Source organism: Mirounga angustirostris, unplaced genomic scaffold (genome assembly GCF_029215605.1).
Source record: "Mirounga angustirostris isolate CCGP_5_RB_7025 unplaced genomic scaffold, mMirAng1.0.hap1 SCAF_10, whole genome shotgun sequence".
Lineage (NCBI taxonomy): Eukaryota > Metazoa > Chordata > Mammalia > Carnivora > Phocidae > Mirounga > Mirounga angustirostris.
Window position 1 is genome coordinate 83,728,219 of NW_026991718.1, and position 288,358 is coordinate 84,016,576.

A 288,358-nucleotide genomic window follows, 5' to 3' on the forward strand; every position below is an offset into this window, starting at 1 on the left:
GCCACAATTAAGGAGCAGTACGGGTCATTACCCCAGTGGAATATTCCGGATCCAGAGTACTGATAGCTACTCTTCTAGCCAAACATCACTGGAGGGCAGGAACTGTGACTTACTCATTTCTGTACTTCCTGTAGAACAATCTCTGTGTAGTAAGTTGGCAATAATGTGCATGAAATTTAAGTAAAGGGATAGAAACAGAACTGTTTATCCCTCACAAACCAGTTTACCCTGCTTTCCTATTGGTGATATTGCCACCATCATCTTCGCACGCATCCACATCCGAACCCTCAGGCTGTATTTGATGTCCCTTCTCCTTCGCCTCCCCACATCCAATCACTTGTCAATTCCTTGTGAGCCTTTCCCCTTAATTTCTCCTACACCACTGCCCATCCATAGACTCCACCTGAGTTTGGGTTATTACTTCTCTGAGTAATGCAAACGTATTACCGCTCTTCCTACCTCCAGGTGTTCTTGGTATGCACACCTAATGAGTTATCCTGCCGCCAAGCCTGGGTGATGCCCACACTTAACTACCGTATCTCCTTGGTCTTATCTCCTCTGGATCCTTGGCTGGCATCCTCTGCTCCACTGAGGCAACTGGGGGCAACAGGATTCCCTGTTCCGTGGAATCCTCCCACATTCCCCCTGTGCTCGGGGTTCTAAGTTCCCTCCACCAGGAATATCCCCCCTGTCTCTAACTTTCAAAATCCTATAGTTTTTATCATTCAGGGGTTTGGGTAGCAGGAAGGGGAAGGGGCTCTGGCTACCTTAAGCAGAACAGGGATTTATGGGAAGGATATCAAGTAGCTTGCAGTGGGGCTGGAGGAGCTGGGAGAAGGGGCGAGAACCAAGCAGGTTAACATCTCTGTAAGGAAGCAAACTGAATCTCTTCTTCCTCTTCTCTCACACTCTCCAGTTTCAAAGTCCTGAGTGAGAAGTTTCTACCAGTCAATCCCCGACCATTCATTCTTAGAGGGCTTTTGGGAGGGAGGAGATGGAGAAGCCCACTGGTCAGCTGGGGGCCACCCTACAACCAGAAAGGGGGCTGGCTGGAGGGCCACCAAAGTCTCTCAAGGTCCACTCCCAATGCCACCACCTTTCATAAAATCTAAAGACTCCTTTGACTCCCCAAACATATTTCACTTGGTGCTTTTCATATCTAGTTTTATATTGGAGTTATTTGTGTCCTGGTCCTTTCCTTCCTCTGAGATTAAAATCTCAACTTATCCTTATTTTTCCTGAATTATCTCTCATAATGCCTTACAAATAGAAATATACCAGGTGTGTTTAATTAAATTGGACGTTGAAATAGAAAGTCATAGAAAAGCTGATATGAGTGTTTACCTTGTGCCAAACACACAGTTGAGACATGTTTACATTATCTCACTTATTCTCACAGCTTTTTGTAAGAGTAGTGTTACTTCTATTTGAGATCCAGAGAGGTTAAATGATCTCAAGTCATGGGCTTGTAGGCAGGCTGCAGGCCTCTGAAGCCTGACCCAACACCCTCAACCTTACCTTGGGTTTCCCATGAGTCCAATGAGGGGGCTCTGAATTGAACTCTGAAGGAAGAGGAGGGGGATGAGGAATTCCTTCCTGTGTCTGCACTATTGAGGTGTGACTATGTGGTGCACAGGGTGGGGAGCAGAGTGACTGGAGTAAATAGCTTATATTGGGACAGAGTCAACAATGAGATTGCTGTGGTAGGACTAAGTTTGAGAGATCTTTGAAAGATAAGTCTTAGGATTTAACGTTGAATTGATTTGGGGGGAAAGGCTTATACCTTTTCTTTTTCTTTTTATTATAGAGAGAGAGAGGAAGGGAGAGGGAGAGAGAGAATCTTAATATGGCGGGGCTTGATCTCCCAACCCTGAGATCATTACCTGAGTTGAAATCAAGAGTCAGATGCTTAATCAACTGAGCCACCCAGGTGCCCCAGGTTTATACTTTTTCACTTTCAATATTTCATTATTGAAGACATTTCAATAGTAAAACAAACAGGGCATACTAATGGAGTGGAATGCAGAGAGATACATTTTCAGACAAAACATCAGCTTGAAAGAAATGTCTCCCCCATGTTGAATGGTGGCCCCAAAGATATGTTCATGTGGAACCTGTGAATGTGATCTTATTTGGAAAAAAGATCTTTGTAGCTGTTATAAGTAAGGATCTCAAGATGGGATCATTCTGGAATGGGGGGGGAGGCCTCTAAATCCAATGGCAAGAGAGAAGGGGCCAGAACACACAGGGGATCGGGCCATGGGAAGACAGAGGCAGAGATTGGAGTGATGTTTCCACAAGTCAGGGCATGTCTGGAGCCCCCAGAAGCTGGAAGAGGCAGGGAAGGATTCTCCCCTAGAGCCTTCTGAGAGAGTATGCTGACACCTTGATTTCAGACTCTCACCTCCAGAAGTCTGTGAGAATAAACTCCTGTGTTTTAAGCCATACAGTTTGAAGTAATTTATTAAGATAGTCCCAGGGAAACGAATATAGGCCTCTTAGGGCTCAGTTCCTCAGCTTTCTCAGAAGCAAGCGCTCAAGTCTTCTGCTGTCAGAGAACTTTTGAGGAACTGTGGTGGGCAATGGGGAGCCATGGTTATTTCTTGATCAGGGGTGAGGCCAGATAGATGCAATTTTTAGGAAAACTACAGTGACACTGATATCCAGCATAAATTTGGGAGATGGGAGGAAGTGAGTGACAGGAGGCTAGTTGGAAGGTAGTGGGTGTACTGGAAAAAACACAAATTTTGGAGTCAAGTATGTTCAGTTCTGACCCCAGTTCCTTCACTTACTGTTTCCATTTTTTCATGTGTATAATGAGGATAATACTATCATGTGTGAGTTACAGATTATTATATATATATATATATATATATATATATATATATATATATATATATAAAGAACTAAAAGAAGTTTCATAAGTATTCTCAGTAATAATGTAAAACTTTGGAAGGTACCACTGGAAAGGAAAAAGAAGATACAAAGAGCTGTTTCAAGATCACCAGGACTCAGAATCATGAGGATTTAGACTGAGAGGGATCCCAAGGTCATCTAGGGCCCTCTCCTCACTGCCCTTGGGGAGAGCTTGGAAGAGGGAAAGAAGAAATGGAATTGCAATGAAGTTTCTCCCGGGAGCTGAGATGCTTGGTGGATTCTTGGCCAAGCCTGAGACCGTGGAGGAGGAGCTACTTTGGGAAGGAGATAAATTTCATTCTGGACCTGGTGATATTGAAGAGATGATGAGCTGCCCAGAGAGACTGCCGACAAGCTGGGGAACTCTCTAAGGCTACAGATCTGGGAGTTAATCGCTGAATATCCAGACTGAGAGCATACAAAAAATAAATAAATAAAAGTGATCAACTCTCTTAAAAAAAAAAAAGGCACATATCAGAATAAAAACAAAGGGCCAAATTCTGCTTCTGGAATATTACTGTTAGACGCTGGAAGGACAACATGCCCTATAAGGGACAGATGTGGAAAGGTCAGAAAGGTAGCTGTGTTAGATAAATGAAGATGACTGAATTTCAGATAATAGCAGAAATGCCAGGTGCTTCTGAAAACTGCATAGGATAAAGATTAAGAAAGGGACATTGGGTTTTAGACAGAGAATGTCCTTGGGGACTTTACCTTTGTAAAGGAAGGAAAAAGGAAGAGGAGTTCAAGAACGATGATTCAGTGGTGGTTTACAAAGCAGACAAGTTAAAAACTGGGTCAATGTTATTATATGTATTTTGGGTAAACTAATTTAAAATTGGGCCAGACCATTTATTATGATTCTGCTTTCCTTATTAGTAAGACAAAAGGAGGACTGAGGTATCTTTTCTCCCAAGGTCAAAGAGAAGGAGGCTATCCAGATTCCCTGATCTTGGACTCATTGCTGCTCAGTACACTGTACCTACCTCCAACTAGTGACCTACTGAGTGCTCCCTATAGCCAGGAAGGGTGCCAGGGACTGACATAGGAGCTAGGTAAATATGATCTCTCCATTTGTTAGATTTTAGATTGGTTAAGAAACACCTGTACAAGGTTCCACAGTCGAAAAAGCAGATGGTCAAACACTGTCCTGTGACTTCGAAGTTATACTGGTTCTGGTTACCCTACTTGGGTACTTCCTTTTGGGAACAAGGCAGGGGATGAATGATCCAGATCATATAGCCTTGTCACCTTGGGTAAATTATTATTGCCTTAATAATAGTGAGAAGCCAGGAGCCTAAGAAAGAATCTCATTAACATGGATCCAGGCTATTCCGTCAGGAAATCAGAATCATTTGAATAGTAGTATTTCCTTTTGGGAAGCCATATGGGAAGGAGACTGGAGAACAGACATCTGGATGCATGTGCCTGTTAAAGGAAAACTTGTCTTTCCCCTTCGTCTTGGGTTTTAATCTTCCACATTTGTTTACAGGTAAGGGCCTACGTGTGGCCAGGTGACTGGACCAGTTCCACTAGGAGTGGTAACTCCTTCGGGGGCCCACATTATGGCAGCTCCTTCCAGGATTCTGCCTGGTGCACGCGCTTGAGCTGGACAGCAGGCATGGCAGGCGGCTGGGCTGGGTTTCCTCTCTTCCTCTTAAGAAGTGCTTCCGACCGGAATGATGGAGTACAAAAGCGTCTGTTTGGGAAAGTAAATAGATACAAGGCAAATAAATAAAAATGCCCAGAAGCAATTACAGAAAGGAAGTGACATTTTTATGTAAGTCACTTTTCTGATGGACCACAGGCCTGCTTCGCTGAGAGTGCCGTGGGAATGCTTCCGGGAGGGGGCCGGTCGTCAAACAACTAGAGCGTCGTGATAAGAAAATCAAACAAAAAGAGGATGGAAAGGCCACCCAGCAGTCACTTGAGGCTGGAAGTTGCTGCCTTTATTTCCTCTCTCGTTGGCTCACCCCCATCGCTGCCCCACGGCCCGAGCGCGCAGTTTGGGGAGCGGGGACCTCTCCTCCGCGTTGGCGCTAGCCCCGCGCACCCCCCTGGCGCCCGCCGTTCGGGAGCTCCTGGTCTCCGGGCGGTGGCCAAGGCCGGCCACGCTGCGGGCCCCGGCGCTGCCTGCGCGCCCCCAGGTGGGTGTCGGGCCCCCGCCCGGCGCGCGGGCCCGGGCCGGCCCCTGGGCGGCGGCGCGGCGCGGCCGGGGAGGAGCGGCGGGAGGAGGGGGAGGAGGAAGCGCGCGGAGGAGGCGGGCGTAGCGCGCCGGGGGAGGGTCGCCGCCGCCGCCGCCGCGGGGATCGTCAGGCCGGAGCCGCGCGGCCGAGCGGGCGGCGGGAGGGCTCGGCGGCGGGAGGCTCGCGGCGGCCGGCCGGCGGGGTCCGCCCGGGCCGGCAGCGTCCGCCGAGCGGCGGGAGGAGGGAGCGGCGCAGACAAAGAGCGGCGCCTGGGCGGGCGCTGAGCGGCCGCCGCCCCGGGACCCGCGCCGCTGCCCTCCGGCGTCGGCGGGCGGCCCACGGCGAGGTAAGTGCTGCGCGCGGGCTCGGGGCGGGGGCCGCGAACTTGGGCCGCGCGGCGGAATTGGCGCGCGCGCCCGGGTGGGGGCCGGGGGGGCCGGTGCCTTCGGCGCCCTGCCGGTGCCCTCGGCCCCGCCGCGGCCTGGCCCCCCGCGGCCGCGACTGCCCGGCACCTCCCGGCTCCGCACCTCCAGCCCGCCTTCCGGGCTCCCTACCCCCTCCCTCCGGGCCGGCGCTTGAGGGGGGGGGGCGGGTGCGCCGGCGGCGGGCGGGTGGGCGGGCGCAGGGGGCCCTGAGCGGCGCGTTCTCGGGACCTGGGACCCCCGGGCGCGTGGGGCGGAGGGGACGGGGGGCGCCCGGCCTGCAGGCTGGCCGCGGCGGGCACGGAGCCGGGGGCCGGCGTGGGATCGTGCGGTGGCCGGGATCACCGTGGCGAGAGTCTCCGGGAAGAATAGCCCCGGTTCGCCCGGCCGCAGCGCGGGGACGCGGGAGGCAGAGCTCGGCCCGGAGAACTTAACTGTGTTTATGGCAACTATTTATGATCCCGCACAAAGCTGCTGTCACATCGCATAAAGGAGATCCTCGCCTGGGCGAGGGGCGCTTTGTGATGGGTTCCAGGCTCTGCGTCCTGTCCCAGATTTACGTGACTCTCTTACAGCCACCTGAAAGAAAGTTTCTCACATCGCTCTGCCCTCTTGGTTTATTCAGGGCGATTTAACCACCAAGTGGTTCTGGAAGAATTCGGTGTGTGATTTTTAAGGCACTGGAGGTAACTCCCTGTGAGCGCAGTTAGCGTGGCATTTTGTGGAGGTATCTAATTTGCAAAACGCTTTAATTTGTAGACAATAAGGATCGCCCTGGAAGGTCTGCGCGGGATGCGGGTGGGGGGTGGGTGGGGCTGGAGGGGTGGGGAGGTCATTGACTGATGAACCTCAGGCACCTGACTTTAGCATTGTAACAGCTTCAGGGACAAAGCAGGAACGAGTATAGTGGGCCTCTGTCCCTTCAGACAATTCCGGTCGGCGGTTTCCCCTTTATTTGGTTTTGTTTATTTTGCCAACAGGTTTAAGGTTGAATCTGCCAAGTTTGTGTCTGCATAATGGGATGAGCAGGCCCCAGTGCTGGGCCCCAGCAACCTAAAAATCTTGCAGGCCCCCTCGTTCCGTTGGCCCAAACAGAAACTGAACCACAGAGGCCAGTGGGCATTGGCTTAGCCCAGGACCTGCAGGTAGGAGAGGCCCTTCCTGGTTCAGGCCCAGCCCTGGCTTCTCCTGGCTTCTGGGAAGGGATTTGGGTAGGAATGAGAGTAATTCGGGTGTGTTTCATACCATTTCATTTGATATTGTTAGCCCCCGTGCTTTTCAAGTCTTAAAATGAATGGAACTGAAATTAACCAGGGCTACTTTAACTTATCAAAACAGATCGAAACTTTGCTTCCCAGCACTCTCCTGATGAACTTACCAGGTGTTCCTAGATAGATGGGTAAATTAACAGGATTCAAGCATGTGCGGCGTTTATATGTATAGAAAGAGAATGGTGGTATTTAGTGGATGCATGGAGAGGAAATGGGCTTAACTGGGAGGTGGGGCTGCTGATGTAGGTGTTTGGAACAGGGATTTCCCAAGAAATAGGTGTTAACCGTGCTGGTGAAGCAGTGACCAACAAGGGAAAATCCTAATCCTACCTTAATTATTTCTTCCCCTGAGGTTGGTTAGATGTACTTTTGATGGGAGAAAAAGGCCGGATGTTTGTGGTCTTCTGGCTGCAGCGACTTGGAGGCTGAAATTGAGAAGTTTAAGCAGTGCAGAGCTTGTGGAGGTGCTTGACTCTTGTTTGCTGTCCGGTAGGCCTCACCTGGGCTCAGAGCTTCTCAGCTGCTACCTAAACACACCACGGTATTGATCATGGAATTTAGGATGAAATTGGGTGGCAGATCACCACCGGTAGAACTGACCGCTCCATCACCCACCTCTGCCCACTTGTGGAGAAATGGGCCATTTATGTATGTATGTATGTATGTATGTATGTATGTATGTTCTATTTGTAAGTAATCTCTACACCCAATGTGCGGCTGGAACTCACAACCCCGAGATCAGAAGTCCCATGCTGTGCCAACTGAGCCAGCCAGGTGCCCCTAAACTGACCCCTTTTAAATGGGTGGGGCTTGTATAAGGCGCATTTCTAATAGCTGTGCTCAGTTCCCAGGCTTTGAGTTTTGCTTTATTACATGCTATATGCTTAAATTCTCTTCTTCCCTGAAATCTGTGACCCTGCCCTGTCATTTGCATTTGGGGATTATTGAGGTTTTCCAACCAACAGCAGATCTTAATGTACATAGTATTTGAGAAAGGCATTATCATCCATATTAAATACACTGGAAATCTTCCTTACATGCGCACAAACTCAATAACGTTTTGAAATACAGTAAAGACTCCCTGATTGCCTGAAATAACCTGGAGTCCTTTACTTGATAAGTTGCATTAGCTTAATTTGCCCTGGCTAAATGAGGCTGTGTTGTTCTCTGGGATACACATGCTTCTAACAGCCCAGACTGACTTGCAGCGTGCGCTGGGGGGGTCTCAGGGACATGGTTCTCCATCATTCAGAATGAGGCTGGCTAGCTGAGGAGCTGAAAATTGCTTGCTGGATCTGCAGGGGAGGGCAGTGGACAATGTTTGGGAAAACTAGTAAGCTGAACTTTTTTTTCACAAATGAACTGGAAACTCCCCACGACTCACCCCAGAGGCTTAGGGAATTAGTTTTCCCATCCAGAGGGATAACAAATGGCGCTTCCAAATTGTTTCTCTTTCTTCAGATGAGTGATGGAAACCGTTCATGGCATGTTTTCAAAGGGCCTACGCTAAAAAAATGCTATCATGTATGTTGTTAAATGCTTGCGTTCAGGCAACTTAGAAGGAGGTCAAGACAGCCTTTAACCAGTTATCAAAAGTATGCAGCTAAAGTAAAAATAGTTTCCTATTTCTTTAGGCCACTTTAGTAACACAGTTTTAAAAATTAGACTGTTCTTTCTTTTCCTGCATTTTACTTTGAACAGATCCCAAAGTATGTCTATTTCTGAAGGTGTAATCAACATTAGCAAGTTATAACCCCCACCCCGTGCCCCGAACACGTGTGCACACACACGTTACAGTCTGCCCTATGGTTTCTTGTGTTCATACCTTATACACATGGTTCCCAGCAAATACTGACTAAACACATGAATATTGAGTTCTGAGTCTGTCGAGTTATTAGGGCTCTAGGTTCCCACTGAGATGTGAGTAATAAAAGATCGCCAGGATTTTTGTACCTCTGCTCAGAACCTGTGACATTGTGGAAGGTTTTGGCCCCAGGATGTCCAGACAATGGGCGAATTTGGTCTGGTGGCCTCTCTAGTTGGTAAATTCTTGGTCAAATGAATCATTTCTAGTCCTGCAGCTAAACTCAAAAAACAAAACAAAACAAACAAAAAGCAAAACAAAAAACAAACCCAGTTGCATTACCACCTGGAGGTTTGGCTCCATATGCTTTTCAGTGGATTGTGTGTGCCAACATGAACTGGAAACTCGAGGTGAAGCCTTTGTTATCCTGGCTTGGTCAGTGGGCTCGTTGGCTCCACCTTACTTTTTTGTCCCCTTTGTATTTTTCATGTTTTTAAGAGAAGAAGCTTCAAGTACATTCCGAATTGAAATATTGCAGTTTCTTCTTGATAGTTCTGCTGGTCAGTGGTTAATGAAGATCCAGAGTGCCATAGGCAGATAGAAATAATCGGTGTTAATACTTGTATGTTAATTTATAGTTTACAAATTGCTTTCCACATGTGCCATCCTGTTTCATATTTGAAATAACACGGTAAAATGGGCTCTGGCCCTTATTTCTGTGTGAGGAGACTAGAGCTCAGGGCCAGTACCAAGGAGGACAGAGCTTGAACTTGAGGGTAAGTCCATCCCGTTGGAGAGCCCTGTGGCCCTTAGCTGTGTGGCTAAGCAGGCAGTAGCTGGGGAACCCCGGAAGGGTGCTGGATAGATGTTTTTGTAAGGCTGCTAGCACGTCGCATTAAGGATGCAGTGCATGACAGACCTTGCGTGGATGCCTTTGCCGTGTGGCAGGTGGGAGCAGAGTCTGTGTGTGAGTAGACTCTTTGAAGGTGAGCCGTTTCAGGGCAGACCGTTTCAGTGAGCAGTTTGAGTTAAGCTTTTGTCCTTGATTCATTGCTAGGAGCCAGCATTACCCTGGAAAGCGTCTGCAAGTTGAAGTGTGCTTGTTCTTGCTTACTGTGTGTATCAGTCTGCTCTGGATGCCGTAACAGAACCGCACAGGCTGGGGGCACAACAGAAATTTATTTCTCACACGTCTGGAAGCTGGGAAGTCCGAGATCAAAGGGCAGGCCAAATCAGTCCTGGCTTGTGGAAGGGCACCTTCCAGCTGTGTCCTTGTGTGCCCTCTCTTTTCTGCCCACAGAATGACTCCGCCCCGTACCCTGAACCACTGCAGTCATCGGTGGCTGGACCCTGAATGGCACTTTGCTAACTGTGGTAACAGTACCGAAGTTTATAATCACCTTCGTTTCAAAGACTTCTGTCCGTTGGAGTTGATTCCCTGTTACCCCTTATACCGGTGGCGTCATGCATACCTCTAGCCCTGCACCTCAGAACTGTGCATGCCCCTGTGGGAGGAGGAGAGCGTGGGTGCAGAACATCCTGTGTGTCTGCTCTCCTATGGCGTGTGTCCCTGCAGATACCCTTTGAACTGATTATCAAGAGCAGTGCTGTTCTGTTGAAATCTGTGGGCCACAGATGGGAGCCACGGACATAATTTTCAATGTAGCCACGTTAAAAATTACGTAAATTTTGTAAAATTATGTAAAAAAAATGTAAAATAAAAATCAATTTTTATAATATTTTTTATTTTACCCAAGAGATCTGAAATATTTTTATTTCTATGTGTAATCAGTATAAAGCCTTATAAGTGAGATAATTTACATTGTTTTCTTTGTGTGCAGTCTTTGAAATCGGGCATGTATTCTGCATTGAGGGCACATCACGTTCCTTCTTTCTTTGGAGTGGCCAGGAGCCCTGTGAGGCTAGTGACTGCCATATCGCGGAGTGCAGGTGGATAGACTTCTCATGATTGCCGCTTCCTTTATTCTGTACGTTCTAAAATTGAGATAGCTAAAAAGACAGAGTGGAACAAGTTAGAATAATAGTAATGGCAATTATTATTATTCCTAAGTGGGAAAGGTGTAATCTGGGTGGTTATAGGGAATAATGTGATACCTCATGCACTCAATTTTAGAGTACTAAAGTCAGATTCGATTACATGTAATTAAAATACTTTGTATATTTTACAAAGATTTTGAAATGTGTTTTGGATTCTAGAGGTTAAATTACCAATTTAAAATAGCTTTTGGGTATTAGGATTCAACATATTTCTGATGGATGTTAAGTACTTGATTTATAAGTACAAAAACTAAAATCGTATTTTCTTTAGTGATTAGTTTATCCATGAACACACACAGACACACACACAATCACACACTGCAATTACTGTTCTAAGCACTTAATACAAAGTAGTAACTCCTTGAATCCTCTCAAAAGTGTCAAGACACTTCCTGTTTTTATCCTCATAGATAAGGGTACAGAGAAATAGCAGGTTACCTTGCTGAAGTTTCCATAGCTAGCAAACCGCAGGTCTGGAACTCAAACTCAAGCTGACTTTGGGGTCTCTGCTCTTATCCACGAAGCTAGGCCACCATCTCTTCATTAAGATGTATCTGAAAATATGTAAACAGAACCATAAGCTTTTATTAGATATAAGATTTGAGAAACATTGATGGAAAACCATTGATAAAGAGTGGAGCTTGGATATTGGTTCATTCTGGAACTTCCTTCATCAGCCAAGCAGTGGAGGAAGCCCCGAGCTTGGGAAGGACGTAACGAATAGTTAGAGCCTCCGCTCTCATGGCCGGGGAAGGTTAGCTGTGCAGGGTCACAGGGGATCATAACTGAGCACCCTTGGCCTTGCTTCTCCTCCTAGCCTTTCCTTGCCGTGTCCTGTAGGCTGGTGCTCCCCAAGTGGGTAAACTCGCCAGCTCTGAGATGGGCATCAGCATCCCTGGAGTGCTGGCCTTAAAACTCAGGTGGCTAGACCCACCGCAGAGGGTCTGACACAAAGGTCTGGAGTGAGGATGCCCTTTTCTGCTCAGTTCCTAGGTGACTATTCGTTAGGTCCTTCCCCAGCTCGGGGCTTCCTCCACTGCTTGGCTGAGAAAAGAAGGTCCAGAATGAACCAGGTGACCTGTGTTGGGATGGGCGCCTCACATTGAGAACCAGCACGGTGGGGTTTGTAATAGGACACCTGTGAGGGAGGGGGGTGAGGGGGTGAGTGAGGAGGTTTCTGCATTGGGTAGTAACAGCATTGTAATTCGAGAGTGGCCTGCAAGCCTGCCTCTAGGCACTGTGGTGCAGGTCTGTGCACCTGGTCCCTTCATATGTGGCTGTGTGGTGGGTCTGGGGACTGAGGAGGGACCTGACGATTCTCTTGCTCCTCCACCTAGCTCCTGAGCCCTTGTACTGTTGGGATGCCTTTTGGGAGGCCACTGTCAGCTGCAGCTGTTTCTTCTTAATGAGTTCCTGTGTAGTAAAGAGAAGGTAGGGAGGGAGGTGCTTGGAGCCCTGGAGCCCAACACACCAAATCCTCTTCTTAGGGGCTGTCAGAGCGTTGGCTGGCCTTCTAGTGGGTAGAACCGAGATAGAACCAAGAGTCTGGTGTCTCTGTTGGGGGAGGCGTCTGTATGTCTGTCCCAAGACCTGGGAACACAGTGGTTTCGGATGGACTATACCTTGGGCAGCTTCTCTGAATTCACAGGCTTAGATTTGCAGTCAGGCTGTTTCTCCTGTGGCCAGCTCTGTATGTAGCATGTTCCAGGAGGAGTAGCGGCAAAGATTTATTTACTTAAACAAGCTTAATAATTCTCCCAGCAGCTGTGGGGGTGGCCGACTAGTAAGAAATGTTACAAGAAGCTGAGGTCACAGTGAGATGCCTAGAAGGTGCCAGTGGCTGTCTTATCAGACAAAGCCCATCAGTGTCGACATCGATTTTCCTTAGAGGATGTGCCTCAGTTTAATATCTTATGAATTTTGGCTAAATATTTAAGGACGTCTGCAAGTCAACAAATATTTTAATTATGTCACTTAACGAGTCGGGCTGCAGAAGAGAAGAGCAGAGTGTTTGGCAGCCATGTCCATTTTAAGGACGATCACTTTAAAAGCTTGTTTCCCTGTTTGCAAGTCTATTGGTGTTGGGTGGGGGTGATGGGGAGAGGTCTGAATGGGTGATAAACAGCCCTCTTTCTGCTCTGAGTGAGGGAAGCCAGCTTGGGGACATTGCCATTAAAAACTGCAAACTGCTTGCGAATTTTTAAGAGATCAAGAAATAACAAGGGACTCAGGGAGTTATTTTAGAGACGGTTTCAGGAAATTTGATATAGGTGAAGAGTGAATTTTCATCAAACCACAAAAAAAAAAAACCTATTTAGGAATAGAGTCTGGCAAGACAGAAAAGTAGATTTTTCTTTACATTCTCTTGGTTCTCCCCTCCGTGTTTCATACCTTTGCATGTGACTGACTTAATGTACACCGCCATCCTGACCCTTTATCTTCAAGTCTGTTTTCCATCTGTCTCCATACCTGCCCTCTGATGGTTTTTTCCTTTATATGCTTCCGGTATGGCCTTCCTGGGCCATCCCTAGCTTGTAGTTCGAAGCTGCCCCCGCTTCCCCTTTATTAAGCCCTCTGTCCTGCTTTAGTGCCTTCCCCTACTTTTCTTAGTTGGTCTGTTTTATATGGTTCAGGAGATAAGACCCAGTGGCGACTGTAAACAAACATTGCCATTATCCTCTAAAAAAGAAAAAGGGGAGTGGGGATCACACACACTAGGCTGTCATAATTTCCATTTCAGAGCATGCCTGGGTGGAACCGAAGCTCACTTATGTATCACAGGTGAACGCTCAGGTGTTGAGTACATCGAGGCTTAAACTTGATTGTGCCAGCACTCAGCGCTGGTCACGAAAGCTGATTCCATCTACCAACGAAGAGAGGCAGCTCCTCTTTTCCTCTGTGTGTCCCGCCGGTGAGGGCTACATGTTGAAGGAAGAAGGTATGTTTTCAACATAATGCACATTAGTACGTGTAAATTCCCATCCATTTTCGGATCTTACTGGCTGTTAGGTATGGATTGAGAAATAAAAGCCATGCACTTTTGCAAATAGAGAAATACCTTTTTTTGATTGTTAGTATTTTAAAAAACTTCATTGAGACTTGAACCTCCAGTCCTGTATATAGGTGAGTGGTTCTCACCTGGGGGTGATTTTGCCCATGTGGACATTTGGCAATGTCTGGAGACACTTTTGAATTATCTTGACTGGGGAGCACTCCTCGTGTCTAGTGAGTAGAGGCCAGGGGTGTACTAACCATCCTGCAACATAACAGGACAGCCCCCATCACAGAAAATTAACTGGCCCAGAATTTCAGTATTTCAGCAACCTTGATGTCAGTGAATGCTTCTCTACTTGACTTAAACCCTTAAATTAGTGGCAAATGTATTTTTTCACACAGTTGTCCATATGGAGATCATTTTTTTCATCCATTTCTATAAACATGAAAAATATCTATTTAGAGAGTTAGACACTATTTATTCATCTTAGTAGTTATATAAAGGGGAAACCTACTTGAATATAACTGACTTAACCACAGTTTATCTGTAATACTGTTTGTGGTAAAATATGGCATACATTGCTTTTCAAATTTTCTACTTCGACATATTTGGACCATATAAGTATAAAATGTTGATTTTTTAGGAAACATTTTGAAATCTGGCTGAACTGTGATAAAAACATACTCCCCTTAGAATGTCCACTTACAAGAAAATAATGGGGTCCCTTCTCAATTGCATTTATTTATTTGAGAGAGAGAGATTGAGAGAGAATCTCAAGCAGACTCGCTGCTGAGCACGGAGCCTGACGATGGGCTCAATCTCAGGACCCTGAGACCATGACCTGAGCCGAAACTAAGAGTTGGTCGCTTCACCGACTGAGCCACCCAGGTTCCCCCTCAATTGCTTTTAATAAGTGATCAGTTTTCAGAGGTTGGTCCACTCAAAATCTGTTTACATAGCTCAGAATCCTTTCAGTTGGTGACTGTCCATAGGAAAAAAAGTTTTTTTGTTGTTGTTATTACCAAAGTTCATAAGATTCTAGGTTCAACCTGATAATCTTTGAGCTGGTCACATCTGTTACCTTTCAAATGTTTCACTCCCATCTTCGTATAGCTCCGAAAAATAAACTCTTCAGGGGAGAACGAATGAAAATACCACAAATTAGACCTTATCCAGGGAAATGGAAAGAGAAAATTATAATTTGGCTGTTAGTCTCTGTCTAGGTTAGTGGCCGAGCTGCCTGTTAGCTAGCCTGGAATATGATGTTGATGTCCATACTTTTTTTTCTTTAGACTGAGGCTCCCACTTGACAAAGTCTGATAATCCCAGGAATTAAGAGGCCTGTCAATTAGAAATTTCCCTGGCTTTATCTAGATCTGTTTTGTATAAATCACTTCCTGTTATACTGCTCTTTTTACTTTGTTGCTTATCTTCTTCCTGTTCAGTTATGGGGATAAACACAAAATCAGCACTTTTTAAGTTTTTGAATTTCTCTTGGTGAAGATCGTTAAAAGTACAATGAGTCTTTTCTTTTCCAAAATGCTCCCATCCTCAGTGGGCTGAGAAGGACCTCTGAAAAGTCACTAGTAACTCTTTGGACAGAAAACATTCTAGCTATGGGCTCTAAAACAATGTAACATATCTAATTGTTCTTTGCCCAGGCTCGGTATCATTTGATTCTTCCAGCCTGGGTGGAGGGAGGCAAATAATGTCACTAAGCCACTGTGTAAATGAGGAAAGTGTGGGTTATAGGGCAGTGACTGGCCCCCAGGGGTCTTGTGAGTGGCCGAGAGAAGCCCCCCCCCCCCAGGCCCATGCTCTCAGCAGTGCAGTGGGTCTGGGGTGTGTGTGAGCTGCTCGAATCTGGAGCCGCGGACCCTAGATTTCCTTCAGGCTTTGTCATGTATGTCTCCTCCCTCAAAATAAAATGTTGGCCTTTAAGCAGTGACTTCTTGACTTTTAATTATAATAGGAGCTGGAATAACACTGTATCATCCTGAACTTCATTAAGAGCTAGTCTAGATTTGAACTGCAAAAATATTGCTTCCTTTAGGCTCCTTTCCACCTGCTGTTAATTTGGCTCAGGTTGTGCAGTGAATCTGTAACCTCCCAACCTCTGTTTGTCGTCTGTGAAACAAGACTTTAGTGCTCCTGTTTTTGAAGACCTTGTACAGGCCTGCTGCTCCCTGTTTAAAAATTTGAACCTTACCACGCCTTTTCAGACATTTCTTCCAAAGGAGGGTGGCATGAGCTGACTTCTGTGGTCAGTTTTGTTGCTCTTCCTTTCTTTGTGAATCGGGTTTGAGGACCGCAAAGGCACATGTATGCAGGTGTGGAAAAGTCTGTGTTATTCATCTCGATCTGACCTACAGATTGGACTGTTGGCCCCAGTTTCGCTTAGTTACATTGTCACACACCTCGCACTTTCGTGCCACGTGCTCTGGATACAAAAACCCGCCCTCAGGGAGCTTCTAAGCCAGTGGGATGGCTTCACGGGTTCCCACTCAGCTCTCGTCCCAGCTAACTAGTCTATAAAATGACTGTTTGTCACCTCTGTGTGGAGTCCTGGAGGGGCTACAAGGAGAGATGCAGGGGAAGTCCCCAAGGCCAGGTAGACCTCATTGCAAGTATTCCAGGGAAGGATAAGGTTTTCTTTGAGATCTTCAGGAACTCTTCATTCTGCAGGCGGCCCCAGGGACCGTGGCATGCCGGCAGAGCAGAGATGGTCCCACTTGCCAGTTGTCGATCTCTGTCACCACCACAGCTGGGCCAGCATGCCGTTCCCACTTCCCAGGATGGCCACCGTTCTCGCAGGGCCTGGCTGAGGCGCAGGCCGTCCGTTTGCTTAGAATGAACACTTGATTTGGGGGGTCAGCTAGTCCATAATTTTCAGAGAATGTGACCTCTACTTATATGTTGTTTATTTGCCTGAGACTTTTAGCTCTTAAAAATTGGTAAAGCTACTTTTCAGTGCTTTTAAAGGAATGTTGGCGTGGGGTAGCACTCTCTACTTCCTTACTCATTTTTTTTTAAATTGATAATGGCATAAATGCATTGTGCCATTACATTTTAATCTAGAAAAGATTTATTTAGTCAAATTAGTATTTCACTTGGGTTAGTAATGAATATTATAAACCACTCCTGGCCAGACATTTCCCAGGCTTATTTTGTATCCTACTGATAGTCTAGTTTGAAGTGTGTCTCCTTTGAAACTTGAACTCTTTCTTACTTCGTTATAGATGTTCTTTTGTATATTTTAAATGCAGTGTTTCAGATTGTTGACTTCTGCTTTATCTTGTACCCGAATCAATGTGCCATTTGACAGCATGTTGGTATGAAACTAATTTCTAAAGGTGGGCTGATTTGGGTGTTTCTGTTCTAGTTCTGGTTAGCGTATGGAAATAACTTAATGCTGGCATTCCAAACAATTAAAACCATAATCAGTGATTTGTCTTCCATTTCATACGGAACCAGTTTACATTTCACTTTTGATGATGTGGATTAGTGGAAAATAGTTTTTATGTTATTCTGTAATTAATTTGTGATACACTGTAATTAATGCTTAGTGCTCAAATTAACTTAATTTGAGAATAATGAGAGTGTAACTTGAGATATGAGTTATGTGATGCACTTTTTTTTTTTTAAAGATTTTATTTATTTGACAGAGAGAGAGACAGTGAGAGAGGGAACACAAGCAGGGGGAGTGGGAGAGGGAGAAGCAGGCCTCCCGCCGAGCGGGAGGCCCCATGCGGGGCTTGATCCCAGGACTCTGGGATCATGACCTGAGCCGAAGGCAGACGCTTAACGACTGAGCCACCGAGGCGCCCCTGTGATGCACTTTTAAAGATTGCTTAGAATCATCGATTCCTGGCTCTTGGGGGCCTGAGTAGGAGAGAAATTAATGTATGTTCAATTAGTTGGTTCTGGATCTCATTCAAGGGAGGAAGTTTTTTGTTGTTGTTTACAAACTTATGTAGTCTATTATCTTACATATTCAAGTACATATAGTGTGCTCTCTGTTTGAAGAACAGCACAAAAATTGTACTGAGTTCCAACCATGTAATAATCTTATTTTATTGTGTTAAGCTAATTGGGTACGTTTATCTCCTTTTGTTCGTTCCGGTTTTTACCCACTTGTCCAAAGTACAGTTTGTAATTCTTGAAAGTCGTCCATGTTTTGCTTTGCATATATATATTTATGTATAGTACATATATATTTTTAAATAAACCTCTAATTTGAGAAGTTTTAATAATTTTTTAAAGCTTTAAAAAGTTTATTTAAGTTATCTGTATACCCAACTTGGGGCTCGAACTCACAGCCTTGATATCAAGAGTCACATGCTCTTCCAGCTGAGCCAGCCAGGTGCCCCTAATTTTAGAATAGTTTTAGATTAAAAAAAAAATTCTTAAGATCATATTGGTACATTATTGTTAACTAAAGTCCATACTTGATTTGGATTTTCTTTTTTTTTTTTTAAAGATTTTTATTTATTTATTTGAGAGAGAGAGAGAGAGTGAGAGGGGGAACAGAAGCAGGGGGAGTGGGAGAGGGAGAAGCAGGCTTCCCGCTGACCAGGGAGCCCGGTGCGGGGCTCGATCCCAGGACCCTGGGATCATGACCTGAGCCAAAGGCAGATGCTTAACGACTGAGTCACCCAGGTGCCCCTGGATTTTCTTAACTCTTACCTAATGTCCTTTTTCTGGATCCCACCCAGAATTCCACATGACCCTTAGTCCTCATGTCTCTTGAGGTTCCTCTTGGCTGTGACAGTTTCTCAGGCTCTTCTTGGTTCGATGACCTGTACAGTTTTGAGAAATACCAATCAGGTGTTTTGTGGAACATTCCTCAGTTGGGATTTGTCGGCTGTTTTTCTTATGATTAGACTGGAGTTACAGGTTTCGGGGAGGAAGATCATGGAGGTCAGAGGTCAGGTGCCATTTTCAGTGCCTTGTCTCAGTGGTACATACTGTCAATGTGACTTGGCCCTGTTGCTCTTCACCTGGATCCCCTGGCTGAAGTGGTGTTTTCAGGCTTCCCCACTGTAAATTTAATTGGTTTTTCCACTGTCCATACTGTAGATTTTGGGAGGAAGTCACTTAAACAGCAGTTAAATTCTACCTCCTCAAGGAGGTGCATTTCCATTAGTTATTTGGAATTCTGCATGGGAGATTTATTCTCTCTGAGGGAGGAAGGTTTTCAGTGGTCGCAGGGGCATTGTGGCACTGCCCTTGGTGCTGTTCCAGGGGAGGGAAGATAGGAGCTGCCCTGTTTCTAGAACATGGTCCTGGGGCACGTATTAGGAACACAGATGCCTGGGGCCTGCTCTGGCCGCACTGCCTGAGTCTCCTGGGAAGCGCTGGTTTTGGAATTCTTCCTGTTGAACCAGTTGCCCCAGTGGTTCTGAAGCATTTTCAAGGTGGGGAACCACTGCTCTGTATTACCATTTGAACCCTCTCTCCTGCCAGTAGCTTCTAGTCCCATGTCTTCCCTGCAGAGGGCCTCTGGCCTGATCACCCCCATGGTTTTAACCCCTTCTGGATAGCCTGTCTAAGTGGTTCACTTTGTAAATGCAAGGTCAGTCTTGCCTCAGTGTGAGGCCCTCAGAGCTCCAGCAGAGGGGAAGTAGTGCAGTTACAAACCGTGGGCCCTGCAGGAAGGGTCAGCCTGGCCGCAGGAGGGCGGCCCTCAAATGCCCAGGCCTGTCTGAAAAGGCTCTTGTCGTATGTGTGTGCCCATGAGAGCAAGCGAGGGGGACTGTGTGATGGTGGGGGTGACCTGTGGACACGGTCCAAGTTTGGGCAAATAAGAATGGCCAGCAGGGGGCGCCTGGGTGGCTCAGTCGTTAAGCGTCTGCCTTCGGCTCAGGTCATGATCCCAGGGTCCTGGGATCGGGCCCCGCATCAGGCTCCCTGCTCGGCGGGAAGCCTGCTTCTCCTTCTCCCACTCCCCCTGCTTGTGTTCCCTCTGTCACTGTCTCTGTCAAATAAATTAAAAAAAAAAAAAAAGAATGGCCACCAGATGCTCATGGTCTCCTTGTGTGCCTGATGCCTCTTGCTATGCAGTGGCATCTATCTCTTAGGCGATCCCTGATTGCAGGGGGAGGCAGTGGCCTGAAGTGGCTTCTCCTGTTGGAGGAGGTGCTTAGTGCGGAGGGAGCTCCTGCAGTAGACGCCGCCAGAGCCTGCTGCTGGTGGCCCTTCCCGCCTGCCCAGGTACTGTGATACAGCTCTGGGTGTGTGTATGAGCAGAGGTCTGGGCCCAGGTGGGAGTTGGCTCAGAAGCTGGCTTGGGGTGGGAGGGGCCCTGGGAGGGCCCTTTTTTCCCTAGCGACTGACCGAAGGTTCTAGAGAATCTTTCTCCAGAGTGAGAAGAGTGATTGACCTTTCTCTTGGGTGCAGAAAGGGTCAGAGTTAAGGCCAGGAGCCCATTCACTTTCCTTTTTATGCCTCCTCTCTCCCACAGCAGTGGTAGGATTTGAGGGTAGGGGGTGGAAGTCTTCCTTACTGTTCCGCTCTCCCCAGAGCAACACGGACCAGAGAGATTCAATTGTACTCATTCACACAAATATACTTTGTATTAGTGCATTTATTTATTAAAATTGACCGGATAAGAGCATCTGCAGCAGTTTCTTTGAACATGATTTCCTTTTAAATCCATGCCTCTGTGTTCAACGTATAACTTATGGTTTCTGTTTTGACCTGCGGATTTCTAATTTTTAAGAAATCTTGTCATTTTTACTAAATTTTTGTTTTGACCCAATTTTTGTGAGGTTTTGGCGGCCACGTGTAGAAGAATCACTCGAAAATTAGGACTTGCACTTTGTTGGAAAACATTTAAGGGCAGTATTTCTGCCCAATTGGCCAGTCTTGGGTTTTCTTTATAATACAGGAGATTTTTGAGAGCATAGTTTCCATATGTAAGAGTGGCATTGAACAAAGTGATCTCAGAAGCTTTTTTCCAGCTCTCAAGCTGGCAGAGGCCTTGCTCAAGGAAATGGGTCACACCTAGTAGGCAGAGCATCAGACTGGGGGCTGGGTCGAGGTCCTGGGCTGCGCCCCCATATCAGTAGGCCTTCCTGTTATTCTCAGCAACAAAAGAGCCCTCTGCTCTAAAAGGTCCCTCCAGCAGCCCCCTTGCCCCAAGTCTGGACTCCAGGTATTTGCTGAATCCGATGGCCTGGGGTCATGGCGTAATGTGAAGTTCCAAGTGACTCCCCAAAGTGGGAATCCTGACCCAGGGGCCCTGTTTGTGAGCGGATGGGACTTTTGGGGGGGGGGGTGTCCAAGCACATGAGGTGGGGAAAACTTCTATTTTTATTTTCACTAGTTTTTAACTGAAATTTAGTATTTCCTTCCATTGCAAATGCAGATCACACAACCCTTGACATTCACGGTCCTCACAGAAATGACTGGGGTTCTCATAACTGCATCAGAGTGGTTGCAGATATGTTGAAATTCGAGCTACTCTTATCATTCCTTTGAAATTATGGTGGTTTCTAGATCTGCCGCGACACCCTTTTTTGTTCAGTGAGTTAATAAAGTAGCACATAACTTACAATATCTCAAATGTGTTTTTTAAATAATATTTTAATAACTCTGCTTTAATACAACTGCATAAAATGAAAACCATTTGGAAGCATCGTGAGGAGGAGTCCCAAGGCCTCACCAGCCTGACTTGGGGGTGGGTGGGTGTGCACAGGAGGGCAACACCTCTCGGGGACCAGGTGCTCTTCTGTCTGAGGAGGATACAGCTGCTGGGCCCTAGCCCTCTGGCTAGAGATGGTCTGCACAGGCCTTACAGAAAAGTGATTTAATTTTGTTGCCTGGCAGAACTCTTTCCAGCCCTGCAGTGATGACAGAACATCTCCCAAGTGGGCTAAAAAAAAATATACACACACACACACACACACACACACATATATATTTTAAAGATTTTATTTATTTATTTGACAGAGAGAGACACAGCGAGAGAGGGAACACAAGCAGGGGGAGTGGGAGAGGGAGAAGCAGGCCTCCTGCAGAGCAGGGAGCCCGACGCGGGGCTCGATCCCAGGACCTCAGGATCATGACCCGAGCCGAAGGCAGATGCCCAATGACTGAGCCACCCAGGCGCCCCTATATTTTTTTTCCGTGAAAAACCAAACCAAAAAAAAAAAAAAAAGAATTTTACTTAAATTAGATAAGAAGCCGGGCGCCTGGGTGGCTCAGTTGGTTAAGTGACTGCCTTCGGCTCAGGTTATGATCCTGGAGTCCTGGGATCAAGTCCCGCATCGGGCTCCCTGCTGAGCAGGGGGTCTGCTTCTCCCTCTGCCCTCTTCCCTCTCGTGCTCTCTGTCTCTCATTCTCTCTCTCTCAAATAAATAAATAAATAAAATCTTTAAAAAAAAATTAGATAAGCCTAAATCATTGTTTTTGTAAATTTAATCATTTAAATTGTCAAGGTAGGAAAATATATATTGTTTACTAGCTAGAAGAAAAGCGAATATAAATAATGTTCTCAGATTTTTGATCCGAGTAGAGTGATGGAGGTGGGTTGTGGATTTGGTACCTGGGGTTTTATAGTAACGACCAGCATTGGGAAAATGTCGATGACTTTTAAAAATCTCTTGCATAAAAGAGTTGGACTTTCTGGTTCGCAGCGGTGTTGTGGTAAAATGGTTTCTGGAGTTTTGACCCCATGTTTCACAGAAATATGCTATAAAAAACATTTTGGAAGAAGATCTGGTGTGTGCATGGCTTGCACTGTGCTTCCCTGTACATAGGATTATAAATACTAGCTGCTGGGAATTGCCATGAAATGATGGACCGTGTGGAGGAACATTCCTGAAGTCTTAATGTGACAGTCGCTACTATTTATTGAGCACTTTACATTTCATACAGTGACCTGTTTGCTCTTCACCACCACCTTCCAGGCTGCCCTTATCCCCATGTAACAGATGAAGTCAGCCCTTTAGAGAAGCTAAGTGATTTATCCGAGTGTTAGTCCTGACAGCCTCTCTGTTTTCATGGGGGCGTGTTCTGTTTGCACACGTGCACGGTGACCTTTGAAGTCACCCGCTTTGCCTTGGGCGTGCAGGTGGATGGCCCTGCGGGCAGGCAGTCTTCCGCCTTCCCCTATCTGTCATCTCGGAGCTGGGACTTGAGCAGGCACGCCTCCTCCCCTGCCTCGTGCATCCCCGGGGGCGGGCACCTGCGTCCTGCGCCACTTCCAGGTGCGGTCACCGAGCTGCCTCCAAACTCAGGGGCCCCGCCCTTCCGGTTGGGAAAGGCTCACCGGAAGCCAACGGAGCCTCCTCACTTGCGCTGCTCTTCCCAGGTGGGGTTTGCAGGTCCGCCAGGTCTGAAAGGAGGTGAACTGAACGCTCACATGCCATATCGAGACCTAGCTTTCTGAGACATCTCTTTTCTGGCACGGCTGTTTTTTCTTTTAATTTTTCTTTTTTTTTTGGGGTGGAGTTTTTTTTCCTGATAAAGACAACATACGAACTTTTAAAGGTAGTATCTGAAGAGGAAGATGCCTCCTGCAATCTTATCCCAAGAGAGAAACTTTGTATTTGTAATTCGTCCTTGTAAGTATTTGTAACCATCTGTACAATTTTATGTTCTTAATAGGAACATTTCCCCCCTTTGTTAGTAATCTTTGTACTGTTTTCTTGTTGAGTGATGTCCCCAAGAGTTGAAGGTTCCGTCCTTTGGAGAAACAGCCTCCTGACTTGGTCATTTAAGCGTCTGCTCCAGTAGATAAGGAGCCTGTGTGCATCTCTGAGCGTATTTCGTTTCTTCTACTGAATTGTTTCCAGAGAATCCGTTCCTCAGAGAGGGGTTGCAGAGTGAAATGGTGGGGACATCCTTAGGGTGCTTGATATATGTCGCCATAATGCCCTTCTAAAGGCTTCACCAGTTTTCAGGAGTGGAAGTGTCAGTGTCCCCGAAACGACTCTGCTTTGGAAAACGTATCAGTGGCCCCTCCGTAAAGGCATTTGGAGTTCGTGTAGTCCAGAGGACCTTATCTCCGGGAGATCCTAAAACAGCATCACTGCTGTTTAAAAACAAATGGACTAGAATTTGTTCACACAGTGACTACCATGTTCTTTAAAACAGGCCTAGTGTAAAACAGTCCTTGAATGTCAGGGACTCTGCAGGTGCTCATGGATTGAGAACGACATGGTCATTCTCAAGGCTGGGCCCTGCTGCCAACTCGCCAACTTGACTTTCTAGCTGGTGGGCTGCTCAGCGGTAGCATGTCTCTTCCCTTTGAGGGTGGATTTAGCTTTTGTGAATAATAGATTGGAGCCTTGTTTGGGGCATAAACTGGGTGACAGAAATGGATTATCCTGCTTTGGTCCCTGGCCACTTAGGAGAGAGGAGATGAAGCTGCTGTTATCTCTGAAGACATTTTTCGGAGGAGTTGCAGATATTTTTAGTAAATTTGCCACACCTAGGACAGGCAGATCACCTCCCAGAGGTACAGTTCAGAGTGTGTGTGTGTGTGTGTGTGTCTAATTATGCGTATTAGCTGTGCGTTGTTGAGTAACAAATTAAGAGCCCAGGTAAGCCATGCTCAAACTCCAGACCTGCAGAAACAAATAATAAACGTGTGTAGTTTTCACCTGTGTAGTTTGTGGTGATTTGATACCTAGCAGTAGGTGACTCATACAGAGTACAAGTGTAAGCTGTTCTTACTCCTCCATAGTCAGACTTTCTTAGACTTTCTTGCTGCCAAGCAGGGCTCCCTGAAACTGCAACCCTCCTTCTTTATTAGGTTTTTATGATATTTCTCCTAATTGGCTCAAGATATAGTAGAAACCCGTTATGGTAAGCCCTTTAATAAGATTTTTAAAGAAAATAAAAGAATGAAGGGAGGGCGTTGGCGGGGATTAAGTGGGGAAAGGTGAGCAAGATGAGTGCACGGATAGTAGCATGAGACTGGGAATGTGGGTGCTTCTTCCCAGCTGGGAAATGGCTGTGCTGTGGGTGATACTGGGAGTGACCATAAAGTGGGACAAACTTGATGTATTTCTTTCTCCCTCTCTTACTTCATTTAGTTGTTCTTTTTTTCTAGTGCTGTATTCCCCTTTGTCTTTATCCACCAGGCATCGATCAGGGTGGTCTCTATAGGAGAAAGCAGGGAGCAGGGGGGTCTCCAGGTGAACAGCATGGCCAACCTCAGTTTAAGCCCCAAACCTTTGTGTTCCTTGGCCTTCCTTCCCCTGATAGGCATGCAGGGATTTTTCCCACAATTTTTTTTTTTTTTTTTTTTTTTAAGTAGGCTCCACGCCCATCGTGAGCCCAACACGGGGGCCTGAACTCACCACCCCTAGATCAAGACCTGAGCTGAGATCAAGGATCAGATGCTTAACCGACTGAGCCACACAGAGGCCCCACAAACTATTTCCATCTGTAGTGAGTAATGATTTATGAGTTAATAGTTTTAAAAGTTTTCAAATTTGTGGAATAACTGATCTGAGCTGCCTTCTTCCATTTTGCTGCTGCCTGTAAAGAGCTGGTCCGAACTGGGAATCAGAGAAGGGGTGAGGTTGGTCTCAAAGAGAACCCTGACGTAGTCAAGTGTAACTCCTCCCATGGCCGGGCGTATTTGCCCGGGTGCGTGACACTCGTATGTGTGAAGTTAGGCAGGTCGGGTACCCACACAAGTCAGTGCCAGGATGGTAGTGTTTAACCCTTTCCACCCGGATCCTCCCTGTGTTTCATGTCCTGTCCTCCACTCTGTATTCCCTTGGGTGACTTTTGATTTTATTTTTGCCACATACGTCATATACATCGAATCAAATGTAATGTGCTATTAACTTGATACCTCTAGTGTCAGTGCCTAAATGGCATACTTGGTATTTAAGAAAAGCTTAGAGGCCTAACAGTAGGTAACTTACGGAATTTGACTTTCTTGGGTCAACCTTGTTATGACAATGACCTAATTAGTATTTTGTGAAAGGGATCCTTTGTAACATTATATTTTGGTGCACTGATAGAATATTTAGGAATAGCTATTTCTCTTCATGGTGGTGTTAAAAAAACAAAACTCAAGTGAATCAGTTTTTTAAAGATCTTATTGGCTTCCTTCAGTGATTTGTGAACTGGGAAGCATCCCATCCTGCAGACAGAAAGGAGCTTCAGGGAGCTGTACAAAATGGAAGACTTGTATAGGCAGAAGGGAGAAGGAACAATGAGGTTATAGCGGACAGAAAAGCAGATTGGTCGTGACAAGGTCACTTTCCTTTAGGGGATGGCAGGGGTCTATCAGGCAAATTACCGAATTAGTGCTGATGAGGTGATTCTTCATTGACTGGCTTAAGATTCCATTTCTGGGAGCATGGAAACTGAAGTTTGGTGACATGGGCCTGTTTTGTTTTGTTTGTTTTTAATTTTTATTATTTTTATTATTTTTTATTTTTAACAATTACCCTCTTTTGGTCAGACTCTAACCTGAGAGATGTGATCAAAATTTAAGGCATTAGCACTACTCACAGCCACCACTTGGAAGTTGAGTTTTGCCGAATCTCTGTCGATATTCACAGGTGATGGTGTCTTTTTTGCTGACTCTTTGTGTGGTATTCACAAGTCATGACTTCAGGTTCACATTCTTTAAGTCAGTCACTCTCTTCATTCCTTTCTGATGTTCCATTCTCAGTGTGATCATTTGCTTGGTGCTTAGCGGCTGTGAACATGAACATGCATTTAAAGCTTGTGAGAGAGTACAGTGCACCAGGAAGATTATGATGATTATTTTAAATGATTTTTTTATCTATTAGAGAGAGAGTGAGCGCATGCACAGGGGTGGGTGGAAGGGACAGAGGGAGAGAGAGAATCCCAAGCAGACTCCCTGCTAAGAACTGAGCTGTTCGTGGGCCTTGATCCCAGGACCCGGGATCATGACCCAAGCTGAAAGAAAACAAGAGTTGGTGCTTAACCGACTGCACCATCCAGGCACCCCTGTGATGATTATAAGTAGGATAATTCCCAATATCTGGAGGACCTCAGAGCCATGGTCCCTAAGACCCATACCAGTCAAGATCAAATCCCATTGAAGGAGTCACTTTCTGAAGCCAGCTGGCTTGATACACTGATCTTTTATGGCTTCCCCAGAAGTGTCAGTCAGTACAGCAAGTGGCATGGACTACAGCACAGACTAAAACAATAATCAAACGCTATCCTAATACCAAGAACAATTTTGGCCAGAGAGACCGGGAATTTTTGTTGGCAGCTGTGGATTCTGCAGTACCTTTAAGAGTTAAAAGGTGAGGTTCTTTTTTTTTTTTTTTTTTTAAGATTTTATTTATTTATTTGACAGAGAGAGACACAGCGAGAGAGGGAACACAAGCAGGGGGAGTGGGAGAGGGAGAAGCAGGCTTCCCGCCGAGCAGGGAGCCTGATGCAGGGCTCGATCCTAGGACCCTGGGATCATGACCTGAGCCGAAGGCAGACGCTTAACGACTGAGCCACCCAGGCGCCCCAAAAGGTGAGGTTCTGATAATAGCCTCATTTGCACTTACTGGTAGCCAGGGGAACAGTGATCTACCAAAGGAAGCTATCTTGGAGTTATGGGTACCCCCTCGTAATTCCTGCTTGAGTCCATGACTCAGGGCTGGGAAGGTGACAGCCGTGGAAACCAGTAAAAGGTAGTGGTCTGTGGACCACACAGTTTTATTCTGGTTTCCGTTCCCTTGTGTCCCTTTCTTGGTACAAGGCCTGGACACAAGGTTCCCTGGCTTTGGGGTTGTTAAACTGAGGCAGGGAAATAGATACCCAGGGTTAGGGAGCCTGACTTAATAGAGATGGGGGCTTAGTTCCAGAGAAACCGAGGCATTTGTCAATCAGGGAAAAATGTGTGATGGACAGAACTACAGGACCGTCAGCATCGTGGCCCATCGACTAGTAGTTTGGAGATTGGATTATCCCTGTTTGCAGTGGCCCAAGTGTATTAACAATCTTTCAGACCAGAGCAGATCAAAATATGGGCAAATGAATCATAAAGGCCTTCGTATTATAAAAATTGGAAAAAGATGGTCAGAGAGGGAAGGAGAAATAGAGAGAAACACTCTTGATCTGGTGTCTTGGGTGGAAGCAGTCTGCCTTGATGTTGGCTGCTTCTCTTCTTAGCCAGTTTGATTTTGAGGTCTCCAGCATTTGCACAGGACCAGATGTCAGGTGGACCTGCCTTCAGCTGTGAAATATGCACCCGAGTTTCACACCTTATAATTTGGCAGTGGTGTCAGTGATCAGGAGTTCCTGGTAGGGTCCTTTTTATGATTCTCACTTCTGCAAAAGCATCAGAGTAAAACAGTAGTTGTCTGTAAATGTCAAAGACTTAAAGATCATTGTTAGGATTCTTTGTAATGGAGATGACAAGGAAATTTGATCATTTGTGCAATATACAACATTTTAAGATAATAATTGCAATTATGACTGATAACATTATACTGAGACATATCAGATTTCTAGGAATTTCATACATTTTCTAGAACACTTATATTCAGAACCTGCGTCCATACAAGTATAACCTAAGGAAGTTTAGCATCTCTTAAGAATGCTTCCCATGTAACTTAACAGCAGATAAACCTAATTAGTTTAATATTTTACCCAGGTGAGAGACAAATCCTTTGAGATTTTCCAGGAGCCCTCTGGGAAATCTCAGAGTTACTTTAAGGTGGAAAAAGCCCCCATTTAGAATTTGATTTTAGGAAGTTGTCAAAACGTCAAGCGGTTTGAACGTTTGACTAAATAGGATCACAGATCATTATGATATAATACTTCATTATCTGTTTAACCAAAATGACAATAGAAGATGCTGTTAAAGGCAAATGCAGACGGTTACAAAGTTGTGAACAAAATTTAGCTCTTTTAGGATTGAGAAGATTGGGTTTTCTTAAGTAACCCAAGAGCTGATGAAGACAGTGTGATACACAGGAGGTTATTTTGGTTAAAACACAAAATCTTTGCTGCCTAGGCAGATTACTTAAAAGATAAGGAAACTTTCACCATCTCGGATCTAAAGCATACTAAAGGTCCAAGAGAACACCACTGTCCTTTTATCAGGAAGAAATTCAAATTCTAATTTTGTACCAGTGTACTCTTGCTATTAAAACTCATTAGAAAAACTTAAGTAAATCCATTCCAATCTTAGCCCACTTGACCACTTGTAAAATTCCCTCTATGAGATTCCTTTTCCACAAACCTACAACTGTGTTTATATCCGTTCAGATTTTGTTTTATATATATGTTTTTTTTATCATTCTGGAACAACTAGTCCTTTTACTCTCCTTGTCTACTCAATACATAGTTGTTTCCCTTCACTCTTGTTATTTATAAGAAGTTTCAGGTACTTCTATTGACCAGAATTCTTAACGCCCAGAGTCCTTATTTCCTAGTGAAAACTAAGAAGTAAGCAATCATGGACTGTCTCTTACACTAGCATTCTGTGGATCAGCAAACTCATAAATACATTTCATAACTTGAAGAAATGTATTCTTTCTCCTAGTAAATTTCTCCGTGTTGTATGGAACATGTTTACTAATCTACCCGCATATCTTAAGTTTCTCTATAATAAACCAAAAGTAGGATTAGATAAACCTGTGTTCAATAATTAATGTTCATTATTTTATCTTATTTGAAAATGATCTAGTAGAGATTCAATGACTATACATCATTTAACTTAACATAGCAAAACTCCAAAGTTTCAAGTTATCAAAAATATTTGGGGAAACTATTTAAGTAGACACACCGTAAAACATAATCATGGCTAAAAAGTTCACCTAAAAACTTTTATCCTACTTAATGTCTATCTAAATCACTTGTTTTTAACATATTTAAATTACTCATGAAAATTTTGCAGACATTAAACAAAGTTATCTATTAAGATATTTTTCTTGCTGACAAACTTTGTAACAGAGATAAGGTAAATCTGTTTGAGTGGAAAATGCAGACAGAATAAAAGTATTATATTTAATGCTGGTAGCTCTAAATACATGCCTGTTTTAATTAAACCAACAAACTGTAAACTTGTGCTTTTTTTTTTTTTTTTTTTTTTTTTTTACCGAAGACTATCCTAGATCAGGCAAACCTGAAAAATATTTGGGTTAGTTTTTATATTTCTGAGAGTCTAGAAACTTAATTTGGTAAATGCATGTTTTTATTTAAACTAATTAAGTAGACCTTTTTTTAAAAAAAAATAATAATAATTTTGGTAATACCATCCAGAGGTAGAAAAATATCACACATCTACAGCATACATATTAGACATACATAAACATACATACATACAAACACAGACCTTACAGCTGTTGTTTTAAAATTTTAACCATATGGGGTGCCTGGGTGGCTCAGTTGGTTAAGCTTTTGCCTTCAGCTCAGGTCATGATCCCAGGGTCCTGGGATCAAGTCCCGCATTGGGCTCTCTGCTCAGTGGGGAGTCTGCTTCTCCCTCTCCCTCTGCTGCTCCCCCTGCTTGTGCTTGCTCTCTCTCTCTCTGTCAAATAAATAAATAAAATCTTTAAAAAAATAAAATAAAAAATAAAATTTTAACCATAAGGTGGGTACAATAATGCAAAACTCTCTAGTTTCTAAAAGAACAGTTGGAATCTAATTGTGTTTCTAGAAGATGGGATAAGTTAAGGTTACCCATTCTGATGGTTTAAACTTTTTACCAATATTTGTGGAGAAGACTTTCAAGATTTTTCATTTGCCTTCTTTCCAAATATCCCGCCCCAACTTTTTTTCTCCCTCTGATAAGAAGTACCTCACTTCCTAGAGAGACCAGGTAGAACATTTACATCTCAAAACCACAGGGAGAGAATGCAGGTTCCTTCCTCTGGGACTTCTGTTTCCTAAATTCCGTATTTTATGGTACCTGTGAGCCTTTTAAGATGAATGGGTGAGATTTGGGGATTGGTTAAAAGGATAGGTGGGCTTTGAATTGCTTTCAGAGATGCATTTCTCTTCTTGTAAAGGCTCAGTTTGTAAGACAAAGGCAGCTGTTTTTAATACCTCAAGGAATTGGGTTGTGATCTAAAATGATTTCAAAAGGGCTGACCCTCCCATCCAACTGCCTCATCTTCATTTTGTGTCTTTGTCTCTGGGAGAAGATATTCAACTAAGATGGAAATCAAAAGATTCCTATGTTCTAGATTTAGAGTTTTGTCTTCAGAATGTTTTCCTTTCCCTCTGAGTACTTTTAGCTGAGGGGAGGGCCCTAAAAACAGTTACTATTAAGTTCTGAATATCAGCTTCCAATTTGGCCAACTGACCACAGAGCTAAAAAAGATCCTTTCAAATACCTCGTCAGGTTTCAGCTGGGAAGAACAGTAAATATTCCTGACAGTACTGAACTATCCGTCCCTGCCCTTGGACGCACAAGGCATTACCAGGGAGGGTGCCAAGGATACTACTGCGCCCTGTTCCCTCCCCAACTCCGGATAGCAATAGGAAGAAGACTTAGACAACTCTCAGGACACAAAATGAGATGTACAAGAAGACACACAAGTCGCCCTTCGCCGACTTCTGCCAGTTTTCCCACAGTCCCAGCTAGAGACTCCAGAGTAGGGTTTCAAGTAGAGTGTTGCTCCAGTATCGACCAGCATTTGGAAAGGATTTCCATTAATTTCAATTTTAGTTTCCCCTTGGCTGTTTAAGGGAATGACTGGTGGGAATTTACCAGAGAATCCCTCAGACCCTGGGAGGAGCCCATATGAAGGGTCTGCAAGGATAGAAATGGGGGCGTCCGTAAGGCCACTAGTTTGGCCGACTTTTGTTTACAGTTGTGTAGTCTCTGCAGAGTGGAAAGACAGTTCAGGCAGAGGATTGGCAGACTGAGTATTCAGATAAAGGAGGATAGAGGGGAGCAGTAGGAGTCCTATCTTAGGCTTTTGTTTGGGTACCTCTTGTGTCTTTAATTTTTTATTAACCTTTTGTAAAGAATCTTTCAATGAAGCAATTTTGGAGTCTTGAGGACTTTTGGAGGCTTCCGCATGCCAATTAAAATAGGTGTCCCAATCTGTTTGATTTGGGAACCCTTGCTTTCAAGTGCATTTCTTAAATGAATGATGTTGTCCAGTTGGAACGTTCTCCATGACGGCCATTGCCATTCTGTCTTGTCTTCATGAGATTTTGTCATTTTTTGTAGATATCTACAGCTTCCAAGACCACAGTTTAGATATAAAACAAGCGGGTTTACCAGAAGTTGGCATGCTCAAGTCTTTGGAACTAGAGGATCCCATTTCTTAGCTAAGCCTTGGGTCCCTTGGAGCCAAACTAATACCTAAGAGGGATGTGCCACTGGGTTGGGGATTAGGTGGTGCTTTATATTGTACCTCATTGCATGGAGATTTTCTTGAGGTTGGCAGGTGACCTAGTGTCCATCTAACCCATGTTGTGACCAGCTTATCCTCGCACGAGCATTCCAAGAGCTTTTCAGTGCTTGGCCTGCCGTGCCCACCGATTTTGCAGCTTTGGCTTCTGAGATTCCCGTTAACTATGGATCTATTATTCCTTTACCTCATGTGCACAGTAAGAGAGACCAGCAGTAACCGAGGAAACAGCTGTGGATACCAGCAGTAACCAAAGAGATGGTACTGTGGACTGGCCGAGAGAAGGCCTTAGGTATGCAGCACCAGCAGCTCCCAACATGGAACTATGGACCAAACCAGCAGATTCCAACAGGTGGGGTCTAGGGACTAACCAGGGGCTAGGGATTTGGGTTTCAGGGGAGACCATCTGCCAGCTCAAGCCGATCTGCTAAGTCCTGGACTGGGACCATGGACCAACCAGGGGACTAATCAAGGGCTAACTAAGGACTGGTGCTCTGTTAGGGCCTTGTGTCAGTGTAGACTGACCTGTCAGCCCTGGGCTAGAGAGCCAGTTAGATCGGGAGCTCGGCATGAGTGGAGCTCACATCTGAGAGGACCTTGGAAATGGCAAGACAGACAACTCGAAGGGTTGGCCTATGTTTCCCATCCCTGAAGGCGTCAGAAGTCTTGCATCCTACCACTGCCACCAGACTTAAAAAACAAAACTCAGCTGAGTAAAGTGAAAAGATTTTGTTTGCTTTATTCAGCGATTCGTGAATTGGGCAGCATCCCATTTAGCAGACAGAAAGGAGCTCTGAGAAGCTATACAAAATGAAAGGCTTTTGTAGGTGGGAGGGAATGGGAATAAGGAAGTTTTACTAGACAAAAAAGCAAGTCGGTAGGTCATGACAAGGTCACTTTCCTTTAGGGGATGGCTGGGGCAGGGGTGGGGGCTGCTGTCAGGCAGATTACCCAAGTAGTACTTTGTAGACAATTCCTCACTGGTTTAAGATACCCTTTCTGGGAGAGTGGAAACTGTTAAGTCTCAGTTTGGTGACACCGGTCTTAGCGTAAGCAACTCCATTTTGGACCCGTTGTCTTGTTTTTAACTGTGTAGAACAGGGGTTGGCCTGTGGGCCAGATCCGGCTGCCTGTCTGTTTTTGGGATGCCGGTTTTATTAGAACACAGCCAGGCCCCTTTTATTTACATATGGTCTGTGGTTGCCTTCATGATACAAGACAGAGTTGAGTCATTACAGCAGTGACTGTATGGCTTGCAAAGCCTGAAATAATTATCTGGTCCTTTTCCAGAAAAAGTCTGCCAACCCTGCTGTGCAGGAAGGAAGGGGGGTGCAGTCGGAGTCCTTGCTCTGTGACTTCGTTGGTGCAAGCGAGGTTTGGTGCTTTTTTCTCTGATAGGAAGAGGATTCTCATCATCCAGGGGACTTAGGGTGAAATTGTACCAGGTACTGGGTGGTTCCTGGCACAAATGAAGCACGTGATGAATATTAATTCCTTCTCCCCTTGATTACTCACATCCCACTCTCCCATCCTCAGGTAGTTGCTTTCTTTGCAGGTGAAAATTCCAGATGAAAAGTGGCTTTCAGCCCCTACATGTTTAGAAATGAAAGCATTTAAAATAGTTCCATTCCACAGACTATCATGCAAGCCACCAATGTGAGCTAAATCTGTAACTTGAAATTTCCTAGTTAATCCCATTGAAAAAGTAGGAAGAAATAGATTAAATTAATTTTAGCAATGTATTTTATTTAGTTCAATTTCATTTCAACTTACAGTCAGTATAAAAAATCACTAATGCTGGAGCACCTGGGTGGCTCAGTCTGTTAAACGTCGGCCTTTGGCTCAGGTCGTGATCCCAGGGTCCTGGGATTGAGTCCCACTTCAGGTTCCTTGCTCAGCGGGGAGTCTGCTTCTCCCTCTCCCTCTGCTCCTGCTCTATCTCTCCCTTTCTCGCTCTCTTTTTCTCAAATAAATAAAAATCTTAAAAAAAAATCACTAATGAGATGTTTGATTTTTAATTTTTTTTCTTCTTTCTTTTTTGCGTAAGTCTGTGGAATCCAGTGTGTTTTACCCTTACAGCAGGATGCAGATGGACTTGAGTGTATCGTGAGTGCTCAGCAGCCACATGTGGCTAGGGGCTACTGAACTGCACAGCTCTCTGCTTCTCTGATACCAGCTGGGCATCCTTTAATTCAGTTCAATTCTGACACCAGCTCCTTGGAGTTAGCGCAGACCGTGTAAGGCTCCCTCTCACTTCAGATGCCAGTTTAAGGTTCTGGCCCTCCCACCCTTCTGACCGACTGGCTGAAAATTGGGGGTTCCCATGACCCCCTCAATAGGTTTAATAATTTGCTGCAAGGACTCACAGAATTTCATATCAATGGTTTATTACAAAGGATGCAGGAGCAGCCAGATGGCAGAGGTGTATAGGGAAAGGTATGGCCTGGGGGAGGTACAGAGCCTGGATACCTTCTCCAGACCTGCCACCCTCCTAGCACATCAGTGTGTTCCCCAACCCTGGAGTCCCCTGAATCTTGTTGTTCTAGAGTTTTTATAACCCAGTGTCTAGCCCCACTCCCTTGGTTGTTGGGGGCTGGCGCTGAAAGTTTCCACCCTCTTAATCCTGTAAGTTGGTCTTTCTGTGGCCAGCCCCCATCCTGAAGCTAGCTGGGGCTAGCCCTGAGTCACTTCATTAGCATAAACTTGGGCATGGTCTTAAGGGGCTGGTCTGAATAACAAGACCTCCCTATCACTCCGGAAATTCCAGGGGTTCTGGGAGCTCTGTGCCAGAAACCACAGAGCAAGACCAAATATATTTTTTATTATACCACACCAGGACAGCCCTAGAATGCCTTCCCTCCCTTCTTCCTCCCCAGCTGGCTGTGCCCTATTTAAGAACACTCCTCCTCTCTAAAACAGCTGATGCATTCTTATTTTACATTCTTCTCTACCCTCTCTTGACTAATCATGACTGTGCTGCTAACTCCCCCGGTTCTTGGTTCTCAGGAAGCAAATGTAGGAAAGATACAGTAACATTTCTAGGGAAGCTTAGAGATCCAAACTGATTAAATGTAGCACAAAATGGTGACTCTACTTACAATAACTTACAGAAGAATAACTCCACTGTAGCAAAAAGACGTCTAGGGTGCAGGTTTTCTAAGAAGTGGGATGTGGGGTGAAGCCACCACCCCACCTGCTGCCATGTGGAACCACAGGGTAAAGTAGACAGATCTGGCCGAGAAGGCCCACCTGTCCATGCAGCTCCCTCCCCAAGGAGTCAGACTGTCCAGGCACCTCCATGGCACGTGAGCATCCAGACGTTACCGATAAAGCTGGTTCGGGAGGAAGACCAGAGAAAAACTAAGATTTTTATTCCTCATGTAGTTTTTGGTCTCCCTTGCTTGCATGATGTGTCTGTATTCTTAATGTTTACTATTCAGCTTGCTCGTGCAATTTTAAAGCCAGGGTTTGGGAACCAGAGGGGTGGGGGCAGATCTTGGTCCATCACTAGGACTGGGACTTGGGCGGGTTACCTCCCCTCTTGGTGCCTCAGTAGCTTTCACTGGAAAATGGGCTGTTATGAAGATTAAAATATGCAAAAACACTGAGAACAGTGCCCTACACATCACATTATCTAAGTATTTTTGCATTTGTTTCATTACATCATGTAAAGCACTAACAAAGAAAAGGTATATTGCAGGAAGAAAGGGATGGTGGCAGAGAATGTCTGGGAGCTGTGTAAGTGGGGCGTGGTTGCTAAAGGAGTTTCTAAGAATCAGATTTTTTTTAAAAAATGTAATATTTTGGACATGGGTTTGTGAAAATTCTTTAAATTTCAAGGACATGAATAAAATTTCTTTTAGTGTGTCTGGAAGTTAAAAGCAGGGTCAGTAGCTCTATCTGATGTTAAAGATCTTATTAAAGGGTGGTGTTTGCATCTGGCTTTTATCTTTCTGAGGCATATGTGATAAGAGGTATCAGAGATAGGATACTGTGCTTTTCTATAACTGAGTGCTGCAGCTTACTGTACGGTGTGTGGGTGACCACAAATGATCACATGTAAAATAATTTTTTTTTTTTTAGGAATAGAAGGCTACAGGATGTCATTTCTAAGGGGTTGTAGATGTGCTCCAGAAACATAGGCCATTGTCTGTAAAATGATGAGGTCATGATTCAGAGATGGATTCATGTGGTAAGTCCTAGAAAGCTATCTTGCCTAGGATGTGGACCTTGATAATTAGTAGTCTGGGGTATTTTTATTAATTTTCACTCAGACATCTTTATTTTAACAGGTCAAGAAAATTATTTTTGAAAGAGTATTTTTAGCCTCTTTAAATATTTCAGATATTCCAGAAAGTTATTTTGGGGAAGTAAGCTATATTACATTAAGTCGTTTTTTAAATTGTTTATAATTTCAGTTTTCATTGTTGATAGTCCTGATGTTAATATCATCATTTCTGCCCTCTTTCATATTTTTCATTCTGACTTTACAGTAGGAAACATGAATCTAAGTTCTATTTTAGACAGATCTTTCAAGAGTGGTTTCCTGTTCTTTCTCATCATATTATGGCTTAAGTGAAAACTATGTTCTTTTCTTCTCACTAGAGGATAATATTTTTTAATGCCAATGTTTCTTAAACAGAGGCTGTCTTAGCTTGAGCGGTTCTAGAGTAAATACCTTCGACCGAGTGGTTTAAAAAAACAGATGTTTGTTTTTCACGGTTCTGGAGGCTGGGCATTCAAGATCAAGGTACTGGCTGATGCAGTGTCTGGAGAGGGTCTGCTCTCTGGGTTGGGGACAACTACCTTCTCTCAGTGTCCTCTAGAGGTGGAGCGAGAAGGGGCTCTGGTCTGTTCCTCTTCTGATGAGGGCATTTATCCCAGCCTGGGGCCCCTCCCTCATGACCTCCTATAGACCTATAATCACCTCTAAATACCATGACTGGGGGTTAGGGTTTCAGCAGATGAATTTGGGGGAGACTCATTCAGAAACAGCTTTGAGACTGGCTTTGACTTCATAAACCTTTTTAGAAAAAGCATGTACCTTGGCAGAACACTCCTTGCCACTGTTTCTTATTTTCTTCTGTCTGAATTAAAAACCCTTCTGGCATCAGAGCCTCCTCTCCTTTGTCAGGCCTGCCTATCACTCAGATCTGTATTTTTCCCCACAGCTGTTCCCAGAAGCTTTCTCAGGCTGACTTTCTCCCTCCCAGGTCAGTTGGAGGGCCTAATTTTCCATCCCCTCCCTGCCACCCTGCAAAGATGAGGTGTTGGAGAAGGGTCCTAGAGCTTTTCCGCTTGAAGGCTTCGGGAACTACAGCCTGTAAGCTGCCCCCTGTCTGCCAAGCTGCCTGTGGCGCAGAGGGCAGGGAGTCTTGTCCTACGTGAGGCCGATGGTCTCAAGGGTAGTGGAGAATTGAGAGCAGTCTCTTATCGGGATCTTCCCAAACAGCCTCTCTGAGCCTCTTGGGAACTCTTGACCTTTCTGGCCCTGAGTTTGAGGACCGTGGATTTAGACTGTTGATTTTCACTTTCTCAAGGCTCAGCTCAAATACTCAGCTTGCTTATTTAGTCCCCAGAGAGAATCTTCCAACCCCTTGGAATGAGCAGCATTAAACATCCTATGCATCTGCCTGTGTTTAGTGAGGGGAAGGCTGAGGAAAAGGGAAACATGCCTGCCTTCCTTCCCGGTGGCTGTGGGCATCATCCTGGATGCCTTCGATCCCCTCTTTAGGCAGCTGGTCTAGTCTCAGATTCTCCGGAAGTGCCTGGATCTCTGGTTCTGCTCCCCTCCACCCCCCCGCCACTACCCCAGCTTGGGGTCAGCATCAAGTTTTGACACATGGCCAGGACTTAAGTGTCACTGATGCTGAGCATTGGGTCCTCATTGTAGAGGACATGGAAAGAAAACAGCAACGCAGTGTTGCCCCTGATTTCAGGGAGTTTGAGGCATTCCAAGTTCCTGCTAGAGTTTTGTTTCCTGAGTGCTTCTTTCTGGAAGTGGCCGTTTCTCCCCATTCCGCTTACACAGTGGGTGCAGCTGAGTGTCGTGTTGGAGTCGGTGTCCCTCCCTGTACCTGGTCTCCTGGTCCTGCCGCATCCCCTCCGCTGTCCTCCCAGATAAAGCCAAGGACTGTCATTGTCATTTCCCTGCCACTGAATGCAGCAGTTCCTTGTGTCTTTTGGCAGTGTAAGCCCCCTTGTCCTTCAGCTTCCAGCCACCGGCTCTAGGCAGACCTTTCTCCCTGTCCAGTGAACGTGTGGGTTCCATCCTGTCTTGCTTGTGCCACTTCTTCCCTGGAACACCCCCTTGCTTCTCGTGTTGTTTGTAACCGTGTACAATGTATGTGTAACCTGCTGAACAGGTAACTTCAAGGTCATTAGAAAGACTCCTGTGGTGTATGTAATCTGTGCCACTTCATACTTAAAATCTCTCCTAGAATCATCCCCAGGACCATGGCCATAATGTGAGTTTGTTTAGTCTGCCATCCCATAATACCTGTGACTGGGTGGCTTCTAAACAGCAGACATTTGTGGCTCACAGTACCGGAGGCTGCAAGTCTAAGGTCAGGGTGCCATCAGGGTTGGTCGGGCGAGGGCCCTCTTGTGGGTTGCAGACTTCTCGGATCCTCACGTGGTGGAAGGGGCAGAGGTGCTCTGCAGGGTCTCTTTATAAGGAGACTAATCCCACTCATGGGGGCTCCTCCCTCATGACCTGTTCCCCTCCCCAAGGCCCTTCCTCCTGATACCATCTCCTTGAGGGTTAGGATTTCACGGTAAGAATTTGGGGTAGAACCACGGTGGCGTCCCTTTGGCACATCATGGTTCCTTACTTAAATGCTGTAGCTTCCAGTGTGTGGGTATCTTTTCCTTGAAAGACTTCAAGTGTCAGTCACCCACGCAACAACTATTTGCCTACTCCGTGTCAGGCGGTGTTTTAGGCCCTGGTGATCCTGCCCGGAAGAGGTGGGCCCCAGCCCCTGCTCCCAGGAACACGTGTCCAGTGGGAGAGTGACAGTAGTGTGGCCTTTTGCTTTGCTCTTCTGTCCTCCTTTGAGTAGTAATCATTTGTGTAACTGATTTATTTTGCTTAAAAGAAAAAATTTGGATCATAAGAAAAATACCAGAGACACCAAGTGAAATGCACATCAGGAAATCTGGCGGGAGAGATGCCTTAGGGAGGGATGTTTTAGGTACCTGAGTTCTCTTCACTCCCAGGACCTCTGCCTCCTCGAAGCAGGTCCTTACTCTGCCCGATGTGATGGTGGTCTGCCCGATGCTCACTCTTTTCTGTTTGAGCAAAACTAAAATTGAAGCATTGAAGAATCGATGTAAGAATTTGGTGGTGGACCTGTGAAGGTTATAGGGGTCCTTTCTGTGTCATGGTGTGCAGAGGTCCCTGAAGCAGTGATTCTGAGTCCTGGAGCCCATTCACTTGTCTGTTAGGGCAGGTGTCCACTGCTGGTCTGGGCAGCTGTGGCCAGGGTACCCACAGTTACTGAGTCGACTGCAGGGCCCGTCCTCCGTCATGGGCAAGGTGGGAGTGTGTCTCAATTTGTCTGGGGCCTGGGAATCATGAAAATCTGGGTCCACAGACAGACTTAGTTTTAACTCACATTTACTTAGAAGCTTGTGGGAGGCATCTGTGGGACACTGATTAATATAGATCATCTATAAAGCAACCTTTCTTTTGAATTATATGTTTATCTAATGAAATCTAGCTTAAGAAGTCATTCATGATGTATAATTGAAAAAAATGCTTTCAAAAATCATTACCAGGTTGATTTATTTAGAAATTAAGTAAAGTCATGTCATCTGAATACCTTGTGATCTGATTTTGGCTTAACTTTATTTTGTAAGAAGTAACAATAAGTGACATGCATTAGGAGTGGCGTTGATACGCCAGTCCCATGCTAAGTAATTTGCACTGTGCGTGACACAAGGGTGCATGTTTGGTGAGAATTTGCTAGTTTTATGCAGATGTTAAATTGGGGAATTCTGAAGCACAGAGAATGTGTAGCACATCACTCAGCTTCAGCAGCTCAGGGCCCATCTTATTTCATCTTTGCTTCACTCACTTCCCTCTCCTATGCTCCCCACTAGAGGACCGTAAAGTGAATTCCAGATACATGTCATTTCTTGGGATTATTTTTAACCGGAATGTAATGTTTAAATTTAACTTCAAATTGGTGTGTTCTAACTTGCTTTTCATTCAACTTGCTTATTTTTCTCAGTTGTCGCTATTGAACCTTTATATGTAGGTTCTTTCTTGTCTCCTTTGGGTTTTAAACATTATTTATGAGTTTATGGTTGGACCTCAGTAGTTTCTGCTGTAGATAAAGGAGCTGTCTCATGCTACCTTTAAGTGAAGAATAATCCAGCTAATTATACCCTTTTGAAACTTAGGGTTTTTTTCCTTCTTGACCTTGCTGCCTGGTTCACTTAACCAAGAGCACCACGCCTCCCTGTGTGTAAGTTTCAGGAGCTACATTGGTTCACTTGGATTCTTTCAATGTGGATTTTTTCTTTTATTCACTGATCATGCTCATAATTTCTTCATCTGTAAATGAGAGGGTTGGAATAACTGGTTGTCAAAGTTCCCTTTTGGTTTTGTGGTTATAAAAAAGCCCAAAATCTAGCAGAAGGCCTAATTGTTGACCATCAGTTGCTTAGGGAGTGAATGACTTCTACCTAGGGAGTAATTGGAAGAAAATGCACCCATCATATTTTTGGTTTAGCCTAATTTGGCATAGCACCATGTATGTCCCTTACTGTGGTCCACCTCTGGGGAGAAATGAGTGTGGAAAGGCCACCCATGGCCCTCAGATCCTCCCCAGGGAATCCCAGAGGTCTGCTCTGCCGTCTGTGTCACCAGCTGCTCCTACTTCCCTTTCATGTCCCGGGGGCAGGGTGGAAGACCCCCAACTTTCGTTCCAGCTATAATCATCGTACCTCCTGGATTTTCTGTAGCAATTCAATTACCTGCCTTTTGTCCCTTACTTCTCGAAGTGTTCCAAATATCTTGAAATTTCAGTATCATCTGGAAGCAGCCAAAGAAAGTTGAGGGGAGGGTTTCAGAGCCCTCTGTCACCAGGCATATGACAGGTGGGCCTTCTGGCTGGCTGGTAAGGGGTCGCCCAGCTGTGGTCAGGGCTGCTTCCTATGCCTTGCCTGCCCACCCATGGAGGGCAGCTGCACTGCACAAGTCCTGGGTTGTCCCCTGGCCCAGCAGGGGACCTTTATGACATTTTGAGCATGAGCAGAAGAAGGAACTTGTGGATTTTCTTCTAGGTTTGGTTGCTTGAGCGGCTGATGTGGGCTAGCTTGCTGTGTTCCTCCTCCAGGCGGCCCAGCTGGTTAGCAGAGTGATGTCAGCTCTGCCCGGGCTGCAGGGACCTTTAGCAGTCAGACCTCAGGTGACAGGTGAGAAGTGACACCGCCCTTTGCTTTTTTTCTGTTTTGACTCACCTGAGAGTCACACTGGCCAGCTGTAATTCTTCAGATGGACTCTGCTTCACTGTGGCTGGGGGGTTCTTTCTGCCCTCTTTGGGGCTTCTCCGTTAGCAAAATAGAAACCTCTTAGGTATTTTAGATGCACAAGGTCTAGTCCAGGGAATGGTTACAAAAGGGTATAAAGGGCTGAAGGAGCCAAAGGGGGAGGACATGTTACCCAAAGATCAGAAACTGAGCCAGCGCTGGCTCTAGGTCTGCAGGAACAAAACAAGGACATGGGAGTCCCCCAGAGCCCAGGAGCTGGTGCTCCCCGCCGTCACCCCCCACGCCAGCAGGAAGCCTGAACTGCTGGTCCTGCCCTGGGAGCTAAGGCACAGCCTGAGCCTCAGCCACTTGCTGCCATGCATTGGCCATGCTGTTCTAGAACCCTGCTCCTGCCTTGCGGGGGTGGGAGTGGGCAAGTCTTCACCTTTCCCTCCTGCCTTTTTTTTTTTTTTTTTAGTTTTAAAAGATTTTTATTTATTTTAGGGAGAGAGCGAGCGAGCAAGAGAGAGGGCAAGCGAGCTCGGGGTTAGGGGTGCAGATGGAGAGGGAGAGAGAATCTCTCAAGAGCAGACTTCCTGCTGAGCACAGATTCCTGATGCTGCGATGCTGTGGGTCTCGATCCCAGGACCCTGCGATCATGACCCGAGCGGAAATCAGGAGTCCGATGCTTGACTGACTGTACCACCCAGGTGCCCCCTCCTGCTTTTTAATGTTGCACCAGGGCCCCTCTTTGGCAGAACCTTACCCAGAGTCCAGCTGGTAAGGGCCTGGGAAATGTAGCCTCAGTGGTCCAGAGGGGAGCGTGGCCGGATGGCAGTGGTCCGGACGCCAGGGCACATCTGGCACAGGGACTCTCCCGAGTGTGGGTGGAATGAACTGCCCCGGTGCCACCTGGCATGTGGGGGACAAAGAGTGGTCGCTGCTGTTTCATCTCAGCGTGGGTCAATAGGAATGGAGTACTGAGAATCCACCAGTCATGCATCACGCAGACTATACTCGCAGAAAAGGAGGGAAACCAAAACAAAAAGTTGAACATGCCTGCTTTGGCTACCAGAAATGAATATAAATGATCCCATCGCAGCTGCACCGCGGGGAAGTTACCAGCCGTCCACGTGTGCGCTGCACACCCAGGTGCTGCCGTGCAGTCTCGGGGAGGCACCGTGGTTCCCTCTGGTGTGCCGGTCGGCGGGGGGGGGGGGGGGGGGAAGAACCACGCTTTGAAGCCTCGGACAGACTGTTCCCCGCTGACAAGCAGGAAGCGACCGCAGGCTTTCCTGCACAGCCCTGCCCCAGGGCGGCTCGGCGTTGGTGATGCTTAGGGGGTTCAGATCCCAGCAGAGCGGTTTTGCTTATCCGTCCAGCTCCTGCTGCCCTTCTGCCAGGAACAGGAAGCTCCTGCCTTTATGCGGCGCCCCCACACTCTGTGTTTGCATCTGGCGCTCACCTCCCCAGCTTCCCCCAGCGTGCTCAGAGGAGCGGCCAGGGTGGCAGGTACCGGAGCCCCTCTGGAGCTCCCTGAAGCAAGAGAGGAAGTCGTCCTGAGGGTGGGGTGTCTTCCGAAGGGGTGTCGGCAAGGCTTCGGGGACACGTAGGGGAGAGCCGCCCTGCCTCTATGCTCTGCCTCTCTCTGCACCCTGCGGGCCTGCGGTACCTCTCCCGGGGCTTGCGGGGTGGGGGTGGGGGGACAGTCGCCCCAACAGCATGGAGGCTGTGTGGCTCACGGAAGCGCCGCTCTGTATCCCACCTCTCAGGGGGGCACGTCTTTGGTCCACGTCGGTCAGATGCCCACCCCGAGCCGGTCAGTGACCATCCCCCGTGAGGGAGGAGGAGGATGTCCTGGAGAACACGACTACCCTTATTATATATGCGTGGGGATGGGAAGAAGGGCCACTGAGTGCAGAGGGGAAGTCACTGGTCTGGGCCGCTTCCCAATGAGCAACCTCCCACAGAGGAATGCCAGCGCTGTGGCCACATCAGGTAGCCAGGGCACCGTCTGCTCGAGCCCCTGCTCAGGTCTCCTTGGACGGTAAGAAATAACGCCCTTAGAACTGCTGGTTGTGTGCATAAATTGGGCTAATGGCTATTTAAAAAAGAGTGTTAAGAACTTGCTCTAAGAATATATTCTTTGAAACTCAGAAATGTGGTTTCCATAAAATATCAAAATTGAGAAATTATCGAGAATAATTGGACTAGGAGTGGTTAGTAAAATGTGTTTTTTCTTAGACTCATTCCTGAAGAGAACAAAGAAGACAACACTCAGAACTTTTGCTTTTTGCATTAATTTAATTAAAGGGGATGCTTTAAGTCGGTTGCCCTTGTGGTCCTTTATCTCTGAGGGTATGGCAGCATCCCTCTTTAACCCCTGCAAAGTGAGAGGTTGCAGCATTCCAGCAAAATGTGGCTTCCTGGAGTAGAATACAGCCCCTGTGAATCCAGACACTGTAGAGGACCCACCCGTGGGTGCCTGGAGGGAAGAGAGAACTTGTTCCCCACCCACTGAGTGCGGCACAGGTGGAGGATGTGTATAAAGAGTGCTAGCTTTATTCCACTAATAATACGGCTTTTGAATTGGACCTCTTGGTTTGTCTGTGGTTTAAAACCCACACTCCCGGACGTGCACATGTACCTCCCTAGCAGGAGATTTGTTTTGTGGAGTTCATATAGGCTGGAGGATGGGATTAACTTTCTTAGCTGCAGGAAAGGAGGAACTGACATGAGAAAAGCAGTGTGGGGATAGCGCGGCCTACGTGGGTGTGTGTGATCAGACTGCCTTCTGCTGTCTTACATAATGTCATATACGCACCCACACACTTTACAGCGGAGTCACTTCTCTGGACCTTGCTGTTCCTCGATTATTTAATTCAGTTCTATCCTCTTCATAAGCTCTTCCTCCTCCCATTTATTTAGTTTTGTTTTTTTCTCGTGGTATGCATTACTTCAACGAAGAATATTTTGGATGCACTGGAGACGAGGCATACATTTGTTACTAGAAAAAAAATTTCTGATTGTGAGATTAATCAAGAAGAAGAAATATTGTAGAATATTTGAATAGTTTTTAAAGTGAAATTTTCAGGGCAAAAAGCTTCGTTTCGCAGCATCTAGGTCAAGTGGGGGCAGGATGGTCGTAAATATTTAAGTCTGTCACCATATTTCCATAATACGGTTTTCATGTATGTAAATTTATCTAAAAGACACACCCTTATTTTTATCTGGTATCTGGGCTGAAATTCTTATGTTCATCCTCAAATCCTGCTTCTCCCTCTTACCGTACGTATATTGTGCCCAAGCGGGTGTGGAATACAGTGACCGTATTTCTGGCTGTGCCAGGCACCTTTGCTAGTGGAAAGGGGTGCTATTAATAATTACACTGAGCCAACAGTCACAGATCAGAGGGTAGCCTGTGGTCACCATGCCTTGAAACGTTGACCTTCTCTCTTCGCATTGCCCGGACCAGGCCTTTCTCTCTCACCTGGCCACAGTCCTCTCATCCTCCTGCTTCTGGACTTTCCTCCCTCTCATCAACCTTTTATCGGTAGCAGGGTTGATTTTCTAATACACAGATGTACTTGTTTCACTTTTCTCCTTAGAAGCCTCTGGGTCCCCATTTCATGATAAAGTCTGGGCTCCTGGGTGTTATTAAAGGGCCCTAAAAATAAGATCTTTGCTTCATCTGCCACCATTTAGTACTTTTTAAATTTTATGAACATAATCACACTGGTTTACTTCCAACAAGGCCATGCACTTTTACACACTGTGCTTTTGCCCATGCTGTTCCAGTGCTTAGCCTGCCTCCCCACCGGCCCCACTGCTTACCTCCTTGCATGTGGCAGGAGTGCAATGGCATCTCTCCTTTGGAGCGTCCGGATTACCCCAGAGCTAGAACTAGTGGCTCCTTCCTAGAAGGTCTCCTGGGCCTCTCCTGTACGCCTGTCTTTGAACCCTCGTGCACTTAACCCCGAGAGGCAGTACACCATGGTGGTACAGATCTGGTCCCCTGGCATGGATTGTGGCCTTCCACTTGGTACTGTGGGACGTTGGTTTGGAGGGCTCTTTGTGCCTCAGTTTTCCCATCTGAGAAATGGGAACAATAGTAATACTTATCTCCTAGGGTAGTTGTAAGGTTTATAAAGAGTGGTGCCTGAAAGGAGCCTGTTCCTTGGCATGTGATGACCCTGCAGTTGTCTGTGAACGGTGGTAGCTGTCAACTCTCAGGTACCCATGCCTGTTTCTCCAGCTGGCATCTGGGTGCATAAGTAGAAGGACTCTGGCAATGTCATTTGGGTCACTGGGTGTTTGCGTGTGCATATATTCTAGTCCCTGCTGATTTCTTGCTGTAATGCTTTGGATTGAGATTAACTACATAGAGCTGCCAATTTCTTTGACAGTGTCCCAGTGACCTGATGACCTGGGGCCCGCTGGGTCCCTTAAGTCAAGGGAGGGGATCCAGGACAAAGACCTAATTTCCCCGTCCCCTTCCTCACTCTGTGCTTGCCAAGGAAAAGAAAGGCAGGGGGAAGGGAGGGGAAGGATGGCCACATGCTAGCCTGTAACCATGACTGGTTTTAAAGAGAAGAAGCCCCCAGCACAGAGATTGCAGGTTGTAAGCCCCGCCTCTGACCCGGAGAAGTTGCTGTCTGGTTTCTCCCAGTGTGGAAGCCTCTCATTAGGTGGTTTCTTGCTCCTCCCACCTCTGGTTTTGAATAGTTTGAGGGGGAGGATGACTTTCCTGGTCTGATTGTTGGCCGACAGGCCAGACAGTTCTGGGGACTAGTGATGGGCTCCCCTTCTGGCACATCACTAGTGGGGGGCCGGTCATCCACCTTCTCCTTGCCCCTAGTGTTCCCTTCAAACCAGTGCCATACCTTCCGCCCCTCCACCTCAGGTGATGATTGGGCTGAAGACCTTTTGAGAACTTGAGGGGAAACGCCCTACATACTCAGCACTCTTAACTGTGAAAGTTAATTTTAGTTCCACACAAGTTCTTACTTGAATGCTGGCCACATATGTTGTATGTTCCTATCACCCTGCTCCTGAATTCTGCTAGGGGCTAGTGTCTAGCTTTAGTACTTTTCTTTCTTTTTACTTGGTTGGAAAGTAAAACAGGTGGTTTTAAAATCCCCTGAAAGGTGGTTTTAAAATCCGCATGAGGGGCGCCTGGGTGGCTCAGTCGTTAAGCGTCTGCCTTCCGCTCAGGTCAGGATCCCAGGGTCCTGGGATCAAGCCCCGCATCGGGCTCTCTGCTCAGCAGAAAACCTGCTTCTCCCTCTCCCACTCCCCCGCTTATGTTACCTCTCTCGCTGTGTCTCTCTGTCAAAAAAATAAATAAAATCTTTAAAATCCGCATGAGATGTGCTAGGCTTTCTGCTGAAGCGGCTGGGGAAACAGCTAGCCTGAGTCTTAGCTCCTGCTGAATTAGCTCTAAAAGGGCCATGGCAAGCCTTACCATGGGCTTTTCTCTAAAATATGCAGTGATTGAAGGGCACCTGGGTGGCTCAGCCAGTTAAGCATCTGCCTTTGACTCAGGTCATGATCCCAGGGTTCTGGGATCGAGTCCCACATCGGGCTCTTTGCTCATCAGGGACCCTGATTCTCCCTCTCCCTCTGCCTGCCGCTCCCCCTGCTTGTGCTCTCTCTCTCTCTCTGTCAAATAAATAAATAAATAAAAATAAAATATGCAGTGATTTAAAACTGAACAGCAATAGCAATGAAAATGCTCTGAGTGGTGTTTAGAAATGCCAAAAGGGCCGTTTGTAACCTAGCCTGAGCTTGGTTGGTCCCCATCCCCTTGGGGAGCCTCGTAGGTTGTCACTAGAAAAGAGACTTGCCTGAACTTTTTTCTTGCATGTGTGTGCTTTGAAGACCAGGCCTTCCCAAAACCAGGGAGATGCACAGCCTCCCCCACAGATTTGAGCTCGTGCCTGGTTAGCCCTGCTTCATGTAGCATGTGCTCGGAAATGCTGATGGCCACTTCAGGGAGCAACTGAAGCTCTTTGAAACAAAGAGCCCAGGTTTGTGCCTTGCAGGAACATCTTACTACAATTCAGTGAACCCCGGTCATGCATTAGGTACTTTTCTACCTATGGAGGATGAGGGCAGTGGAAGGTAGATAGTAAAATGAGGTCTGCAACGTCCTGGGGCATCCGACTCCCCACCAAAGTCTCCCCTCTGCACAGGTGGAAGCTAGGTGGGGGTGGGGAAGGGGCACAGTTGGCATCACGAATAATGATGCCCTTTTATACCATATTCCCTAATGCAGTATACGACTTAGTAAGATGCACTGAGTTTGCCCCAGCTCCTAATCATTTCTGACGGGTGCTTGGTAATTTGGTAAGTGTTCCTTATGTTGTGTGCTTTATGTCAGTTATATGCATAAAACTAGGTGTGTTAGTAACTGTTGGTGTGGATAATGTTACTATTATTTTGGCAGTGTTGATATTTGGATTTTAATACATACTCATACCCATTGGGAGTGATTTTCTGTTGGCTTTTCTCTATCGAAGCTTTTTAATTTTATGTAAATGATTAAGTAATTTCTTTTGTTATTTCTTCAGAGCCTTGTACGTTCTGGAGAGCGTTGTTTTGTGGTCACTGAGTCTAGTGATTATTGCAATATGTTTCTTTCCTCAGAGATCTTCAAGTACTTGTCTGATCAGAGGTGTTTTCATGTCTTTGATCATGCTCTAAAAGAGACTTTTCTTGCTTTGTGCATGACTTTGCAACCATTTTTAAAAGCCCTCAAACTGCTAAAGTTGAAGAGAAAATCACTTGGTTCTTAATCCCAAGTTTGGCTCCCTGCTGCAGCTTCCAGGCTGCGGGGCTGTGGGGATGTTGATGGTGCAGGCTAGAGCCTGCTGGAAGGGTGGCCACCGTCTGGCCTGGGAAATAGCCCCCATGTTCCCAGAAACTGACTGTATACCTTTCCTAGTACCACACACTCGGTGGCTTAAAGCAACAGAAGTTTATTGTTTCACGGTTCTGGAGGCAAGAAGTCTGAAGTCCAGGTGTTGGCAGCCGCACTCCCTCTGACACCTGGAGGGGAGAGTCCTTCCTTGCCTCTTATGAGCTTCAGGTTACCTCAGGCTTTGGCGTTCCTTGGCCTGCAGCTGTGGAGCTACGGTCTCTGCCCTCATCATCAATCACATGGTGGCCCCCCTGTGTCTCTGGCTTCTTATAAGGACACCAGTCACACTGGGTCAGGGACCCCACCACCACGCTCTGTCGTGATGCGTGCCGGTGGGAGGTGGAAAAGGACGTGAATGCCAGCTTCCTCAGTGGCTGTCTTGGCTCTGCCTTGGCTCACTAGTGAGGTGCTGGCCTGTCCCTGGAAGGGGCTTGTCCAGCTGCAGTATGACAGGTAAACTCAGGCCACCATCACCACGCTGGGCCACTTCAGGGGGGAACGTGGTGGCATCAGTGGAAGACCAGCCTCATATCGGAGAGACAAGAAGACATTTAGCAATTCATGAGTCTTTTGCAGAGTTGCTTTAGATACATCCCTTTCCTGGAAACTAAAATATCACAGCTAGCAAAAGGCAGTTTTGTCTTGTTTGATTTTCCTGAAGTAAAATGCAAAGTGTAAAAGTTGATGTCTCTTCCGTGACTCACAGCTTTGAATACTGCATCTTCTTCATCTGATCATTGTTTGGGTGACGGAGGTCTGCAGACTCCGTTCCTTGCGGGCCACGTACTCTGCCACATCAGCTCCGTTTACTCTCTAACAGAGAACAGAAACATATGTCCTTGTGCATCGTGAATTTCCAGCATGTAAGCATGAACAGAACTGAAGGCATACTTGTTACAGTCTTTGTAAAAGCAGTTTTAGATGTGAATGAGTCCTCCGGTCATTGATTCTGTTGAAAACATAATTTTCTGCTCTTAGGAAGACATGGCTTTTTCAGTTTACATCTTTTCTCTAGTTGATGTCAGAACTTCCTGGCTTATCAATCACAGTATGCTAAATGGCATAATTATGAGCCAGTGGGGACCCTGTGATCATTTAGTTGGTTGGTTGGTTTTCCATTTTTAATTAGTGAGGTGTTTTGTTTTGTTCTGTTTTATTTTGTTTTAATTGCAAAAGTAACCCAGTGCACAAGGGCTGACTTGCCTGTAATCACCAGGATGGGGGCATGGTTAGCAGTCTCTGTATTAATTTGTTCCTGCTCAGATGTTATTTAGATGTTAACTGTTCTACAGGTTGGTGTGAGTTGCCTTTGGTAGAATTTTAGGTAAAAGGCAGAGCTAGTGGTTGAACGGTGCCCTTGGGTGGGGATTCTCTTGTGTCGCTCACATATAGGGTGCTTTTTATTTAGGGTAAGAATAGCTTGATGCGGAGTTGGCTCTGAGCTGGTCTTACTTGCTGGTTGTAAACTGTGCAAGTGGTAAGTGCTAATTTGTATGGCCAGTAAGAAGTATTTCCCCCCCTGAAGATTGAGCTTGGGACGAAGGGGAGAGGAAAGGTTCATTTGCTTACATAGCAAATTGTTCCCGATTTCCTTTTCATGCCAGTAATGGTGGGTACCGCTTCCAATGAAGTGTGAAGGGGCATGTGACATTCACGAGCCGTTTCTACCATGTACCAGAAGCTGTGCTAGGAATGCATGGAGGAATGCACGTCATTCTTGCCTTCCTGTGTCCCAGCGGGTAAAGGCTAAGGGTATACAATGTGAAGAGGTTTTCGGGTTTTTACAACAAAAGTGAGCATGAATGTACTATTATCACTCATATATAATAATGCTAATCACTAACATTTAAATTGAGCATGGGTATGGGTCAGGCCATTGTTAAGTGCTTTCCATAAAAGATTCTCACTTAATCTAGTGGAAACTATAGCACCTTCAAAATTGTGAACAAAGGGCATGGCATTTTGGCCTCTGGAGGAAACACCTATCTGCCTGCTCTGGGTCCGGTGTCCAGCTGTGTTCCAGGTCCTGGGGAGTGGGCTGGGTGACAGATCCGCATCGCTAGTGTTTCTGACATTTCCCATTTCAGCATTCTTGTGATATACATAGGTATTTCATCCTATAAAACCGACTGCATAGGATATATATGGCTAAAGATAAGAAATTGTGAATGCAGGTGGACAGCCTCACAATTCAGAATGCTTTCTGGAGCAGGCATGTGGTTCTGGGTAATGTCGCTGGGAGCCTGAGGTGGCCATGATGTTTGTGTGCCGGTGGGCACAGCACGGAGGGCAGTTTCCCCTCCCCACCGAGGAGCCTCTCTGGAAGCTTCCTTTTCCTGTGCTGTCTGGAGCCATAGGACAAAATAGTCATAGTGTTGTCAGTGGGGAGGGACATGGGAATGTAGTTCTTGATAATCACAGAGATAAAATTAAAGCGGAGTAAAAGTGACTCAATCAGAGGACCTCCAATAGAAAGCTGTATTTTAATGCTGCCTGGTTTACCTCTTTTGACCTGAAAGGACCCACAGATGGGTTTCCCTGCCATGAAATACGGGGAGAGTGTAAACCAGCCGGGATGGAGTGGGAGCTGCCGAGCTCATCTGACCAGGCCGTGTCAGTGTCAGCTCAGGTGTCTGAAGCCTTCCTGCCAAGGCTGGGGTCACCCTGCTGTGTGCACAGCGATGTTTGCTATTGTGCTTTGTATGAAAAAGCCCGGGAGAACTCAGTCATATGCAGAACGTCACCCCTGGGCTAGCAGGAGGTTGGGCATAGGGTGCTTAATTCCTCCTAGTGAGTGCAGTGTCTTTTTATTTATTTGTTCTTATCTGGCGTGCTGAAGAAAATGGATGATTATAGCTGGTAGCGATGAAATCCTTCTGATACAGAAAGACACTCCAGGGAGACACCAGTCATTTAACCCAGACCATTCTGTCCCCTGCACTTATTATCTTTTGCCTTTTTTTTTTTTTGCATCTTTTCATCTATGTGTGTCCACCCTTTGCCCATCTGTCGATTTTCTCATTTACCTTCTGCTTTATTTGCCTTATTCTCCTGTCCCTTCCATTGTACAGTTCTCTATCAGTTAATTAATTCACTCATCCAGCCTTTTATCGATCCTCTCTTCTGTGGAGGGATGCACGATTAGTGTTGTGGAGAGAATGGTAAATTGCAGACAGTCTCCACACCTGATACAGGGAAGACAGAGAAATGTATACAGATGGCTCTGATACCAAACAAAAACGGTTATTTTGAGTCTGGGTAATAGCAACCGTTACCATTAACTGAGCAGCACTAGCTGTGTGCTGGGCCTGGCTGGGAGTTCTTGCTCATCTCACCTGGCCCTGGGAACAGCTAGTGGGCGGTGGGGTACAGGGCGGGCGTGCTGGCCCACGCTCACCCCGGAAGCTCTCTGGATTTGGAGACTTTGCGGCCAGCCTTGGGGTTGGCCTTGAACTCCACTTGGGTCTGATGTCTGCTCCACTCGAGGCACGGGCCGCTAGGAGGTTCCTTCAGCGCACGGCCTGTATGTGTGTTTAGGAGAAGGATGAATTGCCACAATCCCGGGGCTGTGAAGGAGAGCTAAATCCTTTTGTAAAGGACCTGACGTGTGCCGGCTCAGGGTACGGCTCTGGAGGGCGGCAGCCTGGCCCTTCGGATTCCTGTCTCTACTGCTGTCTCTGGTTTTTCTGCATCCTCGAGTCCTGGCCTCTGCCCTGTCCTCCTTCCTGCCATCCCCGGGCTCCAGCGTTGCACCCTTCCTAGGTCTCTTCCCTTCCCATGTGTCCTGGAGGCCAGGAGGGCTGCCTTCGGGCCCGCTGCCTTAGTACCAGCCCCTGCCTGGCCCCTTGCGGCTGAGTGGCCTTGGGCAGCTTCCCTGACCTCTGCTTCTCAGCCCCTCATTCTCACGAGTAGACGCTCTCAGCGCTGGCCCCAGGGGACTGTCATCAGACTCAGAGGAGGGGACCCCCGCCAGGCCTCAGCTGGGCCTGGTGCCCTGCCAGGGCTTGGAGGATGTCAGTGTCCATGAGTGTGGTGGTTTGCGTTTTGCCTCTTGTCTGCGCTTTGTTTCGACTGTGCCTGGGTTCTGGTCTGGCACCCCGAGGGGTGGCGGCACCTAGGCAGCTGCCTGTCCCTCCTGCCTTCCTGATCTGTGCAGCCTGTGGCCCTGCACCACTCAGCTGCCTTTCTCTTTCCTGGGTCCTTTTCTTCCTGCAGAAGGAGGGTCAGCTCAGGGCCATGGAAGGCGTGGACACCCCAACCCCAGGTCTAATCCTATTGCTGCAGTTGCCTCGGGCCAGTTCCCCCAACTGGACCAATTTGGGCACCCCCACCCCATGTCCACTGTTGAGGTCGTAGCGCCCCCGCCCCCCCGGTCTGTGTTTGAGGACAGGGCCTCTAAGGAAGGAATCAAGGTTAAATAAGTTCCTAAGGGTGGGGCCCTGCTTGGATAGGACTCGTGTCCTCCTGAGAAGAGCGCCGAGGACCTGGCTGTCTCTCCACCACGTGAAGACACAGCTAGAAGGCGAGAAGGCTGCTGTTGGCAAGCCAGGAACAGAGCTCTCAGGAACCACATCAGCCCACACCTTGATCTGGGACTTCCAACCTCCAGAACTATGAACACATAATTCTGTTGTTTCATCCACTCCCTCTGTGATCTTTTCTTACGTTAGCCCAAGCAAACGAATACAGTGAGCCTCACTGGGCTCCTCACTGCAGGGGAGACCAGCTCCCCCCACCCTCCGAGGGCATCCCCGCAGCCAGTTCCCTTTTGCGAGAAATGCCCGGCTCTGCTCTCTCGCCTTGACAACAGTGAGGAGTGTGGGATGGGAAGATCGAGACCAGTGCTTTTTTGCTTCACTTTGGACCCCTGGCCTTTCCGTAGGAGAAACTCGTCCCCCCGTGTGAGCCCGGCTCCTCTGTGATGGGACTGGTGTGCAGACCCCTGGCTCACAGGTCGCTCACTGGCCATTCGAGGGACCAGGTGCACCGAGTGGACTCCTGCCACTCAGGGGCAGATTCTGCTTCAGACCCTGCCCTTCTGAGGTGGCACCCGCTGTACCAGGATGCAAAAATGAGGACCAGGCCTGTAAAAGCTGCCAAGTGCTGACTTTCTTTTCACTTTGGTTCATTTGAATTTGGGGGGCTTGGAAGCGGGAGGAAGGAGACCCGTTCTGAATACAGTGAGCCTCAAATCAGCTACATGAGTTAGACGTCAGAGTTAGACACTATCGCTGTCATTGGTTTAAAGGGTTTTGATGCCCTGGCAACTCCTACACCCATAAATACCCTCCAGTGGGGCAAGCCACTGCCTAAAAGTAGGTTCAGAGGAGAGGGAAGCTCTTCTGTTTGCCACCATTTCTGTCAGCACCATTTAGCTGATGGCCGTGCAGCCTGATGCTTAGCTTTCTTCTCTGGTTTGTATATGCACACCCATATTCTGTCCAAGTTACTTTTCTCATTAACGGGGATGGATATTCTGAAACTACTATTGCTTGTCTTCATCTCTTAACAAGTCCTGTAAGTAGTATTTACATGTATGTGTGTATCGTACTCTATAGGAGGGTGTTCCCTAGGGTGTATTAGAGAACTAGATACGTGATGGAAGAGCTGCTCCTGCCCAGGGCAGATCTTACTAACCTTCCCCAAGACACCTTCTGTTTCTGAGTTTTCTAGTTTTTGTTTCTTTTCTTTAAAAGTTCTTTATCCGTGAAATGTCTGCTTTTTCCTAGTTTCCCTCTATTCCTTCTCTTCATTTTTAAATAGCTTTAACTCAGTTATAAGCCATTGTAATTCACCACTCTGCTTCAAGACAGAAGCCATCGTATTAATTCCATGTGTTTTTGACAGAGGGAGATGGTAGTCAGGGCAGTGGATCTCTTATTTTTTGACTTACGTTATTATTTTTTTTTTTAAGATTTTATTTATTTGAGAGAGAGAGAGAGAGAGAGAGACAACATGAGCAGAGAGAGGGGCAGAAGAAGAAGCAGACTCCTCGCTGAGCAGGGAGCCTGGCTCGGGGCTCCATCCCAGGATCCTGGGATCATGACCTGAGCTGAAGGCAGATGCTTAAATGACTGAGCCACCCAGGTGCCCCATTGCCTTGAGTTCTTAAAAATGTATTCTGGTTGTGTTAATCTTTTCAGAATGCTAAGCAGATGTGGACAAGTTCCTCCAATTTAAAATATAAAATGATTGTGATGTATCTAACGCATGCATCTCTGCCAGGCTTTTCTTCCGCAGGCCCCCCAGAGACTGGCCGCAGACCCCCCTGAGCTGCTCTGGGGAAGGATCTGTCCTCTTCGCCTTCCTGGGTGGCTCGACCAGGACCTTCCCACAGGGGTGATGACCAACCAGGCCAAGGTTGCATTCGTACATGTACTTGACCCTGGTGCACAAAAGAAAGTTTCATAACATTTTTCAATGAGAAAAAATTACCCTATTTCTTTTGATCCTAATAAGAGAGTTCTTTCCAATGGGAGAACTGTTTTTTGGGAGATTCTCTTGCTAGATAACATCCTAATATGGGCAATAAAACGTGTCTGTGAAATGCATTGCAAAGCGTTTATGGCCTATTACAATCTCTTGTGAGCATCTTGCCCTGTGGTTCGTGGTTCTGAAACTAGAGTTTGTTCCAAATTAGCTAGAGGGCTTTTTGAGACAGACTGCTGCCCCCAACCTCCTAGTTTTTGCCTCTGGAGCCTGGAGTGGGCGCGAGTAATTTACATTTCTGGGAAGCTTCCTAGTGTCTCTGCTGCTGGTCAGGCACGAGGGGAGAACCATTGCCCTGGCCACCAGAAAACATTGGCCACTAGCAGCAGTTAACTGAATTTCCACAGATGGGTGCTGACTTCTGTCTTCACTCCCGGCTTGGAGGAGGAGCATAGAATCAGAGCCTAATGCATAGTATAATCAATCGTGTGTTAAATGCAAATGAGCAGAAGTGGCTTATCTTCAAAACATCTTAATTTTTATTGCTTGTGCTATGTGAAATGTTATTTCCCATTTGTAGAATGGGAAGAATTAAAAGTTGATTTGTGAGCTAAAAATACAGTCAGCTCCTTCTTCGTCAAAACCCATAAATAGGCCTGCACATTAGACATAAAAGCAAACCATTAAGAAACAGTGCTCGTGTCCTTAGAATTTGTTGATCGGATTACAGTTACAGACTCTCATTTCTTCACTTCCTGCAGCTTGTGTAACTGCTTACCACCTATTTTTAGGAGGTCTTGCACTGCTGACTCAGAGTGGTAACCAGTGCTGAGCTCTCTGCTGCTTGGTGCCATAAGCTGGTAGGTGGCCAGGCTCCTAAAACGGGTAAGGTTATATGCCTGGGCGCTGTGTGAGGTGGTGTGCTGGGGAGTGCGTCCCTGGGCAGGCAGCCTGGGGGCCCAGCCACCTCCCCTGGCCCCTTCTTGCTGCTTCACACACGTGAGATGAGCCGTAGATGGGGTCCCCGGGTCTGGTGGTGCTGCATGAAGCTATCTCCCTGATGGGCTGTCTCCCTGCCCCTCAGCCTCTGGCTCATCTTCATTCTCAGGCAGAGGGGCTCAGCGCCAGGGTGGGCTGCTGGAACCCCTGGCCTTTGGCTCCATTCTCAGCACACCTGGAAAGAAGTGGAGCTTGTCTTCAGTGGGCTCTGCCTCTGTCTTTAAGGCTGTGGTCCAGATGGGCCTCTTGCCACCCGCTGATGAGCACAGGCAAGTCATGGGGGGTTTTCAGCTCTGTGCTTTGACCTCTGACCCATGCCAGAGCAAGAGTCTGGATGGTCAGCCTGTGCTGATAAGGAAAGCTCTCGCCCACAGGGCTTCATAAGTAATCAGCCAGAATGAAACTGTCCTCCCTTTCATGACAACACACAGATACAAACCACTAGGATAGTTCTCTGGTCTAGTAGAACTTGACAAGAATTGGATGACACAGCTTGGGTGCTGTGACCTCCAGCCAGGAAACTTTGGGGCTCCGGAAATAGCCTTGAGTAACATAACTGGAAGGATGCTTGAGCCACCCTGAAGCCCGCGTGGCCTGGGGCTCAGCCATTCTGCACCTTTCTTTTCTCATTTGTGAAGTGAAGGGCTTAGACCACATCTGTAATCCTTCCCCCATGAAGATTTAAATTCTAGTAATCTGTAAGAGAATGTTGATTTCATCTGGAGAAGCCTGGGGAAGTGATGTCAATTACAGCCACGCTGATAAGAAATTGGTCTTTTCTCATCTCATTTAATCTCTTGTGCCTTCAGTGCTTTGTCCTTGCCCCAGAGAATGGAATGGGCACGGGTGTAGGCTCCGTCAATTTCAGGGTGGCTGTTGTGTGGGGCTGGCAGGGCTGGGGGCTGTATGGGATGTGGGGGCTTAAAATACCCATTTACTGAACACACCTTCTCTCCTCCCTCAGGCCTCACCAGCTGGCATTTTCCAGCAGTTTTATCTTGGCTTCATGTCCTTGGGATGTCCTTATTCTTTACTTGTGTATCAGCACAGTTTATTATATGTTTATAGAGTACTCTGATGGGCTCAGCTTCTTGGCAGTGAGAGACATTTCTCACGGACTCACTTTAAAACAGCGGATCACGGTGACCTGGCTGAGCGGGTGCTTGATAAATGCTTTAATTTTTATAATTTCACAATTCACACAAACCAGTGCCACACACTCTCATCACAGCCTGTGAGCCGGAAAGTGTACATAGTTTGATCAGCGTGCAGATGACACAGCTGCTGTATGTGCTTTCCTAGGACACTAAAGGTTTCACTGTCTGTTGTGTAGTCTACAGCTGAATAAATTCTCACAATGTTATTGAATGAATGAACTGATTATTCTTTTTCTTGGGCGGGGTGGAGTTCAAATTACCAAAAACTTAATGTTTTTGGAAGTATATTCATAAGCAAAAGGAAGAGCATTAATACCTTAGCAGTGGATGGTAAAAAGCAGGCTTATGGGGCGCCTGGGTGGCTCTGCCAGTTAAGCGGTTAAGCGTCTGCCTTCGGCTCAGGTCATGATCCTCGGGTCCTGGGATCGAGCCCCGCATCAGGCTCCCTGCTCCACGGGGAGTCTGCTTCTCCCTCTCCTTCTGCCGCTCCCCCTGCTTCTGTGCTCTCTCTTGCTCCCCCCACCCATATTTAAAAGAAAAAAAAAAGGCTTATGAGTGTGTCAGAACTCTTCTTCTACCCAGTCCTGCCGCACCACGTGGAAAGACCGAGGAGATTTCAGGAGCTGGGTTCTGTGGTGGCCTCGCTGGCCCCTCACTCTGGGGCCTGGGGTTGCTCTACTAGCCTTCCGAGGGAGAAGGTGGTTTGGAGCCTGCAGGTTTCTGAAGGCCCTTCAGGCTGCCCTATTTTTTGATGTTCTGGACTCTCATTTGTAAGGTGTGATTTCTTTCTTTCTTTCTTTTTTTTTTTTTTAAAATACTATTTGAGAGAGCGCGCCCTCTCACACAAGCGAGGAGAGGGCCAGAGGGAGATGCAGACTCCCTGCTGAGCGGGCCCCCCCCCCCCCCCCCCCACGGTGCTCGATCCTGGGACTCCAGGAATATGACCTGAGCTGAAGGCAGACACTTCACGGACTGAGCTACCAGGGTGCCCCTAAGCTGTGATTTCTTAGTTTACAGGATAATCATATTCAGTGTAGTTTTTAAAGGTAGAATCATAGCATGAATCCTCATGAATATCCATTATTAGAACTTCAGCACATAGTTCTGAATGGCCAGTCTTGTTCCATCTGAACTCCTGCACACTCCAGTGGCCTATTTTTGTAGCAAATCTGAGATATGAGTTCATCTGTAAATATTATAGTAAATACTCCAGTAACTAATTTCTTATTATTACCAAACCTGTGACTACTGTTCCAATTTCCCCAATTATTTCAGACCCTTATTGCTGTTGAATGGTGTGTTTGCTTTCTCCACCCTCTCATTTTTTTCCCCCACGGTGATTGATTTGTTGGAGAAAGCAAGTCTTTCGTCCTTTGGGTTTCCCACAGCTGCAGCTTGCTAACCAGACCCTCATTTGCCATGCCTGCCAGCCCCTGTGTTTCCTTCCTGTAAGCTGCTGGTCAGATCTGGAGCCCTTTCTGCTCTGATTTTCAGGCAGAACTCCATCGTGGGTGGTGTGTACTTCAGGAGGAGGGCATGAGAACAGACAGCCCTGGTGATCACTGCCTCCATCCAGAATTCATCAGGGTTTCAAAATGATGCCATTCTGATCATGTTCTTCCTTCTCTGTTTCCTAGCCAGATGAGGAGAATGTGCGGCTGTTAGCCTGAGGTCCGCTTACGCAGGAAAGTCTTGCCTTTTCTTTGGCAGTTCTCAGAATAAATAGTTCTGGTTCCCCAGCATCCTCCACAAGCCACCAGTGAGGTGGTTTGCTTGTGTGTTTTTAGAGACATTATGAGCTCATGATCTAAGGTATTTCTGGAGCATTTTCTTTCATTGCGGCTGGCATCCTTGTTATGCTGAGAGTGCCCGGCTGCAGCCTAGCTGGGCTGCTTGAGCTTGCTTCTGTGTTCCGTTGCTCATGCCCAGAGTCTGTGATGTCATCGCCACTGAAGGCTAAGGGCTGTCGTGCTTCGGGTCCGACCGGCTGTGCCCACCCCAGGCAGAGGCCCACATTTCAAAGACCGTGGTCCCATTAGGAGGAAGTGGAATTTGGGGACTGCAGTTTGGGAGTTAGGGATCATTGCTTCCAGACTGATTGTTGGATCTGGGCCTTTTCAGTGGACAGAGGTGGGTTTGTTCACTCATTTGTTTTGGTTGGTTTTCTGACATAATCCTCTGTAAGTTCACGCAGATATTTCTAATTGAGAATTCGAATTACAGCATATTTTACTTCTTTGGTTTTATATTTGTATCACTTTTCTCTTAGGCTGAAAGTTTTTCTCCCTAGGAACATTGGCGTAAGAACTTATTTGCTTGATTATCTTATTTATAGACAACACATACATGTTTAGAATAACTACCAACATTTTTACCAACCATATGAGTAGTGGAAATGGCAGAGGGTATCTTTGTCCTCAGGGTTTATCCCTCTAGGGAAATACAGTCAAATTACTGTGTTTCTAAGTCTTTTGGAATAATGTCTCTCTCTGTTTATGTCACCGACTCAATATATAATTTGGTTAATTGGTTTCCATTCTGCTTTTGATTTTTAGGACTTAAAAAAGTTAATATTGGTTTATAGTTACATAAACCATTTAGATGGTTCCAGAGCCGGAAGTGTGCTCAAAGTCTCATTCTGTATCTTCAGGCTCTTCTCGCTCAAGCCCTTTCCATCACTATTTGTAAAAAGATGATTTTTTCCTTCCTCCTTTTATTTATTGCTTTTTAATGCAAGCACAGACATACATTCATACAGTTGTATATTTGTTTTTAATATTTCTCATTTTCTTAAATAAACAATAACATGCATTACCCACTTTTCCAAAGCTAGAGTTTAGAGGTTGTCTTCTAATTATATGGCATACTGTGACTTAGTTAATCATGACACTGAGTTTAACTGAATGTGCCATTTTGGAAGGGGTGATTATAGCAACTGCCGTCTAAATATTTTAATCACATTCCAGAATAGTTAGAAAATACATGAATATTCCTGTCTTATTTTTGCTGTTTAAAAAGAAAACAACACAACTTGGTCTACTTAATTTACATGTATTCTAGTTCGGTGGTTCTCAGCGGGGTAATTTCGTCCCTCAGGGGACATTTGGCAATGCCTGCAGTGTCTGGAGACATTTTTGATTGTCACCATTCCGGGGAGGATGGGGGTTGCTGCTCACCGTGCTCCAGTGCTCCGGAGAGCTTTGCAACAGAGGTTGATCGGCGCTCACACGTCAGTGAGCCACTGGTGAGAAACCCTCTGTTTCAACCACAATTTCGAGAGCTTGGGTCACCTCACTCGTCCTCCCTCTCTCTCTCTCTTTTCTCTCTCTTCTTTTTCAGTAGATTTATGTCTAGGACTTCAGGAGAACAGAAGTCATTTAAAATGAAAAGACCCGAGGGGCGCCTGGGTGGCTCAGTTGGTTAGGTGTCCGACTCTTGGTTTCTGCTTGGGTCAAGATCTCAGGGTCCTGGGATCAAGCCCCGCATTGGGCTTCCAGCGAGCCCTGCATCAGGCTTCCAGCTCCGCGGGGAGTTTGCTTCTCCCTGTCCCTCTGCCTCTCCTGCCTGCTCATGCTTTCTCTCTCTCAAAAAAAAAAAAAGTTAAAAAAAAAAAAAAAAGATTGTGCTTCAGAGGCACATGTGTGAGTGTAGGTGACCCACGGGGAGGTTAGCAGTGTTGCTGCTCTTATGAAATTATTTTGTCATTGATGATGTGCATGATAACAGGATACATTTTTCTTATCTCTGTGCTTTGCATTTTCTCTATTATCTTATGAAATACTCCATTTCACTAAAAAGAGGACTGAATAATTCAACCGCATTGTGGTTTTAATGCGATATGGATAAAAGGGGGTATGCTCCCTTTTTCAGGTAGGGGGCACCTGGAGGCTATTGACAGTGGGGTCATTTGCACTTGGTCCTTCCCAGAGAGGGCCTGGGAGTGTGAGGAAGGGCATAGGAGGCCGAGGTTTTGATGTTGAAGGTGGACATTGTCCGGTCCTTGATGGTTTCAGAGCCTTGTCTACCTTTTGCCTTTGGTGATGAAGAAGAGATCCAGTAGTTTAGTGTTATTCCAGATGTTCCTAACATCACTGTTCTTTTTCCTTTTTTTTTCCCCCTTGTACTTCCCACTCTTGCATCGGGTAAATTAAGTGATTTGGGGGGAAAAAAACCTGATCGGCATTTCTTCTTCTTCTTCTTTTTTTTTTTTTTAAGATTGTATTTATTAGAGAGAGAGAGCCAAAGAGAGCACTAGTGGGGAGGAGAGGGAGAAGCAGGCTCCCCATGAGCAGGGAGCCCAATGTGGGACTTGATTTTAGGACACCGGGATCATGACCTGAGCCGAAGGCAGACGCTTAACCCACTGAGCCACCCAGGCGCCCCTCGGCATCTCTTCTTGACACGAGTAAATGCAATAGCAGTTCGATTCCAGGAAAGGAAATATGTATCACTAGAACAGTTAAGACATTAATGATGACAGTTCACAGGTTTGGCAGCCCTCTTAGGAGTTGGTCTTCTAGGATAAATTTTATTAACATTTTACTTGTGAGTGTTAACACTTCTTTGTGGTTGGTTTCGATGCTGCTGGTGGGCGTGGAAGAGTGCTCAGATCATTAGGAGGGTGGTCTTTCAGAAATAGATTGAGTCATCAAAACTCCTTTCTGGTTTTAATTTGTGGCCCGAAGATATAAACATTTATTATCCGTTTTAGGCCTTTGATTCATTTCCTATGCCACCAACCCTTTTCTTTCTGCATCTTCCCCTGCCCCCACAAGAGAGAAGCTGACATTGATTTATAAGCCTTTTTCCTTTGCTAAATTCAGAACTTTACAAAATACCCCTATTTCAGCCTTTCAACTCGTATTTTAGGGGAAGCCCTTAAATATTGATAGGGTTCTGAAGCCTGGGGTTGATTTTTTTTTTTTTTCCCCCTGCACGGAAATAAAACAAGAATTTGTGCTATTCTGAGTGGTGAGGGTTGCACTCAGGGTTCTAGAGCATGAATGAAGGGACCACCAGCACCACAATTCCATGTTGTTCAGTATAGAGGCAGAAGATGGTTTGTGCATGTCTTTCGAAGGAAGAAAAGTCAGTGTGCCCAAGCAGCAAGCCACCAGCCTGTGTGGGCAAGTGGAAGGAAGTCTTCAGATACTCCTGTGGGCACTGCAGGAAGCCACGCACAGGACAGGGGCTTAGGGACTTCAGGGTTGGTGGGGGGTATAGCGTGGTCCTCCTCTTGTTGAGGCTCCTGCCAGGCCCGTGGGAGAGGGCTGTTAATCCCAGTCGATAAGTCCCTGGGTTTGCAGCAACTCACAACCAAGATGAGATTCATTATGGTTCTCCCATAGTTGGAATGAGGGAGCAGAAGCCAAGTGTTTTGTAACCACAGGTAAAACAAAGCACCTTAGATTGTGGATGCCTATAAGCTTCTGCCTTTCTGTGGAAGCAGGATGCTTCTAGAAAACAAAACTAGTTCGTAAATTTGGCACTGAGAACTCTTTCAGCAGGTTGGGGTGGACTCATTAGTTTATGATTTCATCACTTTTTTTTAAAGGTACTGGCAACTAGCTGCAGATTTTTAAAGAGTTTAATCATCCTAAGGAAGGTCTGACTGCAGGATGACTAGCTGCATTAATCTGATTCAGTTCATTTCCGAAGAGAACAAAATTATAACTACATTTTCGTTCATTTACTGGTGTGATCCATCTATTTCAGGGCGAATATTAAATTATCTCCTAGCTCCAGAAGATGTGTTTTTGAACAGAAGTATCTGTAGGATTTAGTGTTCTGTGAAAGGAGTAGGTGTTAAGGTTAGCTTATTGTAAGATTTGTTTTCTATCTGCTATTATTTTGTTGAAGGAAATTTTTATTTGAAAGAGTAATACATATAAAAGCAAACAAACAGGCAAAAGGCAACTGAAATCTAACATGGAGGGAAGCCTTCCTCCTATCCCGGGCGCCCAGATGGCCTTACCAGAGGCAAGGTTTATGGTTTGTTGTACGTCCAGAATGTTCTGGAAATATCTAAGTAATAGGTTACTCAACTCATTAGTTTCCCTCTTGTTTCCCCCCTTTTTCTTTTTATAATATAAAGAGATTTCTCTATTAACTTTCAAAAATAAGTAAAACCATTAAATAGTACATTTTAATTGGTGAATTTTTATGGCATGTGAATTATATCTCAATTTAATAAAAAGTAACCTAAGAGTTTGGGGACTGATTTTAGAAGAAATGAAGGGTGAAATGCTTTCATCTTCAGATAATCAGATATCAATGGTGAGGTTCCTCAGAGATCCCTGTAGCTTGGATTAAAAACATATTTTTATGGGTTATTTAGATGGAGAAGCCTGTAGTGAGCTCACCAAGGTTACTGATAATTAAGTTCAAATGGGTCATGAATCTCAACATAACGAGGATAAACTGCCAGGATATACGTGAGGCAGCTTAACCCAGCAGCCAAGTGGTAGTTAAGTCTCTACATAGATAAACGCATTTGGGGAAAATAACCTGAAGTGTTCTTACCTTGTTTTTCTGAGGTAACTATCTATTTTTGAACTCTTTCCTATTTAGAACTTAGAGACATTCCTCCTGTTTTATAAGTGAAAAGCGCTTTGTCTTTAGATGTAATGTATTTTACTGTTTTCCTACTGATGGGCATTTAGGCTGTTTCTATTTTCATACGTCTTACCCAATTGCTTTTCATAGAGTTGTGCAATTTTGCATTTTCGTCACCAGTGCACGAGCCTACCTGCTTCCTCATAGCCTCACCAAATACGCCGTTTTATCACACTAAAATAAAAAAAATTGTTCTTTTATTTTGAAATACATTTTAGCTTACAAAAAATTGCAAAAATGATACAAAAAACTTCTGCCTCCCTTGACCCAGCTTCCTCAAATGTTGACATTTTATTTATTTTTAAAGATTTTATTTATTTGAGAGAGCACAAGCAGGGGGAGCAGCACACAGAGGGAAAGGGAGAAGCAGGCTCCCTGCTGAGCAGAGAGCCCTACAGGGAGCTTGGCACCAGGGTCCTGGGATCATGACCAGAAGCCAAGGCAGACGCTTAACCGACTGAGCCACCCAGGTGCCCCAGATGTTAACATTTTAAAGATTTTATTTATTTATTTGAGACAGAGAGAATGAGAGAGAGAGAGCACATGAGAGGGGGGAAGGTCAGAGGGAGAAGCAGGCTCCCTGCCGAGCAGGGAGCCCGATGCGGGACTCGATCCCGGGACTCCAGAATCATGACCTGAGCCGAAAGCAGTCGCTTAACCAACTGAGCCACCCAGGCGCCCCAGATGTTAACATTTTAAATAACCACATGATAGTGATCAAAATGGGAAGTTCACATTGACACCGTGCTATCTGTTACCACATTTTCTGGTCTCTGACAGTCTGATAGGTGAGAGGTGGTATCTTCATATGACTCTAGTATACGTTTATTTTATTGAAGCCCAGCATTTATCTGAAAGGCAGATATTTTCCTACCCAGTTTCCTTTGCCTCTTTTTCTTGATTGGCTGGTCTTCTTATCAATTGTAAGGAGCTCTTCCTGAATCAGGAAGAGTAGGCCTTGGTCTGTGTCACGAATTGCAAATATCCCTTTTCTTTTTGTCTTTTGGATTTGCCTGGGGTATATTTTGCCATGTAAAAAAAGTTTGTATTTTTATGTAGATGAATTCAAACATCTTTTGTGGTTTCTGGATTTTTAGTCATAGATTTAAAAAAGTTTTTCCTTCAAGGCTATAAAGAATTTCTTCCATATGTCCTTCTATACTTTTATTTTTCACGGTAAACCTTAGATGCATTTGGAATTCATCCTGTTTGTAGGATGTGAAGTGTGTCTCCATCTTTCTTCCAGATGGCTACCAAAGTATCCCATCACTATTTATTGAGAAGTCTTGCCTTTTTCCCAGTGACTGGAGCTAGCACCCTTTATCATATACTAAATTCCCAGAAGCACTTGGGTCTATTTGTGTTCCTGTTTCTTAGTTCTGTTACATGCCATGCCAAACTGGAAGAGATGAGTTCTCTGAAAACTTTCTATTATCTTAAATAAACAAAACAAAATAGCATTCTGTGAAAGTCTGTAAAAAGCTAATGGCTATGCTTGCATATCAGTAAATGAGACAGCAGAGGCCCAAAGATCACAGAGTTGTTTGGGCCTAGGGTAGAAGGCAGATGGTTCCCTCTCTTGTGTCCAAAAGTGGGTAAAATAATATCTATTGCAAGAAGGCATATTGATGGTCCTTACCTGGCCCACCCCTCTGCAGTCTCGCCAGCTGTGTTCTTGGATGTGGGAGGCGAGTTAAGGATGTATGGTGAGAAATTTGATTGAAAATAGTTAATGATAACATATTTTCTTTTTTTTTTTTTAAAAGAGAGGGAGGGTGTGTAAGAGTTCCTTGAAGAGTTTTCTTTGGTAAGTGTAGATTCTGGTCTTTGGGAAATCTGTTTCATTTAGAACCACTGTGCTCATGTGACATCATTAAGCCTTTCTTTCCATCAGTGTTTAACAGAGATCATAACCAGTTCCCCCCCTTACCACGTGATCCTTTGGAAGAGGGTTCAGTGTAGTTGTTCGACCCAGGTGCACTGTTGAGCCTGGCTGTCCTTGGTCTTCAGCATGAGCGGCAGTAGGCATAAGGTCAAGGCCAAGGGCTCCCAAGTGACTGGAATTCTCACTGCACCTTGCACTCAGCACACCTCAGCCCATCCCCTAACTCCTCTGCTGCGAACGGGGACAGTGAAACATCCTGGTGTCAGGACTGAATGTGATAATGTAGGAGAAGTGCTCAGCCTAGTGTCTGGCACCCAGTAAATTCTAAGTAAAGGCTTGCTGTTTCATTGGTCTGTTTCCTTCCCTTGTTAGTGCATGAAACTCCGAGGCCCACAGTTCCTGGATTTGCAGGCTGAAGGAAGGTAGGATATAATTTGGGAGTAAATAAGCGAGTGGGATATATGTGTTCGAGTAGCACATGGCAGGCTGAACCACAGATGAGGTGAGGCGAACTTCAGCGTTCGAAGGTCTAAAACAAGGAGGTGTTCTTTCTGTCCTTGGTCCGTCCGAGAGAGGGACCCAGAGCAGCATAGGCGTGGTGGTGCTTCGTGTTATGTAGGACCAGTAGCAGGAGCGGGACAGATCACCTTTCACGTACATTTTTGTTGGTGTTTTTGGTCAAAAAGAAGAATCCTCAAAATGGATCGTATAGAACAGGTATCGTTGAGAAGAAATTAAAGCTCAAAAGGAGAAAAGTTAGGAGGAGAGTGCTTGACTGCTTTGTATTCACACACTGAGGTTCAGATGACATATGCGCGCTCACAGGTGGATGGCAGGATCCCTGCTGATATTCTTTGCGGCCTTGAAGGAGAGAAGTACCAGAAGGCTGGAGATAGCGAATGTCCTTATTTTCTAAATGGAGAAAAAGGCAGAATCAGGAAAGAGGCCTTTAACCAGATTACGGAATGGAGGTGAAAGCTGGCAGCCAGGAGCCTGTCGGCATCTCTTCTCCTTGATGCCACGTGGCTGGATGTCAGCAGGGTGCCTGCATAAAGTCGGACCCACTTCTATCTCTAGTGTTAACGTACCTGCTCACCCTGGGCCCTCCCCTCTTGACCCTGGTCACTCTTTAGGAGCCTTCTGGGCCGTAGTCGTCTTGGGGATTTGTCTGTGGTCGTCTGCCCTCCCCGTGCTCTGTTCCCCCAACCCTATCCCCTGACCAGTGCCCTTGACTTCCGCTTACCCCCAGATCATCTCGTGCACTCCGTACGAGGTTGGGGAACAGTCATGTGTTTTTTACATTCATAGTCCATTTCCATACAAAAAAAGGGTGTACAGCATCAACAGACAGAAAAGGAGAAAATGTGAGGGACAGAGTATGTGAGACGTAGCTCAGTGGAGTGAGGGGAGTGGCTCATGGCACAAAGGAATTATAGGGAGTGCCGGGGCCAAAGGAGAGAAAGGACATTTCTCACCTCCACTCATTGTCCTCTGATCTCCCAGTTGGCTAAGCTTATCTCCTCTGATAACAGCTGTGGGGATTGCTCTTGGTGTTCTCCAGCCGGCCCCATTCAAAGGTTGGGTGTTTAGGGGCAGGGTGGCCCTGAGCTCACTCACCGCCACGAGGATAGGCATTTCAGTGTCTCACAGGGGGAACAAAGTAATGTTTTCTCTGAGCACCTACTATGTACCGGGAACTTTGCTGGGTGCTTTTTATGGCTACTTACTGTATACAACACATCTGTAAGGTAATCCTTTTCTCTTTATCCTCTATTTTATAGGAGAGAACTTAAGCTTTAGACGTGGTAAGCCATCTGGCCGAAAGACAGAGCCAAGCAGGGGTGGAGTTGGCATTTCATTCCAGAGCCAAAGCTCGTTCACCAAATCAGGTAACAGGCCTGTCTCCATGCATGTTGAACTATTATGTGGATTAGGAGCTGGTTGGACGGCCACAGCCACAGAATGTGGACTGCTAGCTCGATCGTCCCTGAGTTCAGGTCTCAGATGCCTGCTGTCCTTGGCTGTGATCTGTGCCGCAGCATGGATGTTAACCTGTGTGTCAGATTTGTAGGTGATAAACGGATGGAGAGATAGGGAGCATCCATGACGGAATCAGAATCTAGAACTCCTGTGGAGCACGGTACTGGTAGGAGTTCAAAACATACTTGTTGGATTAATTAACTTGAAGTCTGTCTAGAAGCGGGAACAGTATTGGGATAGTGAGTTTCAGGGAACCTTGGCATTGTTCCACCGAGGAAGGTTTTGCTTGGAGAAGAGATCCCGAGAGACCTTCCTATTGGAAGGTTGGTCTCTGGAAAGCGAGATTAGTCCTACTTTCTGTTGCATCATAAATTATTTTTTACCTAAAGCTGTTACACACACACACACACACACACACACTCAGTTTGCTTGTCTCCTTAGAATTTTTTATTTTTTATTTTTTAAAGCAGATACTGGCAGATATTTTGGGTAGCACACATCTGTTTTATAAGTTATCTCACACAGTTCAGCTGTTTTTTTTTTTTAAAGATTTTATTTATTTATTTGACAGAGAGAGACAGTGAGAGAGGGAACACAAGCAGGGGGAGCGGGAGAGGGAGAAGCAGGCTTCCCATTGAACAGGGAGCCCAATGAGGGGCTCTATCCCAGGACCCTGGGGCCATGACCTGAGCCGAAGGCAGACGCTTAACAACTGAGCCACCCAGGCGCCCCTGATTTTTTTTTTTTGTAGGTGTGTTTTCTTATAGCAAATGAAATAAAGAGCACACTGTGTCACCTCCTATTTGACTTTGGTCCCTGACCAGCCCGAGTTCCTTAGGAAGGACAGCATCTGTGCTGTGCCTTATTTATGTACAGTGTTTGCACACAGCAGATGTGCAACACATTTTCATTGAATAAGTGTGACTTTCATTCCACCAGCGAGGTGACTGATACTGCCTCCAAGGAAACAGGCTTTGGGGCAAAGTAGCAGCCTCAACACCCTGTAACTACAAAGACATAGAACGGGGATTGGCATCCAGTTTAAAACAAAGTCCTTGCGTCCTTTACATCATACACAGAGGCACGGCCAACTTCATTACCTGGATTAATCTTCTTTCAGACAACCCTTGTATTTGAATATTTAGGGTTGAGAGAATAGGGCTTCTTGAACTGGCCCTTTTCACTTTCTGGTCTTTTCTCTGCAGTACTGGTTCTTAACTGGGGCTGACATTTTAACCACCTAGGAGCTTTTCCAAACTGCAGATATTGTAATTCAGTAGGTCTCAGGTGGGATCCATTTAGAATGAATAGGCAAGCTAAAGCCCTTCCCATTTCTGGACAGCATGGTTAGAACACTCAAGATTTCGGCTATTGTACATAAGCTGAAGATACTCTGTATTTTGCCGAGTTGTAAATCTGAGTGATGGGTTGTAAGATGAAAGAGAAATTGAACTCATGAGCTGAATCTGTTTTGTCCCGCAGCCTCTCAAAAGGTTTTGGCTTCGCTTGCATGTTTTTATGGGACAAATTCCATGCAAAGAGGCAATTATGAATTTCAGAGTTTATTAATTTCAAGACATACTCCATAAAGGGGTTGGTTGAGTAAAATGGCGAATTCAGAGAAAGTTTGAAATCTCCTCTTGACTCTGTTTCCTCTGTGCACAAAATTGCATTGTGGAGTGGAAGTTTATCATTTCATAATGTGTGTAAATGAAGGGATCAAAGCTTTTTCTTTTTGACGCTTACACTGGGTGAGGATTATCTGAGAAAACCTGGGAGACCAAGGAAATGGGTTTGACTTTCTGCCAGGTGGTCATTGAAATGTTTTTTTCTTTGTGCCCAATTAAAAGGCTGGACATGTAGATTTTCACGCTCTTGTCTGGTTTCAGCTTTGGAAGTGCTTACACAGCTAATCTGGCATTTGTGATAATTTCCACTTCGAGCTCACCAGGAGGCTCTTTGGGGATATTCAGACAGAAATGACTTAATTGGATTTCAGCCCACACACAGCATTTGAATGGCTTTATCAATGGCATTAATTGGGCAGCTGCCATAGGAAGTCATATATATATATATATATGTATGTTTTTTTTTTTTTTTTTGAGCTCTAGAATTTCAAAGTACTCTTCGATTCATTCTCTCTCATTGGTTCATTGCTAATTTATTTAACAAATGAAAAACTCAAGAAAAATGAATTTATTACAGTAAAATTAAGAAATATGGTTTGTAAGTAGAATTCTCATTTGGTTTTGGCATAGTTAGGTTATTATCTGTATTTAAGGTTCCATGTTGACACTCATGGGCTGGCTCAAGGACAATTGTATAAGGGATTCAGGGTCTCTTGGATTGAAATTTGGGAGGAGAGGATTCTGGGCCAGATGGTACTGAATGCTGTAGGGTATTGGACAATTGCAACAGATCTTAAAAATATAATTAAAGAAGTGAAAGTTTATTGGATGATAAATGTCTGTTATTATCATTTTATCGAGCGCCTGCCATGTGGCCAAGCCATATGGACCTCAGCATGTGGAGGTCCTTTCCTAGAGGCTCTTCCTGTCTAGATAGCCTTTAAATAGGGGAGTTTATGATTATAAAAGAATGATTTCTGCAGGAACATCTTCCATTCCTATAGAATGTCCCCAAGCAGGGAACTGGTTGAGTTCATTTCTGAACAATGAGTTGGATTTAGCTGGATAGTGGCTTTGGGAAGCTGGAGCGATAAAGCTATCTCAGTATGGGGGAAGAAATAGTAGACATAAAGTCACAGAATTGTGAAAGCATCTGGCATTTGGGGAAAATGTGGCTGAAACACACTTTGACCATTTTAAGAATATTTAAAAGTAGCTAAGGATACTTTCAGAACACAGTATTAATAAAATTCCTGTTCATTTGGAATAATCATAAATTTGTTCTCTGTAAGTTAAACTTTATAACTATTAGCCCCCTTTTTGGTGGCAAAATTTAACTTACTCCCTTTTCATTACATATTTTATGGAATTTTATACAATAATTTAGGGGATACTATAATATATATATGAGCATCACCCCTACTGTAAAGTGGGGAACACAAATCTATTCAGTACCCATCAGAAGTAAAATAGGATAATGTGCAGTGAGATGTTTTTCCCCACAGTTTCTTAGAAGCAAATTCATTCTGTGGGAAGCTTCTCAGTTACCAGGAATATACAAAATTCAACCAACCAACCAACCTTCCCACAAAATCTTTCTCCAGAACTTAATGGTTCTGTATGCTTCCAGGGACTTCTCAGGGGCCAAAGGTCAGGGACTGTTCCCAGTCTTTTTTCACTCATTACCTTCATCTAATAGCTGTAAAACTCATGTCCCCCACCCTCATGTTGAGAGTCCTGTTTTGGTTTCTTAAAAGGCCAGTGATGTGATCTAGAACAAAGATGGGGTCTGAGTAAACACTAAATCCCTGGAATAGTAAAAATCTGCATCAGTACGTGTAGTTCACTCAGTTGCGGATATGACGATTTAATCCTGAGTTAATTAGAACACAGGCCCTGACCTAAACAGCTCTCTCTGGATGTTTCCATCCCATGACACCCATGCGTGTCAACGGCAGGCTTAGCAGATCTAGTTTTCTCTCTAAAATTAATGTGTGGTGCTAAACAACACCAAGGTGTTGAACTTGAAGGACAAGGGAAATAAAGGATTTGAGGTTTCTGATTTGATTAATTCTGGGCCTAGATTTCTAGAAAACAATTGAAATGTTTCTTGTAGGAAAAAAAAAAAAGGACTCTTGTTTTAGAGAAATACAGGGGAAGCATTCTCAATAGGGTAGTTTGGGGGCACGAATGCTGCCTTTCTGGAGTTGTGTAAGAATGTCCATCAGTGAAACCAAGCCACCTTGAGCCACTGCCCAGGGCTCATCTGCCCCACTGATGGTTATTTTTCTTAAACTATTTTCTTAAAAACCAGAAGAACATCATTCAGTGCTTAGACTGTTTTATAACTTTGAGTCTTAAGTATTATATACCTATTCCCAGTTGAAGAAGGAGAACAGGACCTTTTCTTTCTGAAGGGCCCAGAACTGGAGAAGCGCCATACCCTTGATGCCAGGGAGGATCACGCTTGAAAATGGGACCAGTGGAAAGGACGGAAGCAGAGAAGTGCACCAGTAACATCAGCACCTCCAATCTGTTTTGTCACTTACTGAATCATTGATTAATTGGGTTGCTCTCTGGTACCAAGTACGGGGTCAGCGCTGGATCCCTGCCCTTGAGAAAGTCTTCTCCCATCTGATGAGTCCCTTGCCAACTGCCCGTTCACTGGAAGTGCTGGGGTGGAGGAAACGCTGTAAAACAGCGTCAGGGAGATGAAATTTACAATGTCTGGAATGCCAGGTATTCTGCAGGACAAATGACTCCGTTTCTTCAACAAATCATCCTTCAAATAAAATAGATTTAAAGTAACTTAAAAGACATGCAAGACATTATTTGGATCCCGATTCAAATAAATCGGCTATAAAAAGACATTTATGAGAAAATTGGAAGAATGGGAACACTAAAATGAGGTTTATATTAAGGAGTTAATGATTACTTTAGGTGTAATAATGGAGTTGTACTTATCTGTTGGTGGTATACACTGAAGTGTGTACAGATAAAATAATTTTTCTGTGGGATTTGCTTTAAAGTCACCTAGTCAGGGTTGGGGCCTGGTTGATTGGCCTAGGCCAATAAATGATGAGGTTGAGTGTTAAGGTAGCTAGGGAGATATATCCTGGTTATTTTTGTAAATGGTTAAATATCTACATTAAAGTGTAAAGTACGGTGGCTATGGTACAGTATGGTGAATGCTGCAATAGGACTTTGCACTGAGGAGGGAAGGCAAGACTCGGGAGCATGTTCCCAGAGGTGGCAGTATTTAAACTGGGCTTTAACAAAAGTACGAAGACTGGAGAATCTGTTCCTTTTGTGCCCAGGAGGAAGGTGGCAGGGAGGTGCTCTGTGGATTTTCTGGTGGATTTGTTACTGACTGGTTCCTTCCGGCATTCATTTAGGATGTATTTTTCAGGTTCTTGTTGTATGTGGTGAGAATTTGTGGGCTAACAGTCTGGTGAAGGAGATGGTATATTGGTTTGCCAGGGCTTCCATGACCAAATACCACAGACTGGGTGGCTTAAATTAACAGAACTTTCTCACAGTTCTGGAAGCTGCAAGTCCAAGATCAAGGCGTTGGCAGGTTTGGTTTCTCCTGAAGCTTCTCTCCTTGTCTTGTAGATGGCCACCATCTTGCTGCCTCCTTGCATGGCCATCCCTCTGTGCTTACACATCTCTTGTGTCGCTTCCTCTTCTTATAAGGACATCAGTTATTTTGGATTAGCCCCAGTCTCCATTTAATCTAGTGACTTCATTAAAGATTCTGTCTCCAAATACTGTTACATTCTGAGGTACTGGGGGCTAGGACTTCAGCATACGAATTTTGGGGGACAAAATTCAAACCTAGAGGAAGAGTGTTTAACCGACTCTGGAGACATCTAGGAATCTTCGCAGAGGAGGGGCCTTGAACAGCCTCTTGAAAGAGGGTAGGATTTCACCCCTCCACTGAGCACTGGGGGCAGGGCAGGGAGGGAGCTGAGAGTTTGCAGGGAGTTCCCACAGATGAGGTGTGAAGGTGGAGGAGAGGGCTTTGCAGACCAAGATGGTGAGTAGCCATTTTAGCAGAGGAGATCTGGAGTAGCGGAACCAGGAATGTAGAGGAGGGCTAGTGGTGAGGGCTTGTTCTGTGCTGGGTGGGGGATGAATGAGAGGGAGGGGAAGGAGCACATGCCCTAGGGCAACCAGGGCAGGCTTCTCCCCAGAAGACCAGGCAGTGAAGAGAAATGAGGAAGAGGATGGAGTTTTTATCTAATAGCTTAACATCCTAATCACCAGAGTAAGACATAGTTGTAAAAATGTTACAGAAAAGAATAAAGTTAAAAAGTAAAATCATACTCCTCACCTGGTTTCCATCCTACCAACAGCCTGTGCTTGGCCTTGCCTGCTTTTTAAGATTCTATTTAAAAAAATATATATATATATATGAGTGAGTGCTTGTGTGTGTGTTCACGCACACGCACATGAGAGAGAGAAGGGTGGCCGGGAGAGGAGAGAAAGAGGATTTGCTTGCCCCGACCCCATTTGTTGACTTTGGCCTTTCTTGGAGTTTCCCTCATTCTTCCAGTCCTTTATCCCCAAAAGGTAAGGGACATGAACTTCAGCAAAATAATCAAAATCATTCTTATACATATATTCAGAGTTAAATCTTTTGGATCACCTAGCACACCTAAATTATCTCAGATAAGATTTCAGAGCCAGCCTGCCTGCCTGCTTTCCTTCCTTCCTTCCTGTTCATCTGTCTTTTTAAATAAAAGAGGGGTTTGCACAAGTTTTATTCAGTAGTGCATTTTAGTGTTTAAAGTTTATGTTCTCAGTATGCTTTTTATTGGTATTGTAACTGCCTGGACAATAACTAAACCCTATGTCATAAAGAATGCTAGTGAGCCTTCTAAAAATGTTACAGCCATACCTCATCCTGTTGCACTTCGTTCATATTGTGTTTTTTACAAATTGAAGGTTTGTGGCCACCCTGGGTTGCTCAAGCCTATTGGTGCCATTTTTCCAATGGCATTTGCTCACTTCATGTCTTTATGTCACATTTGGTAAGGCTTGCAGTATTTCCAACTTTTGCATTATTATTACATTTGTAATGGTGATCTGTGATCAGTGATTATGACTCACTAAGAGCTCAGATGATGGCTAGCATTTTTTAGCAATAAAGTATTTTTTTTCTAAGATTTTATTTATTTGTCAGATAGAGAGAAAGAGAGAGAGAGAGCACAAGCAGAGGGAGTGGCAGGCAGAGGGAGAGGCAGGCTCTGTGCTGAGCAAGGAGCCCGATGTGGGACTCGATCCCAGGACCCCGGGATCATGACCTGAGCCGAAGGCAGACGCTTAACGACTGAGCCACCCAGGTGCCCCGCAATAAAGTATTTTTTAAGGCGCGTGCATTGTTTTTTTTTTTTTTTTAGACCTAATGTTATTGCACACTTAATAGACTGCATTCTAGTATAAACAAAACTATAAATGAGCTGGAAAGCCAAAAAATTCATGACTTGCTTTTTGTAATATTCACTTCATTGCAGTGGTCTGGACCTGGAGCCACAGTATCTCCAAGGTATGCCCTTATATGTAATTAGATTGTCTAGTTATCGCATTGAGATGTGTGGCAAGGGTTTTTCATGCTGTTTCTGAAAACTGATTTGGACTAGTGGGAAGATCTTAAGAGTAACACCTTATCAGACCTTTTAGAGAATGGAATATTGTTGTATTGAAGAGGCTACCATCAAATGTATAAACAAAATCTTTACAAACCATTGGAAATGGTGTTACTAATCAAATTCCTATCTGTTAGAATTTTTCAGCAGTGGACTGTAATATTTAAATTCATATTAAGATTTGCATTATGACTTTTTTTGTCACAGAATTTTAGATAAGTTTTAATAATTTTTTTGGTACCGCATCATCAGTTTTTGATAATTATTAAATCCATTTGCATGTCAAAGCCGCTGAATCAGAGCTGAGGGACCCTGGTCCTGGTGGAGGAAACAGGCAGAGTCATACAATACAGGGCACTGGGCTTGCTGAGCCGAGCCTGGAACCCTCATGCTCCTGTCCCGTGGTCTCTTACCACTTTCTCTGGCCTGTTTATATGTGGTTGACCCCACTACCTGCAGTTTTGCTCTTTTTCTCAGTCCCGAAGGCAGAAATCTCTGTTATTTTAGAACCTAGAAACCTCAGAGCTGAAAATCTGACCATTTACCCTCCTCCCCAGACACCTACCTTAGCCACATGTGATACCTCTTGGGGGCTGTTCAGAGAGTTAGAAATTAGTACTTTTTTTTTTTTCCATTTTCATTAACAACCTTCTGATCAACAGAATCAGTTGAGAACCGGCTTTATCATTTAGAACTGAAGTAAATCTAGCCCAGTGCAGAAAAACTTGGTATCTGTCCTGCTTAGGACTGCTTTATCTTGAGTAAAAATCCTAATTTCATGGGACTTTTTGAAATTTTGGAAACTAGCTTATGGCCTTCGGTACCCTCTGGGCCCTGACTGGGAACCACCGTGCACGAGGGGAGAAACCAGGCTTGAGTTTTAGCCAAGCCATTCAAGGAGACTTTTGTGTAGCTTTGTTCAGTGTCTGAAATGAGCACTTTTCCACCGGAATAAAGTTTTCCACCAACTAGTTCGGTAGGAATGAAATATAGCTTGTTCTGCCAGAAGTCAACAAGACAGCCTGTCCCCATGTTGTTCTGGTCAGGCGGTGACCCTCCATATTCGTTCTGAGCTGGATATCCCCTAGGCCATTGCAGGGCCTATGTGCTCTGAAGAGGGGTCTCACGTGGGAAGGGCGAGGAGGGGAAGAAAGGATGAGATGAGGCTGTGGCATTCATGAGCCCAGAGGCCTATGATAGTCACGTGATCCCCCCCCCTTTTAAATAAAAGAATAAAGATAATTGTCTTTCTCGCTGTCTACAGATTAGGGGTCTGGGGGGTTCTCTTGGTGTGTTTGGCATATGTAAGTTTTGTTTATGATGCACACCTGAGGGGGCTGTGAGTCTTTACGTTGTGTGCCTTACCCAACCCAGTCAGATTGTGGCTTTCGGTAATTCTGTGTTTGCTTCATTAGCATCAAAGAGAAACAGTTTCTTTGAAAATAAAGTGGTATGTACCTTCATGGGCGGGCTTCTTTGCTACAGCATTGTGTGCTGTCCCTACCCTCTTGAAGAGGCTGAAGCCAACCTCCCGGGGTAGCAGAGACTCCCGACAGAGGGCAACGGCAGACAATCTTCACCTGAGTCTCCAGGCTCTGCCTGCTAGTGGTGATCTTTTTTGAGAAGAAAGAGCGAGGCTGGGCTTTGAAATCAGACCCCAGGGTAGCTTCAGATTCCAGCTGGGGGACATCTGGTGGTTTAGTTCCTGAGCTGAATGATAAGATTTATCTCCCAGGGTCGCTGTGAGGGTGGAGTACCAGTGCCGTGTTTCACTGGGACCAGTACAAACCCTTCTCCCTGCCTTTTATGTTACTCAGTTCTGTGAATCAAGGGGGCGAGGTGGTATCACCTGAGCACTCAGTCTGAGGCTTTGGGAGATTCGAGTTGGCTGGGAACTTGGGCCACCTGTAAAGCAGGTAGAGCTGTTGTGTCCAGCACATAGCCATCAGCAGAACGGGGCACGTAGCCTCTCGTTAACCCTTAGCGACTCCTCCGGGAGTGAAGTGCATTTGTGATGGACATCACCCCTGGGCCTCCTTGCAGGTGTGAAGGAACTGCCTGGGACCATCCAGAAGACGTGTCTGGTGGTGCAGCCGGCGCTGGAAGTTTAAGTGAGACTAAGGTAGCCACACGGGGACATCTCGGTGCCAGGCTCTGGCCCCAGGACGGGCAGTGCTCCCAGAGCTGCAGATCGAGGCACTGAGGCACGCAAGCCCAGAGCATGCCCTCACAGCGGAAGCAAGTGCTGCAGCCAGCTGCCCCCCAAAAGACCGGGGAGAAGCCCCAAGTTGTGGCTCGGGTTTTTCAAAACATAGTTGAAAAGAGAACGTCAGTGTTACAGAGAATTCAGATAATCCTGTGGATTTCACAATGATAAAATTGTGTGTTACTAGGGGTCCAAAATAATGCAGAGAGAGAGATATATTTGGTATTAGTGTTAATTCCTTTCCAGTCCTACCTCTTCCTCTTGTGTTTCTAAGGGGAGATGCACAGGGAGCTGGTGGAGAAATATTTTCAAAGGAAAGCATAGACCCGTTTCATACAGTCCCATCTGGCTGAAGCGCGGTGTGTAGACCATCCTTGAGTGAATTCTTTCTTGGGTGAGAGCCTTCTGCACTCCAACTGACCGTGTACCTGGTAGTGTTTGCAGTCTGTGGTGGTTTTTGCACAAGAGTGTCTGCTTTCCTGATGGGTTTAGATCTTTGTACTTAAGATCTGATTTGAAATGTTTGTTCTTAACAGAGGTTTTGAATATGCTAATAACCCCACCACGTTAGACATAGGCAGTGGGCAGGCTACCTTGAAACCCAGGATGACACAAGGTTGATCCCTCTGTTTATTTCCATTTGAGGTATATGCTGAGTACATGGACAGTGGCTTGTCCATGAAATGCTTTTCTCCAAGAAAACGCTGCCATCTTGAATCCCAGATAGCTATGGGCACTTTTATACGAACTTGAGATGGTGTCACTTTGATTGGAGCTCCTCCATGAGTTCAAATTCTGCTCTATTCCATCTGGCTTTTCTACCTTGCCCGCGACACTGAGTATCAAAGGACTGGGCTTCCAGATCCAGCCCATCGTTCTTCAGCTATGGCCTGGTAAATAAGTCTGCTGTGGCACCAGGCTTGCCATTGCTGTGATGGGTCTAGAGCTTTGGAGGCCTGCGTTCCTCACTGAAGGTTGTTAAGGAAAACCCTTCACCTCCCCGAGAAAGTTAACTCATGTGAAAAAGAGGGTGTTAATAGCTATCGTGGAAGGTTGTTGAGAGAATTAAAAAACCTCACTGGTGAGAGCACAGTGCATCCAGAGGGAGGCCCATGTGCAGACAGCTCTACTAGCTGCCAGACGCCCCCTCACAACAGCCTGGGGGATCCGACTCCAGGCAGATTCACTTTTCAATTAAAATTTTAAAAAATCCAGCTTATACCCCTGAACCCCTGAAAATACTAATATGGAGGTGAATTTTGTGGGCATGACTGTGTTTAGTCGGTGGCTTTCTTCAGTAAGCGCAGTAAAGTGAAATAGAACACTTGGTCAGGACCTGAGTCCAGATACCAAAACTTTTATTTTTGGAAACCCTGTCATTTTATTGTAAACACTCAGCAGAGGGAAGGGTGTAATTGTCCAGGGACACATTTACTGTCTTGTCCCCAGTCTAGTGTTCCCATTGTGTTTGGGCATCACCTTTTCTCTGCATTAAATCGTGTAATTTTTAAAAGTCACGCAGCCTTTGGGGCTCCTGAGTGGCTCAGTTGCTTAAGCATCCGACTCTTGGTTTTGGCTCGGGTCTGGATCTGGGGGTCGTGAGCTCGAGCCCCACACTGGGCTCCACAGTCAGCGCAGATGCTGCTTGAGACTTTCTCTCCCTCTCACTCTGTCCCTCCTCCCTCCCCTGCTCTGTCTCTCTCAAATAAATAAATAAATCTTGAAAAAAAAAGTCATGCAGCCTTTAAAATAATGCTAGAGAATGCACAAAGAGGAATTAATTTTTTAATCAAAATTTATGAACTTGCTGTCCTACTTGAATTATCTTTTTCTATTTGACTAAAATAGAATTTGATTTTTCTATGGGGTATTTAACATTTTGGGTCATAATCATGCCAGGGATGAATTAGTAGATCTTCTCTGAGTGAACTGTCAGGACAGATCCCCTCTGGGTTTGAAATACAATTAAAAATGTCAGTGAACTCTCTTGGAGGTCCACAGAGCTTCAGGGACCCTTCACCAATGCCGGCAAGGACTGACAATAGCCACCCGAGTACAGAGAACATAAGGCAGCAGCAAACTCTGCAGGAGCAGGAGGGAGAGGCTGCCCATCACCTCTGTCAGGCTTTTCTGGTCTCAACTTCCTTGTAGTTTCAGGATATTATTCCCAGATTTCCTGCAGGGTTGTTTTTAGCACAAGGCTATGGGTCCAGTAGGGGGCCTCTCTCAATAAATGGCCAGTGCAGGAGATTTCCAAAAGAGGAACGAGTCTCTAAATTTAAATATCCATGCTCTCTGCAACTCTTCTCCCTTTAATTAGGCTCTCAGACTTGCTTCCTTTCCACTTGGCACACCTTTCTTTTGTTTTTGGCAGGCTTTGAAGGGTGTGGGGAGAAGTTGTAGAGAGGAGGGCAGGAAGAATCTTGTTGGTGGCCACCTGTCCCTACCTTCCCCATCTCTTCCCTCCACAGAGGTACCTGACAGCCTCAGAGCTGATAACAGGGAGCTGAAGGTAGAGGAGGAGAACAATTTTATTTGGGTAGAGGTCAGTAGGTACAAAGCAACTTGTTTCCAGGGTGTATTAAAAATACTGGTTTCGGGGTGCCTGGGTGGCTCAGTGGGTTAAGCGTCTGCCTTCGGCTCAGGTCATGATCTCAGGGTCCTGGGATCAAGCCCCACATTGGGCTCCCTGCTCAGCGGGAAGCCTGCTTCTCCCTCCCCCTCTGCCTCTGCTTCTGTTCCCTCTCCCAATCTCTCTCTCTCCCCCTAATAAATAAATAAAATCTTTAAAAAAAAATACTGGTTTCATGCAAATAGATAATCATGCAGTTACTTACAAGTAGGCAGTCGTAATATATATATATATATATTTTTTTTTTTTCCGTTTCCCTTCAGATTTCCTATGTTCCTTTTATACAAGTGATTGCCCAGATCATAATTCTCTGCTGAGATTTGGGTTGGATTCAAGAATTTGGAGAACTCCTGCAGCTTTGTAACTTCAGGCGTGTGACCAGCAGAGAACTTCACCTTTTGAGGAGTTCTGTATTTTGCCAGTCATCTCTTACAACTGAGTGCCAAAGGTAAGTCTGCAGTGCCCTGCTTAAAACAAATGCGAGAAGTTGGTGCTTTCGCCTCAAATGCTTGATTTGCAGAGTAGGTTTTACATGAATTAAGTGGCAGTTAAGTGTGGCCCCAAAGTGTTGAGCCACATCCAATTGAAGGTTTCAAGGGCTCTGGTTCAAAAATTAGATTGCTGTTCCTGCATCAGCACATGATGGAACCGAGTAGCTAGAAAGCAGAATGGTGGGTGTCCCCCACTTGTAAAATGCCCTGATGCCCCAGCTCTGCGGCCCAACAGGTGGTCTTGAGCCAGGCCTTTTGTGCGCTGCTTTGGGAGCATGAGATAAACAAGAATTGCCTTTAGGCTACTTTTAGTCTTGCCAAGGTTCCTTCCGACTTTGGTCTTGGGAAGATAAGTCTACATGAAAACATGCCAACAGATAAAGGATTCTGGGGAATGTTGTGCTTGTTTGTATGAGAAATCTGCTCATGTGTGTTAAAATTGTACCGGTAATACAGCATGTGGGCTCGGAGATCCAGGGGTCCTATAATAACAGGTACTGGACAAAAACATGTGTCTGTGTAACAGATATTTCTCAACCCTAAAAAATCGTTTGGGACATTGATTTAAATATAAGAGTTGCGGTTTGATAGTCTGATTAATCTGGTGGTGTATCTCTGGCCAGGCAATAAGGAATGCTTTATGAGAAGGTACAGTTTCATCCCCAGTAGGGAGAGCACCCAAATTCATTAGCTTTCCTTCAGAACCTTATTTTGCCTGTGTTATTCACAAATTGTTTTAAACTATTCTTGGATCTATAACTTTGGACTATAAAATCTCTTGGTGTGATATCTGTAAGTTTATTGGTTTAATATAAATTAGAATTGTCTTTCATTTGGCCTAAAACTACTACTAAACTTCTTGTGAGTGGGGTCCCCCCCACCCTGACCACTTTTTTTTTTTTTTTCTTTTTTGGAGGCTTCTTAATTTCACTTATGTTCCTTATTGATGTGTGGTAACCAGAACAGCACAGAAATAATGTGTAGTATTTCATAAGGGTAGGATTAAGTGTCTGGGTGTCTTCACCTTATTATCCTTTATGGTTTCATTTGGTGGAAATGACATGTCTCATTTATTTAGAGTGTTGTGATGTCCAGGTCTACATCCTGGTTTGGAATCGAAAGCTTGGAGGTCATATTGTGCAGCCTGATTCTACGCCCTCCTTCCTTCCTCCCGCTATGCTCAAAGTTATTCTGACCTTGCTCCCTGGACCTGTCTCTTCCTAGCCTTACACCCCCTCTTGCATTGTTGGGGCACTCCCAAGTTTCTCTTGCAGACATGATATAAGATAAACACCATTGGGATATTAGACATCCATTCCTAGGAGATTTCCGTTACACAGGAAAGCTCTTACCCGTCGCAGATCAATTTTTTTTTAATAGTCATTGAAGTGGAACCTTTTAAGACTTAGTATTTTATAAATGTAGTCATGTATTTGATGGCAGTAAGAGAAAAATAAGCACAAATCCTCAAATCTGATCGTCAGAATTCATCAGTAATTCATCAGTATCAGCATCTGACACTTAACGATATTAACACACTTAATCATTTCAGTTATTCTGAAAGTTTCTCTTTCCCAGAGAGTGGTAGGCAGGGTAGTAACATGCTCACTCCGAGCAGGGTATTCTGCACGAGTGCCTGGCAGCTGTCAGTGACTGTTGGGCAAATGGCTGATTCCTGGGTGCAACTAGGTAGAGAACCATTCATAACCATGAAAAGATACTTACACAATATCCATACCCATATTATTTTAAAGAATTAATTTTTATAAGCTCATGACATCCATGGCCAAAACCCTGTAACTTCTTAAAAATTACTTCTCTGGTTTAGATAAATGTCCAGTGGGAAAATCATTAGATATATCCATTCATATAATAAATATTGTGAGCACCAACTGGATTCTAGACTATTTTTTCTTACAGTTCTAGCACTGTGTTTTAGCAGCTACAAAAATAGATAAAATAAGCTCTAGGCAGCGTTTCTCTTGCCCTTGTGGGTTGGGGGCAGGACCCTGACAGCTCTGGTTGAGGTTCTTATAGTGAGTCCCTGGTGCCCAAGGCATAGTGGACTGCCCCTCAGAAAGGAGTCTGGAAAAGCCATGGGAAGCTGTGTTTGGAGTGAATTTTAGAGAATGAGGGCATGTGTGTGCAGAGGCATAGTGGGTCCCTTTGGTAAGGACAGGCTGGGTGGATTCGCTGGGTAATGGCTCTTAGAGTCTCCAGATCATTTAAGCAATAATGAGTGGGGACCCAGCATGCTCTTTGGTCAGTGGTCTTTCAAGCGCCAGCAGGAAAAGTGACTTTATCCAAGGGCATATTTTGGAAAGAAATGGAGGCCGCGCTAGCCTGGTAAAGTGGTGAGTGGGATGTCAGCCTCTCATGCATTTCCCAGTTATTAGGACTCAAAGTTTGCCCTGTCCCAGCTGAGACCTATACCTAAGGCTGGGCTGTGGGGAGCAGTTTGAGGAGGGTGGAGTGTCCCAGCTACATCTCAGAGGGGCCTGAGTGGGGTCCCGAGCCCCTGTTTCCAGGTGGTATGCTTCCCTGCCCCGTATTCTTGTCTTCCCTGGAGCCTCCCCGACTTTGAAGTTGAAGAGCAGTCTTGGGAACTCCTTAGCCCTGACCCTGCCCGCTGTGGGGAGTGGGGATCATGGGAGAAGCATGGTAGCAAAGCCCTTCCATTTACACTGGCAGTGGTAATGAATGTAGAGCCTGCACTTAATTCTTCCCATGTATCATTGAAAATTGACTCTAGTTCACTGTCATTGGAGGCTGCCTGATGTTTACTGGGGATGGAAGATGTGAAGGGCCTTGTACACTGTGCTGAAAATTTCTTATTTTTTGAAAAACGACTTGGAGACATTTTCAGGACAGAAGCCCAAGGGGTAGAAGGATGTTGGTGTACAGGGGAGGAAAGACCGTGGCTTAGGTGATAAGACTCATGAGTGAAGGGAAGGAAAGGAGGCCACGGATTCCACAAACGGTCAGTTGCTGTTACGAGCATCAGAGAGCAAATGTTAGCAGCGATCCTGTAATGTCGTTTCCATCTTTGCTTTTTTTAGCTTCATGGAGGTATGATTGACAAAATTGTAAGACTGAAAGTGTACATTGTGGTGATTTGATACACCACATACACCATGAAAGAATCCTGACCATCTAGTTAATTAACACATTCCTCACCTCACATATTTATCTTCGTGTGTGTATGTGAGAACATTTAAATTTCCTCCTCTTAGCAAATTTCAATTAAATAACACAGTGTTACCAACTGTAGTCACCGTGTTATACATTAGATCCTTGGGCCTTATTCATCTTACAGCTGAAAGTTGTACCCTTTTATCAACCTCTGCCTGTTTCCTCCACCTTAAGCCCCTGGCAACCCCTTTGCTACTCTCTGTTTCTACGAGTTTGACTTTTTTTTTTTTTTTTTTTTTACAATTCCACATATGAGTGATACCATGCAGTATTTGTCTTTCTCTGTCACTTAACATAATGCCTCGAGGTCCATCTGTGTTGTCAAGAATGGCAGGATTTCCTTTTTTCTCACAGCTGAAGAACATTCTGTTGTACGTATATATACCACATCTTCATCCATCCATCCCTGGACAGACACTTAGGGTGTTCCCATATCTTGGTTATTGTGAATAATGCTACAGTGAACATGGGGGTGCAGATACCTCTTTGAGATCCCATTTTTATTTCCTTTGGATGTATACCTAGAAGTGGAATTGTCAGATCATCTCGTAGTTGTTTTTAATTTTTTGAGGAACCTCCATCCTGTTTTCAATAGTGGCTTCACCAACCTACCTTTCCATCAAGAGTGGGAAAGTGCTCCCTTTTCTCCACATACGTGCCAATACTTGTTATCACTTATATTTTTGCTAATAGCCATTCTAACAGGTGTGAGGTAATATCTCATTGTGGTTTTGATTTGCATTTCCCCGATGATTAGTCATGTTGAGTGCCTTTCCATGTACCTCTTGGACGTTTGGATGTCTTCTTTGGCAAAGTGTCTGTTCAGATCCTCTGCCCATTTTTTGTTTGTGTTTTTGCTGTTGAGTTGTATGAGTTCTTTGTATATTTTGGATATTAGCCCTTCATCAGATATATGATTTGTAAATATTTTCCTTCATTCTGTAGGCTATTTTTTCACTCTGTTGATGGTTTCCTTTGCTGTACAGAAGCTTTTGAGTTTGGTGTCATCCCACTTGTTTACTTTGGCTTTTGTTGCCTTTGCTTCTGGTGTCAAATCCAAACACTCATTGCCAAGAGTGATGTCAAGGAGCTTACTGCCTGTGTTTTCTTTTAGATGTTTTACGGTTTCAGGTCTTACATTTAAGCCTTTAATCCATTTTGAGTTAATTATATCTATGGTGTAAGCTAGTGGTCCAGTTTCATTCTTTTGCATGTGGCTGTCCAGTTTTCTCAGGACTATGTATTAAAGAGACTTTTCTTTCCCCATTGTGTATTCTTAGCTCCTTTGTTGGTGGTGGTCTTTCAAGCTCCTTTGTTGGAAATTAATTGACCGTATATGTATGGGTTTATTTCTGGGCTCTTTGTTCTGTTCCATTGATCTGTGTGTCTCTTTTTATGCCAACACTGTACTGTTTTGTTTATCATAGCTTTGTAATATACCTTGAAATCAAAAGTCTGATGCCTGTAGCTTTGGTTTGTTTTGTTTTTTTTCCTCCAGGTTGTTTTGACTATTTGGGATCTTCTATGGTTCCATACAGATTTTTTTTTTTTTTAAGATTTTATTTGTTTATTTGAGAGAGAGAGAGCGCATGAGCCCACAAGTGGCGGGGAGGGGCAGAGGGAGAGGGAGAAGCAGACTCCCCACTGAGAAGGGAGCTCGACTTGGGGCTAGATCCCTGGACCCTGGGATGACCTGAGCCAAAGGCAGACACTTAACCAACTGAGCTACCCACGCACCCCGATTCCTTACAAATTTTAAGATGGTTCTATTTCTGATAAAAATACCATTGGAATTTTGATAGGGATTGCATTGAATCTGAAAATGGCTTTGGGTTGTATGGACATTTTAACAATATTAATTCTTATAATCCATGAGCATGAAGTATCTTTCATTTATTTGTGTTTTCTTCAATTTCTTTCATCAATGTCTTAATAGTTTTCGGTGTACAGGTGTTTCGCCTCCTTGGTTAAATTTATTGCTAGGTATTTTATTCTTTTTGATGCAGTTGTAAATGAGGTGGTTTTCTTAATTTCTTTTCCAGATAGGTCATTGTTAATGTACAGAAACACAACTGATATTTGTATATTGATATTGTATCTTGCAACTTCATTGAATTCATTTATTCTGACACCTTTTTTTGGCGGAGTCTTTATGGTTTTCTATATATAATATCATGTCATCTGCAAATAGTGACAGTTTTACTTCTTCCTTTCTGATTTGGGTGCCTTTTGTTTCATTTTCTTATTTAATTGCTCTGGCTAGGACTTCTAGTACTATGTTGAATAAAAGTGGCAAGAGTGGGCATTCTTATCTTATTCCTGATCTTTGAGGAAAAGAGGAAAAGCTATCAGCTTTTCACTGTTAGGTATGATATTAGCTGTGGGCTTTATTATGTTGAGGTACATTTCTTGTATATGCAGTTTGTTGAGAGTTTTTATTAGTGGATATTGAATTTTTTCAAATGCTTTTTCTGTATCTGTTGAGATTATCATATTTTTATTCTTCGTTTTCCTAATATAGTACATCACATTGATTTGCACATTTTGAATTATTCTTGCATCCCTGGATAAATTCCACTTGATCATGGTGTATGCTCTTTTAATATGCTGTTGAATTTGCTAGTATTTTCTAGAGGATTTTTTTATGCTTGTCAGTGATATTGGGCTGTAATTTTCTTTTCTTGTAATGTCCTTGTCTGGTTTTGGTTTTAGGGTGATGCTGGCCTTGTAAAATGAGTTTAGAAGTGTTATCTCCTCTCCTGGTTTTCAGAAGAGTTTGAGAAGGATTGGTATTAATTCTTCTTTAAATGTTTTATAGAACTCACCAATGAAGCCATCTGGTCCTGGACTTTTGTTTGTTGGGAGGTTTTTGATTATTGATTCAGTCTTCTTGCTAATAATCAGTCTGTTTAGATTTTCCTATTTCTTTATAATTCAGTCTTGACAGTTTGTATATTTCTAGGAATTTGTCCCTTTCTTTTAGGCTATTCAATTCGTTGGTATACAGTTTTTCATGGTAGTCTCTTATGATCCTTGTATTTCTGTGCTATCAGTTATAATGTCCCCTTTCATTTCTGATTTTATCTATTTGAGTTCCCCTTTTTTTCTAGGTGAGTCTAGAAAAGGTTTATATATTTTATCTTTTCAAAATACCAGCTCTTAGTGTCATTGATCTTTTCTATTGTCTTTTTAGTCTCTGTTTTGTTTATTTCTACCCTGGTCTTTGTTATTTCCTTCCTTATACTAACATTGGGTTTCATTTGTTCTTTTTTTTTCCAGTTCCCTGAGGTGTAAAGTTATGTTATTTGGGAATCTTTGTTTTTTTCTTTTTCTTTCTTTTTTTTTTTTTTTAAAGATTTTATTTATTTATTTGAGAGAGAGAGAATGAGAGACAGAGAGCATGAGAGGGAGGAGGGTCAGAAGGAGAAGGAGGCTCCTCGCTGAGCAGGGAGCCCGATGCGGGACTCGATCCCGGGACTCCAGGATCATGACCTGAGCCGAAGGCAGTCGCTTAACCAACTGAGCCACCCAGGCGCCCTCTTTGTTTTTTTCTTAATGTAGGTTTTTATCACTATGAACTTACCTTTTAGAACTGCTTTTGCTGCATCCCATAACTTTCGGTGTATGGTATTTCCATTTTCATTTGTCTCAAGATATTTTTTTATTTATCTTTTGATTTATTCTTTCACCCATTGGTTGTTCAGTGGCATGTTGTTTAGTCTTCACATACTTTTGTGGATTTTTCCATTTTTGTCTTGCCATTGATTTCTAGTTTCATACTATTACAAGTCATAAAAGATGCTTGATATGATTTCAGTCCTCTTAAATATATTAAGACTTGTTTGTGGCCTAACATATGATGTATTCTTGAGACTGTTCTGTATGTGTTTGAGAAAAATATTCTGTTGACATTAGGTGGAATCTTTTGTAAATATTAAGTCAGTCTGCTCTAGCATGTATTTTATGTACAAATTTCCTTACTGATTTTCTGTCTGGATGATCTGTTCAACTGATGTAAGTGGGGTAGTAAAACCCCCCACCATTACTGTATTGCTCTGTATTTCTCCCTTTGCATCTGTTAATATTTGCTTTATATATTGGGTGCATAAATATTTACAAATGTTATATCTTATTGGATTGACCCCTTTTTCATTATATAACCACATTTTCTGTCTCAATTACATTTTTTCGGCTGAAATTCTATTTTGTCTGGTAATAAGTTTAGCTACCCCTGCTTTTATTTATTTATTTATTTTTTGGTTTCCATTTGCATTGAATATCTTTTCATCCCTTTACTTTCAGTCTGCATATGTCCTTACATCTCAAAAATGTCCCTTGTAGGAAGCCCATAGATGTGTCTTAGGTTTCTTATCCATTCAGCCACTCTGTTAGCCCATCTTTTGGTTGGAGAATCTTAGTCCATTTACCTTTAATGTACTTATTGATAGTTATGGCTTACTATTGTCACTTTGTTAGTTGTTTTCTTGCTTTTTGTAATTCTTTTGCTCTTTTCTTCTCTTTGTCGATTCCTTTGTGATTTGATGATTTCCTCAAGCGGTATGCTTAGATTGCTTTCTCTTTCTCTTCTGTGTATCTTTTAAAGGTTTATGCTTTGTGGTTACCATGAGGCTAATATAAAACATCTCATAACATCTTACTTTAAGCATCTGATAGCAAGTCTGTATGTATTATTTTCCAGCCTACTACAGAAGCAGCAATGATTTGTTTAAGCATGCATTGGGCAGGAGAAAATGAAAAGCCAACCATATCTGTCACTCTTACATTCATAAAAATCCTATCCAGTAATACTACTTTTAGTAAAGGAAAATTTTTATTTCTTGTCTTTATATAAGCCTCAATTTGTATAATAACACTTTTTCCTGAGTTTATATACCTAGTAAAGTTGCCTTAATTTTTCTCCTCACTTTTACCATATCCCAGCTTTTTTGCATTTTAGAGATGATGATGAGACTGCTAGTAACTCACTTGGCCCCCACAGGGATTATTTAGAAAGACCTTTTACATACAAAACCCATCTCTCAGTCATTAAGCTTTTAGGGCTATAGCTGATCTTGGGAGGTGGAGATATCTGGAAGTAACTTGTTGATTTATGCCAAAATAGAAGGGACCATCTTGGCCCCCTTACTGCGACTCTCCCCTTCACTGGGACTCCTGAGGAGTCTGGGGTAGGGACTCTGCAGCTGGACTAATAGGGTTTTCCTTAAGGGATACTGAGTGTCTGGGGAGAGCAATAGCCTTTGACGTTCCAGTTTTTATAGCAGCTAGATCTGTGATAATCAATTAAATTGATTAAATACCCAGTATATATTGGCAATTGCTAAAAATATTGCAGTGTTGATTCTACCACAGTTAACCTGGTGGTGTAGTCAATGAAGACACTTGCCTGATACCTGGCACAGGGCTTGCCACCTCTACTGTTATGTCTAATCTGAAACACAGATCTCATTACCTCCATTTTATAGGCAGAGAGACTAACCCTCAGGAGAGGTTAAGAGGATTGCTTGTGCTCATAGAGTTGAAATTGTGCACTAGCATTTTGACCAAGGTCATGTTCTTTCTCTTCCCCATGACCCTGACATACCCTGGCAATGTTATAGTAACCACCTGTGGTTTGAGCACTTACCTTGAACCAGGCACCACTTGACGGACACTCCAAGAGATTAAATAGCTTGACCAAAGCTCAGTGCTCGTAAGGGCAGAGCAGGCTGCGCATCCACATCTTCCTGACCCAAAGTCTTTCATTCTTATTAGACCATGAATTTTATTTATTTGCTTATATTTTTTCTCATAGAAAAGTCGCCAGCAGAAGGCCGCCTGGGTGGCTCAGTTGGTTAAGTGACTGCCTTCAGCTCAGGTCATGATCCTGGAGTCCCGGGATCGAGTCCCGCATCGGGCTCCCTGCTCGGCGGGGAGCCTGCTTCTCCCTCTGACCCTCCCCCCTCTCATGCTCTCTCTCTCTCATTCTCTCTCTCAAATAAATAAGTAAAAATCTTAAAAAAAAAAAAAGAAAAGTCGCCAGCAACTAAGTATGGTTTGGAAGCAAGTCTCTTTTGGAAACTTAAGGGAGCAGGAAGAAAAGCTTTGGGAAGGACTGGAGGGGTGGGAGACAGGAACTTCAGTCCTATGGAGGGTCTTGTACCTTCTGAAGTCCCCAGGGTGAACTCAGCAGCTCAGAACCAAGCTGAGGCCAAGATGCAGGCCTTGGACTTCCCCTTGTGCTGTTCCCAGACTGCATTCAAAGTCACCTTGTACTGGTGACTCCAAACTTACAAACAGACTTTTGGAAGTCATTTGTGGGAGCAAGAGGACCCTGTATACTTGCCGTGTGCTGGGTCCTCCCCGTGGTCCATTACACTTCCACAGCACCTTTGTACAGAGTGAAGCTTCATAAAATTGCAGTTTAATGTTTTTTTGTTGTTGTTTTTTGTTGTTGTTTTTTTTTTTATGTAGCCGATGAAATCATCATTTTCTAGTGGTTGAAGTGATGATCAAAGTTTAATCAATCATTTTTCTTTTCTTTCCTACCTAACATGCCCTAGCAGTGTGGCTTTTTAGAAAGCTGGAAAAACCAATTAAAAACACAAAAAAACAAGTCCTTGTTCCCCACACACACCCCCACCTTCTTTTCTCTCTGACAGATTGTAGAAGCGGAGTTCAGGGCATTCCTGTCCTTTCTCCACTGTTCTCTGAATTGTACCCTATAGTTTACAAAGGAATTTTCATGTAAACTTGCATAATTTCTCTTTAAAACCAGAGGACGTGGCTCTTCTCTCTCGCCCCACACCACCACCATTTTATAAAAGAAGGAAATGAGCCAGGAGGTCATGGGTTATAATTACTTGTGCACGCTTGATTGCACAGTGACCTAGCGGCACTGTTCCTTTAAGAGTCGCTGGACTGGGCATGTAGATGTGACAGAACAATATACTAAGAAACAGATCACAGGGAGCTTTGAATGAGAGCATTGCTGCAGTCAAGGTTCCAAAATTAGGAGAGTGTTTTTTTCTTGACCTTCCTCCAGAAAAACAAAAAGTACATTCCCACCATGTGCGTGTGTCACAGGGGAGGGAGGCAGAGGCTTTTAGCAGATTACAGATCATCCATGACTTAGAATACATTTACATTACGGGGCACCTGAGTGGCTCAGTCGTTAAGCATCTGCCTTCAGCTCCGGTCATTGTCCCAGGATCCTGGGATCGAGCCCCGCATCGGGCTCCCTGCTCGGCAGGAGGCCTGCTTTTCCCTCTCCCACTCCCCCTGCTTGTGTTCCTGCTCTCGCTGTCTCTCTCTCTGTCAAATAAATAAAATAAAACAAATAAAATAAAAATAAAATAAAGTAAAAGAATACGTTTACATCCCAATAAACCGTAAGTTGAAAATATTAAGTCAAAAAGGTATTTAATACACCTATGACCATCATCGGTTAGCTTCGCCTTGTTAAACGTGCTTAGAACATTTACGTTAGCCCACGGTTGGGCAGGATCATCTAACACAAAGCCTGTTTTCTAATAAAGTGTTGAATATTCCCTGTGATTGATTGCATACTGTACTGAAAGTGAAAACCAGGATGGTCATCAGTGTACCAGTTGTTGATCCTCATGATTGCGAGGCTGACGGAGGCTGTGGCCGCTGCCCAGAATCAGGAGAGAGGGCTGGACAGGCACATATCACTAGCCCAGGAAAAGATCCAGATTCAGAATTCGAAGTATAGTTTCTACGGAATGCGTGTTGCTTTCAAGCCATTGTAAAGTCAAAAAAGAACTCTGTTGAGCCATTGGAAGTTGGGGGCCATCTGTAGACCCAGAACAGGTAAATCTGTTGGAGGTGGTGGACGTGTCTATTACCTTGTTTGTGGCGATGATACCAAGGTGTGTGCATATGTCCAAACTCATCAAATTGTACATATTAAATATGTGTGACTTTTTTTAATAGTATCCCTCAATAAAGTTGAAAAAATAAATTGCTGTGTCAGTGTGAGAATCCCTTTTACGGACCTCCCACCAGCGTGTGCCCGTCTGAAGGGGTATGCGGGAGACCGCAGAGCTGTCTTGCACAGGCAGCGTGGTCCTGGAACACTTGGGGGGGGGTGGGGGCAGGGGTCCTGCGGACCTCTTAGCTTCCACCTCCTCGTGTCACTGGTGTGCCTCAGTGTGGAGAGCAAAAATGCAACCTGAGTTTTAGATTTCTGCCCATCAGAATGGTTTTTCCTTTTCACTTTTATTAGAACATTGGAAAAGTTTTCTTTGGAAACAGTACTGGCTCCAAGAAGTTAAATAAAAACTTTGTATGACTAAATCAGACCCTAGAAGATCACTGGAACTGTGTTCATGCGCAAAATACTAACAGAAGCAAGTTGTGAATGGAAACTAGGATCACCCAGTGCTTATTGAGGGGATGGTAACTGTGTCCCTCTGCCAGGTCCGTGACTGTGGGGGCCCACCCTGCATCTCACTGTGAAATGACATGTGTCTTCTCACCCACTCAGAGAGCTGGACTTGACCAACAGTAACATTGACAAGTTCATTGGTTAGGTTTGAGCTTGACTGCTTTCTGGAAGAAGTAGGGGAGATCCCAGTTTTGGAATCCATTGTGGTTGTTCCCTGTCCAGAGCCCTTGGCTCTCTGACCTTCCTGTGTGGAATGCTGTGCAGGCCACAGTGTGGGCTGGCCGCAGTCAGGAGCAGCCCAGGGCCACCATGGACTCCAGGCCAGACCCAAGCCCAGTGGGAGAAGCAGAATGCTTCGTACGCAAGGTGGGATGTTTCCACAGAAGGCTGCGCTCATGGGGAAGGAGTGGGGAGTACAACAGTTTCCCCAGATTTGTTTTATTTAGCAGGTTTGGGGACTTGCAGCTTATGATTTTACCCAGAGGTTTGGTTGTAGATTCTGTAGTGCTTACAAAGACTATGAGAGACTTTCCACGCCAAGATCAGAGGAGCTGGGGAGAGCCGTTGATCCCAGGAGCCTGAGATAAGAAGTCTTTCCTGTCAGTAGCCTGGGTCTGGTGGCCGCCTCTTTGTGGGGAAAGCTATGTACGGGCCATCATCAAATGACTACGTCTTATCATCCCAAACTCCATAGTGAGCACAGTTTTGTTAAACGTTGGCCCTATCTTCTTGGTGGTGATTCCAAGCTGCTTTGACTTGTGCTCGGAACAGAGGCCTCTGGACAAAGTCGTATATGTGCGGGCATGGGGTTGAGGACCTGACATCCATTCAGTTGTGCTTTTCACGGCTGTGTGTTAACATCTAGGCCTTGGTTTCTGGGCCAGGGATGTGGAGGGACCCAAGGAGTGCCAGGGCTGTGATTTGGAGTTCAGGGACAGTGCCACGTGGACAGTTTTGTACCACAGTCCCGGCCACCACACCCCACAGAATTCTGTGGGAAGGACCGTTTATGGTATGTACAACACCGGAGGCCCCCCTCCAGCCCTAACTGGCAGGAAACACAGGAGCTCATCTCCCATTGGCCTCTCACCTCTAGGAGAGGGGACCAGGGGCTCCCCTGAGCTACAAGCTGCCCGTGCTGCCTGCCTGTTGTTGGCCGGGTGGGCTGGGCATAGAAGGAGCTGGTCACTTGAAAGGTGCTTGGTGACCAGAGGATACGGGTGTGCCACGGCCTCTGCCTCACGGTTTTCTTTCTAGAAGCAAGCTTACAGGCCTCAGGGAACTCTGAGTCAGTGCCTGCTGGCTGCACGAGGGAACCACCAACCTGGAGGGGCTGATGGGCTCCGGCATCTCCTGCTGCAAGCTCACCGGGGCTTCAGACATGCTGACGCAGGGGAGAATCTCTGGTGCAAACATCTTCATCAGAACTCTTCCCAAACCTACTTCCCCCTCCCGGAGGCTCTTTTAAAAAAACACAGACGCCAGGTCCAGGTCCCAGCTCTGGGGATTCGATTGTGGGAAGCGTGGACTTTTTTGCTTTATTTTAAAGCTTCTCAAGTCTTTCTGATCAGCCAGTTTGGAAACTGCTAATGTGGGCCTTGGATTTTATTTTAGCCCTGGGGAGATAAAGGGCTAGTTTGGGATTGAGAGCATAGGTAAGGCAAGAAAAGAGGGTTAGAGAGGATGTCACAGTACAGTGTTCCTGTTTCCTAGACAAGCCTGACTTGCATTTGTGCCAGCTCCCCATCCCCTCTGTGCTCTGGACCACTCTGGAATGTGCATTTTCCTCACAGAGCCACTAGGTGCTCAGACTTGAATCTAGACCGTCCTGGAGTGAGCTGCGCCTGCACGTCTATATGTTTTTGCATCCATCCTCCTGCAAGAGACCTTCTACTTTGAAGTCCTCCATTTGAGAATGTTCATGTATTCACACTGTAGATAATCTGCGAGACTTAAAGAAGAACTCCATTCCACAACTGATTACAGTGTTTATTGGCAATTCTGATTTTTGATCCTTACTGTGAGCTACCCCTCAAGGGAGACTGGTCTTCTATATGGAAGTCTTGGAGAATATAATAAAGAAACAGGAAGCAGCACAGGGCTCCTTGGTGTGTTAGAACATACCAGAAATAGGAGTGCTGCTAATACTTTGTCTCCATGCCTTATGTTCTCTACTTTGGAGATTTCAGCATGAGGGATGATGGGTTCCTGCAAAATGGGGCTCAGGGTCAGTGGAGAAATCACACAGCAGAGTCTGTATTATTTTGTGTGAAAGGGAAATAATTTATTTTCTTCTAGGGACTTTTTACAGAGCCCTGACTTTTGTCCAGTGGAGCCAATACCTGGGTTACCTGTGGAACATAGGAAAGGTGTGAAATAACAGCTTTATAAAAGGCAATGTAGCCAAAGTCGGTTCTGGTGTCAGTGGTGTCATACCTACATACATATCTCCATACATGTGTTTGGCTCCAGACCCACACCCTCTAGCCTCAGGATCCAGGTCCCTTAGGTCTAAGTATCCTGGTGACCAGAATTGGAGCTCCTAGTGCTGCAGGATCCTGACGGATCGGCTGGTGAACCAGATGATTGCTTTGTGTCCTTTGTGACTCTAGAGCTATGAAAATGTTCTGTGTCCTTTGGGGGCTGATCCGTGAGGCCCAGTTCCATCCCCTCAGGTGTTTTGCTTGCAGTGTGAATGCTGTTTTTGGGGAAGCTCGTCATTTTGACGGTCTCAGGAGTGGAAAACTCGAAGAGACTGATGTAGAGAATACCTGATCACTTGGGTTATTTCCCTGAAAAAATATAACTAAATAAACCAGAAATGTCTTATTCCCAAATTAGAGCTGGATTCCACATGGATTACCTAGTATAGGGTTCTGAACTCTTTTGTCTAGTGGTGGGACCCCTGGGTTTGGCCCATTCCTGACTTATGCCTACAGTACCCCTCCATTTTAGCACAAAATACCGGCCACGTAAGTGTCCTGTCCTCTGAGGAGCTTCTGTCTCTCCCGTCATATTCTGGAACACTTTAGAGACAGTTGATATGTAATGTGTATATGTTGACAATAAAGGGATGGAAAAATATATACCATGCAAACGTTAATCATTATCAAAAGAGAAGCAGGAATGGTTATATTAATATCAAAGTACACTTCAGAGGATGGAAAATTCCCAGGTACAAAGGGTCCTGTCCAGGAGAGCACATTACATTTAGTTGTCATGTGTCCTAAGACTGTGACAGTTCCTCAGACTTTCCTGTTTTTGGTGACCTGGACAGTTTTGAGCACTTGTCAGGTGTCCCTCAGTTGGGATTTAGCTGATCCTCATTTTTTGGAGACCATAGGCGCAAAGCACTGTTTTTCATCACCTAATATCCAGGGTATGTATTGTCCATCTGCCTTACCAACGGGACCTTGGCCTTGACCAGCTGGCTCCAGAGTTCCTCCTTATGCCCTTCTCGTGCTGTCCTCCTTGGAAGGAGGTCTGAGTGCAGCCCACACTTAAGTGAGTGGAGTTAAGCTACCCCTCCTTGACAGAGAGAAGCTACATAATTTATTTGGAATTTTTCTGGGGACATTTGTCTTTTCTCCCTCATTTATTTACCCAACTGCCCATTCTCTTGTTCTCTTGCTTTTTTATTCTTTTTTTTTTAAGTAACCTCTGTGCCAAATGTGGGACTCGAATTCATGACCCCAAGATCAAGAGTTGCATGCTCTGCCAGTTGCGCCCGCCAGGCGTCCCTATTCCCTTGCTTTTTAAAGCTCATTTCACTACATCCATATGTAAGCCTGAACAGTATTGTTCAGTTGGCTGGTCGCAGGCCTTTCCAAAAATGGTACCATGTAGGATGTCCTTTGATTTTTTTTTTTCCCTACTCAGTATGGTGTCTGGGAGTCCTCCAAGTGGGTTGGAGAGGCTTGCTTCCGTGTCACTGCTGTGCAGAACGGCGTTGTGTGACCGCATACCCCCTTCCCCCCCTTGCTCGGGTTCTTTGTCTCTCTTCGCTGTCACAGTGGCGCTGCTGTGAGCCTTGCTGGGCAGGTCCCCTGATGCACACATGCCGGTTTCTCTCTCACCTGTGACTCGGAGGGAGGATGTGTACGGCAGGCCATGTCGAGCTTCCTGGAAGAGTCCCAAGTCGTCTTTCATAGCGGTCATTCCGTTTTCGTTTCTCCAGCCTTCCTAACACCTGTCTCAATCAATCTGTCTCATTTTTATCCATCTGGAGCCAAAAGGCGTCGTACTTACTATGCTCTCAAATCGTGAACAGGGCAGAGCTTTTGGGGTGTGTAGTCACCATTTATGCTGCCCTTCTGTGCCAGGACCGTGTCCTTGGCCTGCTTTTCAATTGAGCTGTTGGTCTTTTTCTTCTGGAATTGAAGGGATTTTATGTCTTCTAAATGCCAGCCCTTTGTCATTATGTACGGTGCTTACAACGGTTTCTTTTCAAGGTTATTTCATCAGATTTTAATCTGTGGAAATCGAGAATTCCTACTTGAGAATCCAGACATTCTTTTAACGAGAATAGAGTCTTTTATTATGCCAGCAAAGGATACCACTAGTTACAAACTTTAATGCTTTCACGTAAAACAGAATCTTATATTCTTATAGTTCTGCTGAAAGGACCACATCCACTTGGTGGTGTTTCAGTGTTCAACTGCGTGTTTCAAAATTGGGGGTCAAAAGGATAAATACAAAGCTTTCCAGTGCTGGAATTTTATCAACAGTACTTAGAGTATATCTTCGCCAGGTGTGTCCTCTGGTCTCGGACTGTGCGTTTTCAGACGTGTTGTGGGCTTGCCTAAACTGGCATCTTTCTTTTTTTTTTAAAGATTTTATTTATTTATTTGACAGAGAGAGAGACATTGAGAGAGGGAACACAAGCAGGGGGAGTGAGAGAGGGAGAAGCAGGCTTCCCGCCAAGCAGGGAGCCTGAGGTGGGGCTCCATCCCAGGAGCCTGGGATCATGACCCGAGCCGAAGGCAGACACTTAATGACTGAGCCACCCAGGCGCCCCTAAACTGGCATCTTTCATTATCTTTTGCTGCGCTAATCAGTTGCTAGAAAGAGTTGGAAGATTCACTCTTCGTTATTGATCTGCATTTCATGAATATTTATGTCTATTCCATGTACTTTTATCCTTTTACTCAAAATAGCTGAATAGTATAACATTTAAAATTTTAATTGGAATTCTTCTATGGCTTCCATCATGAGTCAAGAGCCCTTATTATGTAGAATAACAATGGCTATCTCAAGGAGTGAGAATGTCTCAGATGAAGCATCTTAAATGTGACTCAAACTGCAAACCGGGACTTCAGTATAGGACACAGCAGCCTTTCAGTATCTCATACCCACGAGGGGATTCTTCTGGTGGAGGCCATCCACAGCTACTGATAAAGAGCATCCATGGGCCGTTCATCCACTCACTCCTTCAGACGCTTGCTGGGGACACACATCGGCTCAGGCCTGCCTAAGCGCTCTGTTTACAAGGACACAAAGTCCTTGTCCTCAACAAATTATATTCAGTGGGAGAAAATAGACAATTAATCAATAAAGACATGCATGAAGTACTCCTGGGAAGTGCCAGGGAAATAAGAAAACAGGTGAGGGGATGGAGGGAATGCAGCAGCTGTGTTAGATAAGGTGGGGCAGGCAGGGCTTGGCAGAGAGTTGGATTGAATCAGGGATGGGATAGGGGAGAGGGAGAGCAGGGCGAGGGAGGGCACGTTTGGACAGAGAGGCTGCAGATATCTGGGTAACGGCATTGCGGGCAAGAGCTCGCCTGGTGGTTCTGAGGAACAGCAAAGTGTGAGGGGCAGGAGGATACGAGCATGGAGGAAAAGGGCCCAAGATCAAGTTGTTTGAGGCCTTTGTAAAGGCTCTGGATTCTGTTATGACGTGATGGGAAGCTGCAGTAAGGTTTGGACAAAGGAGTGACACAAATCACTGTCGTTAGGGCAACAGTGGTGTTGCAGGGAGGGGTGGGCCCAGAGAGACCAGTTAGGAGAAAGGCACAGGCAAGAGAGTCTGCTGGCTTGGAGCAGGGCAGTAGAGGGGGTGAGGAGTGGTTGGATTGGAGGCATTTTTCAAAGGTGAGCCTGCAGGGGTCAGCTGAGTGGGGTGGGTCGTGCATGAGAAGAGGCTGTAGGATGGCTCTAAGAGCTTTGGCTTGATGAGCAACTGGATGAATGGTTGTCTTTTATGTCATTTACTCAGAAGGGAACACTGTGGGAGACACAGGAGGGTTTTGTTGTTGTTGACTTGATTAGTTTTTTTTTGTTTCTGGTGGGGAGAATGAAGAGTTGTCTTCGGGCGTGTGCAGTTTGAGGACCACATTAGACATTCAGGTGGATGTAGGCACTTGGGTGGAAGAGTCTGGCATTGAGGGGCAAGAGCAGGGGTGAAGACTTACTTTTGGAAGCGACCTGCATCAAGATGGCGCTCAGAGCCAGGAGGATGGACGGAATCATCCAGGAGGCAAGCAGATGGAGTAGGAGCACCCAGACAGCCTGGCTACTGCTGCATCTCTGTGTCCGAAACAAAGTAGGAGCCAGCAGGGAGACTGAGAGGGGGCAGTCAGGGATGTGCTCAAGAAAGGGCTGATGGACAGTGTCAGCTGTCAGCGTGCAGGTAAGATGATCCAGAAGGGAGGAGAGTACTCATGACACAGTGGAGGGGGGACTACTGACTAGAGGTGCAGGTTCCTCCAGGGGCAGAGGGGTGGCGTCCAGTGCACAGAGGAGGACGGGCCTCTGGAAGCTGCCCAGATGCTTCCCCCAGGAGCAAAAGGGACAAGTGGTGCGTTCACAGGCACAGGTGGGCATTTCCTTCTGACTGCTTCTGTTTCTCTCAATGAAGTATGAGGCAAGGTCATTCATCACCTGAGACTGCAGAAGGGGCGGCGGATGTTTGTGGAGGGAGAAGGAAGATCTGAAACAGACCCCTTACAGACCAAGGGAGGGAATTCACATAGGACCTGGAGCGAGCTGCTGGGCAGCACCCAGGGCTTGCTTGGGCCAGTGATCAGAAGTATGAAGTGGGACTGGTCAGCAGGTTGTGAGCACCTCTGTAGCACCTTCAGCTGCCGTGGGGCAGGGGTAGGGTAGGTGCAGCCAGAGTTTTCTAAATGCCCCCTTGGGACCTGTCAAGAGCCCTGATTTATAGCAACTGGGATCTCTTGAGGTGCTCTTGACATCTGTTACCAAGTTTTGGCTCACCTAAGTCAAGGGTAAAAATAATTACACTTGCGGTAGCATGAAGTACGTACGGCAGACTGTAGCTGGGATCAGGGAGGCCTGCTTAGTGAGGATGGGGGATGGGACCCAGCCAAGGCTGTAGGGGAAGTAGGCGGTGGGAGAAGGGGATGGGGATAGTCAGCAGGGCAGACACAGTGACAGGTACGTTAGGAATCAGGGAGAGGCATTGTTAACCGCACTGCTTAGCAGGAGGGAAGGCTAGTCAAAACTAGACAGCAGCAGTCCCACAGAATGGCTTCTTTACTTTCTTCAACAGTTCTGTGACCCACGAGCTGGGCTAGAGTCAGTAAAATGCGCACGAAGTGGGATGTAGGTACTGCTGGTTACTATAAAGTCAGACATACTGATTCTGGGACTGGGGCAGGAGATGTACAGGAGGAGCCTGGAGTATCTCGTGATGCCGGAACATAAGGATGTACTCAAAACACACACACACATTCACAAACTCACAATGATGGTGGAATATCAAAGGAACACAGGAGCCAACTGAAAGAGTTCCCAGCAGCCAAAGTTAGTTAGAACAATTTGAGCCACTAAGTAAATAAGCAATTCAGGATTGTGCCCAAAGCATAAAATATCTATATGAGTCTACACGGATAAAAATAAATGAATGGATTTTAAACCAGGGGAAGAGAGACCAGTCTCCTGTGTGGAATACACCACCTCTTTGAGGGGAGATGGAGCGGAAGCCCCACCCAAGGGTGGACTTTGCTTAGAGGTGTCCTTCCCAACAGCCCAATGTGGAGAAGAGACAGAATGACTCAGAAGTGGGAAGACCTGACAGACACACCGCAGCCAGGTCAACATCACCAGTGATGAGTCATGTGGGTAGTATCTCCCCTTGATCCCATGTGATGGAAACGGCACTTTGCCTCTGTGCTTTTCCTCCCCAAACCACTAACACCGCTCCCATGAGGAGAAACACACCAGACACATCCCAGCCGAGGAACATTCTACAGAAGACAAGTATCCCTCAGAACTTGGACAGGTCATCAAGACGAGCCAAGTCTGAGAAACTGTCACAGCCAAGAGGAGCCTGAGGAGACATGAGGACTGATTGTAATGTGGTCTTCTGGGCAGGATTGTGGATTTTAAAAAAGAATATTAGGTAAAAGCTAAGGGCATCCAAATGAAATATGGACTCTGGTTAATAATGTATTAATGTTGGTTTATTAATTGTCCCAATGTACCATTCTAACGTAGTCTGTTAATAGTAGGGAAAACTGAAACCATTCTAAAAAATAAAATTTATTTCAAAAAATCAGGCATGGATGTTAGAAATTCTTATTTCCTCCTTCTGTTTTCTTAAATGTTAGGAAAGACATCCTTTTTTTTTTTTTTCAAGATTTTATGTATTAGCGCACACAAGTGAGAGAGAGAAGGTGCAGCGGGGAGGGGCAGAGGCAGAGGGAGAAGCAGACTCCCCACTGAGCAGAGAGCCCGATGCGGGGCTCGATCCCAGGACCCCAAGATCATGACCTGAGCTGAAGGCAGACTCTTAACCAACTGAGCCACCCAGGTGCCCCAAGGCATCCTTAAAAGAGTTGCACATTTGGAATAAATGTCAGTATCTTTACAAAAGCATTTGTAGTTGTATATGTGTAGTGAGTAAAAAGCCAGAGTAGCCAGGATCCCTCCCCATGTACTGGGTACCTGACCTGGGCCAGGCTCTGTCCTCAGCATGATGGGTGAAGCTCCCCATCCCCTGGCTTAGGTATGGAAGGGCTTTCTGTAATTTTTCTTCCCCCATTAAATAGGAAGATTGAAAACATAGAATACTTGGGACTGTGGGCATAAACCTTGCATATCTGAAGAACTAAAATGATTTTGGCAGCTTAATTATATTTGAATGTTGAGACCTTGATATTATAGTGTTTTTAAAATCCCTGTGCTGCTTGTTTCACTCGTGTGTTTCAGAATTAGGCAGAGGATTGTGAATAATAAGGTGGTCAGAAAGAAGGTCAGGTATTGATTAACGTAGCTGAATTCATTAGGAAACCAAGGAAGCTCATGACATTTACATTTTGATATGTTTATGAAATAGATATTGAAGTTATAACAGTTACTTTTGTGGGGAAAAAATAGCAAGGCCTAATAAACCCCTAAAAATGGTGATCGATGACTATGTGTCTACTTTGGGAGCAGTGGGTATGTGTTGTCTGAAAATACTTCACACTCCTTTGGCGTGGTAACGGAGGGTCAGATTTTGCCAACGCCATCAATGTCCATTTTCTTAGATGAGTATTTTTCTTTTTTTCGTTATCAGCTTTATTGATGTATAATTGGCAAATAAAATTATGAAAGGCTTCTCCCCACCTAGATGTTAATTAAAAAATCCATCACATCATGTATTTATTTCTTGTTTTGGTGAGAACATTTAAGTTCTCTTTTAGCAAATTTCAGTTATCCAATACACTGTTATCAACTGTAGTCACTGTGTTTTACAGGATATGTCAGACCTTATTCATCTTACAGTTAAAAAGCTTTCATCCTTTTTTCCAACCTCTCTCCATTTCTACCGCTTTCCCATCCACTGGCAACCACTTCCCTGCTCTGCCTCTATGAGTCTGCTTTTTTGGGGGGGTTATTTTTCCATTGCTCTCCTTTGTCTCATGACCCCGTTACTGTGATGTCTTCCAGGTCAGTGCAAGGCGGTGTTTGTTGGATCCAAGTCCAGTGCAGGTGTTTGGAATTCCATGTGTTTTACAATTAATTCTGTATAATGAAATTGGCTTATTACATTGACCGTGAGTCTCCAAAATGATGGTACTCAGGCCTTAACGTTCATAACCTGCTTCTCAGCGTGATGAATGTCTAAGAGGCTCATGCAGAAACCGAGAACAGTTAGCAAAGGTTAGCAAAATGGATACTCTCAGGGCCTGAGTGGTAAATTATGTCTAAAAATAGTGTAAAAAATAGCACTTCCCAGATTCTACTAAAGCAACAGAACTCCCAATTCTATTTCTTCTGGAAAATTTCCGAGGCACTAATGAGTTGTATTGACTTTTAGTCTGGTCTTTGGAATTCTGGTTGTATCCACGCATTTCACATAGTAAAATTAGCTGCTTGGTGATGAACTCCTGCCAACTCACATTTTAAGGTATTTTTCTTAATATGGTTCAATTTGGGGAGTGTCTGATCCTGGTAGTAAGGATAAATTAATAGTGTTCACTTAGGGGCGCCTGGGTGGCTCAGTCGTTAAACATCTGCCTTCGGCTCAGGTCATGATCCCAGGGTCCTGGGATCGAGCCCCACATCGGGCTCCCTGCTCCGCGGGAAGCCTGCTTCTCCCTCTCCTCTGCTGTTCCCCCTGCTGTGTGCGCTCTCTCTCTCTCTGTCAAATGAATAAATAAAATCTTTAAAAAAAAAATTAATACTGTTCACTTAAAAAAAAAAAGGATGGGGAGGGGGTACAGCAGAAAACCCGAGATGAATTATAAAGTATAAAACTTTCCTTTTCTGGAGAATTGCCATCCACTAACAAATCCTCTTCAGGATCCAGTAAAAGAAGGTTCACTTAAGAAATTATGTGTACCTCTCTAGGATGGCTTCTGTCAACAAAACAAAATAACACACATCGGTGAGGATGTGGAGAAATTGGGACCTTTGTGCACTGCTGGTGGGGATGGAAAATGGTGCTGGCTTTATGGAAAAGAGGATGGAGGCCCCTCAAAAAAACTAAAATAGAATTACCATATGATCCAATCCACTTTGGGGTACATACCCCAAAGAATTAATTAATTAATTTCTTGGAGAAATATTTGCCCATTCACGTTCACAGCAGTGTGATTCATAATAATCAAGAGGTGGAAGTGGTTGATACATACAATGGAATATTTTTCAGACTTCAAAAGGAAGGAAATTCTGACACTTGCTACAACGTAGATGAACCTTGAGGACTTTATGTTGAGTGAAGTAAGCCAGGCACAAAAGGGACAAACATTGTATGATTCTACTTACACGAGTAGTCATATCCATAGAGACAGAAAGTAGAATGGTGGTTGCTTGGGGCGGGTGGGGAAACTAGTGTATAATGGGTGTCTGGTTTCAATTTTAGAAGACGAGAAAGTTCTGGAGATGGAGGTTGTGCAACAGTGTAAATGTACTTAATGCCACTGAGCTGTACCCTTAAAATTAGTTAAAATGGTAAATTTTATGTTGTGTATTTTACCACAATTTTTAAAAAGAAGTCATGTGGCAGATTGTGTGCTTGAGCTTCTGCTAATACTTACTGTAGTCAGTCTTTAAAAAGTGGTCAGTGCTGCTCTGGGTCATGAGGACAACCCCTGTGGGCAGGGAGAAATGCTGGTGTGCCGCAGAGCCTACAGCCCCAGGAATAGCAGCCCGGGAGCAGGAGCCCTGGGGCCCGCAGTGGGAAGGGAGCTTGCTTGCAGAGCTCCGGGGGTGGGAAAGGGGCCAGGAGCACCAGGGGGGAGCAGCAGAAGAGGAGGAGAAGAAAAAGCCAGTGACCCCCTGTCTTGGGTATTGTTTCACTGGCTGGTGCTCTGGAATAAACCTCAACAAATACTTTAAATTTATGTTTTGAGGGGCGCCTGGGTGGCTCGGTTGGTTGGGTGTCTGCCTTTGGCTCAGGTCATGATCCCAGAGTCTCGGGATCAAGCCCCACGTCCAGCTCAGCGGGGAGTCTGCTTCTCCCTCTGCCCCTCCCCCTTCTCATGCGCTCGCTGTCTTTCTCTCTCTCAAATAAAATCTTTAAAAAAATAATTATGTTTTGGAAATAACTTGGCTACACCAACTTTCTATAAAATGTATTGTTATAAGTACTGTGGACACATAAAAATTCTCTCTAGGCTGAATGCAAGCTCTTATCATTCGTATTAGCCACCTTGGGAGCCGGGGTGTACCCAAGACCCATTGGGACCTCTTGGTAAAACTCCAAAATAGGATTGATGGCGCTATGGCATCTCAATTTTATGATACTACCCTAGAGCATTGGGTCTTACTGTTATTTTAAATTCTCTCACTCTTTTTAAATGACACTATCATAATCTAGGGTAATGTATTTTTGAATCCCTGTAAAGGCTACACTGAAGTCTAGCAAGTCTTGTGATTTGGCATCACATGATGTAGGGGGAGCAAGAATGTCTACCATGTATCCAGCATGGACCAGGTAGAGGGTACTTCCTGTGGATTGTGTCATTTCGTCCTCACAGAAGCCCCAACCCCGTCGACAAACACAGCCATGGAGGTCAGAGAAGTTAGGCAACTTCCTCCAACGTCACCTGCCTGGTTGGTGCTAAGACTGCATTTCAAACCCTGGCCTTCTCCAGCTGGAGAGGAATAATCACAAAGGAAACCTTTGTAAATTCAGAGACTTTACAGGCCACAGGCTCTATGATCCAGTAAAATTAGCAACAAATGATAAAAAAGACCTTATCCAAAATAACCCACCTGGCTCTTAGTGCATTGGAAGCCTCAGCCCTGTCCCGTTCCGCCATGCTTAGCAGGAGCCGCTGCAGGGAGGTGGCCATCTGCTCAGGGTGACCGTAGTACCAATGGACCTGCTCCTGCACCAGGGGAGGAACTGAGCTCTTCAACTTCGTGTTTGGGAACCGGGAAACTTCCCTTATATCTGGTTTAGTCTGCCTTTACCCCTCCTCCAGTGGGATATTAAAAAGCCAACAGGGCCTTCCCGGATCGCACGTGGAAGACTGGGAGCTCCTGTCTCTTTCTCCCTTAGGATTTTCACTTACCAATTTATCAAAAAGAAATTGAAATTTGGTTCTTATGTATCAGTATCTACCGTGCCCTTGGCATTTCTTTCTTTAGCCATGCTGCAAAATTCTGCTGCCAGCAAACACTCCCAGGCCGTGGAGGATAATGGATATAAAGCTTAGGCTTCAAATCCCCGCCCAGGCCCTTCACAGCCTTGTGGATTTGGATAGGTTATTTAATTATGCCCTGGGATGATCATTCATTGAATATACCTGTAGATAACTTCTTTTTCAGAAGGTTGCTGTAAACATTTGATGAGCTAGTGCATACACAGCAGTGTCGTGCGGGGACAAGGTGGATGGCGTTGCTCACGTACGACCGTGCACCCCTCCACCACTCCGTTGGCAGCTTGTATTGGCACTTCTCCCCCTCTGTGGAATAAAGGTGCAGTGAGCCTCACGCTATTACTTATTTTCTCTTTTACATGTAGTGTATTTGTGTGCCTTAGGGAAGTAGAAGGACCTTGACTCTTGTCATGGCTTAATTAACTTACTGAGAGTTGGAACAGCCACTGGATTCCATATTGTGTCCTACTTAAAATGGAAGTGTATTAGCTGTAATTAGTGATCCTGCTTGTAAAAAGCCACCAACTGGACTTTCTGTTCCCCCACAGGATACCACAGGTTCCTGCCAACTCCTGTCAAATTAGTTGGCATCTGGCGAGTCTTTTATCTACAACACAACTTGAAACTTTAATAAGGAAGTTATAAGGTATCTCAGTTGCTTCTGGGACTCTTTCTTTGAGTAGATCTCCTTAATGCAAATGTACTATTTTTAAAGATAGACACCAAGGGACAAAGACATTGTAATTCAGGAGGGAAGACGTAGAAGGTGTTCCCTTTTTGGACCAACCTTAGCATAATTACTCACTGCGTGGGTTTGCTGTTGGCTGCTGTGGCGAGTCTCGCCACACACTCGGTGGCTTAGTGCAGCCTAGGCTTATCCTCTTCACGTTTCTGGAGGTCAGAAATCCAGTCCCTGGGCTCACAGGGCTCAAATCAGGGTTTTGGCCAGGCTGTGTTCCTTCTGGAGGCTTTGAGGGAGAATCTGCTCCTTGCCTTTTCCAGCGTCTAGAGCTGCCTTCTTAGCTTGGCTCACAGTGCCTTCCTGTGTCTTCAAATGAAGCAGTGCAGCGTCTCCAACTTTCGGACTTCCGCCTCCTGCTGATAAGGACTTTAGTGATTGCCTTGGGCCCACCGAGGCCATCCAGAATAATCTGCCCTTCTCAAAATGAGCTGATGAGCACCCTTAATTATCCTCTGCTATGTAATCTAACACATTCGCAGGTTTGTAGATACTAGGTTCACGATACCTTTGGGGGTGCTCTCATTCTTTCTTACCTCATCTGCTAAAAGCCTGTATTTGAGTGAATTTCCATAATAATTGGTTGACTGCATTGAAGACATGAAATATTAAAAAGGAAAAAAAAATCCTTTAGACCCATAGTGAACTAGATTATATTATTTGACTAATTCAGACTGTATGTTAAAAATCAAGGTAGGGAGGGCAATAATTTTTTTCACGTAGTCTTAATTTCTTTTCCTACATGATTACTGTCTACATTTGTTTGCCCATAGACATATATTTTGATAGGTCTATATTCCACGTGTGAACATACATATTTTTCTGAAATTCCAAGTTAATTTTCTAGGGGTAAAAAGCTACACCGTTTTGCTCTGTCTACTTATCTACCTATGTGTTTTGACTTAAGTTCAAGAAATTCTATTCTGTCCATGTAAGGTTTATATTGCAAAGTGGGATTGGCAGTCTTTTAAAGCTCTGTGACTCTGGTCTTTTCTGCAGTGGGCTAAATTGGTTTGTTGGTAGAAGGGTAAATGAGGCAGATTGTGTGTGTGTGTGTATTTCTTTAATTTCTTTTTTTTAAGATTTATTTTTATTTAGAGAGAGAGAGTGTAGGGGGGAGGGGCAGCGGGAGAAGGAGAGAGAGAATCTCAAGCGCACTCTGTGCTGAGGGTCTGAGATCATGACCTGAGCCGAAACCAAGAGGCGGACACTCGGTTGCCTGAGCCATGTCCCAGGAGGCAGATGTATATTACCCTTGAATTATCAGTCTCTCCTATGCTTGAGCGTCCCATCACAGCAGACGGCTAAAGCCCAAACAGCCGCTGTCACACCGTGGGACCTCCCAGACAGTAAATAGGCAGACAGGCCATCTCAGGTGGCACTGGTCAGGAAGTAAAGCAGTAAACTGTCCACTAAATGACCTCGGGACAGGAGAGGCCCCAACAGTGATATTGCCTTAGATGGGGAGGTCAGGGGTCGTGTCTCTGTGGAGGTGCTCCTTGTGCCTCAGGCTTGACTCACAAGAGAGCAGACACCCGGGTCCGCCTTGGAAGAATGCTGCATAGGAAGTGCTCAGGGAATCCCGACTGACTGAAGGAAGGAGGCACTAGAACATAGCCCCACCTTACCTTTGTAAAGTATGCTGCAGTGTACAGAGGGTTTTAATTATGACTGTAATTCTCATTCTTTTTTCTTTTTTTTTTTTGCGGCATAACTGACATACAATGTTATGTTAGTTTCTGGGGTCCAACATAGTGATTCGACAATTCTGTACATGACTCAGTGCTCACCACGATACGTGTAGTCACCATCTCTCACTATAAAACAGTATTAGAATATTATCGACTATATTCCTATGCTGTACTTATCCGTGACTTGTTTATTTTATAACTGAAAGTCTGTACCACTTAATCTCTTTGATCAATTTTGTCCCTTCTCCTACTGGCTTCCCTTCTGGCAACCACCAGTTGTATTCAAGAGTCTGTGTTTGTTTGTTTGTTTGTTTTGTTTTCTAGATTTTATAGATTCCACATACGCATGAAATCATATGGTTTTCTTTTTCCCTGCCTTATTTCACTTAGCATAATACCCTCTAGGCCCATCCATGTTGTCGCAGATGGCAAGATCTCATTCTTTTTTATGGTTGAGAAATATTCTATTGTATATAAATATATCTTCTGTACCCTGTGGCTCCTATTCTTTTTTTTTTTAAAGATTTTATTTATTTGACAGAGAGACAGCGAGAGAGGGAACAGAAGCAGAGGGAGTGGGAGAAGGGGAAGCAGGCTTCCTGCTGAGCAGGGAGCCTGATGCAGGGCTCGATCCCAGGACCCTGAGATCATGACCTGAGCCGAAGGCGGACACCCAACAACTTAGCCACCCAGGCGCCCCTCCTGTTCTTGAGTCTTTTCTGTGCTGGACAGTGTGCTTAGGGCTTTTTTCACAAGCTCCCAAGTGAGGTGCTCTTATTATCCCATGTTGTACGAAAGGCAGCTGGGCTAACATGGCAGAGCGGGACTCCAACCCATGTCTGTATGACACCAGACCTCACCCTCTTAAACACTACATTATCCTGCTTCTCCTGAGCATTAAGACTATTCTTGTGAGGCCGGGCAAGTACTGTTATTCCCATTTTACAGAATAAGCTGAACTCTTCGGTGGACCTAAACGTGGTTTAGCTAAACTTAGAATCCCAGCCCCTTGATTCATGTCTTCTCTTTGTCATTAGGACCGAGTGGCTCAGGTTGGTCCCGGAGACCTCTCTGGAAACACCTATGATCATTTTGGGGTGTTGGAGGAACCCGGGCTGTTATGAGTAGTATGTAACCCCACCATAACCCAGCAAGATGCAGTTAACAGGATTGTTTTTAGAAAGAAAATAGGGTCCTAGAATAGGATCGATGTTATTTTAGCAATTAGGGAAAACTTTTGAGCCAATAAAGTTTTTATAGCTATTCTAGACCTTTTTTTTTTTTTTTAATCTTCTCCCACCTAAATCTTGAAAAAGCAGCTTTGTTTGCTAGGTTCCTTGAGGATTTCTTTTATCCAGTATGACATGAGGTTCTTGCTAAGCTCTATTCTAGAGTGGCCACAGGACATCTAAGATAGGATCTGTCTGTATAATATCAAATATGTGGCTCTTCTTTCTCTTGGTTAGACCTACATGATGACTTAATTAGCTGTAGTTAACAAAGGTAAAAATGAGATTCTTGAACTGCCTAAGCTGGAGTGATAAATGTGCATAATTCTTGGGATCTGACCTCTGTGATTCTTAGACTAAATCAGAATACTGTCTCACTTAATATTCAGCAGTTAGAGTGTACTTTTTCAGACTTTCTTCTGTTAAGGCTTTTTGCTATTAGAAAATTAAATCTAATTTTATTATGGAATAATCTTGATTCAGCTGCATCTCTTTCTATTCCAATATATCCTACATGCTGAGGCAACTGACTCTTCACTGAAACTAACATGGCCTCCTCTTGGGCCCCTGAGCCAGAGGGGTGGAATTTGAACTCTTGGCCAACCTGGAGTTCCCTCCAGACGGGCCTCCAGGTGGCTTTTCCAACCTGTGTTGGCAAAGAAAAGAAAGATGAAACCTCTGCTGGGATACAGGGTGATATGCGGGGTGGGGGAAGGGTACTGAACTTCACATTGAAATGGCTTAAAAAAAAAGAAACGAAAACAAAAACAAAACCAGAGGATATCCAAAGGAGCTCTCTTGCACTGTTGGTGGGAATGTAAGCCGGTGCAGCCACTGTGGAAAACAGTATGGATGTTCTTCAAAAAGTTAAAACTAGAACTACCATATGATTCAGCAATCACTACTGGGTGTTGAGCCAAAGAATACAGAAACACTAATACAGAGGGGTACATGCACCCCTAGGTTATTACATTATTTACAATAGCCAACTTATGGCAGCAGCCCAAGTGTCCCCTCGACTGATGAATGGGTAAGGAAGATGTGGTATATACATACAATGGAATATTACTCAGCCATAAAGAGTGAACTCTTGCCATTTGCAATAACATGGCTGGATCTAGAGCGTATAATGCTAAGTGAAATAAGTCAGAGAAAGACAAATACCAAATGATTTCACAAAACAAGCAAAGGGGAATAAAGAGAGAGAGAGGCAAACCAAGAAACAGACTCTTAACAGAGAACAAACTGATGGTTCCCAGAGGGGAAGTGGGTGGGAAGATGGGGGAGATAGGTGATGGGGATTAAGGAGTGCAGTTGTCATGAGCACTGGGTGTTGTATGGAAGTGTCGAATCACTGTATCATACACCTGAAACTAATATTACAGTGTCTGTTAACTGGAATTAAAAACTTAAAAAAAAAAATCCAGAGATACATTTTCTGTTTACTTTTTATTTTAAATGACTTTCTGGAGTCATTTGTTCTTAATTCTTTTGCTTAGTAATGTGTTCTACCCTCCGGTTCTTGCTCACACCTTTCTGGCCTGGAGAGCCCCCCTCTGCCTCCACTGCCGCCCCCCCTCCCCAATCCTTCCCATCTTCTAAGACTGAAATCAGCCTCCTTTCCCTTTTCCCCACATCCCGGTTTCCTGCCGTATACCTGGTTCAGCATCACCTCTTTCAATCGCCCCCGCTTTTACTCCCTTCTCGTCTCCTTTCCATTGGGACTGCTGTTGATTGGCTAACATTCAGAAACACTGGAGTAAGGTGTTTATTGATTGGTGGACGCTATTACCATTGGGGTGAGGCGGTTGTTGATTGGTGGACTCCATTGGGGTGAGATGGTTGTTGATTGGCTAGCTCTTTGAAGCACTGGGGCAAAGCACCTATTGATTGGCTGACTTCCCTGGAGTGAGGCAGTTATTGATTGGCTGGCCTCGTGAAGTTTTTATATTGACGGGAAGTTGTTGTAAATCAATTAGAATAGGTTTGACACCCATTGCTATCATTTTCTAGGTGCGAGGGAACTTTTAATTTTCATCCTAGATTTTCTGGGTTGGAATAAGCCCATCAAAATGCAGATCACGCATTAGACCCTCACCCAGCCACCTACCCCAGAAGGGGGCACATGAGCACAGATTTGGGAGTCCACAGACCTGGGCTCAGATCCCGATTCTGTTATTCAGCACGTCACCTAATCTCTGTGATCCTCAGTCTCCTAAAAGATAACACCTCCATGAAAGGTGGGTGTTCCGGAGATTAAACGAGTTGACCTGCGTCAGGTACCCATCACACACTCAGAATTCTCGTGATCATACACAGGTCTAACAACCCAAGGAAAGCATCCTGCGGTGGCATTTTGTGACTCAGTTCCCTCTTACTTGGTTTTTCCCTTCTGAGGCCTGTCAGAAAGATGAACTGTAAAAACCTGATGCTCAGACCTCACTCCTCAAGATTCTGATCTAATTGGTCTGTGGTAGAGCCCAGACACCATATGTGTTTAAGCTCCCAGTGATGTCAGTATACACTGAAGCATACCCTGCCTGGCTAGCTCCTTCCTTAACTGCTGTTCATGCAGTTAAATCACGCAGGAAAGTAATAAATTGCTCTGATTGGCCTTATGTGATGGGCTGGTCTTGTTAAAAACTCTCTTGGGGCGCCTGGGTGGCTCAGTCGTTAAGCGTCTGCCTTCGGCTCAGGTCATGATCCCAGGGTCCTGGGATCGAGCCCCACATCGGGCTCCCTGCTCAGCCAGGAGCCTGCTTCTCCCTCTCCCACTCCCCCTGCTTGTGTTCCCTCTCTCGCTGTCTCTCTCTCTTTCTGTGTCAAATAAATAAGAATTAAAAAAAATAATAAAAATAAATAAAAACTCTCTTGAAAACTGTGTAATTAAGAAACTAACCTGGTATTCAAATGGGATATTCTCTGAGCCCCAATCCTATTACTGATCTCATTATTATTAAAAAAAAAAAAGAAAGAAAAACTGCCTTTATGACTTCAAAAAGTTTAACCCTGACAGAAAGGTCAGGAGAGAGAGAGATACATAGTATGGACTGGAGATTTCCCAAAAGTATGTAACAAAATGGTCTACAGTTTGGAAATAAGCATTGTGTAAACTTTGTCCTCTTGGATGTCACATACATTATGCATAAGGATTATTAAATATTTCCTCCTTCCTGAAAGGTTTGTTATCTCTAAATTTGGAAGTTAATTCAAGAAACAGGAGAACATGTATTATTTATAAGTCTCTTTAGCATCTAGTAGAAAGTGTCATGTTATTTAAAAATGGTATTCGTGCTTCCATGGAGTCAGTGCACACTGGTTCCCTCTATCATCCTAAAGTCATCCCTAGAAGGTAATGAGAAATTGTCTCTGTCAGAGGGGAGGAGGGTTTTAGTCAAGACTCTTTCCATTATCCCTTCCTTCCAAGTTTTAAGGAAGCCTAGTCAGTTGAAGGACTGAATATTGAATTTTTCTGCTGGAAAAAATACTGGGCCATCTTGTACCTAAAAAATAGGGAGCTGCTGACATAGTTGATGACTATATTCATTTTAGTCATTCAGTTATGCCTTTGCTATATATTACTTCCAGAACTGACTTAACTAGATGTATAATATACTATATTTATTTCTTGTTTTAATAAACTTTGTATTTTGGGATGATCTTATATATGGTTCACTCTTGGTGTTGCATATTTTATGGGTCTCAACAAATGTATAATGATGTATATCCACTATTAAAGTATCATACAGAGCAGTTTCACAGCTTTAAAAATCTTACGCTCCACCTGTTTGTCCCACCCTCCTCCATCACCCCTGGCAACCACTGATCTTCTTACTGTCTCCGTTGCTTTGCTTTTTCCAGAATGTCATAGAGTTGGCATTGTTAAAGAGAAAAATATCCATGACACTTTTTATTTTATTTATTTATTTATTTATTATTTTTTAAAGATTTTATTTATTTATTTATTTGACAGAGAGACACAGCAAGAGAGGGAACACAAGCAGGGGGAGTGGGAGAGGGAAAAGCAGGCTTCCCGCTAAGCAGGGAGCCCCAGCGGGACTCGACCCCAGGAACCTGGGATCATGACCTGAGCCGAAGGCAGACGCTTAACGACTGAGCCACCCAGGTGCACCATGACACTTTTTAAAGAGGGGTAAGGCAGACTTTACTGAGAGGCATTACTACAAGGGAGTTGCATTTGGGCTCAATTCTAAATACAAGAAGGAAAAATAGTTCATTATCAGGGAGTAAGGTAGGCTATAGATGAATGGATGGTTACTGAGAGGAAACATCAGGGGTAAAGGAGGGATTCTGACTAAACTGACCTGACAGGATTCTTCCTGAAGGCAGGCCAGGCGATGAGGCATCCCCTGGATAAGAGTGGAGGATTCTGGCTCAACCAGCTTAGCAGGATTCATGGTAAAATTGGGACATGAAGAGATAGATGTTGAGGCTTAGTCTGGGAAGAGGATTCAGAGGAGCCTGACTAAAGTTTCATCAAGGAGAGGGTCTTTGTGAGAATGAGACAGTGGGTGGCGTTTACAGAGTTGCTTCTTTACTTAGCAATGCCTTTTCATGGCTTGATAACTCATTTCTTTTTATCACTGAGTAATATTCCATTACCTGGATATACCACAGTTTATTCATTCACCTCCTGAAGGAAATCTTGATCACTTCCAAATTTTGCCAATTATGAGTGAAGCTGCTATAAACACCCTTGTGCAGGTTTCAAGAGTAATTTTATTTTATTTTGTTAAAGATTTTATTTATTTATTTGAGAGAGAGAGAAAGAGAGCATGAGTGGGGGAGGGGCAAAGGCAGAGGGAGAAGCAGGCTCCCCACTGAGCAGAGAGCCCAATGTGGGGCTCAATCCAAGGACCCTGGGATCATGACTTGAGCCAAAGGCAGATGCTTAACCAACTGAGCCACCAAGGTGCCCCTCAAGAGTAATTTTACATGTATAGAAAAATTGCAAAGATAGTACAGAGCATTCCCCATATACCTTTTCCTCTGTTTACCATCTAGTATTAACCTCTCCCACAGCCATGGTACATTTGTCAAAACTAAGGGATGAACATTGGTATGTGTTACTGTTAACTAGATCTTACTCAGATTTCACCATTGTTTCCACTAATTTCCTTTTTCTGTTTCAGGAGCCCACCAGGATACCACATTTATTTTAGTTTTAATTTGTAAGGGCAGTTTGGGTGTGTGTGTACATTAAATGCGTTCATAAAATTCAGTATATCTTGAGACAGTGGATGTAAACATAGCAGCTACAAGGAGCTGCCATTACTTAATCAAGTGAACACATTTAATTATGACATCGTTACTTAGACTTTTTGGAAAGTTTGTTTTCGGTTTTGGCACAGCAGGCAGATTTCCCAGTATACAAAATGAGGATTTGTTTTATTAGGTTGCCGTTTCTAAACAAAATACTGAAGCTTGTTGAAAGAAGGTCATCTTAAGGTTATTTCAAGACCCAGGAGGAAACTGGTTGCCAAGTTTTCATAAAAGCTGTCAGTGCGTAATTTTTCAAGTTGATACGCAGGATGAAGTGTTTGGTTGGTTCTCTAATGAGCATCTCCAAATGTTTTGCTGGCAGAAGGACTCCATGAAAGATGACAGAGGAAGTTATTGTGATAGCAAAGTGGGACTACACTGCCCAGCAGGACCAGGAGCTGGACATCAAGAAAAACGAGCGCCTATGGCTGCTGGACGACTCTAAGACATGGTGGCGGGTGAGGAACGCGGCCAACCGGACGGGCTACGTGCCCTCCAACTACGTGGAGAGGAAGAACAGCCTGAAGAAGGGCTCCCTTGTGAAGAACCTGAAGGACACGCTAGGTGAGTGTGCCCACTCGGTAGGACCCGGATTAGAGCTGAACTACTTCCTGTGAGGGAAGGCAAGGAAGCCTTGCATTTTTGAGGAGAGAGCGTTCATCTTTTTAATTCATGTGTGTGTTTTTAAAAAGGTCTGTTTTAAAGTTTACATCTTTCTAGTTGTCTTTTTTTTTAATCTCTGAAAATGAAGCGATCCCGGTGGAGAAATACCATGTTTGTCTTTTCCTGGAGATATTAGAGTCTGGAGTCTTATGGAAGTTGACACTTCTGCGTGTTGGGAACCCCTGCATGTGTCTCTGTCTCCTGACATCAATATTCTGGAGGTTCCTGACGTGCAGTTACCACCTCCAGAAATGTCAGCCGCTCTGCCCATGTCACCCCATCAGGTCTTCTGTGTCTCACACAACCCTGTCCATGTGGCCTTCATGCATACAGTGGGAAGGAGCAAAGAGCACTTTGAACCGGGTGGATTTTTTTCCCCCTCTCCTAGACTTATGACGCCCATACTGCAGTCCTGGCCAGTGTTAGCTCAGGTGGCAGTGGGCGGGCACCAGTGTGGTGCCAGAGGCTGGCATCGGTCACTCGGGTGCGGAGTGTTGGGAGCTCAACCCAGCCGGGTCGTCATCTGGTTTTCTTCCCACGTGCCCTGTATCCCGACGTGACCCAGGCCACCTTGAATCACCTAAAGTTAATGGTGTCCGCTCTTGTCTTAGTGTGCATATCCGATGTACTTAGAGTAGTGACTGCTTCAGATGATGTGGGGAAGTAACTGTGAGGGCCTTGCCAAAGAACGATGAGCCAAGCTGCCATTTGCAAAAGTTGGTGTTGCCTCCTTATGAGTCTAATGTGGGTCATACCTGAGACTGCTGGTTATCATTTAAGAGTTTGCTATGAAATAAGTCAAATTATCACCTGTGTTACATTTACTTGACTTTTCCCTTTCTATTTTTAACAGGAGGATTTGTTTCATGTGGGGTGGGAAGGGAGCAAGTGGGAAAACTGGAAAGAAAATTATACACCGAATGTAGTGGGTGTTGCGAAGTAGTCATTTTAAATTTCATGCAATCTTGAAGAGTTTACTAAGTCTCTCTTCAGATCCACTTAAAGACTTCATTTATTGGGTAGTGTTTTTGTATTAGGGCTTAGGTTATTTCTGTGATGTGGAAAGAAAAATGAGACACAGGCCTGAGTATGAATCACACCAGTTATGACAGATTCTGAGGCTGATGTAGAAATTTCATTTTGCATGAGCAGTCTGATTCTTTTTTCCACTAACCTGATACCCCTGTAATTTTTTTTTCCCAAGTCACTTTGAAAGATACATTGTTGTCCTTTACCTATAGCTCTTAATTAACTTTGGCAAAAATGCAGTTAGCATGAACAGATAAATACCTGAGCTTAATTTTATTTATTTTTTCCAATTTCAGCCTCTCGCCCACCAAAGTACCTTCTTTGGGACCTGCTGAACATCCTTGACTTGCTTTGTTTTCTTTCTTATCCATTTTTTAATATTGGGAAATTGAATGAAATGATTGGAAGGGAAATAAGACAAAGCAAGCACTCCGAACTATCTAGAAATGCCCTGGAATACCTTGTCATTTTTTTTTTTTTTCCCTTTACTTGGTAGAAGGAGAAAAGACAAAGCCTCAAATGGAAACCATTAACCAGATGTCTCACTCCGTGTCTACTTTTTCTCGAGCTGTGATCTGTTTGGTGTGCTGGGGAACTGTGGGCCTCTCGTCACAGAGGAGCCTCACTCCACCAGCTGCTCCTGGTGCTGGGTGCTGGGTGTTGGGGGTACTGTGGCTCTGAGCATAGAGGAACTTCATTCCACTAGCTCCTCCCGGTGCTGGGTGCTCGGTGCTGGGGGTACTGTGGCTCTCAGCATAGAGGAACCTCACTCCACCAGCTCCTCCCGGTGCTGGGTGCTGGGGGTACTGTGGGCTCTCAGCATAGAGGAACCTCACTCCACCAGCCCCTCCCGGTGCTGGGTGCTGGGTGCTGGGGGTACTGTGGCTCTCAGTATAGAGGAACCTCACTCCACTAGCTCCTCCCAGTCCTGGGTGCTGGGTGCTGGGGGTACTGTGGCTCTCAGCATAGAGGAACCTCACTCCACTAGCCCCTCCCAGTGCTGGGTGCTGGGTGCTGGGGGTACTGTGGCTCTCAGCATAGAGGAACCTCACTCCACCAGCCCCTCCCGGTGCTGGGTGCTGGGGGTACTGTGGCTCTCAGCATAGAGGAACCTCACTCCACCAGTCCCTCCCAGTGTTGGTTGCTGGGGGTACTGTGGCTCTCAGCATAGAGGAACCTCACCACCAGTACCTCCCGGTGCTGGGTGCTGGGGGTACTGTGGCTCTCAGCACAGAGGAACCTCACTCCACCAGCCCCTCCCAGTGCTGGGTGCTGGGGGTACTGTGGGCTCTCAACATAGAGGAACCTCACTCCACCAGCCCCTCCCGGTGCTGGGTGCTGGGGGTACTGTGGCTCTCAGCATAGAGGAACCTCACTCCACCAGCCCCTCCCAGTGCTGGGTGCTGGGTGCTGAGGATACTGTGGGCTCTCAGCATAGAGGAACCTCACTCCACTAGCCCCTCCCAGTGCTGGGTGCTGGGTGCTGGGTGCTGGGTGCTGGGGGTACTGTGGCTCTCAGCATAGAGGAACCTCACTCCACCAGCCCCTCCCGGTGCTGGGTGCTGGGTGCTGGGGGTACTGTGGCTCTCAGCATGGAGGAACCTCACTCCACCAGCCCCTCCCGGTGTTGGATGCTGGGGGTACTGTGGCTCTCAGAATAGAGGAACCTCACTCCACCAGCCTCTCCCGGTGTTGGGTGCTGGGGGCACTGTGGCTCTCAACATAGAGGAACCTCACTCCACTAGCTCCTCCCAGTGCTGGGTGCTGGGTGCTGGGGGTACTGTGGCTCTCAGCATAGAGGAACCTCACTCCACTAGCTCCTCCCGGTGCTGGGTGCTGGGTGCTGGGGGTACTGTGGCTCTCGGCATAGAGCAACCTCACTCCACCAGTCCCTCCCAGTGCTGGGTGCTGGGGGTACTGTGGCTCTCAGCATAGAGGAACCTCACTCCACCAGACCCTCCCGGTGCTTGGTGCTGGGCCCTGCCCCGCCCCTGACAGATGGCCACCCAGCTCTGCCAGAATACTTCTACCTCGACAGTCAGCCAGTTCCATTTTTGGAGAACACAGATTGCTCGAAAGCTCTCCCTTAAATAGAATCAAAGTTTGCTTTTCTTTAACTTTTTCCCCTTGGCTCTCGAGAGCTGCCTGAGTTAATGCGTGTTCCTCTCTTGGAAGATGACAGCTCCCCACCAGGCCTCAGTCACAGTTCAGGCGTGCATCTGCTTGGACACATTTGTGCTAAGCATTACGTGTTGTAAAAACACAAATAAAATTGTATTTTCAACATCCGTATCTGTGGAGAAATGCTCCCCCACCACCACCGTTTTTGTGTATCTTTTTATTTCTTGTTTACCATGTTGCCTCGAAGCCTTGCTTTTGTTGCACCAAGAGAGACCTTGGTATTCCATCATGAGTTTTCCATTGCCAAAGGGAAGTACCAAAGGGAAGGGAGGGCCCCCTCCCCATAAGAAATCCCCACAGCGGAGTGACTTCTTAATCCCCCACAGTCAGCCCTGACACAGCATCGTTGTCAACAAGGAAGGTGAGAAAACCTTCCACAGCTTGTCCTGCCTCCCACTTGTCCCTATGGCTAGAAAGATTGGAGCCAGGTGTTTGTGGCTCCCTGCTTTTAAAGTATTGTCACCAACATGCTGTCACAATTACAGTGTGATTTTAGTTGATGATGCAGCCAGCAGAAATTCTCTCTGCGTATTAGAAGGAGTGAAAATTATGTTGAAAACTACACGGCATTGTGTTGCCCTTCCAGTAGCTACTCATGGTGTCATCCACATTTGTGATTTTTACGCTATGGAAATCCACCTGATTCCTCAATCCGGAATAAAATTTCCCTGGCAGGTGCCTGGTTTGGAATAAAATAGCACCGGACTCCCCAGCAAAGTCACAGTGTTATAAATGTGTTTACGTCTCTGTTGCAGAGAACTGGTACTCTGTGGAGCTCCCTCCTGCTTTCTTATACTCAGTTGCTCTGTTGAGGTCAGTGGAAAATTCAGTTTAATCACATGCAATACTTTGTTAGAGTAACTTCTAGAAAGCAGTACCTTTGACAAAAAGATCTCTGTTAGGAAAGGATTCACATTCTTTCTTTTCCTTTAATAATTTATAATTGAATAAAACAGTATGAGCTCTTATTTACACATGAGCAAAACATTTATACGCTGGATCTCCTCTCATATTCAACTTATGATCATGAACAGTCAAAGAGAACTTTTCCGCAGATAACAAGGGGCAATTGTTAAGAACCCTTTCTCCTGGCTGAGCCCACTTGATGTTTTGAAGGGCTCAAACCATGCAGTTCTTTGCTCCGCGATGAGGAGCGTTCCTGGTCTACAGTCTGGCCTTGACATTGCAGCCTCGCTTATTAAATCATGCGGGTTAGGTGTTTTAAAGCACCGTGCTACATCTTTTGAGATGAGGAAGCTGCTTCCAGGGAGGTAGTTTTCAAAGATTTTCCCTCAGACTACTGAAGAACGGTTTTTGTTATAACTTCATGACAGCAGCTGGGACCCAGCAAAGCCCCAAAGGTTAACTCTGTTCTCGGTGGTTCACTGAAGTCCATGGGCTGCCTTGGGATGCCCAAAACGATACGGTTGCATTTAGAAGCTATTAGCAACCTCCTCGGGAGGGTTTGTTCCAAGGCACACGTGCTGTTTGCTGACTGCCTTCCTGGGTGTCTGGAGTCAGAAGTGATCCCCCCCCCCCCCCCACCGTTGTTTCTTTAGCATTTGTCCCAGTGTGACCATACCTAAGGCCAATTAGCACCCTGCCAGTGATTAGCCCCCGGACTCCCACCCCTGATTCCAAGCCAGACCTGGGAGCAGAGGGAGACTCCCTGATGCTAACTAACTGTAAAATAGCCCTCGGACCCTGTTGGTCTAATGCTTTCAGACAGGGAGGGAGCGGTTCCTATGGGTGAAATTCCCAAGGCCCTTAGAGGCAGAGCCATGCTGGGATTGACTTCGGGTGGCTACGTGACTTCCCCAGGAACACACTACTACTAGTCCTGGTGTGGGACAGAGATGGGATTTCATCTCAAACTTGAATCCAAATTCAAGTTGAATACCCGGATTTAGTAGGTGGGCATCTGATAGAATTCTGTTGCAGAGATGGGCAGTTAGAATATTAGAGGAGGGCGCCTGGGTGGCTCAGTTGGTTAGGCAACTGCCTTCGGCTCAGGTCATGATCCTGGAGTCCCGGGATCGAGTCCCGCATCGGGCTGCCTGCTCGGCAGGGAGTCTGCTTCTCCCTCTTCTCGCTCTCAAATAAATAAAATCTTTAAAAAAAAAAAAAAAAGAATATTAGAGGAGATTTTCTTGATACCCAGTCCTTTATTTTAGAGACAAAAACGTACTAGCACAACTTGAACGGGTTCAGAGAATTAGGTAATAATGTATTGATGTTAACTTCCTGATCTGATGGTTGTGTTATGGCTGTGGAGGAGAATGTCCTTATTTGTAGAAATACACACTGAGCTTTTAGGTTTGTTGGAACATCGTGTAGACAGGGGAGCGGTTCTCAGATGGCTCAGGGAAAATAACATTTTTGTGCCACTGTTGTAACTTTACGTTAAAATGAATGGATGGACGTGAGTGGTTTGGGGACCACCCCAAGGCTCTAAAGTTGGCTTGTAGCAGAGGAGATATAACTTGGGCTCCCCCTACCCCCAACTTTGTTTAGGCATCTACTTACCCTAAATTTGGCTTCAGCCTTTCAGAGATCAGAGTATCACTGAGCACCTGCTGCCATTGGACCTAAAACGTAAGAATAACACCGGGTGTAGACGTGTCTGACTGATGCTTCCTCAGGATGCTTTCCCACAATACTTGAGAACTTTAATTATCCAGAGTTCTGTCCTTGTCACTAGCTTGCAAGTGAGGGGATCCCTGCTGCTTGCTGGATCAGCCCAGATTATTCAGAGTCAGTTCAGTGTGTGCTTTTTTTGTTGAAGTGGAGAGAAGGAGAGTCATGGTCAGAAGTGACCTCCTGGGCTCACCGCCTCTGCGATTGTGTGGACTATGAGGGAATTTTCGTTTAGAGACCACAGGATTGTGGATCTTTGCTGTGCTTATAGATGTGCTCTGAGGGCTTGAGCCAGGGCAGGTGGTCAGTTAAAAATGAACGGTGAGTAACGAATGCCCCAGCCTGGGGTTGTGGGAGCTGAGTCTGAGTCTGTGCTGTCCCTTCCTTGCCTTGTCCCTGGGAAACCCCTTCTGAGCCACTTCATCCCCTGCTGAGTGACCTTTGAAAACAGTAACCAAAGCCTTTGAAACAGAGATGCAAACATTATGTGCAGATCAGCATGGTGTAATAGGGTATGTCTGGATCAGAAGTGGGAGCCTGGCTAGTTGTTTCATCCGGTGGGATATGAAGAAAGGAGAAGGTTCAAACCCTGACTTTGGGAAGCTTGTGATAACTGGGGAAATGACACTGGCACAAATAAGCAGTCCTCAGCTGAGCTGTGGCACTGTCTCGGCCTGTCTTATTGAAAACTGCAGTGTGGGCCTCTGTCCTACCTTTCACAGAGCCGTATGCATAGTGGTTAGGAGAGAGACTCACCGCCACGTTCAGATCCAGTCTTTACCAAACTGTTGAACTCTGTGAACCTCAACTGCATTATCTGTAAAATGGGATAAATGACTGCTTGTCTCCTGCAATTGTTGAGAATTGAATGGAGTCATTCAGTAAAGAATACCCACGCTGAGTGGACCCTTGGGAGAGCAGATGGGGCTTCAGATGAGGAAGGGAGAACATAAGCCAAGATTTGGAGGCTAGAATCCAAATTGTGTTGAAGGATGTTCAGGGAGCTAGCTGGACTGGGGTGAGGGAGAACATGGGGGCATCCTGAGGGATCCGGGTGCCCCACATGGCAGGCCCTGAACACCAGGTACCATTTAGAAAGGGAACCCCCAAGAGTTTCCATATGGTGGACAGAGATGACTGTCAGGGCATGTGGGAGGCAGCCTGGTCCTTAGGAAGGGACTGGTAAGGGCCTGTCTGTCCATAGGAGGCTGGGAATGAGGCCTCAGAGCCTCCCAGGGGTGATGTTGTAAGTCCTGAGCTCAGCAGCGGAGGGGGATTTCACAGGAAAGCCCCAGGACTCTGTGTTGACTGGGTATGGAGCAGCTAGAAGAAGTATTAGCCACAGACGACTCCGGGGTTCTGAGCCTGAATGAATGTCCAGCAGAGAATTTGGGAAGTAGGAAGAGAAACAGGGCCATGAGGGCAAGACCTGTTTGAGTTTGAGGTGACAGCAGGACATCTGTGAAAACGTTCAGTGGGATACTTTAGGCGTGAATGCCAACTTCAGGAGACAAAATTCAGATGTTTGTGATAATGTACTTCCTATTTCTAAGTGATTTTTGGTTTTGGACTTCTATGTAAATATTTTTATCCAGGGCCCACAGTGGAGACCTGACATTTCTTCAACAGTGTATTAGGGACCTCAGATAGTCTTTCAGTGTTTCTGTTGTCCCGAGGACTGGTCCCAGGCCTCCGGTCCCCGCTTTGGAGCTCTGTCACCACAGCTGTGCTCTGGCAGAAGAGCCTGCAGGCTCCCTGAGCCCACATTCCCCGTGCTCCTGACATTCCCTGCAAAAAGTGTCCCCCCACACCCCACAGCCAAACCAAAAGCGAATGCCGCTGAAAAATTCAGACCAGGACCCCAAAATGGATTTTGTGTGCAGGCTGCCAGTGAGCGGACAATAGTAACCATCTCTCTCTGAGTACCTCATTGTGCCCGATAGCATGCTAGGTGCCTGCATGCATTTCTGTTTTCATCTTCACAGTAACTCAAAGAGGGATGTGCTGATATCCTGGATCCCTGTGTGAAAACCGGGAAGTTAGGGATGTGCCCAGGAACACGCAGTAAGGGACAGGGTTGGAATTCACACCACGTCTGCCTGACTTCAACCTCTGTTATTGTTGATCAGCTGCTAGAATTGGGGATTCAGATCGGTCAGGGTTGGGGGGACACACACAGTGCCTGCCAATGAAATCCACCCCTCCCCGGGGCCCCACCCACACAGCCATTGTGGTTTCCTGCCACTCTTGCTCTGGCCCCTAAAATGCTAGGGAACCAGCTCCTTCAGTGGGCATCATTTTCTCCCTGACCCCAAGGGAGTCACTTAGTAATTCTGCCCAGTTCCTTCATGTGGAGGTGAGCAAGAGCCATTCATTAAAATGATTTAGAAGCCAAATGTCAGGGGAACATGTCTCCTTGTCTGAACATTGATTTTTATTTCGGGAGCCGTTTGGCCAGCAGCAAGCCTGTAACCGCCACTACTGGGCACATACAGTTCAGCCGTCTTGGCCACTCATGGTTTCTCTGGACGACCCAGGTCTCTGCAAACAGGTATTCCTCAGCCCTGTAATCTCTGAGATGCCGGTACTTTATCAAACTACCATTTAACGCAGCACACTTAATTTTAAAAGCCTGGAAGATATGAGAAAATACAAATCACCTGTGATCTCCTCACCCAGAACTCATCCCTGGGTCTGTAATCATCTGCGTCTGTTTTCTCAGTACTTATACGTGTATATAATGGGAACCACGATGTGTAGGTGACTCCTCGCTGTTACTAATACTAGCTGTCGCACTGCCGTTAGTCCGGATGATACCAGGCTCTTTCTGCAAGGTGCACATGCTGGTCCCAGCACGTCCCTGAGTTCTGGATGTTCTATCAGCCATGCAGGAGGAGAAGCTGATTCTTTGTGGTACATCCGTCATAGAAGTAGTTTGTTTCCTAGTTGGAATGTGCTTTAAGAGTGAGAAAATCGCTGTTAATCTTCCTGGGAGTCATTTAAACGTGATTCCTAAGCTATGTCTCCCTGAGGAACCAGTTCTTTGTTTCGAGAAAGTACAAAGCCAAGCCATTCCCCATGAAAAGTTTGTACATAACATGTGGAAAGACTAAGGTAACTTACGCCTTCTGATTTTTTTTTTAATCCCAGTATAGGTAACATGCAGTGATCTGTTAGTTTCTGGTGTACAGTATAGTGATTCAACACTTCCATCCATCACCCAGTGCTCATCATGACAGGTGCACTCCTTACTCCCCATCACCTAGTAACTCCTTTTGATTTTTGAACATTCGATTCCTCCAGCCAATTTTCACCCCCCAACCGTAACAAAACAGGGCGTCTGGGTTCTCAGAGTTAAAATAAGCATGTGAGATTTACCTTGCTGGTCTCTGTTGTATAATCTACCATTGTTATGACCATGAATCCCCTACACGTCTCATAATTTGGAATTCTTTAGGATTCTGTCTTGGGAGCTCTCGTTCCCAATAGAAGTGACCTGCCAAATGTATTGCCCACATAATATGGAAGCTTCTACGGCAGTTGTGGTGCCAGCGACCCAAAATAAACTTGGATTTGTTTTTGTATATCATAAGCGTCCAAGTATTTAGAACCAAAAATGTAAAACAACTCACAACAGATTAGTGGGAGGATAATTAGAGACGAGACAGATTGTTAAAAAGAATGCTAACGAGAGAAAAGCCAGGAGAGGCAAGGGGAAATGAGGAGGGGTCTGTACCCCAGAAAACCAGGAGAAGCAGGCGTGTAGTCACGTGTGGTTGTGCGAGAGCCACGTTGCTCTTGGGCTGGCCACTACCCGCCCCCCCCCCACCCCGTGTCCTGAGGAAGGAGGAGAACACAGGTTAAGTACTTCCCAGAAACCGATGCCTTGTATGCTGCTTGTTAAAATTATCATTTTCTGCTTCAGTTTTCTAAAGAACATAGAGAATACCCTTTCTTGACTAAAGAGTTATTCATGTGGGAGCCTTAAGTTTTAGAACAGAGAAACATGAACTAAAAATGCCTAAGAATTAAAGTAAAATCTTCTTACCATGTTTCTAACTGCACTTCCCCATATGGCACACTCTCTTTTTTAGACCCTCTCCATATGTCTCAAATGTTCCTTCTCGCTGTTACATTTTTGTGTCTGTCCCCTGGGGGTAGACATGGAGTGCAGAGAGGGTATTTGTTTACCCGCATGTGCTGTGGTGCTTGATGCTGAGCCCCTCAGATCCCTGCAGGGCCTGCCTGGGCACCTCCTTTGTGGTGCCTCCTCCCGCTGAGCCCCTACTGGGCGCTCAGCACTGGAGGGCAGGTGGGCACCTGCAGGGCCCCTGCCTGATCCCCACACTAGGCTGGAGTGTAATTGGCAGGCTGCAGGAGGCCCTCCACACTGTTGATGCCTTGTCTTCGTACTTCCCCAACTCTGCTGTGAACCCACAGACTCTACAAATACCCGCAGTTGCTCCAGTGGTTCTCACAGCCGGGAAGCCACCCAGAGGGCAGTTCTTCATCCATTTTTAAGGCTGGAGCCATCGTGTTTCCTTGGAGTGGGCCGTTGTGTGATGGTTGTTTGCAGGAAATCTTGCTTGACTTTGTATTTTTTTTTTCAGGGAGCAACACAGTGGATGGTCTGACTTGGAAAATTGGAGTGTTTATAAGTAGAGCATGAATTAGTAGTGGTTCTTAGGCTACTAATTTAATCTGGCTAAATCCATAATGTTTAACCTAAGGTGGTAAGAAAAATGCTGTGGTGACCATTTGAACCCCTTGAGGTTCTTCCGTGGATTTTTTTTTTCTTTTATCCAAATATGTACAGTTAAGTTTAAAAAGTGGAATTCATTTGAGAGTTCGGCTATCTGTAGAACCCTGGAATACCAGAATGAGGCTTGAGATAACCTGGTCCAAGCTTTTCTATGAAAATCAGGCAAATTGAGTGACTTGCCCAATGTTGCAAGACTCATTCACAGCAGAGCCAGGCCTCTCAAGGTGCAGGCGGGATGCTGTCCGTGGAAGCCAGACATGAAGGGGGCCTGGAGGCCAGGAGCCCAGGAACATTAAAGGCCCCTTCTTGGAGCATGGGCAGGTAGAGCCTGGCATCTTAGTCACGGTATCTGCCCTGTCCAGAGCAGCATGTGAGCCTTTCTGCTCATCCCTACTGGGAAAACGGGGCTCCTTTTTCACCTTATGCGAAGGCCCATTTTGCACTGATCGCTCATTCCCTCTGACTGATCATGGTGGCCCTGTGACATCACTGCTCCTGACGTGGAAAGCAGGAGTGAGGTTGAGGGCCTGACCACCCCCCCCACCAGAGCATTTAGGAAGAAAACACGTATGTGCCCACCTCTGTTGGGAGAACACCACCTGTGCTCTTCTCCACTTGCCCCTGCCTGTGTTCTCAACCAGGAAGGGAAACCCTTAGATGTTTTAATAATAGCAATAAACACAATGACGGCTATCGCTTGGTCTTTTGCTGTGTCTGAGACACTGCGCTTCGTGTGCTCCCCCATTCCTGGACCCTCCTAACAGCCCACAGGGGCACCGATATCCTCATATTACAGATGAAGAAACCAAGGGATAGAGATGCTATTGAACCAAGGTCCAAAGCTAATAGTTGGTGTGAGAGCCAGGCTTGGAATGCAGTCTGAAGTATGGCTCCGTCATCTCTGCCAGCCACTTGCCACCTGTGTTCTCCCCCACAAGTGTGCCTGTCCCTTTACTCGTTTGCATGTATTTTCGTATTTCATCTTACTTAGCAGGTACAGTCCTAAAAAGTTGCCTGTGTGCCGAGCCTCTGCCAGTGGATTGACACGTTCAGTAATGTGGCAGTGTGTTGTAGCTGAGCCGCACCACGTCTTGTACACCCCTTTGCATATTCAGAAATGCTGTGCTAATGGGTCGGGGATACGTGTTGAGAGGTGCTAAATATGTATATTTTTAATTAAAAATTATAATGAAAATTTTAAAAAATTCTTTTCATTGGCATCTGTGTTACCATTCGACTTTCACATTTGATAGAAAATCTTATATTGTAAATGATTTTTTTTTTTTGTGCTTAAATGTTCGACCATGTTACTTGCCTGCCTGCTCACACCTGAACAGGCTTTCTGATGCCCAGAGATTCCAGTTCAGAGCCCTGGACGCATAGCCCTGTGTGACTGCTCACCTGTCTCTGAGCTGGCTCTTCGGATGGCTGCCCATTGGAAGAGGGACCACCTGGGCAGAGGGATGGCCAATAGTCACTTTGTCCCTCCCTCAGCTGGCAACCCCTACCCAGGCAGTGAGGATTTGCCTCCGGTAGGGCAGCCCCCTTCCATCTACACGTTGGGAGCGTTGCTAATTGTGATCCCACTCCCCTCTCAGTGACGTGTTAACACTCCCGGCAACATGGGTGTGTATCATTGGAGAGCTCAGTCGGGAAGGACTGATCAGTGCCTACAGAATTGTGGTGGTGAGATAGGGAGTGGAGCTTATTAACTTGAGCAAACACTTCCTGAATGTCAGGCCCTGAGGCCACAACAGGACTAAGCACCATCTTTCTCAGGGAGATAATGCAGCACGGTGAGGCGGGCACTGAAATCAAGGTGGCAGAGTACCATGGGGGGGACATGGGGGTGACGTGACATTGTTTTAGTGTTTGAGGATCTTAGTGCTGAGCAGGGGTTTTACTGTGGGGGAAAGGAAGTTAGTTACTTGCTGACCCTGAGTCCTGCCCACAAGCCCGTGATGTTTCCCATGGTCATATTGCCTGGGGTCTGGTCATGGAAATGCAGACTGACTAAGCTTTTGGGAAAAACCTTGGTTTTCCATTTTTAAAAGCTAGATTCAAACCACTGGAGGAAGAAAGTTTCCTGGCCAATTTTATACGCCAGCCTCCTTTGTCTCTAGCCCAGCCTGTCCGTCAGAAGGACGTATTCTCCCCTGTTGTTGTCAGACCTTACAGAGAGCGGGGATGGACTCTGGCACCCAGTGGCAATAACAGTAAGGCTGGTTTGCAAATGAAGCTGTTGCCCAAAGAGACACAAAAGCTGCCAAGGATGCCTTTAGTCCTTTGTCTCACAAGTGGTTAGAAACTTAGTATTTCCCCTTCTTTCAGCCTATCTGCTCCCTAATGGTGAGCCATGATGCCAGGTGGAATTTTTTCTGCCAGCGGGACACTCAGAAGAGAGTTCAGTTGACAAGCTTTTCGCTTTGCTCAACACAGTTCAGCCGGCCTCCACTGTACATGTCTTCGCCCCAGCACGGCCCAGCTCTCTGGCCTCATCCCACATCCTGCCCTCCCGCTGGTCCTCCGCAGCATGGCCCCATGGCCTCCTTCATGTCTTGCTCACAGCCCCGTGCAGCCTGTCTCCTCTGCCCCCACGCTGCCTCTCCTCTCCTGAGCTTATCCCTGGTCAGCAGTTGGTGATGTGTTTGAGCCTCTGTGTGACAAAAGAAACAGATGCTAACCGAAACAGCTGAGTGTGAGGGCATTTTTGCTTGAGTTGACTTTGACTTAGATTTGGCCTTATCTGAGATAAGTTGTGCTGAAGAGCCTGCCCCCCTCCCTTGAGCTGCCCTTGGGGTTTCTCTGACAAGCCGTGCCTAAGATACCAGCCACAGTGAATTCATTTGGGACCATCGTAAGTCAAATACGCTAGCCCCCATCTGATTGAGGTTCAGTGGTGTGGGTGAGTTAAGCCTGATGTCTTTGGCCACCCAGTGCCACAGATTTCCCATGATGGCTCTTGCAGTAAGTATTTTCAACCCAGGATTCTCTGGGTTTAGAAAGCAGGCACGCCAGCCCGGCAGTTAACTGTGACCTGGTGGGGTTGCCAGCCCCCATCCTCACTGTCCCACCCTCACTCCTGTACTCAAACCTGGGTGCTCCCAAACTATGACTGTATTCTTTTTGACTTTCTCACCCAAATACAGCTTTGCTAAGGGGGAATCAACAGTTTGGCATATTGAAGGAGGTGGGCTGGAAGGAGTGAGAGTTGGGGGGTGGGCAGTTGTATTTTTCAGCACTCTTCATTGGAGTGACAGAAAGTCAAATCAAAAGTAGACAAGATGAAAAAAAAAAGAAAATTTCAAAAGGAAATCCATTGGCTCACATCACTGGGAAGTATGGTTGGATCTAGGGGCTCTTCCTCTCATTCTGGGCCTCATCCCTGCTCAGCCCTTCATTCTTCACAGACTTCTACAAATGTGGGCAACTCCAGGTGACGAGAACCAGTACTCCCTCATAACTGCGGTGGGTGGGAGTCATGGGTCCCCTACGGATGGCCCAGTGGGGTGGGGATGGCCCTGCTGAAGCCATAAGAAGAGGAGTTTTGTTGAATAAGAGAAGGGATAAAGGATACTGAACAGTTGAAAACAACAACAGAGGACCACTGCATTGATCTTAAATGGTCATCCTTTAAAACATTGGAAGTTTAGTATATTTGAGGGCTTTTTCCCTTATATATATCAAATATTTTGATCATAAATTTCAGCACTGGTGAAAGCTAATCTTCCGGCATAGCTAAAAAAAACCAGACACAAATTAAATGCACATATAATAGCACAAAAATCTGTTAGAAACCAAACATCAAATATATCCTAACCTTATATGAAAAATTACTTTGGACGCTTTGTACCCTAATCAAATTTTGTCAGATCTCCTTAGCATTTAAAATAAAAGCCTTTCGGAATTTTTAGGTGACACTTATGATAGGCCCTAACCGTAATGGGGGAAATCCCCACAAATTAATGACCTTCAGTCTTACTGTAAATGGCATTTTAGGTACAAGGAAGCTTTCTGGTTAAATCTGCTTTATGTTGCAGGTCTGATAAGTAACAAAAATAAAATGTCTTTGTCATGGACCTCCTAAACTTGGGTGTACAATGTCTAAACGAATCGTCTTGAATATACTTCTGAACTATCAGATTTGTTTGACATTTTGTCTTAAATCTCCAGAACCCCAGCTGGAAGGTGACAGAGCATATTTTGAAGTCATCTGTTATAACATCTCTTTATCTTAAAAGGAGTATTTAAAAGATTTTGACTTGAAAATCACCAACATTAATAATGTATGACATAGGGCGCCTGGGTGGCTCAGTTGGTTAAGCAACTGCCTTCAGCTCAGGTCGTGATCCTGGAGTCCCAGGATCGAGTCCCACATCGGGCTTCCTGCTCAGTGGGGAGTCTGCTTCTCCCTCTGACCCTCCTCCCTCTCATGCTCTCTCTCACTCTCTCTCTCAAATAAATAAATAAAATCTTTAAAAAAAATAAAATAAAATAGTGTATGACATATTCAAGCTTTTATGAGAATTCTGCCTTTAATGTATGTAATTTTATTCAAGAAAGTTAAAATGTGCTCATTATTGTCAATGAAAATGTAACCCAGGATCAGAGATCCAGAGCTTGGTGTAAGAAAATCATCACAAAAGCTCAAAAGTATAGTTTATGTTTAGAGCCAACTCTCCTGTTTGCCACTTTAAATCATATTTTTATTACTGTTATTAGATGCAGATAAAGCTCATGGAACAAGTTGTGGCTGGTCTTTAATGTGGCAGCTCCGGAGGTGGCTCTGTCAAGGAGCTTGTTCACATCCTTCCTCGACTGTAAACCCAGTCCATCCCAGGCAGCCTGTGCTCATGGGTCTGCAGCCTTCTGTGCAGTGTGACCGCTAACTGGCCTGGGATTCTGGGCTGGCGTTCAGGCTCTCCAAGACTTTTACCCATCTCCATATGTGGAGCACATCGTCCAGCACCTTCCTGCCCAGGACCCCTGGTGGAGCAAGGAGAGCATTGGAGCTGCTGGGGGTGGGGGGGGCGGGGGGTGAGTTGGGGGGTTGGGGGGTGTGGACCCCAGTTGTTCTGAGAGCCTAATCTTTAGCTTGGAAGTTAAAATCCTGGTCACTCGTGAGCACATGCTACATGAGACAGCGTCTTTTTCATTTTTTAACAGTGATTTCCATTCGTTCTTTGTTCTTTGTGCAAAGGTGTTGCAGTTTATACATTATTGAACAAGCTGTAGAGGAAGTCATTACTTGGTGAAAAAATGTTACTTAGCATCACCTAATACAGCATGCCAGCAATTGCAGAGATTTTCTGATGGTCCCATTCTAGATATTCTCATCCGTAATACAATTCATGCAGAGCACAGTGTGGCAAAGCCTCCAACCAAAACGCTCAAGCACCAAATAAAATCTGTGTAGTTGGATTTTATGATTAATGGGAGAGCGGAAAGAAAAGCCCATCATTTGAAGTCATGTCAAATCTTGCTGAAACACCCAGTACTCCCCCACGCTTCAGGTCCCATGTAGTGGGGTCTGGAACTGCCTTGTATCCTGTATGTATCCAGCCCCCATACTTAAGAGAGAGGGTGTCAGGAAAGGGGTGTGGCCCAGCAGGGGCTGCTGCTCTTGGGCTCTTCTTTCTGTCCACAGCCCAGGCTATCCCAGGAATTCATGATTGGGCCAATGTGAGCAGGCCCTATGGGAAAGTGTGTTCTTCCAAAATATGGCACAGAGAGGGTGTGAGCAGAAACACTGGTCAATGAGGGCTTCCGGTCCACCATGTTTGGTTAGTTACTGTTTACTTATAGTGGGTAAAGATTGCCTGAGACTTTGCAGAAGAGTGTGAGGATTTGCCTCTCCTGCTGGGAAAATGTGTAAAGTTCTAAGAGAAAGAAAAATCCCATTATCTTTGTTAAAAAATCAAAAATACACATTGGAATTCAAGGTGCTTTTGCTACAGCTGGGAAAAGTAGATGGTATGACTTGAATGAAAGAAGAAGAAATGGAGCAGATGTGTGGGCAAAATAGCCACAGGGAAGTGGGGGGGCTGTGGAATTCCCACTCTGCCTCCTTCCCTAGAAGGTAACAGGTTTCCCTTTAAATTAGAGAGAAATGTTGCTTGGAGCCTGGACACTGTTGTGCGGTGGTGCAGGGCTTGGGGCTTGGGGCTGGGCGGGCACAGCCGTCCTCTGAGACGTCCGTGAACCACACTGCCCGTTCTGCATTCAGAGATTTCCCTTTGAGCCTTTGAGATCTCGTAGCTCCACATGGCAGTGGCCTCGTGGCCTCATGGTTGCTTGTGATATGTTCCTTATCCCAAATCTTCACTCCCTGAACCTCAGCCCCGCTTCCACCTAGAGACACGGGCCATTTCCTTTCCCTAGGATCAGAGGGAGCACTCATCACGGCTTTGGAGGGTTTTATGGAAAGTGAGGATAGACTTTTTTTTTTTTTTTTTAAAGATTTTATTTATTTATTTGAGAATGAGATAGAGAGAGCATGAGAGGGGGGAGGGTCAGAGGGAGAAGCAGACTCCCTGCCGAGCAGGGAGCCTGATGCGGGACTTGATCCCGGGACTCCAGGATCACGACCTGAGCCGAAGGCAGTTGCTTAACCAACTGAGCCACCCAGGCGCCCGTGAGGATAGACTTTTGACACTCCACAGTCTTCATGCACTTCCCGGTGCAGGGTCTTCTGATCCATGCTCTTATGGATTAAATAGACCTTTATTGGTGCGCGAGTCTGCACCACTTCACTGGCTGTATGTGTTGGGCCAGTTCCCTGATCGCCCTCAGCCTCAGTCCCCGCCCTGCACAAATGGGGGGATTCTCACTTTGTCATGGGGCTGTTGGGAGTGTTCAGATCATGTAGGTGTCAGTGAGGTCAGGTTCCTCCCTAGTCCCAGACACCTGCCTCTTGGATTTCACTGCCTCCGCAGCTACGTGTGACAGTGCTCCCATGGAATAATGATGCTCAGGTGCCAGAAGCTCGCCAGGCAAGCTTTGTTTTGGTGGCCATCTTGCATGGGTAAAGCTGTTGCCACGACTGTTCAGAGGACTTTGGCCCTCTCCTGGTAAAATACGTGTCTGAGAAAAAGAGAAATTCCAAGCCCTCACTCGGAGTAGTAATTGTTATTCATAGAGCGCTCCCTGTGCCTTATATTACAGTCTGCATTTAGGTACCTGTTAGGGGCTGAATTATGTCCCCCAGAATTCATATGTTGCAGTCTTAACCCCCAGTAAGTCATTGTGTGACTGCACTTGGTAAAGGTCCTTTAAATAGGTCATTGAATTAAAACAAGGTCTTTGGGGGCGGGGGGTGTCCCAGTCCAGTGTCACTTGTGTCCTGTAAGAAGAAATTAGGACACAGACGTGCAACGAAGGGAAGCCCATGTGAAGACACAGCAAGAAGGTGGCTGTCTGCCAGCTAACGAGGGAGGCCTCGGAAGGAAACAACCCTGCCGACACCCTGATGTTTTGACTTCTAGCCCCCCGAACTGTGAAAATATCAGTTTCTGTTGTTTACGCCCCGTGGGCTGTGGTACTCTATGGTGGCAGCCCCAGAACACTGACACAGTGCCACTGTCTAAGGTCTAATGCTGTCTCTTCTGCTCCTCTTGACACCTTTCTGTGCCGATGAATATTCTGTACGTATTTTCTCAAGTAGCTTTCATTACTCACAAATTTGAAAAGGTCTATTAGCAAGTTATTTGTAGGAGTGCCCAGGTGGCTCAGTCGGTTAAGCGTCTGACTCTTGGTTTTGGCTCAGGTCCTGATCTCAGGGTCGTGAGATTGAACCCCGCACCGGGTTCCGTGCTCAGCAGGGCGTCGTCTGCTTGAAGATTCTCTCCCTCTGCCCTTCCTCCCCTCCCCTCACTCACACACACACACACACTCTCTCTCAAAATAAATCTTTAAAAAAAAAAAGTTATTTGTAAATATTATTTCTTGAAGTCTTGTTACCAGTAGAAATTGTCCTCTGCCTGGTCATTGCTGCCTTAGCATGCTGACTCCTTGATGAGGCTTAGAATACCTTGGTGCCCAAGCCTTCTGGACAGAAGTGTACTTTCATGAATGGTCTGCCTTCTGGATTGTGGAGCTAGTGAATCACCACAGTGCTCTCTCATGCATAGCTAAACTAACGTAGGTTTGAAATCGCACAAGAGGATTCATTCGAAGATTTAGAGGTTTATGTGTTCATGTGAAGTGAGTTAACTTGTAAGTAGAAGTCTAAAATCAATTTGGTTTAATATCCTGGTTTACTTTCGTATTTCCTATATGCTTGAATAAAATGTTGTATAAACACACACACACACACACAGAGAAGCCATTTGTTTAAAGAATTGGTATGTTCGCCTAAAAACCTTGTGAACAGCCCCTTTGCATCGCTGTGCTGTCACCTCGTGTGCTATCCGAGGGCCTTTCAGTGGCTGGCCCCTGCTGGAGGTACTGAGCGGGGCTGCGGAGTCTTAGACCAGGGGTGAGCCTGCTCTGGGAGGCAGTGTGCAACACTCCAGAGTAGAGGATGATCACAGGGCAACATTTTGTTCCTCTTGAACTCCTGCCTGTCAACAACGGAGTAGAAGCAAAGGTAATTCTTAGGATCATTCTGTCTTTACTCCATTTAAAGGAAGAAAATGAGAGGCACAAGCTACCCATAAAAGTGTCATGGTGGGGGAGGGGGGCAGAATCTGCAGATGGCCACCGTTTCCATACCATCAAAATCTCCACATTGACCAAGTTAAGAGGTGGTGCAGAGCTGGTGGGTGGCAGCCATCTATTAAGAAAAGCTGGGGAGCATGGCCCACCCTACGAGTCTGGTGGCACACCGCAGCTCTGAGCGTTGATGCGCCTTCCTCCCCTAGGCTCACTTCTCAAGAAGGTTCCAGAATTCTCTGCATTCTACCCGGGCTGAAACATTTTTGCCTTAGGGCTTTTCACCCTGTTTTCCCCATGCACAGGAAGAAGTTTCACACTGAAACTCAGCACTCAGTCCCTTACGTAACTGAAGCAACAGACCATGCTTGATGCACTTTGAGATTTTCTTATTCCCTTAAAGAAAACCAAAACGACTCAACACACACATACAAGGTGGTCACAACCCATTCAGTTGATTTTATGATCCACTAGTGGGTTTTGAATCACAATATGAAAAATTCTGCCTTAGACTTAACAGATCAACTAATTTTTTCTAATTGGCTCATCGCAACATGTGGGAAATGAGTCTCTTGTTTTGAAAGGACAGAATTGCGGAAGAGAAGAGAGGAAGGAGGGTACGGGTTTGTACCCAGTGGGGCCAGTCTGCTGCCAGGCAGCCCTGGGAGGGTCTGGAGGTCCCTGGAGTGGTGCAGGCGGTGGGCTGGCGAGGTGGGAGCAGTGCGGGCAGCTCTGGCCACTCCTAGACTTGGAGCACATCTGAGCGCCTCAGTCCAACTTCCCTCCGGGTACAAGAAGGCCGAAGACCTTTCTGCCTTATTTTTCTCTCTGAGGGGCACAGGAATTTTCTAGAAAGTATCATCCTTCAGAAGGAAACTAGCTGTCTGCTGTTTTGTTATCTTTTTGTGCTGCTGGTACTCTGCTCTTCTTTCAGAAGTGAATGAGAGAGGAGGTGTAGGAATTCCCAGCTTTTGCAAAGGCACACCCCACCTGCACCTCCCTTTGCCCGGCAGTGGCTGTCGGGTGTACCCACGGTGGCCCCCGTGTGTCGGAGGGATGGGGAAGCGTGTCCGAGCGCCACTGATGCCCCCTGCGTGCCCACTGAGCCCTTGCTCTGTCTCCACAGGCCTCGGCAAGACCAAGAGGAAGACGAGCGCACGGGATGCATCCCCCACGCCCAGCACGGATGCCGAGTACCCCGCCAACGGGGGCGGCGCCGACCGCATCTACGACCTCAACATCCCCGCCTTCGTCAAGTTCGCCTATGTGGCCGAAAGGGAGGACGAGCTGTCCCTGGTGAAAGGGTCACGCGTCACCGTCATGGAGAAGTGCAGCGACGGCTGGTGGCGAGGCAGCTACAATGGGCAGATTGGCTGGTTTCCCTCCAACTATGTCCTAGAGGAGATGGACGAAGCGGCTGCCGAGTCCCCCAGCTTCCTGAGCCTGCGGAAGGGCACCTCCATGAGTAATGGCCAGGGCGCCCGGGTCCTGCACGTGGTGCAGACGCTGTACCCCTTCAGCTCCGTCACTGAGGAGGAGCTCAACTTCGAGAAGGGGGAGACCATGGAGGTGATTGAGAAGCCCGAGAACGACCCTGAGTGGTGGAAGTGCAAAAACGCCCGGGGGCAGGTCGGCCTAGTCCCCAAGAACTACGTGGTGGTCCTAAGCGACGGGCCCGCCCTGCACCCCTCGCAGGCGCCGCAGATAAGCTACGCGGGCCCTGCATGCAGCGGGCGCTTCGCGGGCCGAGAGTGGTACTACGGGAACGTGACGCGGCACCAGGCCGAGTGCGCCCTCAACGAGCGGGGCGTCGAGGGCGACTTCCTCATTAGGGACAGCGAGTCTTCGGTAAGTGCCCCGGGGCAGCCGAGGTCTGCCCGCCGCAGTGCGCAGCTGTGTGTGTACATCGCACCCCACGCTGGTCGGCACCGTTCCCTCTCCACACACTGCGCATAGCCTAAGAATGTTTGGCCATCCCATTAGCCTAGAGCCCCCCATATTTGGGTCTCCAGTTAAGCTAGAGGAATGCGATTTGCCTATAAACCCGCATAAGGTTGCTGCTCTGTAATAGACTTAAGTCTGCGGTGGGTGTAGGAACCCAGCTGGGGAAGGTGGCCATCACTCTCCTGCGGACGGACCCTCGCGGATGGGATGGTAAGTCAAAGAGCTTTTTAGCTCCCAAAGGTGGTTTTCCCGCTCTACTGAGATTACCCCTTTAATGTTCTAGACTCAGACGTCATTTTCTCTCCGGGCTTCCCATTCTGTTCATGACCCCACTCCCCCCACCCCAGCCCTGGTGGTTGACTCTGTTTCTGCTCTGGGTCCTAGGCATGTCTGCTGCACTCAGCGGGAGGGGCACCTGGTTTCCGACACAGCCTTTGTTGGTTGGTTGGTTTTCCTTTTGAAACCAACCAGTCCTAAGGTCATCTGCACTGCAGGCGACATCACGGAGTTCATCTCCGAAAAGCTTTTAAAGCACTTACGAACAGAATTGAAAAGAAGACAGGGCTTGAGAGAGATGAGTTTGCATGTGTGAACTGAATCAGAGGTATGAGGCCCCTTGACTTGTAGCAGATCCATTTCCAGCGGCGGACAGATGTGGGGTTTGTGTTTTGGGGACATGGCTGGGCCTGTCTGGAAGAACTGGGCCAGTGTCATGCAAGGTCACCTTTTCATGTGTAAATGTTCTGGAAATACTCAACCCAACAGGCTTTGTTGATCCCTTTGCAGATACACCTTCCATATAGTAAGATTTCCCCCGAAACAAGACTTTTGTAGATAGAGTCCATTGCAATTACGTTGTATTGGTTCTAGCAGTTTTCAGTTTATTTTTTTAAATGCCTATAAGACTAGGAAATATGTGATCTGTACTGTAATTGGTGTCCTCTGGGAAGGTTGGTACCACCATCAGTAAGTGTGTATTCAAGACTCCTGCAGACTGATCTGAGAGGAATTCAAGGCCACAGAAATGTTTTTCCTCTTCTGAGAGACAGGCAGCTGTGATCTGTTCTTCTTCGAGGCAGGAGGAGCATCGTGGTGGTGGCAGCCAGACTCCTCACGGTGTCAGCAGGTCGCAGGGTTGACGGCCACCGTAGATGTGCTGAGGCAAGCACACCAGGCCTGGATATTAACTCTCTCTGAAATCTGAACTGAGATTTTCTTATCCAGCCGCCAGAGCTTATCGTTGCTGGCAAGACATCAGATTGAATTGTTCTCACGTGACGTAAGCTCTGTGCATAGCTTCCTTTAGATCATGCTGGAAGCTTAGGAGAATGAAGTATGCTGCACATTTAACTTTTGAGCAGAAACTTAGAGGAATCACTGGAAAACGAATTACAGTAGAAAGTGGTTGGTCCAGAGTACTTAAGGGATAAGTATGATCCTGAGTCAGAAAGTATAATCTTGATTTAGAAATTTTGAGTTCGAGGGGTGCCTGGTTGGCCCAGTTGGAGCATGTGACTCTTGATCTTGGGGTTGTGATTCAAGCCTCATGTTGGGTGTAGAGATTACTTAAAAATAAAAAAATAAAAAATCCTTAAAAAGGGACGCCTGAGTGGCTTAATGGGTTAAATGCCTGCGTTTGACTCAGGTCATGATCCCAGGGTCCTGGGATCGAGTTCCGTATGGAGCTCCTTGCTCTCCCTGCTTGTGTGCTCTCTCTGACAAGTAAATAAATCAAATCTTCAAAAAAAAAAAAAAAATTCCTTAAAAGAAATTTTGAGTTTTGAAGACACTTCTAGAACGGGGAGGGGCCAAAGTAGCCCTTAGCCTCATTCATTGTTCTTCCTGTCTAGGGCTCGGGGACAGGGTAGATGAGAAAAACGCCCTCCAGATTGCCGGCCTTGGGGTGGACCTCCTACTACGTTTCTGTAGGAAAAACACACTCTGGGTGTCACTGTCTGAACCCAGAGAGCAGATCCTTGTAAATAGGGAGGGGTACAGGCACCCCTCTTTTCATTGTGCTTCACAAATACTGTGTTTTTCACAAATTGAAGGTTTGTGGCAGCCCTGTGGTGAGCAAGTCTGATTGGCACCATTTTCCACCAGCATTTGCTCACTTCATGTCCCCATCCCGTTTTGGTAATTCTCACAGTATTTGAAACTTTTTCATTATGTTTATATTTGTTATGGTGATCTGCGATCAGAGATTTTGACTCCCTGAAAGCTCAAGGTGATGCTTAGAATTTCTTAGCCATAAAGTATTTTTTAGTTGAGGCATGTGCATTATTTTTTAGACATCATGCTGTCACACACTTAATGGACTACAGGGTAGTGTAAACATGACTTTTATGTGCTCTGGGAAACCAAAGAATTCATTGGATTCGCTTTCATGTGAGATTTGCTTCTTTGCGGTGGTCTAGATGATCTCTGAGGTGTGCCTGAACTTGCATTATCTGGGTTCCGTCTAAGCACTGGAATAAGCTCCAGTGTCTTGTTTGTCTCAGATTATGAGAGAATATGCTGACTTTCTAAATAATTGAAACATTAACTTTTGACATTTTTGTAGAACCTTCTCCAGATTTTTTGCATTTTTGTCTGAACTTAGAAAAGCAAGGTATGAGACACAAATAGTGTGATTCCAGGAGGATGGAGGCAGGAGATGGCCCTGTATCAGCCCTGCACCCTCACTAGCACCAGGGTGAGGAGGGCAACGTGACCTGACGGTGTGCAGGGCTGTCTTGTCCTGGTGGCTTATGCCCTGACACGTGGCATTTTCCACTCTTGGGATGCCTGCCTTGTGCCAAAGGGAGGCTACAGGGGTCTCCAAGGCATGTTGCTGCATTTCTCCCAACAGCAGACCTAGGTTTGCTTTTCTCGCTCATACCCGGGTCATCTGAGGCTGTTGAGGAACTTGAAATAGATGGACAGATCCATTCCTTATTCATTTTCCACCATCTACTGACTGCGTCTGCCTCTTGCCAGTGCTCTCTTATCCCTTCCTCTCCTTGTCTCCTTTCCTATTCATTTTGGCTCTTCTGAGATGAGAGCCTGGCTTTCAAAGCAACCACCAGACCGATATGAGCCCTTAATCTAGCAGCTGTAATCTGACAGCACATCGTGTCATGCCGGGGTCAGAAAGGTTTCTGATAGGGTCTGCATTCCTACAGGACACAGAGACATCATTTCGCTTCCCTTTTCTGTCTTGCAGTCTTTGGGCCTGGAACTTTCCTCTGGTTGAGGTTACCACGGGACACCTGACTTCTGAATAAGCACAGTAGCATTTTTAGAGCCCTTCTTCCATATAGGCCTCGTGAAGATCTTCTGAGTGATTCCAATATAAATAAGCGAGGCGCTTGCTTGACGTTATCTTGCATTTAAAAATTCTCAGTATTTCTCTGTTTTGAAAAATAAAAATATATCCAACGCTGAGCCCTAGGACATGTGTGCTTTTGGGGGAGGAGAAGTGCATATCTTGGAAAAACCAACACAAACATTGCCGCATCCCGTGCTAGCCGGTGTGAGTGATGTCATAGGTGTTTTCGGAGGTATCTGTCAGGCGTGTTTTATCAAGGAATGAAGGGAATAACCAAATAATCCTTTTCGGGCTCTTTTTCCTGTCCCGACTCTCAATACCTACTCTCTGTTTTCTATCATCTTCTCTCGCTTCTTCTCCACTCCATAATCATCATTTCTCCTCAGCAACTCACGGTGAAAACAGCACGGTTCCTTATTCTCCATGTTCCGTTACCCTGCCTGCACCTGCGAATCCAGAGCTCATTAAGTCCAGAGAATTCAAAGTTCATACCTGTCCTCTGTGTGCTCCTCATACATCCTTATGTATTTGCCCACACTTACTCTACGGATACGGCTGGAAAGCTGTGCCCACAGCTAAGAATACCCAGCAGCAAGGCTTCCAGTAAACTGTGGAAGTTGTCAGTAGTTAGCTTTCCAGGTGCTCTACCCTCCATCCTTGAGAAGGTTATTCGGAAAGAGACAGCTTATACCTGGGATGCGGTCTGCCAAGGGCACTAGCTGTGGCTTAGGGAGCTATTTTCCTCTGCCAGACTTTAAAAATCCCAGAGAGATCTCCTTCCTCACATGTATTATGTTTCACAGTAGGATTTGGGTACTAATTTCTGGTCATACACTGCATTTGTTTTTTTTTTGTTTTTTTGTTTTTATTGGAGAGAGAGAGCACAAGCAGGGGGAGTGGCAGGCAGAGGGAGAGGGAGAAGCAGGCTCCCCACTGAGCAAGGAGCCCGATGTGGGGCTCGATCCCAGGACCCTGGGATCATGACCTGAGCCGAAGGCAGACGCTTAACCGTCTGAGCCACCCAGGTGCCCCTGCATTTGTTTCTTTTTTTTTAAAGATTTTATTTATTTATTTGACAGAGAGAGACACAGCGAGAGAGGGAACACAAGCAGGGGGAGTGGGAGAGGGAGAAGCAGGCTCCCCGCAGAGCAGGGAGCCCGGTGCGGGACTCAATCCCAGGACCCTGGGATCATGACCTGAGCTGAAGGCAGTCGCTTAACCAACTGAGCCACCCAGGCGCCCCTGCATTTGTTTCTGATGGAGAAAAACCACGCTTTGCTAAAGATAACATAATGTGTGTGTTGGCCACACGAACAGTCATCTGTTCCATTCCTTCCTCTTTAAAAAAAAAAAAAAAACAAAAAAACCCATTAAGATTATTTGGCCAGGGAGGAGCAGAAGGAAAGAATTACTATAGTGCCTTGCTACAGAATTCCAATTCTATTTCTTATAGAAATCATATTTTTTTTTGCCAAAACTCTGTTTCTGGGTGATGTCATCCCTTTGCCTCTCCAGATCACTGATGCTCACACTGTCATATTGTGCTACCATCTCCCTGAGGGCCTGGAAAGATAGAGACCACAGGGTCCCACCCATAACATTCATGACCGTGACCTGGGAGGTCTGGAGCCCGAGAATTTGCATTTCTTAGCACATTCCTGGTGATGCTGATGCTGCTGAGCTCGAGACCACACTTTGAAAACAATTATGTAACCTGAATGGTTTCAGACATATTTACAGCACTCGTTGAAATACTACATTTGCTTAATCCTACATTTGTAGGAACTATAAACATGCTTACAGGTGAACATTTATCTTTTCTAAAGTTTCCTTTAGGTAGAACTGTTGGCTTCTGTTGAGTGGAGTTCACCTCCTAAAGTGCTTTTCTGTCTGTTTTTTTCAGCTGTTTAGAATTTGGTAACAGACAAGGGGCCTTTGCCCTGTGCTTCATAGAGAATGGGAAAGAGTACGGTTGTCAGAGCAGAGTGAACACTGCCTCCTAGCAGCTGAGAGGATGGGGAGCCCCAGAGCAAGTTCCTTCCAGCAGTGACTTGCTCACGAGCTTTCTAAATCCACAATCTGGGGCCATGATCTCTAGATGTCTTCTCAGTGGTGGGTTAATGTTAAGAAAGAGCATAGGTTACTGTGAGCAGTGCCTACATGCATCTTTCCAATTGCAAAAATAATAAATTACTTTTTAATTGTCAGGCTCTTTGCCCAGTACTGAATGGAAGCTTTACGCCTGGATTTTTATAGTATGTCTCACTTGAAATGTATCAAATTCTTAAAACTGGAAGAACCCAAAGCATCACTTAAGATGGCTACTTTTCTACAAGTTCAGTCCTCATCACCTGTTTTGTTGACCCAACTCTCAGATGGCTCTGAGCCTCGTCATCCCTGGCTAGCCCTTCCATATTTACCTTCAGACAAATCAACAAACCGAGGCTATGAACTGGCATCTGTGAAAAAGATGAGCCTTATTTAAAGCTAGTTCTTAAAATATAACCAATCACAAATATGCTCAAGGTATCACTCGTAATTTTTTTCAGAACCCAGAGAGGGCTTCTGTACTGTGCTCTTGGCCTCAGTTAAAGGCCTGGCTCCTGGTTCTTCCGGGGAGGGAGGGAGATGGACTGGTTCAGTTAAGTGAGTGCTCTGCCCTGGAGCTCCCATGTCTTCGCAGACTGCCGATAAAATTGTATGTAAGCAGCAGGCAAAATATAACTGGCCTTTCAGTAACACAGAAGGCACCTGAGAATCTTAGAAAACCATTATGTATGATGAAGGGCTTTAAATGGAGTCTGATTTCTGCTTTGTTACAAATAAAAGAAAGTAAATAGTACTGAATCCATTGATTTGTGTTTAGAGGGAGATGAATGTCAAAAAGGAAGAGTAGTCTGTTACCCCAAACTCAGCTGACTTGTGACGAGTAAAGGAAGCAGGTGCAGGTTTGCCGAGTGGGCTCCCTCAGGCCATCGGACTAGGGTAGTAAAGCTGCATGTGGCCACTCTTCCCCCTTGTATCACTGAGAGTTGCTGAGTGACCTCTTCTGTTCATGCCTCGTGTCTTTCCAGGTCCTAGTGTGCAAGTTTCCCTTCTTGCACCTCTGTTCCTGCTGTTGGGTTCTTGGATTGGGCTGTCTCTTCCTCCAGACCTTCGTACAGGTCTAGAAAATTCTAGAATACAGTTCCCCTCCCTGGCCCCCCTCGCCAGTGTAATGTACACATGTCCTTCAAGTCTCATTCTGGCCACCTTGGCTCCTGCAAAGCCTTTCCTGACCTGCAGGCCTGGGCCACATGCTCCCCACATGCTCCTGGGTCACAGGGCAGTCTTAAGCGAGGGTGGCATTGCTGCTGAGCATGGCTGTGTTGGCCCCTTCAAAGGCCAGTTCAGCACAGGGAGTGCGTATTGTGTGCTGTTGTTGGCCATTGAATCCCACTACCTTGGTGGGACTCCAAGAAATACTCTGCATTAACCAATGAATTAATTATCCAGAATGTGCATAATAGATTCAGTATGGGGATCAGCAGCCAACCAGTGAAGAGTGCTAAAGATTCCAAAGTTCTCTGTCCATGCCTGTGTTCTCCTGGGGTTGTGCTAAGTGCACTGCTGAGCTTGAATCAGAACCGTGGCCTCTGGCATATTTTTTGCTGCCATGAGGGGGGTCCAGACACTCTTTCTTCAGGCCTGCAAACAAAGTGGGGAGAGAAATGGTCATCCAATAACCACTGGCAACTGAAGAACAAGTCTTTCAAAGTAAAACAAAAAAATATGTCAAAGTAAATCGTTTATCCATAACACTATTCAGAAAGATTTTCATAAAAATCCCCTAGATCATGAGCTGCTATTTATCTAAATATTTATGTTGCTCTCACAGAAAATCACCAGTACCTGTAAGAAATGTTTTTCCCCAAAAACATTTCAAGATGTAATGGAAATTTTTAAAAACTGGGTCAAGGAAGTTTTTAGCACTTTATCTGTTAGAAAGGCTTATATGGCAAATGCATGTAGTACCAGTGTAGGCCTCTGCGGTGTCTGTTTTGTTTTGTTTTGTTTTAACTCGGTTTCTTTTTAGCTGTGGCTACAGAAATAGCTAAATGTATTTGTCTTCTGGACGGCGACTGAGACTAAATGTATTTTTCTGGATGGAGAGTGAGACTAAATGTATTTGTCTTCTGGATGGAGACTTCCGTTTGGTTTCTGCAAGAGGTAGAAGTTCGGCTTACCTCCCAGTAATCCAACTATCACGCCACTAAATTAGCAATGAAAGAAAAGCATAGAAATTATTAATTAATTAATTATTAATGAAAACATTTTGTTTTCCATTCATCTGTTGATGGACACTTGGGTCACTTCCACCTTTTGGCTGTTGTGCATAATGCTGCTGTGAATGTGGGTGTGCAAAAATTTTTTCGAGTCCCTGCCTAGGTTTTTTTTTAATGTATACCCAGAAGTGGAATGGCTGGGTCAAATGGTAATTCATTGGTTAATTTTTTGAAGACCTGCTATCTGTTTGCCACAGCGGCTGCACATAGCACGTTCCCACCGGCAGTGCACGGGGTTTCTCCACATCCACGCCAACAGTTGGTACTTTCTGTTTTTTTGGTTTTTGTTTTTCACGATAACCATCCCAAATGGGTGTGAAGTGACAGCTATGTGGTTTTGATTTGCATCAGCACGTAACCTCTTAATCTCAGCTTCACTGTTTGCTTCTTTGGGGATGTTTCTCATGCTAGTACTAAGCAGCTCCTCCCCATGACCTCCATAGCATGGCAAGAGCCTGGTAGAGTAACAAAATAGAGTTACCCCGCGGAGTTTATAACACAGGAAGCGGTTCATTATGAGTTAGGTCCGCGGGTAGTAACTACAAGTGGAATTGTATACAAACTGGCCCGCTCACCCCATTCTTCCTTAGTGCATTCTGTTTCACCTTTTTGAAAGTTCCCACTAGATTATAGTCCCCGGAAATATGACAGAATCAAGCATGAGTAGTTCAGCAAACAAATGGGAAAAGACACATGTAAAATTTTCCTTAGCCTGGCGGCAATAATTCTCAAAGTATGATTGCTGGACAAGCATCAGTGTCACCAGGGAACTTGCTAGAAATGCAGATTATCAGGCCTCACCCCAGACCTGCTGAATCTGAGTCTCTGGGGCGGAGCCCTGCAGCCTCCGTGTGAACAAGTTCTCCCAGTGACACTGATGCTCAGATTTGGGAACCACTGAATTGTGGCATATGAAATTGGTTCCAGCCCATTTGAACAGCACTGTGTTATATGGTAAGATTCCGAAATGAATTATTGAATGTCATTTATTTTTGATCATTTACACTGGGCATGACATGGCAAAAAGATGAGTGACAAGGACAATATTCTAAAAGCCCAGACTCTGAAGTACTTACATTTAACTTTAGGAAATGTGTTTTGGGAGGCAGGGAGGGATAAACACACATGCATATACTAACTTTAAACACTGTTGTTTAAAGATTAATAGACTGTTCTGTGGTTGACGACTGAGTTCTGTAAAAAAGTTTATTTCAAAAGAGAATGAGAATGTTTGATCATGTCACATGGATTGGCTTCAGGTCTGTGGAGTAAACACTTCAAAGACACATTTTGTAGAAGAAGAGAAAGCGCCATCGAAGAGATAATCTGGGGATGTAGAAACAGAGAGTAGTATCAGTTGACAGCTAGTGGCCTAAGTATTGACAGTGAGTCAATTTTGATTAAAAGAAGGCCGTATTAGACAACCAGGGCAGGTGATCTAACATAATGATAAAACCAAAAGGCAGCTTTTTTGAGATAAGAACAGAGAGAGTATTGATCAGTGGAATAGAGTTTGCCTCTAATCCATTGGCACTCAGATTTTTTTGGTCAAGGAACTACTTCTCTGGACAAAGAGAGAGATCCATTTACCAAACAGAAGGAAAGAATGATCCAGCTATTGATAAGAAACCAACCAGGTGACCTGGATTTGGAAGTAGTGGGACTGTTGAATATATGCATAAATTGTTGATGTTCAAAAACCAGCATGACTGGAAATAGGTCCAGAGTGTACCTGGGAGGCTTGGCGAACCACACAAACGACATTTCTACTCTCCAAAGTGAAAGATAAGAAGTTCTAAGAATCAGGAGTGCCTGGGAGCATGGTCCCACCCTTCCCTGTTATTTCTTCCCAGCCATGTGCTAAGAAGAAAATCAATATTAATACTTAAGCTATCTGGGATGGAAGAAGAAATAAAGGACATTACAGATTGTTCTCAGCATCCATTTTTTCTCCATCAATAAGAAAATAGTGATTAAATCTTGAGGAAAGGAGAGAAATATTTGACGAGGGTATCGGTTTTATAAAAATGCAGAGGTGCTTTACAGCAAATATTTGAAACAGTGGATCAAGTTGATGAAGCTGTAGAAATAGAAATAGTATCAAAGAGGGTGTTCTTTGGTTTTCTTTTGTAAAAGTGGTTATTTGTGAGCAGAAATTGCAAAAAGGTGAGATATAAAAATTACTTAAAGGAATGAAAACTGGAAGAGATGGTCAGAATGGGAAATACGTAAGTCAGTGCATTTATTGAACACCTACTCTGATCCCAGTGTGGACATGTGGGATTAAATCAAGTTCTACTACTTAGAGGGATTATATTCAAATAGGGGACCTAAAACCTAAACAAAAATAATAATATATTAGTAAAAGCCCTGAGAGATGTTGATTTTCTGCCAATCTAGTAATTATCCTCCCATTCCACTTGGAAAATGACTTCCTAAAAAAAGGGGGGGCGGGGCAGGTAGAATGAATGGCTTATCCCAACTGATAATTCTTCATAATCTCTGGTTCAAAAGCATGAGAATAGAAAAAAAATCATTCCTTTAAGGGACAGTCAGAAGGAGAGAACAAGAAGACATGGTCTGATATTAGAAAATTTCAAAAGTTAGCACAGTGTTCAGTGAAAAGAAATGATACAGAGTAAGTATAGCATTTGGAGAAGGAAAGGGAGGAAATTTGGACAGTGGGAGGAAGCTCAACTACAGGAATTGAAGGCAGATGTTTCAAAATGGAAGAGAAGGTACAGGACTGAGTCTATTAGATTTTAGTGCAGCCAAAGAAAGTTTAACAAATATGGTACCTGTGATGGCTTAAAAAGGTGTCCACAAATTCTTTGATACCCTTCTCCTCAAAGGGTGGAGCCAGATTGCCTCACCTTCAGGAGGGGCTGCACTTAATGACTCACTTTTAATGAACAGAATGTGGTGGAAGTCTCTCTGATCACTTGGTCATGAGGGAGTCAGTCAGCTGCAGGTTGTGAACAAACTCAAGTAGCCCGGGCGCCTGGGTGGCTCAGTCGTTAAGCGTCTGCCTTCGGCTCAGGTCATGATCCCAGGGTCCTGGGATCGAGTCCCACATCGGGCTCCCTGCTCTGCAGGAAGCCTGCTTCTCCCTCTCCCACTCCCCCGGCTTGTGTTCCTGCTCTCGCTATGTCTCTCTCTGTCAAATAAGTAAATAAAATCTTTAAAAAAAAAAAAAAAAGAAACTCAAGTAGCCCTGTGGAAAGGCCCATAAGACCAAGAACAGAGGCCTCCTGAGTGGTTCATGTGAGCAGACCTGGTTCTTAGAAGCAGCTTTTGCATCCCCAGTTGAGACTTCAGATGATGTCTTGACTACAGCCCATTAGGAGCTGAGTGGCTTTAGCTCAAGGTTTAAGGCACTCCCAAATTCCTGAGCCACAGAAACTGCAATTATAAATGTTTGCTGTTTAAGCCACTGAATTTAAGGATGATGTGTGACACAGCAATAGACAAGTAATATGGTACCCCAGGTAGAAGGCAAGACTATAAGAAAGGCGACAATAGAAAATGACAAAGTTCAGCAGACACAGCTTTACCATTGGTAGTTTAAAGAAAGAGCAAACAAGTACTTGTCATGTTGCTAAGTTTATTTTCCCTCTGCTGAAAATCAGGAGGGGACCTCAAAGATACTTAGTGGCAGATAGTTCAGTGGCCATCTATTTAGTGCTTATGTATCAGATCCATTATTTCTCCTGTGTATATAAAAATGAGATAGAAATGAGCCTCTTCCTCAGGGAGCTTGGAGCCTAGTAGGAGAGACAGATATAAGCAAGTAAGGATGACAGCATGATCACGTGTGAAGTAAAAGGTGGTGCTTCTGCAATAGGAAGTAGACCTCTTCTAGTTAGCTTAGAAAGTTAAGTATTCTCTAGAAATTCTAGTCAAAAGAAATCTTTTTAAATATTGACAAGATGCTGATTGCTATCTTTATAAAGTTTCATAAAAGGAACTTAAAGAAGAGCCCTAAATGACAGTGTTTGCTTAATATTTCCCCGAAGATGTACTTCTGACATTACTATAGTTTATTAAACTGTTCCAGTCTCTTCCCAATTTCAGAAATTATCTCTGTTTTGTGGTTGAGAAAATTGAAGCAGAAAACCATTGGGAAATCTGTGCAAGGTCACAATACTAGTCACTAAAGGAGCCAGAATATGAACCCAAGCAGCCTGGTTCCCGAGCCTCTAATACAACCAACTATCCTGCTTCTCAATAGCGTAACTGTAATAGAGACCTGGAGTCTGAACAAATTACCACTTGTCCAATGTCACACGACCAGTTTCCACTTCTGGTCATGGTGGACTAATTTCTCACAGACTAACACTTTCTGCCAAAAACACCTCGAAAATCTGGACGAAACCGTGAAACAAAAAGCAACCAAGAAGTAGTCTTTCAGGAGCCTACAGTGCTGGGGGGCAAAAATTGGAGGTCAAGGCCACCCAGGAGACAAGGCCCCAGAAAAAAATCCAGGCCTTTAGTATGGACTCCCCAAAGTCTACATACTAGATGCAAAGGCAAACCTGAAATTAACCGTCATCAGTTCTGTTCCTCATTGGATTAAGGTGTTCTGCCCCACTGTCACTGAGTACTGAAGCAAAAGCAAATCCTCTCTGGAGGACACTAGCACCATTTCAAACCTCATATTAGTATGCAGCATTCAAATTAAAGTACCAAAAGACAAGACTGAATTACCAAAAACAAAGAGGGGAGGAAAAGAGAACAAAAAGAGACCCATAGAAGCCCAGAGTTTGAATGTGTCAATGTGGTCTGTAAGGTATATGGATTAAGAAATTCAGCAAGATGAATTTGAGTAGAAAATTAGAAGCAATAAAAAGGAACAAAAGTGAGAATTATAAGACTGAAAAATACAATAACTGAAATTAAGAACTTGGTGAGTTTACCGTAGATTAAACACAGCCAAAGAAAGGATTAGTAAATGGGAGGAATTAGAGATTTTAGGATACACACACAAAAAGGACAGAAAATACAGAAAGAGCAACAAGAGATTTTGCCATGGACTGAATGTGTGTCTCGCCTCACCACTGCCAAAGTCACATGCTGAGGCCCTACTGGGGACAATGTGATTGTATTAGGTTGGTGGGGCCCTCATGAATGGGATTAGTGCTATCATCAAAGAGGCCCTAGAGAGCTCTCTTGCCCTTCCGCCTTCCGAAGACACCATGAGAGGATTGTGAAGCAGGAAGCAGCCCCTCATCAGATACCAAACCTGCCAGCTACTTGATCTGGACTTCCCCACCTCCAAAACTGGGAGAAGTAAATTTGTCTTTAAACCACCCAGTTTATGGTATGCGGTTATGGTAGGCTGAACTGAGATTTACAGGACCCAGGTGAGAAATTTAACATGCATGTAATTGGTGTCCCAAAAGAATGGATGGGGAGGGGGGAGAGGTCGGCAAGAGGGTGGAGGCGGTATTTGAAGCGATAAGTACCAGTGCCACCTGACTAGTGGATAGCCAAGACAGGTCTCCCTGCTTCCAATTTAGCACCTTTAAAACATTCTTTATTGGGCGCCTGGGTGGCTCAGTCGGTTAAGCGACTGCCTTCGGCTCAGGTCATGATTCTGGAGTCCCGGGATCGAGTCCCGCATCGGGCTCCCTGCTCAGCGGGGGGTCTGCTTCTCCCTCTGACCCTCTTCCCTCTTGTGCTGTCTCTCATTCTCTCTCTCAAATAAATAAATAAAATCTTTAAAAAAAAACCAAAACATTCTTTATTGGAACACATAACACACAGGAAATGTCTTTTAAGTATATTACTAACCCAGGTCAAGCTTAGGAAACAGGACATTGCTGGTACTCTAGAAGCTACTGCCCACCCCCAGATTAGCCTCCTGATTGCACCACCCCTCCCACTAGAGGTAACTGCTACCTTTAATTTTATGATAATCATTTTCTTGATTGTTATGTGTGTATCCCTAAACAGTACATTTTAGCTTTGCTTGCTTTTGAATTCTATAGACGGTATCATCCTACTGTAGCTATTCTTCCTTCTTTTGGTCCATACTCTGTGAGATTTATTTAGTCCATGTTGATGCATCTGTGTCATTGTTTGATGAAGTATATACCTCATCTTTTTATCCATTTTCCTATTGGTGGACGTGAAGAGTGTGCAAATCATATCAATAATCCTGCTTGGACATTCCTAAACCTGTACTCTGGGACACATGTGCATGCTTCTCTAGAGCACTTCTCTAGAGTACATTCCTGCCATGAGATTGCGGAGTTCTTAAGAATGCCTGTTTTCATCTTCTCCATGATGCAAAAACAGTAGTACTGGCTTGGACCCCCACCAACCGTGAGGAGTTCCCCAGTCCAGCACACTTTCCACCTCAGAATCCCTGTGGCACATTGGCCTCCCAGTGAGGGACACTCAACAGGCTTCAGCCCTGGGCCCCAGCGTGGAAAGCTTATTAGTTACCTCATATGGGCCTGTGTCTTCAGATCAGTAACACCCCCAAACAAAAACCTGTGTGGAGAGAGAAGGCGGGGCTGGAGTCTGTCGGGGTCCTCTTTCTCAACGTAAGTATTCACACAAAACCCTGTCAAGGTCCTTTGACCGGCTAGCTTCAAGGTGGAGTGCGGAGGCACAGTATCGGCCACCGCTGCCAGTAGAGGGGAGCGTGGCGTGGTTTTTTTCATCCGACTCCCCGAAGTCATTCCAGAAAATGGACAAGGTGTGGACAAGGCTGGTGGCACCGCCTCCCCAGGGGTCTTCCCCCGCCTCGTGCTCTTTCTCTGGAGGCAGGGTTATTTTGGGTGTGGAACCATTCCATCGCTGTCAGATCCAGGGAACTGGCCCAATTTAAGGAAAAGAGATTCTGTCCACAGCATCCCAGCTGTTTCATTGAGGCAGTTCCGCACAGGAATGTCAAGCGGGGCCGGACTCCTTAGGACAGAATCAGAAGGGCATCCGCAGCCTGGGGGTGAGGTTGGCCACAGATCTCCCTGCTGTGAGGGGCTACTCATCAGGCATGTTCGTATCTTTTTCCCATGGCTCTGAACATTTGAAAACACTGCTGGTGGTTGGCGCAGATTGCATTTCTGTATTCAAACTGTATCAGCATCCCGTGGATGGCTCACAGAGATACAGATGGCCGGGGTTAAAACACAGATGGCTGGGCCCCACCCTTGAGTTTGATTCAGCAGGTCTGGGGCGAGGCCTGGGAATTTGCTTTTTCTGACAAGTTCCCGGGTGATGCTGCTGTTGGTACTGGTCTTGGGAACACACCTTGAGAACCACTGGTCTAGCTCATCTTCAGGCTTCCTTCGGCGCTAGTTAGTGATGTCGATTGAAAATCCGCTTGGGATGAACCGAGAATTCCCCCAAGTGTTCAGCATTCCTGCTTGACATCAACTGGGTTCGTTCTATGTCCTTAACTTTGAAGGTTTCTGCTCAAGAGCCCATGAAATTAAAAAGTACCTTCTCCGCTGCATCGGCCCTACTGCTGTAACACACAAATACACGTGGCACGCCATGGTGTTAAATTAAGGAGCTTAAATTAAAAGCACATTTCCCTGTTCAGTAAGTCATCTGTTGATCATTTGGCTTAATTAAAATTGGGTCTATCATGTACTTACCCTGACTCACATACTACCTCAACTTCGATGCTGCTTCATCTGTGAATTGATTAAAGGATCTGTAAAACTAGCACAGTGCCTGGCTTGTGCTAAACTATAAAAGTGAGATTGCCTTCCGTCTTCATCTAAAGGCACAAACTTCTGGCACAGAATATATATATATATATATACACACATACATACATATATACATACATATATACATATATGTATAGATATATAATGTAATAGAAGCTTGAAACTAAACATTGCTTTAAGGAAGACTTGAAGCCCTCAGGAGAGGGGTGAGTGGTTCATAAGCTGTATGTACTGCTGCGTAGGGATGCGGTGTCCTGATGCACTAGGACTAATAACTGTTGTGACAGAGACCGCGATGCCGGTGCTCCAGGCCTTGCTCCCACGTGGAGGACATGTCAGGCAGTACCTGTTGCACTTGGTTCTTTTTTCAGAGCCATACACAGCAACCAACTTGGAAAATAATATGGAGGACACTGAGGCTAGCTTGCATCCATCTTATTCAGTCCCATGAAAACAGTCATGATTTGAGAATTGATTAGAATGACTTAGAATGATGTTTTGTGCCATTTAGAATATTGTGTTGACAGGGCGGGTTGCCAGGATCATCTGTGACATCAGGGTTTGTCATGATTCATTTCTAAGAGGTCTAGTGGAGGAAATAATTTCCAAGTTCTGTGTCCTCCTCCCCACCCCCTAGACCCTCTCATGGCCATGATTCTGAAAATCCTATGTAGCGTGAGGTTGAATCAGAGATCAGTCTTTCTGTGTCTTCCTGAAGGTCCAGCCTACCAGGACTTCCTGGGTCTCCTCCGGGGCATCAAGTCCCGGGGTTAGCACGGAGATAAGAAGGGGCTTTTCTCTCAAAGGTTTGTTTCCCTTTGGTCTGTTTGGGGTAGAGGGATCCATAAATACAAACTGTGAATACAGTTGTCTCTCGATTCTTGCACAGTAGCAGCTGTGACTGGTAGGTGAGCCCCACAGTGCTTTTGCAGTGTTGAATGCCCTTGGATACCCATTTCCCTGGGATGTCATTGGTTCATGGGATTTTCACTTGTTTTGCAAGATTTGCACACTTTGGACCAAAGGTTTGTAAGCTCCGTGTAAAAGACAGTGGCTGAGGTGCTTGTTAATTTTGTCCCCGTGGGAAGGGCACAAAGCTGGGTGGTCCTCAGCAGCAGGAAGTTGCTGGGTTTTGAGAAGCACTGAACCCAGCTTTAGGAATTCCGTTAAGAACTGTAGTAGGCTCCCACCATCTGTACGGCTCTCTGGAATACAGCAGTGGAGAAGACGTGATCCACCTGGCCTAATGCATAGTGAAGGGATAGGACATACGTGTAAATTGTTTATTACAGTGCAGTTACTGGGATACACTCTGCTCCTGTCACTGGAAACTGTCAGCTTTCTGCTGTATGGCAAGCAAAGGAGGGGAAGAACTTATCTTGATTGAGAGAGAATGGGGAGGCTTCTTCGGGGTGGAAAAGTAGGGGCCAGTCTCCTATTTCCCCATCAACTGCACTGGCTAGTCAGTGTCTCATAAGAGGCAGGACCAATGTTAATAACAATAATGGTATCTTTCTAAAATTGATTCACATATAAGTCACAAATTCAGACACTTCTCAATAAAATCTGCGCTTCAACCATAGTACAGCCATCCCCCTGGGATTTACAAACCATGTTTAAAATGCAGCCAAGAGTTTTCAACTGCTCTTAAAGTATTTATTTTTAAATAGCTTAGAATTAGAAAAATTTTTGATGGCTTCATTTCTAATAGTCCGAGGAAGGGAGATTTCTAGCTGCTGCCTATATGCAAACCACTTTTTAAAAATTCCCAGTTTATCAGAAATAGGTTGGCAAATAAAAAAATTTAAGTTTCTTCAGCATCAGGGTAACACTGGTACCCCATGTGCTATGTATGGGGTCCCCAGTTTTCGAGTAACTAAAATATGTTTGGCATGGAAGCTGTACTAAGCAAAATGCAGCTTTTCTTGGATTCAGAGCGCGCGAACCTCGGACGGCCCCTGGGTGGCTGGGAGCCTCAGGTGCCGCGCTGGGTACTACCGCGCCGGGCGGGCTGGCTGGCTGGCGTGCGTCCGTGCGTGCGTGCGTGCGTGCGTCCGTGCGTGCGTGCGCGCGCGCGCTCCCCCCGCGTCTCCTGCGCGTGGCCCCGCCTGACTCGTGTTCGTTTCCTCCCCAGCCCAGTGATTTCTCCGTGTCGCTGAAAGCATCAGGGAAGAACAAACATTTCAAGGTGCAGCTCGTGGACAATGTCTACTGCATCGGGCAGCGGCGGTTTCACACCATGGACGAGTTGGTGGAACACTACAAAAAGGCACCTATCTTCACCAGTGAGCACGGGGAGAAGCTCTACCTCGTCCGAGCGCTGCAGTGACGGCCCCGCCCGCAGCCCCTGCCACCTCCAGGCCCTCGGTGCCGCACCCGCGTCCCCAGCGCCCGGCGGATCTGCCCCAGGACGAAGCCGCGCTCGCGGGCCCTCGGGCGGCGGGCTCCGCTCGGGCCGGTGGTTCATCGGTTCTTGGCTTCCTTTGCCTCGTTTACCTTTGCGTGCAGGTCGGTTCGTTTTTCCACTCGCCTCCCCTTGCCAGGCCGGGCCCTGACACCCACTTTCCGGCCTGCGCTCCTCCCGGCCAGGTTTCCAGAACGGGAGGTGGAAGAGGGCGATGTTCGATCACGTTACTCCTGCTCAACTGAAAACAGCCTCAGTCTGTTCAGGTTGTCGTGCTAACAGACCCCTCGTTAGACAGACGGCGGGCACAGCTGGAACGCACCGAAGCTGCCGTTAATTAAGCGAACTACGGAAAGCCGGGGCCGGGCGCTCCTGCAGACGTCCGTGGCCCTGGGCCCGGCAGCCGCGACTCCGTGCCCTTTGCCCTTGCGTGGCTTCCAGACCGTCCAGGGAGTGGGCACGGCTGCTGGTAGCAATACCGGAACCACGAGATACGAGAGTAGTGAGGGAAGTCCAGTGCCTTCGGGGCTATGCTTGCAATAAGAGAATTTCCTTGAAAGTCCGTCTGCAGAAGCGAGACCCGTGACTCAAAAAGACAGATGTTGTGGTCGTTTATCCCCCAGATGTGCCATCCGCATAGTGCTTTTTCCTCTCGCCCTTCGGCTTGTTTAAATTTCACAATTATGTATTTAATTCTCAAAATAATATGTATCCGTAGCCATTTGTTGACACTAATACAGATGATTAAGGAAAACAGCTGATCTTTGGGGAAGGGGAGCTACTGTACACTTTACACGCACACACACACACACCATATATATATATATATAATATATATATATTATTTGCTTTACAGGGAATTTTTCAGGGTTTACAAGAGAATATGTGATTGGTAGTAAGAGACACAGAATGTTTATGAAGAAATTGCATTTTCTTTTTTCTTTACATTTGAACTTCTTTATAGTTTAAATATACAGTCTTGAGATGGCACATTCCTACAACTGAAGAAGGGGTCTTGAGACCTCCTAAACTTGCATACTCAGTTTTTTGGATATTGTAATAAAAAAAAAAAAGTATTATGACAAGACTATGTGTGTATTTATCTTTGGGGAAACTCAGAGTCCGATCTGGGAGAGTAATTGCTCTAGCATTTACTGGACACTCAGTGCCTATGGGGAAACAATTTTTAGAGAGGAGTTTAACAAATTTATTATTTGCCTGTTTTCTTTTTCTACCACCACGTATTTTGTATGCTGAAATAATAAATTTTAATTAGTGAAACTCCAAGAGAAAGCAGAATCTCAAGCTTGGTCATAACTTTACTCTTTGGAAATTATTCATTAAAAAATGTTGTACCAAACTTTGGTCAGCCACGCTGCTCAGCACCAGCTTTTCTCTCTCCACCCGTGTCTTACTTTCATTCTCTCAGTTGGTAAGCAGATCTCGAACAGTCGCAACGTGCCAGGCACTGCGAACAGTCACATCACAGAGGAGTTGTGCCCTTACGGCACAGCTAATGACAGCGCATGTGTGTTCAGCGCCCCGTCTATGCCAGACTCGCAGACACAGCGCCCTCACTCATTCCTCATCACAACCCCCTGAGGTGGTCCTGCTCTCATCCCCCTTAAATAGATGGAGAAAATGGGGCACAAAGTAAATGCACAAATGGCTGGTACGTGGTCGGAGAGGGTTGCAAACCCAGAGAGCTGGCTTTGGCGCCACACCCTTCCAACATCAGCCCAGGGGGGCTTCCAGGAGAAAGAAGCGATTTGGTGAGAGCTTGCACTTAACCTACCATTCCTGTTCTCTGTGAGTTCATTGTATCTCTTTGTTGCCTTTGATATAAATTAGACGTTTGGGTCTGGTACCTGGAGTTGGGGTACCCAGTTCCATAAGAATATATATCCAGGTGAGTGAAGTGGATCATTACTTTAGACAAAGCACATCTATTCTATACCTTATCCCTGGAAATTATAAGTCCTTCTGACTTTTTCAGGTCTCACTGTTGTGTGTTCCATTTTGACCTGATGTTAGAATCCCTCCACATAATGAAATGGGTGTCTGGATAGCTGAAAGACTTGGGTTTACACATAGCAATTAAGGAAGAAACAAGCAATTAAAGGACACAATACAGATAGACATTTTGGCTTCAGGAACTTCTCTAAGGCTTATAGTTAAAATTGACCATCATTTTCAATCATGTCCCACACCACCATGGGAAGTCCTGGGGCCGATCAGGATTCATATTTATAAAAGTTCCAGCATCCCTGGACTTCTGGCACCAGGTGGACCGGTGGAGGGTAGATTGATAGCCACAGTGTGAGCCTGTTGACGGTGGGTAAGGCAGTCCAGGCAGGGTCCCTGTGTGGTTTGGAGTGTGGACGGCCGATGCTCTGTCCAGGTGGCCCTTCTGCCATCACCTTCCTGCATGTCCGAGATTTCCCGGACAGATCTTGAGTTTCCATTCCCTTGCCTCTGCACAGACGGCAAAGGACAATAAAGGGCAGTCATTTTATAGTTGTGTGACTCTGCTCATTTGTTTGCATTCAATGTGCCTTCATTTTTCAGAAACAGCCCTGCTGAGTTACGGCCCTGAACTACCAAGCCCTCACACGTGACGAGTGCCAGATGCTATTAAATCATGTTTCTAGGGAGCTAAAACTGGCCATGTTTTCTCCCAAAGTGCATCACAAATTATAGTCTTAAATTATAATTAGAATCTTTAGGTCTACTGAAACTCTGACATTTCAAACAAAGTATTTTCGGTGCCAGTACAATTTTGTCTTTGGTTTCTATATGTGAAGTGGTTTATAAACTACTTCTCTACCATTTCTGCCACATGATATCAGAATGCCACATTAATTTTAAGACCAAAGTTTGGAACTGTGAGAGCCTAGAAACGCTTGAAAGTATTCTTTTAAAATAAAACATTTTGGTAAATCCAGGCCTGGTCTTGGGCACTTTCTCACTAGAACTCCGCCATAGGCGTGTAATTCGTGTAATTACCACTCGTGTAATTAATACAGTCGTTTCAGGTCTGTCTGACACCTTGCGGGGCTGCTGTCTGCTCTCCCATGAAGCAGTATCCTTCCAGACTTGGGAGCTGCTGCCAAAGCCAAGTGTGGTGGGAGGGCCCGGTTATCCTTATTAACCCTGTGACTTCAAGCGAACCAGCCAGCTCCTCTGAGCGGGTTTGCTTGCGGGCAAACGGGGCTGCTCCCCATCTTGGCGATTCCCAGGCTTGTGTGAGGATTATCTGGGATAGAGCACTTGACCAACTTCGTAGGACATGCTACACAGCACTCATCAATGCCGGTCGGGCCGATTTGTGTCACATAATCTACTTGACATTTTTCCTCATTTGTTGGAACTTTGGTGCCTCCACCAGCCACGGGCTTCCTCAGAGAGCCCAACTGCAGAGGTCTGGCACCCTGAGACCCTCAGCGTGGCCCCTACCGGCAGGGTCAGCGCCAATCCAACCCCACTCCTTAGAACGTAGACTCTTCAAGTATGCGAGGACATGTGTTCCAAGAAACTCCTCATTCTAAATATGTGACCCATCTTTCATTAGAAGCCCAGGCCCCAGAGCCATACTTAGCTATACCGAGCACCATACTCAACTTACATTCTTACCTCAAGTAGTCGACAAACTCACATCCCCCAAAAAATCCTCCCTTGAGGAGAAAACATTTTTGTTTTCTCCTTGGCGAAGGGGCGGTGGAGGGGGGCGGGGGGCGGTAGAACATCCTCCAAGTTCCTCATATCTCTTAGCCTGAGCTGACAACACAAGAGTCATTGCGTAGTGGGCAAAAGTTGAATAGGCCAACCAGTGTTCAGAACACCTCTGCCCCCTATCTTAGCTTGAGCTGCCATAAAAAAAAACAAACAGACAAAAAAACACCATAAACCAAATGGCTCATACACAACAGAGATTGATTTCTCAGTTGTGGAGACTGGAGGTCCCAGATCAGGATGCCAGTGTGGTCAGGTTCTGATGAGAGCCCTCTTCCGGGATGCGGACACCTGACCCACTATGTTGTCTCCTCAAATGGCAGAGAGCCTGCTAGCTCATCAGGGCCGTAGTTCCATTTGTGAGGGCACCATCCTCCTCACCTAACTCCCTCCCAAAGGCCCCACCTCCGAATGCTATCACATTGTGGATTAGATGTTAACATGAATTTGGGGGCAGTGCAAACAGTCCCTAATGCCCTCTTCTCAACAAAAGCTATTCCCACTGCCCTGAGGACACTGGTCATTGCTCTTCTAAATACAGCTCACTCAGATCTAGAGGGCTTATAGTTCCAACCACTCAAAAATGTTCTTTTATGCAGTTTTTCAATCACCAATTCCAATTTGAAGGGGGGCAAAGGACAGGCATCTGCATTTTTAACATGCTTCTTGGAGATTCTGATGTAGGTGGTTTGAGGCCTACACTTTGGCTACTGTTCTAGTCTACTTGAAACCTTTGGAAAAATCACCTGCTCCCACCCCCTTGTGCTCACATTACTGACGACACACACCTTCTATAGCGTGTCCTTTCTTTGGATCCTATACAGAGAAATGTCAGACCTTGAATAACTAGAGTGGTCTTTTTTGAAAGAGTAATCTTTATTTGCCTTAACCTCCATGTGGATTTCTCATAGCACAGCTCCTAGCTGTACAAGCTAGCTGGAAAGATTCTTTCCATCCTTGGAGGATCCTGTTACTTGACAGGAAGTTATTACCGAAGATGGATAAGCCTGACAGCTGGTATAAAAGCTCACTTTGACAGATTTTTAAAATGCATGGCCTCCTCCCCAGGGGGTGGGCGTTTGGCCAACTCCTCAGCTTGGGGACCAGGTTCTGCAGCTAAAGTCAGTTACCAGAGGACCAGAGCCTGGTACTCCAGCTCCTGCTAATGGGTGAGGGCATGCGGCTTTCCAAGAATAGGTCATGGCCTGGGGAAACCCCAAGTGCAAAGAGGCAGTGGTCCTATCTTCGTGGTTGTCAAACCCTTTTGGCATCTGCCCTGGGAGTAAGCCTGGGCCCTGCCCCTCTCCAGCGGTGTGACCACCACTTTTGGAGACCTCTGTACCTTAACGGCCTCAGAAACACTGGCACAGAGCTACACTCTCTGCATAGCCATTTAAGGATGATATTATAGTTGTCAGACATTATTATACATGTAGATAAGGTGAACTGCTTTGCATAATAATGCAACATGCTTAGAACCTTTGTACAGCTTGTTAAATGATCTGAATGAAAAGGGAAAAATAGATTAATATGCTAAGTTATTATCTAAACGAAGCCCAAGGTAACCCAAGATTCCAGACCACATCTGCTTGTTGAACCACAGAGGCACTGTATTCAAATGATTTCAACCTCCAACTCCCATCTAGTCACAGATTGGATTCAGATGCCAACGGTATTCATTTCTACAAAGCAAGCAGTTCCCTTCCAGCGCTGTGCATAGTAAAGAATCATAAGAAAGGAATGACCTCGAAGTAATGAAACCAATGAAAATATTTGCCTAACCAGAACGTAGATATCCAAATAGCACTTAAATCACAGTGGTCATATTAGGTGTTGGAGGCTCAGCGGTGCAACCTTTGCTAAACAGGCTTTCGGAGCTCTTCTTTGGGAAAGGTCCACCCACACTGCAGGTGTAGCCTCTGACTTCTCAGTGATCGATTTTCTTGGTGGGGATGGTGATGTTGGCTACAAAATTATCTAGAAATCATTTTGAGCAATTGGAAATGTATTTTCTTTACACTTCTTAGTATTTCCCAAATTTTCTACAATGGATATAAATTATTGGAAAGAAATATACATTTAAAAAATTCTTTTGTATTTAAAATTGCATGGGCCAAAACTGGGTGAACACAAAATCCATGCTCAATTGGTTGTATTGGTTGTAGAAAAATATTTAGGAGAAAGATTTCTGCTCTGGACTTTGCTTGGCTTCCTGGTGGTATTAGAAAATAATTTTATCTTTAGGCAATATTTTTATGAAAAATGACATTAAAATCATAATTGCCAAATTAAAAATGTAGTGAAGTCATTTAACAGCATAATGAATATTGTGAAATCCAGAATTTGTAACCTGGGTCATCCAGAACCTTCTCAATGAAGCGTACCCTGACCACCCTTATTCTGTTCTTTTTTCCCCCATAGTACTTAAAATTTCAAACATACTAGATAACTCACTTATTTGCTATGGTTATTATTTACTATGTGTGTGCGCACACACACACACACACACACACCACAGCTAGAACTAAGTTTATTTGCCTTGCTACCTAGTGTAACGAAAATAGACCAGTGCTTGGCACATAGTAGGTATTCAGTACGTATTTGTCTAATGGCACTGAGTGAATCAACCTAAGACAAAAGAACAATGTGCTTTGAGACCTTTCACGTCTAAAAACACCTTCCTGTTGCTCTTGAAAAAGAATGCTTGCTTGGCTGGATATCGTTCACACATCACATCCTTTTTCTTTCAAAATTCTAGATGCAGCTCTGTCACTTTTCGATACTTAGTTAAGCCACTTTTACTTCATCCCCTCCTTCACCGGTATCACTTGTTTCTGCCTTTCTCATGTAGCCCCACCTCACTCAACCCCACAGCACCTGCTTCCTTTGTCAGGTCCTCATCTGCCCCTCATCCACCACTTGCTATTCTCAACCACCAAGAATTTTCTCACAGCTCCTGCTATACTAAATGGCAGCTTTTGCCCACTTATCTTCACCTGATGTCTTCACTCAACTATCTGTTCTTCCTGAACCTCTGCTTCCATCCTAGCCCCTAAGTGCTCAGCAGCTCCCTCGTCCGACAGAGATGATGAAATCCGGACCCGACTGCCCACACACTCCCACTCCACTTCGAGCCTCAGCTCCCCAGTGCCTCCTCATCACTACTGGTAACTCCACACGGAGTCCGGGCATGCCCGTCTCCCTGCGTCTGCACACCGTCAAGCAGCCGTTTTGGTAAATGAGTAACTTCCTGTGCCCATCAAGCCCCACTGTCCCAGTCCCTCCTCCATTTCCTCCACCCCGCTGCCTCTTCTCTACAAGACCTACAGCATTCATCTGGCTTTGGGGCTGTCCTGGTCGTCCTGGTTGTTGTACTTGTTGTTGCTCGCCAACCTCTCTGGTGTGTCTGTGCTTATCTTCTCTCTCCCCAGGTTATCAACAACCGAGTTCAGGTTCAGTTGTATGCAATTGCCCCTTCTCTCAGGTCAAAAGTGGTTGAATATTGGCAATTTCATATGGTTCAACCTAAATACTTTTCTCAAAGTTCTTAATACTGTGCTCTCTGTACATAGTAGGTGCTTAACAAATATTTGTTGGTTGATTGACAACAGAAAAAGAGAACCTATAAAATGAAATAACATCCTCCCCTCTGGTTAAATAAGAATTAAACAAACCACTTTCAAACGCTAGAAGGAAGCCTCGACATGATCAAACATTAGCTATAAAGAGTACATTCTAAGACCCAGTGGTACTTTGATTTACTCCGAGTTTGCACATGCAAGCCTTAGAGGGAAGGCTTGTGTCTCTCAGGCTCTTGCATCTCTCTCTCTGTGTCTGAAAAAGGTCATATGGCATCTGAAATTGAGTCAGTGTCTCACTCGGTAGAGCTGTTGTTTCTTATCTGTCTAACCCACCACAGGATTTCTGGAAAACCCCTTAAATTGGACACCAAATGTGCCCTGTGACCTATTGTGACTTTTTAAAAAAAAATTGTGGTAAAATGCACATAACAAAAATTACTATCTTGGAGCACCTGGGTGGCTCAGTTGGTCAAGCGTCTGACTCTTGATTTGGGCTCAGGTTGTGATCTCATGGGTCATGAGATTGAGCCCCATGTTGGGCTCCGCACTCAGTGGAGATTCTCTTTCTCCTTCTCCCTCAGCCCCTTCCCCCACTCTTGCTTGCACACACACGCTGTCTCTCTCACTCTCTCTCTAAAATAAATAAATCTTTTAAAAAATCACTCTTTATCATTTTTATTTGTACAGTCAGTGGTACTGAGTACATGCACACTGTTGTACAACCATCACCACATCCGTCTCCAGAACTCTTTCATCTTCTGAAACTGAAAGTCTGTCCCCGTTGAGAACAACTCCCCATTGCCTTTTCCCCCAATCCCTGGCAACCATCGTTCTACCTTTGATTTTGATTAATCTGGGTATCTCATATCAGTAGAATCATACAGTATTTGTCTTTTTGCAGATGGCTTATTTCACTTAGCATAATGTCCTCAAGGTTTATTCATGTTGTAGCAGGTGTCAGAATTTCCTTCCTTTTTTAAGGCCGAATAATATTGCATTGCATGTATGTGCTATATTTTATCCATTCATCCATCAGTGGACACTTCGGTTGCTTCCCTTCCTTTTGGTTATTTTGCATAATGCTTCTATGAACATGGGCGTACACATATCTCTTTGAGTCCCTGCTTTTTAATTCTTTTGGACACATACTCAGAAGTAGAACTGCTGGATCATATGGTAACTCTGTTTTCAGTTTTTAGGGAAATCACCATAATGTTTACCACAATGGCTGCACCACTTTAGATCCCCACCCGCAGTGCACAAGACTTCCTATTTGTCCACATCCTTGCTAACAATTGTTATTTTCTGGCTTTTCAGTGGTAGCCATACTAATGAGTATGATTACTGTGATGTTTTTGTAAAGATTAGAGGAAAATGTCACATCATTAAAGCTCAGTTTCATGTTCATAACTGCATGCATGAGCTTAAACTTGAGTGTCTGCATATCCTCAAACCCACACACCTCTTGACATTAACAAGTACATTCAACTTACATTATGCTATCTTGAAAGGTTAAATTTTTTTTAGAATTTTTTAATTGTTATGTTAATCACCATACATTATATCATTAGTTTTTGATGTAGTGTTCCATGATTCATTGTTTACGTATAACACCCAGTGCTCCATGCAGAACGTGCCCTCTTTAATACCCACCACCAGGCTAACCCATCCTCCCACCCCCTCCTTGAAAGGTTAATTTTTATATATCTTAATTCATAGGTGTAATGCAGAGAGTACAGCTTACCCTAATTTAGAAAAAAATGAAATCTAAAAGCAAGTGATCGTGAGACTAGAGATTAGCCTTAAAAGGAAATTGATTCTAGAAAATAATTAACATTTACAATCAGCCAAGTCAAGCAATAAAGAATGCAATCTTGTCCCAACAGTCACCACTCCCCTCTGCCTGTGACTTTAATGAATGAATTTAATCCCTTAGGATGGAGATAGGCAACCCAACCCACCTGAGATAGTTGGACTCGCAATAGCTCTGTCACCACACCCCTTAGACATCCAGCCTTTTTCATGTATGTATGTAGCTCTTGGTCCAACCAATGTTTGCATGTTGGTCCCTGTGCTAGCTTCTTTGCATGCTGGTGCAAAGCTGATGGTGTGGGAAAGGGGACACCCAGAGGAGCGAGGGACAGAGGGAGCAAAAGAACTGAGCAATGACAGAAGGAACAAGACTCTGTTGCTACTTGGAAGAAGGAATAGTGGATAGAGTTGGCTTGTGGATTTGATAATGAGACGGTGATGGGGTGCCTGTCTGATGGTTTCTGTCTCCCCATGCAGTATGAGGCTAGCAGTGGGAGATTTTTGTGTCCTCAAAAAATGGCTTTTGAATCTATAGGTAAGATTATCCAGAAGGAAGTTACTTGAGTTTAAAAAAAAAAAAAAAATACTGTTACCAAACCGTGGTTCTACCTTAAGTTTCTTAATTCAGTTTACAAATCTTATTTTCTTTATAAGCCCAACATGAAGCAATCCTTTTTAATTAGTTTGATTAATGTCTATTTTCATATTAACATGGAATTAAACTCCTTTAAGCATTTTTTTTTCTTTAAGCATTTTAAATTGCATTTATCTGTCTATTAATTCAATTTCCTGTCTTAAGTACTTCAAAGATCTAATTAACAAACAAACCTTTCCAAGCACTTAAGTAATCCCTGGAAATCTAATAAATTAAACTTAAAAATACAGTGAGTCTTAAGCTCTCTTAAATGTTCCTTTGCTGTTTGTACATTTACTAAGAGTCCAACCTAAATTCAAAAGTCTAAATTCAGTTAGATGGTTTAAATTAACAGGCCAAATTTTCTTCAATTTTATAAATACATAAGCTATCAAATACACACAGATTTTCTTACCTCGAAAATGTTAATGCTATAGTTTCATCCCAGCAAACATATCTATAATTTAAAGTCTTCTCCAAATTAAGAAATATTTATCTACAAAAACAATCGTAGCTATCCCCAACGATGTTGGCAGAAATTTCCTAAGAGGTTTCTGGGTTTGCCTTCTCAGCTGCAGGGATTTTTTTTATGATCAGAGAGGTCCCAGCCCAGACAGTGACAGGGTTCTTGCTGTGGCCCCCAGGGGATGGGGGTGTGGGCCCTGCCCGTGGTTGTGTCATTCCCTTCCCGTAAGTGGTCCCCAGCCTAACCGACCACTAACTATTTCACTACTCAGGGAGGCCTGCAGTTGCTTCCATGCTATTAAATGCACCTAATCTCTGTAGTGAGAATCCCCATTCTATCAGGGATTCTTGTCCCATCTGTCCTCCTCAACTGCCACAACTCTTAAATAAACATCTAGCCCTGGTTGAGTCTCTCATGGCTTTGTCTGGCTCTGGGATCACTCCAGTGATGGAGGCAAGGCCATAAGCTGATAGGGATGCCTAAGAAGACCGAGAGCTGAGGGTTTGAGGAGAGAAGAAGTGCTGGGGAGTAGCACAGGAGGCAGGCAGGTGCCACTCCTGAGCACCCACTCTATCCACTGTTTTCTCTATGTAACGAGAAGTGTTTTTATTTGTTCGGGGCTCACAGGTGTTTTAGCACCTGTTTATTCCAGGCTTACATGCTGTTGTAAGAACACAGTTGCACTCAGATCACTTCTCAGGCATGGATTGGTGTTCACTCCATTCTAAAGAAAACCAAACAAGATTGTAGTGGAGGATTTATAGTGACTTATGCAAGAGAAGCAGTGCAGAATTCCCATCAGCAGACCCATTCTCAAAGGAAAGGCATGGACCTAACTCCAAAGACTGGTGAATGAATGCCCATCTATCTGTTGTAAGCCACAGTAACGTGTTCAAAGTGTATGTGTCAGTTTTTGGCCTTCCCAATTTTAACTTAATAGTTTTACTTTTTAAACGCTTTCTTACTTAAATTACCACTTGCCAGACCAAATGACATTGGATAAAATACCCTCTCCTAAGGTTATAAAGGTAAACCACGGGATTTAAACTGGATAAAGGGGAGAGTAAAGAGGAATTGATGAAGGAAGAGAGACCCCCAGGGATCCATGAACTCAGAAGTCTATGTGATATTGAAAGATGAAGTAACCAAATCAGAAGGATAATTGGTTGTGCCTGCCAAATAGGACCTGTCAATCACAGTGAATGATCAAGAAGGAGAGAAGGGAAACATCATCGAAGAGAAGAAAGTCAAAAAACTGGATTCATCTGGATGACCTTGGCCAATTCTTGATCTTAAAAAAATGTACTTCAAAGGTTTGCACTGACATGGATGGTTAAGCCCGCTGCATTTATAAACAATGACAGTGAGGCTCAGAGAGATGTAGGAGGACCATGGGAAGAGTGTTTATCAGCAGTGTCCGCAGCCATAGGCTTCTTCTAACAGATCGCTGGGGAGGGCCATCCTTCACATGGGGCATGCCATGCATGGCAAGGGGCTCTTGAGGTTTGAAGACTTAGTCTTGCTGTCATCGGGAAAAAGCATGTGACAGCTCTGCCTGACAACTTCAGTGCTGCTGCCAGGTAGAACCTCCTTCTGTGAGCCTGTCTCAGGGGTCGTCATGCACTTTCAAAGGTCTCAGAGATGGTGGGATTCTGCTGACCAACCAGCTAGGTTTCAGCACCAGGATAATGGGGTCAAAGCCAAGGCCATGCTTCTGAGCCCAGCCTGGGCTTCCTGCTCACTGCTGGTGGGAGTGAGGTGAAGGTGTCATCTTCCAGGTGGGAGAGCACAGGTGTATTCCAAGGTTGGTAGAGAGGAAGGTATGTGCTGTTCAAAAACCAAGAGACAGATAGGTGACCACTGGTGGGAAGAAGGAAACAGTAAACATCCCAATAGGTATTCTTGTCTTTCACAAACATGCTGAATAGTATTATTTTCCATCCTTCAGTTTCTGACCATTGAAGGTCCGTGGACTTTCTCAGAAGCATCTTGAATGTTCTTGAACATTCTTGAATGTTATCTTGAATGTCCTTGTTCGTCCACTGAATGCGTGGCCAGGCATTTGGAGGTCAGTGTCCTCTACCTCCTCTGCAGGCCACTATGAGGAGTTTCCATGTTCTGAAAGTGGACCAGACCTTCTCATTTCCTCCTAGGTGAAAATCTCTCTCTCAGCAGTGGTGTCTGGGGAGGATTTGTCTCTGTGGGCAGCAAGGTCCCGGTGTTATTATCAATCAGTAACAACAGTAGGCCTTTGTGAGTGGCACCCCAGCCTTCCTTGGGACCACAGAAACCATGGCCCCATCTGATGTGGGGACAGCACACAGCAACACCCCCTAGCTGGCCTAGCACCGAGGCCAGGGAACCGAGAGCCGGTACACACAGAGTGACCCACCAAAGGGTTCAGTGTCCCTCTGGCAAGATGGACGTAGCCAGTGCTGCTCCCTGATTGCTGAGCATCCCTTCCTGACCTCCAGAACGTAGGAGACTCTGGAATACATCTCCATCTCCCCAGTCTGCTCTTTGCTCACTTGCAACATGTCCTAATGGATCTCCTTGCCTCTAGTATCAAGCCCCTACATTCTGCCTTGCATACAGTTGTTGCATGTGGGAGATTGCATTTCTAAAAATAGCTAGTCCCACATGCTTTTTTGGAAGTTTGCCACTCAACCATCAAGAGATGGGGGCTAGGTCTCCTCCCCTTGAAACCGGGTGCCTTTCCTGCTGCCTTAACCAATAGAGTAAGCAGAAATGAGGCTACATGACTTCAGAGGCAAGGTCACAAAAGCCAGTTCAGCTTCCACCTGGCTCTTTGTCTCGAGATGCTCACCCTGGGCACACGGCCACTGTGCCACAAGGGAGACCAGGCCCATGAAGAGGCCCTGATGGAAAGAAGCCAAGGTTCATGGCCTTCCTCACTAGCCAGACTCCCAGCCAATCAGCAGCATGGGCTGGCAGCTGTATAAGGAGATCTGTGATCTTGGATGCAGATCCCCCCACCCTCAGTTGCGCCAACTCGTTGATCTCCATGTGGAATAGAGACAAGCCCTCTGTGATGAGCTCTGCTCAAACTGCAGATTTGTGAGTAAAGTAAAAGATTGTTATTGTTCTAAGCCACTGTTTCAGGTGGTTTGTTTTGCAGCAATGGATAACCAGAGCACTGGGAACACACATTTCCCAGATTCTTATCCCCTCATGCTCTGCTCCCTCTTCCTCAGCAGCCAGTCCTCCAGCCATACGTGCTATCTTCAGACTGGGGCCTGCTGTGCTCTCTCATGCCTCCAAGCCTTTGTCTCTGCCCTTCCCTCTGCCTGGACCATTCATCTTCCTGTCCCCAGTTGCCACCCTCTCTTACCTAAGGATGTCTCCCAAGACTCAGTTCAGAAACCACCCATTCAAGAGGCTTGTCCCCTCCTCAGTGTGGACTAGCTACAGCCCCCCACCCCCATGTGTGGTCTCATGTGGACCTGTGCTTATCTTCATGGTAGTACTTACCACACTGTACTGTAATGGGTCCATTCTCGTTTTCTCCTGAGATGGTGAGCTTCTTGTGTGAAGAATGTGTCCTATTTGTCTTTGTGACTCCAGAGATTAGCACAGTCTGCTAGAGACTGAAGGTTCGCATCCCCCAAAGTTCATATGTTAAAATCTTAGCCCCCTGGGGGATGATATTAAAGGTGGAGCATTTGGAAGGTAGGGCCCTCACAAATGGGATTAGCGCCCTTGTCAAGAGACCCCAGAGAGCTTCCCTGCTCTTCTACCATATGAGGACTCAGTGAGAGAAGAGCCATCCATAAACTAGGATGAGAACTCTCACCAGACCCTGAATCTGTTGGCACCTACATCATGGGACTTCCTAGCCTCCATAACTGTGAGAAAAAAATCTTTGTGGTTTATAAGCCCCCCAATCTATGGTATTTTGGTTTTTTTTGTTTTGTTTTTTTTTTTTTTTTAGGTTTTATTTATTTATTTGAAAGAGATCAAGAAAGCACATGAGCAGGGGGAGGGGCAGAGGGAGAGGGAGAAGCAGGCTTCCCACTGAGCAAGGAGCCCGATGCAGGGCTTGATCCCAGGACCTTGGGATCTTGACCTGAGCTGAAGGCAGACGCTTAACCAACTGAGCCACCCGGGTGCCCCACAATCTATGGTATTTTGTAATAGCAGCCTGAACAGACTAAGATAGTGTCTGTCATAAACTATAGGCTCAATAAATATTTCATGAAGTACTAATTCCAGATGCGCAGACTGATGGCAAAGAGCTGAGAGAGTATATGCTATTTTCTGAGATAAATCCTGATGAGACTTCCAAGTCCCATCCTCTCTAGTGATCTGTGTCTACTTTTGTGCAGTCAGGTTCTTTCCTGGATGTTTCCAACTGCCTTTCTTGGTTGCACTCAAAATTAGCCCAAGCCAGACCATATTCTCAGCATTTTCCTGTTCTAGAGGACCCGCCCCAGAGGTTTCCACTACTGTGAAGATTCTCTGTTGGTGCCCAAAGTGCAGTTGCAGAATCTAAGTGGTATGGAATTATGTATGAGTGTACGTGGGGATACCTGATGGATGCGTCCCAACTCTGGAATGATAGGTTCCATGGCAATAACATTATCTGTGATAACTAATGTTAACTAACGATATCCATAAGTATCTGCCTATCACCTGAGGCAGGCTCTGGTAAACAAAACTGGCATTCGAGAAGCAGGTGACCAAAACCCACTAATTATCAATACTAAAGAAAATATGAGGAGAAACACTAAAGTCCAAAAATAGAACAAACAACTGAAGAAACAGAGATAATTCAATAAGTACTTTAAAGGCAGCAAAATTAATCTGAGTTTTGAGAGAATGTCACAGTCATTAATTGGAAAAAGCATGGAAATGATGTGGCTATTGACATCATAGAAATGTTGTCCACCTTGACAATGTACAAATAAAATTCCAGATAGCAAAGTTGATAGGGGAAGAGGGAAAGAGAGCATAAAGGAGAGCACAGGAGAGCCCGTCAGTAGTTGATAGACAGTAGCTGAAACTGTAAGTTGCTTCAAGTCACGAAGTTAACCTACAGAGAAACAAAAAGGACAGCCTTTGGGACACCTGCCAAAACTGAGTCTGAGTTTGGCATCTTATCACACCTTACAGTTTCCCCCAGGATTTAAGTTCTCATTACTAGTGGGGGTCCCATATTTAAGTTACCGTTTAGATTCAGACTTCTCTGTGAATGTATGACCGGAGGTGAGGTAGAAATGAATTTGCATGAGGGTTCCTGACAGAATGATGTCCATGGAATGCAGCCATGTGGGCAGGGGGAAGGGGAAGACAAGGAAAAGGAGAGCATCTGGTCTTTCTGAGAATGGTCCCCACTCTCACACTGGGTTTCCATCTGAGCCCATTGGAGGTCACACAAGCTGAGGAAAAGGTGTCCCTATAGATGTAGTGAGGCCAACGCAGTGGACACTAATAAGAAAGGTCAGAATGGAAGAATGTGAGGGGTCCACCCAGGAGCAAAGAAGTCTCTCAGGGTCCAGGTGAGATTCATCCTTGGTTTCCATAAAGAATCAGGTGGGAATCTGAGCAGGGCTGCAGACCCAGCATTAATGAATCAGCTGGAGCTAGAGAAACCTGAAAGTGGAACAACAGAGGTAAACTAAAAGTTTACTTTTAGTATTTGAACATAGTGTTGAGCTTAAAAAATTTTCCTGCACCTATTTCTTCTAGGAGACAAGAGGCTAACACCTAGCAAGCACTCCTTGCAAGCTGGTACCCATGAAAACACACCACTCTTGGGTGCCTTGGACAAAGGACTTGGCTCCATTGGTCTTAGACCCACATCTCTGTCTGAACATTTTAACTTCCCGTTTCACAGAAATAAGCTGTGAAATGCCTCTGTATTTCTCATGTCTAAACATGGTCTAGAATAACTGTTCAGAAATTTCACCTTCTGCAAAAATGGGTTAAACTTTTTTCCAGGGGAGACTGAGCTGTCAGCCCCCAGAGAGCCAAGCTACTCTTCATTTTGTTTACCAACAGTCTCAAATAGGTCCTTGCATGTGATGACAATAGAACAATAAAAAGGCAAGTGCATTCTAATTATTCACTTGGTTAGAAATCATTGCAGTATCTTGAGACCTCACTAACCTCTCTTAGACTTCAGACTTACAAAGTCTTTTGTCTGAAAACCTACTTAAAATGCACAGCAATTCCAGACCGATTGGATACGCTTTCCTCTTGCCACTTTCTGACACCCACAGGCCATCAGTCCAAACGAATTGCTGAGACCATCTCCTCTTGTCCAGCATTGTCCTTCCTCAGCCACAGCCATGCTCTGTGACCCCTGGGCTCCTTCCTGCAGGACAGATTTGCACAAAGACCTCTCTCATAGCTGTTTCTCTCTGTCCCTAGAGGTCCCTGAGCTGAGTCCCTGGGTTGCAACCCAAGCCATAGCTACATGCAGTGACACAATTGGGCTATTGTATGAGCTGTAAGTCATTGGGAGGGCAGCAGGGGCCCCGGGCTGACTCACCAGGCACACCTGCCCATTCCATTCCTCAGGGGTCTGGGGCATTCAGAGCTTCCTGTGTACCCTGGGTCTCATTCCACACCTCTGCCCCCTGAGCCCTGGGGGCATCTCTTCTTCCTCCTGCTGGCCCCTATTGCATTTTTCCTGGCCTTGCCTTCTCTACCAGGGCAAAGGCCAGAGCCCAGCCCCTAGACACTGTAGCCCCAAGCCTACTCCAGTTCTTGAGCCTGTCATGACCAGAGCTGGCCACCCATCTGGGAGTTCACACCCCACCCAGAGCTAGTTGCAGGTTGGATCTAGTACTCACCATATCAGCGATGAGCTCCTTCCAGCCTGCCATGACACCTTTAGGCTGCAGCTTTTCTAACCAGATTAAGAGGCCAGTCAGCTGGGCCACTGCCCGGGGTATCAAGGCTGCTATGGCAAAGCGGGAGGTCTTAAGTGGAGCCCAAGGATGACAGGCCCTGGTAGAAGGAGGAGAACAGGGAGTGAGCCCTGGGTGTACCAGCACTTTCTAAAGCGTTGAAACTGGGAGCAAATGAAGTAACACAAATGATGTCCAAGAGAGGTGACGATGCAGAGGTGGGCAGGGGCCAGCGAGGCACGGCCGAGACAGGGACCTGGGATGGAGCAGTGCTCTAGGGCCACCATCCAGAGTAGGGGGGGAGCGGGGCAGAGTGCTGGGGGCAGCTTCCAGAAAGACAGGAGGTGGGCTGGAGAGGAAGCTCTTGAAGGAGTCAAGGCAGCTTTGAAATGAGCCTACTGGCTTGGTCGAGCTCCCTGTGGACCTGACCTACCTAACACCATTGCCTCCAGCCACAGGCAGCCGAGAACTTAAAGTGTGGCAAGTCCGAATGATGATGTGCTTAAGTGTGAGATACATGCCAAATTGTGAAGACATGCCAAAAAATAATATGAAATATCTCATTAATAATTTTTTAAATCTATAACATGTTGAAACAATAATATATTGGGTTAAATAAAATACCTTATCAAAATGAATTCCAACCTCCTTCGCACTTTCAAAAATATGTCTACTAGAACATTTAAAATGGGGGCGCCTGGGTGGCTCAGTCGTTGAGTGTCTGCCTTCGGCTCAGGTCATGATCCCAGGGTCCTGGGATCGAGCCCCGCATCGGGCTCCCTGCTCTGCGGGGAGCCTGCTTCTCCCTCTCCCACTCCCCCTGCTTGTGTTCCCTCTCTCGCTGTGTCTCTCTCTGTCAAATAAATAAATAAAATCTTAAAAAAAAAAAAGAACATTTAAAATGACATAATTGGGTGGCAGTATGTCTCTATGGGAACCTGAATTCCCAGGTTCCCCCAGCCCAGTCCCCTTATAGCTTTCCCTCCCGCACCTCCAACTGTTACACGATCCTGCTCTCAGGCAGGACACAATGCGTCCCTGGCAAGAACAGGATGCTATGAAACATGAACAGTGACAGAATAAGACAAGCTCTTGGAAATGACAAATAAGATGGCCTTAGTAATAGGTTTATTAGAAGGGCTATGTAATAATGTTGAGAAAACCTTCTAGAAATGGAGAGAAGAGATAAGAAAATCATAAGATATGTAAGAGCTAACAACCAAGTATTAGGAATTCCCACCCCAAGGGGTGGGGAGAAAGTAGTGGGGAGAACAGTATGGAAGGTTCTGGGATGTGGAGGAGAGGAGATACAAGTTCATGTCAAAAAGCGACATTTCGGGGCACCTAGGTGGCTCAGTTGTTTAAGCCACTGCCTTCGGTTCAGGTCATGATCCTGGAGTCCTGGGATCGAGTCCTGCATTGGGCTCCATGCTCGGCAGGGAGTCTGTTTCTCCCTCTGACTCTCCCCCTCTCATGCTCTCTCTCTATCTCTATCTCTCTCAATAAATAAATAAATAAATAAATAAATAAATAAATAAATAAATAAATAAATTTAAAAAAGCGACATTTCATCCCTCTTACTAGGATGTTGGTAGAAAATGTCTACAACTAGAAAACTGAGAAAGAGCAGTATAACAGCATCATATTTAGCTATTTGGTCCAGAAGTAAATACTAAGTGATGGTCTGTAAAGAAAGGGACCGTTGGTGGCATAGTAAGCCAGCCCTCAGCTGTGGACCCTTAGCCCCATTTCATATGACAGGACAAACATCAATGTGAGAAGCAAAGCCTTTAGAGGATGCTGTACAATCATATTTTTATAAATTTGACATGGAAAAAATTACAAATAAGACACAAAAAGTATAAATCTTGAAGGAAATAATAAACAAGTACAACTACATTAAAAACCAAGATTTCCATTTCTCAGAAGACACAATCCAGAGAGATAAATAAGTCAAGTCATGAATTGGGAGAAAATACACTCAACACATTCTCGACAGCAAGAACTTAAAAAAGGGAAAGAGGAACCATATAAAAAAGGGTGCACATATACACAGGCCATATACAGAAGAGGAAACATAAATGGCCATGTAAAAGGATGGTCATCCAGTCAGGGAACAGGGAAATGCAGATTAGAACTCACTTTTGATTCTGTTTCAGACCCGTAACACGGTCCCAGTATGCCAGGGCTATGATCACAGTGTCCTGCTGGGAGGAATGTGGACTGGCACAACCTCCTTGGGGTACCAATCAGCAATTTCTAATCAAGTTTAATGTAACCACACCATGTGGCTGAGAAATCCACCATCAGACACACACCAGGAAATTCCATATATATATATATTCTGCATATGTGTCTCTATATGCTTATTTATATATACATATTTCTGTAATTTATATAAATCTAAAACAATATCATCTTCTATACATATAGATGGAATTTTATGGCATATGCACAAGAAGGTTTCATAACAGCGCAATTTATAATAAATAACAAAATCTATAAACAACCAAATACCCACAGATAATGCGCTTAGCTAAACAAAGAATAATGAATGACCATAGTCATATGAGTCCACATGAATTTGCAATTTGAGTGAAACAGTTGCAGTAGAATATATTCAGTGTAAGATTATTTATATAAAGTTTAAAAACGGGCAACACAGGGACATACATTAGTTAAGGCCACATACATACATATACACATACATAACAGAAATAGATAAAATGAGTCACAAAGATTAATAGCAAATTCAGAGCAATTCCCCTGGGTGAAGGGGAGAAGACAGGACTGAATCAGGGAGAAACCCACAGGCCCTCCACCTGTATTGGTAACATTAATTCCTGAAGCTGAAGGGGGCAGAACACTATCAATTCTTTTACTTTTCTTTCTTTTTTTTTTTTTAAGATTTTATTTATTTATTTGAGAGCGAGACTGAGATAGAGAGAGCATGAGAGGGGGGAGGGTCAGAGGGAGAAGCAGACTCCCCGCCGAGCAGGGAGCCCGATGCGGGACTTGATCCTGGGACTCCAGGATCATGACCTGAGCCGAAGGCAGTCGCTTAACCAACTGAGCCACCCAGGCGCCCTACTTTTCTATCTTTTTAAGACAGTTTTGAATTGTGAACTATAATAAAATGCATAAAAACTTCCATGTACAGTTTAATCTATTTATAAGGCAGATACCCACGTAACTACCATCCAGGTCATCAAACAGAGCATTGCTTTTACCCCAGAAGCTCGGCCTATAACTCTTCCCCATCGAAACACCCTCCTTCCCTCCAGAGGCAACCACTGTTCTGACTTTAATACCATTCTCAACTCTCTGTAGTTTTTACCACCTGAGTATGCTTCCTTGAACAGTACAGTTTGGTTTAACCTGTTTTTCTACATTATATAAATGAAATTATACTGTATTATTTTGCATCTGACTTCTTTTCCTCCACATATCAATAAAAACACTCTGTGTGTGTGTGTGTGTGTGTACTTCATTTTTACCACTGGATAGTAAATCTATTGTATTAACATATTAAAAATGCATTTATTTCCTCTGTTCTTGATGAGGCTTTGCTGAATACTGGAAATGAATAGTGTTTTTTATTAACTAAATTTTAATGTGCATCCTGAAAAAGTTGTCTGGCTTAAAAAATAAAGAAAACAGAAGAAAGAACAAAACTGTTAAAATAAGGAATATTTTGCTGATTTCTTCAGGGCACTAATTTCAGTTCAGTCAGTAGAAGTGACACCAGAGTGAATTTGTTTCCAAACCTCACTACTGTGTAGACCCAGGGGTCCCGGTTCTGCTTTGGCAGCAGTCAGAATCCCCTAGAAGGCTTGTAGAAGTCTGGATCCCACCCCCAGGGTGTCTGATTTTGTCGATCTGGTTGGGGTCTGGAAAACTGCATTTCTAATAGCGATCAAACTTTGAGAACTATTGCTGTAGACAGTTCTTGTGCAGAAACTGGTAGGCATTCTGAACTTGAAACATTAAATCAGAAAGAACAACAGGCACATTTTTGTGTCACGAAATTACTTTTTACCTACAAGCATGCCGGCGTCTGAACCATAGTACCCTTGTCTGTGTGAAGATGAAATTTCAGTAGAGCTAAACCAGATTTGACTGAAGCAACTCGGTGGCCTATTGCACTCAATTTCTCAAGCTGATTCTACTGTCTCAAAGGGTAATACATGTAAAAAATGAGTTTATTCATTCTTGGGATATCCGTAATTGCTGTTTTTCTAACTCAGCCTGTTATGGGAAAAGCCGTTCATGGGCAGTTCTTATTTATAGATTTGACTTAGGAGATGTTAGCAAGCTGTATTTGCAATCATCCACATTCAATGAACATTTTGAGGGGGGGCATTATTACTGATTGAAAATACTACTGCTGAAAACACAATCATGTAAAATTATGAAGCACTTTCTGGACATGAAAGTCAAAACTTTGTCAGCATATTCTGAGCTCAATTTTATAACTCTATTTATGTAGGTTACCTCTGTCCTAAGCAAGTGTTATCCATGTATTACTCATTCACTCATTCATTGGACAAATCTTTATGAGAGTCCACTATGTGCCAGACCCTGTTTTAGGTCTTGGGATACATGGCGGTGGGGGGGAGTGGACACAGCAGAAATCATCTGCATTCATGAAGCTTATATTCTAGCGGGGGGTGGAGACAAACTAAGTCATAAATATAATAAATGAGTAAAATACCTATTTTATTAAAATGTGATCAGTGCTAGGAAAAAAACAGAGCAGGGAAAGAGGACTCAGGATCGTGGGGCAGTTAAATAATGTGGTCAGGGTGGGTCTCATTGAGAAGGTGACACATTAGCAAAGGCTTAAAAGAAGGACCTAGCCATGTGGAAATTTGGGTAACAAATTTGGGTTACATATGAACAGCGAACAAAAAGGTCCCCAATGTGGAAGCTTGCCTGCTGTTTTTGAACAGTTGTGGGAAGAACAGGCAGGCACTCAGGGTGCTTGGGGCAGAGATGAGGATGGGGAAAGCCAGAATGTGTGAGGCCGGGGTAAGGATCTTGGCTTTCAGGGCACGTGAAATGCAGGGTTTAGGGGAGAGGACAAATACGGTCTGACTTAGTTGTTTTTACAACACTTTTATTGAGGTATCAGTGATATACCATAAACTGCAACTATTTGTAAGTGTACAATTTAATACGTAGACATGTGAACACACGTGTGATAACATCACCAAATCAAGATCATGGATAGATCACCACGCCCCTTTGTATTTTTCCCTCCCACCCCTCCTTCAAGTAAACACTCACCTCCTTTCTGGGCACGTGGGTGGTTCAGATGGTTAAGCATCTGCCTTCGGCTCAGGTCATGGTCCCAGGGTCCTGGGATCGAGTCCCGCATGAGGCTCCTTGCTCAGCAGGGAGTCTGCTTCTCCCTCTCCCTCTGCCTCTCCCTCTGCTTGTTCTCTGTCTCTCTCGCAAATGAATAAATAAAATCTTTAAACAAACAAACAACCAAAAAAACCACTCACCTCCTTTCTGTCCCTAAGGATGAATTTGCATTTTGTAGAATCACACCACGTGTGCTCTCTTCTCTGGCTTATTTCAGTGGATATTTATTTGGTGATTCATCCATCTGCTGCATGTATTCACAGTTCATTCCCTTTTAGTGCAGAGTAGCATTCCATCATGTGGATGTACCAAAATGTATCCTTTTGTCTGTTGGTGGACATTGGAATTGCTTTCAGTCTTTGACTATTTCAAGTAAAGCTGCTGTCGACGTTCGTGTATGAGCCTTTGTATGGATATATGCCTAGACTGGCAAGGCTGGATCATATGGTAAGTGGAAGTTCTCCTTTTCAAGAATCAGCCAAACTGTTTTCCAAAGTAGTTGTACCATTCTGCAATCCCACCACCAGGGTAGAGAGTTCTAGTCGCTCCACACCCTCACAGCTGGTAAGGCCGGTCTCTTATGTGACATTCTGATAGGTGTGTAGTGTTAGCCCACGGTGGTTTTACTATGCATTTCTCTGATGATTAATGATGTTGAACATGTTTTCATGTGCTTATTTGCCATCCAAATATCTTCTTTGGTAAAGTATCTGTTCAAACCTTTTGTCCCAAAACCAGGCTGTTTGTTCTCTTATTATTGAGCTATTTATTTATTTATTTATAATTTATTCTAAGTCTTTTTCTGCTTTGATTGGCAATTATCTTCTCCCAGCCTGTGGCCTATCTTCTAATTCTATTAACAGTGTCATTCAAGTGCTCCCTTCGGCAGCACATATACTAAAACAGTGTCATTCAAAGAGCAAAGGTTAACTTCTTTTTTTTAATGGATCATTATTTTTGGTGTTGTAACTAAGAAATCTTGGCCTAACCCAAAGTCACAAAGATTTTCTTCTATGCTTTCTTCCAGAAGTTTTATAGTAGTACATTTAAGACTATGATCCATTTTGGATTGACTTTTATATATGGTACAAGTTATGAATTAAAATTTATTTTTTTGTATGTGATTATCTAATAGTTCTAGTACAATTGGTTTTTTTTTTAATTTTTTTATTCTTATATTATCCCCATACATTGCATCATTAGTTTTAGATGTAGTGTGCCATGATTCATTGTTTGTGTATAACACCCAGTGCTCCATGCAGAATGTGCCCTCCTCAATACCCATCACCAGGCTAACCCATCCCCCCACCCCCCTCCCCTCTAGAACCCTCAGTTTGTTTTTCAGAGTCTATCGTCTCTCATGGTTCGTCTACCCCTCCGATTTCCCCCGCTTCATTCTTCCCCTCCTGCTACCTTCTTCTTTTTTTTTTCTTAACATATATTGCATTATTTGTTTCAGAGGTACAGATCTGAGATTCAACAGTCTTGCACAATTCACAGTGCTTACCAGAGCACATATCCTCCCCAGTGTCTATCACCCAGTCACCCTATCCCTCCCACCCCACCCCCCACTCCAGCAACCCTCAGTTTGTTTCCTGCAATTAAGAATTCCTCATATCAGTGAGGTCATATGATACATGTCTTTCTCTGTTTGACTTATTTCGCTCAACATAATACCCTCCAGTTCCATCCACGTCGTTGCAAATGGCAAGATCTCATTCCTTTTGATGGCTGCATAATACTCCATTGTATATATATACCACATCTTCTTTATCCATCCATCTGTCAATGGATATCTTGGCTCTTTCCACAGTTTGGCTATTGTGGACATTGCTGCTATAAACATCGGGGTGCACTTACCCTTTCGGATCCCTACTTTTGTATCTTTGGGGTAAATACCCAGTAGTGCAATTGCTGGATCATATGTCTAGTACCATTGGTTTAAATGACTACCCTTTCTTCACTGAATTCTCTTTGCACCTTTGTCAAAACTCAGTTGTCTATGTATGTGTATATGTGGGTATATTTCTACACTCTGTTCTATTTGTCAGTGTTTATGCCAGTAACATACTGTCTTGATTACTATGGCTTTATAATAATTATAGAAACTGAGTAACATTAATCCTCCAACTTTGTTCAAAGTTATCTTACCTATTTTAGGTCCTTTGCATTTCCATATAGATTTTAGAATCAGCTTGTTAATTTCTACAAAAAAATGGTCTGCTTGATTTTGATTGGCACTGTTCCTTTTTTTTAATCAAAGTATAGTTGACATACCATGCTATATGAGTTTCAGGTGTACAACCTAGTGAATCAACAATTCTACACATTATGTGATGCTCACCACCATAAACATGGTTACCATCTGTCACCATGCAATGTTATTACAATAGTATTGACTCTATTCCTTATGTGTTTTAAAATTTTATTTATTTATTATTTAAATTTCTTTTTTTTCAGTAATCTCTACACCCAACGTGGGGCTCAAACCCACTACCCCAAGATCAAGAGTCGCATGCTCCTCCAACTAAGCCAGCCAGGCACCTCTCCCTATGTCTTTTTAATCTTTAGATCAATTTGGTGGAGAACCAGCCTATGAATAAGGTATATAGCTCCATTAATTTAAGTCTCTTTAATTCCCCCCAGCAAAGATTTTCATTGTGGGGTCTTTTACATCTTTTGTCAGATTTATCTCTAAGTTTTTAATATTTTTATGTGATATTAAGTGATACTGATTTTACTTTCATTTCTGATTGTTGCCAATATATAGATAAATAATTGATTTCTGTATCTTGATATTGTATGTCGCAAACTTGCTAAACTCATTCATTCTCCTAGTTGATTTTTAGATTCCATCCGATTTTCTCTACAGATAGTCATGTTGTCTGGGAATAAAGCAGAGGTGGTGTTACCAGAACCCAGGGGCTGGGCTCACCTGACGGACGCTGAGCTCTGGCAAGCCCCCAGGAGGTAGACACAAGATGAAATGAAGGGGCTGCTGGAGACAAGGCTCAAGGCCCCCTACTCAGTCTCCCAGCCCAGCCTCCAGTTAGTCATACATAGCAGAAGCCAGTGGGTGTGGTCATCTGGGAAAGCAGCCTTTCTAGCCAGGTCTCCTGCAATAGAGAAGAGCAGATGAGGGACAAGGGAGGGAATAGGAAAGCAAAGAGGCCAACAGATGGCACAGATACTAAGATGTCAAGAATATGAGGAGGAACCAAGAGGGACACTGGGCAGGGGCGATGGTGAGGCAGGAGGGAAACCAAGCTAACTTGTGGCCTGCAGGCAAATGAAGAAAGTTCCAGGGAGGTGGAAATGATCAGTGGCGACAAGTGCAGCAGAGAGGTCCAAGAGAGAGGCTAAGAGATGACCCTGAAGTTGGCAACATGGAGGCCACGTGGATGGGAGAGAGAAGGTGACAAGCGAAGTACAGAGAGGTCTTTTGAGGCTTTGCTACGAAGGGGAGCAGAGTAATAGGACTGGAGCTTTAAGAACTGGCAGAGTCAGGAAGTGTGTGTACGCGCACACGTGTGCATGCATGTGTGTGCATGTGTGTGTAGGAGAAATAACCGTATGTGTGAGAATCAAACAGCTCCCCTCAAACCACTCAGTAAATATGTATTAATTCTCACTCCTTGGTTCAGATGACAGAGGCCAGCTCAAACTGAAGCAAAAGAGGGAGAATGACAATACTCCTTGGGCACAGAACCATCCCCTGGGGCTAAAAGACTGGCATGGGGGGGCGGGGGAGAGGATGGGGTTAGGAGAAACCGGAACCAGGGGTGCAAACGCCTTCAGCATTCCCTCTCCTTCTTATGAATTTCCTTCTGTATTTCCATCGACTTCCTTCTTTGCTCTCATCATGGTCAGTGCTGTCCACATGGCAGAAATCACGGCCTCTGAGAGCTTCCGAGATTTTTTTTTATAGCTTCAACTGCTAAGTTTGATGCAGTTGTTGTCGGTTCCAGCCCATAGTTTCAAGGGGAGATCCCTGATTGAGTCGGATCAGGGAGCTGCTTATTCCTGGAGCAATAAACTGTGGCCTCAGGTGGTGGAGGCGCACCTCATGAAATGGTAACTCTGTCGAGGAGTGCTGGGGAGAAGAGGCACTTTGCAGAAAATTTAGGACCTCAGCAAAGCGAAGTGTTCAGTACAAAACAGTCCTGGGTTTGGCATTTGTCAGCAGGTGGCTGGTTCCCAGCTAGTTCTCAGCCAGTAGAAATAGGTTTCCAGAGCCCTGGGGGATTAAGCCAACTATGGAGATAAAAATGGATAGAGTCGGGACAGGGAGGGTGTCAGGTTTCCGCTTGGGAAACTGACAAAACCCGGTGTCAGCTCTTTCAGCCTGTCTTCCAAAGCACTTCTGGTTTCTGTGTGCCCTCCCATCCTGCAGAGGTGGGCAAGTGAAAACCTCATTCGCCCCTGAATCCCGGCAACTAGGACTCTAGGCATCACTTAAGATCCACCTCCTGATGCAAACAGGGGAGGTTAAATTTGGAAAGAGTCAAGTGGCCAGAGAGGCAGAGGCTGAGACACCTACTTCAACTGGTGTGACAAGAGCAGAGGGAAGTGGTTCTGAAGCCAGCAGGGGTGGGGGCTGTTTGCCGATCCTGCAGACCCCTCCCTGATAGCCATGAATGTCTCCTGGTTCTGCTAGGTGGCTTTGAGAGAAGCTCCAGGGAGCTCCTCCCAGGGTCTGTACTTCAGCTTTTCCAAGCATTGGGGAAGCCATTTAGTAGCCTGTGATAAGTCCTTTTCTGCTTCAACTAGCTCAAGTGGATTCTTTGTCTGCAGCTGAGCCCTGAGAACGACTACAGGTGGGACATGGTGGCTGTCTTCAGAGAACTAAGGCAGAAGCTGTGGTGTCTGAAATGCAGTGTGCAGTGAGGGCTAACCATGGGGTGATGGAGTACTGAAGCCTCCCTGCCCCGGTCTGGCTTAGCCCTAGGGTCTGGGGCCAGGACTGACCCGGATGTGGTAGCCCCAACACCTGGGCAAGGAAGGAGCAGTGGCTGAGAATTACTCCGGGCTTCCTACTGGCTATGTGTGAAGAGTGAATTCCAGGCTATCAGACCTGGCAGGAATCCAGCCTCCCCACTTTGTGGAAGAAGGAAGCAGATGATACGAGGCGTAGTTAGGGTAACAGGGAACCACATCTTGAATATTGTGACTGGCTCCTAGTACATGCAAGGGGCTTAGTAAATTGTGCTCAGAATGGTGTTGCATAGGAACTCAGGAAATGGTCCTGGAATGGAATACACAGTCGGCCCTTGAACAACACGGGTCGACTTACATGCAAACTTTTTTCGATAAATACAGTAGAGTATTGTCAATGTATTTTCTCTTCCTTGTGATATTATTAATAACAGTTTCTTTTCTCTAGCTTACTTTATTGTAAGAATACAGTATTATAATATGTATAACATACAAAATATATGTTAATCAACTGTTTATGTGATCAGTAAGGCTTGCAGGCAACAGTAGGCTATTAGTTAAGTTTTGGAGGAATCCAAAATTATACGTGGATTTTTTTTTAAAGATTTTATTATTTATTTCAGACAGAGAGAGAGAGCATGCGTGGGTAGGGGCAGGGGCAGAGGGAGGAGCAGACTCCCTGCTGAGCAGGGAACTTGATGAGGGGTTTGATCCCAGGACCCTCGGATCATGACCTGAGCCGAAGGCAGATGACTAACCAACTGAGCCATGCGGATGCCCCATGGATTTTTTTTTTTGAGAGAGAGAGAGAAAGTGTACACAAGTGGAGCAGGAGGGGCAGAGGGTGAGGGAGAGAGAGAGAATCTTAAGCAGGCTCCACACCCAGCGTGGAGCCCAGTGTGGGGCTCCATCTTATGACCCTGAGATCATGACCTGAGCCAAAATCAAGAGTCTGACGCTTAACCGATTGATAGGCGCAGGTGGCCCTATACATAGATTTTTGGCTGCATGGAGGTCAGCATACCTAATCCCCCGTGCTATTCAAGGGTCAGTTGTATTTGATTCATAATTGGAGACTCCCTCCCATTCCCTCCCCTTACATACATGTACACTGAGCCATCACTGGACATGAGCATTACATTTCTGCTATTGTAACCTGGGGGAGAGCAGCATCCAGGAAATCTTACAGAAGACTTGTGGCCATTTTCCCATGTATCAAGAAAATGTGAAAGCCGTCTCCTAAGGGCCAAATGTATACTGATCGATGAAGTGCTTCACCAATTTAGACAGTAAGAGGTTGTTTAATTATAGCAGAGTAGTGGTGCATATTACATCAAACATTTGTTTTACATCTGAAAGCCCTGGAAATGGAAATTAATAGATTCATGCAGGAATGCACTTAGTTGTGGAGGCCCAGTGATTCCGAGTAGACCAGCAATTACACCTTTTCCTTTGAGTTCATTTCTGTGATGGAAACACAAAAAGTGATTTTAAGAAGGAAAATCATTGCATGGAAATCTGGCAAGTTTTCATAAGGACTGAATTGCTCTTTTGTTTCCTGTCCCGCAATATGAGATTGTCAGCTGAAACTGGGTCTCTGCTGTGTTAGCCGAGACGGAGAAGGCTCTGCGTCCGGCGATGGCCCTGCCCCGCAACCAGCCACCAAGCAGTTTCCAGGACCCACCTGGAGGAGAACAGAAAGCAGGTTCTCAGGAGAACAGGGGCACTGCCAGCATTAGGATAATGAGGGAGCTTTCCAGAAGAAAGACAGCTGGTCGACATGGTCCATCATGAATCAGGATCAAATTTTAATTTCATTGTCATGAAGCTAAAAGAACACAAAGGAATAATGAATTCAACCAAATGAGGCCAGGACTTTTTTTTTTTAAACCTAAATCATTAACTCTAGGAAACCAACTGAGGGTTGATTGCTGGAGGGGCCGTGGCTGGGGGGATGGGGTAACTGGGGGATGGGCACGAAGGAGAGCACGTGATGTACTGAGCACTGGGTGTTATATGATGAATCACTAAATTCTACCCCTGAAACTGATACATTTTATGTTAATTAATTGAATTTATATAAAATAAAATTTTTAAAAAATCCAAATCAACCAATTTTGTATGTGCAGACGCTGTAGGAGCATTTAGTCCCATGCCTGGTACAGTGTCTCTGTTCTGTTGAATGAAAAACGTTTAGTGATGATGAAGCCAGGAGGACTGAGTTAAGAGTAAGAAAGTACCTGAGCTAGCAAGACTGACCTATAGATGGCTTTTTTTTTCCTTTTTTTTTTAAGTGAGCCAGGTATGGGAAACCAATGACAGAAGCTGGAAGCTCAGCTGTGGCCTGAATTGAGTATCTGGGAGGGAGCTCAGAGTTTCAGGGCTGAGGAAGGGAGGAGGGGCTGGGATAGAATGTAATAGCAGCCAATGTTAGCAAGATGGATTGAAGTAAATGAGCTTCTTGGCCCCCTCCTGCTGTCCCTCAGCCCCAGCATGCTGGTGGCTTACTGCGAGCAGGCCACAGGCAGGCTCCATCCTCCTCGACCCCCGCACCCTGGGCAGGTTAGAGCCCGGATATGAACTAATAGAAATGATGATTATTGAGTAAGGTCCTTAATCCAACACTTTGTAAATCTTCAAGCTGTCTGTTGCAAATTGATTATATTTTTCTACAGAGGTGAATGAATTAGGCATTGATATAAAGCTCTCTCATTTACTCCCAGTACACAAATAATATATTTTTTATGAAATCTCTTATAATCATATAAATCAGAGGGCAATTAAGTGCTCCCGAGGTCTGGAGCACAGAATATCAAAACCAGGCAGAGAAAAATGGTCTTACCTGGTTGAATATCAGCAAATTCCTCTTGCTATTAAATCAAGTGCCATTTTGCCAAATGCCAGTGAGCAAAGTATTCTAGAAGCCAGAGGCAGCTGCAGTCTTCTCTCAGACCCAGAGGGCTGTGCCTGGTAACTGTAGCCACTTCTAGGGAGGGAGACGACCCGGGTGGTGGCAGAAGTCACAGAGCCCACACAGCCTTTCTTGATGTATGTTTGGTGGATGCTCAAACAAGGTGTGAGGAATCTGTCTTCAATAAATTTAGGAAGAGTCACATAAAATGTTTGACTCTTAAGGGCGCCTTGAAGTGTCCAACTCTTGGTTTCCGCTCTGGTCATGATCTCATGGGTCAGATCAAGCCTGGAGTTGGGCTCCGTGCTCAACTGGGAGTCTGCTTGAAGAGTCTCGCCCTCTGCCCCTCCCCCCACTTGCCCACACTCTCTCTCTCTCTCTCAAATAAATAAATCTTTTAAAAAAATGTTTGACTCTTAGGGAGTCACAATATCTATTAATACACATAGGCTCTGAGCATTCCTGCAACTTGGAAAAAGTAACGTGGGTTAGTCCAGCACGTACCAAGTTTACGAACACGGTTTTGCACACTATACCGCAGAGCACACAGAGAAACAGCCAATTGGAAGATGTGCTTCTGGTCTCTGTTTGGGGGTGAGGAGCTCTCCGTGCGAATCTCTGTGGCCATTTTAAGAGTCCATTTCCCAAGCCCTTTTTGGAGGGGTCCCTATGGGAGGAATATTTTTGACTTTAGTGGCATCTGCTCGGGTGGTCTCTGACTCTGGAGAACCAAGAGAGCCCCGAGGTTCGGGGCTGGGGGGGGGGGGTGGAGTCCAAAAAAGACAATTCTGGAAGCTCCCCAGGGCTCTTCCTGGGGTCTTGGTTTAAGGAAAATTGTGAAAAGGGATCTTAGGTTTCCTTCTAGGTCAATGCTGGTTTAGTAGAAAAAAATGCAAGCCACAGAAGTAATTTAAAATTGCCTAATAGCCACATATAATTGTAATTAATTTTAATAATATATTTTATCTAACTCAACAAAGTATTTTATTTGAAGATGTGTTCAATATAAAAAATATTGAGACAGCGCTTTTTTTTAAAGTAAGTCTTCAAAATCCAGTGTGTATTTGACACTTACGCCATATGGCAGCCCAGACCGGCCATATTTCCAATGCTCAGTAGCCACGTGCGGCAGCGGCTTCGGTACGGGACAGCCTAGCTCTAGATCAGCGAGCAGCAGGGTCAGTGCCAGAAAGGAAGCTGGCTTCCAGGCTTACCCCCCTGTTTGGAAATGTTTGGGTTCAATTCTGATTTCCTCTCCGTGGTGGTGAATTTTGTGTCAACTTGACTTTGCTAAAGGAAGCCCAGTTAGCTGACAAAACTTTACTTCTGGGTATGTCTATGAGAGTTTTTCTAGAAGAGATTAGCATTTGAATTTGTAGATGAATAAAAAAAGATTGCTGGGGCGCCTGGGTGGCTCAGTCGTTAAGCGTCTGCCTTCAGCTCAGGTCATGGTCCCAGGGTCCTGGGATCGAGCTCCACATCGGGCTCCCTGCTCAGTGGGGGGTCTGCTTCTCCCTCTGCCTCTGCCACTCCCCCTGCTTGTGCTCTCTCTCTCTCTGTCAAATAAATAAATAAAATCTTTAAAAAAAAAAAAGATTGCTGTCACCCAAGCATGAGGATGGGCATCACTTATCCTTGGGGGCTTGAGTAGAACAAAAAGACAGAGAAAGGGCCAATTTGCTCTCTGCTTGAGCTGGACATCCCTCTCTTCCTGTCCTCAGACACTGGCACTCCAGCTTCCAGGTCCTTCAGATTGGCCCAGGACCCACCGCATTGGCCCCTGGAACCCAGGCCTTCAGACTTGGGCTGAGTTACACCACCAGCGTTCCCGTTCTCCAGCTCACAGACAGCAGATTATGGGGATCCTCAGCCTCCATAACCGTGTGAACCAATTCCTATAGCATCTCAGTCTATGCATCTCTGTATATCCTACTGGTTCTGCTTCTCTGGAGAACCCTGACTAATCCGGCTCTAAAACAGGAAATCTCAAGGGTGAGAACTCTTACTCGTCACACAATCCTCTAGGCCTTGGCATTTTATCAATGTGTGGTTCATCAAATACCTACATTTGTTTTGTTCTTTCCTTTTCAGAAAGTGTCTGGTGATCTCTGTTCCCTCAGTAATACCTTCACACTCCCTGTGGCTCCTCAGCACGTATACAGCACATGCTCTTACGATGAGACTTGGAATTTGTCTGTCTGTCTTAACTACTCCTCCCCACTCCCTGTGTTTCCTTAACTGTGGCTGCCCAGGATTGTTTCACAGGGGGCAGGCAGTCACTTTCTGTTGAAGCAAAGGTAATTGAATTGTTTTCAGCATGATGGAGGAAAGAGAACATGCCTTGACAATTGGACAGAACTGGGTTTGAGCACTATTAGGGGTGTGTGTCTGGATACAACAAAATCCTCTCATTCATGCCTCAGATAAGTATTTAGTGGTGTTAAAAGGAAAACCACAGGCCCCAAGTGACATCACGTAGATTAAGGCCCCCAGTCAGCAAACCAAGACTTAATACCTAACCTAACAGCATTGTCAAGCCCCCGGAGAATGTAACCTTTAACCAGTTCACATAGAATTTCCTGGTCAATACTATGAAATTTGCTGATAGGCCCCATCTTCTCCCCTTAGGAGGACAAACTTGCCTAAACAAGGGACTCCTTGCTAATAAATTCCTTTCTTCTTCTTCTTTTTGTTTTTTAATGCCCTCTCTTTGTTTTTAAAACCCTTTCTTTTGTTCAGCTCAGAGGAGCTCCCCTCTACTTGCTAGATGGGATGCTGCCAGACTCAGGAATTGTGAAGAAAGCCAATTAGATCTTCAAATTCACTCAGTTGAATTTTGTTTTTTTTAAAATGACCTCCACTTCCCAGCCCCGCCTCAGGGCTGAGGAGAGAGGCCCTTGTTGGGGTCCTTGCTTAGTCAAAGGAACCATGATCCTCCCTGGGACCCACCCCTCCCTGCACGCCCTCCAAGGAAGCCCCTGGAACTCCACCCAGTCACTGTCACCGGCTCTGGTGGGAGCTGCAGAGGCAGGGACCCCAAGTGAGGACATTTGTGGGCTCAGCTCAGAGTAGGTTCAGGAGTGGGCTCACAGCCAACCCCAAGGAGTGCTGTTTGCCCCTTTCCCTACCTTCCTCGTGTCTCTGGATTTCCTGGTTACGTGGAGCACTAACCCACAGAACGCCAAGGATGTCTGAATGGTTCTTGGGGCAAAGAGCAGAAACTCCTAACTGCCTCGAGGGCACAGAGGTCACCCAGCCATGCTCCCCATTTCCCCCCACCACTTTCTGCCTCTTTTTACCAAGACGCCCTCACCACCCTGAAATCCTGCCAGACCAAGTTGCTGATCAATTTATAGTCTAGCTTTCCTTTTGAAACATGAGGGAGAATGCCTGCCCCAGCCCTCCAGGGTTGTTTGGAGGGAAACATGCTATCAGCAGGAAGAAGTTACTTAGTGGCAGCTCAGGTAGGGAAGGTGTCCAGGTGTAGCCTCCAAAGGGGAGGGCCTCGCCTAAAAGGCCCTGAGCAAGCCCTTCCTGCTCCTTGTTTTCTAGAATCAAAGTGCAAAGGATGGACTTAAAGACTTTCCCTTGGCCAGGCAAGACTTCCAAGTAGCCAGAAGAGGCCCACCGATGGCCTCCTGTTCAGGCCTGAGGCCTGAGGCCTGAGGCCGACCTGCTCTTGTTCAGGCCTGAGGCTGACCTGCTGCGCAACTGAGTGGGTTTCCCCACTGAGGAACAGGGGAGCAGGGGACAGTTTCCCCACCGTCCAGAGCTTTAAAGCCTGGAGAATATCCGCCGCTCACACAGTGGCCCCCACACCACCTCAGGGGTCTGGGGCCAACTCTGCCACCGGGACCCGCCCGGTCTTGCTGGCCTCTTCTGCCTCACCCCCTGCCTTGGGCTCATTTTACTACTTTCTCTTACTTCTGTTGTTTTTAAGCAAATCTTCTGAAAGCAGGATAGGGAAAAAGACGGAGAAAACTCAGGGACCCTGCTACTGTCCAACAGGCTTAACATTTACTGGAGTGAAGAGCCTAAAACTAATGTCTAAAAACATTTTATTTTAGCAGAAGTGATCTTAGAGGAAGGAAATCATGACTGGAACTCTGGAAAGGGGCACTCTGGGCTCGTGTGGGTATAGATGACCACCCCAGCCCTCGAGGGGCCCCCAGGCCCGGGCAATGAGGGGAGGGGGGAGTGTGAAAGGCATCCGAGGGAGCTGGGGGCCGAGGCACCCACACCCTCCACCGCTATGCCCTATCTTCTCATCAAACACTCACACCTTCAATATGAAAGTATTTTTCTGTGGGGAGACTGGTTTTTAAAAACATACTATCCAGCTTTTTATGATCTCCTCTCTTCTGCAAACATGCGTCTGGGAATGTTGGGACCCATGGCTTTGTGCTGCGTCCAGTCAAGGCCCAAATCCACAGTGAGCTGGATGCAAAATTTTGAGTGTGCCATGATTTTTCCAGGAGACTGTTCTGTGATCTCACTTCCAGGGATTACAGAGGTTTCTTGTGTCTGGGGAGAGAGACTTGCCAGGTGAGGGGAAGGGCAGCAACCAAGAACCTAGCGACTGCCAAACTGCAGGGAGAAAAAAAACAACAACCTTGTGACTTCCTGAAATGAAGGGCTGGACCCATTGTTTCAACTTCATCCCACAGAGTCACCTCTTTTCTGTCCCACGAGTTCACACTCCTGAGGAGTATGTAGCTAAAACAGTGGGTCTTGGTTTCTTTCCCCTTCCGAAAGAAGAAGAAGACAAAGCCCGTATGGCTGCGCTGGCCAGTGTCTGTCCGCCTGCCCTCCTTCCTGTTTCCCTTTGGGCCGGTGCCATGCCTGCTGGTGGGGGCTGATGTTCTCACAGATGTTGGGGAGCAAGAATGTCCTGTCCTCTTCAAGGTCCTACTAGCCAGACTAAGAATCAAATTGACATGAGACAGATTAACAGGAGAAAAGCAGATTTTAATTTCGGGGAGTCCACACAGACATGGAACTTCCAGAGACAGGCCAAATGAGGCACAGATGTTGCACTGAGCTAAGGAGAAGCGGGCAGGAGTCTGGGACTTCAGAGAGAAGGAGCGCAATTAAACAGGAAGGTGAAAAAGCGTAAATGTTTGATAACCACATATTTGCTGGGCCCCTCAGAAACAACGGGACGCAGAGGACTTTGATCAAACAGGCCTCGCTAGGTTCCTCCTCCTGTTCATTATCTACAGGGACAGCTCCCTTCCTGCAGCGGGTCCTCTGTTTCAATTCCTCCTAGGCAGTTGAGGGGAGGGTAAAGAGCTTTTCCAGAATTTGTTGGGTTTCAGTTACTTTTTAGCTCAAACTCATCTTCATGGCAAAGTGACCCATCTTGGGGCAGCCCCTACACAGAACAAGGCCATCCACTGATGTCACCAAAGGGAGTATGCATTTTAGAAAGCTTCCGATCTCTGAAGTTCCATGGGAATGTCACTGAAAAGCAATGCCAAGGTCATGAACCCTTAAAAAAAAAAAAAACTGCAAGAATAAGGCTGTGGATTTGGGAAGACTAATAATTCAAAGACAGGGCAATTCCAGATGACCAGCTTCACTGTGGCTAGGGTCAAGTGTGCAAGGCTTAAGAAGCTGCAAAAGGATAAGGAAGGATTTCTCCACACGCCAATTTGCTCAAAGGGAAATGAGAAAGCCTGGAGGGGCTAGCTTTGACTGGACTTTGCCTGAGAGGTTCCAATGCCTTTGCATTCTAGAACTACCCGCGGTGGCCGGTCCTCACTGCAGATGGAGACGGCATGGACAATGAGCAGGAAGGACAGGTTTACTTGATGGCCACAGAAATACTGCGGCCATTAACTTATTCTTTGGACTTGGGGACATGATAAGGAGATTAGGAAAGATGCCCGAGAAAGACACATAATGGTGGGAGTGCTCGCACCTCCTTCATTCATTATTCTAGAATATTCATTGAATGACCGCTGTGTGCCAGGTGAAGTGCTAGCTGATCAGGATACAGTGCTGGGAGCACCCAGCCCCCACACTGTCCTCTGAAGCTTACATTCCAGGATGGGAGGTGGTCAGGAATCACATCTTTCCCTCCAGTCTGAGAATTCTCTGGAGCCTTGAGGGAGGCAGCTTGGGGACAGATAGTTAACAGCACTTTTTGAAGCTGGTAGAACAATTTGAGATTTCATTGTTCCAAGAGGTGGAAGGCAGGACATAGAGAGACTACAGTGTCTTGCACTGTGGAAAGAACAGACTGTGGTTGGGAACCCTGGTTTTTGGCCCAGATGCTGAGACCAGCAAGGGGCAGAAAGAGAACAAAGGAGCAGTGCCTTTTGCCTCTAGGTCCCCACACCTACAGGGTCCTCCTCTATAAGGTAAAACAGTGGATGGATACACCTACAGTTTAATACTTCTAGATAAATTCAGGAACGATTGCTCCATAATGGGGAGTTAAGGGAAAATTAGGGATCCCAAGATAACATTGGGGTGGGAAGGTGGTAACATAAAGTCTAAGAACCAGAGTGGGCACCACCTGGCCATTTTGGAAGTTTCACAGCTAAAATGGACCTGGCCCATCACCTGACCTGCCACCTGCCTTACTTGCATGGGGGTGCGGAGACATCCAAGGTGAAGGAGACATGCCCGAGGCCGAGGGACCCACGTCTGGCTCTCCCGATGCTCGGGCCTGTGCTTTGCCAAGCTGGCAAAAGTGTCTCTGCAGACAGAGCGAATGGGATTCTTGGGTCTTGTGACTCCCTTGTTGCCTTCAGGACCAGAACTTTGAAGGCGGCTTTCAGAATCTGGGTGTTATATGCAACTGATGAATTGTTGAACACTACATCTAAAACTAATGATGTACTGTGTGTTGGCTAATTGAATTTTTAAAAATGGGGGTTTTCTCTTTAGAGAAATGAAATCAGCCTGAAGGGGGAAAAAAATCTCCACCCCCAAGCGCCATTTGATGGAATAAAGATGTTTTCAAGACGATGAAAGACAGAATAGCTTAAAAATCATAATATTTTATTTGAAAAAGGCTGGGTTAGAGGTGTGAAAAGAAATGTGGAAATAGACAACAGGGCAATTAGAAAGTTGTTTATGCAGTTAGTGATGCAAATGTGATATTTTAAAATGCCCCTGACTCTCTTACTGGAATAAACTTAGATTCAATCTAGCCTGAATCAGATTTTCCTCCTGAGATCAATGTGTTTCATCTCTCCAACCTAAAAGCAGAAAGCTTTAGAAGTTCTCAGGAAATGATGGTTAGATGGGTTAAGTGTAACTCTTAGTAACACATCTGCTCCTCTCAACCAAAAATCTCCTTGTATTTGAAAAAACAAAACAAAACAAACTTCTCCTTCCCCCACCAACATATAGCTAAACTCTTGAAGATATAATTGGCATGTGTCAAACCTTTCAAAATCTAAATCTTCTCTTGCCTGCGTCAAGGACTCTTGTCGATCGTCTGCCGGTCAGTTTCCGGTCTTCTGAAGGAGCCCAGACCAGGCCACCTCCAGTTTTGATGCCTCGCCCTGCCCCTTCCTTGCTGCATGCCCAAGAGAACACTAGAAAGTCAAGATCGAGAAACCCCATTATCCTTGCCCACCTCAAATCATTCATGGAGTGGGCAAGCGATGTGTGGCTACTTGCAAGGCAAATCCCCATCACACTTGGCAGATGCCAGGATTTTATTTTTCTTGTAACTAGCAAGGTTGCATATTTGGAATAGAGGGGCCCGGCTCCAAGATACCTTTTCTGGAAGCTCAGCTACCCAGGGACTCAAAGGAATGGTGTGTGGTATTCACTTCTGGATGTAATCGTGCACCTGCTACTTGCAGCAAGTCTTCTGTCCAGATACCCCACCCAACATACACACTCACACATATACACACACAGCCTCACACACACACATTCAAGCTCACACCTTCTGCCAACACACACTCCCCCCTCTGACACACACACCTTCTGACTTATAACCCCTAACCTCATCTTCCCATGATCTCATCCTCTTCTTTTCCTTGGTGGGTTACCTTTATGAGGAAGACCTTCCCAGATGTCTTCAAGCTTGGGTGCCCCAACTAATGAACAGCTCAGCTGAGAAGGAGTAGATTCCCAGTGTTACACTTCTCAGACCCTGGGAGCAAGTGTCCCCATCCCCAGCATTGCCATCATCCTCCAGTGAGCAAACAGGGACTCAGCATCACCTGTGACAGATGTGACAGATGCAGAGATGACAGCCGCCATGTTCCGCTACCCCTTCCTTTGCAAGCTGACACACACACAGTCATTAGGCTTGCCCCTTGTTATCATTCACATCCAAGTCCGGTTTTCCTTTTAAGGAGAACCTTAGCTGGTTTCCTTGTCCCTAGCTTCAGGTCCACTGAAATCTAGCCTGTACTCTGTTGTCAGAAGAGTTTTCTAAATTTTACATCTGGTGTTACTTCTCACCCAGCTATCAAAGACTCCCAATTCCTTGCAGCATGAGAGTAACTCAGTGGGTTAGTCTGTCTCCTCGGAGGCTGTGTAATACGGTGAACAAGACCGCATTTTCTGAAGCTCAGCCTTCTTCCCAGCTCTGCCACTCACTGATTGGTCACTTGGGGCCTCAGGTTTCTCACCCATAAAATAATAACAGCTGCTACTATTGAGTGCCCCCTGTATGCCAGGCACTGGGCTAAGCTCCCGGGAAGAACTGACCCAGCCAAATTGCCCATCCACAAGGTCAAACTGGGTTTTCATTGTTGCTGGTGTTTTCAGTTGATCTAGGTAGGCTCTGGGGATTAAAGATGAGCCGGAGTAGGAGGAGGGGGCGTTTGTAGATCAGCTCTATCTCATCCTTCCCACTGGGTGGAAGGTTAGAGTGAGAGCAGATATCAGGCTGACTTTCAAAATGTTCCTCATTAGAAAGCCCAGAGGAGTCAGATGAGCTCTCGGTGCAAGTTTGGGGAAGTCCAGTTCTCCCTGTCCTCTGGGCCCTCTGACAACCTCTTGCACAAAGGGGTTCCTGAAGGCAGATGTGGTAATATATCAGGGCCAGGACCTTCTCACCTTCGAATCAGATCCAGCAGGGGAATCCTCCAGGAAATGGCAGAGGCTAGAACAACAGGAGTTGAAGTCATCCATCCAGAAAGTGCTAGGCTGATGAGCTCACCTGTTCTTTTTTTTTTTTTAACTATCTCTCTCTCTTTTTTTAAAAAGATTTTATTTATTTATTTGAGAGAGAGAGAGAGAATGAGAGAGAGAGAGCATAAGGGGGGAGGGTCAGAGGGAGAAGCAGACTCCCTGCCGAGCAGGGAGCCTGATGTGGGACTCGATCCCAGGACTCCAGGATCATGACCTGAGCCGAAGGCAGTCGCTTAACCAACTGAGCCACCCAGGCGCCCGAGCTCACCTTGTTCGTACGCTATTTCTAGTCAGCACTAATTTCACTAGTGAAATATTGTTCCTGACATCTCTCAAGCTAATTTTTAAGCCAGCCCTTGTGTACACACTTTGAATAGCAAGCATAGAAGCACTGGTCCCAGCCTCTGCTGGGGCGCAGAGTACTGATCAGGGTCTTTCAGATGCATTTCAACTATGAATCGGGAGTAGATTAAAACTACCCTAGTGGAATATTCCAAAGTAAATGGTAAGCAACATGGAAGCACTTTCATATTCTACTTGTAACCCTCACAACAGCCCTGTGAAATGGGCATCGTCACCTCCATTTCAGAGGCTCTCGAGTTTAAGCAACTTCCCCCAAGATAAGAGAGCTGGCAAATGATGGAGCAGAAGGGCAGACACAGTTCTGCCTGACTCCAGGGCTCCCGCTTTTTATCACATCACACAGCTTCTCAGTGCCCGGATGTGTTGGCATGGAGAGATTGAACGTCCATGACCTCTGGGGACACAAGGCCTGTCAAATCCTACCTTGAAAACGTGTCCTGAGTCCAGCCACTCCCCTCATAGTCTTGGTCACCATAGCCATCTGTCTCCGGGGCTCACCCTAGAGCCTTCTCCCTAATCTCCCCCTCCCCCTACAATGTGTTTGCCCCCAGGAAATCAGAGGGATCTTTCAGAAGTAAAAATTATGTAAAGTCACTGCCCACCTCAAAATCCTCTCATGGCTTCTCATCACATGTAAAATATAATCCAAGATGCTCCCTGGGCTCAGAAGGTCCCTGTGTCCCAGTCCCTGGCCACTTCCTCCAACCTCATGGCTACAGCTCCTCCCACTTCGTTGTGCTTACACCATAGCTTCTGACCTGCTGCTCTTTCTCCCTCTTCTTCTTCTTCTTCTTTTCTCCTTCTTCTCCTTCTTCTTCTTCTCCTTCTCCTTCTCCTTCTCCTTCTTCTTCTTCTTCTTCTTCTTCTTCTTCTTCTTCTTCTCCTTCTTCTTCTTCTTCCTTCTTCTTCTTCTCCTTCTTCTTCTTTTTTCTTCTTCTTCTTCTTCTTCTTCTTCTTCTTCTTCTTCTTCTTCTTCTTCTTCTTCTTCTTCTTCTTCTTCTTCTGTAGTATAGTTGACACACAATGTTGTATTAGTTTCGGTATACATCATAGTGATTCCACAAGTCTATACCTTATGCTACGCTCACCACGAGTGTAGCTCTCATCTGTCACCATACAACGCTATTACAGTGCCATCGACCAGAATCCCTAAGCTGTGCCTTTCATCCCCGTGACTTATGGATTCCATAACTGGAATGGAATGTGTTCCTCCCACTTCCCTGCACTTATTTGCCCATCCTGACTTGCTGTTTTTGACCCCATCCACTCACTTTCATATCTGGCAGTATATGTGCTTTCCTCCACACCCATACTCTTCCACCATGACTGGCCTCCATACTGCTCCTTGTTTAAAGGTCCACTCCTGAGAGAAGCCCATCCTGAAGTCCTACCCACCTTCTTACCTCTGTTGATGTGCCCTTGCTTTACTTGGAATCACAGCACTTATCGCTGCCTGACACTGTACTGTATACTCGGTGTCGTCACTTACTGTTTTCCTCTGCCTTGGGAAGGTAAGCACCGTGAGGGGAGAGATTTGTCTTCTTTGTTTACTGCTCTATTTCCAGTGTCTGGAACATGTGTCTGGCAAGTAGTAAAGTTCCGGAGAACTTTCTCAAACAAATAAATAAAAGAATGTGCGAAATCCCAGAAACTGTTACAACCATCAAACCTCAATGCACAATTTTCAAATGATAGCAGGGCTTATTCTACAAATTTCTAACATTCAGTGGTGGGTAATTCTCATACCCACCCACATCCAGTTCTCCTCCCATTCCAGGCACCAGGGAGATTAAATGAGTAGGTGGGACCAGTGATGAATTTTGGCCAATGGGCTGAGAGCAGAGGTGACTTAAGCTGCTTCCAGCCAAAGATTTTGACTCTGGTTCAAGAACCTCCAGAACTCTCTTTGCCATGGGGATGAAGTTTCCAGATGGGGCAGGATTAAAACAGTGGAGTCTCTGCCAACCTAGGACTCTGTGTGACTGTATGGGCCAAGGTTCCCCACCAGCCCACTTCAGATGTGCACTGTGAGTGAAAAGCAAACTTTTTAAATGCTAAATAACCCAGATTTGAGGCTCAGTTTTTACCAGATCATCCCCTAAACCAACCTCATACACATTCCATGCAGATAAGACAGAGGAAAAGAAGAGGAACTGGTAGAGTTCACAGTTTTCATTTGGGGTCACCTGCTATCGCAAGGATGACAACGAACTCTGGAGTGTATAGTGAGGTGATACATCCAGAACTGCCTTACTATTGAGAAGACCCAGTTCAGGAGCATGGAGCAGGGAGTCGAATAACATCATTAAATAAAATTACCCAGCAGACTGGCTTACAGAGGTGTGTAACCCGGATCTGAGTCCAGGTCACTGAAGTGTCTTTCTCCATTGGCAGTAGCAGTAAGGATACTGGGCCTCACCACTTACGAAAGCCACTGGACTTGAAGAACGTCCTCTGCATAACATAGAGTGATCGACAACTGGAAAGGAATGTATCATCAATCATAAAGGCCTCCTGCTGTTCGGTTGTCCTCTGTTGTTTTTTGTCCCTCCCCAACCCCAACCCTACCCACAGAGAGCCATAAACTTGGGAGAACCTGATAGAATCAGGGATCATGGCCCTGGGTTGAGACCAGTGCAGAAGAGACACACTGTCTTTCATGAAATAATGGATCTAGGCAACAATCCCCAGTAGGTGCTAGGACACTTAGATGAAGGATTAATGAGTAACTTCTTATGAGGTGGGGCAGGCTGATAGCCCTTTGATCAACACCGACATCACCAGAAGTGCGATAACCTCTTCATGAGATGCAATGCAAAATACACAGCACCATCCCTGAAGACTTCTTGCCAGAAGAATTGAGTCAGGGGGCACCTGGGTGGCTCAGTTGGTTAAGCGACTGCCTTTGGCTCAGGTCATGATCCTGGAGTCCCAGGATCGAGTCCCGCATCGGGATCCCTGCTCGGCAGGGAGTCTGCTTCTCCCTCTGACCCTCCCTCCCTCTCATGTGCTCTCTGTCTCTCTCATTCTATCTGTCTCAAATAAATAAATAAAATCTTTAAAAAAAAAAAAAGAAGAAGAAGAATTGAGTCAGAATCCAATCAAGCCTATAATGCTACCATTTACTGGAAACCTAGAGAAAAGTGGACCACATGAAAAGACACCAGGAAGATGCAGTCAACAAGATCCTGAATGTCAGAAATTCTGCATAACTAAGACGAGTCATGCAAGTTCTTCATCATGAACCCAAGAACACCTGTGTCACGGTGATCTGCTGTGGGTGCCAAGTCTATCCCTAAATTTGGGAGAGATGCAATGTCTGAGTCTCTCCCTCAGAGGGAACTCTAATCCCTGCACACCATATTCTGTCCTTGGTGGTGTTACCAGGCTTCATTCATTCCAGGACATCGATTGAACATCCACCATAGGCTTGACTCATTTGTCAGTATTTATCAGTCTTCAGTGATGCATTTCTGTAGAATGGACATGTCTATCTATAATCTGCACCACATGGGATTAGCAATGTGAATACATTTAATAAGTCCTAGCTTCTCTCTAACCATTTCTAGACCAATCCACAGATAGGCCTATCTGCCTGTTTTTTCTGACGTCCACTTTCACCATATCCTTACCAACCCCAGTCATCTCTTTCACATCAACTCTGCTTCCTCTCAGAGGAGCCCAGCTTCCCCGAGTCATCTCCACAAAAGAGATCACTTGGACTTTTATGAAAGAGAAGGAACTCTAGGGAGGGCTTTCATGATGAGAAAAATACCCACATCTGAGTCATTCAGAAACAGGCCAGCTATGCAAGGGAGCCCTTGGTTTCTCCCCTCATCTGTGTCCTGACATTTCCTGTTGTTACTGGAACTGGACAGTGGGTAGAATTGGGCTGGCCCCCCGTTGCAGGCCTGCCTGTTGTAGAGCAGAGTGTGGTCGGAAATGTTCATGAGAACTTGGGGCATCTCAAAGGAGAACAGCCTCACTGAGACTTTCTTCCAGGGTGTCAAGTTTTTGATGGCAACTGCCTTGCCCCAGTTAGTTAGAAGAGCCTAGAGAAATGTTGCTCCATACCCGATTTCCAGGGCCAACGGCTGGAAGGGACCTTGCTGTTTGCTTTTGACTAATCCCATGTGCTTACTGCTAGCTGCTGGGTGAGCAATGGAATCAAAATGGCACCTGACACTAATTATCCTTGCAGGGAAGGGATCACATGCAAGGCATACCTTTCTTTTTTTCTCATAGAAAGAGAAAGGTTTACTTTAGCTATAGTCAGAGAGAACTGTTTTGGAAAGAATCTGAGGCAGAGTGACGATTTCTGCCTGAGTAGGGCGGGTAGCAGACTCATTCTCTTGGCTGCTGCCATGAGGCCTGGCATGTTAATGACTCAAAGGAGCACACTTGGAGGAGCAGGTATTGTAGTTCTTACTTTTCTATTCTGCCACCAGATTTTAGCAGACTCCTACTTGAGCCTTCACCGTCTGCGAAGTAGGAGTATATCTAAACACTGAAATGCTAGGTTGTCGGCAGGCCATTTGCCTCTTTCGGAGAGGCCGGATTGTTCTTGGCTATTTTTCCATAGCTGGGTTAAGAAGGTTGCATTATTGGCTGCAATTCTTCAGCCTTTTCTGTACCCAGATCTTTGACACGTGACTTTACAGATTTCCCCCTCAAAGGGAGAACATATTCCCCTCCCTTAGTTTTGGCCATGTGACTTGTTTTAGCCAATGAATTGAAACAGAAGTGATGGCATGCCAATTCTGAACCCAGGGTCTAGGAGGCCTTGGTGTTTCCACTTGCTGTCTTGTGCCTCTGCCTAACCACGAGAAGTACTTCCCCTAGACAGCTTGTCCCTTTCGCCAGGGTATTAGAATGAACATGCATCAAGCTGTGAGCCCAAACCTCAATGAGAAGCTATGCCTCGTTGGACTCGTGGCTGGCAGCAGACTGGCCCAGCCAAACCCAGCCTAGATCAGCCAAGCCCCAGCCACCCTTGAGGTTCATGAGCTAAGTAAATGCTTATTGCTGTATGCAGCAAGATGTGTGGTTGTTTGTTACACAGCATTATCATAACCATGGTCATCTGAGCCATCCAGGACTGACAATCTTTTGAAGGGTTGCAAACTTGAGGTATAGCTAAGAGATCAGAGTTTACATTTGTAAACAACTCCAGCACAGCAACAGAGTTTCTAAGTTATTGTGGCAAAAAAGGCTACTTTGAGAACCAAACACTACTGCAAAGTTGGAGACTTCTCTATTTTCAAGGAGTGCCTTTACCTATTTAGTTACAAACTAACAGCTCTGGAAGGATTTCTTCTTGATCCCACCTAGTGATGGTTACGACAGAAAATGATCTCTATAGCTGGATATACATTGAAGGAAAGTTTGATTAAAAATAAATGTGGTAAGAAAATGAATAGATCAATACACTAAATTGCAGAGAAATACATAGTTCCTTCATTTATTGATCTAACAAGTATGAATTGAGTGCCTCTTCTGTTAGGCGGCAGAACTGTAGCAGGGAACCAAGCAAGCCCTATTCTGGCGAGGGATGTTCTAGAAGAGTTGTACCACTTTTCAGTCAGTGGTGCCCACTTTATTGTTATGCACACTGGCTAGCCAGATGAAAAAAGAGAGCCATAGTTTGTGTTTTTAAAGGTACCCAAGCAGCCAAAATATAATAGGTACAGACCATAAAATGGTGAGAACCTGGCTCAAATGACATAAGCTTCACCAGTAGAAAATGCAACATTATTTTTTCTAAAATAAATTTGGGGGCACCTGGGTGGCTCAATCGGTTGAGCATCAGACTCTTGGTTTCAGCTCAGGTCGTGATCTCATGGGACATGTGATCGAGCCCCACAGTGGGCTCCACTCAGCGGTGAGTCTGCTTGAGGATTCTCTCCCTCTGCCCCTCCCCCCCATTCGCAAGCACTCTCTCTCTCTCTAATAAATAAATAAATCTTTAGAAAAATAAATAAAAATAAATTTTAATTTTAAAAATCACGTTTAAGCTCATAGATATATTTGTACACCCATGTTCACAGCAGTATTATTCTCAATAGCCAGAAGGTGGAAGCTACCCATGTCTCTATGCATGGATGAAAGGATAAACAAAATGGGATATAGATATACAATGGAATATTATTCAGCCTTACAAAGGAGTGGAATTCAGACACGTGCCATAACATGAATGCACCTTAAAGCATTACGCTAAGTGAAATAAGCTAGACACAGCAAAGTATCATAGGATTCCATTTAAATGAGTGACCAAGAGTAGTTAATTTATAGAGATAGAGAGTTGAATGGTGGTCAGCAGGGGAGGGAGGAGGAGGATGGGGAGTTTTTTGTTTTTTGTTTTTTTTAAGATTTATTTATTTATTTATTTGACAGATAGAAACACAGCGAGAGAGGGAACACAAGCAGGGGGAGTGGGAGAGGGAGAAGCAGGCTTCCCGCGGGGCAGGGAGCCCGATGAGGGGCTCGATCCCAGGACCCTGGGATCACAACCTGAGCTGAAGGCAGACGCTTAACCGACTGAGCCACCCAGGCACCCCGAGGATGGGGAGTTTTTAAATGGCACAGAGTTTGAATTTGGGAAGATGGAAAAGTTCTGGAGAGCATTACCTTCATGGCAGTGATGTTTGTACTTTATACCCCTGAACTGTACACATAAAATAAAGTGGTAAATTTCATGTGGTGTGTATGTTATCACAATTTAAAAGATATATTTAAAAATGTTAAGATAAATAACTAGGAAATTTAAAAAATGCTTTAAAATTAAGTTTAAACATTTTAAAATAACACTTTGATGAAAAGTTACCTGTGTAGTGGGGGAAAATCTTGATGTTCAGCCCATTTTTTTTCCCCAAATAATTCAGTTAGCTCTGAAACAAAAATTTAAAATTCATAAAAACATTGCCAAATAAGCAATATAGGCATAATTGGCTAAGAATAGTTGCGGAAGAGGGGGAAAACAAAAACAGAAGCCTGGATCGCAAAGTCTCTGTGATGTTGGGTCGGGCGCTTGACCTCTCTGATCCTCAGTAGCATCATCTGTAAAGGGAGGAATCACCCCCAAGAATAAGGACTCTGCTTCTTTTTGGCAAACTGAGTTAGGTTAGATGTGGTCCTTCCTTTGCTGACACTTGTAAAGCCAAACTTTACTGCCAAGGTCAATGCCAGTCCTGGCTCCTGTAGGGAGCAGGTCTCCCGTTCCTGCACTGTGAAGTCACTTTGCAGATGTAGAACGTCAGGGCTCATTTCCTCTTGCTCTCATGCTGTCACTGTGGCTTCACAATTAACCTGCTGGTCAATGTTTTCCCCTCGGCTCTACCAGGCCTGCCCCTCTATCAATAAATGATGAGTTTCGGGAAAAGGAAGGGCAACACGAAAGCCGTGCGAATGAGTACTTGCTTCGTGGAGACAACAGCTCATCTATTTTCTAGAAAAAAAAGGAAAAGCTAACTGTCAGAGATGGTGCCAAGGGTGTCATGTCTTAAATCTTTTTTTCTTTTCTTTTTTTTGTCAGGGGGAAAAAGAAGATATGAATGTTTGATACAGAACAAGACACAGTGGACCTCTTTGTGCTGGAGGCAGCCACCTCTGGGAGGACGACGCATGCTCCGTGGAAAGGCGATTGATGGCGTGGAGGGAGCCCTCAGTTTCCAGATGGACAGCTTCATTATAGGTAGCTGGAAAGATTTGTGCTGTGTCATGCCCCAGGCCTACTGTGTGAAATGCTGAAATGCTGCAAGTCATGGCCCTTCAGAAACTGGACACTTTGAAAGGTCAAAGGAAGATTTTCAAGTGGAAACAAAAGCTTTGCATGCCTAAAGGATTTGCAACGGGCAACCTGGAAACAGATTCAAGATATATATCTCAAGGGTCTCTGCTGAAGAGAGACTTTGCATACTCCACTTTTGTTCTGGAATGAGCTTTCAGAGATATTTCTCAATCTATGCTGCCTCGGTGTCTGCTGAGCCGTGCTCAAATTTCCAGAAAATTTTTAGTGTGCATGTGAGTATGGGTAGGGGAGGGTGTCACACCAGCGGTGACAATACAATCATCTGTCATTAGGAGCAGTCAGTGTCCAGTCAGTGCCCAAGAACGTGCCAGGAAATGTCCCAGCTTGGGTTCCCTGGGATGCCCACTCTGAGGTAGTGGATAGCGTGCAGGACACTCAGGAGGACATGTACGAGAATGGGGCAGGGCCAGATTAGTACACCCTCATAAGGGTGAGTCACTGGATATGGGCTGCCTTTGAGAAGGAGGTGTGACCTTGGGCAGAGAGGCTGCCTTCAGGCAAAGTGGGTCCCAAAGATGGCTGGCAGCCAAGGGCAGTCTTCTGGTACCTGGGAGCATATGGCCTTCCTTTGTGAAAGGGAATCTGAGCTTCACAACACTGCATCTACCACAGAGACTGAGTGACTGGAAGGAGGGAGGGAAGGAGAGAAGGAGGGAGGGAGATGATTGTATTAGGATGCATTACAATGACAGGAGTACACAGGTCATTTTAATTTTACTTCTTCATTTGCAAAGATCATCTTTATTTTATACAACCATTATGAGGATCCAATATATATGGGAGCCATTAATAAATTGCATAAAACCTTACCCATAAGTATGGGATACTATTACACAACGCTCCAAGAGGTGGGAAGCCGCACTCAAAGTATTCAGCCTTTTAGTCCCCATGCCAACGGTTGTCAAACTCTCTTGGGCATCACAGTCACTTGGGGAATGATTAAAACACAAATTTCCAGGCTACCTCCAGAGTGTCTGATGCCACAGGACAGGGGTGGAGCCTGAGAATGTACATTTATAGATAGATGGATAACTTATTCGTGTATAAATACTAATATATACTACACTTTAATATTAGTATACTATAATGTTAGTATACTATATATACTAAAGTTACCAACTTAATATCGTATTATTATTATATACATTACTAATATAATATTAGTGATATTTTTATATGTACTAATATTTATATATATAAATATATAAATATTATATTTAATATTATATATAGATATATAAATATATAAATATATAAATATATATAAATACTATATTTAATATATCTAACTATATGTAAATATTATATTGAAATATAGATAAATATATATTAAGATTAAGTATATTTATGTATATTATATTCATATATAAATATATATCTATATATAATATTTATATATGAAAATATATTAAAATATGCATAAATATATAAATATTATATTAATATATAAATATATATAAATATTCAGTATATTCAGGATATTTATGTACATAAAAATAATATTATATTTATATATTTATGTATATAAATATTAAGTATATTTATATATAAATATATATAAATATATATAAAGATTTGGCACATTCATATATATAAATATATATAATTATTATATATAAATATTATATTTAAATATATGTACAACATGTAAATATTATACTGATATATGTAAATATATATAAATATTCAGTATATTCAGTATATTTATATATGAATATCATATTTATATATATAATATATAAATAAATATATTATAAATATATACATGTATTTATATATAAAATGTATATAAATATTAAGTATATCTATATATAAACATATATATTTATATATATACTTAGTATTTATTTATATTAAATAAGTATATTTCTATATACATATAATATTTATATATAAATATAATGTTTATATATAAATATGTTTATATATATACACAAAGATATATAAATATTGTACTTATATATATAAATATTTATTCTATATATTTATATATGTAAATTTACTTAATATTTATACACAATTATATATATAAATATTACATTGAAATATATGTATATCATGTAAATATTACATTAATATATAAATATAATATTTATATATATTGATATATATAAATAAATATATTTATATATATTTGCATATATAAATACACTTTAATTTATATACATAAATATACTTAATGTTTATATATATTTAGATATAAATATACATAGTATTTATATATATATAATATATATATTATATACAAATAAGTATATTTATATACAAATATTATCTTTACGTTTAAAGATAGTATTTGTATATAAATATGATATTTACATATATAAATGTACATAAATATTAATTATATCTATATATAGATATAATTAGTATTTATTTATATAAAAATAAGTGTATTTCTATATAATTATCAAAAGATATTTATAAATAAATATAATGTTTATATATAAATATGTTTATATATAAAGATATATAAAAATTATATTTATATGTATAAATATTGTATTACGTTTATATATGTAAATTTACATAATATTTATATACATTTCTATATGTAAATATTATATTTACATATATGTGTATCATGTAAATATTATATTGATATATAAATATAATATTTATATATATTTATATATAAATAAATATATGTAATGTTAATATATATATATAAATATACTTAAGAATTATCTTTATCTTGTATGTATTCATACATACAAATATGATATTTATATATATAAATATATAAACTTTGTATTTATATATAAATTTTATATTTATATATAAACATTTATAAATATTGTATTTATATATATTTGTATATATATACTTAAAATTTATAAATTTTAAGCATATTTATATATATAAAAATATACATATATTTATATATATACAAATATATAAAAGGTTTATATTTATATAAATGATATAGATATTATGTTTATTTATATATAAATATATATAAATATTAAGCATATATATATAAATATATGTTAAATATATATAAATATTATATTTATATGTATTTGTATATAAAAACATACTTAAAATTTATAAATTTATACTGAATTTATATACAAGAATAAATAAATATATATTTATATTTATATTATATACATATAAATATTATTATTATATTTATATATTTATATTTAAATATATCTAAAGATATTTCAATATAAATATTATCTAAAGATAATATTTTCTATATATAAATATATAAAATAACATATTGTGTATATATATAAACATACTTAAATTTTATAAATGTATACTGTATTTATATATACATATATATGTGTATATATATACACATATATAATATATAAATATATATATGATATTTATGTATAATACTTATATGTATATAAAAATAAATATATTTATATATAATATTTATACATGTATAAATATTATATTTATATATGTAGATATTATATAAATATTATCTAAAGGTGAATATAATTTTAATATATAAATATGTTTATATAAATATTAATATATATTTTTATATACATATAATACACATATACATATTAATAATATTTATATATAAGTAAATATAAAATTTATATATATTTGTATATATAAAAACATATGTATATATGAATATATAAATATAAAGTATATTTTTATATATAAATATAATATAAATATTTTATATATATAATTTTTTTGATATATAAAAATATATAAATATATCTAAACTTATGAATAATATATAAATATTATATTCATATATTTAAATATTATATTTATATATTTAAGTATAATATATATAAATAGAATATTTATATTTTATATGTATAAATCAGCATAATATTTATATATATTTGTATAGAAAAAATAAACTTTAATTTACATATATAAATATGCTTAATATTTGTATATATTTGTGTATATTATATATATACTTAAAATTTTAAGTATATATATACAAACATATAGAAATATAATATTTATAAATATGTTTATATATTATATTTATATATAAATAATATATATAATATTTATTCATGATATTTTTATATGTTTTAAATAAATAAATATCATATTTATAAATATAAAGGTTATATTTATATATAAATGTATATAAATATTATGTATATTTATATCTAAATATATATAAACATTAAGTATATTTATGTATATAAATTAAAGTGTATTTATATATGCAAATATATATAAATATATTTATTTATATATATCAATATATATAAATATTATATTTATATATTAATGTAATATTTACATGATATACATATATTTCAATGTAATATTTATATATATAATTGTGTATAAATATTAAGTAAATTTACATATATAAATATATAGAATAAATATTTATATATATAAGTACAATATTTATATATCTTTGTGTATATATATAAACATATTTATATATAAACATTATATTTATATATAAATATTATATGTATATAGAAATATACTTATTTAATATAAATAAATACTAAGTATATATATAAATATATATGTTTATATATAGATATACTTAATATTTATATACATTTTATATATAAATACATGTATATATTTATAATATATTTATTTATATATTATATATATAAATATGATATTCATATATAAATATACTGAATATACTGAATATTTATATATATTTACATATATCAGTATAATATTTACATGTTGTACATATATTTAAATATAATATTTATATATAATAATTATATATATTTATATATATGAATGTGCCAAATCTTTATATATATTTATATATATTTATATATAAATATACTTAATATTTATATACATAAATATATAAATATAATATTATTTTTATGTACATAAATATCCTGAATATACTGAATATTTATATATATTTATATATTAATATAATATTTATATATTTATGCATATTTTAATATATTTTCATATATAAATATTATATATAGATATATATTTATATATGAATATAATATACATAAATATACTTAATCTTAATATATATTTATCTATATTTCAATATAATATTTACATATAGTTAGATATATTAAATATAGTATTTATATATATTTATATATTTATATATTTATATATCTATATATAATATTAAATATAATATTTATATATTTATATATATAAATATTAGTACATATAAAAATATCACTAATATTATATTAGTAATGTATATAATAATAATACGATATTAAGTTGGTAACTTTAGTATATATAGTATACTAACATTATAGTATACTAATATTAAAGTGTAGTATATATTAGTATTTATACACGAATAAGTTATCCATCTATCTATAAATGTACATTCTCAGGCTCCACCCCTGTCCTGTGGCATCAGACACTCTGGAGGTAGCCTGGAAATTTGTGTTTTAATCATTCCCCAAGTGACTGTGATGCCCAAGAGAGTTTGACAACCGTTGGCATGGGGACTAAAAGGCTGAATACTTTGAGTGCGGCTTCCCACCTCTTGGAGCGTTGTGTAATAGTATCCCATACTTATGGGTAAGGTTTTATGCAATTTATTAATGGCTCCCATATATATTGGATCCTCATAATGGTTGTATAAAATAAAGATGATCTTTGCAAATGAAGAAGTAAAATTAAAATGACCTGTGTACTCCTGTCATTGTAATGCATCCTAATACAATCATCTCCCTCCCTCCTTCTCTCCTTCCCTCCCTCCTTCCAGTCACTCAGTCTCTGTGGTAGATGCAGTGTTGTGAAGCTCAGATTCCCTTTCACAAAGGAAGGCCATATGCTCCCAGGTACCAGAAGACTGCCCTTGGCTGCCAGCCATCTTTGGGACCCACTTTGCCTGAAGGCAGCCTCTCTGCCCAAGGTCACACCTCCTTCTCAAAGGCAGCCCATATCCAGTGACTCACCCTTATGAGGGTGTACTAATCTGGCCCTGCCCCATTCTCGTACATGTCCTCCTGAGTGTCCTGCACGCTATCCACTACCTCAGAGTGGGCATCCCAGGGAACCCAAGCTGGGACATTTCCTGGCACGTTCTTGGGCACTGACTGGACACTGACTGCTCCTAATGACAGATGATTGTATTGTCACCGCTGGTGTGACACCCTCCCCTACCCATACTCACATGCACACTAAAAATTTTCTGGAAATTTGAGCACGGCTCAGCAGACACCGAGGCAGCATAGATTGAGAAATATCTCTGAAAGCTCATTCCAGAACAAAAGTGGAGTATGCAAAGTCTCTCTTCAGCAGAGACCCTTGAGATATATATCTTGAATCTGTTTCCAGGTTGCCCGTTGCAAATCCTTTAGGCATGCAAAGCTTTTGTTTCCACTTGAAAATCTTCCTTTGACCTTTCAAAGTGTCCAGTTTCTGAAGGGCCATGACTTGCAGCATTTCAGCATTTCACACAGTAGGCCTGGGGCATGACACAGCACAAATCTTTCCAGCTACCTATAATGAAGCTGTCCATCTGGAAACTGAGGGCTCCCTCCACGCCATCAATCGCCTTTCCACGGAGCATGCGTCGTCCTCCCAGAGGTGGCTGCCTCCAGCACAAAGAGGTCCACTGTGTCTTGTTCTGTATCAAACATTCATATCTTCTTTTTCCCCCTGACAAAAAAAAGAAAAGAAAAAAAGATTTAAGACATGACACCCTTGGCACCATCTCTGACAGTTAGCTTTTCCTTTTTTTTCTAGAAAATAGATGAGCTGTTGTCTCCACGAAGCAAGTACTCATTCGCACGGCTTTCGTGTTGCCCTTCCTTTTCCCGAAACTCATCATTTATTGATAGAGGGGCAGGCCTGGTAGAGCCGAGGGGAAAACATTGACCAGCAGGTTAATTGTGAAGCCACAGTGACAGCATGAGAGCAAGAGGAAATGAGCCCTGACGTTCTACATCTGCAAAGTGACTTCACAGTGCAGGAACGGGAGACCTGCTCCCTACAGGAGCCAGGACTGGCATTGACCTTGGCAGTAAAGTTTGGCTTTACAAGTGTCAGCAAAGGAAGGACCACATCTAACCTAACTCAGTTTGCCAAAAAGAAGCAGAGTCCTTATTCTTGGGGGTGATTCCTCCCTTTACAGATGATGCTACTGAGGATCAGAGAGGTCAAGCGCCCGACCCAACATCACAGAGACTTTGCGATCCAGGCTTCTGTTTTTGTTTTCCCCCTCTTCCGCAACTATTCTTAGCCAATTATGCCTATATTGCTTATTTGGCAATGTTTTTATGAATTTTAAATTTTTGTTTCAGAGCTAACTGAATTATTTGGGGAAAAAAAATGGGCTGAACATCAAGATTTTCCCCCACTACACAGGTAACTTTTCATCAAAGTGTTATTTTAAAATGTTTAAACTTAATTTTAAAGCATTTTTTAAATTTCCTAGTTATTTATCTTAACATTTTTAAATATATCTTTTAAATTGTGATAACATACACACCACATGAAATTTACCACTTTATTTTATGTGTACAGTTCAGGGGTATAAAGTACAAACATCACTGCCATGAAGGTAATGCTCTCCAGAACTTTTCCATCTTCCCAAATTCAAACTCTGTGCCATTTAAAAACTCCCCATCCTCGGGGTGCCTGGGTGGCTCAGTCGGTTAAGCGTCTGCCTTCAGCTCAGGTTGTGATCCCAGGGTCCTGGGATCGAGCCCCTCATCGGGCTCCCTGCCCCGCGGGAAGCCTGCTTCTCCCTCTCCCACTCCCCCTGCTTGTGTTCCCTCTCTCGCTGTGTTTCTATCTGTCAAATAAATAAATAAATAAATCTTAAAAAAAACAAAAAACAAAAAACTCCCCATCCTCCTCCTCCCTCCCCTGCTGACCACCATTCAACTCTCTATCTCTATAAATTAACTACTCTTGGTCACTCATTTAAATGGAATCCTATGATACTTTGCTGTGTCTAGCTTATTTCACTTAGCGTAATGCTTTAAGGTGCATTCATGTTATGGCACGTGTCTGAATTCCACTCCTTTGTAAGGCTGAATAATATTCCATTGTATATCTATATCCCATTTTGTTTATCCTTTCATCCATGCATAGAGACATGGGTAGCTTCCACCTTCTGGCTATTGAGAATAATACTGCTGTGAACATGGGTGTACAAATATATCTATGAGCTTAAACGTGATTTTTAAAATTAAAATTTATTTTTATTTATTTTTCTAAAGATTTATTTATTTATTAGAGAGAGAGAGAGTGCTTGCGAATGGGGGGGAGGGGCAGAGGGAGAGAATCCTCAAGCAGACTCACCGCTGAGTGGAGCCCACTGTGGGGCTCGATCACATGTCCCATGAGATCACGACCTGAGCTGAAACCAAGAGTCTGATGCTCAACCGATTGAGCCACCCAGGTGCCCCCAAATTTATTTTAGAAAAAATAATGTTGCATTTTCTACTGGTGAAGCTTATGTCATTTGAGCCAGGTTCTCACCATTTTATGGTCTGTACCTATTATATTTTGGCTGCTTGGGTACCTTTAAAAACACAAACTATGGCTCTCTTTTTTCATCTGGCTAGCCAGTGTGCATAACAATAAAGTGGGCACCACTGACTGAAAAGTGGTACAACTCTTCTAGAACATCCCTCGCCAGAATAGGGCTTGCTTGGTTCCCTGCTACAGTTCTGCCGCCTAACAGAAGAGGCACTCAATTCATACTTGTTAGATCAATAAATGAAGGAACTATGTATTTCTCTGCAATTTAGTGTATTGATCTATTCATTTTCTTACCACATTTATTTTTAATCAAACTTTCCTTCAATGTATATCCAGCTATAGAGATCATTTTCTGTCGTAACCATCACTAGGTGGGATCAAGAAGAAATCCTTCCAGAGCTGTTAGTTTGTAACTAAATAGGTAAAGGCACTCCTTGAAAATAGAGAAGTCTCCAACTTTGCAGTAGTGTTTGGTTCTCAAAGTAGCCTTTTTTGCCACAATAACTTAGAAACTCTGTTGCTGTGCTGGAGTTGTTTACAAATGTAAACTCTGATCTCTTAGCTATACCTCAAGTTTGCAACCCTTCAAAAGATTGTCAGTCCTGGATGGCTCAGATGACCATGGTTATGATAATGCTGTGTAACAAACAACCACACATCTTGCTGCATACAGCAATAAGCATTTACTTAGCTCATGAACCTCAAGGGTGGCTGGGGCTTGGCTGATCTAGGCTGGGTTTGGCTGGGCCAGTCTGCTGCCAGCCACGAGTCCAACGAGGCATAGCTTCTCATTGAGGTTTGGGCTCACAGCTTGATGCATGTTCATTCTAATACCCTGGCGAAAGGGACAAGCTGTCTAGGGGAAGTACTTCTCGTGGTTAGGCAGAGGCACAAGACAGCAAGTGGAAACACCAAGGCCTCCTAGACCCTGGGTTCAGAATTGGCATGCCATCACTTCTGTTTCAATTCATTGGCTAAAACAAGTCACATGGCCAAAACTAAGGGAGGGGAATATGTTCTCCCTTTGAGGGGGAAATCTGTAAAGTCACGTGTCAAAGATCTGGGTACAGAAAAGGCTGAAGAATTGCAGCCAATAATGCAACCTTCTTAACCCAGCTATGGAAAAATAGCCAAGAACAATCCGGCCTCTCCGAAAGAGGCAAATGGCCTGCCGACAACCTAGCATTTCAGTGTTTAGATATACTCCTACTTCGCAGACGGTGAAGGCTCAAGTAGGAGTCTGCTAAAATCTGGTGGCAGAATAGAAAAGTAAGAACTACAATACCTGCTCCTCCAAGTGTGCTCCTTTGAGTCATTAACATGCCAGGCCTCATGGCAGCAGCCAAGAGAATGAGTCTGCTACCCGCCCTACTCAGGCAGAAATCGTCACTCTGCCTCAGATTCTTTCCAAAACAGTTCTCTCTGACTATAGCTAAAGTAAACCTTTCTCTTTCTATGAGAAAAAAAGAAAGGTATGCCTTGCATGTGATCCCTTCCCTGCAAGGATAATTAGTGTCAGGTGCCATTTTGATTCCATTGCTCACCCAGCAGCTAGCAGTAAGCACATGGGATTAGTCAAAAGCAAACAGCAAGGTCCCTTCCAGCCGTTGGCCCTGGAAATCGGGTATGGAGCAACATTTCTCTAGGCTCTTCTAACTAACTGGGGCAAGGCAGTTGCCATCAAAAACTTGACACCCTGGAAGAAAGTCTCAGTGAGGCTGTTCTCCTTTGAGATGCCCCAAGTTCTCATGAACATTTCCGACCACACTCTGCTCTACAACAGGCAGGCCTGCAACGGGGGGCCAGCCCAATTCTACCCACTGTCCAGTTCCAGTAACAACAGGAAATGTCAGGACACAGATGAGGGGAGAAACCAAGGGCTCCCTTGCATAGCTGGCCTGTTTCTGAATGACTCAGATGTGGGTATTTTTCTCATCATGAAAGCCCTCCCTAGAGTTCCTTCTCTTTCATAAAAGTCCAAGTGATCTCTTTTGTGGAGATGACTCGGGGAAGCTGGGCTCCTCTGAGAGGAAGCAGAGTTGATGTGAAAGAGATGACTGGGGTTGGTAAGGATATGGTGAAAGTGGACGTCAGAAAAAACAGGCAGATAGGCCTATCTGTGGATTGGTCTAGAAATGGTTAGAGAGAAGCTAGGACTTATTAAATGTATTCACATTGCTAATCCCATGTGGTGCAGATTATAGATAGACATGTCCATTCTACAGAAATGCATCACTGAAGACTGATAAATACTGACAAATGAGTCAAGCCTATGGTGGATGTTCAATCGATGTCCTGGAATGAATGAAGCCTGGTAACACCACCAAGGACAGAATATGGTGTGCAGGGATTAGAGTTCCCTCTGAGGGAGAGACTCAGACATTGCATCTCTCCCAAATTTAGGGATAGACTTGGCACCCACAGCAGATCACCGTGACACAGGTGTTCTTGGGTTCATGATGAAGAACTTGCATGACTCGTCTTAGTTATGCAGAATTTCTGACATTCAGGATCTTGTTGACTGCATCTTCCTGGTGTCTTTTCATGTGGTCCACTTTTCTCTAGGTTTCCAGTAAATGGTAGCATTATAGGCTTGATTGGATTCTGACTCAATTCTTCTTCTTCTTTTTTTTTTTTTAAAGATTTTATTTATTTATTTGAGACAGATAGAATGAGAGAGACAGAGAGCACATGAGAGGGAGGGAGGGTCAGAGGGAGAAGCAGACTCCCTGCCGAGCAGGGATCCCGATGCGGGACTCGATCCTGGGACTCCAGGATCATGACCTGAGCCAAAGGCAGTCGCTTAACCAACTGAGCCACCCAGGTGCCCCCTGACTCAATTCTTCTGGCAAGAAGTCTTCAGGGATGGTGCTGTGTATTTTGCATTGCATCTCATGAAGAGGTTATCGCACTTCTGGTGATGTCGGTGTTGATCAAAGGGCTATCAGCCTGCCCCACCTCATAAGAAGTTACTCATTAATCCTTCATCTAAGTGTCCTAGCACCTACTGGGGATTGTTGCCTAGATCCATTATTTCATGAAAGACAGTGTGTCTCTTCTGCACTGGTCTCAACCCAGGGCCATGATCCCTGATTCTATCAGGTTCTCCCAAGTTTATGGCTCTCTGTGGGTAGGGTTGGGGTTGGGGAGGGACAAAAAACAACAGAGGACAACCGAACAGCAGGAGGCCTTTATGATTGATGATACATTCCTTTCCAGTTGTCGATCACTCTATGTTATGCAGAGGACGTTCTTCAAGTCCAGTGGCTTTCGTAAGTGGTGAGGCCCAGTATCCTTACTGCTACTGCCAATGGAGAAAGACACTTCAGTGACCTGGACTCAGATCCGGGTTACACACCTCTGTAAGCCAGTCTGCTGGGTAATTTTATTTAATGATGTTATTCGACTCCCTGCTCCATGCTCCTGAACTGGGTCTTCTCAATAGTAAGGCAGTTCTGGATGTATCACCTCACTATACACTCCAGAGTTCGTTGTCATCCTTGCGATAGCAGGTGACCCCAAATGAAAACTGTGAACTCTACCAGTTCCTCTTCTTTTCCTCTGTCTTATCTGCATGGAATGTGTATGAGGTTGGTTTAGGGGATGATCTGGTAAAAACTGAGCCTCAAATCTGGGTTATTTAGCATTTAAAAAGTTTGCTTTTCACTCACAGTGCACATCTGAAGTGGGCTGGTGGGGAACCTTGGCCCATACAGTCACACAGAGTCCTAGGTTGGCAGAGACTCCACTGTTTTAATCCTGCCCCATCTGGAAACTTCATCCCCATGGCAAAGAGAGTTCTGGAGGTTCTTGAACCAGAGTCAAAATCTTTGGCTGGAAGCAGCTTAAGTCACCTCTGCTCTCAGCCCATTGGCCAAAATTCATCACTGGTCCCACCTACTCATTTAATCTCCCTGGTGCCTGGAATGGGAGGAGAACTGGATGTGGGTGGGTATGAGAAATACCCACCACTGAATGTTAGAAATTTGTAGAATAAGCCCTGCTATCATTTGAAAATTGTGCATTGAGGTTTGATGGTTGTAACAGTTTCTGGGATTTCGCACATTCTTTTATTTATTTGTTTGAGAAAGTTCTCCGGAACTTTACTACTTGCCAGACACATGTTCCAGACACTGGAAATAGAGCAGTAAACAAAGAAGACAAATCTCTCCCCTCACGGTGCTTACCTTCCCAAGGCAGAGGAAAACAGTAAGTGACGACACCGAGTATACAGTACAGTGTCAGGCAGCGATAAGTGCTGTGATTCCAAGTAAAGCAAGGGCACATCAACAGAGGTAAGAAGGTGGGTAGGACTTCAGGATGGGCTTCTCTCAGGAGTGGACCTTTAAACAAGGAGCAGTATGGAGGCCAGTCATGGTGGAAGAGTATGGGTGTGGAGGAAAGCACATATACTGCCAGATATGAAAGTGAGTGGATGGGGTCAAAAACAGCAAGTCAGGATGGGCAAATAAGTGCAGGGAAGTGGGAGGAACACATTCCATTCCAGTTATGGAATCCATAAGTCACGGGGATGAAAGGCACAGCTTAGGGATTCTGGTCGATGGCACTGTAATAGCGTTGTATGGTGACAGATGAGAGCTACACTCGTGGTGAGCGTAGCATAAGGTATAGACTTGTGGAATCACTATGATGTATACCGAAACTAATACAACATTGTGTGTCAACTATACTACAGAAGAAGAAGAAGAAGAAGAAGAAGAAGAAGAAGAAGAAGAAGAAGAAGAAGAAGAAGAAGAAAAGAAGAAGGAGAAGAAGAAGAAGGAAGAAGAAGAAGAAGGAGAAGAAGAAGAAGAAGAAGAAGGAGAAGGAGAAGGAGAAGAAGAAGAAGGAGAAGAAGGAGAAAAGAAGAAGAAGAAGAAGAGGGAGAAAGAGCAGCAGGTCAGAAGCTATGGTGTAAGCACAACGAAGTGGGAGGAGCTGTAGCCATGAGGTTGGAGGAAGTGGCCAGGGACTGGGACACAGGGACCTTCTGAGCCCAGGGAGCATCTTGGATTATATTTTACATGTGATGAGAAGCCATGAGAGGATTTTGAGGTGGGCAGTGACTTTACATAATTTTTACTTCTGAAAGATCCCTCTGATTTCCTGGGGGCAAACACATTGTAGGGGGAGGGGGAGATTAGGGAGAAGGCTCTAGGGTGAGCCCCGGAGACAGATGGCTATGGTGACCAAGACTATGAGGGGAGTGGCTGGACTCAGGACACGTTTTCAAGGTAGGATTTGACAGGCCTTGTGTCCCCAGAGGTCATGGACGTTCAATCTCTCCATGCCAACACATCCGGGCACTGAGAAGCTGTGTGATGTGATAAAAAGCGGGAGCCCTGGAGTCAGGCAGAACTGTGTCTGCCCTTCTGCTCCATCATTTGCCAGCTCTCTTATCTTGGGGGAAGTTGCTTAAACTCGAGAGCCTCTGAAATGGAGGTGACGATGCCCATTTCACAGGGCTGTTGTGAGGGTTACAAGTAGAATATGAAAGTGCTTCCATGTTGCTTACCATTTACTTTGGAATATTCCACTAGGGTAGTTTTAATCTACTCCCGATTCATAGTTGAAATGCATCTGAAAGACCCTGATCAGTACTCTGCGCCCCAGCAGAGGCTGGGACCAGTGCTTCTATGCTTGCTATTCAAAGTGCGTACACAAGGGCTGGCTTAAAAATTAGCTTGAGAGATGTCAGGAACAATATTTCACTAGTGAAATTAGTGCTGACTAGAAATAGCGTACGAACAAGGTGAGCTCGGGCGCCTGGGTGGCTCAGTTGGTTAAGCGACTGCCTTCGGCTCAGGTCATGATCCTGGAGTCCTGGGATCGAGTCCCACATCAGGCTCCCTGCTCGGCAGGGAGTCTGCTTCTCCCTCTGACCCTCCCCCCTTATGCTCTCTCTCTCTCATTCTCTCTCTCTCTCTCAAATAAATAAATAAAATCTTTTTAAAAAAAGAGAGAGAGATAGTTAAAAAAAAAAAAGAACAGGTGAGCTCATCAGCCTAGCACTTTCTGGATGGATGACTTCAACTCCTGTTGTTCTAGCCTCTGCCATTTCCTGGAGGATTCCCCTGCTGGATCTGATTCGAAGGTGAGAAGGTCCTGGCCCTGATATATTACCACATCTGCCTTCAGGAACCCCTTTGTGCAAGAGGTTGTCAGAGGGCCCAGAGGACAGGGAGAACTGGACTTCCCCAAACTTGCACTGAGAGCTCATCTGACTCCTCTGGGCTTTCTAATGAGGAACATTTTGAAAGTCAGCCTGATATCTGCTCTCACTCTAACCTTCCACCCAGTGGGAAGGATGAGATAGAGCTGATCTACAAACGCCCCCTCCTCCTACTCCGGCTCATCTTTAATCCCCAGAGCCTACCTAGATCAACTGAAAACACCAGCAACAATGAAAACCCAGTTTGACCTTGTGGATGGGCAATTTGGCTGGGTCAGTTCTTCCCGGGAGCTTAGCCCAGTGCCTGGCATACAGGGGGCACTCAATAGTAGCAGCTGTTATTATTTTATGGGTGAGAAACCTGAGGCCCCAAGTGACCAATCAGTGAGTGGCAGAGCTGGGAAGAAGGCTGAGCTTCAGAAAATGCGGTCTTGTTCACCGTATTACACAGCCTCCGAGGAGACAGACTAACCCACTGAGTTACTCTCATGCTGCAAGGAATTGGGAGTCTTTGATAGCTGGGTGAGAAGTAACACCAGATGTAAAATTTAGAAAACTCTTCTGACAACAGAGTACAGGCTAGATTTCAGTGGACCTGAAGCTAGGGACAAGGAAACCAGCTAAGGTTCTCCTTAAAAGGAAAACCGGACTTGGATGTGAATGATAACAAGGGGCAAGCCTAATGACTGTGTGTGTGTCAGCTTGCAAAGGAAGGGGTAGCGGAACATGGCGGCTGTCATCTCTGCATCTGTCACATCTGTCACAGGTGATGCTGAGTCCCTGTTTGCTCACTGGAGGATGATGGCAATGCTGGGGATGGGGACACTTGCTCCCAGGGTCTGAGAAGTGTAACACTGGGAATCTACTCCCAGTATACATATATATATAAATATAAATATAATATTTATATTTATAAATTTATAAATATTATGTTATTATATAAATAAATATTATGTTTATTTATATAAATATAAATATATATAAATATTAATTATATATAAATATACTTATATATAAATATACTTATATATAAATATACTTATATATTTATGTACATATATTTAAATATATTTATATATACTTAATATTTATATATATTTATATATGAATATAATATTTATATATATTTGTATATATATACTTAATATTTATATAAATTTATATATATTTGTATATATAAATATAATATTTGTATATATAAATATAATGTTTATATATAAATATAATGTTATATATAAACATTATATTAATAAATATATTTATAAATATAATATTTATATATTTACATATATAAATATACTCAATATTTATATATATTTATATATTATATTTCTATATATAAATATACTTAATATACTTAATATTTATATATATTTGGTATATTTATGTTATAAATATACCAAATAAATAAATAAATATTAAGTTTATTTATAGATATATTTGTCTATATAAATATACTTTAATTTATATATATAAATATACATACAAATACATATATAAATATTATATTTATATATAAATATATGTAAATATTGAGTATATTTATATATAAATATATATATAAATATAATAGAAGATAAATATTAAATATAAATACACTATAAATTTAGTATAGTATAAATACTAATATTTATATTTATATCTACATAAATAGATATATTTATATATCTATATATTAATAGATATAAAAATTTGTATATATAAATATGATATTATTTATAAATATTAGATATATTTATATATCTATATATATAAATATAAGTATCTCCAATAGTACATCTCCTTTTGGTTCTTTCTGGAGAACCCTCACTAATATCCTAGTACACATCTCAGTATGCCAGTCCTCCGGGACAAACCAAAAAGCTGGCTGAACTAAGCACTGGGAATGTATTTGCTGCTGCTTACATTTTAGTACAGAAAGAAGTGAGCAGCTATCATTAGAAACACAGGGATTGTCGTTGGAGGGATCCGAGGGCCAGGATAGTTCTGATCTGAAGGTGTGGCACAGAACCTTGATACTATTGTGACTCTGATCATTCCTGCATTCTCAGTCTTACCAAGGAAGCAATGCTTTCAGGCCGGCTATGCCAAGGGCTTCCAGCCCCAGGGACTAATGGCATCAGAAAAGCTCAGCCTTGGCCTCTGTCGGTCCCTCTTCTGAGGTCCGATCTTGCTTTCAAACCAACTTTCCTCTCTTCTGACCTCCTCTCCTGAAGTCAATCCCTCTTTCTTTTATTGCCTCGCTTTTTCTCTACAATTAGCCTCATTTCGAGTCTTTAAACGTCAAAATGCCTCTTTGACCCAACCCGCAGCTCCTTGGCTGTGTTGTTCTTTGACAAAAGCTTGAAACACCTGCCCTGGTGTCAATTACAGTGAAAATCTCTTTGCCTCCAGCAGCACCTGTTAATCCTATAATCCAATGCAGATTTCTGCAAGACTTTACAGTTTTCACTGGTCCCAATTCCAAGTAGGTCAGGCAGCTGATGTCAGCTGATTACAGGCTCCCAGGGACCCTACAGATCTGGAGGCAACGGGGCATCTTGTAACTTCAAAGGCAACATCTTTCTGAATCAACATAGACTCGGGAAGATTGCTAATCTTGGTTGTGCTTGAAGCAATTTAAAGATAATGAGCCTCTATCAATTTGAGAGGAAGACAACGTTTATATCGCAACACCCTCTGCTGAGCCATTTTGGGATTTGGTAGGGCTTTCAGTCTTTCTATAAAAAGGAAGTTTAACAAAAGCACATTTCCAAATGGGAAAGTGCAACCATTTGTTCCATGGGAGAGTAGTTTGTTTAGTGAAAGCCTTTTGGCCCAAACAATAAATGAGTCAACCAATGGAGTCTGACAGCCCACGTCTCCATTCTTGGTGGGATGGAGGCAGCATCAAGCCAGGAGTCCACGTGTGTGGGTAACACTAAGCTGGGGGTTGAGACTGGAGATCCATCCATGACTTCTGGATGTACCTGGTTAGGCAAGATGACTGTGTCTATCTGTCTATCTAATCATCTCTCCTCCTTCCTTCCAGCTCAGAGAATGTGAGAGTGCATGAACTTCTAATGGCCCTTAGAGCTCATAGTTTAAGGTAACCCAAGGTATCTTTGTCACCAAGCACAATGCTTACCCAGTGCCACGTCATTCTCCTCCTTGGTGGTCCCTGCTCCCTAGCAGTTGCCTGTGGCCTCATGCCTGGACTCCGGTCAGGACAGGCAGGTAAAGTGAGGAGCAGCACAAACAGGCTCCTTTCCTGTCTGCTGAGCACCTGTGGGGAACCCAGGGGAGGAGTCCATGACTCTAGAAGAGGGGGAAGCCACAGCTCGTAGGAGCCTGGGTTTCTGCAGGGCTGCATGGAGCAGAGGACCCCCTACCCCAGTCCCCATTGCCACCAACCTGCATTGGACTGTGACTCGTGTGAGAAAGAAAACTTGATTATGTTAGGCCACTGCACCGTGGAGGCCATCCGTGTGTTTCAGAAATTGCCTACGTGTACTAAATATTGAGATGATGGTGGAGCCTTGAGAACCGTGCAGATTTCATGGAGGAGGGATTCTCAGCGCCCGCCCACCTCTGTCGGGAAGTACTAGGGGGCTCAACAGGTTTGCCTGGGGGAGGCCCCAATTCTGAACATTTGTTACTGGTTTTCCCAACAAAACAAGCCTTAGAATGAACAGCAACCTGGTTGAAAAGAAATGTCATTTAAGGACTATCTGGTTTCTTTAAGAATTGATACCATTTTAAAAATATCTGACTTCCGGCGGGGGGGTGTTGCCTGGGTGGCTCAGTCAGGTAAGTGTCTGACTCTTGGTTTTGGCTCAGGTCATGATCTCATGGGTCATGGGATGGGGCTCCGTGCTCAGCAGGGAGTCCACTTGAGGATTCTTTCCCTCTGCCCCTCCCCCCCACCTGCATATACACAAGCCCCTGTGCATGCGCTCTCTCTCAAATAAATAAATAAATATTTAAAAAATATATATCCAAATTCTTTTACCCTGGTTAATTGCCTGTGCCAAGCAGCCTTCTGCCTTCTGACCTCCTCCCACCCCAGGGGACCCCTGGATCCAGTGAAGGATACCCATTATCCTGACAGGCACATCACCCGTGGAAATTAATAATTAAAGTGGAATTCTGGTTTATCAGTTGGGCTCATCAGCAGCTTCATCTGCTGGAGGTGGTTTCCCCAGAACCTCATCACCTGAGAGAGTACTCAATGTGACAGGCTCAGCAATGGGCCTTGGCCCGTGGGGTCTCACAAGTTCCCCCCAAAACTGCTCAATGGCCACTCTCCAGATGCCCTGGTCATTTGTATGAGCATGGTAGCCAACAAAGAGTAGGCAGCTAAGAAGTATTTGTACAAACTAAGAGAAGAAGGGCACGTGGGTGGTGCAGTCGGTTAAGCATCTGACTCTTGGTATCAGCTCAGGTCACAATCTAAGGGTTATGAAATAGAGCCTGGCATCGGGCTCCATGCTTAGCAGAGTCAGCTTCAGATTCTCTCTCCTTCTCCCTCTGCCCCTCCCACTAGTGCTCTCTCTCTTTCAAATAAATAAATAAATCTTAGAAGAAGAAAAAGAAAGAAATAGGGAGAACAACAGAAGAGAGAGAATGACAAAAGGACATAAGGAAAAGGAAGGGATGGAGAAAAAAGAGAAAGAGATGGAGGGTTGGAGACAAATGATGGACAGACAAGACAGAAGCTCAGAAGCTAAGATGCGGGGACAGAATCCACTTTTCTCAATCTCTGCAGTGAAGCTCTGCTGGGACCAGGGAGAGGAGGCTCCAATGAAGAATCCAGGCAGACCTCTGAGGCTTTGATTTCATTTTCAACGATACAAGAGGATGCTGGTGGTGCTTTTGTATAAGCACCCACTAAAGATCACTTTCTCTGAGGGAACAGAGGCTAGAAAACCCCTTTTCCTGCTTAAGCAAAACATGAGGTTGTTCCTGGTTTACAAGGGTGGCAGTCCGTCAGTCCCTGTGCCTACGCGCCCCCGTGGCACCCCGTGCCTGGCTCCCTTCTGCCGCCCTTGCTCACTCACTTGGGGCAACAAAGCAAAAGAGCAGAAGCTTTGGATTCTTACAGCTGGGCCTCCTATTGCTGCCAGGATGAGCCCTGGCCAGGCATGTCGGTGGTCCCTCCCATATATTAACTATTATTACTATTTGTCAAAATTTAACTCACAACTCACCTCTAGTAGATGGCCCTGTTAGATCCCAGGCTTTGACTTATGTGATGGGTTATGTGAAAAGACCAAAATGATGGAAATATGAATATTCTCGGCTTTCTTTTTCCTCCTGCTGCTTGCAGCAGGGAGAGGGCTTTGCCTGGATCTGGGGGAGGAGTTTTTCTCAGGGCCCCGGATGTCTCGGCTTTGTGCTGTGCCGGGCGGACTCGAGAGAGAACCGGAGCGCAAGTGCACGTGGCATATGATGGCAGGGGGAAAGGGAGAGAGAGAAAGGAAGGCCTCCAGGAAAGGACAGTGTAGCCGGTTTCTGCTCTGGGGACCTGTGGCTGATCCTTCTGGGAATTCTGGAAGGATATCCTGCGTGGGGGGAGGACTCCAGGGTCCTGACTGGGGTCTGCTGGGGTGTTAATGGAGCGATCCCACATTCATTGGGCGAGGATTGCTCCCACTTCCTGCCTCTGCTTTCTCCGGCGGAGGAATGAAGGTGCTGGCCCCAGGGAGCTCCACACCTGTACGCATGATGGATGGAGGCAGCGCCCGATGGCTTCTGCTACAGCAGGAGATTTTGAACAAGGAAGCCATGGTCTCTATGTTCTCACGGAGTGTGAGACACCCAGGTAACACACATCAGTTCTTCCAAAATTGCCTTTTGGTTGCTACAGTGCGTCCTCAGCCTGATGCGCTTGTAGCCTGAACCACATGGGTGCTGCTGCTCTACGAGGCTTTCGCCTCTGGTGTCCTCGCCACACTGGAGACATGTCCGCTGTCCTGCTCTGAGCACTGCATCAGCAGGTGCTTCTTATCACCTGAGCCTGGAAGTCTCCACGGCTGGACTGGAGGCTCGACAAGGACAGAGCTACTGTGCGATTTGTTCCCTCTGTGTTTCCTGACACTGTTGGGGAAGTCTTATTTACACGTCCAGAGAAGAGAGGGAGAAGAAGGGCGAGCAATGAAGAGACCCCGTAGATCAAGGAGAGGGTCATCGGAGCTCAGGCTTGTGAAGATCTTCTCCCCTGGGGATGGTCACTCTTCTGCTGCATTGCATAAAGCCCTCCCTGCTTGCTTCTAGGGATGGAAATTAGAAAATTTGTTTGGGGCTTCTGACCAGATACGACTTAACTTCCTGAGCAGAACTTATTCTGAAACACCCCTTTGAAGCCGGGGACCGAAACGGTGCATCCCAAGTGTCACCACCGGGAGGGCGCAGAGTGAGCTTGTCCCTTCCTGTTATTGAGTGCTTCCTGGGCCCCACAACGGAGGTTCAGTTTAGACTGAGGGTCAGGGACTTGGTTCCTGCCCCTCACAACTGGGCTTCGGTTTGTCCATCCGTAGGCGAGGAGAGCAATCTCTGGCCTCTGTGCGGTACTCAGGGACCCAGCTTGATCAGACAGGTAATGAGCCTGACTCGATTGCTCGTGGGGAAAGGGGTCACCCACTTTGGGGGGCTGCATTAGCCTGGCAGGGCTGGCAGGGACTGCCGAGCACAGCATCTTTGGGGGGGCGCTCTGTGGCCCCCGCGCCATGGAAGAGTGATGTCCACTCCCCTCAAACAAAGGATCAGACCAGTGTCTTTAGACCCCTTGGCTGCCCACGGATAGAGATGTTGGGCTGTGTTAGACCCGCTATGTCTGTGCTACATCGATACTGATATGTTTTAAACCGCCTGTTAGAGGGAATAGCTGACGCCATGAAACCAAGTTAAGTAAATATAGCTCGTCCGACACTCTGGCCTCTTTCCTCATCCACTGATACCCAGAGCTTTTCCCTTTAAAATGAGCACGACAGGGAATTTGCCCTGAAAAGCAGCATTTGCTCCCTACCCAGCCTCTTTGCATGCAGAGACCCCCCTAACTCCCCGGACCCCTTCCCTTCTATAGGACGAGAAGGAAGGGTCTTTGGGAAAATAAATAGGAGCAGAGGTGGAAGAGTGAGGGTGGGTAAGGAGAAGGAGAGCCTCTGAGGTTTAAAACAGTGAAGGAAAAGAAAAGTGGAGAGAATTCATTCTTCTCTTTTGATTTTCTACAGTACTTCCTCTACACTTTCCTTGGGAACGGGCTTGGAGGGCAAGAGTTGTCATTTATATTCCTGTATACTTTTCAGAGTACGGAACGCAACTTCCAAAAAGTCAAAACTATGAAGGCTTCCCAAAATATTCAATCATTAATAAGGGAAAGATCTACTGAATCATTAATAAGGGAAGACATATAATAATAATGCTGGTTCCAAAAGCAATTTAAGGAATTGTGTCCTTATAGGAATTTTGAAACACAGAATATCAGAATCAAAACGTTAGTTTAGATAGATCACTGGTTAGTGTTCTGTAGAACAATCAAACCATGGCTTCTCTAGTGGACAGAAATTGACGAGTAACTTCACAGCATCTGAGCTCTAATCAGTAAGTAGTCATGGCAAACACAGGTTTATGCTCCTGGAGGCTGAGAAATTCCTTGGGTAGTCCTGTTAATGCCACAGAGTGACACTGAAAGTATATACTGCCCCCACTACTTATTTCCAAGTTTTAGATAATTTTTCTCAAGATAGGTATTCACTAAATATTTACAAATGCCCGCATGAATGACACATAGATCTAATATCATGTCTTATAAGTAAACACATTTTTTCTATTTCTAATCCCCACGATCTGTTCAGTGTAGCTCTTAGACCCCTTCCTGGACTGTGGGAATTTGAAGGAAGCAGGCCCATGGACAGGAGAGTAGTTTTTATATTGTATAGTTAACATATTTTAATAAAGTCCTGGGTCATATGCTGTCTGAAAACATGCAGCGTTCAATGGTGTTATCCGTGCTATGTGGATACCATGTCAATAAAAGTCAAAGTGTATTTAATTTAATCTCATGCAGGCCCAGGCTTTCCTCCCCTCTAGACCTCCTGGCTATTGAAAATTTTCCATAAACCACAATATTAAATAGTGCTTGAAATATTAGCTTTTATTCAACTGTACGTTGACCCGGAGCCATTTCACATGGCTCATGGCTTACAAAAAGCAACATACTTAAATCCAGGTCTCCCGTAAATAGTAAGGGCCAGCTCCATGAAAACCAGTTAGGAGAGGTTTTTTTGTTGTTTTTTCTCTTTTTTGTATTTTTGTCCTTTTTTTTAAATTTTATTTTATTACTTAGTCACCATACATTACATCATTAGTTTTTGATGTAGTGTTCCATGATTCATTGTTTGCGTATAACACCCAGTGCTCCATTCAATATGTGTCCTCTTTAATACCCATCTCTAGGCTAACCCATCCCCCCCCAGTTTAGAACCCTCAGTTTGTTTCTCAGAGTCCATAGTCTCTCATGGTTCCTCTCCTCCTCCAATTTCCCCCCCTTCATTTTTCCCTTCCTGCTATCTTCTTTTTTTTTTTTTTTTAACATATAATGTATTATTTGTTTCAGAGGTACAGATCTGTGATTCAACAGTCTTACACAATTCACAGCACTCACCATAGCACATACCCTCCCCAGTGTCCATCACCCAGCCACCCCATCCCTCCCACCCCCCACCACTCCAGCAACCCTCAGTTTGTTTCCTGAGAGTAAGAATTCCTCATATCAGTGAGATCATATGATACATGTCTTTCTCTGATTGACTTATTTCGCTCAGCATAACCCCCTCCAGTTCCATCCACGTCATTACAAATGGCAAGATCTCATTCCTTTTGATGGCTGCATAATATTCCATTGTGTATATATACCACATCTTCTTTATCCATTCATCTGTCAATGGACATCTTGGCTCTTTCTGTAGTTTGGCTATTGTGGACATTGCTGCTATAAACATTGGGGTGCTTGTACCCCTTTGGATCCCTACACTTGTATCTTTGGGGTAAATACCCAGTAGTGCAATTGCTGGATCGAATGGTAGCTCTATTTTCAACTTTTTGAGGAACCTCCATACTGTTTTCTGGAGTGGTTGCACCAGCTTGCATTCCCACCAACAGTGTAGGAGGGTCAGTTAGGAGAGTTTTTAAGTGGTCATTGTTTAAAACATTTTGCTAAGAAGTCCGAGCTTAGCTCCACTAAGGGCACAATGAAGACCCTCCAAAACTGCCTTCATTTATCCACGCAGAATTCTGAGCATCTATCCTTGGTGACACTGTGTGTGGGCAGTGGCAGCCTGGCTATGCTGGTGGCTGCACAGCACCGTCTCTGGAGACTAGCCTCTGGTGGCTCTTCCATGAGGGACACCAAGCCGGGTGGTTGGGTCCTGCGGCTGCCTGGTCTCTGCACCCAACACCAGCGTGTGGTTTTCTTTCCCACTCCCAGCCGTTCTCTGTGATGACAGCTGGGCAACATGCAATTTAACTTGATTTTGACACTATTTACCTGGAAACAATATCAGATCCCACAGGTTATAAGGGCTCAGTCCCACAAGATGGCTCCCCACCTTCTTTAGACGCCAGTCAATGCAAGTTCAGGTGTCACCCATGCTTCTGAATGACCAGCTATAGATCAGAGGTTCCAATGACCCCCTCAAGTTCAATTAATTTGGTAGAGTGGCTCCCAGAGCTCAGAGAAACATCTTACTTAGAGCCAGATGAAAGAGAAGCATGGAACAAAGTATGTGGGGAGGGGCACGGCACTCCCCTGCTCTCTGAGCATACCACTATCTCTGAATCTCCACATGTTTACCAACCTGTAAGCTCTCCTAACTCAGCCCTTTTGGGTGTTCTACACAAGGCATGATTAATTAAATCGTTGGCCACCGGTGATGAAATTTAATCTCCAGCCCCTCTGCTCTTTGAATGTCATCAAGGGTGAATGGGCGGGGGTGGGGACTGAAAGTTCCAACCCTCTGATCACAAGGTTGGCTCCCCTGGCAAGGAGGCCCCAACCTTAGGTGACCTCAGGACTTTCCACAAGTCACTTCATTGGCACTGCAAAAGACATTTTAATGGCTCTCCTCACTTGAAATCCAAGGGATTTAGGAGTTCTGTGCCAGGAATGGGGACTAAGTCCAAATATAGATTTCTTATTATAAATCACAATATCACAGGGGCATAGACCTCTTTGAAAATCTGTTGAAAGTTAAGTCTAGGTTCCCTCTTTTAAATACAGGCACGCATACACCCGCCTACCCATGTCACTATAATTTCAAGAAGTGACATCATGAAATCCTATGAGAGACATTTGGAACCCAGCGAAAGCCCCCGCACTAAGAGTGACAGTTCATTTTCTGTGTTTACAAACACACCAGACTTCATGGTCAAAGAAATGCATCTGTGAAGAATTTTGTATGAACATAAAGATGTGAGGCCAGAAGCCTTCTTTGGGGGTAATTAAAAGACCAGTTACCCTGCTGGTGTGTGAGGCTGTCTCTGGGGGCCACTCTTCCCCAGGATGGGCAAGCCCTTGAGAACCTCGCTCACTCAGAAGCTCTTACACCAGCTAATGAGCCATGTTCGTCCACCAGCTGTTTCCAGTCCACTGGCTCTTCATGTCGTCTCTAATCTGTACACTGTGGACTCCCCTTCTGGCAGAGTCATTTACATGTGGGCACACGCATGTGTGTGTGTGTGCTCATGTGTGTGTACGTGTGTGTGTGAGCACAAGCTTCCCTCCTGGAGATTGCTCTTTCTTTGCCCACTCATTTAACCCAGTTGCTTCACACAATCCCTAGCATGTGAATTGAAATTCAGGTTGGGGCAAAGAAAGCCGAGGCTCGGAACTGAGGGATTACCAGTTTAGCACAAGGATTGGGCTGCTCAGATGTGTTGTGGAGAAAAGTTTGGACTGGTCGGTTGGGGCAGTACCGTGGAAGGCCTCCAGTGCTGAGCCATGTTCCTTTAGCTACAGAGGTAAAACCAAATATCATCTGGAAAGTGAATCATCACCTCTCTTATCTGTCCTGTATATCCAATTTCTACACATTAGCCTCTGTAGCAGACAAAAATAGTCTTTCTTCCCTTCTCTCAAAATAACAAAATCCACATTTTGGCCAAACAAAAGACATTCCCAGCCTCCCTTGCCACTACACGGGGCCACGCATGGATGGTCTAGCTAATCAGATGCAGTCAGAAGGGCCTGTGAGACTTCCAGGAAATTTCCTTACAGTGGAGCCCACACATCATTCTTTCTTCCTCAACCTTGACCGAAGTGGCTTGAGCTTAAGGACCAAGAGGACGGGGACAGGCCTGGGCATGACAGAGTGGTTCCCTGACAAATTTGTAGAGCCACCAAACAGCCCCAGATAGGCTACCCACTCCACCCTGCCCTCTTTTATATGGAAGAGAATTCACCGTCTAGCACACTTAGGCCATACTTGCTCAGGACTCTTCATGACCCTTGGACCCAAAGAAATCGCATAGATGCAGCTCCTTGCCTCTCATCTGTTTTATTTAAACCCATCTGGGGCACCTGGGTGGTTCAGTTGGTTAAGCCTCTGCCTTCGGCTCGGTCATGATCCCAGAGTGCTGGGATCGAGTCCCACATTGGGCTCCCTGCTCAGGTAGGTGCCTGCTTCTTCCGCTGCCTACTTCCCCCTACTTGTGCTCTCTCTCTCTCTGACAAATAAATAAATAAATCTTTAAAAAAATTAAAATAAACTCATCTAAAACAATTTATGAGGCTTTAGATTTCTCAGCAACATCTTTAAACATTTTTGGCTTTCTTTATTCCCTTTTAATTTTTCCTCTCCATTGAAGGTCCTCGGTAAAGACCAACCAAATGAGCGAATGGGCAACTGTCCTTTGGCACTTGTGATCACACTTCCCCTTGTTTAGAACCACGGAATCTACAAACATGGCCCTCTAGATTGGAAGATGCCATCAGGTTCACTGACTTCCCTCTCTGCCCCCCCCCCCCCCGACGTTGACAAACATTTCCTGTCACATTGCAGCCCTGCCCTTTCTTCCCTGTCTTTGCTCCCAGCCCCCATAAATACTTCTTTCACATCACCTGGAAAAATTTGCTGCAAACAACTTAAGAGCCACGTCCCTCCCTTTTTCAGTTCCACCCGAAGGGTTGGTGGCTTCCTGAAAAATTTTCCTTTGGCAAGAAAACAGAGAAAGGCTAGCTTCAGTACGAATCCCACATCCTGTATTTACAGTGTCTGCTGCCACCACATCCCAGCAAGGGGATGCTTTCTGAATGTGACCCATTGGCTGCAAGGCCTGGGGTCAGAGCATCGCCTGCCAGAGCCCCGGGGTGCGTGACGGTGCCGCCCTTGAGCTGTTAGCAGGGTTGGTGGGTGGACTGGGTGGGAAGATGAGGGAAACAGCGAGGTGGCCATATTGGGGGGGGAGGTGCTCCAGCTTCCTGGAGGGGTCAGGAACCCCCACGGGCTCCCCACGGAGGCAGTGGTGTTCAACAAGCAAAACTGAAGGTGCCAGGCCTCCTTAACAACTGCAAACCCAGTTTCCAGCAGACCACATCACAGCTTTACTCTCTTGCCTTGAGAATTCAAATAACTTCAATTCAGTCGTGGAACATCAGCATCCTGCTTCATCCCCAACGAGTCATCAGCCTCAGTGGATACAAACCATGGCCATCAACCGCTGCAGCGCTCGTGGCAAGTTCATCACCAAGCTCCTGCTGGCTTCTCTGACTGTGGGCTTTATCCCGTGTGCTGACCACCCCCCCAACCCAACCGAGCTCCTGAGACAGCACACAGTCTGGATTTTCTCCTCCATGGGCACCCCCTTTTTAGTCTTCTCTGCTGAGTCCCCCTTGGGCTTAAGATCAGGACCTAAGTTGAAACCAAGAGTCTGATGCTTAATCGACTAAGCCACCCAGGTGTCCCCGTCCCCAAATTTCTTTTTTTTTTAAATTTTTTATTGTTATGTTAATCACCATACATTACATCATTAGTTTTTGATGTAGTGTTCCATGATTCATTGTTTGTGCATAACACCCAGTGCTCCATGCAGAACGTGCCCTCTTTAAAACCCATCACCAGGCTAACCCAGCCTCCCACCCCCTTCCCCTCTAGAACCCTCAGTTTGTTTTTCAGAGTCCATCATCTCTCATGGTTCGTCTCCCCCTCCGATTTCCCCCCCTTCATTCTTCCCCTCCTGCTATCTTCTTTTTTTTTTTTCTTAACATATAATGTATTATTTGTTTCAGAGGTACAGATCTGTGATTCAACAGTCTTGCACAATTCACAGCACTCACCATAGCACATACCCTCCCCAATGTCTATCACCCAGCCACCCCATCCCTCCCACCCCACCCCCCGCTCCAGCAACCCTCAGTTTGTTTCCTGAGATTAAGAATTCCTCATATCAGTGAGATCATATGATACGTGTCTTTCCCTGATTGACTTATTTTGCTCAGGATAACCCCCTCCAGTTCCATCCACCTCATTGCAAATGGCAAGATCTCATTCCTTTTGATGGCTGCATAATATTCCATTGTATATATATACCACATCTTCTTTATCCATTCATCTATCAATGGACATCTTCCGTCCCCAAATTTCTATCTCCAAGCCAGATCTTCTCCCCTGAGCTCTAAGCTAGACCTTCTCCCCTGAGCTCCAAGCCTGGATCTCTAACCTTGGGCTTGACATCTGCGCTTGTCCCCTCCACCATCATCCCCCACCTGCTGCCCTTCTCTATTTCAGACCCTAACTCTCCATCCTCCCACTGGTCCCCACGACCTAGGGGCCATCTGTCCTGCTAGTGCTGCTGTCTGCATCTCTCTCCTGTCTGCTCACAGCTCTTCCTTCCTCTCCTTCACCACCATCCTCCCGCATTGCCATCATTTCTACCCGGCCTATTACAATTACCTCAGTAATGTCCCTCCCTACTCAGTCTGTTCTCCACGCAGTCTCCAACGTGATCTTTCTAAAAGGTAAGTCAAATTCACATGCCCCGCTGAAAGCCGGCAGTAGCTTCCTTTTGCTCTTAGCATAAAATCAAACTCCTTACGACAGCCTCCAAAGGCCCCAGCTCTCCCGTGAAGGCTCCTGCCTTACTCTAGGAAACACTTTTCTATTCCCAGATGCTACCCGGGGACTCCCTGTGCTCCCGTCAACTGTCTGTGTGACGGATTTACCCTTAGTCCTAGAGTCCCGACGGCCACTCAGAGAGGCCCCCCACCCACCCTACTTACGCGGACTAAACAACACCACTTTCTCTATCTCTTCACTGGATTTATTCTTTCACAGCCACTCACCACAGCCTAGAAGTATGTTGTTTATATATGTGGGTGCTTATCATCTGCCTGCCTGCCACCCACCCCCGCCCCCACTAGCATGGAAGCTCCAGGAGGCCAGCCATGGCCCATCTTCTCTGTTGCTGTGTACCCTGCATTCCCAGGGTCCAGCAGGGCGCCTGGCTCCTATGCATTTGCTGAACGGATGAAAGCCCAGGGAAATACACTTCTAAGGATAATTGATGAATGGCTCACTATGTACCAACCTCTACCCTCTGTGTGGGTGCCTCTTATATACATTAACTCCTCTCATCACCCCAAAGTAGCACTTCCTAGCCCTATTTGAGAGCTGTGAAAACAGGCTCAGAGGGGAGTGACTTGCCTCCAGTGACCAGCTGTTTAGGGGCACAGCCTGGATTCAATCCCGGGTCGACAGCTGGACACAGTTCTGCAGCCCCCACTGTCACCAGTGAGAATTTTCATAGAAATGCTACAACTGTTTTTAGTCTTCCTCATTGTTTAAAAACAGCTGAAGATGGAAGGCAAGGCCCTCACTCAGAGAAGGCCCTCTCCCAGAGAGGTCATTTCAGATTACTTCAATGGGCTCCAAAATCCCCAGCAGTCCTCAAAAAATCTGAGAACAAATCTCTTCCTGAGCAGCGTGCTGTCCCTCTCTCATGAGCAAGTGTTAATGGAGGACAGGTGGCGCCTTTGGGGGTCTGGATAAAACTTGAAAGCCAGGGCCAGCTTTCCTTTCTCCACTGACAATAATCATGGGCCTAATGCTGACCAGATGGGGAAGCGGGAGGCTGGTGGACATGGGCTTTCCCTTCTGTGCAGTCAGTCCTGCCTGCCCAGCCCTCCCCCGTTGGGCTTACGAGTTTGAGTTCTGAAAGAATAAGAATGAAAGGAGAATGATCTTTGCCCCTGCAAACTGGGAGGAATGGAGCAAACAAGGAGATTCTCTGTCTCATGTGGGTAGACGTGCTTGGGATGGCAACAGGGAGATCTCAGCCAAAGACCCTGAATTGCCCTTCAGAGGTCACGCAGGGCCAAGCAGTGCCCTCTGTCACCCCAGGAGGAGGGGGAGAGGAGATTCAGCTCTCAGCCCCCATCAGCAGCAGGGAACAAGCAGCCTAATGACCAGGGGGTCTAAGAGATGAAATAGCTGGTCTGCCAACCTGTAGATTCAAGAGAAGGGCTGCTTTGGGTCCACAAGGCCCTCTTGAGTTCCCAAGGAGTAACCTGATAGATCAGTTTCCGTGAGGTCAGAGGGCTTTGCCCGGCCAGCATGAGTGGGAGTTACAAAAACAGAGGCAACCCCACCACCCATCAATTCTCAGTGCTGGCAACAGGCTTTTAAGAACCCTTTGGCGACATAGAATACACAGGAATGTGTACTTACAGTAAGTACACAGCTCAAAGGATTTCTAAAACATACCAGTGTTTATTCAGATCAAGAAACAAAATGTGCCAGCCCACATCTAAGGAGAGCTGCCATTTTCCCAGAGAGAAAATGGTTAATTTGAATATGTGAATTTCTAGCAACATGGTTGACCTAGTCAGGTGTCTCATCATACGTACATTGTCAATTAACTGAATAATGAGAAATATTGAAAAGTCACATTTTAATTGAGCAGTGTTTCCCTTTTTCAAAACTCTTCCATATCATGAAATAATATTAGTCAGATTCTTTGCATTTCTCTTTGGTCTCAAAGTCTTTGGTCAAATGATACCAAAGGTCGGAGGTACCAAGATACACAATGAGGAAAAGGTAGTCTCCTCAATAAGTGGTGTTTAGAAAATTGGATATCCACATACCAAAGAATGGAATTACAGCCTTATCTTGTACCTTATTTTATAGACAAAAATGAACTCAAAATGGATTTAATGACCTATATGTAGGACCTGAAACCATAAAACTCTAATGAGAAAACATAAGGGGAAAGCTCCTTGACATCAGTCTTGGCAGTGATTTCTTAGATATGACACCAAAACACAGGCAATGAAAGCAAAAATAAAGAAGTGGAACTGCATCAAACTGAAAAGGTTCTGTGCAGAAAAAAAATCAACAAAACCAAATACAACCTACAGAATGGGAGAAAATATTTGCAAGCCATATATCCAAAATATATAGGGACCTCTCACAACTCAAGAACAAAAAACCCCAAATAACCAAGTTGTAAAAATAAGCAAGGGAATTTAATAGATATTTCTCCAAGAAGACATACAAATGGCCAATAGGTACATGAAAAGGTGCTCAACATCACTCATCCTCAGGGAAATACAAATCTAAACCACAATGAGGTAGCTCCTCACACCAGTTAGAATGGAAATTATTAAAACAAACAAACAAACAAAAAAACAAAAAGGTAGGTGTGGGCAAAGATGTGGAGAAAAGGAATCCTTGTATGTTGTTAGTGGGGCTGATACAGACACTACAGAAAACACTATGAAGCTTCCTCAAGACATTACATATGGGGATACCATAGGATCAGCAATCCCACTTCTGAGTATATATTCAAAGGAATCGAAATCAGGATCTCAAAGAAATATCTGCAGCCCCTTGTTCATGGCAACATTATTCACAACAGCCAGGACATGGAAGCGACCTTAGTGTCTATCGAGGGATGAATGGACAAAGAAAATGTAATAATATATTACATTGAATATTATTCAGCTTAAAAAAAAAAAAAGAAGGAAATCCAGCCTTTGACCTCAACATGGATGAACCCGGAGGACATTATTCTAAGTGAAATAAATCAGACACAGAAAGACAAATACTACATGATCATGAAATCTAAAAAAGTCAAATGTAGAATGGTGGTTGCCAGGGGCTATGTGGGGGGGGGTGTGTAGGGAGGTGTTAATCAATGGGTACAAAGCTTCAGGTATACAAGATGCATAAGTTGTAGACACCTACTATATAGCATAGTACCTAGAGATAATAATACTGTTTTTTGAATACTTAAGCACTACTGAGTGAGTAGATCTTATGTTTTGTATTCCTATCACACATACACATACACACAAAGGGGACTGGAAAAATCTTTTGGAGGTGATGGATATGTTACAGCATGGATTGCGGTGGTGATGGTCTCACAGGTGTATACTTATTTCCAAGATCATCAGGTAGTATACACTAGATACGTACAGCTTTTTGTATATCAATCGTACCTTAATAATGTGCTTAAAAAATGAAGTCTGTTTCCCACAGCCAAAAAAAGAAGAAGGAGGAGGAGGAGGAGGAGGGGGAAGAGGAGAAGTAAAATGTTACCAGTGCTTCCAATATCCTGCATATGTCTCTTCTGGTCACCAGGGCCCCAGTGGTAACCCCTCTCCTGACCACAGCTTTTTTTCACCTGTTTTTGCACTTTCCATAAATGCAACCATGCAGTGTGTCTTCTTTTGTGCTTACCTTTTTTCACTCATTATTCTAGTTCATCTTGTTGCTTGTAGTTCTAGAGCATCTGTTGTCATTAAACTATGGTATTCCACTGTGTGCCTGGAGATTTGGTTTTAATACACTTCTGAGTAGTGTCATTTTCCAGGCTGGATGAAAATGAAATTTAGGTGACATCAGCCACCTCTTCAAAGATGAGAGCTCTCCATAAATTCTACTTGATCCAATTAATATTTAGGAGTAATTTCTCCCTTCTCCTCCATTAATCTATTTTATCCATATGTATTTGTAGAGCATTTGTAGCCTTCACCATGGAGTGTCCCCATAGAGGTGCTGGACTAAGCTCCAGAAGGAGGAGTTTCTACAAGTGACAGGAACCATCATGGAATGTTACCATGGGTGAGCCCATTCTAATGATCTAGAGTTAATAATATCTTCCCTGCCTCCTCCCAGGGCAACTCTGAGGATCAAGTAAGATAAAGCAGATATTACAAAACTGTTAACATGGTATGATAACAGCTGAACAAAAAAGAAACATGTGTATTATATTTAGGTGAAAACAAAACACAACAAAACAGAAAACACCATTATAGGTAGTAAGCTTGTGGAGAAATTGATTTTCTTAATTTTACATCTTAAAAAGTCCGTATGTTCTACATAGAACACACATGAGTTTTAATAAGAAATAATGTTACAAAGGTCAAGTCATATTTACAGGAGAGCACTGAAATCTATAAGTGACAAACTAAAGTCTTTATATACTGCTTCCTTGACTCAAAAGAAAGACTTTGTGGTGTTTTAAAAATAGAAATTTTTGTGCTGTAATCTAATTTGGCAATGCTTAGAGCAGAAACAGCCCCTGCTGAAAGATTAAAAGAAAAATAAAGTGCTTCACAGTTGAGGCTGCCAAGAGATAAAGGGAGTCTACGTTTCTCACATTACTTTTCTTAAACAAGCAGGTGGTTGTTGAGCACAAGGATTACATGTCTGAGGAGTGCCCCACCGAACCATGGTTTTCTGTCTTTTGTGGGGTTCAAGGCAGATGCCTGTTTTTAGGCGCCATGATGATAAGGGGGCAAAATAAGGCCTCCCAAGGAAAGCAATGAGTCAACAAGACTCAAGCCTTGGATGGAAGACAAGGCCACCTAACGAGTGGAAAACTGTGCTCCCCCCTTTAGTAAACCGGATCACTTAGAAGAAAAGAATAATCTCACTGTCTAGGGCTTGACAAAGCCAACTCTCCATTATCTGTTACTTGGAAATTCCAAGTGGAATCTGTAAAGAGAGGGGATTTTATTGGATTTTTTTGGGGGGGTAGGTGGGTTATGCTTTGGCATTTGAGGCCAGTTTTCAAGGTAAGACGCACCTTATTATTTCTAAAGGTCCATTTGCTAACAATCCATTGTTTAAAGAGTGTGGCCTGCAGGACAGCAGCATCTAGGTCATCTGGGAACTTGCTAGAAATAAAAATCTTGGGCCCCTCACTTGCTACTTGGGTCCCTGTTGACTGAATCAAAATTTATATTTTAATATGATCACGAGGCAATGCATTTTAAAATTTGAGACATCCTCAATAAGGAAATTTGGGGAAATGAGGAAAAATAAAGAGAACAGTTTGTTATGGGTCTGCCCCCTGCCCCCACCCCACCCCCAGCACATCCCACACTTGCACAGTTTGGTAGCTGGGTTCTCACTTAACCTCGTCATAAACATCTTCCTAAGTTATCACAACCTTTAATCATGAACAGTTCATAGATCTACACAACAGTCTATCAGCAAATATACTCTAGCTAATTCACTTTAATTACGTCTAGTTGGACATTTGAGTGATTTAAGGTTATTTATGTTATAAGTAATTGCACAATTAATAATTTTTTCCTAGCAATTTATATATTTAGGGGATTTTTCCCTGGGAGAGATTCCCAGAAAAGAATTTAAGAGTAAAGCTCTTCTCTTTATAATAAGACAAATACATTCTTATTATAAAAAGGTTTTCAAAATATGAAAATACAAATCTGTATATCTGGTAAATTTGCACAGACACCTCCCCCCACTCCCCCAACACACAAGTGTATGTAAAAACTTGTGAAATCTGAGTAGGGTTTGTAGTCAGTTAATCATATTGTACTGAGGTCAACTTTCTGGTTTCGATGATTGTATTATAGTTATATAAGATGTAACCACTGAGGGAAGCTGGCTGAAGGACACATAGGATCTCTCTGCACAATTTTTCCAACTTGCTATGAGTCTGTAATTTATTCAAGACAAAAAATTAAAAAAATATATGAGAGAGAGAAGAGAAAGAAGCCATAAAAATCCCATCACTCAAGCACAAACCCTGTTAATGTTTTGATATATTTCTTTTCAATCTTCTTCTATGCAATAGCTAAAAATAGTGATGCAAAATAAAAACCGTCTTAAAAGCCCTTGATCTATGCTATGCTTGGTTAGGCATAGCTTTGGTGAGATCTGTAATAACCAGCAAATAAGAACGGGTTCGAAGAGTTCCAGGTAAACTATGACCATGGCACTTACAAAGGACCACCTTCAGGAAAACAGAAATTGTTCATTAACTTGGAAGCTTTATCCCTCACAAGGCTTTTCTTCATTGTATTGGGCACTATTTCTATCTCTGTCTTATCTCTGCACCTACTGCCATTTCTTAATTTGATTACTATGAGGCACCTGTGAAAATGCACGTTTGGGGGGCCATAAATGTAATTTGTTTCAGGAGGTGCACACAGAAGGGAAAAGAATTTCTCTAGCCAAGTGCTTAGCTCTGGCTCTGGATGCATTTGCAGAAAAGGCACCAAAACAAACAAACAAACAAAATGACTGAGGTGATGGCAGTTAATTAATGCCCTGATTCTTAATGGGAGACACTTAAGTAAATAGCACTGGAGAACCCTTGAACTCCCCTCCAGTTCCAAGTTCTATGCGCTCTCACGGACCAATCCCATCTCCATGACAACCAAGGAACCTTCTTTAAAACTCAGCTCAAATGGCGTCTGTTGTGAGACACCAGCTCCAATAAGCCCCTGGGCACAGGAATGTGCCCTCTACTCCATGCTCTCATGTATCCGACCTGTGGGTTATGTTCTATAATTCACCTATGTACCTGCCTTCCCCCCACCCCCCGGGGCTGTGAATCTGAAATGTTGGGTAGGGGCCCATTCTTCTTTGTTAGACACATTCTACAGTATCCCACACATTTAAGAGTAGGTTCCCAACAAGTGTTTGTTGAGGGAAGGAAAGAAGGAAGAATAGGAGGCTGGGAGGGAGGGAGGGAAGGCAAATGGCTCCAAAGATGTCACCGAATATGAAAGCAGCTCAAATCACTGTCCCATTTCCCAGAACACCTGCAACTTCTTGTTATAACGTTGGCTTCCTTCTCTCTGTGAACCCTGTGTCAACATGGTGGGCCTGTGCCCATAATAAGGTTTCTGGTGTAAGGTCTGGCGTATTCACTTTACTCTTCGGTGAGCTGTAGGTAATGCCATCCCAGAGAGGAACTGGCACCTCATGGGATCATGATTGCTCATGAGCAGATGGAAGGACCTAGCAAATTATGCCCTCAAGAGACTTTCCTGGTTCTGCCCTTTGGGGCCTTTGAGTTCCTTCTTGAGGGGTTGCAACATATAGTGAAATGTGTAGATGGGGCTCAGGGCATGTTCTGGCTTCAGCCATTTCCATGACCTTGGACCAGGAACTTCAGCGATGGCTGTTTCTGCATCTAGAAAGGAGATGGGTGTACAGGTCTTTCTGTTTCTTCAGTTCTAAAATTCAGGGGTATCTTATTAGGCAGGTAGGGATCAGGATGCCTAAGGTATGATGATAAAGGAGTAAGGGATGCTTTGTTCTGCCAGAATTTCAGGGTGTGGAGGCAGGCAGGGCTGACCTTGGCTAACCTTGGTCCCTTAGGACGAGAAGAGGTGATCTCTTTAATCTATTTTTCACCGTCAGGTCAAGTAGGCATTCCTTCTTGGATGCCTGGAAGCAGGTATCTACTCCTGTTATTCACTGGAATGGCCTGGGGACCTTTAGAAAACACCAAGGACTCCGTTCCACCCAAGAAATTCTGATTTAGCCCTTCTTGGCAGGGATGACTCACCCACTAGGCACAGTGCTTGGGGTGCACAAAGTGTTTTTATTTTGTTTAAAATCAAAAGAATAAATGAGCTTTTAGGTCAAAGAAAAGGTTCTAATATATAATATTAACATACTTGTCTTTATAGCAATATAGTAGTAAAATGTGATTTTCAATATATGTTTAGAGGAAGAGGCTCACAAAAATCATAATATGGCCCTGGGCAGGGGTGCCCATGTGGCATCAGGAATTTTAAAATCTTCTCAGGTGATTCTACTGTGCAGCCAGGATTGAAAACAATGGTTTAAAGTGTCCCCGAGTGGCTTTCTACCCTTAAGTATCTCCACCTGGCCTCCCAGCACCTTGCAAAAAATTTGTTTTATAAAAACTGAAATTAATTTAAATTTATAGGTTTTCAGTTAAATTGAAACTCTGTTTCTAAAAGTCCTCATTCAAATACTTTTTGAATGTGGCAGTTACCAGCAATGAGTAGGCCATGGACATGGACATTTTTGTGCATGGATAGAGGAAGGAGAGATTCTGCTGGTGGAACCACAGGCATGAAGTGTCTCTGGGCACCTGGGGGTGTCTGGATGGACTGGGGGGGGGTGGTGCTGACAGAGATGAGCCCAAGCAGCCACCTGGACAGCAGCTGGGCCTTCCTGCCTCTGTGGGGCCCACGGATTTCAAATTCTTCCTCATTTGTACTTGATCTCATATGATTTCACAACAACCCCGAGGCAGGCAGAGCTGTCCTCACCAACCCATTTACAAGGTCGATGGCAGCCATACATCACAACAGGTGTCTGCTCCAAACCACCACCAGGGCTGGGACCGCCCACCATGGCAGGCTGTGTCTTGTAGCCACTGTAATTTCACTGATTTCTAACCCCGAATCCTAGACAAACCAAATGCTAATGTCAACTTGTGTTTGGGAGGAAAATGGAAGCATTTTCTTAATCTTTGCCAGCTTTTCAAGGCCTGCCATTGAAAATTGCCATTACCTCCATAATTATACAGTGGTGCCAGAGCATCCCTATCTGAAATGCTTGGGTACAAGAGGCAACAGGCGATTTTTTGTCCTCCCTTTGGGAATAAGTTCTCTGGCTGTGTCTCAGGAACCACTCCAGAGTACAGGACCACAGAACCACCTGATGGCTTCCTGAGGGGCCCAGAGAGCATAAATACTGACCACTGGCCCCTCCTTCCCACTGCCCCAGTAAAAAAGAAAAATAAGAAAAAGGAAGGCTGTTCTCTAATCTGGAGGCTGTTCTCTAATCTCTAATCTGGCTGTTCTCTAATCAACAATCTTGGTCCTCCCTCTTGGCAAGACTAAATTGGCTTGACTCCATTTGACAGCATGGAAACTGACAGTGGAGAGAAACTGAAGAGGGGAAAAAAAAATACTCTTTATTTTTTTAATTTAAGGAATGAACATGAAACATTAACAGATCAGTGCAAAAGTGCAATATTACTCCAAAGATCTGAGGGCTTCATTAAAACAAAACAAGGCAAAAAGAAAGAAAACGAAAATAAGAAACAAGGCAAAAAGAAAAAAAAGAAAAATAAGGAAAAGGAAGGCTGTTCTCTAATCTGGAGGCTGTTCTCTAATCTCTAATCTGGCTGTTCTCTAATCAACAATCTTGGTCCTCCTAAATTGGCTTGACTCCATTTGACAGCATGGAAACTTACAGTGGAGAGAAATTGAAGAGGGGGAAAAAAAATACTCTTTATTTTTTTAATTTAAGGAATGAACATGAAACATTAACAGATCAGTGCAAAAAGTGCAATATTACTCCAAAGATCTGAGGGATTCATTAAAACAAAACAAGGCAAAACATACATATTTGGGTAAATCTCTGTCAAGAGAGGGGGAAAAGGATCATGTTATTTTAGAAGGAACCCAATGCACTATTTTAGCCAGTAGAGATGTTACCTTGTCAATCTCTAAAACGGTGGTCTCCATTTTATTTTGAACACAATTCTTATCATTCAAAATGTCTGAGCATGTAGCCCCATTATTTATTCAGAAAGTATACATTAAGTATTTCTACACTAATCTCTTATGCACACTGTAAAACCTACAAAAAGAGAAATAAAAAAGTGAGATAATAAAATAAATATAAGTTGAGTTCTGGTGTTCTTTCCCAGGTCCCAGTGGAGAGTCTGGTACTTTCACCAGGGTCTACCCCCTTGCTTGGAAACCACAGCTCCAGACATGGAAACATGGAACGAGCCTGATGGGTCTACTGAGGACAGCTGCAACAGCTCTCTCATGTCTTTGCTAGTAATGTGGGACCTGTGGATACACATTAAGCAGGAAGATGTTGCTAGGAAAAGACAGGCCACTTCCAGTTTCCAGTCCAGCATGTAAGGAGCTTAGATGTCTTCACTCCATTCTAACAAGTAAAATGCTAGATGAGCTGAAAAATCAACATTTCTTCTTATATTCGTCACAAAAGTGAGATCGCCCAGCAAACCCCTGCCCCCAAAGTTGGAGAGACAGTCTGCTACAGAGAATCACCACTTATCAGAGCAAACAGTCACAAGCAGAAACCTCCATGGGAACCAGTGCTGGGGTAGGAGAACCTAAACTGGAACTGGCAGATTTCTGGAGGCTCAGTGTGGCCGAATCTGAGAGATAAAAGGTCCAGGAGGACCCAGAATAAGGGAGTGCCCCACTTCCGGGAGTCTTATGTCCTGGAGCTCTACCAGATTCTCACAGTGAGGATCAAAGAAAAACCCCCTCCTGCTTTCAGCAGGGGGAGGGGAAAAGGAACCATTTTGAAATGCAGAGCATTCTGTTCTTCCTCAAAGTCTTGCCCTCAAGAGAAACTAGTTAACCAGAGCCTAACCTGCTGGGGTTTTATCAGAGCTTAACCACCCTGGGGGAAGGGAAATATCCAACTCCACCTCCCTCCAGCCATGCTATCCCACCTAAGAGGAGGCAGGGGACTGAAAAGCACTAATAAAGTTCACAGTTGAGGGGCGCAGGCTCATCAAAAGACTAAGAGCCCATCTTAGGACTGTAGAGCATTTCCCTTTCCCCATACCCACCATGTCACGAAAGGCCTTTTTACAGCAGGTTCCTATACCCAATATATCATGCCTGCCGAGCAACACAAAATTACAAGGTGCACTTACAGGCAAAAGAATAGTTTGAAGAGACTGAACGAGCATCAGAACCAAAGTCAGAAATTGCAGGGATGTTGGAATTATCAGACTAGGAATTTTTTAAACTATAGTTAATATGCTAAAGGCTTTAGTGGGAAAAGAAGGCAATATGCAAGAGCAGATGGATAATATGAGCAGAAAGATGAAAACTCTAAGAAAGGATCAAAAGGAAATGCCAGAGATCAAAAACATTGTAACAGAAATGAATGCTTTTGATGGGTTCATTAGTAGAGTGAACCCAGCTGAGGAAAGAGTCTCTGAGCTTGAGGATATGACAACAGAAACTTCCAGACTGAAAAGCAAAGCGAAAACACAGAGGAGACTATCTGAGTACTGTGGGACAACACATAAGATACACACACAATGGGAATACCAGAAGGAGGAGAAAGAGAGAAAGGAACAGAAGAAATATTTAAAACAATTATGACTGAGAATTTCTCCAAATTAACATCAAGGGACAAACCACGAGCATTCAGAGAACATCAGCAGGATAAATGCCAAAAACAAAACAAAACAAAATAAAAACCACACAGCTGGGCAAATCATATTCAAACTGCAGAAAAGCAAAAGTAAAGGAAAAAATCTTGAAGAAAGCCAGAGGAAAAAGCAGATTACCTAGAGGACCAAAGATAAGAATTACATCTAACTTTTCAGAAATCATGCAGGCATGAAGAAAATGGAGTGAAATATTTTAAGTTCTGAGAGTAAAAACCCACCAACCTAGAATTCTTTACCCTGGGAAATGACCCTTCAAAAATAAAAGAGAAATAAACCCTAACTGGTTATAGTTTTTTAAAACCAATTTTTTTTTTTAATAGCATGAGAAGAAGTGGTTAAACAAAAGTGGACGTGAGCTAGCTGGATGTGCTTCCTGTTTGCTCACACCCAGAAATAAAGAAGAGAGAAAAATAACATTGTTTTTTTTTTTTTTTTTGGTTAACATCCTAGGCCAAGAATTATGCCATTCATTGTACGTGTCTTAGCTGATTGAACAATGCTAAGTGGTAGCTGCTCTTTTCCCCGTATTACAGACAGGGAAATGGAGGCTTCTTAGCAGGTGGTAGAGCCAGGATTTGAACCCAGAGGCAGACATTTATTTTACAAAGAAGCAATTCACCAGTAGCCCTTTCCACAGGAAAATGTCAACAGGTGTCGTGCCAGGCGGAGTCCTGACTCCTTTGCATTTTAGACCAAGAGCAGAAAGAGCAAAATATCCCCTCGGAGCATGTGGGAAATAAAAATCCTCCCTGCTCACTGCTAGGGTCTGAATATTTGTGTCCATCCTCTAAATTACCCCCAGCATGATGGCATTTGGAGGTGGGGCCTTTGAGAGGTGATTAGATCATGAGGGTAGAGCCCTCATGAATGGGATTAGTGGCCTCATAAAAGAGATCACATAGAGCTCTCCTGCCCCTCCCACCATGGGAGGGAAAGGTGGGAAGATGGCCATCTGTCTGGGTCCATTTGTGCTGCTGAAACAAAATGCTGCAGACTGGATGTCTTAGAAACCATAAGAATTTATCTGTCACACTTCTTCTTTTTTTTTTTTTTTAATTTTTTTTTTTAAGATTTTATTTATTTGCGAGAGAGAGAATGAGAGACAGAGAGCATGAGAGGGAGGAGGGTCAGAGGGAGAAGCAGACTCCCTGCCGAGCAGGGAGCCCGATGCGGGACTCGATCCCGGGACTCCAGGATCATGACCTGAGCTGAAGGCAGTCGCTTAACCAACTGAGCCACCCAGGCACCCCTGTCACACTTCTGAAGGCTGGAAGTCTGAGATTGGGGTGACAGCATGATCAGGGAGGGCCGTCTTCCAGGGCGCAGACTTCTTTTATCACACCAGGCATCAGGAATCTAACACGTGATTTTGTTTGGGGGGGACACAAACATTCAGGCCATAGCACCGTCTATGAATGAGGAAACAGGTTCTCACCAGGCACTGGGTCTGCTGGCACCTTGATCTTGGACTTCTCGCCTCCAGAACTGAAAGAAATAAAAATTTGTTTTATAAGCCACAGAGTGTAGGGTATTTTTTGTCATAGTAGCCCACAAGCGCTAAGACACGCACCTTGCCACAACCTGGCTCAGGGGAGAGCCTGGTGGTGTCACTGTGACGTGCAGGAGGCAGCAAAATAGATCGTCCATCTTTTCTCCTCACTTGGCCCCACCTTCCATGGCAGCAGTTTCTTTGAAGAGACCTGAGGCCACCCACCGCCACCCTCCCCTACATGGCCCTGGCGAAGGGCCGTAGGTGGGCAAGGGGGGACCGGGGTGTGTTTTGGGTTCGTTCTGGGAACAGGATGGTTTTGCTTTTTTGTTTTTGTGTGTGTTTTTTTAGGAGGAAAATGAAACTAAGGAAAGTTAGACCACAAGAGGTTTTAACATGGCTTGCATTAAGCCTGATACTAGTATTCCCACGTTCTAATAAATGTCTTCTCTCCAGCGTCACATCTGGTGACTTTTTCTATGCCAGAGGGAAGAACCAGACTTGAAAGCAGAAATCTTGCCATAGTTTATTTGGCAGCAAAACCTGAGCTGAAATGATGAAAGGCTGTTTCTGGTTTCCATTGGCCCCACTGACTATGAATATGCATACATTTCCCTGCAGCAATATTCATGGATTTGAAGACAGAAGCTGCCCCAGCCCCAGCCCCAACCAGGGATGTTTTGTAATATAGTATAAGTGGCGACTACTCTTCTTAAAGCCACAATATTCTAGATTCCATAAGTATCAAGGCTTTGGATAAGGATGGTGAACCCGGGTTAGAATGGGAAGTGACTGTTCATCAGAACCTGACATGCACAGGGCCTATGAGGGTCACACTCCCCAGGGTCGCTATCTTTAGATACTGCAAATCCTTCTAGCACTCATGAGAAAACAAATTCCAGGAGCTAATCACTGAGAGAAATTGAGGCACCTGGATGTGAAGTGAGCTCTAGTTGACTCTTAAGTCCATTTCCCTCCCTCTAAATGGTGCCGCCTCCTCTCGACCCCAGTTTTTAAATTTAATTTAATTTAATTAATTAAATTAAATTAAATTTTATTTATTTATTTTTAATTTTAGAAGATTGGGCTCTAAGAAGAGCAGGGAATTTGCCCACTGTGTTGACAGCAGAACCAGCCTGGAACCTGAGTCCTAATTTACAGCTCCTTCTCCTTTCACCCAGGGGCATTTTTCTTCATGTTGGAGGTTTTCCCCCAAGATGTTGGCATGTGAATTTGTCCTCTCTTCACTAAACACTTGGGTTCCTTAGCCTCCCATTCCCTCCCAGATGTCCACCAGGTAGAGTTGCAAGATGACCCATAGTTTCAGCCCCTTGGGTTGTTACCCAGCTGTCATCCTGCACAGGACCATCATGCTCTGACCAGATGAACATCGGCCTCTCTACAGCACGCTGGGAAGAAATCAGAGCAGTGGGAGGTGAATGCCACACCAAAGAAAGTGAGTACCTAGACTACAGTGTCTATAGCAAGGCAAAGGGCTGTGGACAGGCTGTTCTTCCTCATCCTGGCATGGCGTGGGCAGCTGGTGATTCTAAGGCCCAGACTGGAACCCGAGGTTGCCTGCCACTTCCTTGTTTCCCATACACTTAGCCTCAATGGGTACTATTATTATTAATAAAGATGGTAATTGCAGGATTGTTTGTAATGACCAAAAAAAACCCCACAAAACACCTGAAACAATCTTAAGTGACCTTCCAAAGGGGACTGGTTAAATAACTCATGAGATACCCATGCAATGGGAAACCAAGCAGTGATCAGAAGGAATGATGACATGGGGCAGTATGCCTATTAGTCCACCAGGTCTGTAGGTGGGGTGGCGTCCTCTGTGCTTCTTGTTGCCACTTGCAGACTCTTCTCCCTCCTTTCTCCCTAAAAACCTCCATCTTTGAAGCCAGCACTGTTAGCATTTAGTATTAGCTCTCCTTGAAGCAGTCATCTTCCTACCCTCAGGTCATGAGCTGCTCATTTCTGGAAGTTTTGATTCCTGGCTCGCTATCTATCCACACACGTAATCCTCCCACTCCCTGGCTTTTCAGTTCTTGACCTCCCTTCGTCCAACAGTTGTGTTCTCCTCTGCACCCTAGCCCATGGTCATGCCCTTGACAGTGACATCACCAAAAACTGCAATGCTGGCCATAGGCTCAATTTCAGGTATTCTATTTTCCACTGGCCCTAGCCTATTTTCCCACTCAGTCCTCTCTTATCCTGATTCTAACAACTCCTTGATACCACTGGGACCTACAGCCCATGGACACCACCCATCCCATACTCCTCCATTGTTCCTCCATCTTGCATCTTTCTTTTTATCTTTTTTTAAGATTTTATTTATTTTAGAGAGAGTGAGAGAGAAAGAACAAATGGGGAGAGGGACAGAGAGGAGAGAGGGGCAGAGGGGGAAGGAGAGAGACAAGCAGAGTCTGCTGAGTGCAGAGCCCTACACGGGACTCCATCTCATGACCCTGAGATCATAACCTGAGCCAAAACCAAGAGCCCGCCACGTAACCCACTGAGCCACCCACGTGCCCCAATCTTGCCTCTTTCTTCCCTTCTTCACTTCCTTCTCCAGAACTGAGTGAGCCTAGAGTCAATCATTATCCCTTTCTTTGCACATACTTCCATCCCTTTGTCCCTCTCTGAACTTGTCACACTCAGCTGGCTAAATCCCAACCCTAGGTAAGTCTGGCCCCCCACCTCCTCTGTACATGACCCACATGGTTAAGTTCACCGGGCCCTGCTTCTGCCTTGCCCACCACAGTCTGTTCTCACACAGCAGGCACAGTGACTCTTTTAAAGCCTCAGATCATGGGGTTCTTCTGCTCAAGATCCTCCCGATGGCTCTCGGTCTCTCCCAGAAAAAGACCCAAGCTTCCTTTCATTTCCACCACCCACCACCAGTCCAACCCTCTCTCTATTGCCTTCCCCTCAGATGTGTTTCTGTTGCAGGACTTTGCACATGCTATTCCTGCTGCCTGGGATGATTTTGGCCCTGGATGTTCACATGCTTTGCCCCTTCACTTCCTCCAAATCTTTGTTCAAATGTCACCTTCTTAGTGAGGCACTTTCTAATCATTCTATTTAAAACTGCAATCCTCTCCCACCATGACTCCCCTTATCCTCCCCCTGCTTGAATTTTTCCAGGACATTTAACTCCGTCTAATACACTATGTAATTAGCCATTTATTTGGCTTGTTGTTTTCTCCCCATATAAGAATGTATGCTCCATAATGTTCTATTTCCCCCCCACTGCTATACCCCAGTATGCAGGGTAAATAAATATCGCTGAATGAAGAACTATTTTAAATTGTAGACATACAGGAAAAACGCTAGAAAATTATATTCTAATTCCTGCAAGAGTGTATATTTTATATATAAACTCACACTTTATACATATATGTGCGTGTATATACACACACATACATACTTACAGTAAGTTATATACATACACGTGTGTGTGTAAAATTTAAATTCTTTTACAAGCATGTAATACTTCTATGGTTTAAGAAATCAAATTAATAAATATTTTCAAAGGCTACATTAGCTCTCTCATTCCCCACAGCACTTTTAGGGTTTTACACCAAGAATCTACACCCTTGTAGGCTCTCTTAATGGAGGCCTGGCTCCCAGTACAGGGTTGGGCCTCCTACCTGCCCCAAGTCCAGAAAGAAGCCTTGGGTTCTTTGCCTAAAAGGTTTCACCTAGAAAGGGAGGTAGCAGTTGAATTCAGGACAGTTTCTCCCTGCCTGGCTAAGCCCCAGAAAAAAGCCCTATGTTCCATGGAGGATCGAACCAAGAGCAGAACTTCTTCACTCTTTGTGCTTTGGTAGGAGTCACATGGCATATACTCCCATGCAACTTGCCTCCAGGACTTTTATATTCAAAAATGAAAAATTCATACCATGATACAACTGTCACTGTGTTTCCTCCAAACAGGAAGCCAACACCAGATCAAATTCAAAAGCACAAGTCAGACTGTAGGGTTGGAGTGTGCTTCTGTTATGGGAAAACATGGGTATCAATCTAAATTCCCTTCTTCTATAAATGCCTCACAGAGCATTACTCACTTCCACTAAGGTAGAGGAAAGAGTTTATGGCTATGTTTAACCACTGAATTGTTACATTAAGATTATGCATACAGTGTTTCCAAGAGGAAGTGGCCCAGCCCCTTGATGGTAATAGCTTTGAGCAGACTGAAAAACTGCTGTAATGAATGGCCAGGGAGAGCAGGACTGTCAGCCAATCCCCTATGACCTCTGCCTCCTGTAGTGTCCTTGGGTGATTGCTTCCCATATTGTACCAGGGTTAGTCCGCATGACTACTAGAATATGGCAAAAGTGGTGGCATGTCACTACTAAGATGAGGTTATAGAGGACACTGCAGCTTCTGTCTTGGTCACTCTCTCTCTCGGAATACTGTCTCTCTGTAGGAAGTCAACTACCAGGTCATGAGCAGCCCCCGGGATGAGGAACCAAAACCTCCCACCAATGGGCACATGATCCCTCCAGCCCCACTCAAGCACTCAGATGCCTGCAGCCCCAGCTGATGGCTTGTCTGTAACCTGATCAGAGATCCTCAGCCAACACCACCCTGCTGAGCCATTCCCAGATTCCTGACCCCCAGAAACCTTGTGACATAATAAACATTTGCTGTCATCAACTACCATGTTTTGATAGTTATTTTCTTCCTACACAAAAGTAGATACCTAATTCAGATTTTGGTAACTAGAAGGAGAATGTTTCCATAACAAATACTTAAAATATGAGAGCTAGTGGCAGTGGGACTTTATAGAGAGCATTGATGAAAGCTGGAGCTGCCCTGACCAGAATGTTAGTAGAATCTGAATTTGAGGAGGCTGCTGGTGAGGGTTAAAGGGAAGGGAGGAGAATCTTATTGAAAGCCGGAGGAAAGGGGATCTTTGTTACGCAGTGGCAGTATTCAGCAGTACTACTGCCTGTAATATGTAGGCAATAGGAAATGTATTTAGTGAACTGGGTGGTGGAATGAAGGAGAATTGAAGGTGCCACCTGCTTTCTTCTTGCTGCTTATAGTAAAATATGAAAGAAGAGAGGGAAAAGGAGCCAAGGTGTGCTGTTTTTGAAGATTTCTAGCTTCTCTGGATGGCAATTGATACTGAAATTAAGAAATGGCTTCTGAGCAAGGATCAAATACAGGGCACTCTCCTAAAAGCATATTCCAGAAATGAAAACATTGTGTGACTATAAAATCCTTTGTAAAGAACTCAGAAATATCAAAGGTGGTACATTAGTGTACCATTCAATCAGAAAAAAAAGGCCCTCTAAGATTTTAAGTGTATGTTTCATTGACTCTCAATCATACAATAGGGTTTTTAAGAGGCTTAGAACGACTACCCCTCAGCAGAAATCCCAGGTAGAGAAGGGCTCATATTGAAGAGAATTATGGGTATGGTTTTCATATAAACCCCAGTAAGATTCACGTGAAACCCACAATGTTGTAAGGGGAATTAGAGACCTGGAAACACCTCCAGCTTGGACTGACACAGACAGTTCAAAATGAAAGAAGATTCAAAATAAAAAGAAGCCTCTGAAACCCCCAATTTCTAGAAGCAGAGGAAGTTGAGAAAACTGTTCATATTTTTTACCTGTCATGAAAAACAGAACTAACTCAGAGGGTTGAAGGAAGAGCCCAGAATCCATGGAGCTTTTTCTGGGCAGATGTAGGGGTAAGTCCTAATCCAGGAACTGCCAACATTTGCTCAGTTTAAATTTCAGGATCACTATGGACCAGTGGCTCCTTTGGACTCCCATTTTTCCTTTTGGACACAGCAATGTCTAAAAAGCTATCCTCTGCCTGTCCCCACCAATGTTGGGTACATAACTTGTCTTTTTTATGTCATGGGCTTCTTCTGCCCCTGAACGTGATTTTGATGATGAGATTCTGGACTCTGAGCTGATGCAGCAATGGGGTAAGATTGGCAGAGGTGAGGTGGGGAAGGGGAATCTTTGGAGGAGGTGAGTGTATTTAACATGTGAGAGGGACAGGAATCATTGGTGATCAAAGGCGGACGGAGGTACCCAATCCCTAAGATGCCCCCCTGTGATTTCTGCCTCCTAGCCAGCCCCTCTCACACTGTATCAGCATCAGTTTGTATGACCAGGAAAATACATCCAGAAATGCTGGTCTGTTACTTCTGAGACCAGGTTATAAAAGATATTGAAGCTTCTGACTTCATTGTACCCATCCTCTGTCTCATCATTCACTCACTCTGGGGGAAGCCACCTGCCATAGCTGTTGTGAGCAGCCATCTGGAGGTTTATGTGGTGAGGATCTGAGACATTTCACCAGCAATTACCTGAGAGAGTTGATAAGTGAATCATCCAGCCCCACACAAGCCTTCAGATGACTGTAGCCCCAGTCCAGACCTTTACTGTGACTCCATGAGAGGTCTCCAAACACAACTTCCCAAGAATGACACTCCCAAATTACTGACCTCTCCAACTGTGTGAGATAATGTGTTTGTTGTGTTCAGCTGCTCAGTTCTGGGGGAAATCTGATATATAGCTGTGATAACTAATACTGTGGGCTGCTTATTAAAACTTCTGCTTGGGGGAAGTGGGGACATAGAAAAGACACTCGGGTCTTTTTTCCCAAATGGAAAAAGAAGAAAATAGTCAAAGGAATTCTCATAGTTCTGAATGAGACAGGACACAGTTGTTAGGGGAAGGTGGGTATCACTTTTCCACTAAGGTGAGCCAACTGTTGCTCAAATTCAACAGAAATCTCTTCCCTTAAAAGAGGTGGTATCCTTTAATTCTCCAAACATCCTGAAGCCAAACTTCAGGAGAGATGCCAGCCTGGGAACAATAATAAGTGAGAGCGATGTTAGGTATGACCTACTGGAAGGAGAGGAGGTGGTTTTGGGGGTCAGGAAGCCTGGTTCAGTCCCAGCCCCTCGCTCACTGGTTCTGCCACACTCCTAGTCACATAGGGTGCTCAGCCTCTTTGCCACATTCATCAGTTAGAACTTCTATCCTGTGGAATGACCTGAAGATAGGCACCCAACTGCAGTCCCTCCTTCCCTGGTTCATGCACAGATGGAGGGCATTTGATAATGTTAGCCACCCTTCCCAACCCCACTCCTGCCCCTGCCTCTAACTTACTTCTAATATTTCAGGAATACTTTTTTTTTTCCCAGGTTCAGAAGCATTCATTCCCGTGAAACACCAACCCACCAAACTCAATTGTAGGTCACACCTGGTGGCAGTTTAAACATGCCTGGAACTTAGTAAGTTTCTTTGTATGTGCTGAATGAATAAGTGGATAAATGTATGAATTGTGTGAACAAATGACTGATAATGTGCCTCAGCTATTGTGACTGGTTGTTTCTTAAGCCATCTAATTTAGATACAGAAGGTAAATTGTCCATTAGGTATATTTCAGCATTTATTCAGGTTTAGCTACTGGTGAGTATGGAAATAGGGTTTAGAAGTCAGGTCTCTTGCTGTCTAAGGCAGTTTTCCTCATTATATAATAAAGAATTTGTCTGGTCTTTGTCCCTAGGAGGAAGCTTCTAGGCCCTTGGAATTTTCCAAGTCATAACAGTATTTTTGTTATTCATGGTGGGCTCTAGGGATGACGCCTGAGTTCCTTCTGAGATGACTCAGAACAAAAGGCTGGTCATGCCTGAAACAGCAACTAGGCGATCAGAGGTTTAGGGCTTTGAAAAGGTAATATCAGCCCCACCTCCAGGGAGGGGAGAGGGGCTGGAGATTGAGTTCAATCATGTGATCAATGATTTAATCAATCATGTCTACTTAGTGAAACCAGAATAAAAACTCTGGACACTGAAGCTCCATTAAGCTCCCTGGTTGGTAGCCACACATGGATGTGCCAGGAGAGTAGGACATGGAAGCTCCACATTTGGCATCCTTCCAGACCTCACCTATGGGTCTCTTCTTTTGGCTGCCCCCATTTATATCCTTCACAATAAACTGAATTGTAGATACAGTGCTGTCCTGGGTTCTGTGAGTCATTTTAGTGAATTATCAAACCTAAGAGGTTCATGAGAACCCTCTGAATTGGTAGCCAGTTGGGCAGAAGTGTGGGTGGCCTGAGAACTCTGGAACTTGTGGCTGGTGTCTGAAGGAAGGGAGGTATTCCTGGGGACCGTGTCCTTAAATCTGTGTGGTCCATGTTAGCTTTGGTCAGTTAGTGTCAGAATTGCACTGCAGTATTGCACACCTACTAAACTTGGCTGTCTCCATCAGATTTCTCCTTGGCGTGTATAGATGAGCTATTTTTTTTAAAAAATAAGCTTGTATAAGCTATTTAAGCTTGGAGAGGCACGTATAAGTAATTTTTTAATACATGTATAAGCTGCAATATTTGAAAGAAAAAAGATGCTAGGAGTGAATTTATCAGCAAATCCACGGTTTCCAAAATGAAGGGTTAGAGAAACTCAACCAGTATAACCTTGTTGATAAAGATGTGGACAAACTAATATCAGTAATACATGATTGTAAATACATATTGGGATGTTAAAAATGTTAACTAATTTAGAGTTCCAGTAAGTTGATTTATGCTTAATTAAAATTTTACATTATTGGAATCCCTAAGCCAAAATTATTTTTTCCAGTTCACGTGCTTATTTATTTGCTTTTATATTATTTCAATCCATTTATTAAAAAAATATTCATGAGATTATCAAAGTTAAAAAAAAAGTTTAAAATCACACACAAAAAAGTACAAATCAGTCATGATCCCTGGTAGGATGTTAGCCTTGGAGATTTGGAAATCTTTTATTCTATTAGAGCCCTAGTCTTTTAGTATTTGGTTTGATTTTCTCAGATGTGACAGGGCAGAGGACCCCTATAGAGAAGACTGGTCTAAAAGACAAGGACCTACTCTTTAGCCAAGAAGAACCTGGGCCCAGCAGATGGCCTCGCCTTCTCAAGGGTCCATGGCTCCAAGTTGGGTGACCCCTGCCGTCCCTCACAGGGAAGACATAAGAGGAACTCAGCCTCCGTCCTTTGTGATATCTGGTGTTGCCAAAGTCCCAGCATCATAACTCATCTGTACCTGCTAGTCAAGAATGCCTTCACATAGAAAGGGCCCACAAGATAGAATTCACAAACATTATCTGACCCACATGTTATGTTGCAGAGTTATTTCTGCAATTTGGGTTTGCTTTTGCGTTTTAGTCACATGGCAAAGAACAAAAGGAACCTCTTCAAAGGGCCAGCAAAAAGTCTTTAGAGCTTTGTAAATAATTTGTCAATGAAACTACAGGTGGGAAAGATATATTTTGCCTCACTTGAGTTCCTTGGAAATTGAGAACTTGTGTGTACAGAGGCTTTGAATTCTCCAGGAGAGTGTGGGGGGGAGGGAATGTCTCATTTCCAAGGCCCATTAGAGCAGAAAATACAATCCCTCCCAGGCCCTCCATCTGTCAGGTAGGCTGGTTTTCACCCCTCCCCTCTCCTGCCTTCCTGCTGCCCTTGGCTCAGCATTCTCAAGTCCTTGCCCCTCACCCTCCGTGCCCACCCTACTCTCTCCCATGCCCGAGGATGGCAATTGTAAGTGAGCAGGCGAGTTTCCTGGCCATGACTGGGTCCTCAGTGAGCCATGAGGTCCTGCCCCAGGCTCGGGCTTTCTTGTTGAGATCTCCCTTCACCTTTCTCCCAGTTCACTCAGTTTGGTCACTTTACACATGTTGAATGCATTTCATTGTCCTGTTTCCCCCTCGATTGCTTTGTATGTTCCTAGATTGAAGCTAGCCACATATTCCCACTGACTCTGAAACACATTTCCATTCTTTTTCTTAGTCTGATCAAGTATTCCTAAGGGCAGTGTGGTATTTTACACCAGTGTGAGACACCCTGATGTTCATAAATAGCTCTCTCTTCACCAAAGGAGCCCAGTGATGGCAAAGCCCTTAGGAAATAATACCTTTTTTTTTCAGGTTCATCTCTGTTTATTTTATCAAAAGAATACTAAAAGTCACCACTCAAAATATTTGAGAAGAAATACTTCTTTCCCCAAATTCCATGGTTTATCTTCTCAGAGAAATAAAGACTGATTCACTGCTGCACTTTTGTAAACAAAATAGTGTAAGCTATTCAATTCATTTGCTCAAAAATCATTTTTTGTTATTTATTTATTTATTTTTAGGGTCTCCTCCATGTTTGGCACCAGAATGTAAAGATGAATAACTTCACCCTCTTCTCTGGGCCCTTGTGGTCTAATGTGGACAGAGAGGGATCACAGGGGAAGCACAGAGCAGCCAGCCGAGGTTCAAAGAGCCAGACGCCAGGGTGCTGTAGGAACAAGGGTCATCTGTCAGTCAGAGGGAGGAGTCAGGAATGAATTTCCAAAATATAAGAGGACTCTAGCCCAGAGACAGTGCTGTAGTTGTGGAGGACACTTCAGGCAGAGTTCCAGGAAGTTCTAGTGGTTTGGGGAAGCAACTGCATAGAGTGACAGGGGACTGTGGTGAGCTAGGATGAGACACCTGGACAGGAGCTTGGTGGCCAGGCTAGACAGGTTTGAAATGGAGTATTCTGGTGGAGAACTTGTGCTCCAGCAGGCTTGGGCATCCCTACGTGTGTCCTGGGGTACGTGCACCTCCTCCTTCCTTGCAGCATCTCTTTATCCCTTTGGTCTTTCACTTTTGCCCTCTCTTCTGAAAGACATCTCATGTCCTCAGGCCAGTGGCTGGTTATTCCGGTCCCGTCCGTATGTGTACTTTGCACCAACACAATCACTGTGCTGCCTGGCCCCACCGACCAGCGTCCTCCTAATTAACTGGTGAGCCCGTGTCTTTGTGAGACGTCTCCTTCAAGAATCAGTCCTCATAAGTCATGAGCCATCACATGAGAGAACCAGTCAATTAATTCATAGTACAATACTAAAACCTTATGTGACTTTAATGTATTACATGTCTTCCAAGAATTTTCGTAGGACAAGTGTTGAACTAAAAAATGAATCTCCAGAGGTGCAACTTCAGGAGACTATGGCAAGCATCCACTCTTGTCCAAATTAAACCATAAAGGTGGAGATGACTTCTGTCTATAACACTGTCCTGGACACATCCCAGGAGGTTTTACATCCTTTTATTTATTTATTTTTTAATTCGTGGCACAATCCTTTTGGTTATTAAGCCTACTCTCTTCTACCAGAAGAAGATCGCAGGAAAAATCTTGTTTTGTTTTTGAGAGTCCCAGCTAGTCTCTGGCTAACAGTGGGAGCTGTACCAAAAGTTATATTGTCAGTACCCATTCTATAGAAAGTGCTGTGTGAGTCTCAGTGCGGGGGCATGGGAAGAAGGCTAAAGAGAGACCCCCTTTCCTAAAGAAGGGTGTAGGGGTTTTTGTTGAAGATTTAGCTGGGGTTCCTGGAAAGGAGAAGGGAGGGCAGTCAGATAAAGAAGGAACAGATCAGAGAGAATCATCTCCCAGTTTAACATGGAAAGAGCAACTGATGGAGACAAGACCAATGGTTCGGGCCCAGCTGTGGCCACCAGCCCACTGGGGCACTAGGTGCTGTGCTATGTCTGTGAGCAGCTGCGCCTTCAGGATGGCCTGGTGAGCTGCCGAAAAGGACGGCACATTTATGAGATATGTAAAGGACGGTACCAGCTTTAGTGATATATCAGCCACTTGCAGAGAATAATGGGAACCTGCTACAGGAGGATGGAAATTTATAGTCAATGCAATCTGGAAAATATATAAATCAACCCAGCATCATGAAGCCAAAATCCTCCCTGGGGGCTTGGAACTAATCCTCTACACCTGGACACAAAGGTCTAGCTTATTACAGGTTACCTCTGGTATGTGGCATTCTAGCACCTGGAAACCTTCATACAGTTCATGTCGTTAACCAGAGAGGTCAGGCAGATTCTGAAATGTCTTCCAAATCAGTGGACAGAGAGAGACAGAATAAAGCACAAGGAAAACATGGAATTTGTTCTGTGTTTTAAATTCTCTACTTTGAGACTTGTCAATGTTTAGCTAACATTTGGCTGTCTGATGTATGCTAAGCACTGCCCCGGGCTCTGTAAGGGGTAAGCTTGCAGACACACTGGATGTTCCATATTTGAACCCTACAACACCGACTAGAATGTGAAACACATACTACATCTAAGCCTTCACTTTGGCTTTCCTTTCTTAACAGTTCAATGGTTTTAGTATATTCATAGAGTTGTGTAAGTATCATTTTTAGAATATTTTCATCATCCCCAAAAGAAACAGTATGCCCATTAGGAGTCAATCCCCATTTCACCCCAGGGTTCCCCCCACCCAGCCCTAGGCAATGACTAACCTGCTTTCTGTCTCCGTGGTCTTGCTTGTTCTGGACATTTCATATAAATTCAATAATACCATATGTACTCTCTTGTGACTGGCTTCTTTCTCTTAGTATAATGTTGAAAACATGAAATTTGAAAATTTCATTCATGTTGTAGCATGTATCGATCCTTTACTTCTTTTCATTGCCGGACAATATTTCACTGTGTAGATGTACCACATGTTACTTGATCATTCATCAGTTTTTTTTGTTTTCACTGTTTGTTACGATTAATGCTGCTATGGATATTCATGTACAAGTTTTTGTGTGAATATGTGTTTTCATTCCTTTTGGGTATATTTGGGGATGGGAACAATTTGGGGAGAGGAATTCCTGGGTCCTGGTGACTGGGTTTAACCTTTTGAGGAATGACCAGGCTGTGTTCCAAAATGGCTGCACCATTTCATAGCCTCCTCAGCAGGGTCTGAGGGCTCCAATCTCTCCACATCCTCACCAACACTTGTTACAATCTACCTTTTTGATGATAGCCATCCTAGCAGGGGTGAAGTGGTATCTCAATGTGATTTGGATTTGCATTTCTCTGATGGCTAATGATGTTGAGCATCTTTTCTTGGGCTTATTGGCTGTTTCTGTATCTTCTTTGGAGAAACATCCATTCAGATCCTTTGCTCATTTTTAAAGTTGGGTTGTTTTTTTCTTTTTTTCTATTGTATCTTCTATTTTTCTCCTTTTCAGTGTTTTGTCTTTTCACTTCTTTGATGGTACTCATTGAAGCACAGAAGTTTTACATTTTGAGAAACCCTAATTTATCTATTTTTTCCTTTTATCACCATCCTAATTCGTGTCATATCTAAGAAGGTTCTGCTTAACACGAGATCATGGAGATTTGCTCCTGTGTTTTCTTCTGAGAGATTTACAGTTTTAGCTTTTACCTTTTAGGTTAAAGATCCATTTCTGTGTATGAAATGAGGAAGAGGTCCAACTCCATTTGTTTTTATGTAGATATCCAGTTGTCCCTGTACCATTTGTTGAAAATACTATGCTGTCCTTATTGGATTGTGTTGGCACCCTTGTTGAAAATCAATAACGGGTTCATTTCTGGACTCCTAACTCTATTCCATTGCTCTACACACATGCCAGTACAATTCAGTATTGATTATCATAATTTTGCAGTAGGTTTCATAATCATTGAGTCCTCCAATTCTTTTCTTCTTTTTCAAGATTATTTTGGTTATACAGGGTCTTTTGAATTACTATAGGAATTTTAGGATGGCTTGCCAATTTCTGCGAATAAGACAGCTAGGATTCTGATAGAGCATTGAATCTGTAGATCAATACAGGGAGTATTGCTATCTTACCAATATTAAATCTTCCAATCGATGAACATGGGATGTCCGTCTGTTTATTTAAAACTTAATTTTTTTCTACAATGTTTTGTTGTTTGCAATGTACAAATTTTGCTCTTTTTTATTTAAATTTATTCCTAACTATTTTATTCTCTTTGATGCTATTATAGCTTGAATTGTTTTCTTAATTTTATTTTTGGACTGTTAATTGCTAAAACATAGAACTACAATTAGTTTTTGTGTATTGTTCTCATATTCTCCATGTTGCTGAACTCATTTACTAGTTCTATTAATTTATTAGTTATGTCTTTTAAAATTTATATGTACAAGAATATGTCATCTGAACATAGGGATGGTTTTACTTCTTCCTTTCCAATCTGGAAATGTTCATTTCTTTTTCTTGCCTAATTGCTGTGGCCTGAAATTCTGGTACAATGTTGACTAGAATTGGTGAGGGTGAACATCCCCTTTCCTTAGTCTCAATCTTAGGAAACAAGTGTGTCTTTAACTACTGAGTATAATGCTAGCTGTGGCTTTTTGGAGATGTTCTATAGTAAGTTAAAGAGAGTCCCTTCTATTGCTGGTTTAGTGAGAGTTTTTATCATGAATGAGTATTGGATTTTGCCACACATATTTTTGCATCTTTTTGAATTATCATGTGTGTTCTTTATTCTATTAATATGGTGTATTATATTAATAGATTTTCAAATGTTAAACCAATTTTGCTTTCCTGAGATGAACACCACTTGGTCATAGCATATAATTTTTTTCATATGTTTCTGGATTCAGTTTGCTAAGATTTTGAAAGAATTTTGTATCTTTATCTGTAAGGAATAGGATCTGTGGTTTATCACGTCATTGTCTGGCTTTAACAGCAAGTAATGCTAGCATTATAAAATGAGTTGGGTAATGTTCCCTCCTCCTCTATTTTTGAAAGAGTTTGTGTAGGATTGGTATTATTTCCTTCTTGAATGTTTGATATAATTCATCAGTGAAGGTGTCTGGGTCTGGGTTTTCTTTGTGGGAAGATTTTTAATTACTAATTCAACTCATTTTACTTGATAGAACTCTATTCACTTAAATTTTTTTGTTTTAGTCAGTTCTTGTGTTTTGTGTCTTTCTAGGAATTTTTCCTTTTCATCAAGGTTGTCTAATATGTTTCATAATATTGTTCATAATCATGTCTTATATTTCTTATAATTATTGTAGAGTCTGTAGTGATATCTCCTCTATCGTTCTTGATTTTGTCAATTTGTGTCTCCTCTCTTTTTTCCTGCTCAGTTTAGCTCAGGGGTTAGCAAACTATGGCACATGGGCCAAATCTGGCCTGTAGCCTGTTTTTATATTGCTCAGGAATTATGAATGGTTTTTCTGTTTTTAAAGGGTTGTACAACAACAACAACAACAACAAAGAATATGCAACAGAGACCATACATGGTCTGCAAAGCTTACAATATTTACTATCTGGCCCTTTACTGAAAAAGTCTTTCAACTTCAGGCTGGTCAAATTTGTTGATCTTTTCAAAGAACTGGCTTTTAGGACCATTGATTTTTTTTTTCCTATTCTTTTTCTGTTTTCTATTTCATTGATTTCTGCTTTGTTATTTATTTCCTCCATTATACTTAAGATTGATTTTCTTTTCTTTTTCTTCTTCTTGAGTTCAAAGATTAGCTTATTGATTTTAGACTTTACTTCTTTCTGAATATAAGCATGTACATCTAAAGCTTTATCCAATAAAAGTTGATACGTTGTGTTTTCATTTTCACTCAATTCAAGAAATTGTCTAATATCCCTAGTAATTTACTTCTGGCCCATGGATTATTTAAAAGTATATTGTTGCATTTCTAAATATTTGGGGATTATGTTAAGAAGGTTCCCTTCTATTGCTGGTTTGGTGAGAGTTCTCTCAGTTATTGATTTCTAATTTAATTTTCTTTTAATTGGAGAACATACTTTGTATGATTTCAGTCCTTTTAAGTTCCTTGAGACTTCTTTACAGTATAACATATAGTCTGTCCTGTAAAATGTTCCATGTGCATTTAAGAGGAAGATGTATCCTTCTGTTGTTCAGTGGAACTATATACATGTTAGATCAGTTTGGTATACAGTGTTGTCGAGTTTTCTATATCCTTACTGATTTTTCTGTTTAAGTGTTCTATTAATTGCTGAGAGAGGCGTAATGGCATTTTCAACCATAAATGTTGAATTGGTTTCTTATTTCAATTCATTTAGATTTTGTTTTATATAATTTCAGACTCTGTTGTTAGTTCCATATATATTTGTCATTATTTCTTCTTGATGTATTGACTCTTTTATCATTAGGAAAATGCTCCTCTTTGTCTCTAGTAATATTACTTTTCTTAAGTTAAATTTTGTCTGATATTAAATAGCCTCTCCAGTTCTATTGTTATTGTTTCCATGGTACACCTTTTCCATCTTTTGATTTCAATCTATTTGTGTATATAAATATAAAATATATCTTTTGAAGACAGCATATCATTGAGCCTTCCTTTTCTTTTTCTATTTTTAAAGATTTTTTTTTTTACTTATTTGAGAGAGAGAGCAGAGTGAGAGAGAGCATGAGTGGGGAGGGGGGAGCGGGGGGAAAGGGCAGAGGGAGAGGGAGAAGCAGACTCTCCACTGAGCAGGGAGCCCAACATGGGGCTCGATCCCAGGACCCTGGGATCATGATCTGAGCCGAAGGCAGATGCTTAACCAACTGAGCCACCCAGGTGCCCCTAGTCTTCCTTTCTCTATCCATCCTGATAATCTGTCTTTTGATTAGAGGGTTCAGTCTGCACATTTAATGTTTTAATGATGAAATTGGATTTACACGTACCATATTGTCCCTTACTTTCTATATATCTCATGTTAGTTTTGCTCCTCTACTTAATAAATAAATAAAATTTTATGTTAAAATAATAGTAGATTTACAGAAAAGTTGCAAAGATATTATAAAGCATCTGTTATATCTTTGACAGTCTTCTGTTGTGTTACACAAATATTTGTAGACGTACCACTTTATTTTATTTTCAGCTATATTTTTGGTTATTATTTATTTATTTTTAGTGGTTGCTCTTGGAACTGCAATATGCATCTTCAATGTATCACAATCTTCTTTGGGTTATCACTGATTAATTCCAGTAATATATTACAAGTTTTCTCCAGTGTAACTCCATTTCTTCTCCTACCCCCCTTTTTTGCTATTATTATAATATATATTGCATTTATGTAGGTTATAAACTCAACAATACAATGTTAGAATTATTGCTTTAAGAAACCATACATTTATTAAAGAAATTAAGAAATAAAGTCTACATTTGCCTACATACTTACCATTTCTGATGTTTTCTATGCATCCCTATGGATCCATTTCCTTTCATCTCAGAGGATTTTCTTTTTTGTATTCTTCTAGATCATCTCTGTTTTTGTTTATTTGGGAATGTCTTAATTTCACCTTCATTTTTTTTTAAGATTTTAAAAAATGTATTTATTTGGGGGGCGGGGGTGTGAGCACGAGCAGGGGGAGAGGCAGAGGGAGAAGCAGACTCCCTGCTGAGCAGGGAGCCCCACTCAGGGCTCAATCCCAGGACCTGGAGATAGTGACCTGAGCTGAAGGCAGACGCTTAACCGACTAAGCCACCCAGGTGTACCTCACCTTCATTTTTTTTTTTTTTAATTTTTTTTATTCTTATGTTAATCCCCATACATTACATCATTAGTTTTAGATGAAGTGTTCCATGATTCATTGTTTGTGCACAACACCCAGTGCTCCATGCAGAATGTGCCCTCTTCAATACCCACCACCAGGCTAACCCATCCTCCCACCCCCCTCCCCTCTAGAACCCTGTTTGTTTTTCAGAGTCCATCGTCTCTCATGGTTTGTCTACCCCTCCGATTTCCCCCGCTTCATTCTTCCCCTCCCGCTACCTTCTTCTTCTTCTTTTTTCTTAACATATATTGCATTATTTGTTTCAGAGGTACAGATCTGAGATTCAACAGTCTTGCACAATTCACAGCGCTTACCAGAGCACATACCCTCCCCAGTGTCTATCACCCAGTCACCCCATCCCTCCCACTCCAACCCCACTCCAGCAACCCTCAGTTTGTTTCCTGAGATTAAGAATTCCTCATATCAGTACCTCACCTTCATTTTTGAGGAAGAATTGCACTGCATATAGAATTCTTGGTTGGCAGGTGACTTTTAGCACTCCGGATATACAATTCCAAGACTTCTGGCCTGCATTGTTTCTGCTGAGCAGACATTAATCTTTTCGATGGAGCACTATTTGTGAGCAGTTGTTTTCTTGTGCTGCTTTCAAAATTTCTCATTTTCTCTTGCTTACAACTGAATGACTGAGTCTAGGTAGGAATTTCTTTGTGTTTTTCTTGCCTGAGGGTTGTTTTGCATCTTGAATCTCCAGATTAATGTTTTTAATTTAATTTGTGAAGATTTCAGCAATTATTTTTTCAAAAATTTTTTTCTCTCTTCTCTCCTAGTGTGCTTGATTTTGACTTACAGATTGCTGAGTTTCATTTGTCTTCAATCTTTCTTTCTCTCTGTTCCATTGATCAGTCTGCATTCACTCACCTTTCTGCCATCTGAAATCTGCTATTGAGCCCATCCAGTGATTATTTTCATTTTATTTTTTCCAGCTTTTTAATTAACTTTTCTTTCTTTCTTTTTTATAATTTCTGTTGTCATTGTGGTGTTTTCCTTTAAATTTTTTTTTTTTTTTAAGATTTTATTTATTTGACAGAGAAAGACACAGTGAGAACGGTAATATAAGCAGGAGGGGTGGGAGAGGGAGAAGCAGGCTTCCCGCGGAGCAGGGAGCCCGATGTGGGACTCGATCCTAGGACTCTGAGATCATGACCTGAGCCGAAGGCAGACGCTTAACAACTGAGCCACCCAGGCGCCCCTTTAAATTCTTTAAATGTATTTATAATAAGTGCTTTGAAATCTTTGTCTGCTAAATCCAAAATCTGGGCCCATTCAGAGTCACTTTATATTGCCTTTTTTCTGAGTATGAGTCATAGTTTCCTATTTTTTTTTTCAGTCTAGTAAAGTTTTAAACTGAAACTGAACATTTAGATAATATAGTGTAGAAATTCTAGATTCTGTGTTATTTTTCTTGGGGTTGTTATTGTTCATCATTGCCTAGACTTAAACCCTGGGATCTGTCTCCCCTGTGGTACATGGTAGTTGTTTCTACTAAGTTTTTTGTTCTTATATTTTTTTGCCTGCCTTTCCTAAGTGCTTCCCCCGTGTCCTTGTAGCTCTCTGGTTAACCAGCGCTTTAGGCAGTGCTCAGACACCTCGAGTCTGTAAGGCTTACAGCCTCTGCTGACGGACCAGCGTGTGGTTTGGAGAATGCACTGCATGTGGCCGCTCTATCTCAGGTCTCTCTGGACTTTCACTTTCTGTCAGGTCTATGGGTCTTCCCCAAGGTGAATAGTTTCCTAGTCACCCAGAGATATGTAAAGGGCTTATCTTAGCCCTTTTATGGTTCTCTCATTTCTAGAATTATCTTGTTAAACTTCTAGTTGGCCTATTGCTTGACCTAATGGTGTCCTCAGTCTCATGCTATTGAAGCTGCGGGTTTCTCTTTGTTAAAGAAAGCAGACATGGACAGTAGTCAAAGTAGTACAAATAGATTTTATTCAGGAACTATTACAATAGGGGAAATGAAACCTCTGTATAAGATTGGATTCAATTTCAAATACAGCAAGGACAATTGGAGATTTATAGCAAAGGAGCAGGTGATGTAGATCAGTGAATGGAAAATTACTGAGGAGATACCAGGGGTAGGGGGCAGTTCTTGCTAAATTGACCTAACAGAATTCTTTCTGAAGGCAGTCCAGAGTGATCAGATATCCCCTGGAGGATGGTAGGGGATGAGGAATTTGATCAGATATTGAGAGTGGGGGAGTCTCACTCTACTGACTTAGCAGGACTTTTGCTAAAATTGGGCTATGCAGGCTTGAGGACAACACCCAAGTGTGAAGCCTAGTTGAGAAAAGAGCTTAGAGGAGGTTGACTAATGTTGGTCAAGGAGAGTCTTTGTCACTTTCTTCATTCCCAATTGAGTTCACCACTTTTTTTGCCAACAAAATCATAGGGGATTTTCACCCCAGCCCCCCACCCCAAGGGTGAACAGTCTGACAACAAAGCTGCTGTTTTTGCAGCCAGTCTTACACTGGTCCATCTACCATCCTTGCCAACCGAGCTGCAGGTGATGGAGTATAGAAACTGCCCCAGTCAACAAAGCCACAGACTCTTACTCAAAACTCGAGCACTTTTTCAAGAATGTTTCTTCCTTTTTTTTTAATTTAAATTCAATTATCAAACATATAGTACATCATTAGTTTTTGATGTAATGTTCAGTGACTCATTAGCTGTGTATAACACCCAGTGCCCTCCTTAATGCCCATCCCCCCACCCATCTCCCTTTCCGCAACCCTCAGTTTGTTTCCCAGAGTCAAGAGTCTCTCATGGTTTGTCTCTCTCTCTGATTTCAAGACTGTTTCTAAATTTGTTTTCTGCTTTTGTTTGAATTTCAGTCCCCTGAGATTGTTGTTTCAGACAATTCTTTTAGTTTTATATGTGTTTTTCCAGAGAGGAATTGCCAATATCTTCATGCCACCAGAGCTGGAAGTCCTTCCAAGGGTTCTTGGTCAGGGTCTTTTACATAGCACAGTGTTTTGTGAATAACCAAGTGGACAATACAGAAGTCAGTGTTTTTAAACCTCTTTGGCAGTGGAAACTCCTCTTTTTTTTTTTTTTCAGGGACACTTTGAATATATATGTGTGTAGTGTTTTTTAAAGTGTAATGTGCAGAAGACTTACCTGCAGAGGCTTTTTTTTTTTTTCCCAAAGATTTTATTTATTTATTTGAGAGAGGGAGAGAGAGAAAAAAACCCGAGTGGGGGAGGGGCAGAGGCAGAGGGAGAAGCAGGCTCCCCACTGAGAAAGGAGCCCAACGTGGACGTGGGTTAGATCCAGGACCCTGAGAGCATGACCTGAGCCGAAGGCAGACGCTTAACCAACTGAGCCACCCAGGTACCCCCTGTAGAGCCTGTCAAAAATACAGATTACTGGGTTCCTCTCTCAGAGATTCTGGTTTCATAGATCTGGGATCTATATGCCACCACACAGGTTATCTGAAGACCACACCTGCACCTCCCATTCTCTAGATCCCAGATCCTCTCCTAAAAAGGCATTTACTTTACTTCTCACAGGGTTTAAAGAGACCGATGTAGAAGAGATAGTGCTATGTGGTCCCCATATCAGTTTCTATATCCTTCCTTGATGGGAACACATAAAACTATCCCCAGCCCCTTGTAGTTGGGAGGGGCTATGTGTCTAGATCTGGCCAAAGGTTTATGCACAAAAGTGATGAGTAGCTGGATTCCCAGCCACAGCAGCGTTCATCTCCTACCTCCCCTTTGGGGGTGAGGGTGGGGCTCGGTGAAGATGGCCGAGCTACACGTTTAACAGTCGTGATGCCTTTATCTCTCCTAGACAACAGCTGTCCTTGGACAGTAAAGGACTTCAAGTAGGCAAGAAATAGCTCTTAAGTGCTAAGCCATTGAGATTTAGAGTTGTTCGTTACTACATCATGAACCTAGTCCAGTCTGATTTAGGGATATAGAAAGGGCAACGGGGAAATTAACTTCTGAAACAGCTCTAAGGATTGGGGGGGAGGAAATTGCTATTAACAGGAAACCTACACTCTCAAAAATGAATGACTGGCAAACCCTGGTGTCATTTGACCCACTCCTTCCCCGTGAGGTAATATTTACAATCCACACGCTTTTCCTGCAGTTGTTAAGGTCTGGCCTTTTAAGTGGAAAACAATGTCTTAGACCTAATCTAAAGGACAGACACACTAAAATGTCAATTAACTAGAGCTGATGTATCCAGAAACTTCACTAGTAAAACTATTTTCAACAATCAGGGTGAAAACAAGAGTCTTCCCATGTTAATCTTCAATTAAGCAGCATATTTTGTTAACTAGAATCCACAGCCTGAACCCTAAGCCTTCTCACTATTTGAGGTTTTATATGCAATGATTTTAACAATATACAAACACTAAGGAGGAAGGAAATGGATGGTGCACTTCATAAGAGAAAAAGAATAAACAAAATTGGTAAAATTGCTTTCAGCAGGAAAATAAAGTTCTCTTTATATCTAGAAAAAAACAGCAGCTGAATTAAGTGTAGCTGGTTATATTTTATCTTTAAACACTGAATATTAGCCTTAAGGATTCATGGCTTTCTCAAACATGCTTCCCACCATCTGCCTCCCCCCCAACCCTGATTCAGCACTAGTTTGGCCTTCATCTACCCTCACCTCTACTCCCCTGCATCAGAAAAGAAAATATGGTGCATGTATGTCCTATCACTGAATTGATAATTGGAAAGCATGTTGGTTTTAGGTTGGAGGAAATTAAAAGCCAGCTTGCATTTCGTAAAAAATATTGTGAACCCATTTTGTGAGGATAACAGACACACTAGGAAAGTGAAATTGTCAACCTTTCCTGCTTTGCCTTTATTAACTTTGACATTTGCATGAAAATTGAATCCTGGTTTCCTGGGGGCTCATCTGTTCCTGCAGCTTCCTCCTTACCTGAAGGCTTAATCCTCTCTTGGTGACATGATAATCAGGTCTCCAGCAAGCAATTATGATGTCACAAAGAGTCAATTATCACTTCAGGTGAGAAAATAAACAGCCCACACAGATGATCACTTGAAATCTTCATGATTATCTTAATGCAATTTTTCCTTGTAAAGATTTAACTTCATATGAGAAAATGACTATATACTCAGAAAAAGAACCCACAAAGCAATGGTGAATGTTTTCATTTTAGGCCCTGAGCCAACTTATGTATTAGTACAGGTCCCCTAAATCCTTACTTACCAGTTCTCAGAGTATCTTCTCCCTTCCCCTGATGTCCACTACAAAGTTTACTGAACCCCCAAAGAGATCCATCTGTTGGACCTAAATTCTCCTCCTCTTTCAAAGCAAAATTGAAAAAAAGGTTGGATAACATCATGGAATAATACCGTTAGGAAAAAAATTCGTTGTACAAAAATTAGACAATGTATATAAGCAAAGAGAAGGCAATAAAAAATCATCTAGAATCCTATCATGAGGAGAAAACAACTATTTTTGTTCCAGTCTTTTTTTTTTCTTCAGTGTATTGGGGTGTGTGTTTGTGTGTGTGTGTGTGTGGTTAGTTTGACAAGAATTAAAGAACAAAATGGCAATCAGCTCTTTCATTTCACTATATTATCATGAATGCCTTTGTATTGCAGTATTATATTTTAAGTAAAGGAAACCAATAGTCTTAGTATAAGAAGTAATCTAGACAGGCCATTTTTCAATGTGACTAAAGAGATGATGTTTGATTTTGGCCACCCAGAGTGTTAAATTTACTTGATAGTCACTTCGACAATTGGGTGATTGGGTGACAGGAGGGTGCAACAGTGACGACCCATCAAGTGGGGCAGACTGAAGTACAGCGGGCCATTTCGGCCAAAAGCATCTGCAAAGAGCTTGTGGCTTAGCCCACTGAAGTCCTAACAGTAAACTCAATTGTCAAAGGCTTCCATACATGGTGACTTCCCTGTAGGTTGCCAATGACTTAAAAGAAGGAATCTCCTCTACAAAACCATCTATAGATACCCATAAAAGTGAGTGCTAAAAAGCAGAAAATGTTGCCTATAAGAAACTATCCCATGACTCTTTCAGATCTTCTTACCATCCTGAAGCTGCATGATCCAGTAGGACTCGAGCAACTGTCAGTACCCACCATGGGCAGAATGACATGGAGTGGAAGGAGGAGGAGAGATAAGAGGCCACTCAGGCATGGTTTCCAAGAAAGCTAGGGGTTAGAAAATTAGAGTTAAAAGCTTAAGGAGTAAGAGATATAATTGGATAATAATTATCCAGAAAAGGACCATTGGAGGTGAAATTTTCCTGCATGCCCTGCCTTGGGCAGGCCCGGTGGAGTGAAATGGTCGTAGGACGGAGAAGAACTGTAGAAGAAGGGAAATGAATAAAATTGCTGTTGTGCAAAATAAATTGAAACTCTTTTAATATTTTGTGAAGGAAGCAAGGAAAACCTGAAATTAGTTTTAATATAGTTCAATATAACATACTGAATATAATGCTGAAATGAGACTGGGCTACGTGGAGCCTCGGTGTCTGAGTTTCTTGAGTAGTGAACGTAACACAAGCCTGCAACGGGTCAGTGCAGACACATAAAGGCTCTAGTGTAGCATATTTCCATTTTCTTGTGATTATTTGCTCACAATTCTACAACCTCTACTAGACTCTGACCTAAAGCAAGGTCCTTTTGTTATTAATGAATCTCTTGTACAAGCACACGTATTAATTAGGATAGTCCAGGTGGCTATATCCCAAAATAAAGTGACGTCCCAAAACATGCTGATATAGTGTCTTAAACAAGTTTAAAGTTTATTTCTCTTTCACATATTTGTCAGGAGGGAACTGGTCCAGAGTTTGTTGGGTGGCTCTGTCATCTTCAAAATATAGCTCTTACCTCTGAGTCGAAGGTGGTTTCTTCAGCTCTTGCCATCATGTGCATATCTAACTAGCAGTAAGGAGAAAGGAGGAAGGGAAGACTCTTCTTACTGTTTTTTTAAGTAGGCTCCACATCCAGTGTGGCGCCCAACACGGGGCTTGACCTCATAATCCTGAGATCAAGACCTGAGCTGAGACCAAGAATCCAACACTTAACCGACTGAGCCACCCAGGCGCTCCTCTCCTCTTATTTTAAAGGCACATCCCTTCTGTTTACCTCCTATTTCCCAGAACTTAGTTACATGGCTACATTCAGCTGCAAGGCAGGCTGGGAAATGTCACCTTTAGCTGTGTGACCAAGTGGCCAGCTAGAACTTGAATACTGTGGAAAAAACAGCAGATATCAGAGAGATGACTACGCATCTTCCAGATGTTGCAAGTCCCACTTCTCCACAATGTCCTCCCCAACTATTTCCTCACTGACTGTTCTCTGTTCTGAGTTCCTGACCATTCCACCCCCCTCGCCCCAGCATATGTCCTCTCGCTGTGGTGACTCTTCCCTATTTCACACATAAGGTTTCATCCCTTGTCAACTATACCGCAGTTCGCTTCAAAGGCTCTTAATGTAATTTATTGCATAATTGTCTCTTTCGGCTACTCTGCAGTACTTAGCACAACCCTTGGCACCAAAAGGCACCCCAAAGACACTCGTTGACTCAGATATTGGGGATATTAACCGAACCTCTGCCAGGGTGTGAAGCATTTTAAGGAAACTGAGTCGAATTACACACATAAATTTATGTGTGTTTTCCTTCCCCTCTCAGGTGACGACTTTTTGGATCAGTGAAGACAAGCTCTTTGGTTTTAGGGCATTCATTCTATAGCTCTGACTGCAATCGTTTTAGCACTGGGAATTATTTCTGATGGCCAGAATTTCAGAGATTAATCCAATTATGTTTCCAGATGTGACGATATGTACCTGCCTGTATCACGTTTGCCTTAGGTATTAACAATCGATTTTTCCAAATGAATTAACTCAGGCAGATATTTCTAACTTCAAGTTTTGTATTGTGGAGCCATAAGGGAATGATTTTTTACATTCCTTTTATTCTTTAAAAGCAGAAAAAAATATTTCACTTTGATTTTTCAAATCTCCAGTGAAAGCCTGTTCTATATTTTGGAGGAGTTTCTGATGAATATATGTGATCCCTTTTTCTAGAATCCATTTGGGGTTGTAGAATTTTTTAATTTGATAATATTTATCCAGAAAAGGACCACTGGAGGTGAAATTTTCCTGCATGCCCTACCTTGGGCAGACCCGGTGGAGTGAAATTAACATTGCATCCCACAACAGCTGCTTAGTAATTTTAGTTACACCTTTACTAGCAGGGGGAGCTCGGGAAAGCAACCTAACCTCCCTGAGCCTCAGTTTCCTTCCCTATACAATTTCCACGGCAATATCTACCTTGTTTTCTGGGTTAAATAAGGTAAAGTATGTGTAACCAGAACACAAACATAAAATGGTCCTGAATTTTCCAGTCACTACCCCTAATTATGTATGACATTGAACCCCCTTCTCCAGCTGGGTCATACCTCCATTAATGAGGCCTTGAGAACATTTTATCATTTGGGAATCACTTCCCATTATAAAAATTTAGTTCAGTTTCAAGATAACTCTTCAGTCGTATATCTGATTCAAAACACTATTCCTCCAGCACAAAGGTGACCTGTGTCTCCAGGGTGGGGGTTGGCCTTTGTTCTTTCACTTCCTGGATGGGGGGGGCAGCCTGGCATGGGTCTCACATGGTCTGGCGCCATTTGCGGCTCCATATGGATGATGTGTGTGCTTTCCTGGGAGGTGGTCCTCAGCTTCACCTGGTGCCCCCAGGACTCCCACGGGACTCTCTTGGCCACCCGCCCTGGCTCACCCCCAATTCCCACTTCCGGTTGGATGTCCCATTCCTTGACCACACCTGTGAGCTCACTTCATTTCCCGGCAGTCAACACTTCCTCCTTCCGACTCTCTGGCCCTGGTACTCCTTGTGTCTTGCATCTCCCTCCCTTTGAAGTTAATTTGTCCTGTATAACCTGGGAGAGGACAAATCTTTCCTACTCTGACTCAAAATCCAGAAGTTTATATAGTAAAATTGGGACATATTTATACTATACATTTTTTTTTTAAAGAAACATCTTTCCCTGACCAGGACCACTCCAGGCAAATCAAAAAGACAAATGACAAGTGGAGACAACACACACAACATCAGACAAAGAGTCATCTCTAGTATATAAGGGGCTTCTAAACACGGAGGGGGCTGGAAAAGGGAAACCAATAAAACCTACAGGGTCACCAAGCCTCACTTAATCATATTAGCCAGATCCCAAAGGTAAGTTCTACACTCTGAGGGCAGGGCTGCGGAGAAGCACACTGTCATGTATGGCTTATGAAGATGAAATCTGATTAGCAATATGTCATGAAATTCCCTATGCGTTTGCCTTTTGAGCCAGAAATGTTACTTCCGGGAGCCTCTTCTGAAAATACACTGGCAACAAAACGCAACAAAACACGAGAAGACGTGTGGTAGTCTCACAGCAGCTTTCTTTGTGGTGGACCCATTGGGGACTGGCGGGGTACCACACAGCTTTCAGAAGAATGAGGAACAAATTGGCACTGCGTACATCCTGCGTGACCTCCAAGATGTATTATTAAGTGAACAAAGCAAGTAGAGGAGAGCAAATACGATACGCTGCCATTTACCTAAGAAAGGGGGATGTAAATATTTATTCTGATAACATGGAAGGATAGATCGATCATATAATGAATAAACTGACTTGCCTTTAGGAGGAGAGAGAGAAAAGGTGGAGAAAACAAGTAAGCTTGACTTGTCTCAGAATATTTATATTTGATAAAGGAGATACAAATTAGGGGCGCCTGGGTGGCTCAGTCAGTTAAGCGTCTGCCTTGGGCTCAAGTCATGATTCTGGGGTCCTGGGATCGAGCCCTGCATGGGGCTCCCTGCTTAGCAGGGAGTCTGCTTCTCCCTCTGCCCCTGGTTGTGCTCTCTCTCTCTCTCAGATAAATAAATCTTTTTTTAAAAAGAGATACACATTAAAAAAATCTAAGAAGTAAAAACTCGGTGATACTAATTTTGTATTTTTTCTTTTTTTAAAAAAAAGAGGAAGGAATCTTATTTCCCACGTTCTTCTAAAACCTGACTTTAAGGAGGACACAGTAATTTATTACAGAGATAATCACCATTTATTTAACAAGCCAAACTTTGTTTCAGAAGTATCTCACATGGCGGAAAAACATTCAACATGGAGTCAGAAATTCTAGGTTCTGGGCCAGCTTCCAGCTTCCAGTAGGTGAAACCATGGGCTATTGCTGATGTTGGAGTCTTTGATCTGCCAACACAGCCGTGGATATGGCCCAACCTCATAGTTATTACTTTTGTGACCCTGGCCGAGCTGTGACCTCTGTCACCTCTCCCGAAAAACCCAGGGGGAGTCCTGCCAGGCTCAAGGATGGTTGTAAGATCAAAGACAGGCCCAGACCACCGGAGTTTGGTGAGCTATTGTTACGGCCCACAAACGGAGCTGCGGGGTGCAATGAGAAGGTGAGAGTGTGGATCCTTTTATAGCTCCCTGCGGAAAATTCCAGATATAAGGCTGAGCTCCCTTCCCCAACAGTGCCAGGGCTGAAGGCGTGTTCTAAATTAGGCCAGCTGTGCAGACAGACCTCTCTGCAGTGCTAATTTGCAATTAAAGGGCATTTGCATGGAATGAAATTCTAGTTTTTTTTGTGCAGTGCCATTCAAGTAAGATCCTCTGAGTTGTAGCCACAACTGTGGATCATTTTCTCCCCTTTAGAGTGGTCTGGGCGCTTGTCACGTTTGAGAAGCCCTGACTGGAGGATATAGGGCCTCCCTGGGCAGGGCACAACCTCAGCAGAGGGTGCTCTGGGCCTCCACACGGATGGGAAATTGCCTTTCGGGGCTCCTGCCAGGCCCTCTGGGAAATGGGAACAGCCCTCCTTAGGGCAGATCTGGTTGTTCAAGAAACAAAGAGAAAGCAGCCTCACTTCACTTCCAAGTAAAGCTGCATTGTTTGTACTCCCCTCGGTGAATTAGGAGCTACTGGCGTTTTGGAAGTGACTGAGCCGTTTCAACTGGGCCATTTAGGGCCCTGAATTACAGCTGACTGGAAATTAAAGCTGTAAGCCGGTCTCGAACCACAGGGAGGGGGGCGGGGGACTACTGGCAGCCTAACAGCTCCCAAATGTTTACGGTACCTGATAATGCTTGCTCGCATCAAGACAAGGGCAATAAAATGTGAATTAGATGGAGATGAATGTGCCACAGAGGCAGGAAGAAATCCTCAGGCAGATGTGTGTGGAAACTAATGGTGTGGTGATAACAAATCTTGATGCCCCGTGCAGGAACCGGTCTGAGGAAAGGACCCTCCCAACGACTGTTTCTTTTACAGATGAGGGGAGCCTCCTGGGGCCAGCAGGGAAAAGGCGAGTAAACACTTCTGGATTCGGTGCACGTGATGCATAGAAAGGAGTGCCTCCAGCTTGATTCAGGAATACGCTTTAATTTGTGCTGCCAAGAGCTTTTCTATAAAAGGTTCAATATTCTTTGGGAAAAAAAGTGTATTTTCTTCTGTTCCTTCTACTTTTGCTTCTTTTTCTATCTGAGCTCTTCCCTTATTTGCTCCTTCCTCAGGAAAAGAACCAGGGTAAATTAAGTGGAGGAAGAATACTCGTATTCCACCCAAAGGACATGTTGCAGAAGGATGCGCTTCCCAGAGTCAGCTCCTGACCCTTCATCTGGGTCTGGACATTCAGAGCAATGTTTTATTTATTTATTTATTTTAAAGATTTTATTTTTATTTATTTGACAGAGAGAGAGAGAGAGCACAAGCAGCGGGAGTGGGAGAGGGCTGAGCAAGAAGCCCCATGCAGGGCTCGATCCCAGGATCCTGGGATCATGACCTGAGCCGTAGGCAGATGCTTTACTGACTGAGCCACCCAGGGGCCCCCAGAGCAATGTTTTAAAGGACAGTTCTATAGACAACATGGAAGCAGCTCATACCCTCAGCCTGGATGTTCTGGAAGGCTTGTGATTGACTTTTAACAAGCCTTATTTATATTAAAGGAGAAGAAAATAAGATGAGAAAGGCAACTTTGGTGATTGTGACAAAATTGTAAAATTAAAAAGTGACACCAAAATATAGATTCTGTAAAGCCCAGTGCAAATTTCATGGTGCAAAATGTAGTGCGGTGAAGTGCAAAGAATGGCTAGATTTGGCTTTTGGAGAGCTGAATTCAGTTTCTAGCTGGACCATTTATTAGCCAAGAAAATTTTGCTAGTCACTGTTGGTCTGCGAGTGCTTCCAGGCTCACCTCATAGTTTTCCTACTGGAGACCCAATCAGCCATTTTACTAATTCAATGCAGAATGCTTGTTTCAATGCAGAATGATACTTAGAAACTATAATATGGGTACTAAGGGTGCTCGTTGCTACTGGGACATCATTGCTTCTAAGCCCTCTCAATGGAAAAAGATAAGTAATATATTTTTTAAAATCATGAATGCATATTAATACCTTCAATTCCAATCAGTTCAACACCACAGAGTTCTTCCTCATTATCTTCCATTCCATGTTTGTGCCTCCCTTACCCCATGTGAAGATCCTGAGACATCACTGTATTTACCTTATATTTGCTCTATTCTACGATATACTCAAAATATTTCAGAGTTGTTACGCCAAAACCACCACCAACAACAAAACTGCTAAGTCAAGATTTCTTTGCAGATCTTTTGCCCTTGAGAATATCTCACTAAGTGTGTTTGCTTGGAATACTACATTCAAATTACGTAAGTTATTTCTTTTTTTTCTATGTACTTATGTTACCAATATATATATAGTATAATCATTTATCTGTGTTTATCAAGCTTTAGAGTGCTTTTGATAATTTTTTGACTTAATATTATTTTTGAATATGTAAACCATTTTTACAATTCAAAAGTAATACTCATTTCCATCCTCATCCATTACACTCTGATTTTATTTAAGACCAAGTTTTATTTGTTCTGATTTAATCTTCCTGTGATCCTTTTAAAAAATACAATAAGCCAATACATAACTATTTGCTTATTTCCCCTTCTTTTATACACAAAATATAGCATGTTATTTACATGTTCTATCTTGCTTTTTTCACTTAATAAATTTTTGAAAACATTTCACATTGGTTCAAACATGAAATGAGAGTCTTTGGCATTCACTTTTTGCAGCTGGGTAGCATTCCTTTATGCATTTGTATTCTACCTTATTCAATCAGTTCTTTAAGGGAGGACATTTAGGTCATTACCAATATTTTGCTCTTACAAATAATTGCATAATGAACAACCATGTAAATATGTTGTTTTGTGTTGGTAGAGGTGTATTCTCAGCATAAGTTCCTAAGGGTGGGATTGTTTGGTCAAAAAATAAATGCATGTGGAGCTCTGTTAGACATTGCCAAATTCCCCTCCCTAGTGATTGTCCCATTTTGTCCTCTGTCCAGAATCTATCAGAGTTGTGGCCTCACTGCCTCACTAACAGAGGGTTGAACTTTTGCATGTTCGTTGATCTGTCAGATGAAAAATGGTAACTCAGGATGGATTAATTTGCATATCTCTTATTATGATTTAAGTTGATCCTCTTTCATATGCTTAGAGGTCATTTATATGCCTTTTTCATTCCAATTTTAGTATATGTACTGCTGAAGCCAGCACTATGCTTTTTCTATGAACTGATTGTTCATGGATTTTGCTAATATTTCTATTGGATGTTTGTTCTTTTTTTCCTTCTCTGTTTCTGAGAGCTCTTTATTTATTATGGAGATTAACCTTTTATTTGCAATGAATGTTGCAAATATTCTTTCCTTATTTCTTGTCTTTTTACTTTGCTTGTGGTATTTTTTTATGTAGTCAAATTTATCACCAGGTTATAAAGAAATTTCTCTATATTTCACTTTTTAAATATTTAGATCTTTGATTTATTTGGAATTTATCCTGTTTTCAGATATGAAATAAGGATTAAAACTTTTTTTCCAAATGGCTATCCAGTTATCCTAACAGAATGTATTACGAAGGCCTAACTTGTGTAGAACTACCATATAATCCAGCAATTCCACTTTTCTGTATATATACAAAGGAAAGAAAATCACTATATTGAAGAGACATCAGCACCCTTATTCATTGCTGCATTATTTACGATAGCCAAGACATGGAAACAACCTAAATTTTCATCAAAAGATAAATGGATAAAGAAAATATCTCACACACACACACACACACACACACACACACAGAGGAATATTATTCAGCCTTAAAGAAGGAAATCCTGCCATTGATGATAACATGGATGGACTTGGAAGGCATTGTTAAGTGAAATAAGTCAGGCAGAGAAAGACAAATACTGTATTATCTCACTTACATATGGAATTTAAAAAAACCCAAACTTGTAGAAACAGAGAAGAGATTGGTGGTTGCCAGGCAAGGTTTGGGGTTGGAGGAAATGGGTGTAGGATGTTAAAAGGTACACATTTCCAGTTATAAGACAAATAAATACTGAGGATGTAACATACAGCATGGTGGCCCTTATTAACAATTGTCTATTGCATATTTAAAAGTTACTAAGAGAATAGATCTTAAAAGCTGTCATCACGAGAAAAAAAATTATAATGCTGTAAGATGATAGATGTTAACTAAACTTATTGTGGTAGTCATTTCTCAATATATACATATATCAAATCATTATGTTATACACCTTAAACATATACAATGTATATATCGATTATATCTCAATAAAACTGGGAAAAAATTTTTTTAAAAAAATGGTCTGTCAAGTGGGTACTTGGGTGGCTCAGTCAGTTGGGTGTCCAAATAAGATTTTATTTATTTGAGACAGAGAGAGAGAGCACAAGAGGTGGGGAGGGGCAGAAGGAGAAGGAGAAGCAGACTCCCTGCTGAGCAGGGAGCCCAATGTGGAGCTCGATCCCAGGACCCTGGGATCATGGCCTGAGCTGAAGGCAGACGCTTAATGACTGAGCCACCCAGGCGCCCCGGGATGTCCAACTTTTGGTTTTGGCTCAGGTGGTGATCTCATGGGTCATGGGATCAAGCCCCGAATTAGGCTCCACACTCAGCAGGGAGTCGGCTTGAGATTCTCTCCTTCTGCCCCTCCCCCCACTTGCACGTGCGTGCACTCTCTCTCTTTCTAAAATTAATAAATCTTTTAAAAAAATAAATAAATATGGTCTATCTTTTCTCCAGTAATTGTAGATACCATTTATCACATGGAGAGTTTCCAAGTGTACTTTGGTCCCTTTCTGGACTTTCTGCTTGTTCTCTTGATCTACCTATTCATGTGTAGCATTCTGTTTTAATAATAGAGGCTTTATTCAATGTTTTGGTATCTGATAAGGCTGGTCCCTTGTGGGGAAGTTTTTATTTCTGTGGTGGCTGGGGAATTCCAGTGGCGTTTAGTAGGTAGGGCCCGTGATGTTAGTTACTTCACGAAGCATTGACTATCATGCACAGTGATGAAGGCCCTGGCATCTTCAGACAGTCACTGGGTACCATGCAGATGAAAATCTATTTCTAATGACCTAAAATTGGAAACTAGCTTTGATTCACATATACACACAAGGGGTTTTTTTTTTGGATGGTTTTAATGTATACTGTATATTCCAGATTTTATCATTTTACTTTATCAAGCAACATCAGGATTTCAGGAAAATTCTGTCACTGCTGGTAATGCTGTGTGAAGTGTTGAGTCACCAACACAACACACCTGAATCACCTTGTACCAGGAGTTGCCTTCTTTGGGGGTGTCTTTATTTGGGCGCAAGTATCTGACTACTTCATTATGTTCTTTGCTGTGGTTAAGCACAAACATCTACTATGAAAATACATGTTTTTTTAAATCATAAACTATTTTTCCCTTTATTTCTTCTTTTCATGAATTTTTTGAATTATGTTGATTTTTTAATAAATACATTTATAGCTAGCATATACCCTATAAATTTCATTTCAGAATATTTTGTAAATTAGTTGTTATATGTAAAGAGGGTCTGGAGTCTTATAGGGTTGGGAATCAAACCTAGACCTGAATCCCACATGTTTAGCTGCTCGCCCATGCATACCATGATCACTGCAGGGCCTTTGGGAAAGGCTGGGCGGTTGTTTGCAAACCCATCAGTGGGGCTGGAAGAACGGTTCAGACCCATCTCATATGATGTTGACACAATGATCTCCTTTTTGGTAACAGGAACAATATATTTTTCAGACTGTAGTAAGAGACGTAAGAGATAAGGACAAAATTCATAACCTAATTCCAGTTCCGTCCCAAGGTAAACACTGTTTTCAGTTTGGTGGGTGTTCTCCCAGACTTTTAATATTTTAATAAAATTTCCCATGACTTTGCAAACGTGTGTGTTGTGGGGGTAGTGTATGTTTGCAGAGAGAATGCTGCCTAGAATATGGCTCAAAATGATATTCATTGAGTATCTTTATCTAGAAACTAGATACTAGATACTAAAAATGTGAGCAGAGTATGACCCCTGCCCTCATGGAGCTTATAAGTGGGGCAAAACACCAATATCAGGTAGAAAGCGATGGATCAGAAGATACTAAGATGCACATGCAAAGGGGAGTAGGAGGGAGAGAGATAGCTCAGCCATGGAGGGGTGGCATTCAACCAATGTTAAAAGACAATGTCGGGGGTAATTCTAATTCCTGGAACCTGTGGGTATGACCCTATTTAGAATAGGAGTCTTTTTTTTTTTTTTTTTCAATATGAGCTTTTTTTCTTTTTTTTAGTGTGAGTTCGATGTGGGGCTTGAACTCACGACTCTGAGATCAAGACCTGAGCTGAGATCAAGAGTTGGAGGCTCAACCAACTGAGCCAACCAGAGGCCCCAGGAAAGGAGTCTTAAAGCTGTAATTAAGTTCAGGATCTTAAGCTAAAGAGATCATCCTGGATTATCTGGATGGGCCCGAAGTCCGATGGCAAATGCCCGTATAAGAAACAGAAGACACAGACGCAGAGAAGAAGGCCAAGAGAAGATGCAGCCATTAGCCAAGGAACTGCCAAGGACAGCCAGCAGCCACCAAAAGCTGGAAAAGGCAAGGAAGGACTCCCCACCAGAGCCTCCAGAGCAAGCACAGCCCTGCTGACCCCTTGATTTCAAGTGTTTGGTCTCCAGAACTGTGAGAGAAAAGTTTTCTGTTGGTTTAAGCCACCTAGTGTGGTAATTTTTATAGCAGCTGCAGGAAACTAAAATGGCGAAATTGGGTTTTTTTTGTTTTGCTTTTTAAAATTCTAAAACATACATATCTAGAAAAGTAGATGGGGGCACCCAGGTGGCTCAGTTGGTCGAACTTCCAATTCTTGACGTCGGCTCGGGTCATGATCTCAGGGTCATGATCACAGGCTCCGGCTCTGTGCTCAGTGGGGAGTCTGCCTGAGATTCTCCCTCTGCCTCTGCCTCTCCCTCACTTGCATGTGCTCTCTCTCTAAAATAAATCTTTTTTAAAAAGGAAAAAAAGAAGCGCTTGGGTGGCTCTAGTCGGTTAAGCCACTGCCTTCGGCTCAGGTCATGATCCTGGGGTCCTGGGATCGAGCCCCACATCAGGCTCCCTGCTCAGTGGGGAATCTGCTTCTCCCTCTCCCTCTGCCCCTCCCCTCACTCATTCTTTCTCTTTCATATAAATAAATAAAATCTTAAAAAGAAAAAAAATAGATGAACCATAAATGTACAGTTTAATAAAAAATTGTAATGTGAACACATGCAACCATCATGAAAATCATAACATAGAACATTGCCAGCCCCCAAACCCTACATGCAGCCCTGTCTCCTCCTTACACACCACCTTGGCCCCTCCTGACCTCGGGGTTAATTGTTCCCCACTATCATGTCGAGTTTCATCACTATGTGTGTATTTCCAAGCAATATAATTTTGTTTTCACCTGCTTTTGAATTTATAAAGGAACACACAGCACGTACTTCTTGTCTTCTTTTCTTTCACACTGTGCAATTTGTCATGATGGCTCGTGTGGCCATTTTCATAGTGGCAAAAACACTGCCATGTGGATAAGCTGTAGTTCATGATCCAGTCTACTTTTGCTGAATGTTTGGATTGCTTTCACGTTGGGGCAGTTACATTCGTACACAAGCACCCTGGTGTCCCTGCGCTTGAGCTTCCCTAAGGCATAGACCCAAGAGCAGAGTTTCTATGTTTGCTCATGTTCAATGACTATGAACCATGTTCACGACTTGACTGCTTTCCAAAGTGATAGTTTCCATTATCCTCCCTTTGGTCCACATCTTCATCATCATTGGTATTATTACACTCTAAAACTTTTGCCTATCTAGCAAGTGTCTTGTGGTATCTCATTGTGGCTTAAGTGTACATTTCCCTGGCTACTCAATGAGTTTGAACATTTTTTCATGTTTGTTGAATATTTGAATATTCTCTTTAGTGAAATGCCTAATTACCCATTTTAATAGCATTATTTGCATTTTCCTTATTCACTTGTGGGGGTTCTTCCTATATGCTGAGTACGATTTTGTTGGAGGTGTGTTTCCGAGGAAATAGAGTCTAGAGTGAAGTGTGCCTGTGGGATACTTCTGGGTGAGTGCCCTTAGCATTAGCAACTGTAGGAGATGGAGGAAGTGGAATCAGGCAAAGGGAGAAGTTGGGCTGTGATGTAGTCACAACAAAATTTTCAGCCACTCCCATGGTAGCACTGAGGTCGGGATGGCCTTGCAGAGTTGATAGGAGTTGAGGCAAGGGGGTGGCTGGGTGTTTATACCCATCCATGGACCAATCATTGGATGAAGCTACCACTGGGAAAGTACATGATCTTAGGTAAGGTGGTGTTCTTCAATTAAGGAGGAGTCCCTGAGCGTCTCAGCTGGGAGCTGTCAGCTGTAGATATTTCCAGCAACCAGGAGAATGAGTTCTTCTGTGCTGAGACTGAGATGGGGTTGGGGAATCCACGGGGTGTACCATAGCATCAGAACACTATAGGGCCCTTTATCAGTTATATATGTTGAAACGTTCTTTTCCTATTCTGTATCTGATCTTATTACTCTCTAATGGTGTTGCTATGGGCTGAATTGTGTCTATGTTTTTCCCTTTGAAAAACTATTCATCTGCATGTGGTAAGTGGTAGTACAGCCAGTCCTTGGATCCAGGTCTCTCTGTCCCCTGAGCTGATGCATATAGCCATGACATTATACTTCCTACCGGCTCCTTCTATTCTCTGGCTGAACATGAAAGTCCCTTGTCATTCAACTGTTATTAAAGTTGTTAAATGTTTTCCTGCATCTGTATTTGTATTGTGCTATGGGATGAATCGTAACCCCCCAAAATTTATATTTTCAATTCCTAAAGCTCAGTACCTTAGAATGTGACTGTGTTTGGAGATAGTGATTAAGTTAAAGAAGTGATTAAGTTAAAATCAGGTCATAAGCTAATACAATATGACTGGTGTCCTTATAAGAAGAGGAAATGGAGCAACCTGAGTGTTCATCGTAGGTGAATGGATAAAGAAGTGTGATACAATGTTAATGAAATAAGTCAGAGAAAGACAAATGCTGTGTGATTTCACTTGTAACTGGAATCTAAAAAACAAAACAAATGAATAAACAAAACAAAACAGAAACAGACTCACAGATACAGAAGAGAATTTGGTGGTGGCCACATTGCAGGGAGGGATGATTGAAGTAGGGGGGAGGGGATTAAAAGGTACAAACTTCCAGTTGTAATATGAAAAATAAGACCCAGGGATACAATGTACAGCCTAGGGAATATAGTTAATAATATATAACAACTTTGGGGGCACCTGGGTAGCTCAGTCATTAAGCGTCCGCCCTCGGCTCAGGTCATGATCCCAGGGTCCTGGGATCGAGCCTCACATGGGGCTCCCTGCTTGGCGGGAAGCCTGCTTCTCCCTCTCCCACTCCCCCTGCTTGTGTTCCCTCTCTCGTTGTGTCTCTTTCTGTCAAATAAATAAATAAAATCTTTTAAAAAAATAATATATAACAACTTTGTATGGTGGCAGATGGTAGCTAACTTTATTGTGATGATCACTATGTAATGTGTGTATCAAATCACTGTGTTGTACACTTGAAACTAATATAATGCTGTGTGTCAACTACTCTTCAGTAAGAAAAAAATCTGAAAAAGAGATCAGGATATAGGCATGTTCAGAGAAAAGGCCATGTGAAAACACAACGAGAAGAGAACCATCAACAAGCGAAGGAGAGAGATCTCAGAAGAAATGGATTCCACTGACAACTTGACCTTGGACTTCTAGCCTGCAGAATTATGAGAAAATAAATTTCTGTTGTGTAAGATGCCCTGTCTGTGGTACTTTGTTAGGGCAGCCTGAGAAAACTAATATAGGTATCTTTTTAAAAATAAACATAAGTTCATGATCTAATGTAATTGGAGTAATTGGACATACCAATTTGCTCCTTTATGCTTCCTGTATTTTATTTAAAAGACTGTTACCTCCCCTGAGTTTAAGAAGATACTACTCTATGTTGTTTTCTAAAAGCTTTGGTTTTGTAGGAAGAGGAGGGAATTCAGGGTTGCGGGTTGGAGGGACAATAAAAGAAGAGTATGCCAGGGAATGGAGTAGACACAGAAAAGAGAACAGGAAAAATTTCTTGTATGAGTTTACTGCCCCTGCTGTAACAAATTACCACTAACTTTATAGATTAAAACAATACAAATTTATTATCTTAGTGTTCTGGACGTCAGATGTCTCAAATGGGTCTCCATGAGCTAAAATCCAGGTGCTGGCAAGGCCAAGTTCCTTCCAGAGGAGGATATGTTTCTTTGCTTTAGAAGCTTCTAGAAGCCACCTGCATTTCTTGACTTATAGGCCCTTCCTCCATCTTCAGGGCATCAGGGTCAGACTGAGTCCTTTTCATGCTGCCTCTCTCTGGTTCTCTCTTCTGCCTCCCCCTTTCATTTATAAAGACCCTTATGATTACGTGGGGCCCAACCACATATCCAGGATAATGTCTCCCGCTCACAGTCAACTGATTAGCAACCTGAATTTCATCTGCAACCTTAATACCACTTTGCCAGGTAACCTAATATTTTCACAGGTTCTGAGTTAGGATGTGGACATCTTTAGAAGCCATTATTCTGCCTACCTACCATAGTTTCCTATATTATATCAGCTAACTACTATTGCTTCCTTTCTTGTGACCACCTCAGAGGATCCAGGACACTTGTCCAGACGAAAGCTTCAATGTTCTCTACGGATCCAAGAAGGTTTTCTGCTCATCAGCATTCCTGATGAGGCCTGAGATTCTGCAGTTCTTTACAACCGGCCTTGGAAGAAAAATGGCACCATCATCAAGGCTCCGAGACTCTTTTTGCCTGAACCAGTATCTAGCAGCAGCAAGCAGGTTTTATGTCCATCCCTGGGAAGAATGATCCCAAAGCAGAGAGCTCATGTTTCCTCACCTGGAAGCTAAGTTATTCTTTTCGCCAACTCAAATCATTCAGATTATAAATCTGTGAGTGCACACTTGGGACCGAACACCTTATAACCAGTGAAGTGAATCAAAGATTGGAGGGTAGGTGGGAAACAGAAATAATTATGATTGTAAATGAAAATGGGATTACTCTTTACTTTCTACAATTGCAACTTGGCTGTGTTCCTGGCTCAGAATAAATAAGACTTTCTACATTCTTCTACAAGGTAAAAAGCAGAGTGTAAAAATATATGAAGAGATAGATGTATGTTCCCTCCTGCCCTTTGTCAACATGAACAGCATGGAGGATTCCCCTCTGGTGCCATTCATCTCATTTCCCATACTAGGCTGTTCTGTCAGTAAGTGGCAGGTGCACTCCTAAGGCCCCAGATGCTCTGGCAGTGCCCTGGGGCCTGTGAAGTTCGGGAACCCCAGGAGCACATAGCATATGGCTTCACTGAACATGTGGAGTAGAAAGAGAGTCCCTTGGTGAAGGTTGATTCATGGAGCTCAAACGGTATTCATAATAGTGCTCCATTAAGGTTTTCTTACCTGGAGCTGTATTTCTAGATGTCTGGTTTCCTTTTATTGTTTTTCTTTTTGGGGTGTGGGGTGGGGTTGGGGGAGGAGGACACTCTGGCTGGGGAAGATCTTTCTTACTTGTTCAATTGTGTTCGCTCTCTCTCTTTCTCTTTCTCTACCACCTCTGGCTATAAATTAGATCTAAATCATTTTTAATCTGGCCTTTAACTTTGTGATAAACCACCAGTCACTGCTTTGAATTCTGAAATCAGAAATACTGAGCATATGTTCCCCCAGGCACCAAGGGAGAAGTATTTTCTTGTTCACAGAGATGTCATCTTTTTTTCTCTGCAAAATTCTGCCCTGGAGCAGACCTCATCTCTGGGCCTGAATAGAAATGTGACTAGAAAATAATAATGTGGTAGACTTTTTTTTTTTTTTTAAGCTGGTGAATATTGTGTCCTTCAGAATGTCTCCTAAGCATTTATTCTAGTTAACTCCTTTCAGGAAATTAGCTTTAGATCCCACCTCACATTTTGGTTAATTTGTATAATTCCCAGTATTAACAAATGGTTATCCTTGAGGAGTATTGTATTTTTTGGAACCAAAGTCAGATTCTTCAGAGCCCCATGAGAAAGGCGGTGATCAAGTAAGATAGTGCCATATTTGATTAATAATGAAGATATTACTCCAGTGACTTTTAAAGGAGGCCACACCCTGTGGGGGCAGATCTGAATCATGGGGGGAAGGATGCATATACATTTACATACAATGTTATAATTTTATATTTGAAAAATGGAAAACCACTTATTTGAAACCTTAAATAATAATAAAGATGTGAGATCTTTTAGGTTTGTACAATGGGGAATAAAGTTATACATTTTTAAGAAATCACTTTTAGGGGTGCCTGGGTGGCTCAGTCATTAAGCGTCTGCCTTTGGCTCAGGTCATGATCCCAGGGCCCTGGGATCAAGCCCCGTGTCGGGCTCCCTGCTCAGGGGGAAGTCTTCTTCCTTTCCCACTCCCCTGCTTGTGTTCCCTCTCTCGCTGTTTCTCTCCCTGTCAAATAAATAAATAAAATCTTAAAAAAAAAAAGAAATCACTTTTAAATAATGGAGGAAATGTTCAAGTGTACCTAGGAAATGAGCTGTGAGCATGAGTTCCCTCAACATCTCAAGGTCATGGCAGCAGTAGCTTAATGGTGTAACTCGCCCTACTTTGAAGGCCCACCAGAAGTACAAGTGAGGTGCACAGTAAATGCCGGCCATCCTGGCACACTCGGGGCTGGTCAGGGCACACCAAAGCAACAGGCTTACTTCTACAGGGAATTTTAATGGGGTTCATTAGCCAATCCGAGAGCCCCTGGAGAAGGTCCTTCTGCAGGGGAGAGGAAGCTGGAAACCATTTAATCTGGGGAAAAACTGAAGAAATTGACATTCTTTGTAGTCTGGAGAGGAAGCTACAGGGATATTTGACAGCTACCTTCACCCATTGGACAGTGTTAACATGAAGAAAAACATTCTGACTTATTCTATGATCTTCGGGGGTATTTTCTTTTCCTTTCCTTTCTTTTCTTTTCTTTTCTTTCTCTCTTCCTTTCTTTTCTCTTTCTTTCTTTCTCTCTCTTCCTTCCTTCCTTCTTTCCTCCCTTCCTCCCTCCCTCCCTGCCTTCCTTCCCTTTAACCTAACTTATTTCAAAAAAGATTTTAGGCAACTTACAAGGATTTATAGGATGAAACAAGAAAAAATGAAATTTCAACATCTAGGTGATAAAATTAGGATATTCAGGGAATAACGTTTGGAAAAATATATAAAAGTGTGATTAGTACACAAGGTGTGTTGTGAAGTAAGCCAAAAACTAAGCTGTAATATTTTAAGGCAGTAGAACTAAGCCAATGAATTAAAGAACGGTGGACTTGCAAAAACACATATTTCCAAATGATTGTTATCCAGGAACGGGATGGGTCACCTTGGGTGTGCTGGAAGATGACAGAACCAGGCCTTGACTCCCCACCATTGCCCATATTGTGGAAGGGATCCCATACTGGAAGGGAAGAGCAGCTGGATTCATTTAACTCAAGTTCCACAAAAATGGTTTGTTTAGGAATTGATCTCAATACTCTATACTTTGTGATGCTTTCATAGCCAAGGACAAGTTTGCCACACGTAGGTTACCTGAGTGGTCTCTGAAACAGGAAAGATTATTGTAGTCCTCAAAGTACCTCCCCAATTCCTTCCCAATGCCTGCAACCCCAAAGCCAAGTACTAGCTCCCTAATGGGAGAGAAGGCTGAAGACAGAAGACCTGGGGGTTTGCAGCACACCTTAAAAAATTACATCAACTTGTAAATCACACGGAGCTTTTCCAAAGAGCAGAAGCCACAGGAAATGGAAAAAGCAGTAGAAGAAGTAACTTTCAGGGCTGCTCCACTGAATTCCCATGCCATCGGGAGAGCGTTCATGTTTTCACATGAGAAAATATGTGTTCAGTGTTTTGATAGATCAAGGTATAACCTCCATGGATCACTAGACGTTACTGGCATTTCTTTGGTTAGTGTACTATCTAGGAAGGCTAATCTGGTCATAAACAACTTCCAAATCTATGTAGCTTAATACAAGTATTTTTGCTCACGTTGCAGACAAGTAAGCAGACACAGCTCTCCTTACAGGAGTGACATGAATATAGGTGCCTTCCATCTTCTTGAGCCACCATCTTCCTTTGGCCTCCAAGTTTGCTACACAAGAGGAAAGAGGGCATTGAGGATTGTGGGTGGCCTCATCTCTGTTCACACCTTTGTCAACCATTTCCTATCATAAAGGAATTATTATCTCACCAGCTGGGTCTAGACTTCTTAGAGAAGCAGCTTTCCTGATTAACCACTAGGAGAAGGTAAGACATGGAGGACATAGGTATGGGCAGGAGACTGGTAGCTCAGTTGCCCTGCTTGAGGCAGTGATAGAAATTTAGCTTTGCTTCTGAAAGGGAAGGCCTGGTGAAAGAAGCCAATCAGATCTGGTGAGCCTGGGACTTCTTCAGGGTTGGGTGTGGGTGACTGACTGGTGAGCAGTACCCAGTGGAGCTTCCCGAGGAATTTGAGAACATGAATGTCTCATGTTCAATTGAAATTTGCTTGTCTACGCTGACATGATATAAGCAATCTTCCATCTCTTCCAAATCTTCAGCAGGGTTTATATACACAAAATTACCAGCATCCGGCAGGGTTCCAAGATGTAAGCAACAGAAACACCTCTCGGCTAGATGAGAAACAAATCAATTGAGGGAAGGATATTACCTTTCTCAGAGAATCCCTGGGAGCCAGAGAACTAGATGGAGGTCATATAGTAAAGGGTTATGTCCCATATCACCCCTCGGAATGGTCTCCATGGAAATCACACTGCAGACATATCTGGGCACAGACACAAACACTTCTGAGATGGGCCACAGGACACTGCCTTGGGACCCTGCCACTACTCTCCCTGAAATCTGTAGATAGCTGTCACCACCTTAGCTAGCATCTTTAGCTTCAGATTCAGGGTCTTGTGTGAGTTCATCTGGGATGCTTGCTTGGGCCCAGCTACAGAGTTTGGCAAAACAAATGACCTTCAAAAGGTGTGGGAAGTCTCAGATATAGGAAGGCTGGACCAAAATGAATGACAGACGTCCACTGTATGCTCTGTTTGGAAAGTGAGGTAGATGCTGTCTTTTTTTGACTGGATCTGTGGAGAACAAAGATGTGGGATCTTACAGTGTATGAAATGAGGAAGGAGGAGTAAATCCTCACATTGCCCACCACCCGCTTTTCTTGCAGAAATTGTGGGGAGGGTGTGGACATCCATGGATTGTAGAGTTAGGGATTCAACACACTCTAACCCAGATCTCATGGGTAGATGAGCCCCAGGTGTTGTTATATGATCAGGCTCTTCTATACCAAAATGCCTTAAATTTTCCTTTTGAAAATGAAGAAAACTGCCTATTAAGGGAAAATTATTCCAAGCCATAGTTTGATAGGTGGCATGCTCTCTGGTCTCTGGATCAGAGGCTAGCCTAACTGGTTGTGTGTCTATAGGCAAGCCACTTAACCTCTCTGGTCTTCTATTAAATGAAGGATTCTGGAAGTGTTGGTATAATATTTTGTACTCAGCATTCACAGTTTAGTCCATTTGTTTTAGGGAAAATTTCCCTCCATACTTTATTGAGCTACAATTTACATAAAGTACAAAAATATAAAGCATAGAGCTTAATGACTATCTTATTTTGGGCTGCTCTAACAAAAATGCCATAGACTGGGTGGCTTAAACAGCACACACTTATTTCTCACCCTTCTGGAGACCAGGAAGTCCAATATCAAGGCACTAGCAGATTTGATGTCTGGTGAGAGCCAGTTCCTGGTTCATAGACGGCCATCTTCTTGCTGTGTCTTCCCATGGCAGCAAGTAGAGAGCAAGAAGCAAGTTCTCGTGTCTCCTCTTATAAGGGCACTAATTCCTTCCAGGAGGGCCCCATTCTCATAACCTAATCATGTCCATACTTCCTCATCCCATTACATTGGGAGTTAGGATTTTGCTTTATGAATTTTGGAGGGACACAAACCTTCAGTCCTTACAATGACCTTTACATATAAACACACACACCCCATTACTCTGATCAAGAGGTATGAACTGTTTCCTACCTCTGTGCTTTTTCCAGTCAATGTCCCCCCACAACTTAGCTATTATTCTGACTTGCATCACCATAATTTAGCTTTGCCTGTTCTTGAACATATAAAATAGAATCATACTGTGTAGTTTTTTATGTCTGGTGTCTTTCATACAACATGATATATTGAGAATCATCTATGTCATTTTAGGTAAATTTTAAAAACTGGCATTGATCACTTTGGAACAGAAAAAAATATCATTGGCTTCTAAAATAGATATATGGGGGTGCCTGGGTGGCTCAGTCGTTAAGTGTCTGCCTTCGGCTCAGGTCATGATCCCAGGGCTCTGGGATCAAGCCCCGCATCGGGCTCCCTGCTTGGCGGGAAGCCTGCTTCTTCCTCTCCCACTCCCCCTGCTTGTGTTCCTGCTCTCACTATCTCTCTCTCTCTGTCAAATAAATAAATAAAATCTTAAAAATAAATAAATAAATAAATAAATAAATAAATAATAAAATAGATATGTGGTGTACACCAGAGAATGGGGAGATTTTTTTAGGTTGGCAGAGGGGACAACGATGTCTCCTCAGAGATCTGTGATCTTAGTGGAAGCTGCAGACTGTAATTCCAGTGCTGATTCCAGACTTCCAAAGATTTTATTGACAAAAACAGTAAGGAAAGAAAGGAGGATGGAGAGGAAAGAGGGTGGGGAAGAGAGGGGCAGGCAAGAGAAAAGGCAGGGGCAGCTGGCTAGCTGCAGAAGTTTGCTCTTCCTCTCACTTTCTGGCATATAATGTTCCCTCAGAGATGAAGCACAGTTGTGTAAACAGATCTGTGCCTGGAATGTGAGGAAGGAGGGAGGAGAGCCAAGTAAGGCAGAGATTTCTGGAAAACAGGAAGAACTTGCCTGAAATAGAATAGCTCATGCCTTCACGATGGAGCTTCTTGAGAACTCATCAAGCATAAGGGAAAATCAGACCCAGTGCACACAGCATGACTGGCGTCATGCCATTTGCACATCTGTGATGTCACTGTCCCTTGTCCTGGTCCCCCTTGTTCAACAACAGTGCAGCGGTAGGCCACTGGCAGAGCCAGACAGGCTGAGGACCGGACGGCTTCCGGGATTGTTAGCCAGCGACGGGAGAGTAGCTGGCATCGAGAGAGCATTGCAATTGTGAAGTATTTCATGAGAGATGGAGGATGGACTTTCTACTTCTTGGTTCTTTGTTCATGAATGACTGGTCCCTATACACGGGGAAAATTCCATTCTTCAACATTGCCTTCTCGTGTAACAGATTTTTGCCTTTTTACCTATATTTTTCTTGACTTTACATACCTTAAGGAGGGATTTAAAACTCTATTTTTTGCCCTGACCAAAGGGGGTCCTGTGTTCCACTCCATTCTCTGGTCATTTTGTTTTCCCCTGATCTAGATTCAGAGCCCCACTTAAACAAGCCAGTGCTTCTGTTTCCATACTAACCAATTCCCCTGAACTTGAATTCCCTTAAACAAATTCTCAAAACTAACAGGGACAGCTGACGAACTCGGCAAAATGGTACAGTAACTTTGGAAGACAGTCTGACAGTTTCTACAAAGTTAAACATACTCTTACTATATGATCCAGCAATTGCACCCCTGGGTATTTACCCTACTGATTTGAAAACTTACAGTTACTCAAAACTCTGTACACAAATGCTTACCACAGGTTTGTTCATAATTGTTGAAACCTGGAAGCAAGCAAGATGTCCTTTAATGGGTGAATGGATAAACAAACAGTGGCACACCCAGACAATGGAATATCAATCAGAGATTAAAGGGGAATGGGTGATGAATCTTAATTGCATTATGCTAAGTAAAAGAGCAGTCTGAAAAGCGTATATACTCTATGGGTCCATTCATGTGACATTCTGGTAAAGGAAAAACTATAGAGATGGAAAACAGATCAGCAATTGCCAGGGGCTCAGGAAGGAGGAGGAATGAATAGGAGAAGCACACAGGAGAAGCACACGTTAGGGCTGTGAAACTATTTTGCATGAAACTGTATGGGTAGAGACATGCCACAATGAATTGATCAAAACCCATAGGGCCT

The 288,358-nt window shown here is 44.0% G+C and overlaps 1 protein-coding gene across 11 annotated transcripts; it reads left to right on the forward strand.

The window, feature by feature from the left end:
* Nucleotides 1–5,207: 5,207 nt before the first annotated feature.
* NCK2 (NCK adaptor protein 2) lies at nt 5,208–154,313 on the forward strand. Of its 11 annotated transcripts, none has more exons than XM_045885288.3 (9): nt 5,208–5,448; nt 24,919–25,055; nt 32,170–32,321; nt 36,053–36,161; nt 67,235–67,342; nt 79,814–79,998; nt 113,962–114,203; nt 134,690–135,411; nt 152,965–154,313. In XM_045885288.3, exons 7-9 carry the CDS (start codon nt 113,978–113,980, stop codon nt 153,157–153,159), a joined length of 1,143 nt encoding a protein of 380 aa, XP_045741244.1. In that variant the 5' UTR covers nt 5,208–5,448; nt 24,919–25,055; nt 32,170–32,321; nt 36,053–36,161; nt 67,235–67,342; nt 79,814–79,998; nt 113,962–113,977; the 3' UTR covers nt 153,160–154,313. The 11 variants fall into 11 exon arrangements, with proteins under 11 accessions (XP_045741244.1, XP_045741245.1, XP_064428740.1 ...); XM_045885289.3 differs by having other exon boundaries at nt 24,922–25,055; XM_045885280.3 differs by lacking the exon at nt 5,208–5,448 and adding an exon at nt 65,826–65,875.
* Nucleotides 154,314–288,358: the final 134,045 nt, after the last annotated feature.

Coding starts and splice junctions, on each gene's coding strand:
- NCK2 (XM_064572671.1), top strand. CDS start 113,978: ATGACAGAGGAAGTTATTGTGATAGCAAAGTGGGACTACACTGCCCAG. Junction 114,204..134,689: donor GAACCTGAAGGACACGCTAG/GTGAGTGTGCCC, acceptor CTGTCTCCACAG/GCCTCGGCAAGACCAAGAGG. Junction 135,412..152,964: donor TTAGGGACAGCGAGTCTTCG/GTAAGTGCCCCG, acceptor TTTCCTCCCCAG/CCCAGTGATTTCTCCGTGTC.